Here is a 286,128-nt window from a genome sequence, read left to right as displayed (position 1 = left end):
TGCATGCAGAAGGTCCCAGGTTCAATCCCTGCCATCTCCACTAATCTTGATGGTTGCATGTATAGAGGAAAGACTCAGTGGCAGAGCATCTGCTTGGCATGCCAAAGGTCCCAGGTTCAATCCCCAGCATCTTCAGTTAAAGGGGCTAGGCAAGTAGGTGATGTGAAATACCCCTGCCTGAGACCCTGGGGAGCTGTGAAGAGGGGCTGTGGCTCAGTGGCAGACATCTGCTTGACATGCAGAAGGTCCCAGGTTCAATCCCTGGCATCTCCAGTTAAAGGGACTAGGCAAGTAGGTGATGTGAAAGACCTCTGCCTGAGACCCTGGAGAGCCATAGAGAGAGGTTGTGGCTTAGTGGCTTAGTGGGAGAGCATCTGCTTGGCATGCAGAAGGTCCCAGGTTCAATCCCAGGCATCTCCAGTTAAAGGGGCTAGGCAAGTAGGTGATGTGAAAGACCTCTACCTGAGACCCTGGAGAGCCGCTGCTGGCCTGAGTAGACAATACTGAGTTTTATGGACCAAGGGTCTGATTCAGTATAAGGCAGCTTCATGTGTTCATGACCTTGGGCCAGTCACAGCTCTCTCAGCCCCACCTACCGCACAGGGTGTCTGTTGTGGGGAGGGGAAAGGGATTGTAAGTCGGTTTGATTCTACCTTAAATGGGAGAGAAAGTCCCCTGGAGAAAAGGGCTGCTTTGGAGGGAGGACTCTACGGCACTGCACTCCACTGATGTCCTGTCTTCCCAACCTGGGTCTGACATCCCTACCCCCCATCCCTTGCCAGTGGATAGGAGGGACATGGCAACCCTAGTTGGAAGACGTGTGTCTAGAGAAAGGGATCAAGGAAAGCGCATCAGTGAGAATCAGAAAGGGCAGGTGGGAAACATAAAGAGTGACTGCAGGGTGCAGGGATGCCGATACACCTTCAAAAGAGGAGTCTGCTCTTAGCTAATTGGGAAAAAGTCGAGAGGGGGCTATGGATGCTTCAGATTCTATAATGTCACAAACACCAGTATGCTGCCAGCAATGCCCTTTTTGCGTAAGATACTTGCCAATTAGGACGCTGACCCTTTACATGCAAGAACCTACAGTTGTAAAGCAGATTTTGAAAAACTGATCTGAAGGTCTCCACCTGAGACCTGATGCCAGTCTGCGTAGAGGATCCTGACCTTGATGAGCCAGTTAGCCTAATTTAGAATAACACAGTTTTATGTGTCCATCCCAATCAGCAGAAAGTGCTGGGGCGAACTTTTGCGAGATACGTGAAAAACGGGTGGAGTTAATCTGGGATTAAAAAACAAAACACATAGCTATATCTGTATATGTTTTTTCCCCTTTCTGGGTTTGGCTCACCAAAATTAACAGTGGTATAGTACCTGACTCAAGGATTATACATTCTCAAGTGTTTGGAGAAATTCAGGATTTGATATTTTCAAGATGAAGAAGGAGGGTTGGTTTTTATATGCCAACTTTCTCCACTTCTTAAGGAAGAATCAAACTGGTTTACAATCACCCCCCTCCCCACAACAGACACCCTGTGAGGTAGGTGGGGCGGAGTGAGTGTGACTAGCCCAAGGTCACCCAGCTGGAACTGGGTTGGTTTCCCCACTCCTACACACGAAGCCAGCTGGGTGGCCTTGGGCCAGTCACACTCTCTCAGCCCCACCCACCTCACAGGGTGTCTGTTGTGGGGAGGGGAAGGTGATTGTAAGCCGGTTTGAGTCTCCCTTAAGTGGTAGAGAAAGTCGGCATATAAAAAACAACTCTTCTTCTTCTTCCTACACATGAAGCCAGCTGGGTGACCTTGGGCTAGTCACAGCTCTCTTAGAGCTCTCTCCGCCCCACCTACCTCACAGGGTGTCTGTTGTGGGGAGGGGAAGGGGATGATCGTAAGCCGGTTTGATTCTTCCTTAAGTAGTAAGAGAAAGTCGACATATAAAAACCAACTGTTCTTCTTCTTATGACTGTAGACAGCCCAGAATAGTGACTCATGCTGAGATGCAGCAGGCAGCCTCCTTTGTAGGTGGGTAATTTTGCTACATCTTATATGCGGGTGGATGATACATCCACAAATGCAGAGATGTGGGAGAACTACCCACTCTCAGCAGAGGCTGACGGGAAGGAGGAAGCCCAGAGTCATAAATCACACAGATATACAATGAGCACCCTCTTCTTTATGTGGGGGTTTAAATTAATTATTGACTTGTACCACCCTTGCGGCTTTCTCTAGCATCCAGGCTGTGGGTTGCTGTACACACAGTACCCCACAATAGGGTGTGGGAGAAAGTGTTATGCAAGAGGAGATTAAAAAGGGGAAATATTATGAACAGAAATGACACCTCGACTTAGTCGAGTAAAGTCAACATGATTCCACCCTTTGCAAGCTGGAGGCTAATTTGCATCACGTCACTGGGTGAATAATTATGGTTGATATTCTTTCATTGAACATTCAGTTTCAGTTTCTTAAAATTCTCCCCTCATCGAGTTGGTTTATCTTCCAGAATAGCTCATCCCAGCAGTTTGGATGCTTCCCACTTTTCCTAGTTCACCAATCTGATATAGTTCCTGACCATGGCAGTTCAGACTACTCTCTGTCCAGTGGAAAATAATTTTCCACTGGCCACAATATTTTTAAAGCGATAGTCAGAATGACAGATTTACTCAGCCCACTGAGGACTGTTGTAGGTATAAGAGGGCCAGAGTGTTGTAGTGGTTAAGAGCGGTGGTTTGGAGCGGTGGACTCTGACCTGGAGAATTTGATTCTCCAGTCCTCCACATGAGCGGTGGAGGCTAATCTGGTGAACTGGGTTGGTTTTCCCCGCTCCTGCACATGAAGCCAGCTGGGTGACCTTGGGCTAGTCACTCTCTCTCAGCCCCACCTACCTCACAGGGTGTCTGTTGTGGGGAGAGGAAGGTGATTGGAAGCCGGTTTGAGTCTCCCTTAAGTGGTAGAAAAAGTCGGCATATAAAAACCAACTCTTCTTCTTCTACATGCAAACTCTTGGTTAAAGCAGGAGCTCTTTATGGACAAGTGTGGTGTAGTGGTTAGAGCAGACGTCCTCAACCTTTTTTGAGCCTGCGGGCACATTTGGAATTCTGACACAGCAGGGCGGGCTCACCAACGAAACGGCTGCCACAAGAAGTGAAACCAGGCACAAAATGGTTGCAACAGTTTAACTTCAGTAATACAGTGCCTTGCTAGGCAAAAGCCCTAAGTGGCCCTGCCCACTTCCCCTGGGGAAAGCCAGTGTGGTGTAGTGGTTAAGAGCGGTGCTTTGGAGCATTGGACTCTGATCTGGAGAACTGGGTTTGATTCCCCACTCCTCCACGTGAGCGGCGGAGGCTAATCTGGTGAACTGGATTTCATTTCATTTCATTTCATTAACCTTTATTGGCATACCAAAAGACAGAGATATAAAAACAACAACAATATACCTCCAAAGGGCAATACATATAAGTTACAGTCGGGTTAATAAAACTTTTCTTGTTCTTTAAGAACTCCTGTCAGAAATCCAGCCATGGTAGCCGTAATTTTAGGATCATGGTCACTCAAAAGAAATTTGCATTTCACTTCATTACTCCTGTATGTCTTGTACTTGAGCAAAGTAGATAACAGTTTATCCCGCAGAGTCACATAGAAGGGGCAATCTAAAAGGACGTGGTCAATTGTATCTAACAAGTTTAAACCGCATGGCATAGGCGTTCATGTCTAGGGATCTGGAGGTATCGGCCTAAGAGCATCCTAGATGGGAATGCATTAACCCTAGCTAATAGAAAAGTGAACTGGATTTGTTTCCCCGCTCCTCCACATGAAGCCAGCTGGGTGACCTTGGGCTAGTCACAGCTCTCTTAAGAGCTCTCTCAGCCCCACCTACCTCACAGGGTGTCTGTTGTGGGGAGGGAAAGGGAAGGTAATTGTAAGCCGGTTTGAGTCTTCCTTAAGGGGCCGAGAAAGTCGGCATATAAAAACCAACTCTTCTTCTTGCTGATTTTAAATACGTTTTAAATAAAATAAACCCTACATCCAAATACAATAAATAAAATAAATTTTAAATAAACATTTAAAATAACATTTTCAATGAATGGATTACTGGGGCTGGATGAAGGAAGCACTCTAGGGCATACTTAATGCGCTAATAAAGGATCATTATTAATTGCCTGTTATTAACGGAAGGATAACTTGGAGACGTACATTCCCACTCATAAGAACATAAGAAAGGCCCTGCTGGATCAGACCCAGGCCCATCAAGTCCAGCAGTCTGTTCACACAGGGGCCAGCCAGGTGCCTCTAGGAATCCCCCAAACAAGACAACTGTAGCAGCATTATCCAACCCGTGTTCCACAGCACCTCATAGAATAGGCATGCTCCTCTGATCCTGGAGAGAATAGGTATGCATCATGAATAGTGTCCATTTTGACTAGTTGCCATGGATAGCCCTCTCCTCCATGAAAATGTCCACTCCCCTCTTCAAGCCTTCCAGGTTGGCAGCCATCACCACATCCTGGGGCAGTTCCACAATTTAACTATGCGTTCTTATAAAGAAATACTTCCTTTTATCAGTTTTGAATCTCTCACCCTCCAGCTTCGGCGGATGACCCTGTGTTCTAGTATTATGAGAGCAGGAGAAAAGCTTCTCCCTGTCCACTCTCTCCATACCATGCATCATTTTATAGACCTCTATGAAGGGCTGTCATATAGAGGAGGGTGCCGAGTTGTTTTCTGTTGCCCCAGAAGGTCGGACCAGAACCAATAGGTTGAAATTAAATCAAAAAAGTTTCCGTCTAGACATTAGGAAGAATTTTCTAACAGAGCGGTTCCTCAGTGGAACAGGCTTCCTCAGGAGGTGGTGAGCTTCTCTGGAGGTTTTTAAGCAGAGGTTAGATGGCCATCTGTCAGCAATGCCGATTCTATGACCTTAAGCAGATGATGAGAGGGAGGACATTTTGGCCATCTTCTGGGTGTGGAGTAGGGGTCTCTGGACGCGTGGAGGGGGAGGTAGTTGTGAATTTCCTGCATTGGGCAGGGGGTTGGACTAGATGACCCTGGTGGTCCCTTCCAACTCTATGATTCTAAGATCATGTCTCCCCTTAACCGACTTCTTCCCAAGCTAAACAACCCTAAGAGTTTTAAGCGCTCGCCACGCCTAAGAAAGGAGATTGCAGAGCTCGAGGAGGTGCAGAAAAGTGCAACCAAAATGATCAGGGGGGCAGAGATTGCAGAGCTTGAAAATGATCAGGGGGGCAGAGATTGCAGAGCTTGAGGGGGTGCAAAAAAGAGCAACCAAAATGATCAGGGGGGCAGAGATTGCAGAGCTTGAAAATGATCAGGGGGGCAGAGATTGCAGAGCTTGGGGAGGGGCAGAAAAGAGCAACCAACATGCTCAGGGGGGCAGAGATTGCAGAGCTTGAAAATGATCAGGGGGGCAGAGATTGCAGAGCTTGAGGAGGTGCAAAAAAGAGCAACCAAAATGATCAGGGGGGCAGAGATTGCAGAGCTTGAAAATGATCAGGGGGGCAGAGATTGCAGAGCTTGAAAATTATCAGGGGGGCAACCAAAATGATGAGGGGGGCAGAGATTGCACAGCTTGAAAATGATCAGGGGGGCAGAGATTGCAGAGCTTGAAAATTATCAGGGGGGCAGAGATTGCAGAGCTTGAGGAGGTGCAAAAAAGAGCAACCAAAACGATCAGGGGGGCAGAGATTGCAGAGCTTGAAAATGATCAGGGGGGCAGAGATTGCAGAGCTTGAAAATTATCAGGGGGGCAACCAAAATGATGAGGGGGGCAGAGATTGCACAGCTTGAAAATGATCAGGGGGGCAGAGATTGCACAGCTTGAAAATGATCAGGGGGGCAGAGATTGCAGAGCTTGAGGAGGTGCAAAAAAGAGCAACCAAAATGATCAGGGGGGCAGAGAATGCAGAGCTTGAAAATGATCAGGGGGGCAGAGATTGCAGAGCTTGAAAATTATCAGGGGGGCAACCAAAATGATGAGGGGGGCAGAGATTGCACAGCTTGAAAATGATCAGGGGGGCAGAGATTGCACAGCTTGAAAATGATCAGGGGGGCAGAGATTGCAGAGCTTGAGGAGGTGCAGAAAAGAGCAACCAAATTGATGAGGGGGGCAGAGATTGCAGAGCTTGAAAAGGATCAGGGGGGCAGAGATTGCAGAGCTTGAAAATTATCAGGGGGGCAACCAAAATGATGAGGGGGGCAGAGATTGCACAGCTTGAAAATGATCAGGGGGGCAGAGATTGCAGAGCTTGAAAATGATCAGGGGGGCAGAGATTGCAGAGCTTGAGGAGGTGCAGAAAAGAGCAACCAAATTGATGAGGGGGGCAGAGATTGCAGAGCTTGAAAAGGATCAGGGGGGCAGAGATTGCAGAGCTTGAAAATTATCAGGGGGGCAACCAAAATGATGAGGGGGGCAGAGATTGCACAGCTTGAAAATGATCAGGGGGGCAGAGATTGCAGAGCTTGAAAATGATCAGGGGGGCAGAGATTGCAGAGCTTGAGGAGGTGCAGAAAAGAGCAACCAAATTGATGAGGGGGGCAGAGATTGCAGAGCTTGAAAAGGATCAGGGGGGCAGAGATTGCAGAGTTTGAGGAGGTGCAGAAAAGAGCAACCCAAATGATGAGGGGGGCAGAGATTGCAGAGCCTGAAAACGATCAGGGGGGCAGAGACGGCAGAGCTTGAGGAGGGGCAGAAAAGAAGCCCCCCCTGGCCCTTTGGGTTGCTCTTTTCTGCCCCTCCTCAAGCTCTGCCCTCCCCTTTCTGAGGCGCGGCGACCTCCCCAGGCGCGCAGGGATGCGCCACCCTCCTTTCCCGCAGCCCGGGCATCCTCCTCCTCCTCCTCCTCCTGCATCCTTTGCTCACCTTCCCCCGTCCCCCAAAAAGGGGGCGGTCCCCCAAGGCGCCGCGCAGCCAATGGGAGGGGAGGGGCCGAGGCGAGGGGGGCCAATGGGAGAGGCGGAGGGGGGCGGCGCGGGGCCGCGCTCCGGCGGGCTGCTAACAATAGGGGAGGAGGAGGAGGAGCGCGCGGGCTGCCTGGCTGCGGAGAGGCGTGCGGGGCGAGAGGGAGCCGGAGGAGGAGGAGGAGAGCCGGTGAGTCGTCGGGACGCGCCCGGAGACGCGCGTCGGGGGCCCGGCTGGGGCTGGCCGGCGGCACCTGGGTGCGCCTTCGCCGGTCGGACGAGCCCCAGCTGCCTTCCACCTTCTCCGCCCCCCAGCTGCCTTCCACCTTCTCCGCCCCCCACCCCCCTTCCACCTTCTCCGCCCCCCTTCCACCTTCTCCGCCCCCCACCCCCTTCTTCTCCCGTCTTGCGGAGTTGGATCCCGGAAGGCTTCTGGGTTAGAATCATAGGGTTGGAAGGGACCACCGAGGTCATCTAGTCCAACCCCCCCTGCACAAGGCAGGCAATCCACAACCACCTCCCCCCCCCGCACCCCCAGCGACCCCTACTCCATGCCCAGAAGAGGGCCCAGATGCCCTCCCTCTCATCATCTGCCTAAGGTCATAGAATCGGCATGGCTGACAGATGGCCATCTAGGCTCTGCTTCAATGCCTCCAGGGAAGGCGGGCTCACCACCTCCCGAGGAAGCCTGTCCCACTGGGGAGCCGCTGTCTTTGGGAATTAGAAAAGGGCAAGAGTCCAGTAGCACCTTAAAGACTAACAAACATATTTTCTGGTAGGGTGTGAGCTTTCGTGAGCCACAGCTCGCTTCTTCAGATACAGCTAGAATGTGAATCCATCTGTCTTTAAGTAGAGGACGGTGAATTCAGACAAGCATTAGTATGTAAATGTGAACAGTATGTACATGTGAATAGCAGGCCTGATGGGATTAGGTGTGGTATGCAGAAGAGTCTGTGATGTCCAGGGGAGAGATGGGTGTGGAGAAATCAGCATTGGTAATGAGCCATGGATGCAAGGTCTTTATTCAGCCCAGGTAAATGCATTGACTTTAGTTTGAATATCAACTGTAATTCAGCAGTTAGTCTTTAAGGTGCTACTGGACTCTTGCCCTTTTCTACTTCAGACAAACACTGCTACCCACTGTGAATTATCTTTGGAAATTGTAACTGATGGAAAATTGCTTTCCCCCCCTCTCCAGGGTTGGTGTTGTTGTGCTGGGTTGGGGGGGGGAGGCGTGGGAACGTGACTCTCATCTCGGTTGGGGCGGGGGCTTCCCGAAGGATAAGGTGTCCCGTCGATTGCATTGCATGGGTCTGGCTAGTGATACAGATATTTAGGGATGCTGGCCTCCAGGTGGGACCTGGGGATCCCCTGGAATTACAGCTCATCTCCAGACTACGGCGATTAGTTCCTCCAGAGAAAATGGATGCTTTGGTGGACTCTATGATATTTCACCCCGCTGAGGTCCCTGTCCTTCCCAGGTTCCACCCCCAAATCTCCAGGAGGCTCCCAACTTGGATCTGGCAACAACCGTACAGATATTGCATTGGGATGCAGGGGGTCCTTCCCTTCCTTCAATCCCATAGTTCTGAATGACCACAAAACAAGGAGCGTCTTAAGTCTGGCCCTTCCTAGCAGGCAGTCTTAAACGCCTTTTCTTTTTCTTCCCCCAAAAGTATTTGATGCCAGCCCCCTAAGCAGGTGATGGACAGGTGTGATTTCCCTGCTCAGCTGGCTGTCTTCTCCACAGGGCCTTTGAACAAAGGGATCTCTCCTGCCCTCCTCTCCCGGCGTATGGCACGGACCGGGTTAAGGACTTGGGCAGACCCCGGTTTCGGAATGAGGAGCCTTGACTGTAAAAACCTCTTGCCTCTTCCTTCCACTCACTACCAGATTAGGAGGTTAACATCTGGTATCCTGCAACTGTTGAGGCCGGGGTAGTTGCAGCGCACCTGAGGGGGGCTTCAATAGGTGCATCTCTGAGTACTGATTGTTTGGTTTAACTGGGCTGTGGATCATTTGAGAGCTAGCATGGTGTAGTGGTTGAGCGGTGGACTCTGATCTGGAGAACCGGGTTTGATTCCCCACTCCTCCACGTGAGCGGCGGATGCTAATCTGGTGAACTGAGGGTAGTTCCCCCACTCCTATACATGAAGCCAGCTGGGTGACCTTGGGATAGTCACAGCTTTCTTAGTCCCACCTACCTCGCAGGGTGTCTGTTGTGGGGTTGATTCTTCCTTAAGTGGTAGAGAAATAGGGCATATAAAAACCAACTCTTCTTGTTGTTGTTCAGGAATGAAAGGACTGGGGGGGGTGTTGAGATGTGATCAGAGAGGTGTTAAGGAGGCAGTTCTCCCCACCCACCACCAGAATCTCTGCCAACTTCCTTAATTTGTTATATCTTTTTTTATGTTGCAGAGCAGGTCAGAGTACAATTTTATGCGTTGTAGGGAGTGGAAGGAAAAGATTACTTTGAGTGCAAAGCAAAACCAAATGGGATGAATAGCTCAGTGTGTGTGTGTGTTTGTGCCGTTGAGTCACAGCTGACTTATGGCGACCCCATAGTGTTTTCAAAGAAAGATTTCAGGTAGGGGCTGTGGCTCAGTGGTAGAGCCTCTGCTTGGCATGCAGAAGGTCCCAGGTTCAGTCCCCAGCATCTCCAGTTCAAAGGACCAGGCAGTGTAAGGCTGCTTCATGTGTTCAGGTGTTCAAGACAGGTTCAGAGGTGGTTTGCCATTGCTTGCCTCTGTGTGGGCTGAGAGCCTTTGGAGAGAACTGTGACTGGCCCAAGGTCACCCCGCAGGCTTCACGTGGAGGAGTGGGGAGTTGAACCCGGTTGTCCAGGTTAGAGTCCGCTGCTCTTAACCACAATACCATACTGGCCTTATGCATAGGGAAAGAAGTATGTTTCCCTGGTGGAGCCCTCTTTTTTGAGCATGTAATGTGAGAGCACATTTCTTCCCCTTCCCACCTGCCTTTTCATTAGCCGAGAGTATTTAGAAGGAAGTAGAAGAGTTGGTTTTTATATGCCGACTTTCTCTACCACTTAAGGGAGACTCAAACCAGCTTACAATTGCCTTCCCCCTCCCACAACAGACACTCTGTAGGTAGGGCTGAGAGAGTTCTGAGAGAACTGTGACTAGCCCAAGGTCACCCAGCTGGCTTCATGTGTAGGAGTAGGAGGGCTGTCCCTTAGAGGAGGGCAGGGAGCTGTTCCTGTCGGCCACAGAGGATAGGACTCAAAATAATGGGTTTAAATTAAGGGTCGGAAAGGTACCAGCTGGATATTAGGAAAAAGTTTTCACAGTGAGAGTTGTTCAACAGTGGAATCAGCGACTTTGGGAGGTGGTGAGCTCCCCCTCACCGGCAATCTTTAAGCAGAGGCTGGACAAACACTTGTCAGGGATGCTCTAGGCTGATCCTGCATGAAGCCAGGGGTTGGACTAGATGGCCTCTATGGCCCTTTCCAACTTTACGATTCTATGATATCTGGGCAGCCGGGGCTTGGCTGAGAGCGCATGATATTATGTAGGCTGATGGGTTTCACTAGTGCAGTGGTTCAGGAACGGCATGTGGCTTTTTGCATGCAGAGGGTCCAGTATCTTAAGTGAGAAGGATCATGGCTAGGAGGTTTGGGAAAGGCATGAGATCTGTGGCGAGCCACGCTATCTAGAGGGAGTAGCGGCCCAAACCCGTAGAAACCAGGCTCTCCAGGGGCTCTTGTGGGCTGTACAGGAAGAAAGCCTCCTTTTCTCATCGTGCACGGACAGTTTATCCCTGGCGGTGGCTTCTGTGAAAAGCGGAGAATCCCGAGGCCAGCTTCTTTGTCTGGTTAATTGAGAAGCGCTGGGGCGGGCGGCGGCTTGGAGAAGCCATGGGTGGCTTGTGATCTGTCAGGGGCTGGAATGTCTTTGGGGAGGGTTGTGGGGCGGGGTGAATTCCAGAAGGGGTGCTTGGTTCGAATCACAGGGTTGGAAGGGGCCATACAGGCCGTCTAGTCCATTAGTGCCGCTATAAGGGGTGTGCTAGTTTTTAAGATGTTCCAAAACTGCTTTGTTTTTGCCTTGGGCCCAGGATCATCTTTGCCCAGAAGTCTGTGGAAGCTGACATCCCCTTCCCCAATTCATAGAAAGACTAGAAATTAGGAATCAATCATAGATCCTGCTTTTTTCTCTGGGAAGGCAGCTCTCAGCGGCGATATTAGCTTTCAGAATGAAAGCTTTGCAGGAGACTTCTCTGTTGAGAGCATGATTTATAATTGGTCGGTGCAAAGCGTGAGGATGTGATCTTTCCTCTCTTTAATGGACTTCCATCTAATAATATCGTCTTCCTCAGTCCCGGTTCTGTTCATCTCAGCAAGATTTGACCCTGGGGGAGGGCAGGGTTATGTTTACATTTTTAAAAGCTGATGTGAAGGTCTATTGCATTATTATCCTGCCTTCCTCCAAGGAGGCCTCCCCTGCAAGGGGAGAGATTCCAAGGAGGGTGAGAGATTCAAAATAGATAAGAGGAAGTATTTCTTCACAAACGCAGAGTTAAATTGTGGAACTCCCTGCCCCAGGATGTGGTGATGACTGCCAACTTGGAAGGCTTGAAGAGGGGAGTGGACATGTTCATGGAGGTGAGGGCTATCCATGGCTACTAGTCAAAATGGACACTAGTCATGATGCATACCTGTTCTCTCCAGGATCAGAGGAGCAGGCCTATTACATTTGGTGCCGTGGAACACAGGCAAGGTAATGCTGCTCCAGTTGTCTTGCTTGTGGGCTTCCTAGAGGACCCTGGTTGGCCGCTGTGTGAACAGACTGCTGGACTTGATGGGCCTGGGTCTGATCCGGCAGGGCTTTTCTTAAGTTCTTATGTTCTTATGCCTATTATATTAGGTGCTGTGGAACGCAGGCAGGACAATGCTGCTGCTGTCGTCTTGCTTGTGAGCTTCCTAGAGGCCCCCGGTTGGCCACTGTGTGAACAGACTGCTGGACTTGATGGGCCTGGGTCTGATCCAGCAGGGCCTTTCTTATGTTCTTAAATTGTTTCTGCTCCCCCACCCCCCATCCCTAACAAATCCCTGCCTGCGCATCTTTGGAAACTTTTCTGAGCCCAGGTTCTAATCTCTACTCTGCCACGGAAGCTTGCTCACTCTCAGCCTGACCTGCCTTACAGGGCTGTTGTGAGAATAAAAGGAGGGAGACTGTTGTGAACAACTTTGGTTCCCCATTGGGGAGGAAAGTGGAGTATAAACAAGAGAAATAACCAAAAATGAAGCAAATCAATCTTTCCGGAAAATTGGACTGGGATATAATGCCAGTGACAGACAGAGACCTGTCCCTGGTGAACGAAACCGCCGGAGCGTACGACATGTTTGCAGCGGCTTTTGACAGGTGGGCGGAATCCTGCTTGCCATGCCGCCTGTCAGTTGCGATTCCCTTGCTAAAGATGACGGCCAAAGTCACGCCGTCTAGAGAGTCACTCCAGGGCAAACTGGCTCCCAAATGCGCCTGGGATGCTCCGCAGCTGAATTGGTGATGAAGCCTTTGTCTGTCCAGCTTTGCGTAATGGCTGATGCCCCGTTCCCATCGTCAGTTTCTTTTTAAATTGTTTTTGTTGAAAGAAATGTGAAGAAAAACTTACATAAACTGTACCTTGGGCGTGTTCGGCATGGTGGAAAGGGCTGTCAAGTCGCAGCTGACTTACGGCGACCCTGTAGGGCAGGGGTGTGAAACATAAGGGCCGCGGGCTGGATCTGAAGAAGAAGAGTTTGTTTTTATATACCGACTTTCTCTACCACTTAAGGGAGACTCAGACTGGCTTTCAATCACCTTCCCCTCCCCTCAACAGACTGCCTGGGAGGTGGGTGGGGCTGAGAGAACTGTGTCTAGCCCAAGGTCACCCAGCTGGCTTCGTGTGTAGGAGCGGGGAAACAAATCCAGTTCACCAGATTAGCCTCCGCCGCTCATGTGGAGGAGTGGGGAATCGAACCCGGCTCTCCAGGTTAGAGTCCACCGCTCCAAACCACCGCTCTTAACCACTACACCACGCTGGCCTGTTGAGAGCTAGTATTCGGCCCACGAGCCAGCCGAGGCAGTCATCCCCCCCACCCGCTCTGGGCTGGGGAGGCATGGCCCGGCCCGACCAAGCGACATTTATATCATATCTGGCCCTTGTAACAATTGAGTTTGACACCCCTGCTGTAGGGTTTTCAAGTCAAGAGATGCTAAGAGGTGCTTTGCCATTGCCTGCCTCTGCAAAGTGACGCTGGACTTCCTCGGTGGTCTCCCATCCAAGATTAACCAGGGCTGACCCTGCTTAGCTTCCAAGATCTGAGGAGATGGGCTGGCCTGTATTCAGCATCCCGTTTGAAATTCCAGTGTTTGTTTGGGTGGTAAAATATCGCTCCCCTCCAAATCTGTGGTGACGTCTATCAAACATTTATAATTATTCATCTCTAATGTTTTCGGTATTTGTGAGCTTATTTCTCTACCCCCTAAAAAATACTCGGCTGCAGTGAGGGAAATATTCTCCATTGAGGGGCCACTGTTAGCGCCAACCTACCGTCAGCAATAATATCACTTCAGCGCTTCTGTGGATTTCCCCCCAAAATATGTTACTTTGGCTTGGATTAAAATAAAAACGCCTTAGTCCCATTGTCAGGGTCTTCTCCCCTAGATTTATATTCTACCCTTCTGTTCAAAAAAAACCCACCCAGGGCAGAATACGATAAATTTTTAAAATTTACTAATATTGACATCAAACGAATTAAATGGTGGATTCACTACAAGCAGCCAGAAATGCCAAAGAATCCCTAGGGTTCATCCCAGTGTAACTGGAAACCCTAAAAAACAGCAACAGTGCCACCACAGAGAAGGCCCTGTCCCACGTGCGCCACCCCCAGACACCTTCTGCAGAGTTGACACAGAAGAGGAAGCCAGTCCCAGAAGACCTTAATCTATGGGCAAGTTAATAAAAGTGAAGGAAGTCCTTCAGGTATCATGGTCCTACCTGTCTGTCTACCACTTTCTTATTAGAATCTTTTGCATGATCAGAGAAGTTTGATAGTTGGGGCAGTATTTCCAATCCTGTGTACTGTGAAAAAGCTGCCTGTGCCTGGATGGATTTTGGGCTTCTGTTAGCAAAGCATGGAGGAAGCTGCCTGTTGTACATCTGCGTGATTCAATGCTCAGATCTCCTCTCGTACAGTCAAAAAAAGTCAGCCTTGTGTAAGTCAACCTCTGGTTTTAATTCAGAAAACATGCCCCAGCGGTCAGAAGCCGTGTTCGGTTAGGCGGAATTGAAAGGTGAGCGGCAGCCGGGATTTCTTAAAAGCATATTTAAACAGACATTCCTAATTTATTTTAAGTTACGAAGTTAATTCCCCTCCTTTGTGAACAGAAATAAATTTATATTGCTGGAAAGCGATATAAAGAGACGGCTTGTTGGTGGAAATTCTCGTTTCCTTCACTGACTGCAGAACTGACTAACTCCTGGTGGCAGTCTGAATTTCTTGCTCTTGGTGAATGAACTCCTGACGCCGGGTGGGTTTAGGTTGGCAGCTAAGTGGGTTTAGGTTGGCAGCGCCTGCAGCCCGCAAGGCCGAGACACTACTGGGTCTGGTTATTCTCCGGGTCTTCAAAACTAGCTCTGTAGATAAAAGTCTAATCCAACGAAGAAAAAAACGGTATCTCTTTTTTTCTTTCTTTAGTTTTTGTTCTAAAGTAATTGGCGTAAGCACTGCTATACTAGCAATTAGTTTGATAAGAGAACGCTCGTTGAGGGTATATATATTCCCACTCATCTGTTAATTAACATTGTATGTATTCTGCTCTTTCCGTCTCTCTTTGTCCTCACCATTTCGGCATAACACTCGAATTAGCAATTCCCTTTTGAAGATATGTGTGTGTGTGTGTAAAGTGCCTCCAAGTCGCAGCCGACTTATGGCAACCCCTTTTTGGGGTTTTCATGGCAAGAGCCTAACAGAGGTGGTTTGCCAGGGCCTTCCTCTGCACAGCAACCCTGGACTTCCTTGGTGGTCTCCCATCCCAATACTCACCAGGGCTGACCCTTCTTAGCTTCTGAGATCTGACGAGATCAGGCTCGCCTGGGCCATCCAGGTCTTTGCACTTTGAAGATATATGGAACCAGAATTCCAAGGAACTGTCCCCTAAAGCCAGGGCTGGTTTCATCTTTGTGTGCAGTTTTCTTAAAAAGAAAGGAAGAAATAGAATTCCCCCGGTCCGCCAACCGATGTTAAATTTACGAGAGCTCATCTACGCAACGTTTCTTTTCTTTTTTAAATAAATTTTTATTGATTTTTTTAACAAAAAATAAACAAAAACAGATACAATGAAATTAACATAAAAGAAAATACAAACAAACAAAAGGAAATAAAATACAAAATACAGAAGGGTATCTATATACCTTAGTTAATACAATCTTGATTACTAAATTCCAAAATTCAAAAAGATACCCCTTCCCCCTCCACCCACCAAAAAAGTGACCCTTCACCCGACTTCCGAAGAAGTGTCTAAACAGTTTTTATTATTTTAATAACACAAAGATATAAAATTACTTTAATTTCTATAACTCGTTAATTAAAGCTATAAAGTCCATTTTTGCCAATTTATCCCAACATGAGGCGGCCTTAAACCATATTTGTTTAAACTCTTCCATATCTTTTCTATCTACGCAACATTTCTTAGCAGATGAGACCAATTCGTTTGTGTTTCGAGGATGCTACGCATGCGTTTCTGCTTCAGGATAAGCCTCGCAGGATCAGACGGGTGGTCACCCAGCCACATTGTTAGACGTTGTGTGGGTGTTTATAATTTTCTGGAACGGAGAAAATGGGGGGGGGGTGAGTGGTTGCAGTAGCCAACGACATGTGGCGTAGTGGTTAAGAGCGGTGGTTTGGAGCGGTGGACTCTGATCTGGAGAACCAGGTTTGATTCCCCCACTTCTCCACATGAGCGGCGGAGGCTAATCTGGTGGTCTGGATTTGTTTCCCCGCTCCTCCACATGAAGCCAGCTGGGTGACCTTGGGCTAGTCACAGCTCTCTCAGCCCCACCCACCTCACAGGGTGTCTGTTGTGGGGAGGGGAGGGGAAGGTGACTGTAAGCCGGTTTTATTCTTCCTTAAGTGGTAGAGAAAGTCAGCATATCAAAACCAACTCTTCTTCTTCTTCTGTCCAAGCCTCTAACCATTGTGCCACACTAGTTCTCACTACTCTCAAGGATGTTAGCGATCCCATGGCTGCCATGGTGTAGTGGTTAGAGTGTCTTACCAGGATTGGGGAGACCCAGGTTCGAATCCCCACTTGTGCCAGGGACGCTCGATCTTGCCAGTCACTCTCTCTCTCAGCCTAACCTACCTCATAGGTTTGTTGTGAAGATAAAACGGAGGAGAACCGCGTAAGCCGCTTTGAGCCCCCGTTGGGGAGCAAAGTGGGGGCTTTATGAAGTAAATAAATAAAAATCTTGCCCTGTTCAGGATGTCACAAGGAGAGCGTGAGGTCATTGCTGTTCCTGTTTGCCTTGATGTAGTGTAGACAGCATGGTGGTGTGGTTAAGAGCGGTGATTTGGAGCGGTGGACTCTGGTCTGGAGGAACTGGGTTCGATTCCCCCACTCCTCCACACGAGCGGCGGAGGCTGATCTGGTGGACTGGATTTGTTTCCCCACTCCTCCATGTGAAGCCAGCTGCGTGACCCGGGGCTAGTCACAGCTCTCTCAGCCCCACCTACCTCACAGGGTGTCTGTTGTGGGGAGGGGAAGGGAAGGGGACAGTAAGCCGGTTTGATTCTCCCTTAAGAGGTCGAGAAAGTCAGCCTATAAAAACGTCCTCCTCCTCTTCCTCTTCTAGGAAGTAGGGTAGGTTCATTTAAGAGAGGGGGGAACTTTATTGGCAACCAGCAGCTCTTCTTGACTAATCAGGCCAGACAGGTTGTGTTATTGTGTGTTGGGTGAGGAATTTTTTTGCTGCTGTGGGAAGGCCTGTTTTTGACCCCCTGCCGATGTTCTCCTGAACAAAAGCTTTAGAAGGATGGGGAAAGCATAAACTGAAATGGGGCTCTTTTGTTGTCTTTGACGCGGCTTCTTTGCCGAATGAAAGCGACGGGTCGCTTTGAGTAGCTTTTTTGATAAATGCCTTCTGCTTGGAAGGGAAAATCCAATATAACTCTTTACACCATTGCCTGTCCCCCCCCCCCCCGTTCTAGGGTTGCCAACCTCCAGGTGGGTGTGAAAGTGCAGAGGGTGCTAAAAAGGAAACTTATCTAAAAATCTAACAACGATGATCTTAAAAGTTAATAAATATAATGCATGCACTTTCACTGAGCAACCCTGTTGGGAGCAAGGAGAGTCTGCTTGAGAAGCATGCTTGTAAGAAATTTCTGAATATACATTGAAGGAGAATTGTTTCTATTTCGAACGGAGAGCTGAAGAAGCCGCCCGTGGGGGCGGCGAAAACGCAAGGCATCCGGACCGCGTTCCGTCTCCTCCCGACTTCTGTTCCTCCTAAACAAGCAAAGAACATATTTATTATGGACTTTTGTAGAGTCTAAATGACCTTTCAATGAATTATATTTATTAACTTTTAAGATCATCGTTGTTAGATTTTTAGATAAGTTTCCTTTTTAGCACCCTCTGCACTTTCACTATTGTAATTGTCTAATATATGTTTTTGCAAATGATTGATTGAGCCTCGTACTATTGTTTCCTCAGCTAGACTTATTAGTACTAGTGCATATTTCTCTCAGCTCAACCTCCAGGTGGGGCCAGAAGATCTCCCGAAATTACAACTGATCTCCTGACTACAGAGATCAGTCCCCCTGAAGGAAATGGCTGCTTTGGAGGGGGGACACGGTGGCATTATACCCCACTGAGGTCCCACCCTGCCCACCCCAGGCTCCAAAATCCCCAGGAATTTCCCAACCCATAGTTGGCAACCCTATTCTCCCCACACATTTTTCTTCACAACAACCCTGAGAGGTAGGTTAGTGAGCTCTATGGCTGAACAGGGACTTGAACCCAAGCTGTCGCCCAAGTATCTACCTACCCACTACACCGCACTCCCCCAGTTATGACTAAGATTCAGGAATATGCTCCCTGTTTCATTTATTTATTGAAATGTTGATATCCCGCCTTTCCCCCTGGTTCAAGAGGAGCTTTAACCTTCTCAGCTACCAACTCGCTGGATGGCTTTTAGGACAGGGATTAAAAACGTAAATTGAAATAGGATAGTTTTTCTTTCCTCGACATCCGGGCCTCATTTTCCTCATTTGGAACTCGGAGATATCACTATGGTTACTGACGCCCAGGCTACACAGAAGAGGGAGGACGAGGGATTTTGTCTTTCATAAGCTTCCCGGTGGCCATTTATGCAGGGTCAATTTTGATGCTCACTCAAAACTTTTGAAAATGCCCATTCACTGTCCCGATGCAAAAGGAGAAATTCCACCCCTGCACTCGCCTGCTCCTTCGTTCCTGTTTGCATAGCCTTTAGCAACCTCTGTGTGCATAGCGAACCCACGGCTGTTATTTTGCATGCTTCCTTGAGGGGATTCTTCTCTCCGGGGGCGGAGCAAAGACAAAAGGTCGTGTTAAAGGGGCTCTTAAGAAATGCGAAGCAGGTATGCGCCGGCTTCGCAGTCACTTCCTGAACGACTGTTCAGCATGAAAAACTCAAATTTCAGCCTGGAATGTGCTGCTAATTACCAAGCATAAATGGCCGGTGAGTTCGTAGCAGAGGTTCCGCCTTGCAGGAGTGTTGTAGGGTGGATTTCCATAATAAGAGATGCAAAGCACGCTATTAATACAAAGTGTTGCTTTTTGTAAAAAACATACCAAATCACCCTGTTTTCTTGTGAACCTGCTATTTCCAGAAACTTGAATCTCATACTGCTCTTGTTGTGAATGAATATCTTCCTCAAGTCCTTTGGAGAGTTGACCTCCTCCGCCACCCACACACCAACTTTCTGCTATTCGAAACGCCCCTCTGGCTATGGGTCTGTGTGTGTGTAAGGGAGGGAATGTCGCTACTGTGGTGTCTCTACTTGATTTTTAAATTGCAATCAGAAAATTTATCTCCCTCCCCATAAGAGGATTTATTTACTTCATTTATCCTCCGCCTTTCTCCCTGTTGGCTCCCCAAAGGAGCGTACATAATTCTCATCTCTTCCATTTTATCCTCACAACAACCCTGTGGAGTAGGTTTAGGCTGAGAGTGTGTGACCGGCTCAAGGTTGCCCCATGAGCTTCCATGGTAGAGTGTGAATTCGAACCCAGATCTCTCAGATTCTAGTGTGATACTAACCACTGCAGCACACTGGCTTTCAGTACGTGGCTGGAAATACCCTTGATTGGATTGAGTCTTGTTCCCGAGGTTGCTAATGCTTCTGGCAGATGTATTACATTTTTTGTATTACTTTTAAATTTATTTTTAATTTATTTATTTATATCTCACTTTTCTCCCCAATCGGCACCCAAAGTGGCTTATATCATTCTCCTCTCCTCCGTTTTATCCTCACAACAACCCTGTGAGGTAGGCTAGGCTGAGAGAGTGTGAAGAAGAAGAGTTGGTTTTTATATGCTGACTTTCTCTACCTCTTGAGGAAGAATCAAACCGGCTTGCAATCACTTCCCCTTCCCCTCCCCACAACAGACACCCTGTGACGTAGGTGGGGCTGAGAGAGCTCTAAGAGCTGTGACTAGCCCAAGGTCACCCAGTTGGCTTCGTGTGTAGGAGTGGGGAAACAAATCCAGTTCACCAGAGTAGCTTCCGCTGCTCATGTGGAGGAGTGGGGAATCAAACCCTGTTCTCCAGATCAGAGTCCACCGCTCCAAACCACTGCTCTTAACCACTGTACCACGCTGGCTCAAGGTCATCCAGCAAGCTTCCATGGCAGAGTGGGTAGTCAAACGTGGGTTTCCCAGATTCTAGTTCAACACTTTAACCACTACCCCATGCTGTTCCCCAATCTGGCTTCACAACAGCCTTGTGAGGAAGTTAGGCTGAGAGAGTGACTGGCTCCAACTCGCCCAGCATGCTTTATGGCAGAGTAGGGATTGGAATCCAGGCCTCTGAGTTCCTAATCCACAGTAACAGGATTCCTATGAGGGAAAGACCTCAAAGCCTCTGTTTGTTGGTTATATTTGAGAGAAAAGGGCTGTTCCTATTTGGGTTCCCAACCTCCAGGTACTGTAGAACAAAACCAGTGGTTTTTTAGCCCAAGCAATAAACTGCGGCTATCATATTTTGGTCACGTCATGAGACGACAAGAGTCACTGGAAAAGACAGTCATGCTAGGAAAAGTTGAGGGCAGCAGGAAAAGAGGAAGACCCAACAAGAGACGGATGGACTCAATAAAGGAAGCCACAGCCCTCAGTTTGCAAGATCTGAGCAAGGCTGTCAAAGATAGGACATTTTGGAGGACTTTCATTCATAGGGTCGCCATGAGTCGGAAGCGACTTGACGGCACTTAACACACACAATTAACAACAATTGTTGTGTTAGAAATCAGTGCTTATAATTTATGAAAGCTAAGAGGATGTCATGATATTAACAATCATATAATAATGAGACGACAATTTCCAACAAAAGCTACGAATTCAGTTGAAACATAGTATCCAACGGCAATTGTATCCTAGACGCTTGAGTGAAGTTCCTATTATTAAGTGCGTTGGAACGTCCCGCGTAATTGCAGTACTCTCAGCGTCTGTAGCTTTGCGCTTCCGATGTTGCCCCTTGTAGGTTGGAGGTGTAGTTTTGTAGTTACAGGGGTCCTGTTATTGCCCTGTTTCGACCCTTTAGGTCTTCCTCAGCAGGAACCACTACAATATATTTTGCAATATTGAGATATTACAGTGTTACAATGTATTATAACATAAACATTTCAAAATTTGTAGGCATATCGGCATAACTTAAAGGAGAAGCACTCTGCTGGTTAACCCATATAATTGTCTTTTTTAAAACCGTAAACCATATATAATTCTGTCAAAGTTAACACAAATCCTTAAGTAGTAGAAAAGGGCAAGAGTCCAGTAGCACCTTAAAGACTAACAAAAATATTTTCTGGCAGGGTATGAGCTTTCGTGAGCCACAGCTCACTTCTTCAGATACCTGAAGAAGTGAGCTATGGCTCATGAAAGCTCATACCCTACCAGAAAATATTTTTGTTAGCCTTTAAGGTGCTACTGGACTCTTGCCCTTTTCTACTACTGCAGACAGACTAACACGGCTACCCACTGTGACAAATCCTTAATATATACATAATTATGATCTACTTTCACGCTGGCTGTTAATAACCTGCTCTCGCGTTGGCCGGGGGACAAAGTCCTCCCTGAATCGTTAACCACTTCCCGTAGATGAAGCTAGCTTCATGATTTCATGCATCTGTGGGAGTTTCCTTTAAAGCAGTAGGTATGTAAGCTGCATTTACCAAGTCATTTATGGCTGTTGAAGTTATCTAAAGATAACAAGTCATATCTATTGCTGTATTATGCCCATGAGGATACAACGTGTTAAAAAAGTGGATGTATTTGGTCTTGGCATCTCAATAACAGATCAACATCTATCTTATCATTATTCTGTTTGATATATCGCCAAATTACAAAGAATAAGTCCTCATCTGTATGATTTTTCTCAAGGAAATTCTGTGTGAGAGGTGCTTCCATTACACGATTCCTAATCCGTGACCGATGTTTGCCAACGCGGTATTTTATTTGCCTATTCATCTTCCCAATATACCAAAGTTGGCAAGCAACATTTAATTGCATAAATTAAATTTTTTGATTCACAGTTGTTAAAACTATTGATTTTAAATTTATGCCCTGTTACAGGATTGGTGATTTCTCGTACAGGTAACATATATTTACAGTGGCATGTCCCACATCTGAAATTCCCACATGGGAGAGTAATTCTGCTATCCGTTTTAATATTCTTGTTGACCAGAACATCTCTAATAGACCTGGTGCGTCTGTACGCAATCCGTGGTTGTTGGGCGCAACCCGGTAATTGTTGCACTAAAAGTGCCAGTGTCTGAATAGAATGTGCCTGATAATGGGAGATACCAATGTGTATTGCAATACACAGGTAAGTTTTGGGACTGACTTCTTGGGATTATGTTGTTATAATTCTGATCTTGGTTTTATCTGGGTTCGTTGTATGGCAGATTGTATTACTGTATTCGGGTAGCTTCTCTGAATCATTTTTTTATATTTTTTTATTTATTATTTTATTTTTATTTTTTGAGCCGCCTTTTTGAAATTAGGCTCAAAAGAGGGACCTGGCAACCCTAGTTCCTGTACACGGCAGTTTGTTGTCTTGGCGAACCTTCAAGCTGCAGAAATCTCGACAGGTGACGTTGAGGTGTTATTTCTTGTGGCAATTGTGTTGGGACCACTGCTGTGTGTTCACACTTATTTTTCTTACCCTTATAAAAATAACCCTTCTGCTGTGAAAACTGTACAATTCCATTCCCCCTTTTCCAGTTGATGCCAACTTTGAGGGAATTCTCCAGTGCTGTAGATTTATAGCCCGGACGAGGATGACCTTTTCTCTCCAGATCTTTAATTAGATGCTGCGTTTTAGAATCTTGTTTAATTTCCAGCAACTTCAAAGTGGTCTTTTCTTCTTCTTTTTTTAAGTTGGCAATTACTCTCAGTTATACCGGATGAAATGAACCGAGGGCTGCTCGGGATGGGAACTTAACCAGAGCATCTACCTTCCCGAATGTCACATGATCAATGAATCTAACTCACCATGGTCAAAAGAAAGAAAGAAAGAAAGAAAGTGGTAGAGCATCTGCTTGACATGCAGAAGGTCCCAGGTTCAATCCCTGGCATCTCCAGTTAAAGGGACCAGGCAAGTAGGTGATGTGAAAGACCCCTGCCTGAGACCCTGGAGAGCCGCTGCCGGTCTGAGTAGGCAATACTGACATTGATGGACCAAGGGTCTGATTCAGTATCAGGCAGCTTCATGTGTTCAAACCAAAGAGTAGCAAATGCTGAAATTCCCTGTCCCGTGTCTGTCAAGAGGCGGCCATTGGGATTGCATAGGATGCTGCCTTGCGTCAAGTCAAGGGCGGTGTTAGTCACAGGTCTTTTGGGACACCTGCTCAAGGCCCCATGCTGGAAGAGGCCCTCAGGTGGTGCCCCCAGAACCACTCAGGTCGTAGGGGAGTCGGTGATCAGGTGTAGGGCGGCGTAAGCCCGCCCACACGCAACTGGCTACAATCCCTAGAGCTACCTGATGCCACTTCCGGGTTTACCTGGAAGGGACATCATGACACATGTACCACTGCAGCCCCTCATGCCCAACGTGGAAGTGGCTATTTTGACTTCTCAGTGTTGGTTTCTTAGTAGCATGGAGGAGAGGGAAGAAAGGAGGGCGTGAGCAGAGGAAGACGTGGGTGGGTGCTGGTTCTCCTTGTGACTCTAGTGACTGTCTGAATTTGGGTGGTGGTTTGAGTTGAGGGATGGTGGTTTGGATTAAAAATACCCCCCTCTGGACAGGCTGAATATTGTTGAGGCAGTGTGCATTATTTCAGTAGTTTATTTTTGCAAAAATAAAAAAAAACTAGAGCGAGACAACATTCATGAAAACCGCGAGTTCTTGCACAGCTGCCATCTGGTTGGTTTTTTTAACACCGGCCCCTCCAGTGTTTAAAAAATTCTGAGTCATTGCTAAGCCATATGTACATTAATTTATCTATAGCGTTTTTGTCTCACTCACCCCTCCCCTCTTCCAAGGTGCATGGTATGGAACGCATGCTTCTGTCCACTCCCGTTTTGTTCGCACAGCGCTCCTATGAGGTAGGCTAGGCTGAGAGACAGAAGACTGGCCAAAGTCACTGAAGTAGCTTCATAGCTGAGGGGGGGAATTTGAACTCAAGTCTCCCCAATCGTAGTCTAATACTGTTGTGTAGTCCTGTGAGATGTCCCCTGCTTAAAAAATGACATGAGGCACATAGTGAGAGAGACTTGCTTAAGAATGTATAGCAATTCAGTTCTCGGCTATGATTTCTTCACTGTGTGTTTTAAACAACTTTTCTTGCAAATGTGGCTTCCGGGACTGCTTTATTAAGAATGGAACGGGAAGAGTTAATGTTTAATCCTTTCCTCTCCTGCTGTTTTCTTCCTGGATAAACTCACCTATAAGTTGCCCTTACTTCCACTAGGGAAAATGTACAGGTAACCAGATATTTGTCTCCTGGATTGGGCTGCCAACCTCCAGGCAGGGCTCTGGAGATCTCCCAGAATTACTACCGATCTAGAGACTAAGCAGATCAGTTCCCTTGGAGAAAACGGCTGCTTTGGAGGGCAGTCTTAACTCTGCTGAGATCCCCCCCTTCCCCAAATCTCGCAGTCCCCAGGCTCCACACCTAATCTCCAGGAATTTCCGAAGCCAAAATTGGCAACTCTGTTTCTCCAGTCGTGGTAAAAGCAGTCAAGTGGTTTTTCCTCAATGAGAAAACAGCAGGTGATGACAAGTCGGGTTGCCAACCTCCAGGTAGTAGCTGGAGCTCTCCCACTATTACAACGGATCTCCAGCCGATAGAGATCAATTCACCTGGAGAAAATGGCCGCTTTGGCAATTGGACTCTATGGCATTGAAGTCCCTCCCCTTCTCCAAACCCCGCCCTCCTCAGGCTCTGCCCCCAAAATCTCCAAGTATTTCCATACCCGGAGCTGGCAACCGCAATGACAAGGTTAAAGCTGCTCCGTCTGTCTACGCCTGCACACCTTTTTATTAAAGCAATCATGGCTGTTAAATTTGCTAAATAAATAAATAAAAAATGATGTGTAGTTGAGCCCTCTGGCAGGATCTGAACCCAGGTCTCTCCGGTCCAAGACCAGCATTCTTCTGTCTATGCTACACTGTCTTTTGGTTGCTTGCGATCCCATATTTCTATGATACATGTAGTCGGCAGCAGAGAAGAATGATGTCGCAAAAGCAGAGAGGGTTTTTCATTCTCTTCTGCCTTTCAGACAACAATACTGCAATCTTATCAACTTTTACCTGGAAGCAAGTCCCATTGCGCTCAGTGGGGCTAACGTCTGAGTAAATGTGCACGAGGTTGTGCTAAAAATCTACTGTTTTGCCTTCGTTTGTCCTTGGGCTTATTCAGCAGCAACCCAGAATTATTCTCATGCAAATATGATGTATTCATATAGGAAGCCTTGGCGCTTCAGTCTTGATAATTCCTGCCATTCTTTAACGATTTCTGTTCTCCTATTCTTTTTTTGATTCATAATGAATTAAACCATGAAGAGTCACAAAGAGAAATTTGATTGCTGACCTTGAGGGTATCAGGTTAGCTTTTCATCTGTTTATTCTTCTGTTTATTTCATCTGTTTGTCTCTGGATGATTCATGGTTCTGATGGGAGCCAGAAAAATCCACCTGGCTTGCCTCTGCTTTTCCCCTGGCTCACCTGGCTCAAAGAAAGAACTTGGGTGTTTATTTTTAAACAGCTAATAATAATAATAATAATAATAATAATAATAGTTGGTTTTTATACCCTCTTTTCTCTACCTTTAAGTAGTCTCAAAGCAGTTTACAATCGCCTTCCCTTCCCCTCACCAGACACCTTTTGAGATAGGTGGGGCTGAGAGAGTTCTGAGGGAACTGTGACTAGCCCAAGGCCACCCAGCAGGCTTCATGTGGAGGAGTGGGGAATCGAACCCGGTTCTCCAGATTAGAGTCCACCAATCTTAACCACTACACCACTAGATTGGAAGTAAGGATGGGGTGTGCATTGGAATATGGTACTGTTTGAAATTACATTAATTTTATTTATTTACGTCACTTATACCTCAACTCGTTCCCCGAAGCAGCTTATATAGAAGCATAGAGCTGGAAGGGACCTCAAGAGTCATCTATTCCAACCCCCTGCACAATGCAGGAAATTCCCAACTCCCTCCCACCCCCCCACTCCCTCAGCTACCCCATCTCTACGCCCAGAGGAAAGCAAAAAGGATCCCTGACCAATCTGGCCTGGAGGAAAATTCCCTCCTGACTCCAAAGTGGCAATCGGCATTACCCTGAGAATATTGTTCTATGTAGTTACACTGTCTACAGATGGTGTGTGTAAAGTGCCATCAAGTCGCAGCCAACCCCTTTTGGGGGTTTTCAGACCTCAGAAGCTAAGCAGGGTCAGCCCTGGTTAGTATTTGGATGGGAGACCACCAAGGAACAGCAGGGTTGCTGTGCAGAGGAAGGCACTGGCAAACCACCTCTGTTAGTCTCTTGCCATGAAAACCCCAAAAAGGTGTCGCCATAAGTTGGCTGCGACTTGATGGCACTGTTCTCCTCCCCTCCATTTTATCCACACAACAGCCCTGTGAGGCAGGCTAGGCTGAGAGTAGCCCAAGGTGAGCCAACAAGCTTCCATGGCAGAGCAGGGGTTCAAACCTGGATCCTAATCCGACACTCTTAACCGCTACCTCACACTGGCTCACATAGCCTGTGGTAGGTGGGGTTGCAAACCTCCGTGTGGGGCCTGGAGATCGGCCAGAATTACAACTGATCTCCAGACTAGAGAGATCAGTTCCCCTGGAGAAAAAGGCTGCTTTGGAGGGTGGATTCTATGGCATTATACCCTGCCCTCCCCAGACTCTAACCCCAAATCTCCAGGAATCCCCTAACCCTAAAGCCCCCAGGTGGTTCCCCAGAGCTAGAACTGCTCACCAGGCAAGAGAGATCAGTTCCCCTGGAGAATATAATGGCTTTGGATGGTAGGCTTTATGGTGTTATACCCATTATGGTGTTATACCCATTTATGGTGTTATACTCCACCCCCCAAATCTCCAGGTATTTTCTAACCCAGAGATGGCAGTCCTACTAGTGGTAGGTTAGACCCAAGGTCATCCAGCATTCTTCTGTGGCAGATTCAAACCCGGCTCCCCCAGCAAGTAGTCGAACGCTAACCACGACACCACGCTGGCTCGTCGTCTGAGGAAAGAATTATACAAAAGGTGAAAGAAAGAGGAAGAGGTGATATATGGGGTTGCCAACCTCCAGGTACTGGCAAATTCAAATAAAAGAAGCAAAAACATTCAAAACAGTTGGGAGTATACTTTCCACTACGTATAGGATTCCGCTGAGTTCCAGATGCATTTCCAAAGGAAGCATGATGCACTTTTTAGATGAATGTCGTGCCAAGTTCAAATGAACATAAGAAGATCACAAGGACGTGTTGCTCGAGTATTTATCACGTCTCATGTATTTCTTCAGCTTGTGAATCTTTCATTTAATGCATTAATTCATTATTCCGCAGCATCCTTACCGCTTCCATATAGAAATGCCTTTATTATCTCATAGAGTGTAGAGAGTCTGTTCAGCAAGATGAATTTTTTTTGCTTATTTGAAATTTTTTTTTTTTTTTTGCTTCTCTTATTTGAATTTGCCTCTCCCATTGGAACTTTAGGGCATTAGCATTTAGAAGCCCAATTTGTAACTTATTATTTGTACTTATTATTATTTTTTTGGTTGACTCTCCTTTTCTATTCCTTATCATCTACCGGGTGCGGTAGTGATACCTTTGAATGTGTGAATTTAACACTGTTATTCTATTTTTGCAATATAGTTTTTTGGTGATATATATTAGTTGGTTTTATTAGTTATATTCAGTATATTGAGATTAGACATGTTTATATACATATTGCGTCTTAATGCTAAATTGACTTTACCGTTGGTATCAGCATTAAGGGTGTTTTTTTGTAATAACATCCAGGCACTAGCTGGAGATCTCCTTCTATTACAACTGGTCTTCAGCTGAGAGAGACCAGTTCACCTAGAGAAAATGGCCGCGGTGGCAATTGGACTCTACGGCATTGAAATCCCTCCCCCAAACCCCGCCCTCTTCAGACTCCATCCCCAAAATCTCCAGGTATTTCCCAATCCGGAGTTGGCAACCCTAGTGATAGAAGAGATAAAAGAGGAAAGAGACACAATAATTGGAAAAACGTTTAGAGGTAAGAGATGAGGATTAAGGTGTTAAAAGTCACCTCACTGTTAAATAAGATAAGGTCATTTGAGGAGAACCTGGAAATACTAGAAGATTTGGAACAGGAAGAAGTGAGGGATGCAGAATAGAACGGAAGAGTAAGGCACTATGCACAAAAAAGAATTTACTGATAGAATCAGAAAATATATAGCATTTATTACAAGATCAAGGAATGGTTGGAGGAAATAGATATTTTTGGACTCTCCCCACAATATTAATAAATATTGAAAAATTCTAGGTTAGATATCCTGAGGAACATCTTGGAAAATTCATGGTATTATGAGAAAGTAGTAAGAAGATATACATAGAGCATACAGAATCAGTGCGGAAGCAGCTGAAAGATTAGGTACATCTAGAGATAGCATAATGTGAATTTATGAACTGGAAAATTAAAGAAGCCATTTTAGGACTTAGCTGTAATGCTAGAAATTAATTATTGATGGTAAGGAAATAACAACCGTTAACGGATCTCTGCTTGTATTATTACGTAAAGGAAGGGAACTTAAAATTTCTGATAAAGAGACATGATAGTGTAATGAATATTATGGGCAACATCATTTAAACTTCTGGTTTTCTTAGTAACAGTGGTATGTTATACCAGCGTGGTGTAGTGGTTAAGAGCGGTGGTTTGGAGTGGTGGACTCTAATCTGGAGAACCGGGTTTGATTCCCCACTCCTCCACATGAGCGGCGGAGGTTAATCTGGTGAACTGGGTTGGTTTCCCCACTCCTACACACGAAGCCAGCTGGGTGACCTTGGGCAAGACACATTCTCTCAGCCCCACCCACCTAACAGGGTGTCTGTTGTGGGGAAGGGAAGGTGATTTTAAGCCGGTTTGATTCTCCCTTAAGTGGCAGAGAAAGTTGGCATATAAAAACCAACTCCTTCTTCTTCTACGTAATTAAACTTTGGCTCAGTTGTCTCAGTTGAATGATATTTTCAGAGGGCAGCCCCATTTGTATTCAGTGGAACAACTGGATCTGACAAAGGACTCTCGAAAGCGAATACCCAAAAAATCTTGTTGGTCTCTTAAGATCCATTGAATGAAGGATTTTCTCTCAAGAAGAAGAGTTGGTTTTTATACCCCGATTTTCTCTAAGGAGTCTCAGACCGGCTTACTATCACCTTCCATTCCTCTCCCCCCAACAGACACCTTGTGAGGAAGGTGGGGCTGAGAAAGTTTGCAGAGAACTGTAACTAGCCCAAGGTCACCCAGCAGGCTTCATGTGTAGGAATCAGACCCGGTTCTCCAGATTAGAATCTGCCGCTCAAGCGAAGGAGCGGGGAATCAAACCCGGTTCTCCAGATTAGAGACCACCACTCTTAACCACTACACCGCGCTGGCTGACGAATTGAATGATTTGTCATTTAAATCCTAAAGAATTGCATTCAGGCAACAAGTATAGTAGTATTAAAGAGACACTTGGTATTTTTCAATCAATCAATGCTTATTAAAGGAGAAGAGTATTAATTAAATTTATGCATTATGTGTGCATAATATACCATAACTTTTAAAAAGAGTAGGTGGCAGTTTTTCTTAGCAATGTGTATTTGGAATCTCAATCAGACCTTGAAGGTCTGTGAAGGTGCTATTTTTAATTTGAAGACAGTTGCCTGTACGCCCCCAAAGACAGAAGTAATTTTGTATAATTTTAATGGAAATATTAGTTGAGTATGGAGACGGAGGGGTTTTAATTGGGGGTATTTTAAGAGGGTTATTGACCTGAAATTGGACGGATCTTTGAAATTAAGTCTAAGTATGGTATTCTTTCCCAATAAATTTATTGCTGTTGTTAAATGTTAGCAATTTTTGGATCTGGGGACTGAAGATCATACGTTATTCTATCCCTCGTGATTTTCATTCCAGAATCAATGTTTTTTTGTAACTCCACGTTTAGCTGTGATGAACAAGGATTTTGGTGGGGGGCGAGTACAGGATGTTTTAAAAATATATGGAGTGTGCAGTAATATCAAATTTGGTTAGGTTTTTTTTTTGTCAAACATGGTGTCTGATAAAGAGAACCTATGAAGTGAATGAATTGTTGGTCTTTTGTAAAGGAGCATTTCTTAAAAAAAGGAAAAGCAAAGCTGATTGCTTATTAGCCAGCATCTTGAAGGAGCAAACAAAAAGATTAATTGCTCCCATTCAGTGGCTTAATGATTATGCAGTTTTACCTAAGGATTGAGAAGGTTAAAGTAAAAGTGTTTCCTCTAAAGCTAGATTCAAATCCAGTAGCACCTAGAGGCCAAAGCTGCTTTGGGTCCAGCGTGGTGTAGTGGTTAAGAGCGGCGGGCTCTAATCCGGAGAACCGGGGATTGATTCCCCACTCCTCCACATGAGCAGCAGACTCTAATCTGGTGAACCGGGTTCGATTCCCCACTCCTACATGTGAAGCCTTCTGGGTGACCTTGGGCTAGTCACAGCTCTCTCCAAGCTCTTTCAGCCCCACCTACCTCACAAGGTGTCTGTTGTGGGGGGAGGGAGGGAGGGAGATTGTAAGCCGGTTTGATTCTCCTTAAGTGGTCGAGAAAGTCGGCATATAAAAGCCCAACTTCTTCACTTGGAAGAAAGACGGGGTACAAATGAAGAAAGTGAATAACAAGGGTAAGTATGTGCTTTTGTTCGTTACATATGTTTAAGGTTAAGATTGGTAGACAAGAAGAACTGAGTAGCTGTACCTTAGACTTCACGGGGCGGGGGGAAATGAATTTTGAGAAGGTATATAGCCCTTGTGAATGGATCTTTCATTCAGGTGCCATGCCAAATATCCCCTGAGGGACAGATCCTTGGAGAAATTCTAATATTTTTTTAAAAGAATAATCTGAACAAGTGCAGTAATGACTTTATGCAAAACTCAAGTTTGTAATACTTAACAGGTTAATAACAGCTGGAAATTCAAGGCGTCCAAAGCCAATCCCCGAACAGTCCTTGGGATTAATTAAATTCTTGCTCTGATCACTTTGCACACAGAAGACGGCCTCCCTTTCGCTCAATTGTCTTTCGGAGCATCCCGGCTGTGTGTTTTTACTGCTCATAAAAAGGAGGATTAATTGAGCCAGGAATAATGCAGGCAGGTGCTGTGAAAAGAAACCCCGCTCCACAGAGATCAGCCCCGGCCGATGACAACGCTCGTTTCATTGCGCACGCACCCCTGCTGAGCGAGCTGCTTAGAAAAAACCCCATGGCATTAAAAACCCAGATTAAATACAATAATTACGCGCATAACTTACGGGCCTCTCAGAATTCAAAATGAAGGAGGCACTGATGCCAGAATGGATAGAGGGAAGGGAGCCGAACTTGGGGAAACGAAACAGGCGACATTTTCAAACAGCAGGGCAGGTTTTAATGTGTTGTGTGTGTTAAGTGCCATCAAGTCGCTTCTGACTCATGGCGACCCTATGAATCAGTGTCCTCCAAAAAGTCCTATCATCAACAGCCTTGCTCAGATCTTGCAAACTGAGGGCTGTGGCTTCCTTTATAGCAGTGATGGCAAACCTTTTAGAGACCGAGTGCCCAAATTGCAACCCCAAACCCACTTATTTATTGCAAAGTGCCAACACGGCAATTTAACCTGAATACTGAGGTTTCCTCCCAGCTGGGCGACGGGGAGTCCAGGGAAGGGGGGGGCTTTGAACGGCTCCGAGCCCTTCAAAGCCCGGCGGAAGAGTCCAGGGAAGGGAGGGGGCTTTCAAGGGCTCCGCGCTGAGCCCTTCAAAGCCCCCGCGCGTGCCCACAGAGAGGGCTCGGCGTGCCAAGTCCGGCACGCGTGCCATAGGTTCGCCAACACGGCTTTATAGTGTCAATCCATCTCTTGTTGGGTCTTCCTCTTTTCCTGCTGCCTTCCACTTTTCCTAGCATGACTGCCTTTTCTAGTGACTCTTCTCATAATGTGACCAAAGTACGATAGCCTCAGTTTAGTCATTTTAGCTTCTAGGGTCAGTTCAGGCTAGAAGAAGGAGTTGGTTTTTATATGCCGACTTTCTCTACCACTTAAGGAAGAATCAAACCGGCTTACCATCACCTTCCCTTCCCCTCCCCACAACAGACACCCTGTGAGGTAGGTGCGGCTGAGAGTGTGTGACTAGCCCAAGGTCACCCAGTCGGCTTCGTGTGTAGGAGTGGGGAAAAAAATCCAGTTCACCGGATTAGCCTCCGCCGCTCATGTGGAGGAGTGGGGAATCAAACCCGGTTCTCCAGATCAGAGTCCACCGTTCCAAACCACCGCTCTTAACCACTACACCATGCTGGCTCCCACTGATTTGTTTTTTTGGCAGTCCAGGGTATCCGTAAAACTCTGCGTAACTCTGCGTAAAATGCAGGTTTTCATCTTGGTAGATTAATCAACTTGCATGTTAGTTGGTTAAGCTCGGCTGATAAAAGGGCAAAGATCTATTCAGTGGGGCTGTGAAGTCCAGGTTGCAGAAAGAATAACACCACAAACACTCGGGAGAACAGGCCCTTTTCCGATGTGCAATTTTGGCGCGGTAACATATAGAAAGAGAATAGACCTGAAATTTCTTATTTCAAAAATAAGATAAACATAGCCCTTTTCTGAAATAAATTATCCTGAGTTATTTCTCTTTCTCTCTCTCTCTCTCTCGAATGTGTAGTAAGTTAATGATAGCGATACCCAGCATTTAATGAAAACCATTCATTGTATCAGTGGGGAAAATGCTTCTATTCCCCCACCCCTCCCAGTAATGAGGAATCGTTATTTCGGCTGTAATCAATCAATTCGATACTGTCTTCCAATCACAACATCCCCCTCAAAAAAAAATTCAGCAGAGCAAATAATGGCTGGCTGTGCTGGAATTTTATATCCTGTTAATCGTTCCATCTATATAAAACAAACCCACTCCCCAAAACCCTTGACGTTTTAATACATGTCCGAAATGTGCAGAAAATCTATCCAAGATCTAGCTTACCATTAAGTATTGTTGATATATATATATATATATAACGCGTTACTTCAACTTATATGACACTAGATACCACTGATGAATTTTATAGACTTTCCCCCCCCTTAGGTTAGAGGCAATGGAACATTTGAAAGGAATTCTCCCAGATCCATCTCCAAAGCTGTGAGGAAATTATAGTTCTTAAGAGTTTTTCTTCCCATTCTTGCGGAGGGCTATAGTTGCTTTATCCTTCACAAGTAAACCAGTAAATCTATCTATCTTATTGATCCTTTGAACCTCATTGCATCTGAGATGTTTGAACATAGCATTTGCTCTCACGGAACCACATTCCCAGAGCAAACCTTAAACTGCATGCCCAATCTGAAAACACTGAGGCAAACATGGCGCTTTGCAATCCAGTTGCTTTTCCTGTACTGTATGAAGGTTTTTTTTTTAAAATCACATATTTGATTTGCCGCTCAAATATCAGATACAGGCAATGAATGGAAAGTGTGACTTAGCTCGGATACAGATTTCCAGATGAGGGATCTTGGCTTGCTGTGGGGAAAATAAACTTTCCAGGGCTGGATTTGAAGTCTTTTGACAGACCAGTCTTCATGGTCCACTGATCTGATTGAATATAACAAGGTAGCTCTGTTTTAAAAAACAACAACTTTTCAAACTCATTATAAAGAAAAGGTGTGAAAGCAGTTTAGATGCGGTCCTGGCTATTTCGGGTCAGTCTTGGCAGGTCGCTTAGAATTTCAGATCAGCTGCTCTATATAGCTCCAGTTTGAACATGCAATTAAAACGAAGTGCAGCAGTATTTTGCACGAGGCATTTTGTTTTTAAAGAAAGAGTTTTAAAAGTCAAGGTAGTCCTCATTGGGTGACCTGACTAGGATACCTTGGAGAAAGATTTCAGTGGAGGAATTGAACACATGAAGGTGCCTTATACTGATCAGACCCCCTGGTCCATCAAGGTCAGTATTGTCTGCTCAGATTGGCAGTGGCTCTCCAGGGTCTCAGGCAGAGATCTTTTCCCTCACCTACTACTGCCTGACTGGAGATGCCACGGATTGAACCTGGGACTTTCTGCGTGCAAAGCAGAGACTCTACCCGCTGAACCATAGCCCTTCATTGTGGTCAAAACTGATTGTGGTCAAAATTAATAATCCTTGCCAATACCATGCTTGAAAATTTCACTGACTTGCCTGGCTCACAAGTTCCACTTTCTCTGGAGTTGTTCACTCTGTATTCTCATACTAGTGATCTTTGCAAATTGAAATGAACAGTATTCTAAGTGTATGATTGTCTGTGCTTTTGGCAACATAAACCATCACATAGGCAGACAGCCAGGAGCTTCGACTGGCACACATTCAGAATTATGCATTCAAGTTATGAGAACTACAGTTCCCATAAACCTTGGCAAAAAGCCATGCTGGCCAAGATTGGGATGAGTAAATTACAGGAAGGATAGGCTCCATTTGGGAAAGGTATGGTGTGGGGCTTGGAGCAGGGGAAGTGGAGAGGGATAGATTGGCAGCTCTATGTGTGTGCTCGCACATTTCCCGAACATCCTAATGAATGCTCGGAAATCCCTTTTGAACGTTCTTGTGTGTTTAGGGGTACCTTTGAAACTATTGGTGATTTTGCACCGGGCATGGGAACAGTGTTTGCCCATCGATAAAAAGAGCTGGAAAAATCGTCCTCCGTACATGTCAACATAAGGTGACCCAGTTACCTCGGTGTCTATGGGAAATGATTGGCTGTCTTCATCTGTGTAATGAAAACCTAGGAACAAGTTTACCCACCCCGCAAACACACACACAATGGTCGTTGGGGGGCAATCCTAGTTGCATGTACAGCAAATAACATTTGGAGTAGATCTACCAAAACTGAGATCCAGCTCTCTCTCCCAAACTCCGCAGGAGCTGTGCTAGCTGATCCCGATTCCTATTTAACAACTTCCAAGTTGTAATCTTAAACCACTGGTAACTTGCCCAGAGAGAGGGGGTCTTTCTTTATTTCCAACCATGTAATTTAATTTAGGGAAAGCCTGGAAGCAGTTCATACAGTTCCTACACTGGAAAGGATTTCTGGATAATGAGAGCTTATAACTGAAATTGGATCAATTCGTTCTCCCATGCGTGACCGTTAATGGGAGATCTTACCATTCTTTCTCTCCCCCCCCCTTGAATAAAACATAATCTTTCTTAGTCTCCAAAAATAACTCGGGGCCTCAACCTCCAGCGTATTTTAAGAATGCACACCTGATCCTAGCTCTTGGTTCAAATCTGCTGCAATTGTCACATTTAGTAATATTGCTTCATTCAGTTTATTCTCCTCCAGCAATTAGTCTGTAGTCTAGGGCAGGGGTGTTGAACTCAGGTGTTACAAGGACCAGATATTACATAAATGTCACTTGTTTGGGCCGGGCCATGCCTCGCCAGCCCAGGTCAAAAGGTGGGGGCTGTCTCGGCTGGCTCGTTGGCTGGATAAGAGCTCTCAAGGGGCCGAATCCGGCCCACGGGCCTTTTGTTTGACACCACTGGTCTTGGGTTTTATGTTTTTTATATATATACATTAGGGTTGCCAGGTCCCCTCACTCCACCGGTGGGAGCTTTTCAGGAGCTGGGCTTTAGGTGCGCAACGCACATGCGCATCCCACACAACACACCTATGTCACTTCTGGGTTTGCCCAGAAGCGATGCGGTCGCTCTAGCAATCTCCACCGAAACGCTGTGTTTCGGCGGAGATTGCTAGAGCGTCCGCATCGCCTCTTGGTAAACCCGGAAGTGACGTAGGCACGGCATGCGGGGCACGGGTGTATGTGGCATGCGCCTCTCCTTGTTGAGGGATCTTTTTTGCCCTCACCTGATCGGCAGGCAGCCCGGTGAATTGGCGGGATTTTGCCCACCACCACCGGGCAGTTGGCAACTCTAGTATATATCTATACACCCCCACACACACACACACCCATATAGCAGAGGCTCTGTTCATTTGCCTTCTTCAAAGCTGTCATCTGTAATATTTGTTTGACACCCCTGGTCTAGAGTTTCATGTTATTTATGTTAGCGGGACCGGCTAAAGTCCCACCCCCCTTAATTTTTCTTAATTTTTTCCAACATATAAAACATACAACAACATACAACAAAAAACATACAAACCACACAACATAACAATTCTGCCTGTCAATACATCTCTAGGACAAGTTACTGTTTGTGAATCGCTGGAATGGGTTTATAATCAATCTAACCTGGACTAATATAAAACTATTAAAAGCATGCACAACATAATATTGATTAGTTGAAACTACATTGACCTGCTATATATTTATCTATATATTTTACTTTACTAAAAGATTACACTTTCATATCAATGAATAGTTAACAGAATTAAACTCAGTTTGCTGATATCAAAGGTTGGCTTATATGGAATTTAAAAAGGGGACCGGCTAAAGGTTGTGTATTTATTTGTATAGTGACTTGATTCAGGGCTCTTAAAATAGCCCCAGATAATGTGTTGTCGTCCTCTCTTGGCGTCCGATACTCCGATTAAAGTTTCCTATGAAATACAGGCTTAATAATAAAAAGAAATCTGAATGGCAGTGGAGTCGGATGCAGTAATTAGCATTGGCTGTGGTTGCTCAGGAAGGCATAAAATACTTGAGCTGGTGCCTGTTATTTTAATACATCGTGGAGGGATTTCCCTTAGGTCAGCTCTTGACATTAGGATGGTTAGGTACATCAGTATGGTTCCCCAAGGCGGGCTGATGCAGAATCGATGGGTATTTCAAAGTGTGGCTGATTCGTATCGGAAGCCTGAGACTTAAAATCGATGAACTATGGGAAGCGTTCTCTAATTGCCGCGGTCGGTGATGGATCGGGTGCTGATCAGTTTAATGTTCCGGGCGACCTGGATGCGAGGAGAGACGACACAAAATAGGAGTTGCAAACGGCTCTAAAGGACAGGCTGAAAAATTGGTCTCAGAGAGGGGTTTGGCTGATGATAACAGATTGATCAATTGTTGCTCTTTATGTCTTTGTAAGTATTTTACAAAGCTGGACAATGAAGAAAGCTGGTAGGAAGAAAGTAGATTCCTTTGAAACGTGGTGTTGGAGGAGAGTGTTACGGATACCGTGGACTGCCCCCCCCCAAAAACAAATCAGTGGGTTATAGATCAAATCAAGCCTGAACTGACCCTAAAAGCTAAAATGACTAAACTGAGGCTGTCGTACTTTGGTCACATCATGAGAAAACGAGTCACTGGAAAAGACAATCATGCTAGGAAAAGTTGAAGGCAGCAGGAAAAGACCCATCAAGAGATGGATTGACTCTATAAAGGAAGCCACGGCCCTCAGTTTGCAAGACCTGAGCAAGGCTGTCAAAGATAGGACATTTCGGAGGACATTGATTCATAGGGTCGCCATGAGTCGGAAGTGACTTGACGGCACTTAACACACACATAAGTATTTTAGTTCTATTTTTAATTGTTTTAATAATGTGTGCGTTTTGTGGAGGTGGGGTTTTTACATGCTTTTTTAAAAAAATGTGATCATGTATGTTTTAATTCATTAGACTTGATGGCCCTTGTCAGGGCAGAAAGGCGAGATATACATTTTGTTGATAATAATAATAATAATAATAATAAATTGAACAAGAACCAATAGAAACATTTCAGGAATGAAGATAGTTTCAGAGGATAGCCGTGTTTGTCGGGAGTAGAACAGTTAGATTTGAATGTAGTAGCACCTTAGAGACCACCAAAAATTTCAGGGATAAGCTCTCAAGAGTCAGAGCTCCCCTTGAAAGCCATGGCTCAGTGGTAGAGCGTCTGCTTGGCATGCAGAAGGTCCCAGGTTCAATCCCTGCCATCTCCACTTAAAGGGACTCGGCAAGTAGGTGATGTGAAAGAACTCTGCCTGAAACCCCGGAGAGCTGCTGCCGGTCTGAGTAGACAATACTGACTTTGATGGACCAAGGGTCTGATTACGTATAAGGCAGCTTCATGCGTTCATGTATTCCCTGAAACTCTAACGTTTCAGGAATGAACAAGTAGAGGCATGGGAACTTGCACAGGGAAGATTGTTTTGACTATAATGCTTCTGGAATCTCCTGGCAGTGGCTCTTGGAGGTCTTTGGCAGGGATCCTTCCCCTCACTTTCATTACATGAGTTCCTTTTAACTGGAGGATTTGAACCTGGGACCTTAGACAGGTGAAAGGCCCGCGCTCTCTCCCCTGAGTCAGTAGCCCAACTTGGCACTGTTCTCATCAGCGTGGTATGAAGACATCTGAATCACTACATTGCTAGATATGGGTTAAGCTATTTAATTCTCCCAAGTGGCTGTCCCATACAGTTGGAGGGATGCCCCACCTAGGGTTGCCAGGTCCCTCTTTGCCACCGGTGGGAAGTTTTTGGGGTGGAGCCTGAAGAGGGCGGGGTTTGAGAAGGGGAGGGACTTCAATGCTATAGAGTCCAATTTCCAAAGCTGCCATTTTCTCCAGGTAAACTGATCTCTGTCGTCTGGAGATTGGTTGTATTAGCAGGAGATCTCCAGCTAGTACCTGGAGGTTGGTAGTACCCTAGCCCCACCCCTGCGGTCCCTTGAATTTGCACAGAAAATGCTGGAGTACATCTCCCAGGTAATGTGTAGTGGCTAAGAGAAAGGAGCTGTGATCTGGAAGGTCCCCGGTTCGAATCTTGCTCCTGCTGTAAATTCAGATGGTAGCCTTGGGCAAACCTTTCTGTCAGCCCTTCCATCTGCCGTGTTAATGTATTTTCTGTATTCATATCCCTGGGCGGTTTACATAACCCAATCACTGAAAACACAGACTTAAAAATGGAAACGAGTGACATAATTGCAAAACATTTAGCAGCAACCGAAAACGGCCCAAACCAACAGCCTGTGTTATAATCCAATGAGACAGCAATGAAACAAAGCAGTTGTAAAGCATTGCAGACCAGCAACAAAACCATAAAGTAACACATACACCCAATTCAGGCTATAAAGCCAAGTATGTACTTTCAGAATGACCAGGGTCAGAGATTGTATATAGACTGTTGTGCTTTCCAGGTCCCTCTTTGCCACCAGTGGGAGGCTTTGGGGGCAGAGCCTGAGGAGGGTGGGGCTTAGGGAGGGGAGGGACTTCAATGCCATAGAGTCCAATTGCCAAAGCGGCCCTTTTCTCCCGGTGAACTGATCTTGATTGGCTGGAGAGCTGTTGTAATAGCGGGAGATCTCCAGCTAGTACCTGGAGGCTAGCAACCCTATAGACTGTTGATGGGGTTGCCAGCTCTGGGCTGGGAAATTCCTGGAGATTTGGGGTGGAGCCTTGGGAGGGTGGGGTTTGGGGAGGGGAGGGATCTCAGTGGGGTATAACAGCATACACTCCCCCTTCCAAAGCAGCCATTTCCTCCAGGGGAACTGATCTCTGTAATCTGGAGATCAATTGTAATTCCAGGAGATCTCCAGCCACCACCTGGACACTGGCAATCCTACAAATAGTTTCTGGGGACATGTACTAAAAAGGTACCATGATGTAAAGGGGGGTGGGGGCTAGATTTAGGCAAGAAAGGCCTGGCTTCAGCTCCCCAACCGGCCACAAAGCTTACTGGGCATTTGCGTGCCTAACCCACAAGGTTGTTGTGACTGTAGAGAGAACGAGGTACGCTCTCCTGAGTTCTTTGGGAAAATGCCACCTAAAAAGGTAACCAACATAGAAATGACGTCCTGTTCCAGATGATCGTAAACGGTGCGATCTCATTCCATTAGAATAGGAAACGAGAATTTTAAAAATGACGTTAGAAAACCGGGAAGTATTTCGGGCATCTTTGCTTATCAGCCCCATGCCCCCCCCCCAAAAAAAACAAAGTTTTAAAAACCGAGCTTTCCCCCCTTTTGTGTTGTGATTATTACGGCCTCTTTGCCCTACCACGTTTATCCCCGAATGGTTAAAATTTCTGGCAGAACCTTCCAGTTTCAGAGGGACATCGGAGCTTGCAAACTAATCTGAGCTAAAGCCTCTCTCTCCCTTTTGGCATTTCGAGAAGCGTGAAATTTACCAACAGAGGTGTTTTTCGATGGCGTGTTTGTGCATCGCCTGGCCCGCCGCGTCCCAAATGAGTCATGCTCCAGTCCTTCAAAGAAGGCTAAGCTGTCACATTTCTCCCTGGGGCGAATTTTGAAGGTTGGGTTCTCTTTCCATCTGGCTCTCTTATCCTTGTGCTCTTGACAGTTGGCAATATTCAGTCTGTGCTTTTCATTTAGGCCCCCCCCCATTTGTGATTAGAGGCAGTGCAGTGTAGTGGTTAGTGTCGGACTGCAGTCCGGGAGACCCAGGTTCGAATCCCCACTTTGCCATGGACGCTCACTGGGCGACCTTGGGCCAGTCACCCAGCCTCAGCCTAGCCTACCTCACGGGATTGTTGGGTCAATAAAATGGAGAGAAGAATTTTGTGTCCCCACAGGGGGAAAGGCGGGGTATAAATGACTTAAATAAAGAGAGTTACTCCAGGCGAAGCCCACCAAAATGAATGGGCTTAGACTGGAGTAGCTCCCTTTAGGATTGCATTGTGGGTAGAATGAGAAGCTTTTGTAAGCACTGCAGTTTCTTCTTAGACCCTTGAGAATCCTGCTTAGTCTTCCTTGGGCTTTGGAGTATCTGGCACTGAGGATCCGTAACTACCTTTTTAAAAAATATGCTTTGTGCCACCATGAGAGCTGGAAACATATTCCGTTTCTTAAGCAGCAGCAGCATAAGTTTCCAGATTCTGCACTCACTACAGCTGGCTCCTGCTACCTCTGCCTGCAGGGATGAAATGAGGACCCACTGGCTAAGAACTCGGGGTCCCCCGCACATTGTGCCCCCTTTAACCCCTCCGTTGTTGCCACTTCCACCCCCAGCCCTCTTGTAGTACAGAGGGGATACGTTTCTCCATGGCCCAGGTAGGAAAGGGTTAACACTGTTTCTTGGGCAGTCCTAGCAGCTCCATAGCTAACGACGCTTCTGCAAGGAGGGGAAAAGGTTCCTTTTCTCGGCAAAACAAACTCCCATCCGCCTTGAATAGAGGCTATTCCTGTCCGTGGGAGGGGGCGGATCTCCAGTCTAAGATCCTTCTGAGCTAGAGATCTGCCAGGACCCACGAAGGGCCAGACCAAATGATTTCGCCGGCCTTAAATAGCCCCCGGGCCTGACGTCCCCCACCCCGCTTTACAGAATAACCTTTACGAAAGAAAAGGCATGTGGTATAATGAAAGAGCCAATGTGGCACAATGATTGCTTTTTATTTAGGAAATTTATATGCTGCCTCTCCAGATAGGGTTGCCAGGTCGCCCCTCTCCACTGGCGGAAGGTTTTTGGGGCTGGGCTGGGGTGGCGATTCCGCGAGCAATGCGATTACGTCACTTCCGGATTTACCCCAGAAGCGACACATCACTATGGGACGCTTTAGCATTCAATGCTAAAGTGTCCCGTAGCGATGTGGCGCTTCTAGGGGTAAACCCATAAGTAACATAATCGTGTTGCACAGAGTCATCACTCCAAGGAGCCCGGTGGATTGGTGGCCAATTGCCTGCCAATCCCATCGGGCTTCTGAACTTAAGGGCTCCCTTCAGCGCTCAGCTTGACTGACAGCTGTATAGCGAAATATTGGTGACTGAAGAAACCTAACCATGAAATGGGCTTATACCGGGTGCCCTTCTCGACACTCGCTTCAGCTTGATCCAAGCGCTTGATGTTCAGCTATTGTTTGGACGTTGCATTTGTAATACCGGCCACTGGCTGGCATTTCTGTTTTGCACACTTTGGATATGTGATTGTAGCCTTGATCATTAAAGAACCCTCAGCTAGGGATTCTCTTATGTGTTCTCATACAGACTGTTCAGAAATTGTTATGTAGGTGTGTATGAAATTATTATATAATTGAGATATCAATATAGTTTGATTCAAAAGTTATAAACTGATTGCGAGTAGTTCTTTAAATTCATTCTTTGGCCTCAGCGCTTCTTTTTGTTTTGCCAAATCCCAGCAACCTGGCATCCCTATCTACAGAGTTTTGCTTGACCCTGTCATGTTAGGATTATTTAAATCCCTGCATTGCTGTGAAGTTTACTTGGTGACTTTGGGGGCAGTCCCTCGCTGTAAGCCTAGCCTACCTCGCAGGGTCGTTCTGTTGATGAAATGGAAGAGATGAGAGCTATGCATTCCACCTTGAGCTGTTTGGAGTGAAGGGGTTGTTGTGTTGGGTCCCTGCTCTGGGGAGCCCGAGGTCTAAATTGTGAGCAGGGGAGGGGGCAGAACAAGGAAAGATGACAGGGCATCATAATTGTGCATGACATGCATGCTCTGGATAATTTCAGACAAAAACAAGAATAGCATGTCGTTGACAAACATTTGCACAGACGGCCGGGGAGGAGATCTTGGCCTCTGTGTCCCTCGTCCTGTTGATACAGCAGTTGACAGTTGGGAAGGGACAGGAGGGACTCCAGGCCTTTAAAGTGACGCTTGAGAATTGACAGATTGTTATTGATGACGCGACCGGATTGACAGGTTGTTCCTCTTGACATGACGGAGTACTCCCGGCGTCAGGTGCGGCGAGCCAGCTGCTTCCAGGGGCTGACCAGCACAGCATACCAATTGATTCGCCCCTCGGATTTAGGACCAGCATACGGGAACTGTCTGTAAAATGTCCCGCACCCAGAGCCTTCAGTTTCGTAGCTGAGCTCAGTAGTTTTAGTTTGGACCACGGTGCGTTTGGAGGCTGCTTGATGCGGCCTGCCTTTCCTTTCCTTTGTAAACCCCCTCCCAACATCTTTAGCGTTGGCATCGAAGAATCTGTTCAGCCCTGAGGGCTGCGCTGGGAAACCTGCCTCACTGGAATTGCAGATCTTCTTCCTGCATAATTCATACTGCTCCGTTTCACATTTGCATGGATCTGGTGGATGCCAAGACCCAGCCGGTAGATACTTTAGAAGAAGAAGAAGAAGAAGTAGAGGAGGAGGAGGAAGAAGAAGAGGAAGAGGAGGAAGAAGAAGAAGAAGCAGAGGAGGAAGAGGAAGAAGAAGAGGAGGAGGAATGTTTTGCTAAATGCTTTGCAATTATATCACTCGTTTCCATTTTTAAGTCTGTGTTTTCAGTGATTGGATTATGTAAACCGCCCAGGGATATGAATACAGAAAATACATTATCACTGCAAATGCGGGACTGACAGAATCAAAGGTTTGCCCAAGGCTACTGCCTGAATTTACGGCAGGAGCAAGATTCAAACCGGGGACCTTCCAGATCACAGCTCCTTTTTCTTAGCCACTACACTACATGTTACCTGAGAGCTGTACTCCAGCATTTTCTGTGCAAATTCAAGAGACCTCAGGGGTGGGGCTAGGGTTGCCAACCTCCATGTAATAGCTGGAGATCTCCTGCTGTTACAGCTGATGTCCAGCTGATAGATATCAGTTCCCCTGGAGAAAATGGCCGCTTTGGCAATTGGACTCTACGGCATTGAAGTCCCTCCCCAACCCCACCCACCTCAGGCTCTGCCCCCAAAACCTCCCGCCAGTAGCAAAGAGGGACCTGGCAACCCTAGTGATCATGCTAATATTTGGAATCATAAACCCTTTTGAAATGGTCTTGGATTCTAACTTTCTTGTGTGGATTCCACTGGGTTTGCCTGTTCAGGTGTTTTGTTAGCAACCTTGAGCTGTTTCTCAGCAAAGCCGGGGCATAAATATTTTAATAAGTAAGCAGGGGGAAAGAATAGTAGAGCTGTTTTGGCACTGAAAACAAGTTCTGGAGTTTGTCACAGGGGGTTTACCTAAGTTCAGCAACGATCTGTGTCTCTTGGGGATCTCTTGACCCGCTCTACCGCCAGTAATTAAATTTTTATCTTCGATGAAATGACCTTTCTGAATTTCCTTCTGTATAGATTATGCCAGTTCACGAGCTCAGTGGGTTAATGTTTAATGAATCAGCATTCCTTTTTATTTCTTCCTTACATGGGTTCATTTTCAGATTTCATTTTCACCAGCTTTCAACCTGTGTCTGCCTATCCAAAGCAATAAAATGGCCTCCTAAAGCCTTAATTCCTGAGGAACTAGGTGACCCTGGGCTAGTCACAGTTTTCTCTGAACTCTCTCAGCCCCACCTACCCCACGAGGTGTGGGGAGAGGAAGGGAAGGAGATTGTAAGCTGGTTTGATTCTCCTTAAAAGAAGAAGAGTTGGTTTTTATATGCTGACCTTCTCTACCACTTAAGGAAGACTCAAACTGGCTTATGATCACTTTCCCTTCCCCTCCCCACAACAGACACCCTGTGAGGTAAGTGGGGCTGAGAGTGTGCGACTAGCCCAAGGTCACCCAGCTGGCTTCATGTGGAGGAGTGAGGAATCAAACCCAGTTCTCCAGATCAGAGTCCACTGCTCCAATCCATTGCTCTTAACCACTACACCATGCTGGCTCGGCATATAAAAACCAACTCTTCCTCTTCCTCCTCTTCTTCTTGCAAATAATAATAAATATTGTATTTCTTTTTTTTTTCTTTTTTAAACAAAACCCATCCCTGGAGGACTTTTACTCCAACCTGACAGGCTATCTCGAGCGACTGGGCAAGACGTTCTCCTTCCCTCCTTGTGCATCTGTCAAGCGTTCACTTTTCGAAGCCGGTTTGGGTCCCGGCTTCAATTCCCAGCGTTGCGGGAGAGCAGGGAAGCTCAACGGGCCTCTCTGGGGACCCAAACATCTATGCTTGAAAAGCTCTTCCTGACTCTCCCACCCCAGACTTTCACTTTTCTCCTTTGAAAAATGTCATCTACCTTTCCCTCAGCTATGCTACCAGAGAGAGTTTCTCCCTCTGCTCCCACAAATAGTTTTTCACCCACTTAGTTGGAAGAGCTGTAGTGTAGCTGTGGGGTGGGGCCCTGGCTCAGTGGCAGAGCATCTGCTTGGCATGGAGAAGGTCCCAGGTTCAATCCCAGCATCTCCAGTTAAAGGAACCAGGCAGGTAGTTGATGTGAAAGACCCCTGCCTGAGACCCTGGAGAGCTGCTGCCGGTCTGAGTAGACAATACTGACTTTGATGGACCAAGGGTCTGATTCTGTAGAAAGCAGCTGCATGTGCTCATGTGTAGTTCAGAGATCCCAGCACCAGAGTTCATGGAGACGGATTTTTTTTTACAGAGTTTTTGGGAGGAGTGGGAGACCCCAGTTGCTCCTCCAGGCTGATTATGTCTCCCCCTCCCCATTTCTTTCAAGCCATGTTCATGCATTCCAAGTGAACCCGCATACCTGCTGCATGTCAGAACGTACATCTGTTTGTAAGAAAGAACCCACACATATTTAGGGGTTGAGTATCCCTTATCTGGACATCCGATATCTGGACTGATCCGAAACCTGGTCATTTTGAGCCAACATGCCGGCATTACTCAGCACCATTGATAGTTCAGTGTACACAAAATTATTAAAAACATTGTCTAAAATTACATTCCGGCTAAGTGAATAAAGTATAGATCAAACATAAATGAATTTCGTGTTTAGACTTGGGTCCCATCTCCAAGATAGCTCATTAAGCAGGGGATTGGTTTAGATGGCCTGTATGGTCCCTTCCAGCTCTATGATTCTACGATTATGTATACACAAAAATTGATAAAGGGAACTTTTTCTCCCTCTGCCAAAATACTAGAACTCGAGGGCATCCAGTGAAGTTGATGGACAGTAGAATCAGGCAGGGGAAAATGAAATAACTTCTCTACACAACGAGTGATTAGCGTGGCAAAAATTCCCCAGATATTCCAAAATACGGAAAGATCCAAAATACGGACCACTTCTGGTCCCAAGCCGTCTGGATAAGGGATACTCAACCTGTACTTGGCATACAAAACTGGGGTCAAGTACATAAGACCATCAGAAGAGCACTGCTGGATCAGACCAGTGGTCCCTCTGGTCTAGCATCCTGTCTCACACAGTGGCCAACCTCTGGAGGTCCAGTGGCCGGGCATAGAGGCCGAGGCCTTCCTGTGATGTTACCTCCTGGCTCTGGGATTCAGAGGTTACAAGCCAGGATTATTAATAATGGGCGCAAAGTTCCACATTGAAAATGGTTCTCTTTCCCTTAGAAAAAACCCTGCGAAACAAAAAGAAAACCTGGCGTGTAAATTCTGCAAGAACTGTTTTGTGCACACTGAATACTGTAGTGTTTTGTCCTGCAGTGTTTGGTTTCAGCCTCTGGCTCTCTTCTACCTTGGAATCTCCCGAAACCGCAAGTTAACAGCTTTGTCCTTCAGGGATAAGTTTTCCCCGCAAAGCCGGTAAACATGCGTCTAGGCTAAATACCTTTTGAGACTGGGGCTGCCGATAGGAGTTCATGCTCTGTGCATAGAAATAAAATTCCCTGTGTGTAGGAATCCAGAATTTTAAGGCGAAGGGTTCTAGCCTCATCTTCTCCATGGTGTGCTGGCTTTTTGTGTGTGTGTGGGGATGATGATGATGATGATGATTTTGATAGTGAAGAAAACGCCCTATGCAGTTTGAACCCAGAGAACCTGGCTTTAAGAGGGGAGTGGACATGTTCATGGAGGACACGGCTATCCATGGCTACTAGTCAAAATAGATACCAGTCATGATGCATACCTATCCTCTCCAGGATCAGAGGAGCAGGCCTATTATATTAGGTGCTGGGGAGCACAGGCAGGATGGTGCTGCTGCAGTCGTCTTGTTTGTGGGCTTCCTAGAGGCACCTGTTTGGCCACTGTGTGAACAGACTGCTGGACTCGATGGGCTTGGGTCTGATCCAGCAGGGCTTTTCTTATGCTCTTAACCTGAAGGACCCATTCTGTCCAACCAATAGGATTACTGATTCTGGGTTGGGAAATACCTGCAGATTTTGGGGGTGGAACCTGTGGCATATGGGGTTTGGGAAGGGTAGGAACCTCAGCAGGGTACAATGCCATATAATCCACCTTTCAAAGGTTGGTTTAAATGTAAAAATCTTAACTTGCAAATTATTACATAGAATCATAGAGTTGGAAGGGACCACGAACTCTTAGCCTGGCCTACCTCACAAGGTGGTGGTTGTGAGAACGTGGAGAAGGGGGTGAACGATGTCCTAAGCCACATTGAGTCCCGGCAGTGGAGAAAAGCAGGATGTAAATAAATAAATAAATGTATATTCTAAAGAGCTGGATGGCTTTTGCGTCGAGAGATGAGTAATACCCACTCCACTTTCCCCCTCGAGTTCTGTTAGCCGGCAAAAGGCACCTAGTAACCTCTGAGCATAGATAAAGTATGGATTTATGATAACTTGGATGGAAATCCAGGGGCGCGGGGCATGTCTTCACAAGGGGCGTGGAACAATAGTGTGCCATTGCTCGCTCGCTCTCTCTCTCTCTCTCTCTCTCTTTTTATTATCCTTTAATTTTTAATTATAGATGATGGTGCGATTCCAGTAACTGTTATCAGCGCGTTTGGTAAAGGGACTGTAATGGATCTTGTCGTCACGAGAGAGCTAGCTGCCGGGACCCCCTTTATTGTATCTTTTACTGCAGGGCAGATAATGAATTTCACACGGCCTTCAAATCATATCGTGTATGATAGTAAATGCATAATAGTTACTGCTGTCACAGCAACCAGAAGGGAGATTTTTTGGGGGGATTTGCTTTTGTTATTCTCTCACCTTCTGTGAAATGCTATTAAACAAAGCCACCCGTTTTATTTAATAGCAATAAATCATGCCATCTTAGGAGCAGAAGAAGGAGAGTTGGTTTTTATATACTGCCTTTCTCTTAAGGAATTTTATATGCCGACTTTCTCTTAAGGAAGAATCAAACTGGCTTACAGTCCCCTCCCCACAACAGACACCCTGTGAGGTAGGTGGGGCTGAGAGAGTGTGACTAGCCCAAGGTCACCCAGCTGGCTTCCATGTGGAGGAGTGGGGAATCAAACCCAGTTCACCAGATTAGCCTCCGCCGCTCATGTGGAAGAGTGGGGATTCACACCCGGTTCTCCAGATCAGAGTCCATAGCTCCAAACCACTGCTCTTAACCACTATACCACGCTGACAGATTAAAGTTTGCCCCGAAATGAATCAGTTGGGTCTGTTGTGGGGGAAAGGGATGTGTGGGTGTCCTCGTTCCCTTCTCCCTAGGCCAGATTTGATGAAAAAGAAACGGAGGGGTGAATTCCTAACCTCTTGTTGTGTTCTTTAAGATTGGAAAAGAATTTGCCTTTTCCAGGTTGAAACTGCTGTGTCTTTCTATCTAGCAATAATGGGGTGGGGGGAGATATGCTGCTGATGTTGACAGGAGTTGGTTAAAATCAATATTACTTCTTTTAAAATGTGGATCTACAGCATTCCTGGGGCTCGCATTGATTGGGTTTGGTTTTTAATTATTTCCGGTAGCCGTTCTTGATCTACGACAGCAATCCCAAGTGGGTCTACTCAGAATCCTACTCAGGCTTACTCTGTGGGCTTTACTCCCAGGAAAGTGTTCTTAGGATTGCCCCGCTAGCGTAGTAGAAAAGATTCCATGTGCTTCAACCGGGCAGGAAAAAAAGGTAATCCGAACGACTTTGCCTTCTACCAAAGGACGGGAGTTTCCGTGTATCGTGTTGCAGAAGTTAATTATTTTCAGAAAGTGATGGGTTATCCGCTGATGTGATAAGAGGGGACCGTGGTCAGAAGGGTCGTTGGCCATAGGGTAGGGCATGTGTTTTTCTTGCAGGGCCCAGGTTCAATCCCCCACGACGCCTGTCAAATGCGCTCAGATGGTCGCTGTAGGGAAAAGCCCCTGACTCTGGGAAGCTGCAGCCAGTCGGTGGAGACAAGACTGAGCCAGTGTGGTGTGGTGGTTTGGAGTGGTGGGGTCTGATCTGGAGAACCGGGTTTGATTCCCCACTCCTCCACATGAGCGGTGGAGGCTAATCTGGTGAACTGGATTTGTTTCCCCGCTTCTACGCTTGAAGCCTGTGGGGTGACATTGGGCTAGTCACACTCTCTCAGCCCCACCTACCTCACAGGGTTTCTGTTATGGGGAGGGGAAGGGAAGGTGATTGTAAGCCGGTTTGAGTCCCCCTTAAATGGTAGAGAAAGTCGGCATATAAAAACCAACTCTTCTTCTTCGATGGAATTGTGTTATCTGACTCTTCACCATGTTTGAGGTCCTTTAGCTCTCCGTAAGTATCTTGTACATGAAACATCTCTCTTGTAGAGCCAGCGTGGTGTAGTGGTTGACAGCCGTGGTTAGGAGCGATGGACTCTAATCTGGAGAACCAGGTTTGATTCCCCACTCCTCCACCTGAACGGTGGATGCTACTCTGGTGAACTGGGTTGGTTTCCCTGCTCCTACACCTGAAGCCATCTGGGTGACCTTGGGCTAGTCACACTCTCTCAGCTCCACCTACCTCACAGGGTATCTGTTGTGGGGAGGGGAAGGGAAGGTGATTGTAAGCCGGTTTGATTGTCCCAAAAGTGGTAGAGAAAATCGGCGTATAAAAACCAGCTCGCCTCCTCCTCCTCCTCCTCCTCTGCCTCCTCCTCTCCTTGAGGTCCTCCTCCCTATCTTTTAGATCCAGCCCCCCCCCCCCCAAAAAAACAGGATTTTATTTTTCCGGCTCTGCTTCTGGGTTTTTTGCAGCTGAAAGCTGACACCTTGATCTGCAGTCTTGAAAGCTGCCACGGGTACGCTGCGAGAATGCCAGCCGGAACAAGATGGGGAAGAGCTCCCGGGACCCTGCCCTGGTAATAGCCTCTTGGTGAATGGCAGGAAAAGAGCTGACGGAGGTTCTTTATAATTAGAATCGCTCGGCTCCATCCGAACAGCCCGCTTGGGGGCACGTCAACCGAGAGAATTATTCCTCACCCCCTCGCTGCTCGAGCAGGGCCAAGGTAAAACTCCTGCAGAAATCCGATGGATATCAGGGACCTATTAAACAAGAGGTGGTAGAAATCGGCCTGACGGTGATTTGCTTCACAAAGAATTTCAGCGCTTGGGGCAGCATTGTGAGAGTCTCAGCCTGCCATTTTACAAAATAAATAAATCACATTTTATACCTGGGTTTTCTCTGAACTCCTTTACTTCCTGGAAACTTGGTCAATCGTGGACAACTTTCACATGAACACATGAAGCTGCCTTATACTGAATCAGACCCTCGGTCCATCAAAGTCAGGATTGTCTACTCAGACCGGCAGCGGCTCTCCAGGGTCTCAGGCAGGGGTCTACCACATCACCTACTTGCCTAGTCCCTTTAACTGGAGATGCCATGGATTGAACCTGGGACCTTCTGCATGCCAAGCAGATGCTCTACCACTGAGCCACAGCCCCTCCCCATTTCCTTCACTGTGTGGAGGAATGAGTGTGCTCTGCACATGCTCGGGCCCTAGAAGCTTAGTCAGCACTTGAACCAAGAGTGCACTACTAAAATCCATCATGGAGTCTGTGGCAATATAATTGGATAAGGGGTGAAAGCTGTCAATACTGTTGTGGTTGCCTAGCAACCCTCAGAATGCCAACAGAGTTTCTTAAAGCTACAGGCGCTGCTGCTGTTATTTTGGGAAGATTTTAAACCCCCATTGCATTTTTAATTTTTTTAGATTTCAGATTTTTCTACACATCTGGGGCGTTTCTCAGGCGTGAGAAAAGTGCTGTCTTGTCTGTTCATGGCTCCAGTCTCTGGATTTAAATATCCACAGATTTGGCCATGTCGAGAATAGATATGTTGAATTTGTGACATGCTCTTAAGGGGAGACATGATAGAGATCTATAAAATCATGCAGGGTGTGGAGAGAGTGGACAGGGCGAAGCTTTTCTTCCTCCCTCTCTCATAATACCAGAACGTGGGATCATCTGCTGAAGCTGGAGGGTGAGAGATTCAAAACAGATGAAAGGAAATCTTTCTTCACACAACGCAGAGTTAAATGGTGGAACTCCCTGCCCCAGGATGTGGTGATGGCTGCCAGCTTGGAAGGCTTTAAGAGGAGAGTGGACCTGTTCATGGTCGATAGGGCTATCCATGGCTAGTGGTTGCAGGAATAAAATGGGAGAGGGGAGAACCTTGGAAGAAGTGTGGGAGGAAGAATTATAGGAGAACCACTGAACAGATGTTATAATTTGGCTCTTCGTTCTCCTGAGCGCTGGTTCTCATGACCCGCGTTGCTTCAGATACCCCGATTTCTGCAGGAAGAAACCGCTCTGTTCGTTCCCCATCGCTCACGTCCTGTTAAGAAACCTAGAAGAGCAGGAATTTCAGACACCAGCGTCTGCACGAGTTGTCTGGGATGGATGCCTTGCATGTTGGGAGACTCGCTAGAGAATCACGCCAGGCAATCCGGGGAAGGGAACGGAGAGGGCCGAGAGAAGCTGTCGAGACGCTTGGCAGGGTAAGACAGGAGAGAAGAATTGTCGAGCTAATAAGTTTCTTTCATGCTTCCCCCCTCTGTTTTGAAGCGTGCCCGCTTTCTCTTTCTCTCCCAACGCCGTCTGCTCCCAGGTTCGCATGAATTATAAATGCGGGGCTTTTTATGCGTTCTTATGGATGGTGAGACTCCGGCAATTGGTATGCACTGGATGGCATTATCTATCTATGGCATCTGCTGCTGGTTTGTTGATTTGATGTACTTGGCAGGAAGCTTTTCCCTGGCAGGGCGCCCCAGACCTGGCTGTTTCGTGCTTCTCGTGTCCGCTGCTTTGGTTGGTGCTCTTATTGTTTTTATTCCACCCTTTTGGGGATTGTGTGCATGCTGTGAATTCTGCAGCCGCAAACAAAAAAATGGCATAACGGGTGACAAGTTTCTGAGAATCTCTGCTTTTTTGTCTTTTTGAAATTTTTTATTAAAGCAAGCTTCTAGTCCTGAAGGCTGCCAAGACAGGCTTGGGAGTTTGAGAGAAGAAATCAGAGCTGAGTTAGAGGAGCTGAATTACCACTTTTTTGTACTTTCCGTGACCAGAAAGGATGCAAATTCACTTAGAAGAAGAAGACTTGGTTTTTATACGCTGATTTTCTCTACCTTTTAAGGAGTCTCAAACTGGTTTACAATCTCCTTCTCTTCCTATCCCCACAACAGACACCTTGTGAGGTAGGTGGGGATGAGAGACTTCTGAAAGAACTGTGATTAGCCCAAGGTCACCCAGCTGGCTTCATGGGAAGGAGTGGGGAAACCGACCCGGTGCTCCAGATTAGAGTCTGCCGCTCATGTGGAGGAGTGGGAAAGCCAACCCAGTTCACCAGATTAGAATCCACCGCTCCTAACCACTACACCACGCTGTCTCTCAAGCAGGGTGTATTTATTGGTGAACTGGTTGGTAGCTGCAGAGGTGAAGGAAGCATCCCAGCAGGGTACGGTTGCCAACCTCCAGCTCCGTATGCCTTAGGTTTTGGAGTAATTAGACTATCCTGTTTAGTTTTCTAGGCTTTGCTATTTCTGTAAGATACGTGATAATCCTTGAAGTTCAAGGAGAGGAGTAGGCATTTACCAACATAGGGAGATATGTATTTAAAAAACGTTCTGTTAAAAATGAACAATACTTAGTAGTTTTATTTTCGAAGTCTTCAAAATGTATCCCCTGTGTTCCCGATATTGGAGTCGCAAAGGTATTTCAGTTGGCTCATTATCTGTGGCATTTTGAGTCTCTGATGAGCTAAATGTCTGAACGTTAATTTCCGTGCCTGCTTTTGAGAAGCTGCAAAGGGAGAAAAGCTATTAAAAGCGAGAAAAGAAACGGCCACAGTGGTGTGTGTGAGAGATGGTGACCGGGGTGCTGATATTTGAATGAGATGTAATTATGCCTGAATGGGAAATGATCTTCCTCATCCGGCTTGACATGAAAAGTGGGATGCCTAATTGGGCTTCCGTCTTTAAATAGCAAAGAAATGAAATGTAAAATGAGTTGTTTTTTTTAAATTCTCCATTGCAAATCATATTGTGAAAAAGGAAGGTATGTTGTGCTGCTTCAGGGAAGCCCCGGCTGGTTTTTGGTCAGCTGACTTCAGACAGCGGCTGCTGATCGAAGGGTTGCCAACTCCGAGTTGGGAAATTCCTGGAGATTTGGGGGTAGAGCCTGAGGAGGGCGGGTTGAGGAGGGGAGGGTTCTATGTTGGCAGCAGAGGGTAGGACATGCAATAATGGGTTTAAATTGCTGGAGGAAAGGTACCGGCTGGATATTAGGAAAAGTTTTTTTTTACAATAATTACCATTTATGCTTGGTAATTAGCAGCGCGTTCCAGGCTGAAGTGCCCTAAGAGTTGTTCGACAGTGGAATCAGCTACCTAGGGAGATGGTGAGCTCCCTCTCACTGGCAGTCTTTAAGCAGAGGCTGGACAAACACTTGTCAGAAATGCTAGGCTGATCCTTCGTTGAGCAGGGGGGTGGACTAGATGGCCTGTATGGCCCCTTTCAGCTCTGTGATTCTATGAGATGTTCTTACTGTGAAAAGTTGATTATTACTATATTCTATTCTAAACCCAAGAAAACTAATAGCTCTGAACTGGCGCGTTTCAGATATGTCCATGGTTGCTGCTATTTTGACCGAGTGAATATTGACTAAGCCCTTCTTTCTGTAATTTCGGTGTCCTTTCCTATTTGTACTTCTCAACAGTAATTCCCACATCTTCATCCAGGCCTCTAAATAGGGACAACTAGTGGATCCTGAGAGAAGGGACACTGGATGAAGACGGGCACAAGAGCCTGGCAAGGGTATGATCTGCAGTGTTGGGTGTGCATCACGGGGTGGTGGTGGTAGAAGAATGGCATACATGTCCAAAAATAAGACTGCCAACCTCCAGGTGGCACCTGGAGATCTCTTGCTATTGCTGTTGATCTCCAGGCAGAAGAAGAAGAGTTGGTGTTTATATGCCGACTTTCTCTACCACTTAAGGAAGAATCAAACCGGCTTACCATCACCTTCTCTTCCCCTCCCCACAACAGACACCCTGTGAGGTGGGTGGGGCTGAGAGAGCTGTGACTAGCCCAAGGTCACCCAGCTGGCTTCATGTGTAGGAGCAGTGAGACCAACCCGGTTCACCAGATTAGCGTCCACCGCTCACGTGGAAGAGTGGGGAATCAAACCCGGTTCTCCAGATCAGAATCCACCGCTCCAAACCACCGCTCTTAACCACTGCACCAGGCTTGATCCCAAGCAACCCAAGACCAGTTTCGCTGGAGAATATGGTGGCTTTGGATGAGGAAGAAGAAGAGCTGGTTTTTATACCCTGCCCTTTCTCTACCGAAAGGAGTTTCAAAGCAACTTACAATCACTTCCCATGCCCTCCTCACAACAAACACCTTGTGAGGTAGGTGAGGCTGAGAGAGTTCAGAGAGAACTGTGACTGGCTCAAGGTCACCCAGCAGGAAGAGTGGGGAAACAAACCCGGTTCTCCAGATAAGAGTCTGCCACTCTTAACCACTATACCAAGCTGGCTCTATGGCAGTATACCCTATGGGGGTCCCTCCCCAAACCCCACCCTCCCCAGGCTCCACCCCCAAAATCTCCAGGTATTTCCCAACCCAGAGCTGGCAACCCTAGTCCCTAAAGGAGGTGCTAATCCAAAGGATTGTGTGCATTGATGTCTATAATTCCTTCGTAGCTTCATGTCCAGTTCTGGTCATCACACCTAAAAAAGGATATTGCAGAGCTTGAGAAGGTGCAGAAAAGAGCAACCAAAATGATTGGGGGGCTAGAGTAACTGCCCTATGAGGAGTGGTTAAAGCGCTTAGGGCTGTTTAGCTTGGAAAGAAGGCGGTTAAGGGGAGACATGATAGAGGTCTATAAAATTATGCAGGGTGTGGAGAGTGGACAGGGATAAGCTTTTCTCCCTCTCTCATAATACTAGAACGCGGGGTCATCTACTGAAGCTGGAGGGTGAGAGATTCAAAACGGATAAAAGGAAGTACCGGTATTCCTTCACACAACGGATGGTTAAATGGTGGAACTCCCTGCCCCAGGATGTGGTGATGGCTGCCAACTTGGAAGGCTTTCAGAGGGGAGTGGACATGTTCATGGAGGAGAGGGCTATCCATGGCTACTAGTCAAAATGAATACTAGTCACGATGCATACCTATTCTCTCCAGGAGCAGAGGAGCATGCCTATTGTATTAGGTGCTGTGTAACATAGGCGGGATGCTGCTGCTGCAGTCGTCTTGCTTGTGGGCTTCCTAGAGGCACCTGGTTGGCCACTATGTGAACAGACTGCTGGACTTGATGGACCTTGGTCTGATCCAGTAGGCCCCTTCTTACGTTCTTATTCTTGTCCTTATTTCCGCTGCATTTTCTTGTGATTCGATGCGTGATTGCCCAGGATGACAGGGAATCATCATGGCTTAAGACATTGGTTTTTTTTTATTTCATGTCAAGCCATGTATTTACCGACAAACAGCTGCTGCAAACAGAGGCATGTTTTAGAACTCGGCCAAAGAGTACTCCCCGGAAACCTTAAAAACAAACGAAAAAAGCATCGCTCCTGCTTTGTGTTTGTGCTCGTCCACCTGTTGGTTTAGCTTTTTCTCTGGTGTGAGATTGTGCCGAGGAATGCAATTGCGTGGGAGCAGCCAGGAGCGCGGATAGGGGGGAAAGCAAGAGAAGTCTATGCCAAGATCTCCCCAGCTGGCTAGGGGAAAGCTGAAATAGCCCATCTGGCAGGTAGAAACTTGCCCCACCCCTTCAAATCAATCCCTCACAGATGGATTCCTACTACGCCGGGGTAGGGGGATGTCCTGCGCTGGCAATCCCACTCATGACCCACCCGGGGGGACTCCGTAACCCCTCGTTTCCTTCCCACCTAGAGCATACCTTTGTTGAGAGGGTCACCATAGAAATATGCTGAAGTCCTGAGTTGAAAGTGAAAGGAGGGGACCAAACACAACAGTGGCGAAGCCAACACGTGAGATGCAGAAGGTCCCAAGTTCAATCCCCAGCATCTCCAGTTAAAAGTCCACAAGTCCCAGGAAAGGCCTGAGATCCTGAAAGAAAACGAAAGGATCTCAGGAAAGTATTTGAAGGGCTGTCATATAGAGGATGGTGCCGAGTTGTTTTCTGTTGCCCCAGAAGGGCGGACCAGAGCCAACGGGTTGAAATTAAATCAGAAGAGTTTCCGTCTAGACATTAGGAAGAACTTCCTGACAGTTAGAGCGGTTCCTCTGTGGAACAGGCTTCCTCGGGAGGTGGTGAGCTCTCCTTCCCTGGAGGTTTTTAAGAAGAGGTTAGATGGCCATCTGTCAGCAATGCTGATTCTGTGACCTTAGGCAGTTCATGAGAGGGAGGGCATCTTGGGCATCTTCTGGGCATGGAATAGGGGTCACTGTGTGTGTGTGTGTGGGGGGAGGTAGTTGTGAATTTCCTGCATTGTTCAGGGGGTTGGACTAGATGACCCTGGTGGTCCCTTCAAACTCTATGATTCTATGAAAGACGAGATCTACCTGAGATCTTGGAGAGCCACTGTCATTCTGAGCTAGACAGAGAAGTGGCATGACTTGGCGGTGGTATTCCACCTTAGCTTGGAGGAGCTTTCCTTCAACGTCAGCAGTTAAGCAGCTGTTCCATTGGTAGAAGAGCAACTTAAATTGGAGAAAGTCTCCTTAGGCAGGAAGAAGGGGTCACATTTTGCTGAGGGCAGCAGACAGACACAGCTGGTAAGGAGGCAGCTTTGTATATTCCTGTATACATAATGCATTTTCAAAAGTCCACCTATAGGCTTAGAAGACTGGTTAGACAAACTGGTGGAATATGCAGTGATGGCCAAGCTTACAAATTTCGTGAACCAAAGACCTATGGAAGAGTTCCAAAAGAACTGGAAATTGCGTTATGATTATGTGTCATGAGTTCTGCAAAATTTAAGAGTTTTAAACTGAGTAGTTAACTGTTGCCAAGTAGATTAGAAGCTGTTATGGAATAATACGAGTTAACTGGTATAAATGTAATAACATGAAAAGGATTTTTTTTTTGCTTCTTTCGAATAAATTAGACAAAATTGTGTAAAAGATATATTTTATTTACATTATATAATTCACATTGTGAAAGACATGTTGAAGTATATTATATTTGCATCTTATATTATAAATCAGATATTACAATTAATTTGTAAACTCTTCAAATCGAGCAGTTACAGTTGCTAAGAGATTAAAGACTGTTAAGAACAATGTAAGTTAGTTAGCATATATGTAACAACATGAGGGGTCTTCTTTCTTGTTCTATTTGGGAAAACTAGACAATATTGCTTAATCACATATAGCGATAGAAATAATAGTCATGTAGGGTATGAGTAAAATATATATATATTTGAGAAAACTAGACAATATTGCTTAATCACATATAGAAATAATAGTCATGTAGGTATGAGTACATATGAGTGTATATATATATGTGTGTGTGTATATTGCTTAATCACATATATAGAAATAATAGTCCTGTAGGGTATGCGTGTGTGTATGTATGTATGTATGTGTGTGTGTATATATATATATGTATATATATGTGTGTGTATATGTATATATTTGTGTGTGTGTGTATGTGCGTGTGTATATATATATGTGCGTGTGTGTGTGTATTGCTTAATCACATATATAGAAATAATAGTTCTGTAGGGTATGAGTATATGTGTGTGTGTGTGTTGCTTAATCACATATTTGGAAATAATAGTCCTGTAGGGTATGAGTATATATACATGTGTGTGTGTGTGTGTGTGTGTGTGTGTGTGTGTGTATATATATATATATATATATATATATATATATATATATATATGTATGTATGTATGTATGTATATATATATATATATGTATGTATGTATATATATATATTGAAGACTAAATTAGGAATTTATTGTTTAATTTAGTCAGTGTACAGTTGTATGTAGCGTGTACTGATAGTTATGTGTTTTGTGTCTGATGTTTTTTGTGTTGATTTGAAACAGCTCGCGTATAGACCCAAGCAACTCTCCACGATATCTGCTTTTTCCACAGTATCATCGTCCACAGAAGGGCACTATCTGTCCCATTCTGCTGGGTCCTCGGCTGGGAGGTCCGCTCGGTGGCCGGCCACGCCCAAACCACAATGTTCTCTTTCTTCCCTCTCGATTCTAGCTAGACCGGCTGCTGTCGAAGATGTCCAACAATGGGACGGATGCCGAAGACAAGCCGCCGGCTCCCCCGATGAGGAACACCAGCACCATGATCGGCGCCGGCAGCAAAGACGGGGGGACGCTGAACCACAGCTCCAAGCCTCTGCCTCCCAATCCCGAAGAGAAGAAGAAGAGGGACCGTTTTTACCGTTCCATCTTGCCAGGAGACAAAAGTATATATATATTTTCACCACCACCCTTCTTCCCCTTCTTACTTCTTTTTGCAGATTTGTGCCTGGTTTATTTATTTATTTATTTAAATTCATGTGGTCTAGAATCTTGAAACATAGGATAGTAATGTACAGGTTTATAAAACCATGCGTGGGTTAGGGGGAGTGGATCGAGAGGAACCCTTTCCCCCCCGTGCCCGTAATATTGGAATTTGGAAACGCTTTTCAGACCGTTTGGTAAATGGGCTGTGGATCCAAGATAGGCAAACGGAGGAATTTAGTCACTCGAAGAGTAACTGGTGCGTGGAATTCATTGCCACATAATGGTAGCGATGACCACTCGAGCCAGTGTGGTGTAGTGGTTGAGAGCGGTGGTTTGGAGTGGTGGACTCTTGATCTGGAGAACCGGGTTGGTTTCCCCACTCCTACACACGAAGCTGGCTGGGCAACCTTGGGTTGGTCACAGCTCTCTTCAAGCTCTCTCAGCCCCACCTACCTCACAGGGTGTCTGTTGTGGGGAGGGGAAGGGAAGGTGATTGTAAGCTGGTTTGATTCTTCCTTAAGCAGTAAAGAAAGTTGGCATATAAAAATCAACTCTTCTTCCTCTTCCTCCTCTTCTTCTTCCTCCTCTTCCTCCTTCTCTCCTCCTCCTCCTCCTTCTCCTTCGTGTGGGATTAGGCACATTCATGAAAGGACCGTGTTTAAGCAGAACCTCCATGTTTGGAAGCATAAGTCTCGAAATGCCAGTCCTGGCGGTCACCCAGAAGCCTCTCTGCCCTAGGTCCAGGCCTCCTGGGGGCATTTGGTTGGTGCTGGTTTAGAAGGGCCCCAAGCCTGATCCAGCATGATTGCTCCTGCTCTTCTTCAGCTTGTAAAACAGTAGGGTAAGATGAGTCAAAAAAATTTCTCGACTGCTTTGTTTCAGCCTGCAGGTGGGGGGCAGGTCCGTGATAAAATGCTCCTCCGTACAACGAGAGATTCTCTGCATGTAGAAAGCTAGCTGGTGGGGAGAAGAGGATCTAGCCTAGCCTTCCCCCTGTCATGCTGGTTTTCTGTGTACAGGGAGTCTCTTTGTATAGAGGAATGCTGCATCATGGGAGCCCCCACCTACAGTCTGAGTTGCCGAGTTGAGATATTGGGTGGCCAACTCATCAGTCGTGGTTTGTGAGAACTAGGCCTTCGTAGGAAACCAAGCGAGTTGAAGCCAAAGCTCTCTGGTGGCCCAGGGATTCAGTTTCTACCCCCCGCCCCATCACTTCCATCTTCTCCCCACAAAAAAGGATGAGTATCTTTTATACAAACTTATCCAAAAGCAGTAAAGGTTTTCTGAGATCTGGCCTGATTATTTCCTCAGGTCCTGTATTGTTTCGCTGAACTGTTTCCCAATGAATCTCTGATGCGATTTAACCCCTTGGATTGTCTCCTTTTGGGGGGGCAAGGCTCACCTGTGACAGGCCAAAATTCCACAGATGGAGCATGTCATTGTCTCTCCCTGCTGTTCAGGGATTTTCCTGGGCTACAGGAAAAGGCAAAAACCTTTGCCCCTGCAAAAGACCGATTTTCTCCTGATCTTGAAAGAACCCAATTACTATTCTTTGGTCAGGCAAATAATTTTGCCTTTTTTGATTCTTTTAAGCAGCAAGTAGAGATTATAACTAAATCCAATAGTCAACAGAATCTTAAATTGGAATTGTAAATTAAGGCTGGAATCCTAAGCAGACATGCTTGGGTGCAAATCTTATTAAAAGCAGAGGAACTCTCTTTTGGGTAAGTAGGTTGGATTCAAAACACATCTACTGAAATGTAAATACCCACTGTGAAGGCCTTTAGATTCAAAAGTGGGGTAAACAGATGTACGTTTTTAACCCCAGTAATACATGTTTGAGAGCCAGCGTGGTGTAGTGGTTAAGAGCGGCGGACTCTAATTCGGAGAAGCGGGTTCGATTCCCCACTCCTCCACATGCAGCCTGCTGAATGACCTTGGGCCAGTCACAGTTCTCTCAGAACTCTCTTAGCCCGGGTGGAGACAGACAATGGCATCTTTTGCCTTGAAAATCCTACAAGGTTGCCATAAGTCAGGTGTGACTTGATCGCAGTTTCCACCACCACCAATAATCCATGTTCAGGATTTAATGTCAAACAAAGCAGCTTTTATTAGGGAAGCTTTCCCTGATGAAGGCAGAGCTTGCCTTCTTCAGGATTTATTTCTCTGTGGCCCATCCTCAAGGATTCTTTGTGTGTGTGTGTGTGTGATACCACCCATGCAGAAATCTTCCCTTCCTTATTTCAACTGCAAATTTGCTCCATAAACTAATTATGTGACAGGAAGTGCCGTCAAGTCACAGCTGGCTTATGGGGACCCCGTAGGGTTTTAAGGCAAGGGACATTCAGAGGTGGTTTGCCATTGCTTGCATCCACGGGGGCTGAGAGAGTTCAGAGAGAACTGTAATTGGCCCAAGGTCACCCAGCACGGTGTAGTGGTTAAGACCAGTGGCTTGGAGTGGTGGACTGTTCACACAGTGGCCAACCAGGTGCCTCCAGGAAGCCCAGAAAAAAAATACACGACTGCAGAAGCATTGTCCTGCCTGTGTTCCACAGTACCTAATATAATATTCATGCTCCTCTGATCCTGGAGAGAATAGATATACATCATGACTAGTATCCATTCTGACTAGTAGCCATGGATAGCCCTCTCCTCCATGAACATGTCCACTCCCCTCTTCAAGCCTTCCAAGTTGGCAGCCATCACCCCATCCTGGGGCAGGGAGTTCCACAAGCTAACTATGCTTTGTGTGAAGAAATTCTTCCTTTTATCCATTTTGAATCTCTCACCCTCCAGCTTCAGGAGATGACCCCACGTTCTAGTATTACGAGAGAGGGAGAAAAGCTTCTCCCTGTCCACTCTCTCCACACTCTGCATAATTTTATAGACCTCTATCGTGTCTCCCCTCAGCTGCCTTCTTTCCAAGCTAAACAGCCCTAAGCGTTTTAACCGCTCCTCATAAGGCAGTTGCTGTCTAGCTTGATCATTTTGGTTGCTCTTTTCTGCACCTTTCAAGCTGCAATATCCCTTTTTAGGTGTGGTGACCAGAACCCCTCCCCTTTCCTCTGGTCAATTCTGATGCTTCAGGTAAAAGCGGCCGCACCTCCCTCCAACGGGCAATGACTGAAGCATTAGATTAAAACCACCTTTGACTGTTCATTTATCCAGCTGGGCAAGATCACTCAGCAGGCTCTTCGACCCCCACGGATGCCGACGTCCTCGTTTGTTTCTCAGCCAAGGGGTGGAAGAAAAGGTAGTTCCCACTCAAATCCTTTGCCAAAACCACGCTTTGCACAGAGCTGTGAAATCTTTGAGCTGTGACAGGCAGACATGTCTGTGCGAGATGGTAAAGATACTAGAACGCGGGGGTCATCTGTTGAAGCTGGAGGGTGACAGATTCAAAACAGATAAAAGGAAGTATTTTTTCAGACAACGCATAGTTAAATAGTGGAACTCCCTGCCCCAGGATGTGGTGATGGCTGCCAACTTGGAAGGCTTTAAGAGGGGAGTGGACATGTTCATGGAGGAAAGGGCTATTCATGGCTATTAGTTAAAATGAATACTAGTCATGATGCATACCTATTCTCTCCAGGATCAGAGGAGCATGTCTATTATATTAGGAGCTGTGGGACACAGGCAGGATGGTGCTGCTGCAGTCGTCTTGTTTGTGGCTTCCTAGAGGCACCTGGTTGGCAACTGTGTGAACAGACTGCTGGACTTGATGGGCCTTGGTCTGATCCAGCAGGGCTTTCCTTATGTTCTTATGTAGTCCCTTGCACAAGCATCGGGTCATTCCTGATCCATGGGGTGACGTCACATCCCGACGTTTCCTAGGCAGAGGGTGTTTACGGGGTGGTTTGCCATTGCCTTCCCCGGTTGTCTATGCTTTACCCCCAGCAAGCTGGGTACTCATTTTACCAACCTCGGAAGGCTGAGTCAACCTTGAGCCGGCTACCTGAAACCAGCTTCCGTCGGGATCGAACTCAGGTTGTGAGCAGAGCTTTTGACTGCAGTACTGCAACTTCCTGCTTTGCACCACGAGATGACCCAAACGTTATTCAGCTATGAACACCAGATTTTGGGGTGTTTGGTTCCCCCCCCACAGTGCCAGGTGGTCAAGAAGGAAATAGAGTGACCTTTAACATTTATTATGCGGGTGGAAGAAACTAGGGGGGGAAATGACGAACATGAGACGCTTAATTTTTACGCAGAGCTGCTCATCCTGCTGAGTCTCTTCTAATGTCCTTGATGAGAGGTTAGATCTGGCTTAACATCATCTGTTAAGCATGAAAGGCAGTGTGGTATAGCAATTAAAGCATCAGTCCAAGGGTTGCCAGCTCCAGGTTGGGAAATAGCTGGAGATTTTTGGTGAGGGAGGGTTTTGGGGAGGGGAGGGACTTCAGTGGGGTATAATGCCATAGAGTCCAATTGCCAGAGTGGCCATTTTCTTCAGGGGAACTGATCTCTATTGGCTGGAGATCCGTTGAAATAGCAGGAGATCTCCAGCTGGTCCTTGAGGTTGGCAACCCTAATCAGTCCAGGACCGGAGGAGACCTGAGCTCAAATCCCCTCTCAGCCACAAATCTCCCTGGATGGCTCTAGACCACACACTCTCAGCATAGCCTACCTCACAGGATTGTAGGGAGGATAAATGGGGTAGGGAAGACGTTTGTGGTCTGCTGTGCGGCCTCCGGAGGATGGGTGGGAAAGAAATGCTTAATACATAAAAAAAAAAAAAAGATTTTTTTCTTGACCTCGTCCATATACATTAAAAACCAAGATTTCTACTGAAACTGGAAGGGCCCGTCTCACAGTTTAAGAATCCCGAGTGTAATTTCTGGCCTGTTTCGATAGCATTTGTGGGTTTGCTTTATCCACAAAATGATATCAGAAGAGATTAAATGGTAAAGCACGGCTCAGCGGGCCTTTAAACTGCTAATCCCTGTAAGCCCGTACCTCACGCTTTGCAATGTTAATATTTTAGTAACGCGCCCAGGCTCGGGCCTCAAAGTCATGCGGATTTGGTCGGAGGCTAACCATCTGCCGCTCATCTGCTGTTATAATCCTTCCTGCCTAAGAGTTTAAGTGCCTATTTATTTAGCAGGAGTTTTAAGGTAATGTATTTAGTTCCCCTCATATCCGCAAGTCGTGTTTCCGAACAGCTTGCGTGACTCGGAGAGGGGCCCGGTGACGCTGGGGCTTCCGACGAGAGACTCACTTCCAGAAGTTTCTCTCTCAAGAGGTTAAGTCTGCCTGCGAGTCAAGAACCCCTCATTAAACTGGCTTGCTTTTGTTCTGAAGCATTGCCAGAGCCATTTTTGTAGTATCTGAAGTGCTGTTCTCATAATATTGGCAGCTACACATGAACACATGAAGCTGCCTTATACTGAATCAGACCCTGGGTCCATCAAAGTCAGTATTGTCTGCTCAGACTAGCAGTGGCTCTCCGGGGTCTCAGGCAGAGGTCTTTCCCATCACCTACTTGCCTGGTCCCTTTAACTGGAGATGCCAGGGATTGAACCTGGGACCTTCTGCATGCCAAACAGATGCTCTGCCACTGAGCCACGGCTCTCCAGGGTCTCAGGCAGAGGTCTTTCCCATCACCTACTTGCCTGGCCCTTTTAACTGGAGATGCCGGGGATTGAACCTGGGACCTTCTGCATGCCAAACAGAGGCTCTGCCACTGAGCCACGGCTCTCCAGGGTCTCAGGCAGAGGTCTTTCCCATCACCTACTTGCCTGGTCCCTCTAACTGGAGATGCCGGGGATTGAACCTGGGACCTTCTGCATGCCAAACAGAGGCTCTGCCACTGAGCCACAGCTCCTTCCCTACCAGCTCAGAAAGGGGGCCTGTCAAAGTGGCTCGTAGCAGGCGGAAATTCCAATGGCGCAGTGTCCCTCGTCAATGCATTTCCATGATTGGAGGGGGGGAGGAACTTGTACCTGTTGGACCTCTGCCTGCTCGTGAAACCTTTCTGGGGTGGAGATGGAAATGCTAGCCAAGAGCAACTCTTCCAGTGCTGACAATGCTCTGTGAATTAAATTCGGAGACTTGTGTGCTCTTAATTCAACAGACACCCGTGTTTACTGGCCCGCTTACCTCCAACCTGCAGATTGCATATCAGCAGAATGACATCTCACCAGCCAGGAATGGGGCCAAAGCCTGTAGGCAGGAAACCCAAGTGGCCCCCATGCCAATCAAAGTTAATTAAACTGACAGCATGCCACCCTTTCAGGATGCCCAAAACCTGCTGCCAGAGGAAGTCATTTCACTCTGCTTCTGCCAAGGACAACAAGTCCTACTCTTCGCTTTCCCGAGCTCACAGATCCAGCTTCATAAAGTCAGCAGTTATCATTCATTGAATCCGGAACATGACCCCTTCTGGTGCGGACCAAGCAATCCTCAGGGGAGGGCCACCTGGGGATAAGGGGGATTTTTCTGCAAACCTGGGTTAATCCAGGAGTGGAAAGGAAAAGTGAAGAGGGAGGGTTTTAAAAAAAAGTTAATATGTACAACTTCAGGAAAAAGGAGATCCTACAATGTAGTGATGGGGTTGCCTAGCACAAGGGTCGGCAAACTCATTAGTCAAAAGAGCCAAATATCAACAGTACAACGATTGAGATTTCTTTTGAGAGCCAAATTTCTTAAACTTAAACTATATAGGTAGGTACACTGTTTATTAACTTAATAAACTTTAATTAAAGTTTTAAGTCTTAATTAAAGTATAGGTACACTGAATAAAACTTGATATCATACTTAATAGTGATCTTATTTATTGATAAAAATTAAATTGTAAGTCCCTGCCATTTCCCCCTCCCCGTCTGGAGTCCTCATCTGGAGGCCTGGCCTACCGCCATAAAAGCCTATTGGTAGACCTGGCCTCCGGCTGAGTCCCATTGGGAGGCCAGGTCTACCCATTGGCTTTCTTGGCAGTAGACCTGGCCTCCGGAGGCCTATAGAAGCCAATTGGTAGACCTGGCCTCTGAAGGGGGACTTTTTCCCCTCCTCGGAGTCCAGGTCTACTGCCAAGAAAGCCAGTGGGTAGACATGGCCTCCCAATGGGACTCAGCCGGAGGCCAGGTCTACCAAAGGAAGCCCACCCCGCCCAACAGCTGATAGGCGGGGGGGGGGGCCAGGAACCGCCGAGCTGCCCGCCCAGCAATTGCACGGCTAGAGGGGAGGGGAGGCTTTAGCCTCCCAACCATTGAGGGCAAGGGAAAGGGGGACCCGGCCATTCTCCATGGTGTGGGGGGGAAGACGGCGCGCCCGCTCTCTCTCAGGCGCGCCGGCTCCGCAACCCGGCTGCCGGCGCGAGCGGGCGCAAGAGCAGGGGCTCCGAACCAAGTTCGGAGAGCCGCACTCAACGGGCCAAAGAGCCGCATGCGGCTCTAGAGCCGCAGTTTTGAGACCCCTGGCCTAGCAGTCCCTATAAACATGGGGAAGTAGAAGAAGAGGCAGTAGCAATTGGGTTGCCTGTTTCAGCTTGGGAAATACATGGAGGTTTGGGGCGTGGCCTGGGGAGGGCAGAGTTTAGGGCTGTCAGTCCCCTAGCTGATGGTGTGATGAAAAACCTGGACATGGCTGCACACCTCTCTGGGAACTGAAAGACATTCGGTGGTAGAATTGTTTTTTTCCCTGGAAGTGATGTTATACTGCCACTGCCAGCTGTCCCCCCCCATGTCCTGCCCCCCCGGTGGGCCACTTGGCCTGGTGACCCTAGTGGAGGTTGGGGATGGAAGTAGGGTTGCCTGCTCCGGGTTGGGAAATACTGGGAGATTTTGGGGATGGAGCTTGAGGAGGGTGGGGGCTGGGGATAGGAGGGACTTCAACGGGGTATAATGCTACAGAATCCTGGCGATCTCCTGCTACTACAACTGCTTTCCAGACAACAGAGAGCAGTTCACCTGGAGAAAATGGCCCCTTTGGCAATTGGACTCTACTATGGCATTGAAGTCCCTCCCCTCCCCAAACCCCGCCGTCCTCAGGCTTCGCCCCAAAAACCTCCCGCCGGTGGTTAAGAGGGACCTAGCAACACTAGGAGTGGAACCTGGGGTGGGCAGGGTTTGGGGAGGGGATAGACTTTCAACTGGGCATAATGCCATGGCGTCCACCTTCCAAAGTGGCCGTTCTCTCCAGGCGAACCGATCTCTCCTGCTGGAGATTAGTTGTAATAGCGGGAGATCTTCAGCTGCCACCTGGAGGATGGCAACGCTAGCAGTGATGGAAGTGGGTGGGAAGGGGGAAGTTCTGGTGGTGGGGGGAGAAAAAGAAGGGGGGGAGGGAGGAAGCAATCTCCCCCTCCCTCTCTCGCTCATTCCCTGCTTTTAACATGCCTTTTCCTACGAGGAATTCTGGGATGTGTGTTGTTTGCAAACGCCCTTTCTGGTTAGCCCGCATGCCCGCGACTGGGCTAAGGCCACCTCCATAAACTTTGTGGCCAAACGGTAGGGTTGCCAACCTCCAGGTACTAGCTGGAGATCTCCTGCTATTACAACTGATCTCCAGCCTGTGGAGACCAATTCACCTGGAGAAAAATGGCCACTTTGGCCATTGGAATCTATGGCACGAAAGTCCCTCCCTTTTCCAAGCCCCGCCCTCTTCAGGCTCCACCCCAAAAACCTCCCGCCGGTGGCGAAGAGGGACCTGGCAACCCTCCCGAGCGGGGATTTGAACTCGGGGCTCCCTACTGCTTAAATCCAATATTAGCTGTCGACACCACAGTGTCTGTGATTAATCTGCCAACTTTTGGAACTAATAGCAAGCAGATTGGGGGGGGGGGGACCCAGGAGAGCAAAGCAGATCCAGCAGAAGTAGACAGGATTAATGTGGTTAGTTCAGCAGCCTCATTGCTTTTCTCCCCCCCACCTTCCTCCGCATCTCATTTTATAATCACAGCTCTTACTGGTTTATAGGGGAATAGTTTGCTCCGGTGATGCATTTTCTTCTTACATTGTTCTGGTGAAGGACAGGATTATTATTATTATTTTTAATTCATTTGTGTGTTTTTGTGATGCTGCTGTTTGCAGACTTGCAAAAAGGTTAGGATTCTTTTCTTCACGTTTGTTGATGTTATACACATCCTGAAATGCTGGACATAGGGCTCCAGGTTAGGAAATACCTGGAGATTTGGGGGGTGGAGCTTGAGGAGGGTGGGGGTTGGGGTGGGAGGGTCTTCAATGGGGTACAATGCTACAGAGTTCACCTTGAGCAGTGGACTCTGATCTGGAGGGTTGGGTTTGATTCCCCTCCACGTGAGTGGCACACAATAATCTGGTGAACCGGTTTGGTTTCCCCACTCTTCCACATGAGGCCAGCTGGGTGTCCTTGGGCTAGTCACAGTTCTCTTAGAGCTCTCTACCTGGTTTGAATCTTCCTTAAGTGGGGCCATTTTCTCCAGGGGAACGGATCTCTGTCACCTGGGGAGCAGTTGTAATCCCAGATCTCCAGCCACCACCTGGAAGTTGGCAGCCCATACTCTTTAAATTGTCGGGGTTTCTGCCCTTGTATTCCATGTTGTTTGCTACTGGCTTGCATTGTTTTGCTGACCTGGATTTTTGGAATTCTCTTTCCACCGGATATGCTATTTATTAGTTAATAAATTAGTAATTGGGCCAGACTTTGGGGAAGTTGAGTGGCAATTAGGGAAAGCTGACAGAGCCTACTGGGGTTGCCAACTTCGGATTGGGAAATTTCTGGAGATTTGGGGATGGAGCCTGTGGAGGAGGGAGGGGCCTCAGCAGAGTATAATGCTATAGACTTCACCCTCCAAAGCTGCCCTTTTCTCCAGGGGGAACCCATCTTTGTAGTCGAGACCATTTGTAATTCTGGGAGATCTCCAGGCCCCACCTGGAGGATGGCAACCCAATCTGGGTTAGTCCTTCTGAGTTGGTGTATAATACGCAATAAAGAGAGAGCAACAAGAAAAATAAGTTCTAATGAATTAAGACCCAACTAAACTAACAAGCCCGCTTCATGTAAGAAAAAATACCCCTTTCCCATGCTCACTCCAAAATCCCCAGGTTCATGTATCACTGTGGTCTACTTTGTGGGTTCTTAATAGCAATGTGTGTGGTAGGGAAACTCTGAGAAAATTGCTGCTTTATATTTAACTTGAGTAAGCAGTATTTTGTCTAGTTTTATTTAGGATTTCTTGTTTTATCATCCTTTTGTGTTACCCTTTTATTCTGATAATTTGTTATTCAGTTATTTCACTTATTCGGTTATTTGCCTGCGTCCATACTGATAAGGATTTCAATCACTTTCCAGGCAGACTTTAACTCACCCACTAAGGATTAACATTGAAGACTGTAAACCCTTAGTATTGTAGTATTAGGGATAGAGTTGGAAGAGAGAGTTTTCTCTTGTATATATTTAGCTTTTCCTTCCCCCTTTTATTTTCTTTCTTTATTTAAAAGGATACTGCATTTACATATTTAATTAGACAATTTCATTTCATTTTAATAGACTTGAAGTTATAGATTTGAAGTTATAAGAAAGGCTAGAATTTTACTATGACTCATAAGCGCAATTGTGCTTTTGATGATCTTACACCCCCCTTTCCTAAACAAAGCAGGGCAGAAGGACCCCCTTGGATCCAACTACCGGTATGTTCAACTAATAGCAATACCTACAGGAGGAGATTAACCTCTTGGGAAGCACCTGAATTTCTTCCCACTGCAAAACCTGCATTGGGGGAAGGCTGTCTGACCCCAGAGGCTCAGGTGATTGGGATGATTTCATCACTCCCACGCTATAGATGCAGAAGAAGAGGCCGGGGGAGAAGGGAAAGAGAGACGCTTTGGAGAGATCAGATGACCTGCAGGAGTCTTAAAACTCACACTGAGCGCTGGGGTTGTGAAGACACTTCAGTCTATGAATGCAAATTTGCTGCCTGCGTTGGCCCCTAAGATCCCCAGGTGTTGTATATAGCCGTGCGTTTTAAAAAAACTGGACTTTTAAAGTGGATTGCTTTCATTTATTAATCACTGGAGGGGCAATTTGGACAAGTGGGTCAGAATTAAGAGCGCGTATTTGAGTTTTTGAGGCTATTTTGGCTTGGGTAGGGAAATGAAGGGTGGAGGTGAAAAAACACATTTTGCTTTCTAACAAGTTTTGCAAAATTGTAAGTTAACTGCTACTGTTGCTGCAGTGCTGGTTATTTTATTTCTCCTTTAATTTCCCCCTCCTTTTTCTGGTATGTTGCTACAAATGTTTGTTTATGGCTTAGTGATATGCTAAAATAATAATAATACACGAATTGGAAGAAGAATAAAAATGAGCCTATAGTTACCTTCCGTCTCTTTCAGTATTTCCAACAAGCCGGTTTTGAGTCTTTGATAACATGCAGACTTAGATTTAAATCTAACTCAGTGATCCTACTTTATTTACAAAATTTATGTTCTGCCTTACTGCCTAGTTGGGGCCACAATGAAAAGCGGGACATTATAAAGCACCTTACAATAAATTAAAAACTGATAAAAGGAAGTGTTTCATCACACAACGTATAGTTAAATTCTGGAACTCCCTGCCCCAGGATGTGGTGATGGCTGCCAACTTGGAAGGCATTAAGAGGGGAGGGGACATGTCTGCATGTCATGTCTTTCAGTAAGTCCTCCCCAAAGTTACAAACCCACTGGGTTTTATTAGCTCATATGTGTGTGTGTGTGTATATATATATATATATATAATATACACACATAGATACATATACATACACACACACTAGGGTTACCAGCTCTGGGTTGGGAATTACCTGAAGATTTTGGGGGTGGAGCATGAGGAGGGTGGGGTTTGGGAGAGGAGGGCCTTTAATGGGGTATAAATGCCATAGACTCTTGCTTCCAAAGCGGCCATTTTCTCCAGGTGAACTGATCTCTGTCACCTGGAAATCTGTTGTAATAATGGGAGATCTCTAGCCATCACCTGGAGCTGGCAACCCTAATATATGCATACACACACACACACACACACACACACACACACATGGGTATATTAGATAACTTGCGATATCTAGAAGGCTCAGTCCTAAGCAGGTCTAGTCACCAATAAGACCCATTTTGTTCAATGGGGCTTCCTTGCAGGAATGTGTGTTTAGGATTGCATTAAGCGCCAAGTTTCTTCCTTTCTCGATAGCCTATGGGCAGGGCTGACTCCCTTCCGAAGATGCCGTTGATTCAGATGCTTTGCTTAGCAGCTTTTTCCCTCTGGGTCTTTGCTTGTTGGGCGGCCGACCAGGCAGGAAGCCCCTGAACATTTTGGCCGGCGCGCTCTGTGGCTGTAGCCCACTTTAGTCTTCTGACGGTTTTGCTCTTCCTTCCCCCCCCCTTCTTTTCCCAACAGCCAACAAAAAGAAGGAGAAAGAACGGCCAGAGATCTCCCTGCCTTCGGACTTTGAACACACGATTCACGTTGGATTTGATGCTGTCACAGGCGAATTCACAGTAAGGAGGATGGGAACGGGGTGAAATACGGGGGTGCCAGCCCCCAAGTGGGGGTGGGGAATCCTCTGCTCCCAGCGCCAGTGCAGTGGCAGGAGAAAAAATTATGGCTTGATGTCACTTCCAGGGTTTCCAGCAATTCCCGGAGAGGACTGTCATCACTTCCAGCCCCTCTTTTCCCATCAGAAGTGATGTCACACTGTTGCCAACAGCCTACGTCCCCAGTCTTCTAGATTGTGCCCGGCAACCAGAGTAGAAAAGGAATTGGAAGGGGTCTGCTACGCTAAAGAGAGACTGCACTCCATTGAGTGGACAGTGAAGCTCCTTGTGCTGTGGTGGCAGCTGCACAGCCATTGAACTCTCCAGGGGCCGATCAGAAGCATCGCTGGGCCAGAGCCCCAACTGGCCCCACCCACTTTCGAAAAAACACTTGGGTGGGATGGCCCCCACAGGCACCACATTGGGGACCCCCGTATTGGCATGTTACTTTTTCATACTTGGGTTACCCATGCCATACTTGAGCTGGTGTTTCCGCTGGCCAGAGGCTCGTGGGTTGCTTTCATAGAAGCTCCTGGGCCTTTCGTAGAATCATAGAGTTGGAAGGGACCACCAGGGTCATCTATTCCAACCCCCTGCACAATGCAGGAAATTCACAACTACCCCCCACGCCCCCAGTGGCCTCTACTCCATGCCCACAAAATGGCCAAGATGCCCTCCCTCTCATAGAATCATAGAGTTGGTTACAGCCCTCTTAAACGGTCCTCGCTTAAATATTCCGCTTCTGTGCCTCAGTTCCAATAGCTTTTTGCTTTCTTGAGCCTTTCATTGAGGAAATGCCTGCTTAAAATGTTCTAAATAAATATTTTTGGAGGGACGAGTGGGGCAGGGGATACCCTTGGCATTTCCGATAATGCTGAGCGCCACTTTCCTCCGCTCCTTGAATGGACTCGTTTCACCCCAACCCCAGCTCACTTCGAATTGAAATGAAGGTTGGAGGGTTACCATGTTTAAGGATTCGTTCTCCTCCTCAAATCCGTCGCTCTTTGCTGAGAGGCGTTTTCAGTTGCTGAATGCCGCCGAATGAAAATGGCCTGGTTGTAAGCAGGAGGCGCTGTCTATTCTTGTCGGAAATAGGGTTGCCAGCTCCGGGTTGGGAAATACCTGGAGATTTGGGGGGGCGGAGCCTGCGGAGGGCAGGGTTTGGGAAGGGGAGGGACTTCGATGCCATAGAGTCCAATTGCCCTAGCGGCCATTTTCTCCAGGGGAACTGATCTCTATCGGCTGGAGATCAGTTGTAACAGCGGGCGATCTCCAGCCACCAACCCTAGTTGGAAAGCTTGTTGGTTCAAGAGCGGAAGGTACCGACCGCTCTCGTCTTTATCCCCCAGGGCATGCCTGAGCAATGGGCCCGCCTGCTTCAGACCTCCAACATCACCAAGTCGGAGCAGAAGAAGAACCCTCAAGCTGTACTTGACGTGCTCGAGTTCTACAATTCAAAAAAGACCTCCAACAGTCAGAAGTACATGAGCTTTACAGGTAGGTCATTGTGATCAGGCTTGGATCGTTTTTGCAAGAGCTAGCATGGTGTAGAAGAAGAAGAAGAAGAAGAGTTGGTTTTAATATGCCAACTTTCTCTACCACTTAAGGCAGAATCAGACCGGCTTACAATCGCCTTCCCTTCCCCACAACAGACACCTTGTGAGGTAGGTGGGGCTGAGAAATCTCTTAATAGAACTGTGACTAGCCCAAGGTCAGCCAGCTGGCTTTGTATGTAGGAGAGGGGAAACAAATCCAGTTCACCAGATTAATCTCCCCCGCTCATGTGAAGGAGTGGGGAATCAAACCTGGTTCTCCAGATCAGAATGGGCCGCTCCAAACCACCGCTGTTAACCACTGCATCACGCTGGCTATAGTGGTTATAGTGTTAGACTAGTATCTGCCAGACTCAGATTTGAAGCTCCGCTGTGCAGTGGAAGCATGCTGTGGGACCTTGGTCCAGTTACTCTCTCTCTCTGCCTAGCCTACTTCACAGGGCAGTTGTCGTGAGGGGAAGACAGCACTAATAACCCTTCAGGGTAGTCCCAACTGCTGCTGGCATTGGTAGGACCACCCTGAGGTAATTTTGATGTCCTGAGTAAGGAAGAAGGGCTTTGTATGTCTCCATCTCCAATAGAAAGACAGCAGTACTGATCAGTTTTCAAATTTTTAAGATCTTTGTAGTGCTTTGAGCTGCTGGTCTTACATAAAAAAAATAATGTGAATAATTTCAAATCTTCTTCTTCCAGATAAATCTGCAGAGGATTACAACTCTTCAAATACACTGGTAAGTGCCAAAGGCTTCTGCTCAGACCGTTGGTCCTTCTAGCTCAACATGGTCTTCTCTGATAGGCAGAACCTCTCCGGGGTCTTAGGTAGAGGTGGGGTCTTTCTTAACACCCGCTCCCTGAGATTTTTTGATCTGGGGATGCCGAGGATTGAACTGGGTACCTTCTGCTTGCAAAGCAGGTGCTGTGCTTCCGAGTCAGGCATCTGCGGTCATAGGCACGTGTACCTGAGATTAAACTGTGGAACTCCCTGCCCCAAAATGTGGTGATGGCTGCCAACTTGGAAGGCTTGAAGAGGGGAGTGGACATGTTCATGGAGGAGAGGGCTATTCACGGCTACTAGTCAAAATGGACACTAGTCACGATGCATATTTATTCTCTCCAGTATCAGAGAAGCACACCTATTATGTTAGGTGCTTTGGAACACAAGCAGGATGGTGCTGCTGCAGCCGTCTTGCTTGTGGGCTTCCTAGAGGCCCCTGGTTGGCCACTGTGAACAGACTGCTGGACTTGATGGGCCTGGGTCTGATCCAATATGGCCTTTCTTATGTTCTTGTGTGATGATGGCTTCCAACTTGGAAGGCTTTAAGAGGGGAGTAGACATGTTCATGGAAGAGAGGGCTATCCATGGCTACTAGTCAAAATGAATGCTAGTCATGATGCATGCCCATTCCCTCCAGGATCAGAGGAGCAGGCCCATTATCTTAGGTGCAGTGGAACGCAGGCAGGACAATGCTGCTGCAGTAGTCTTGTTTTTGGGCTTCCTGGAGGCACCTGGTTGGCCACTGTGTGAACAGACTGCTGGACTTGATGGACCTCAGTCTGATCCAGCATGGCTGTTCTCGTGACATCTTACTAAACATATGCCGGCGTGGGCTGTGACTTATTGAAACCAACTAGAGTGCAGTGGTCCTGCCAATGTCAGCAGCAGTTGGGACTACCCTGAAGGGTTATTAGTGCTGTGTAGCGGTCCTGTGGGGATGTGGAATTGGTATAGTACTGCTGTCAAAGTTCTGCTCCTGACTTGAGTTCGATCCCAATGGAAGTTAGTTTCAGGTAGCCGGCTCAAGGTTGTCTCACCTTCCATCCTTCTGAGGTCGGTAAAACGAGTACCCAGCTTGCTGGGGGTGAAGTGTAGACAACCGGGGAAGGCAATGGCAAACTACCCCATAAACACAGTCTGCCTAGTAAATGTCGTGATGTGATGTTGCCCTATGGGTTGGTAATGACCCGGTGCTTGCACAGGGGACTACCTTTACCTTTTAGCCTGATCTTGTCAGATCTCGGAAGCTAGGGGGAGTTGGTACTTGGATGGGGGATCACCAAGGAAGACTCTGCAGTGGAAGGCGACGGCAAACCACCTCTGCTTATCAACTGCCTTGAGAGCCCCTTGTGAGAGGGGTGTCACATCTCCCTTGTCCTGCCACCCCCCCTTTCCCCTCCCACCATGGCAAAGGTGCCAGCGAATGGGTCGTCCTGCGGAGATGACTTCCTGGCTTTGTTCCAAGGTCCAGTTCACCTTGAAACCAGGTAGTCTTAGAGCTGCTGATTTGCCTCGAGCTATCTTATGAACTTATAAGAACGTAACAAAAGCCCTACTGGATCAGACCAAGGACCATAAAGTCCAGCAGTCTGTTCACACAGTGGCCAACCAGGGGCCTCTAGGAAGCCCACAAGCAAGACAGCTGCAGCAGCATTCTCCTGCCTTTGTTCCTAATATAATAGGCACGCTCCTCTGATCCTGGAGAGAATAGGTATGCATCATGACTAGTAGCAATTTTGACTAGTAGCCATGGATAGCCCCGTCCTCCATAAAAACATAAGGAAAGCCCTGCTGGATCAGACCAAGGCCCATCAAGTCCAGGGCTTGTTCTGTTTCGTTTTTTGTTGTCAAGTGTATTTTTTTAATGTATATGTTAATGTGCTGAAATAAAAATTCAAATTAAAAAGAAAAGTAGTGTAGAAGAAGAAGAGCTGGTTTTTATATGCCGACTTTCTCTGCCACTTAAGGAAGAATCAAACTGGCTTGCAATCCCTTCCCCTCCCCACAACAGACACCCTGTGAGGTAGGTGAGGCCGAGAGAGTGTGACTAGCCCCACTCCTCCACATGGCTAAGTGGATTTGAACCCAGATCTCGCCAGTCCTAGGCTCTATTTTATTTGCTACGCCATGCTGGCTCTCTCAAGCTTAAACTTAGGTTCCCCTGAGCTTAAAGTATATGTACAGCTGAATGTGTGATGTGTGAACACACATTGGGGTGTTCCCACAAGCAGATGTAGCACATCCATGCGAGATGTACGTGTCTTCATTGTAACGCACGAATGGGGCTAGAGAGGGACCCTTCTCTCCGGTGTCACCAGTCAGAGTGACGGGCATTTTGCTAGTCGGCCATAAAAGGAACGTGACATTTTTCTTACGCAGCAGGTGAGGCGGCGGGAAGTCTCGAACAAAGGAAGTTTGAAAGAAAGCCCTCGACAAGAACAGTTGGCGTGGGCTCTCCGCCAACACCTTCTTCATTAGCACGGCAGAAGTGTGCCGCTGTGCCAACAAACTGTCCTTGACGGCATCCAGTGGCTTCCTTTTCTCCTAAAGAGGACAGGCCTACAGAATTGGGTCGTAATTTGTGACTGTCGCCCGCCCCTTGGAAGCATCTTTTGTAGAAGAAGCCGCACGCCCAGTTCAGTGCGGTTGGCCAAGAGGGGAAGATATAACAATGCTCCCCAGATTGGCAGGCTGGCCTTTCTGGGCCCAACTGGACCGTAGTTTCTTTAGTTTTGTTGTATGACTTCTCCCAAAGCACTTTTCCGCCATTCCATCGCCATGCCAGGGAAACGGCAGCAGGGCGATTTTCTGGTTGCCTGGCCACCGCAGCATACTTGACCCGTTGTCAGGCCTACCACATGCCCCAAATATAGGTAGTTCTCAAACTGAGGGAAGGGGGGGGCGTTATGCAAGAGAATGGGCTGTTTTGAGGGTGGGCACTTTTGGCCCTCTCCGTGTGTAGTAAGGTTGCCAACTCCAGGTTGGGAAAGCCTTCGACAATAATACAATTATTTTTAATATTATTTTGTATCAGTAACAGCTTTTCCGTCTGCATATTCTCTACACTTGTATTATTTGTTACATAATCAAAATACACCTTCCAATTCTTCTGAAATTCCTCCTTGATTATGGCTGAGCTGTGTAGGCATGGTTCGGGGATGAAGCCAAACTAAGACCTGGAGGAAGGGGGCCTCCTTCCTCTTGCATGCTCAAACTCAAGTGACTTCTGATTCTGCGCAAACCATAGCTTGCTGTTAGAGCCAGACTTATCCTGAAGACAGGCGATATGAGCTATGCCACAGGTAGCATCCAGGATGCAGGGCAGGTGAGAAGAGAAACTCCTAGGTCCCCAATATGGTGCCCGTGGATGCCACAACACCTTTTCTGCCGCCCGTCAAGTGTTTTTAGGAAGTGGGCAGGACCAAGTAGGGCTTTTGCCCAGCAGAGCTTCTGATTGAGTACTGGAGATTTGATTGGCTGTGTGTGGTCAATTTATGGAGCAAACTACTATTCCAAAATAATCTTGAATTTTGCATACCGGTATATCACGCAGCAGGCAAATCATCTGCATTTGTGCAAAGTACTTGGATTATTTCTTTATGTAGAAAATGTCTATGCCCTGCTCTCCAGCTCCAAAGGTTGCAAGATTCAGGTCTCTGAAATTCATATTCATGTGTGTATGTGTGCATGTTTTCTTATTGATGTGTATGCCGTCTTTCCATGCAGAATGTGAAGACCGTATCAGAAACACCCGCAGTTCCCCCTGTTTCAGAAGATGAAGATGATGAGGATGAAGCCGCTCCTCCCCCAGTCATCGCCCCTCGGCCCGAGCACACAAAATCTGTGAGTTGCCTCACAGCTGTTGGCCAGTGCTTGCTTACCCTTACCCATTGAAGCACTGATGAGGCTGATCAGTTCCCCACAAGTACTGGGTAATCTGGAAAGGGAGAAAAGGCAGTTGTGAGAACTGGCCGCACACCCATGATTTATGACTGAGGCAAAATTCGGGGCACCTTTCTTGAGCTCTGCCAGTCTTCCAACCCAGTTCTTGTGGCTGGACGGGCAGGTGGGAGCTCACAGGACAGCATGTTTTCCTGTGTGAAAAAATCCCCTCCCTATAGAAACCTGGCATGTCAGGGACGAGGATACTAGCCGTGCTGTCTTCCTCACCTGCAACATTCTGTGTGCAGGGATTTTGTGAGGTTGTTGATTTGGAGAAGCACCCAATCCTGTCAGACATTCCCCCATGCTTTCGGCATGATGTATCCAGATACTAATCCGACTATTGATCCATCAAGACTGCATCAAGAATTTGTTGGATTCGTTTTAAAATCCATTCTGATCTAGGGACCGTTGCCACATCTGAGGGCAGCAAAGCCCATATTAATATTGTGTTGTTTGTGTGCTTCAAGTCTCGTTCTGCCAGTCCTTTAGTAGTGAAGTGTTTTGGAGCATCCATTTTTATATATGCATATTTTTGTCATTTTCCCGTAAACTAGATATACACCCGCTCCGTGATTGAGCCCCTTCCCCCGACCAAAGACGTGGCCACTTCCCCGCCTCCTTCCCCTTCGGAAAACAACACGACGCCCCCCGACACGCTGACCAGGAATGCCGACAAGCAGAAGAAGAAGCCCAAAATGACGGACGAGGAAATCTTGGAAAAACTCAGTAGGTCTCTCGCTAAAAGGCAGCTTCGGGGGGGGGGGGGGGTTAGGTGCTCTCGCTTGCTTGGCTTGCAAAATTCGCAGAGTTCAGATGGCAAAGGTTTCTCACCATTTCCAACTTCTGGCTGAGTAGTGGGTGTACTTTGGTGACCAGCCCCAAGGTGCCAAATTTTGCACTTGCCCCCACCTGAAAGATATGTGCCTCTCCCCCGCACACACACTCCTTTTCTGCCACTTCTCACGGTGATTTGGATTGTGAACACAGGAACACATGAAGCTGCCTTATACTGAACCAGACCCTGGGTCCATCAAAGTCAGTATTGTCTACTCAGACCGGCAGCAGCTCTCCAGGGTCTCAGGCAGAGGTCTTTCACATCACCTCCTTGCCTAGTCCCTTTAACTGGAGATGCCGGGGATTGAACCTGGGACCTTCTGCATGTCAAGCAAGTGCTCTACCACTGAGCCACAGCCCCTCTCCCTTGACGATAGTATTATCTGCTTCTGGGTGCTAATGCCAAAGCCACCCTGAAAGCTCTTTTTTCCTCTCAACTTCGGGTTGTGTGCGACTGAATCTTAATGGTGGGGCAGAACAACAGAGAGATGCTCATGGTAGCTCAGCTTGTGTTTCGAGGAAGGTAGCCACAAATCCCCTGGCCTCCTGGTGCATATCTACATTGGTTGCTTGCAGCAGACAGCAAAAATTAATCTTCAGGCATCAGATAGGGAGTAGGAACCAAGCTGACCAAAATGTCCTGCAGTTGCCATTTTGGACTGGAATGGTAAGGCCCGAACCATTTACGGGCCAATTGGCTTTGCCTTGAGGCTAAGCCGATTGGCCCATAAAGGGTTTGGGCCTTACCATCCTAGCCCCTCTGGCTCAGAAGACTTGCTTGCAGCAGAGACTATTCCCTACAGACTCGAGTCCAGTAGTACCTTAAAGACCAACAAGATTTCCATGGTATAATTTCAGGAGTCCAAGCGCCCTTCGTCAGATACAAGTGGTTTATGGAGATTCTTTAGTCTTTATATTTCCAGTGTGAAGGTGGGAGGGAGCCAGTGTAGTGCGGGGAGCCAACGTGGTGTAGTGGTTAAGAACGGTGGTTTAGGGTGGTGGAGTCTGATCTGGAGAACCGGGTTTGATTCCCCTCTCCTCCACATGAGCGGCGGAAGCTAATCTGGTGAACTGGGTTGGTCTCCCCACTCCTACCCACGAAATCAGCTGGGTGACCTAGGGCAAGTTACAGCTCTGTTAGAGCTCTCTCAGACTCACCTACCTCACAGGGTGCCTGTTGTGGGGAGGGGAAAGGAAGGGGATTGTAAACCGGTTTGAGTCTCCCTTAAGTGGTAGAGAAAGTCAGCATATAAAAACCAAGTCTTCTTCTTGTTGTTGCAAAGAAGTGAGTCAGGATGCAATGGTACAATGCAAAAGGCTTATACCCTGGAAATTTGGTTTGTCTACTGTGCTACTTAGAGGAGCCCCGTGGCGGAGAATGTTAAGCTGCAGCATTGCAGCCCAAGCTTTGCTCATGACCTGTGTTCGATCCCAGCGGAAGTCGGTTTCAGGTGGCCGGCTCAAGGTTGACTCAGCCTTCCATCTTTCCAAGGTCGGTAAAATGAGCTTGCTGGGAGTAAAGTGTAGGTGACTGGGGAAGGCAATGGGAAACCACCCCGTAAACACAGTCTGCCTAGTAAACGTCGGGATGTAACGTCACCCCATGGGTCAGGAATGACCCGGTGCTTGCACCTTTCCCTTTTTTACTGTGCTACTGGACTCGAGTCAGTAAGGAATAGATCAGTTCCTCTGGAGAAAATGGCCCCTTTGGCAGGTGGGCTCTGAGGTCCTCCCTCCCCAGGCTCCATCTTCCACATTTCCAGGAATTTCCCAACCTAGAGTTGGCAGCCCTCTTCAAGAGAGAGAGAGAGACACTCTGCCAAGGAAGGGGAAAATGTAGAAAGCAGACGATTGGAGGAGGAGGTTATGTGGTTGCTCTTAAAAATAGTGCTGCAGTTTCGAAGCGTAGGCAGATCAAATGTTCCATGCGGAAGAAGCTTCGGTGGCCCTAGACCATTCGCCGCCTTTGGCACCTCCATCTGTCATGTGGGAATGTCAGTTGACTTGCCTTGTAGAGCTGACGCAAGATTCCTGTAAGGGGAAGCCCGCTGAATCCACAGTGGTTTCTCCTTTCTAAATAATATTATTAATTCACGAATAAAACGATGCCAAGGCAGCTTGCAAGCACTCAGGGATGCGAGCTTATATTAATTAGCTGAAATATTAATCGAGGGTATGCTAAGAGCAAGAGCTTCGTTGCTTTGGATCATCGACGTTGAGAGGCTGGAAATTGAGTTGGAGTCTTTGGGGTCTGCTTCGTACATCTCTGATCTGGCTACTTTCTGGCAGACCGGCTAAGGCTGCTTGTTAAAGCTCTGCTAGCACACTGATCTTTCGTCATTTGGGCCTGCATGCCAACCAGTTTTTTTTGTCTGGCGCCTGCGTGCTTAATGAGTCCGGGAGATAAACTACAAAGGAGTGGACAGGGAGAAGCTTTTCTCCCTCTCTCAAAATACTAGAACGCGGGGTCATCTGCTGAAGCTGGGGTGGGTGGGTGAGAGATTCAAAACTGATAAAAGGAAATATTTCTTTACACAACACATAAATTGTGGAACTCCCTGCCCCATGTGGTGATGGCTGCCAACTTGGCTTTAAGAGGGGAGTGGACGTGTTCATGGAGGAGAGGGGTATCCATGGCTACTAGTCAAAATGGCTACTAGTCATGATGCATCCCTATTCTCTCCAGGATCAGAGGAGCATGCCTGTTATATTAGGTGCTGTGCAACACAGGCAGGAGAATGCTGCTGCAGTCGTCTTGTTTGTGGGCTTCCTAGAGGCACCTGGTTGGCCGCTGTGTGAACAGACTGCTGGACTTGATGGGCCTGGGTCTGATCCAGCAGGGCTTTTCTTATGTTCTTATGGTCTTAGGGGGTTCGACAGATTCATGGGTGAGAGGTCTATCAGCGGCTACTAGCCAAGGTGACAAAAAACCTCTGCTTTCAGAGGGAGCAAACCTCTGAATCCCAGCGCCAGGAGGCAACATTAAGGGAAGGCCTCAGTCTCTATGCCCTGTTGTTGACCCTCTGTGGGTACCTGGTTGGTGTTAGACAGGGTGCTGGACTGGATGGACCACTGATCTCATCCAGCAGGGCTCTTCTTTTGTTCTTATGAAGGTCTTGGCCTCTATGCCCTGTTATTGGACCTCCAGAGGAACTGGTTGGCTGCTGCGTGAGAGGGATGCTGGACTAGATGGACCCTCACTGGTCTGATTCAGCAGGGCTCTTCTTGTGTTCTTATTAAGGTCTTGGCCTCTATGCCCTTTTGTTGGCCCTCCAGAGAAACTGGTTAGCAACGGTGTGAGACCAGATGCTGGACTAGATGGACCCTCACTGGTCTGATCCAGCAGGGCTCTTGTTATGTTCTTACCTTGAAAGGAATAAGCAGGATGGTTCCCTATCAGCCAATCGCCTAGCAAAGCCCTTTCTTTGTGCATGGCCAATCTCTCCCCCGTGGCTGCCCAAAGAGCAAAGCCTCTGCTTTCTTTAGTAACTGAAACTAAGTACCATCTCTTTCCTAAAGCAAGGAGCCTTACAATGCAATCCTGAGGAGAGTTACTCCAGTCTAAGCCCATTCCTTTCAACAGGCTTAGACTGAATTACCTCTGCATAGGATTGCACTGTTGGAGTTAGCCTTACCAACCTCCATAGAGGGCCTGGAGATCTCCCGGAGTTACATCCATCTCCAAAGATCAGTTTCCCTGGAGAAAATGGCTGCTTTGAAGGGTGGACTCTATGGCATGGTACCCAGGCTGCTCCTTAAGCCTCATCCTCCCCAGGCCTCACCCGCAAATCTCCAGGAATTTTCCAACCTGGAGCTGGTAACTCTCGTTAGATCCTTCCCCCACCAGCCAATTTGTGATTGGTCCTCCCCACTGTGACAGCCGTCTGGTGGTGGTGCTCACTCCCCTTTCTAAAAATCCCCACAGGCTCAACAAAGTCGGGGACCCTTGGTCTAGCAGCGCATGTTTAGCAAAGCGAATTACGTTCCTCAGGAGTTAAGGTCTTGCAAGAAGCTCTTGGCTGAGCCGCTCAGGTTCTGCAAAGTTTATTTTGAAAGTCACAGTTTGCCTTTTCGCCTCAGCAAAATGGAATGTTGATTCCCCTTCTTGCTTTCTTCTCCCCCTCCAATTTTGTTTTAAGGAGGTATAGTGAGCGTTGGTGACCCCAAGAAGAAATACACAAGTTTTGAGAAGATAGGACAAGGGTAAGTATAACTGCTCCCAAACTCATCCTCTTTTAACAAAGTAGCATAGAACATGTAAACATACAACTGGAGGGGATCTCAGGAGCCATCTAGTCCAACCCCCTGCACAACGCAGGAAATTCCAGAACTACCCCCCTACTCTCCCAGTGACCCCTGCTCTATGCCCAGAGGAAGGCAAAAAACCTCTGGGATCTCTGGCCTCAGCTAATTAATATAGGCTCGCATCCCTGAGTGCTTGCAAGCTGCCTTGGCATCGTTTTATTCGTGAATTAATCTATCCCCAACATGGCGATTGGCGTTCCCCTGGGCATGTAAGAAAGGACCATGAGAGCCGAGCACCAGCTCATCCCTTCCTGCCCTCCCTCTCATGACCTGCCCAAGTTCACAGAATCCAGTAGGAAATGAAGCTGCTTTACTAGCACGCAAACTCTTTATGAGAGACTAATACAGGCAAGAGAGGTGGTTTGCCATTGCCGGACTCCACGTGGGCTGAGAGAGTTCTGAGAATGAGGAGGAGGAGTTGGTTTTTATATGCCGAGTTTCTCGACCACTTAAGGCAGAATCAAACCGGCTTACAATCACCTTCCCTTCCCCTCCCACAACAGACATCCTGTGAGGTGGGTGGGGCTGAGAGAGCTCTAAGAGAGCTGTGACTAGCCCAAGGTCACCCAGCTGGCTTCGTGTGTAGGAGTGGGGAAACCAACCCGGTTCACCAGATTAGCGTCTGCCGCTCATGTGGAGGAGTGGGGAGTCGAACCCTGTTCTCCAGATGACAGTCCACTGCTCCAAACCACCACTCTTATCCGCTACACCATGCTGGTGTAGTGGTTAAGAGAAAACTGTGACTGTGGCCCAATTTTCCATTGACACGTAGCCTTTAAACTAGTTCACTCTGCAATTTCTGTGGACTTAATTTGTTATGACCTTTTGGTATCTGTGGACCATAGAGTCAGTTGTAGTGTAGTCAGTGGTTGGTTTTTAGATCATTGGTAGTTTTGAACACATGAAGCTGCCTTATAGTGAATCAGACCCTTGGTCCATCAAAGTCAGTATTGTCTACTCAGACCGGCAGCGGCTCTCCAGGGTCTCAGGCGGAGGTCTTTCACATCACCTACTTGCCTGGTCCCTTTAACTGGAGATGCCGGGGATTGAACCTGGGACCTCCTGCATGCCAAGCAGATACTCTTCCACTGAGCCACAGCCCCCTCCCCCATTTTCTGCATTGGTTGCTTTTTTAACCATTTCCCTTCCCTTCTCTCTCTCTCTTATTTAGAGCTTCAGGCACAGTTTATACGGCAATGGATGTGGCTACAGGGCAAGAGGTGAGTCCTTTGAGGAGCCCGCTCCTAAGGTGGGCTCAGGGTTGACCCCTAAATGCCAAAACAAACAATTATACTAATGTTATTCTTTCGAGCATATCTGGGGCATCCCTCATGGCTACAAGCCCTGATGCTGATGCATTTTGGGGGGGGGGGATGAATGAGTCAGCACAAATCTGCTCAGTCATGGCTTCCCTTAGAAACTGGGCGCTGTTCCAAAGTAATGTGACTCAGTTGGATTTCCTCAAAAAAACAACAACCAACCCTGACCTTTCGGGTAAATCGATCCAGCATTCTGCTTGGGAGCTGTTCGGCTTTGCAGACGAGAGCTCTGTTCCTTAATGGAGAAAGCATCCCCCATTATTCCTCTTGTACACAAGTGTACGTACACGGGCATGTACCTCTTGTTATGAAAACGGTTGTTTTCCTGCCTGTTTTATACGCCTTTCTTTTAACCCGCTTGGAAAGGTGGATGGACGTTGATTTATTTAGAGCATTTCTTTTATTTAAATACATTTTTATTTTAAACTTACAAATGACAAAAAAAAGAATAAGAATTAACATAACACAGAACATATACAACATAACATTTAACATATTTCCAAATGTGCCTTGCTTTAATCTAAATTGACCGTCTGTTAAAATTTCTATTTCTACCATCTATTCCACACTGCGCCATGTTCAGCCTGCTCCTCACCTTTCGACGACAAGGGACAGCGTGGCAGAGGTGCTGCCGCGACACCTCCAAACCCGAAAGGCTTTTCCCCGGCTTTGTAAATTTTGCCCTTTGAGAACAGCGAGGCTGTGCCTGCAAAAACGTGCCGGGCCGAAAGGGTACAGGAAGCTGCCTACTGGAAGCTGCACCCCTGGCATGCCCCGGGAACGCTCCCCGGGACGCCGGCACAGGGAGAGGCAGCATGGTGTACTGGTTAAGAGTGGTGGTTTGGAGTGGTGGACGCTCATCTGGTGAACTGGATTTGTTTCCCCACTCCTACACATGAAGCCAGCTGGGTGACTTTGGGCTAGTCACAGCTCTCTTAGAGTTCTCTCAGCCCCACCTTCCTCACAGGGTGTCTGTGGTGGGGAGGGGAAGGGAAGGTGATTGTAAGCCGGTTTCATTCTCCCTTAAATTGTAGAGAAAGTGGGCATATAAAAACCAACTCTTCTTCCAGCATGGTGTAGTGGTTAAGAGCGGTGGTTTGGAGTGGTGGACTCTAATCTGGAGAACCGGGTTTGATTCCCCACTCCTACACATAAGGCTGGCTGGGTGACCTTGGTCTAGCCACAGCTCTCTCAGCCCCACCTACCTCACAGGGTGTCTGTTGTGGGGAGGGGAAGGGAAAAGTAAGCCGGTTTGATTCTCCCTTAAGTGGTAGAGAAAGTCGGCATATAAAAACCAACTCTTCTTATTATTATTCTTTGTGCTGGTGGGAAAGACAAATACTACTGTCATTCAGTTTACTATATAGGTGCTAGGTGAAAATTAGTGCTCCGTGATGAATGTCTCTCCTGAAAAGTGCTCCATAACTCAAAAAGGTTTAGGAACCGCTGACCTAGGCTTTCCTTTCCACCCCGGGGATTATGTCCGCCCTCTCAAGCCCACTTTCCAAACTGAAGGATATTCCAGCTCTGTCTTGGCCCCGGTCACCACCTTTGCGTCTTTCTCCTACAAGGAATGCGGAGGTGGAAAGTGGAACAGGGCAGGTGACGGGGCAACTCAATTAAGAACGGTGACAATTTCTCTCTTCTCCCCCCACCCCCAATTTTTACTTTTCAGGTTGCGATCAAACAGATGAACTTGCAGCAGCAGCCGAAGAAAGAGTTGATCATCAACGAAATCCTCGTTATGAGGGAAAACAAGAACCCCAACATTGTCAACTATCTGGACAGGTACGTGCAGCTAAGGGAGGCCGTTAAATGAAGCCCTTTCACTTTGGACATTGTCTGTGGGTGAGTTGAGTGCCGTCAGGTCGCTTCCGACTCATGGCGACCCTCTGAATCAACGTCCTCCAAAATGTCCTATCATTGACAGCCTTGCTCAGGTCTCGCAAACGGAGATCATGCTCAGATCATGCAAATGCAGGGTGTGGAGAGAGTGGACAGGGAATTGAACACGGTTCTCCAGGTTAGAGTCCACCGCTCACATGGAGGAGTAGGGAATCGAACCTGGTTCTCCAGATCAGAGTCTGCCACTCTTAACCACTACACCACTAGGCCATAAAACTAAATACCTGGCCTTGGGCCAGTCATACTCTCTCAGCTTAATCTACCTCACAGGGTTGTTGTAAGACAGACAAAGTTCCTTATACTGAATCAGACCATCAGTCCATCAAAGTTAGCATTGTCTACACAGATTGGCAGTGGCTTTCCAGGGTCTCAGGCAGAGATCTTTCCTATCACCTACTGCTTGGTCGTTTTAACTGGAGAAGCCTGAACTCTCCCAGAAGCTAAATGACTAAATTGAGGCTATCATATTTTGGTCACATTAGGAGAAGACAAGAGTTACTGAAAAAGACAATAATGCTAGGAAAAGTTGAAGGCAGCAGGAAAAGAGGAAGTCCCAACAAGAGATGGGTTGACTCAATCAAGTAAGCCAGGGCCCTCAGTTTGCAAGAATCTGAGCAAAGCTGTTAACTATAGGATGTTTGGGGTGGGGGGTCATTAAGATCTTGTAAGCTAAGCAGGGTCAGTCCTGGTTAGTACTTGGATGGGAGACCACCAAGGAAGTCCAGGGTTGCTACACAGAGGTAGACAATGGCAAACCACCACTGTTCATCTGCCCTGACTTGGATGGCCCAGGCTAGCCCGATCGCGTCAGATCTCGGATGTGAAGCAGGATCGAAGCTGTTCTAGGTCCTTAATGCAAAGAAGAACGGTGCGCTCACCTGTGTGGCAAATTAAATTTTTCTGGGTGATGATGGCCTCTCTGGTGGCCCCTTTGTGCTCAGATTTATGAGACGTTTGCTATTGTATGGCCTGGAAATAAGCCCAGTGGATCTCACGGGGAACAGACATGCAGCATCAGACAATCAAATCCACGAGCAACCGAATGGCTGAACCACCAGGTACCTCCAGTTTGGAAGAAACTAGCCAAAATGTCCTGATCCAAAGCAACTTTGATATATAAAATCTATGCTCCAAGAAGTGAAGCAGGATCGACCCTGATTAGCACTTGGATGGGAGACCATCAAGAAAGGGTCGCTACACAGAGGCAGGCAATGGCAAACCACCTCTGTATGTCTTTTGGCCTGACCTGGATGGCTCAGGCTAGCCCGATCTCATTAGATGTCAGAAGTTAAACAGGGTCGGCCCCAGTTATTACTTGCATGGGAGCCCACCAAGGAAGTCCAGGGTTGCTACGCAGAGGCAGGCAATGGCAAACCACCACTGTTCGTCTCTTGCCTTGAAAAGCCTGTAGGATCACCATCAGTCGACTGCAATTTGAAGGCGCTTTCCAACACCATCAGTCCACAGGGTGGACAGAGGTCGGAATCGACTTAATGGCACATAGCATAGAGGTATCGATTGCTTCGTCTCCTTGTGAGGCTGTCCTTGGATGACCAGGAAGTTGAATTCCAGGTTCTTCAGTTCCTGCCCGTACACACGCATGCTGGCTGTTGATGCTCCAGCCTCGCTCCGTTTTTAAAAATAGCTCCATTCTCAGATTTGGCAGCGAGGCGCGTTTGGCTGAAGAAACCTCACCCTGCGCCTTCTGTTGTTTCTCCGGCTTCCCGCAGTTACCTCGTGGGCGATGAATTGTGGGTCGTCATGGAGTATCTGGCGGGCGGCTCTCTGACGGACGTGGTGACGGAAACCTGCATGGACGAAGGGCAGATAGCAGCTGTCTGCCGAGAGGTAAGGGCAGCCCGTTTGGGTCTGACTTTTTTGGGGGATGAGTATTTTATTGATGGAGGGGGTAGGAGGGGGAAAATCTATGTACAAATCTATGGTGAGACCACACTTGGAATTCTGTGTACAGTTCTGGTCACCACACCTAAAAAAAGATATTGCAGAGCTTGAGAAGGTGCAGAAAAGAGCAACCAAAATGTTCAGGGGACTAGAGCAACTGCCCTATGAGGGCTGTTTAGCTTGGAAAGAAGAAGGTTAAGGGGAGACATGATAGAGGTCTATAAAATTATGCATGGTATGGAGATAGTGGACAGGGAGAAGCTTTTCTCCCTCTCTCATAATACTAGAACGCTGGGTCATCTGGTGGGTGAGAGATTCAAAACTGATAAAAGAAGTATTTCTTCATGCAACACATAGTTAACTTGTGGAACTCCCTGCCCCAGGATGTGGTGATGGCTGCCAACTTGGATTTAAGAGGGGAGTGGACATGTTCATGGAGGAGAGGACTATCCATGGCTACTAGTCAAAATGGATACTAGCCATGATGCATACCTATTCTCTCCAGGTCAGAGGAGCATGCCTGTAATATCAGGTGTTGTGGAACACAGGCAGGATGGTGCTGCTGCAGTTGTCTTGTTTGGGGGCTTCCTAGAAGCACCTGGTTGGCCACTGTGTGAACAGACTGCTGGACTTGATGGGCCTGGGTTTGACCCAGCAGGGCCTTTCTTATGTTCTTCAAATGCTGAGTGAACAGTAGCATAAATGGGAGCAGGATTTGGCTCAGTGGGACTTCCTGGAACACATGAATACATGAAGCTGCCTTATACTGAATCAGACCCTTGGTCCATCAAAGTCAGTAATGTTTACTCAGACCGGCAGCGGCTTTCCAAGGTCTCAGGCAGAGGTCTTTCACATCACCTCCTTGCCTAGTCCCTTTAACTAGAGATACCAGGGATTGAACCTGGGATTTTCTGAATGCCAGGCAGATGGTCTTTTTCTGAGCCATAGCCCCTGCCAAAAGAAACACGGCGGTTGAGAATATCGCCCACGATGAGAAGGCTTTTGAGTCCTGGAAACATGAACATTTCTGAACTCTTTGCATGGGAAAAGCACACTCCACCCCAGATGGGACTCGAACCCACAATCCCTGGCTTAGGAAGCCAGTGCCTTATCCATTAGGCTTTTCGGGATCCCCTTACCCACAATACCTCTATGCTATTTCCCCCCTCTCCAACATAAACCACAAGAATCTCACGTCAGTCACCAAAGAACCACTTGACATTTTTCATGTTAATACCTATACACACGCTTACACAGCATTCGAATCATAGAGTTGGAAGGGACCACCAGGCTTATCTAGTCCAACCTACTGCACCATGCAAGAAATTCATAACTCCTTCCCCCCACAAACACCCCAATGACCCCTACTCCGTGCTCAGAAGATGGCCCAAAGAGAATTATCCAGGATTCCTGGCCAATCAGACCTGGAGGGAAATTGCTTCCTGGCCCCAAAGTGGCGATCGGCATTTCCCTGGGTGTGCAAGAAAGGGCCACGAGAGCCAAGCAATGACACAGCCCTTCCTGCCCTCCCTCTCATGATCTGCCTAAGTTAGCAGAATCAGCATTGCTCGGCAACAGGCTGTTTTCATAGCATCTCATACAATATGCTGAGGAAATTTGCCATCGTGCCTCCTCTGAGTTCACCCATTTCGCCTCCTCCCTCTTGGGCTTGCGACGCCCCTGCAATGGAGTCCCAGCCCACAGTCAGAGGAGACCCGCAGCAATAAACAGTTGTAACCATCATTCCACTTCTTCCATGTTCAGGCGGCCTTTAAACTTTGGCAAGCGTAAAGGGAAAAGAGGAAAGGTGTTTTTTGTAAAGGCCTGTTCATTTCCCAGTGACAATGAGCAAATCTGCTCTGGTTAGGCCTCACCTAGAGTATTGTGTTCAGTTTTGGGCACCGCAATTTAAGAAGGATGTCGGCAAGCTGGAACGTGTCCAGAGGAGGGCAACAAAGATGGTGAGGGGTCTGGAGACCAAGTCCTATGAGGAAAGGTTGAAGGAGCTGGGTATGTTTAGCCTGGAGAGGAGAAGACTGAGAGGGGATATGATAACCATCTTCAAGTACTTGAAGGGCTGTCATATAGAGGAGGGTGCTGAGTTGTTTTCTGTTGCTCCAAAAGGTTGGACCAGAATCAGTGGTTTGAAATTAAATCAAAAGAGTTTCCGTCTAGGCATTCAAAAGAATTTTCTAACTGTTAGAGCGGTTCCTCAGTGGAACAGGCTTCCTTGGAAGGTGGTAAGCTCTCCTTCCCTGGAGGTTTTTAAGAAGAGGCTAGATGGCCATCTGTCAGCAAGGCTGATTCTGTGACCTTAGGCAGATGATGAGAGGGAGGGCACCTTGGCCATCTTCTGGGCATGGAGGAGGGGTCACTGGGGTGTGTGTGTGTGTGGGAAATCGTTTGGAATTTCCTGCATTGTGCAGGGGGTTGGACTAGATGACCCTGGTGGTACCTTCCAGCTCTATGCTTATATGAAATCTATTTTTATACTATTATCTCCATGGGTAGGCACGTATGGGGCGAATGATACAGGCCACATTAGCGAGGGCAGAGCAGAGATAGCCAGATGTCAGCAAAGGATAAGACGACATTTCAGCTACCTGCAAACCATTAATTTTTTAAAAGCCTACAACAATTGGAGATTGCTCTTAAGATGAGCCTTCTATTACCGGTAAAGCATACGTGCTTTTAAAATTTGAATTATGCATGAATATTGCAGGTACAGCTTTTGAGGGGTGGGGTGAAGAGGAAGAAATTTAGGAACAACGTTTATTCATCGACACACCATTCCACTGCTGTGGCAGTAGAGATTTCTGGAACAAATTTTCACGAGCGCTGCATTCCATACTGCATGCAGAATTCAGTGCAACGTTTCAGTGCATTTCTGAGCCTCCAGGGCAAAAGCCCTTAGGAGGACAGGAAGGTGCCACACCGGCATCCAAGCCCCCCGCACCGGCGTCTGGGCATCTAAGCGGCCCGTACTCCGGCGGGAAGGCGCGGATGCCGGTCTCGGGCCACTACCATGACAGCACCGGCCCTGGACGCCAGCAAAGGCCACGCCGGCATCCCTGGAGGCGTTCCCAGGGCGTTACGGCCCTTGGCTGGGGGCGGGGCCGCCTTTAGGCAGCCTCCAAAGTGGTTTCAGCCCGGGAACTCCCCTTTTTATTTTATTACCCTATGAGTGTTGCACAGATTTTTCGGCCCCGCCGAAACCTCCTTTGGAGGCAGCCCCGCCGCGTTGCCTCCTAAGCCTGGTGCAGGCATTCTGCTCAGGAATGCACTGTCAGAATTTCATCTTTATCACCATGTGAAAAAGGAACACGTTTCTAGCCCCTCACGGGTGCAGAGACCAGCTGGAATGTGTGAGAGCTGACGCTTAGGAAGTTAATGAGATGGAAGAACAATGCTGGCAGGGTAGCCAGGGAATGAAGGTGGTGAGCTCCTCCAAGTCTCTAATCAGTAGCAAAACCAGAAGGAAAATATGCATGCAGGCAAAGCTGCCTGAATTCTAACAGGGAGAAGAATCTAGCTTTCCTTGGAGTTGAATCTCCTTCCACATAATTTCTTCCGGAGCCTTTCCTTTTCCTCCGAAAATTCAAGCTTTATAAACACTCCAATGATCGTGGTATGGCACAGCTCAAGTGTAACGGCCAGGGGGGCTTAGCAGCCGGGCACTTGCAGATGACATAATGATGCCACCAGTGACACACTGATGTCATTTCCCATGCGCTCGGAAGTGATATCCGTGCCTCGCCGGGCATATGGGAAGGGATGTCAGCACGGTGGGACGCTGCTGATGGTCCTTCTGTTTCCCACCATTTTCTTCCCCACTGGCATGAAGTCAAATCGGAATCAGTAGATCAGTATGTGTATATGTGTCCTCAAGAGACTAAACAGACGTTCCCTTGCCCACATACTCTATTCTTTGTTTTATTTTTAAAAGATTCTTGATCCCTGTGCTTTGACCCCTAATTTAACCCAAATGTTATCCAGTCGATAGGTGCGTTTGTCTGACACTAGCCCTACAAAGACACATTCGTTTAATGATATTAATAAGCGTGTGTTGGGTTTTCTCCACAGTGTCTTCAAGCTTTGGAGTTCCTCCATTCCAACCAAGTCATCCACCGGGACATCAAGAGCGACAACATCTTGCTAGGAATGGACGGCTCTGTCAAACTAAGTACGGGGATGGGGTTGCAGGGGAGAATTGGAAGTGGATTTGAAAGGACCAGGCATCTACTAGAAGTGTATCAGTGCCCCAGCCCACCAAACCAGGTCATGGTAGGCTGCAAGCAAAAATCAAGTGCAGGCACAATGTTCCTGAGGTATATTGCTGAAGCAAATGAGCCAAGCTGTATTCTTAAAGGAAGGTGTTCTCTTCTTTTCCCTACACCTCATTTCCCCTACACATAAAAAAAAGTTTGGGAAAGATGACCCAATTTTATGGGGTCCCGAGGGGTTGCCCCCTTCTTCATAGAAAAACATGGTAAAGTTGACCTTGCTTTTCTATGGAGGAGGGGGGGCAACCCCTTCAGGGGCCCATAAGTTGGATTCTCTGTTCCATACTTTAAATAACTTTGGGGTTCTTGCAAGGAGAATCCCTTGCGGCTAACCTGAAAATTTGGTGACTCTACCTTGAAAAATACCTCCCCAGAGCTCTCCCCCCCCCCCAAAAAAATTCCATATATACAATAATGGACCTGAAATTTTTTGGGTAACCCGGAAATAAAGCCGCAATACGCATTTACTGGTATGGGTGTTTGGCTTATTTCTGATTCCCCCTCCCCCCAAAAAAAATTGGGTTCAATAAACTCAAACCCAGAATTTGCCGGAATTTTTTTTGGGCACAGCCCTACTGCAGGCCCTTGAACAAAGTGCCCCCAGCCTTCCTAACTGTCTCCATTGTTTCCTATGGGGGGTGGTGGAAATTTCATGATTTTCCCAGGGCAAAGCCTCCGTTTATGTCAGAATCCTTTGCTTGCATCTTGATGGGAGTGGGAGTGAGGTCGTGAGTAAAGCCAACGTTGTGGCCCCTAGTTAGGGTGCCAGCACGGTGTAGTGGTTAAGAACGATGGTTTGGAGTGGTGGACTCTGATCTGTAGAACTGGGTTCGATTCCCCGCTCCTCCACATGAGTGGCAGACGCTAATCTGGAGAACTGGGTTTGATTCCCCACTCCTCCACATGAGCAGCGGAGGCTAATCTGGTGAACTGGATTTGTTTCCCCACTACTCCACATGAAGCCAGCTAGGTGCCCTTGGGCCAGTCACAGCTCTCTTAGAGCTCTCTCACTCCCACCTACCTCACAAGGTGTCTGTTGTGGGGAGGGGAAGGGAAGGCGATTGTAAGCCGGTTTGATCTCCCACACCCCACACCCCAATTTGAGTCTAAGGGACTTGGGCTGAGAGGGGGAAAACACCGACTTCTTTTCTGTCTTCCCAGCTGATTTCGGCTTCTGCGCTCAGATCACACCCGAGCAGAGCAAACGCAGCACGATGGTGGGGACGCCGTACTGGATGGCTCCGGAGGTGGTCACAAGGAAAGCGTACGGGCCCAAGGTGGACATCTGGTCTCTGGGGATAATGGCCATCGAAATGATCGAAGGGGAGCCCCCGTACCTCAACGAGAACCCCCTGAGGGTAACCTCTTTTTTCCATTCCACCCTTCCTCCTAGGGGTGTATGGGAAGCAAAGAAGAAAACAAGCTTCAGAGTGGACCCCCGGCATGGTTCTGGTCAAGTTTACGGGCAGAGCCCAGTAGGTCAAAGGGCAACTAGGCTTGCTGACCTCGAGGTGGGTCTTTGGAGATCTCCCGGAGTTACAACTGATCTCCAGATGACAGAGAAAATTTCCCCTGGAGAAAACGACTGCTTTGGAGAGTAGGGAGTGGACATGTTCATGGAGGAGAGGGCTACCCATGGCTACTAGTCAAAATTAATACTAGTCATGATGCACACCTATCCTCTCCAGTATCAGAGGAGCAGGCCTATTATATTAGGTGCTGTGAAACCCCCCACCCCCCGTGATATCTGCATGGAGCATCTGTGACTTGGGCTAATTCTGTATCTGTCTTCTCCCTTTTTAGGCTTTATATCTCATTGCTACCAACGGTACGCCGGAGCTGCAGAATCCAGAAAAGCTTTCGCCCATATTTAGAGACTTCCTTAATCGCTGCCTGGAGATGGATGTGGAAAAGCGGGGTTCTGCTAAAGAGCTCCTCCAGGTGACACTTCGACTTGGGGAGGGGAAAACCCATGTGTGTGACAGAGGATGAGGCTGCTTGATGTTTTCTCTAAAAATACTGAAACACATCTGCCTTGTTGTTTCTCGGGGTTTTTTTTTAAATAACACTTAACAGCTGGGTATGTTTAGCCTGGAGAGGAGAAGACTGAGAGGGGACATGATAACCATCTTCAAGTACTTGAAGGGCTGCCATATAGAGGAGGGTGCCGAGTTGTTTTCTGTTGCCCCATAGGTCGGACCTGAACCAACGGGTTGCAATTAAATCAAAAGAGTTTCCGTCTGGACGTTAGGAAGAATTTTCTAACAGAGCGGTTCCTCAGTGGAACAGGCTTCCTCGGGAGGTGGTGAGCTCTCCTTCCCTGGAGGTTTTTAAGCAGAGGCTAGATGGCCATCTGTCAGCAATGCTGATTCTATGACCTTAAGCAGATGGTGAGAGGGAGGGCATCTTGGCCGTCTTCTGGGCATGGAGTAGGGGTCACTGGGTGTGTGTGTGGGGGGAGGTAGTTGTGAATTGCCTGCATTGTGCAGGGGGTTGGACTAGATGACTCTGATGGTCCCTTCCAACTCTGATTTTATGATTTCTACGCATTTGAGGGCAAAAAGGGTTATAATTAGGGTAGCCAGCCTCTAGGTGGGGCCAGGAGATCTCCCGGAATTATAGCTGATCTCCAGACGAGGAGAAAATGGCTGATTTGGAAGGTGGGCTCTATGGCATTATACCTTGCTGAAGTCCTTCCCCTCCTCAAACCCCACAGTCCCTAGGCTCCACCACCCCCAAATCTCCAGGAATTTCTCATCCTGGAGTTGGCACTTTGGTTAAACAAATATTTCTTTATAAAATGTATGCCTCGCCTTTCTACCCTCACCGGGGCCACCCAGGTGGCTAACAGATGAAAACCACACATAATAAAAACACACCTTAAAAACTATTAAAACCAAACCAAAAACACATCATTAAAACCAAACATGCACGCACAGAAACGATGATTAAAACACAGGGCAGGAAGGAGGGGTCACTGAGGGATAGGATGCCAACCTCCAGGTCCTAGCTGGAGATCTCCTGCTATTGCAACTGATCTCCAGCTGATAGAGATCAGTTCCCCTGGAGAAAATGGTTGCTTTGGCAATTGGACTCTACGGTGTTGAAGTCCCTCCCCAAACCCGCCCTCCTCAGGCTCCGCCCCAAAAATCTCCCACCGGTGGTGAAGAGGGCCCTGGCAACCCTACTGAGGGAACACCAGGCAAAACCAAACAAAAAATCCTTTGCCCACTGGTGGAAGATCAGAAAAAGAAGGCTCTGTGCTGTATAGTATGAAGAAAACAAAAACAGCACAAATTTCCAATGCAATTAAATATAATTAAATTAAACCTCTTTGCACTTAATATATTTAATTGCATTGGAAATTTGTGCTGTTTTTGTTTTCTTCACTGGTGGAAGATGGCAACAGAAGGGGACGAGGGGCTCTTCCTTGGGATATTTCCAGAGTTTTTGTGTGTCCCCCCACCCAATCAGTCTGTTCCATACTCCATGGAATCTCCCACAGTAAAGGGGTTGAGTCCCCTGTGGTGTTTCAGTTCTTCCCCCCCTTGTGTTTGCTTTAATTTAAGGGGTTTGTGTCAGGGTTGTTCTTAGGGCGTGAGCCTCAACCAGGGCTGCCAGGAGGGAGGTATGCATTGCCCCGTGGCCTTTCCCCCACCGCTGGTCAGCTGGCCAGCAGTAGGACTTAACCAGCATCAAAGAGAGGCCTAGACCGGTGTTGTCAGCAACACGGTGACGTCACTTCTGAAAAGCACCAGAAGTGACATCATTGCATCACAGGCTAGGCCAGGCCGAGGAAGAATGCCTGGCCCAAGACCACCCGGCAGCCTTTGTAGAAGAGTGGAGATTTGAACCTACGTGTCTTGGATCCTAGCCCCACACTCTAAAGGAGAAGAGGAGTTGGTTTTTGCGTGCCGATTTTCTCCACTTTTTAAGGAGAATCAAACCATCTTACAATCGCCTTCCCTTCCCCTCCCCACAACAGACACCTTGTGAGGTAGGTGGGGCTGAGAGAGTTCAGAGAGAGCTGTGACTAGCCCAAGGTCACCCAGCAGGCTTCATGTGGAGGAGTGGGGAAACCAACCCTGGTTCACTAGATTAGAGTCCACCTCTCATGTGGAGGAGTGGGGAATCAAACCCGGTTCTCCAGATTAGAGTCCACCGCTGTTAACCACTATACCACACTGGCTCTCCACAGTGCCATAGAGATTCCTCTTCTTACTGGGGCTCGAGTTGAATTTATACCCTCCTGACTTAGAGGAACGAGCCTGTCTTGACAATTGATTTGTCAATTCTGGGTCTGGGCATGGTTGCTTCTGGCTTGGGTGTGGCTGTTTCCAGCATTTTCCGCACTCGTGTGGAATTGCTGCCGTGTGCCCACCTCCCAGTACATGCATTAGAAGGGTGATGGACCAGCCAAAAGAAGTATCGAGTGTGGGAACCCCACTTTTAAAACCATCAAGTCACAGCTGACTTATGGCGAACTCTGGTGGGGTTTTCAAGGCAAGAGACTTTCAGAGTGGGTTTGCCGTTGCCTGCCTCCATGCCACGACCCTACTATTCCTTGAAGGTCTCCCATCCCAAATGCTTGCCACGGTCAGAGCTGAGATTGTGTGACTGTCCAACACGCTGGCTCCCGGAGGGGAAAAGGTGCCTCCCATCCTCTAAATTCCTCTCCTTCTCTTCCAGCACCAGTTCCTGAAAATCGCCAAGCCCCTGTCCAGCCTCACACCCCTGATCATTGCTGCTAAGGAGGCCACAAAGAACAACCACTGAAATGGCTGCCTAGCTGCAGGGATTGTGCCAAGACCTTTGAATACCCTTTTTTAAAAAAGAGATCAGCTTCAAAGAGCTCGACTCGTGGACTTTTACCATGCTCAAAGATTTCTAATCCTGCCCGGATGGTGCAAACGATTTGGGTTGAGTCAGAGAGCAGACAGGCGATTGAACGTTAAACCCCTGCCGTTTGGACGGGAAAGAGACAATTGGTATGTTTCAAACGGGTCACTGCGAGAGCACCTAATCCTGAACGATGCGACAACGAGCCATAATTTTTCTTCCTGTTAATGTGGGGGTTTAAGAAACAGGGCAGAAAATTTACGTAGAGCCTTTTAGACTGTTCGCTCCCCCCCCGAATTAAATTAAATTTTGTTCTGCCTGCGCTCCTCGTAGCTCCGTCGCACCCCAGTTCTTTGACTACTGAGAGACCCCGGCACAATTTTGGGTTACTTGAAAGTGAGGATTGGCAAGGACACACCAGGACAGCTTTTAAAGTCCCATGCAGCCGCCGAGTTTTCCTCTGCGCACGCCCCCTCCCGGATATTTGGGTGCGCATGCATGCGCTGGAGAAGACACCGAAATAATTTGAACGAACCATCCTCCCGCCCGCAAACTGGCAGAGGATCATCACCGCTCTGTGTTTCAGGGAACGTTTTTACGAAGCAAATTGCCCACTCGATTAAATTCACACCGCCGTTTCGTCTGCTCTGCGGTCATCTGTTCTTTTGGCAGAAGAATCTCTAGCAATAATTCACAAGGATGCTGATCCAGGGTAGATGCTTTCTGGGCACCAAAGGAAGACCGTAGTCTAAGGTTTAACCCTCTGTCGGCTACGTTTAGTATCTAAGGGTGTTGTTGTTTTCTTCTGGAGTATTAACATCTTACCCATTCGCCTCTGTCTCCTGTAGGTCGGGAATGGCTAGCTGGTGACCAGGAGTTGAATGTGGACCTGCCAAATTTTAATAAAAATGTGGTTTAAAAAAATCTGCTTTGTTTGCAAACTTTTTTTCCAAAAAACAAACAAACAAAAAGAGGAGATACTGTAAGGCTGCACCTCTGTGTTAGGTAAAATGTCCCGGCTAGCAGCTACTTCTAGAAGCAAATGTGATGTTCTTTGTATTTCTTTGCTGTCTTCTCTCTTTCCCCGCCCACCCAACAATGAAATATGAAGCCCTGGCTGCCTTCGCCATCTTGTGGAGCAAGCCTGCACAACTTGAGACCCTCTAAGGCAGTGGCTCTCGACTCTTTCACCATTGTTCACAACATAATTCCCCCCTTCCCAAAATAGTCTAGCTCAAAGGTGCATTCCAAATAATATGCATATTTGCTGAATAGTGGTCCTAATTCCCCCCCTGGAACTCTAAAATTTCTCCTGGGGGGGAATTCCCCCTTGTTGAGAACCCATGCTCTAAGGGGTCCCAATGATGCCTTTTCTAGTGTCCACCAAGTAGGGTTGCCAACCTCCAGGTACTAGCTGGCGATCTCCTGCTATTACAACTGATCTCCAGCCGATAGAGGTCAGTTCACCTGGAGAAAAGTGGCCGCTCCCCTCCCCAAACCCCGCCAACCTCAGGCTCCGCCCCAAAAACCTCCCACCGGTGGCGAAGAGGGACCTGGCAACCCTATTGCCAAGTGTTTTTAGGAAGTGGGTGAGACCAGGTGGGGCTTTTGTCCATCAAGGCTTCTCATTGACTATTAGAGATCTGAGGGTTTTTTTAATGTGACTTTGGCAGCAGCTGCCACCACAGCACAAGGATCTGCTCTGTGTTACTGAAGTTAAGCTGCGTCAGCCATGTTGTGGCTGGCTCCGCCTGCTGCAGTGGCCATTTTCTGGCAGCCATTTTTGCTGCTGCACCCACATTGCTGTGTCAGAATTGCAAATGTGCCCGCAGTCTCAAAAATGTTGGGGATCCCTTCTCTAAGCCCATTGTGGCCCATGAGCTTTCAGTGTAATGCAGTGGCAAAGAAGGCTAATACGATCTTGGAATGTTTCAACAGAGGCAGAGTATCCAAACTGCAAGGTGTCATAGTCCCGCTGTACACTGCATTGTTCAGGCTGCGCCTGGAGTCTTGTGTGCAGTTCTGGAGGCCTCACTTCCAAAAGGATGTGGACAGAATGGAGCTGGTGCAGAGGAGAGGGAAGAGGATGATCAGGGGCCTGGAGACCAAGCCCTACCAGGAAAGGCTGAGGGAGTTGGGAATGTTTCGTCCGGAGAAGAGGAGGTTGAGGGGGGACACTATCACTCTCTTTAAGTATTTGAAGGGCTGTCGCTTAGAGGAGGGCAGGGAGCTGTTCCTGTTGAATAATGGGTTGAAATTAGAAGAAGAGTTGGTCGTTATACCCCGCTTTTCTCTACCACTTAAGGAATAACCAAACTAGCTTACAATTACCTTCCCCTCCCCGCAACAGACACCCTGTGAGGTAGGTGGGGCTGAGAGAGCTCTAAGAGCAGTGACTAGCCCAAGGTCACCCAGCTGGCTTCATGTGGAGGAGTGGGGAAACAAATCCGGTTCACCAGATTCGCATCCGCCGCTCATATGGAGGAATGGGGAATCAAACCCGGTTCTCCAGATCGGAGTCCACCGCTCCAAACCACCGCTCTTAACCACTACACCATGCTGGTTCTCTTCTACGGACAGAAAGGTACAGACTGGACATTAGGAATTTTTTTTTTTTTACAGTGAGAGTAGTTCAGTAGAATTGGCTGCCTAGGGAGGTGGTGAGCTCCCCCTCACTGGCAGTCTTCAAGCAGCAGCTGGACAAACACTTGTCAGGATACTCCAGGCTGATCCTGCATTGAGTAGGGGGTTGGACTAGATGGCCTCTATGGCCCCTTCCAACTCTATAGATCTCTATAAGAGTTGGCAAATGTGATCTTTATGATTAATTTTTTAAGTACTATAATCTTGTTTGCTGTCTTCAGCCAACAAAACCCGAGAGGTGTTTGTAGCACCGAGCAGATAACATATATTTCTAGACAATTACTATAGAAATGTACAACATACTGTCTCTCCTACATCTATGTGTTTCGATATGAGTTATCTGCAGTAAAACCATATATAACCGTTTGCAAACTAAGTGCCAGATGGAGTCGGTACCAAATGCATTTAAAACGCCATATTTAAAACAGCCCATCTAGCCAAAGATGTCGGAATGAATCTGGTACATAGAGCTATAAAACCAGCAGTTTGTCAGCCAAATGAGATTCAAACCTGTGATTCAGCAGAGGGGGGCTTATGGGGGACGCCCTCCTGAACCAAAATGTTGTAAATCTCATGCTGAAAAACAGTCACACAAATCACCCTTCAAGCCTGAAAGGATGAACCTGACGAATTGTCAGAATACCGTAAGCTACATATGTACCAGTCCCGGTTCCTGTCGTTCATTAAATCAAAGATATAGTCTGGGGAAAAAAGAAAACCTGTCTCTGAAAAGAAAAATCCTCACTGTATTGCCTTTCGGGTTCTGTCCTGTCATTTCAGAATAAAAATAGCTACTTGTGTATACTGTGTATCGCCTGAGAGTGAGAAAGAAGATTTCCCATCTGTTAGGTTTTGAGCAAGCAAAACGATCATTGCAGTAAATGCTTCTGTTCAAAAGAAGGCCTGGGTGTTTTGTGTCCCCCCCCCTCCCCAAAATCCCATCCTACGTGGACTTTGATGGTTCCCCCTCTTTTGAATTAGTAGGACAGGCCCAAGACCGCTCAAGTGTGGGGAGGGGCTGTGGTAGAGCATCTGCTTGGCATGCAGAAGGTCCCAGGATCAATCCCCAGCATCTCCAGTTAAAGGGACTAGGCAAGTAGGTGATGTGAAAGACCTCTGCTTGAGACCCTACAGAACCGTGGAGAGGGGCTGTGGCTCAGGGGCAGAGTATCTGCTTGGCACGCAGAAGGTCCCAGGTTCAATCCCCGGCATCTCCAGCTAAAGGGACCAGGCAAGGAGGTGTTGTGAAAGAATTCTCCCTGACCCCCTGGAGAGCCAAGGACTCATCTGCTTGGCATGCAGAAGGTCCCAGGTTCAATCCTTGGCATCTCCAGCTAAAGGGACCAGGCAAGGAGGTGTTGTGAAAGAATTCTCCCTGACCCCCTGGAGAGCCAAGGACTCATCTGCTTGGCATGCAGAAGCTCCCAGGTTCAATCCTTGGCATCTCCAGCTAAAGGGACCAGGCAAGGAGGTGTTGTGAAAGAATTCTCCCTGACACCCTGGAGAGCCATGGACTCATCTGCTTGGCATGCAGAAGGTCCCAGGTTGAATCCCCGGCATCTCCAGTTAAAGGGACTAGGCAAGGAGGTGTTGTGAAAGACCCCTGCCTGACACCCTGCAGAGCCGCTGCCGGTCTGAGTATAAGGCAGCTTCGTGTGTTCATGTGCTTCAGAATGGAGGTTTTGTTTAGCGCTTGTGATGAACAAATAGCCATCGGCAAAGCTCTTCTATGAAAGCATGTCTTTGAAAAGCCATTTCAGCTCACCACCATTTTCTTTGTAGCTCAGAGCTGGTGATATATCACATTGAAATGCTGCAGTTTTTAGCCAGGCCTTTGCGAACATGGAAGCCATTCCTCTTTGTAGCTGGGCTGTCCCCGACATGGAAAAAAAAAGCAGAACGACGTGAACAGTGTACTCAGTGGGCAGGGATGGTTTTGGTTTTTCCTGTCCTGAGAGTTACAGTTCAAGCGTTCTGTAGCTTTTGAAATGTCCATTGTCCCCTCTTTGGTGGCTTATTTCTCTGCACAACAAATCTCCAAAGCTTTGGAGCCAGCGTGGTGTAGTGGTTAAGAGTGGTGGTTTGGAGCGGTGGACTCTGATCCGAAGAACCAGGTTTGATTCCCCACTCCTCCACATGAGCGGTGGCTAATCTGGTGGATTCCCCCCCCACTCCTATACACAGCTGGGGGACCTTGGGCTAGTCACAGCTCTCTCAGCCCTACCCACCTCACAGGGTGTCTGTTGTGGGGAGGGGAGGAAAGGTGATTGTAAGCCGGTTTGAGTCTCACTTAAGTGGTAGAGAAAGTCGGCATATAAAAACCAGCTCCTCCTCCTCCTCCTCCTCTTCTTCCTTTTTAAAATTATTTTTTCAAACATATTATGAAACATACACCGACATACAACAAAAAGCATGCAAACCACGCCACATAACAATTCTGCCTGTCAATACATCTCTAGGACAAGTTATTGTTTGTGAATAACTGGAATGGGTTTATAATCCTTCTAACCTGAACTGATATAAAACTATTAATTGCTTACAACACCTAATATTGTTTGGTTAAAACTACATTGACCTGCTATATATTTATCTATATATTTTACTTTACTAAAACATTGTACTTTCATGTCAGTGAATAGTTAATAGAATTCAACTCAATTTGGTGATATCAAAAGTTACCTTATATGGAATTTAAAAAGCAGTTTTTTTTAAAAAAAAAGATGATGAAATGCTTTCATATATCTGAAGCGGCTTGGTTTACTGCATCTGTAACGAAATCTATAAGACTTATATCTCACTAAGAGATATGGTTCTTTAGTAGACTACGTTACCAAAGTAGGCGAGACAACTTCTTGAATCAAAAAGATTCTTTTTATTGCTAAACTTCAGTAATAATAAAAACGAGTTCCAGTAGATAAGCAGAGTATAACAGAAATATAAAAGCAATGCAGTACAATGCTATATATCAAAGTTTAAAGCAGTGATAGGCATTATATGTAATATGACAGAATACAATCAATGAAATGCAGAGTATAACATAAAATATCAGGCAATGTAAGGCAATGCAAGACGATAATGCAATACAAGCAATACAATCAAAGCAAAGCAAATCACTATGCAAGCAATTTCAAACAGTTCAAATGATATTCAAATGATATTCAAACAGGCTAGCACTTAGAAATTCACAAAATACACAGATCAAATTTCCACAGAACAGAGTATATACACACAAAACCTACCGCCCGGGAGATCTCTTACCAAGACCCTCCAACGAGACTCAATTTACAGCCCCTTTAAATATCCTTTTCATGAGAAACCTAATCTGTGAATAATCTTGTCCCTGACATCATATCTAAGATCAAGACCCTTCTCATCCTTCAGAAGTTATCTTAAGGGTTTGAATATATCTCAAGGATGTCTAGTGTAGATATATGATTAAATCTTCAATGTCAGATATTGTATAATGAGAAGACGACATAAAAATGATGGGAAGCAAGGCTATTTTATTCATATAATGAAAGCCTATTACCCCCACTGTAGGCAACTTTCCAGGATGTAAAAGACGCTATTTATATTTCATTGGAGGCCATGGTGCGCTTCCCAGTTCTTAAGCTAGCTGAATGAGATGCTTCTCATTTAGTGTAATGTAGCCTGTTTCTAAGCAAAAAAATCTTAGCATTCATAACCACTGTTTGCATAACATATCAGCATTCACAGCAACTTATATATATATATATATATATATATATATATATATATATATATATATATATATATATATATATATATATATATATATTCAAGCCATATGTACCTATATTATTCTGTAACCACAACATATCATAACCTTATTGAGTTGTCTCATTAGTATGTAATTATTCTGTATAACACTAAACTAGCATTGATTACTGATTGGGGGAAAAAGAAAAGAAAATCATCTCAGATTATGGCTTTCTACTTAGTTAATTTGCTTAGCAATGTATTCATAATAAACTGGGAATCTCCAAAGCTTTGACGGTGGGATTGTGACATCAGGCCTAGCCTGGATTCTAGCAGCTTGCCTCCGTTGTCATGGAGTGGTTGCTGTCAAGAGTTATAGAAAGCATGTAGTGGACTGTGGCAATTGGAGGTCTCCGGGTGAGTAAGCTCAATGCCACTTTCCTCTGCTATTTTCTTTCTCCCTGGTAGCGATCCACCTGGTGGCCCAAGAATCAAGGTGTGCCCCACTGGGCATTTGTTCCTTAACCTGTTTTATGGGTTTTGAGCACACTGTCTTCTGAAAATGGGTTTCAAAATGGGCATAGGGCAATGGTCAAGCAATGTGCTTTGGGTGCATATAGGGTTGCCATCCTCCAGGTGGTTACAACCAAATCAAACTCAAGCTGCTATCAATCCTAGTACACAAACTCGCAGCCCTAATGGCCAAATTAATTATCAACAACAATAAAAAATATGCTATAGACTCCACGTTATAAATTGAGCCAACTATAATGCAATTAATGGACTTATATTGTATGAATTGGAGTCTTGAAATGGAATTATGAAATTGACCATATATATGTTAATGTAATATATTTGGCCGGATTTATAATGTCGAGTCTATAGCATATTTTTTATTGTTGTTTATAATTAATTTGGCCACTAGGGTTGCCAGCCTCCAGGTGGTGGCTGGAGATCTCCCACCATTACAACTGATCTCCAGCTGACAGAGATCAGTTCCCCTGGAGAAAATGGCCACTTTGGCAATTGGACTCTATGGCATAGAGGTCCCTCCCCTCTCCAAACCCCGCCCTCCTCAGGCTCCACCCCCCAAATCTCCAGGTATTTCCCAACCCTGAGCTGGCCACCTTCGGTGCATGACATCTTAGCTACCTCCAGTTAAAAGGACCTCCACTGGCCAGACTGAGAAAAATATTGCTCTCAGGGGGAGGGGCTGTGGCTCAGCGGTAGAGCCTTTGCTTGGCATGCAGAAGGTCCCAGGTTCAATCCCCGGCATCTCCAGTTAAAAGAACCAGGGAGTAGGTGATGTGAAAGACCGCTGCTGGAAACCCTGGAGAGCTGCTGCCAGTCTTAGTAGACAGTGCTGACCTTGATTTGCCAAGGGTCTGACTCAGTATAAAGGCAGCTTTGTGTGTTCATCAGTTCACTGCCAGGCAAAAAAAAAAAAAAAAAAAGGACCGGGTTAAACTAACCAGTGTTAAACTAACCAGTGTTAAACTAACCAGTGTTCATAGCTCCTGCTTGTTTCTTACACCAGGTGCTGACCCTTAATTGCAATACCCATGACAACTGTCTTTGACCTCTTATATCAAACCACTGGTCCATCGTCCATCAAGGTCAGTATTTTTAAAAAACATTTTAAAAATAATTTTATTAACAGATATAGATACAATCACAGTTCACAAACACAGGAACACATAAGTACATACAGCAAACAATACAACCCCCCCCCCCCCGCAAAACTATAATTACAGCATTGTTGGTTGAGGGCTTAATACACACACACACACACATATACACATACATACATAAACTTTTTATTTTCCTTTTGATGACAGGAATAAAAGGAGTACAAAAGGCGGTTAATACGTTTAGAAATGAAAAGAAGAGGAAGGGGTCACTATAACTTTAATTTATTTTCCATAATCTTTCAAATGGTTTAGATGCATGTTGAATTTCTTTCTGGTTTGTATATGAGATGAAATCATGCCATATTTCATAAAAATCCAATATATTAGCCTTGGCTTTAGTAACTCTTAAGTTGATGTGTCAACTTTTCTGCCATAGCTGTTTGCCACAATTCCGAATACCAAGAACGTAACGTTAAGAATTCTGCCGTTTTCCAGTATCTTGCTATAACTCTCTGGGCAGCCATTCACATAAACACTATTAATCTTTTAGATGTTACTTTTTTGGTTATGCTCCCCCCCCCCATATTGATAGCAGGGCCAATGTAGGTGTGACATGAATGTTTTGATGCGTAACATTTGAAATTTCTGCATAATATTTGAAATTTCTGCAAAGATTTCCCCCCAAAACTGACCATCAAGGTCAGTATTGCCTACTCAGACTGGCGGCGTCTCTAGGGTCTCAGGCAGGGGTCTTTCCCATCATCTACTTGCCTAGTCCCTTTAACTGGAGATGCTGGAGATTTAACCTGGGACCTTTTCCATGCAAAGCAGTTGCTCTCCCTTAAATTATCACATAAATAGTCCCATCATATTGACAGGGTTTTTAAATTATTCACTGAAACCTTTACAATAGATTTTCTGGCGATTGCTACAGCTACCCTTGTCAATTCTGGGTAGCTCTAGGAATCATCAGAAATGGTATGGTTAGAACTTCCCATAAGTAGCCGAGGCCTTATTTTTCTTCTAATTTTTTTTTCTCCCTAGGACACTGGTTCCCAACCAGGGGTCCATGGACCCCCAGGGGTCCGCGAGAACTAAATTAAGGTCCGCGAAACAAAGTTATAAACCCATAATAAATTAATATTTTCAATTAAAAGTTCTCTATTATAAAATATATATATTCAAATATAATTCTAAGTTTAATGTTTAACTAACAGTTATGATTAAAGTTTATTTTCAAATTCCCAGAATTTTTGTTTTGAACCTTGGGGTCCCTGCACCGAACAAAAAAGTCCTAGTGGTCCCTGGTCAAAAAAAGGTTGGGAACCACTGCCCTAGGACAATTGAGCCTACCCCTTTGGCCCCAGTTTCTGCCTGCTGAAAAGCTGAGCATCGGTAGGCAAGGGCGGCAATTGGATGGAGGTCTCCCGCCCTAAGCAGGCAAATGAAAACCTTATCCCAGTTGAGCACCCTCACCAAACCTTGCTCTCCCCCAGGCTCCACCCCCAAAATCTCTAGGAATTTACCAGAGTTGGCATTTTTCTCTTTTTTGTGGCAAGGTTTGTAATGCCCATGGGCACCTTGATGGGGACTCCTGGGCTACTGTTATCGTTATGTTCACTTTGATATTTTTTAAAATTTGAATAGAGTCCTGCTGCCGGATAATTTGTTTCTCCCCAAGTCTGACACCTCAGCGCCATGGACGTGTGCCGCCTGATGGACGCCAACGAAAACTTAAAAACCGAGATCTGGGACCTCCGAGAAATGGCCACCAACCTGGACCTGGAGAAACAAGAAATCATTTTGGAGAACCAGTCCATCAAGGAGCAAAACAGGACCTTGGAAGCCAAGATCGACTGTTTCAAGGCCATGGCAGAAGATTTCTGCAGGGAGGAGGAAGAGCTGCGAGCCACGCTTTTGCAGCTGGAAGAGACAAATGGGGGCCTGGCTTCCCAAAACCAGGCCTTGCAAGAGACCAACCAGAGGCTGAGGACAAAAATCGAAACGGTCTCCAGGGAAGTGGACTTCTTTCAGGATTACAAAGCGACGCAGGAGCAGGATCTCTCCGGCTTGAAGCAGACGATGGAGAACATCTTGGGGTACTTCCGCAGCCTGGAGTCGAAGATCGAGATCACCGAGCGGCACTACAAGGAGGAGAAAATGCAGGTCTCTGAACTGACCCACACCCTGGGCGAGCTGGAGCAGATCCGGGAGGTGCAGGAGAACGAGATGGTCTCTCTCCGGGGCCAGCTGGAAGAGGCCTCGCTGCTGACGTTTCAGACGGAGAACGCCAAGGCCCCTTCGCTGCTCGATGAGATGGTCCAGGCCAAGCTGATGCAAGATTCCCTGACTGTGCAGAACACTATTTTTCTCGTCTTGTCCAAACTCCTGTGGTTTTTGCTGGTGTTCATCTTCTGCATGGGGGTCATGAGATTTTCTGTCCAATTCTATGCCTTTGTGTTTGGAAAAGACTTGAAAAGGGGGAGCCAGTTGTTGCAGGGTTTGGACTTCGGTCTCCAGTCGCTGCTGGATGCCCTCTGCCCAGGTGGGGCGAGGAAACCCAGCGGGTTGCGGCCCTTCTGAGATTAGTGCCCTGGCTGGGACACAAAATACCCTGTAGCAAAAGTGTGGTTTGGATTCCCAATTAAAAGAAGCCTTGGCTGACTCCTTTTATTCTCGCCGCTGTTATTTGGGGCTTAGTTTTAAAACAATTTAACAAATGAGACATTTGTTTGCTTTGAAACATTGGCTAGATTTGAGAGGTGATTTGGATAAATCCTGTGATACAGATTTTTTTTTTAAAAAAATACTATGGGTAAGGAAGTCGTATTCTTCGGGAGGACGGGGTTTTGGGAGGGGAGAGGCTTCAATGCCATAGAGTCCCATTGCCAAAGCGGCCCTTTTCTCCAGGGGAACTGATCTCTACTGGCGGTAGATCAGTTGTAATAGAAGGAGATCTCCACCTAGTACCTGGAGGTTGGCAACCCTATTTTGGGAGGTGACATCATTTCCTCTGTGCCCCTCTAGGAATTTTCCCAATCTCTATATCACTCCTGGGCTGAGGGGTTGCTGGTCATGATGCCACTTCTGAGCATCACTAGAAATTCTCCTACTCTCTATGGTATTTATCATAGAGATTGGGGGAGATTCCTAGTGCATCAGCATCAACACCATTCCCCCCTATTTTCTCCCAAAACTAAAAATTAGCAAGAGTGGAGTACCAAGGGCACAGGGAAGAAGATTGCCCACGGCTGCAAGGCAAATGACAACAAGAAGAAGAGTTGGTTTTTATATGCCGACTTTCTCTGCCACTTAAGGGAGAATCAAACCAGCTTACAATCACCTTCTCCTTCCCACAACAGACACCCTGTGAGGTAGGTGGGGCTGAGAGAGCTCTAAGAGAGCTGTGACTAGCCCAAGGTCACCGAGCTGGCTTCATGTATAGGAGTGGGGAAACAAATCCAGTTCACCAGATTAGCCTCCGCCGCTCATGTGGAGGAGCGGGACCCGGTTCTCTAGATCAGAGTCCACCGCTCCAAACCACCGTTCTTAACCACTACGCCACACTGGCAACCCTGGTCAGCAACCAATATTATGCTTCTGTGTTTGAAATGGTGAAAATGATGAAAACCCTGCTTGCCCTGAAATTTACAGGGTAATCTTGGACCAAGCATTTTCTCTTAGCCTTACCGACCTCACAAGGCTGCTCAGAAGATAAATGAGAGAAGGGAGAAAGCTGTGTTTGCTGCTCCAAGAGAGCCAGCGTGGTGTAGTGGTTAAGAGCGGTGGTTTGGAGCGGTGGAGTCTGATCTGGACAACCAGGTTCGATTCCCCACAGCTCCACATGAGCGGTGGAGGCTAATCTGGTGAACGGGATTTGTTTCCCCACTCCTACACACGAAGCCAGCTGGGTGACCTTGGGCTAGTCACAGCTGTCTCAGCCCCACCTACCTCACAGGGTGTCTGTTGTGGCGAGGGGAAGGTGATTGTAAGCTGGTTTGATTCTGCCTTAAGTGGCAGCGAAAGTCAGCATATAAAAACCAACTCTTCTTCTTCTTCTCAGCTCTTTAGAAGGAATGGTGGTAGAAAGTCACAGCGGACCTACGGCCAACTCCCGTAGAATATTCAAGGCAAGGAGGTGGTTTGCCATTGCCTGCCTCCGCATAGTGACCCTGGACTTCTTTGGTGGTCTCCCATCCAAGTACTAACCAGGGTTGACCCTGCTTAGCTTCCGAGATCTGATGAGATCGGGCTAGCCTGGGCCATCCAGGTCAGGGCAAGAAGCAAACAGAGGTGGTTTGCTATTGCCTGCCTCTGCGTGGCAACCCTGGACTTCCTTGGCAGTCTCCCATCCAAGTACTAACCAGGGACAACCCTGTTTGCTTCCGAGAGCTGATGAGATCAGGCTAGCCTGGGCCACCAGGTCAGGGCTTTGGAAAGAGAGTTTGGGGTGAAAACGTAATCTAGAAAAGGTGTGCTAGTTGAGGAGTTCAAAACGCATTCCAGGAGGTAGGACCAGAACCAACGGGTTGAAATTAAATCAAAAGAGTTTCATCTAGACATTAGAAAGAATTTTCTAACAGTCAGAGCAGTTCCTCAGTGGAACAGGCTTCCTTGGGAGGTGGTGGGCTCTCCTTCCCTGGAGGTTTTGAATCAGAGGCTAGATGGCCATCTGTCAGCAATGCTGATTCTGTGACCTTAGGCAGATGATGAGAGGGAGGGCATCTTGGCCATTTTCTGGTCACTAGGGGTGTGGAGGGGGGAGGTAGTTGTGAATTTCCTGCATTGTGCAGGGGGTTGGACTAGATGCCCCTGGTGGCCCCTTCCAACTCTATAATTCTATGATTCTATATAACTTTGCAGGCTTAATTATGCTTGGAAGAAAACATTAGAGGAGTTCTGTGTGTTCCGTGGAAAGAGACAGAAGTGCAAAATGACCCTCTTAGGCAATTCTGCCCTCTAGAGGCTTCAGTGGTAGCTTCATCAGCAATGCTCAGTCTGTCAGCAAATGCTGATTCTGTTATATGGAGGATGGTGTTGAGTTGTTTTCTGTTGCCCCAGAAGGTCGGACCAGAACCAACGGGTTGCAATTAAATCAAAAGGGTTTCCGTCTAAACATTAGGAAGAATTTTCTAACCATTAGAGCGGTTCCTCAGTGGAACGGGCTTCCTCGGGAGGTAGTGGGCTCTCCTTCTTTGGAGGTTTTTAAGCAGAGGCTAGATGGCCGTCTGACAGCATGGCTTATTCTATTAATTTAGGCAGATCGTGAGAGGGAGGGTAGGAAGGGATAAGTCAGTGCTCAGCTCTCGTGGCCCTTTCTTATATGACTGTGGCTCAGTGGTAGAGCCTCTGCTTGGCATGCAGAAGGGTCCCAGGTTCCATCCCTGGCATCTCCAGTTAAAGGGACTAGGCAAGGAGGGGATGCGAAAGACCTCTGCCTGAGACCCTGGAGAGCTGCTGCTGGTCTGAGTAGACAAGACTTACTTCGATGGACCAAGGGTCTGATTCAGTATAAGGCACCTTCATGTGTTCATGTGACCAGGGTAATACCAATTGCCACTGTGGGGTCAGGAAGGAATTTTCTTCCAGACCAGTTTGGCCAGGGATCCTGGAGGGTTTTTGTTGCCATCTTCTGGGTATGGAGTAAGGGTCTCTGGGGGTGTGGGGGGCGGTCTTAGCTAATGGGCAGCAGAGGTAGGTGCCCTGTGCCTCCATGCTGTAGGTGCCCCAACTAGGGTCGCCCGCTCTGGGTCTGGAAATTCGTAGAGATTTCGGGATGGAGCCTGGGGAAGGCAGGGTTTGGGGAGGGGAGGGATGGCTTTTCCTGCACTCTGTGGAATCATTCTGACATCCACACGGCCCTGATTGTCTGTAGCTGATGAAGAACCTTGTTCCGTATGCTGCAAGAAGATTTTGGAAAAACGATCCCACGGCTAGCTCCGTGTCTCCCATTGCAACATGTGGGTCGGGAAACAATTAAAACAGATGTTGTTGGTTTTTTTCCTGGCTTGGAACACAATGGCCTATCAGTGGTATTGCCACTCAGTCAATTTGGAACTGAGAAGAGACTTTCCAAATGCTAAAAATAGAATCATAGATTTGGAAGGGACCTCCAGGGTCATCTAGTCCAACTCCCTGCACAATGCAGGAAATGCAGGAGCCTTCCCTCAAACCCCCAGTGGCCCATACTCCATGCCGAGAAGATTCCCCCCCCCCCGAAAAGAAATCCTTAAAGATCCCTGGCCAATCTGGCCTGGAGGAAAATTGCTTCCTGACCCCAAAGTGGCGATTGGCATTACCCTGGGCATGCAAGAAAGGGCCACGAGAGCCAAACACTGATGCAAACATTCCTGCCCATCCAGTCAGATAGCCATGTTAAGTCTGAACAAACAAAATCAAGTTTTGTGGCACTTTAACAAAGTTATTGAAGCAGAAGCATATGGGGGCTAGAACCCTCTTCACCAGATGCATGACGTGAAATCTCAGTCAGTTGAATATATGCACAGTTGAGAGGGAATGTGTGAAGAGCAGGTTAAAAAGTCGTGAAATAGAAGTCTGTGACCTTTCTAGGCCAAACTCAAAAGTTTGCAAGGTAAGCAGTGCCTGTTAATTAGTGATAACACAAATTACTTAGCAATTTAACACCTATAGAGATTAAGAAATGTCTTGGATGTGTTTACATCCCAGTTAATACACTTGAGCCTGTGGATGAATTCTGATCTGCCATTTTCTCATTGGAGTCTGCTTTTGAAGTTCCTTGGTTGAAGAATGGTGACTTCCAGGTTAGGAACAGAGCAGGACAGTAGGCTGAGGTGGTTTCCCCCAGGCTGGTGAATGTTGTCATTTGGGGTGTTAAATTTGCATCCTTAATTTTGTTGCATGGACAGTGACTTCTTCCTTTCATGCTAGGGTTGTCTTTAAAACTCATGCTGTGACATACAGCTATATTGCCATGAAGAACAATGTCCGCTTATTTATTTTATTTTATTGATTTGAAACATTGATCAGCCACCTTTCTACCTTATGGAACGCAAGGCGGCTTAGAATATAAATAAAAACAATGGTTATAATAAACACATAAAAGACCACAATTTAAAAATGCCAATTAGGATGTCCAGTAAATAAAAACTAAAGTAGTCCAATGCAGTCCTAAATAAAATGGCAGCAAAGAAGTGATTCTGCAAAAATTGCTACCAGAGTGTAACCGTTCTGTTTCCTGGCTTCCCCCGTCTTCGATGCACCTTTACAAAACCCGCTTTATTCCAAACTTTTTGGAAAGAATGCCATCCAAGTGGATTGGCACGCCATCTGGAAGGAATAGTGTGCATTTTCTTCCCGTGCAAGATCCCACCCATATCAGTATTGGGATATCTGGTTAATATAGCAGAAATTGCCCAGTTGTTGAAGCGTGATATTGAGAGCAGAACAGACCAGGAGTGAAAAGCGTCCAGCGATGGCAAACAGACTGCAAGTAGCACAGACCTTCAGGACCACGGAAAGCACCTGAAGAGCCAGGCAAAGCAGACGTTGCTCCAGTAACAGCCATAACCCAATAGCTCAAGAACGTAAGAAAAGCCCTGCTGGATCAGACCAAGGCCCATCAAGTCCAGAAGTCTGTTCACACAGTGGCCAACCAGGTGCCTCTAGGTAGCCCACAAGCTAGATGACTGCAGCAGCATTATCCTGCCCGTGTTCCACAGCACCTGATATAACAGGCCTGCTCCTCTGATCCTGGAGAGAATAGGTATGCATCATGACTAGTATTCATTTTGACTAGAAGCCATGGATAGCCCTCTCCTCCATGAACATGCCCCCTCCCCTCTTAAAGCCTTCCATCACCCCATCCTGGGGCAGGGAGTTCCACAATTTAACTCTGCGTAGTGTGAAGAAAGACTTCCTTTAGTCTGTTTTGAATCTCTCACCCCCCAGCTTCAGCAGATAATCCAGCATTCTGGTACTATGAGAGGGGGAGAAAAGCTTCTCCCTGTCCACTCTCTCCACACCCTACATAATTTTATAGACCTCTTATCATGTCTCCCCTTCACTGCCTTCTTCTAAATAATGATGCAGGCCTGCTGAAGGTCTAAGCCCCGCCCCTCAGTTTAAAACGGGAAAGAATGTAAAGGAGCAGAACCCCAGAATAATGCTATGTGCTTGGTTGTCGCCGGGTTGCCTCCAGCCTCTGGGGACTTTTTGTAGGAAGTTTTTTTACTGGAGTGAAGCTTACCGCTGTGAGATGAGATCATATTCCCCCCCATCAGCCTCACACTGAATTGACCAGCACCAACAAGAACATGGCACTTCCCAAATGAACAGCAAATGTTTTCAGAGCATATAGCCCCAGTGGTTTATGCAAGCAAGCCAAGCCGCGCGTGTGATGTCACAGGGGGGTAAGTAAAACAAAACTTGAAAACAAACCTTCCAAATTCACTTATTAATTATGACCGGGGTGGGCTGGGGATTCTTTTCTCAAACACACACACACAAAACCATACAATGCAGAATTTGAGCTGTAGTTCCTTTGAGAAGGCTGTTACGTTCAGCTCGTGCATGACTCCTGACCTTACTAGTTACGCACTAGTTGCATGCGCTGTGTGGATATAAATTAAAGTACTCTGCAGCGTTCAAGGTGCAAACTGCACAGTGTGTTGTAAAATAAAAATGCAACTCCTCTGGTTTACTACATGCAGAATCAAACTTACAGATTCAATTGGGGTCAGCCCTCAGAGCAGAGCAATTGCATTTGAAATCTGATTCTAACCTATACACATGGTGAAGGCACATTAACCAGTACGTGAGCTATCTTTTCCCCTACCCAATGAATAGTGCTTTGTGGTGTAGTGGTTAAGAGTGGTGGTTAAAAGCGGTGGTTAAGAGTGGCTCTCTCAGCCCCATCTACCTCACAGGGTGTCTATTGTGGGGAAGGGAAGGGAATGTGATTGTAAACCGGTTTAATTCTCACTTAAGTGGTAGAGAAAGTCAGCATATAAAAACCAACTCTTCTTATGCAGAGAGTTTATTGTCCATTATATTTGGTTTTCTGAAGAAGAAGAGTTGGTTTTTATATGCCCACTTTCTCTACCTTTTAAGGAGAGTCAAACTGCTTACAATCTCCTTCCCGTCCTCTCCCCACAACAGACACCTTGTGAGGTAGGTGGGACTGAGAGTGTTCGGAGAGAACTGTGACTAGCCCAAGGTCACCCAGCTGGCTCCATGTGGGGGAGTGGGAAACTGAACCTGGTTCACCAGATTAGAGTCCAGTGCTTATGTGGAGGACTGGGGAAACAAAACTGGTTCTCCAGATTGGAGTCCGCCGCTCTTAACCACTACACCACGCTGGCTCTGCTCATTCGAAAGGCTAAGGGCAGGTGATAAAATGTTCACCCTGCATTGTGGTGTCACTTCTCGTTTTTGCCGGAAGTGATGTTGCATGCCAGTATGCCTGTCCCTGCCCCCCCAAAGCCTTCTGGCACCCCCAGGAGGGCAGGCAGCAGCTTATCATCCCTACCTCACATGCTTTCACAATGCATGCCATGTGGATGCAAACTATACTACAGCTGCAGCTGTCAGCCCCATTTGACCCCTTAGTTGTGCATGCTTGTGAAATGGCACTGACAATCTGAATGGCTTATCCGGCAGGGGCTTTTTTCTCCGGCTTTGCAATTCTGCAAGAGGGGAAACCTTCTGCCCAGGCCTGGAAAACCCTGGGCTGCTAGTAACCCCGGTTGCCCTGAAGGGACTATTCAGAAGAGTATTTAGGGCCTGATCCTCACCCGTTTCCTAGCCGTAGAGATGATGGTGTGGTTGTTAAACGATTAAAAAAAGAGCATGCCAAAGCTACGAGGATCGTGTTTCCTGTAATTCTCGTGCTGGTAAGGGGGGAGCCACATAGCTTTCTAAAATGAGTGCTTCACTAAAGGAAGCCTGTCTTAAAAGCTGTGGCAAAACTCACATTTCAAGAACACTGCCACGACCAACAAACTTCCTTTTGTGTTCCTGACCTCCCTTTTTCCTATTCAGCTTCTCCGTCCTACCAAAGTTTTTGTCCTAATCTGATTTACTTTTTTTTAAAAATGACAAAGGCCTTGGTCACTCACTCCCAAATACTCCTTTTTTAAGGGCTTCAGAACCAGAGAGAGAACACGGAGGTCCCAGTCGGAGCAGGAAAAGGCAATGCAGGAACGAATCCCAGTTTTTTAAATAATCACTTTTCCCTGCGTTCCCCGTTCCGAGAGCAGATGCTGGAGAAGGCGGCTGGCAGATTTTTGAATGTCAGATTCTTTCTGGTTCATAGGGGCGTACGCAATGTTGAGCACTTGATCAAATTCTCCTTTCCCCGCCTCCCCATGTCTTTCCCACAGACATATGGTGAGCAGCTTCCTATGTCTGGATTACACTTCAATCTTTCCCAGCCTTTCCTGGATTTAATTTAGTGTATTTTTCCAAAAAGGAAAAAAAAAAATCACAGATGGCAGATGCCCCTCCCAGTGCGGGAGGAGTTAACACTCCAGCCCTTGGATACTTTGAAGATTGCAGCCACCGCTTCCGTTTGGTTTACGGGAGAGTAACAAGGAAAAGCCGTCAGAACTGAAGGACGCATCAGACAGAAATAAGCTTTGGAGGGCTGAGGTGAGTGTGCTTGGATCCTGGTCGCCAACATACTCATCAGAGTGAGTGTGCTTGGATCCTGGCCACGAACATACTTATCAGAGTTCCCCTACAGTTTTGGGGCCGGTGGGAGAATTTCCTCTGGACTTTCTAAAAAGAGGGGATGTGGACAGATTGCTAATGAGGCTCCCTTTCACCTTTTGCACACTGCAAGGAGCGAAGCCTTTAGGATCGAAGCAAAGCCAATCTCTCTGCCCTGGCGGGATGCATGGGGTGAAGTGGGGGGTTATCCTTGGCACAGACAGAGGCGTTTTATTAAGAAGTTTCCAATTAAGAGCCGCGAATCTCTGGACTTGGAAAGAGATTCTGGACTTGGACTGGGTCGAGAAAGTTGCTGGAGGCATTAATGAAAATCTAAAGCGGTGGATTGTCTGGTTGACTTGTGGGTTTTTTTTTTTGCTGGTGGAAGTGGGCAGGATGGAACCAGTGGAGGAGCGTAGAGAAAACACCGGGGCAAAGACCTTTCCACTGGGTTGTTTTTTTTTTTAAAGGAAGTAATTGAAGCCAGGCGAAATAATCTGTGAAATATTAACGTCTGGGACAAGCTGTTCGGCGTTGCCACCTGCTTCTCAAGGCCGTCGAATCGAAGCCGATAATTAAACAGCGCCGTTACACCTTCGGTCAGCCTTACCTGTGGTTAGAGACTTACGCATAAGCATCGACCTTGCCGAATAGTACACAGATTAAAAAATTGGTCTCTGCTGCCGATTTGTGGCAAACCCAGAAGAAGAAAAACCAAGCAGCTGGTTCCAGGTATTCACTTGCTGTGGCCAAGAACTTTTAACACCCAGATTTTTTTTTTTTAATTGCCTTAATATTGGACATAATCTTAGGAGATGTGGTTTCAAATAATATGGTGAGTTCAGCAGTGGAGTTGGCTGCCTAGGGAGGTGGGTGAGCCAGCGTGGTGTAGTGGTTAAGAGCGGTGGTTTGGAGCGGTGGACTCTAATCTGGAGAACCGGGTTTGGTTCCCCACTCCTCCACATGAGCAGCGGAGGCTAGTCTGGTGAACCGGGTCGGATTCCCCACTCCTACACATGAAGCCAGCTGGGTGACCTTGGGCTAGTCATGGTTCTCTCTGAACTCTCTCAGCCCCACCTACCTCACAAGGTGTCTGTTGTGGGGAGGGGGAAGGGAAGGCGATTGTAAGCCAGATTGATTCTTCCTTCAGTGGTAGAGAAAGTCGGCATATAAAAACCAACTCTCCTCCTCCTCCCTGGCAGTCTCCAAGCAAAGGCTGGACAAGCGCTTGTCAGGGATGCTCTAGGCTGATTTTGTGCTGAGTAGGGGGTTGGACTAGATGGCCTCTAGAGCCCCTTACAACTCTATGATTCCAAGTAAGTGATCCTATTTTTGACTGTCGTCAATAAACGGTTGATAACAAATCTGTTCCGAGCAAACTCCCCCCCAAGACTTAGTCTGGAAGGCTTAGGTAGTTGAGTCCTAAAAAGAAGGTGGGGGAGAGTAACTTGGCTTTCCGGCTGTCTGAAATCGCCTTGATGCTGGCCTTGGCACTTGGTGATGAAATCCTCACAGGGTTGCCAGGCAACCAGAAGAGGGTTTTTTTTTAAACCAGAGAGTTTCTGGCAATTCCTAGAGTGAATGTAGTCACTTCCATGCATTCCCCATGTCATCATGTGGGTGACTCTGATGAGTTTTAAAATTAATTTTAATTGTTGTTGTTGATTTTAATTTTTAATCCCCTGCCACCACTCCAAGCATTGGTGGGGAACGGGAATTGGTGGCAGTGGGGTCTTGGGCAGCCCTACAGATAGCCAGAGCCTTGAACAGCCTCAATTAAGGTTGCCAGCTCCCGTTTGGGCAATTCCTGGCGATTTGGGGCTAGATGGCCATCTGTCAGCAATGCTGATTCTGTGAACTTAGGCAGATCGTGAGAGGGAGGGCAGGAAGGGTTGTGTCCGTGCTTGGCTCTCGTAGCCCTTTCTTACATGCCCAGGGAAATGCTGATCACCACTTTGGGGTCAGGAAGCAATTTCCCTCCCAATCAGATTGGCCAAGGATCCGGGAGGGTTTTTGTTGCCATTTCCTGGGCATGGAGTAGGGGTTGCTAGGAGTGTTGGGGGGAAGAAGAAGAAGAGTTGGTTTTTATATGCCGACTTCCTCTACCACATAAGGGAGACTCAAACCAGCTTACAATCACCCACCCTTCCCCTCCCCACAACAGACACCCTGTGAGGTAGGTGGGGATGAGAGAGCTGTAAGAGAACTGTGACTAGCCCAAGGTCACCCAGCTGGCTTCATGTGGAGGAGTGGGGAAACAAATCCAGTTCACCAGATTAGCGTCCGCCGCTCACGTGGAGGAGCGGGGAATCGAAACGGGTTCTCCAGATCAGAGTCTACCGCTCCAAACCCCCGCTCTTAACCACTGTGTAGAGACCCTGGACTTATCTGGTGGTCTCCCATCCAAGGACTAACCAGGGACGACCCTGCTTAGCTTCCGAGATCCAACATGATCAGGCTAGCCTGGGCCATCCAGGTGAGGGAGGGAAGGAAGGAAGGAAGGAAGGAAGGAAGGAAGGAAGGAAGGAAGGAAGGAAGGAAGGAAGGAAGGAAGGAAGGAAGGAAGGAAGGAAGGAAGAAAGAAAGAAAGAAAGAAAGAAAGAAAGAAAGGAAGGAAGGAAGGAAGGAAGGAAGGAAGGAAGGAAGGAAGGAAGGAAGGAAGGAAGGAAGGAAGGAAGGAAGGAAGGAAGGAAGGAAGGAAGGAAGAAAGAAAGAAAGAAAGAAAGAAAGAAAGAAAGAAAGAAAGAAAGAAAGAAAGAAAGAAAGAAAGAAAGAAAGAAAGAAAGAAAGAAAGAAAGAAAGAAAGAAAGAAAGGTGGTTTGCCATTGCCTGCCTCTGCATATTAGCAATCTTTGGATTTCTTAGGACATTTACGCACGGGAGGTTTTGCCTTGGATTTGCCGCTCTCTAGAAGCATTTTCCCTGTCCGTATTCTCAAAACTCAAAAATAAGCCCCCCTGCAGAGTTTTGAGAATTTGGATCAGAAAAATGTGCATCTAGAGAGCAGCAAATCCAAGGCAAAACCTCCCATGCATAAATAGCCTTAGGGGTCTCCAATCCAAGTACTACCCAGGGCTGACCGGGCTCAGCTTCCGAAATCTGGTGAGATCGGGCTAGCCTAGACCATCCAGATCAGGGCAATGCCCTGTTATATCAGACCAAAAGATTCTCACATGTCAGAAAAGCATAGGTGAGGGAACAAGCCCTTATCTTTCCAAACCATGACAAAAATAGCTTGACGTTCCATGAATAGACCTGTTGAACAGGTGTGACTTCTTCGGACTGTCTGATAAGTTCTTTTAACCAGGCCGTTTCCCAAATGCCGGAAAACCAATCATACCCAGAAGGCAAGGCAGGCTCCCTTATGACATTCCCACAGCTAGGGTTGCCAGCTCCAGGTTGGGAAATACCTGGTGATTTTTGGGGCGGAGCCTGAGAAGAGCAAGGTTTGGGGAGGGCAAGGGACTTCAGTGCCATGGAGTCCAGTTGCCAAAAGCAGCCATTTTCTCCAGGGGAACTGATCTCTATCGGCTGGAGATCATTTGTAATACTGGGAGATCTCCAGCTACTACCTGGAGGTTGGCAACCCTAGCTGCAGCTATGAAAAACTTTATAACTATTTCCAAACTAGATGAATCAACAACTTCTTTCGGATCATGCCACAACAAAATCCCCAAAGAAAACTTCTTGAGATATGTGAAGCAGCTTGAAGAACGGCAAGTAAAGTCTGTGACTCTCATTGCCGGGGAGGGAGAAGACGAGGGTTGCCAACCTCCAGATAGTAGCTGGAGATCTCCTGCTATTACAACTGATCTCCAGCTGATAGTGATCAGTTCACCTGGAAAAAATGGCCTATACTTGATAACATCATAAAAAATAACAACGCCAGTTGACACTGAACTTTGTCCTCCTACTCCAGTTTGGGCTCGTCTCTGAGTACAGCAGATATCAGATGGGTGAATTCTTCCTTAAGTGGCAGAGAAAGTTGGCATATAAAAACTCTTCTTGTTGTTGTCTTGGCCCATGGTGCTGCGGGTCTAAGATATAATGACAGATACAAGCAGCATCACAAATCATTTAACACTGAGAAAATCAAATGCATAATTATAGGATGGGGGAGACTTGTCTGAGTAGTAGTGTGTGTGAAAAGGATCTTGGGGTCTTAGTAGACCAAACACTGAACATGAGTCAGCAGTGTGATGTGGTAGCTAAAAAGGCAAATGCAGTTTTGGGCTGCATCAACAGAAGTATAGTGTCCAGATCACGCGAAGTGATGGTATCCCTTTACTCCGCTCTGGTTAGACCTCGACTAGAGTACTGTGTTCAGTTTTGGGCACCACAATTTAAAAAAGATGTAGACAAGCTGGAATGTGTCCAGAGGAGGGAAACAAAGATGGTGAGGGGTCTGGAGACCAAGTCCTAGGAGGAAAGGTTGAAGGAGCTGGGTATGTTTAGCCTGAAGAGGAGAAGACTGAGGGGATATGATAACCATGTTCAAGTACTTGAGGGGCTGTCATATTGAGGATGGTGCCGAGTTGTTTTCTGTTGTCCAAGAAGGTTGGACCAGAACCAACCGGTGGAAATTAAATCAAAAGAGTTTCCGTCTAGACATTAGGAAGAATTTTCTAACAGTTAGAGCGGTTCCTCAGTGGAACAGGCTTCCTTGGGAGGTGGTAAGCGCTCCTTCCCTGGAAGTTTTTAAGCAGAGACTAGATGGCCACCTGTCAGCAATGCTGATTCTATGACCTTAGGCAGATGAGAGGGAGGGCATCTTGGCCATCTTCTGGTCACTAGGTGTGTGGGGGGGAGGTAGTTGTGAATTTCCTGCATTGTGCAGGGGGTTGGACTAGATGACCCTGGTGGTCCCTTCCAACTCTGATTCTATGAGACCCAAAGCAATAGGGAAATTATCACATCAAAAGAGCAGAGCGTAAACTCCAACTCATGGCTAAAAAGTATAGCCTGCAACTAATTTTTTTAAAAAGGTGGCTCTACTGTAAGGTTGGCAGTCTCCAAGTGTTGGCTGGAGATCTCCCAGAATTACAACTGGTCTTACGGTTAAATTGTGGAACTCCCTGCCTCAGGATGTGGTGATGGCTGCCAACTTGGAAGGCTTTAAGAGGGGAGTGGATACATGTTCATGGAGGAGAGGGCTAACCGTGGCTACTCGTAAACATGGATACTAGTCATGATTGTCAGCCCTTGGCCCACAGAACCAGAAATCACCACAAAGTCATATAGAGTCCAAACAGATGGCTTTTACTGGTCAAATAGGCATACAGTGCAAACGAATAAAATGACAGCTATGAGAGGCTCACTAGCTGGGAGATATTATAAGGCAGGAAAGGCGGGAGATTACACGCATAGGCTGAATACAGTTTCCCAGGAGCTGAGTTCCCAGGCCTAGGTATGCGACCTTGGGGGGCAGACAATACAGCGCAGAGACAGAGGCAATAACGAAACCGAGATAGCAGCCTGACATTCTGCTCCCCTCAAGGCCCCCTCCCAGTTCGCAAGGGGGCTGGCCTATCTGGGTAAGCAATGTGAAAGGCGTCGACGAGGTCGGGGGCGGAGACATCCCGTGCGCGTACCCATTCGTCATAGGCAGGGGGGAAATGTTTCCAACGGACCAAATATTGCAGGTTGCCATGGTGAACACGGGAGTCAAGGATCTTGGAGACTTCGAAGTGTTCCTCCCCCCCCACCATGATGGGTTGCGCAGGAGGTGGGTCCGGATGCCACTGTGGAGAAGCAACATGGGGTTTGAGGAGGCTAATGTGGAAAACAGGATGCACACGCCTCAAGGATTTGGGGAGAGCCAGTTCCACCGTGACAGGGTTTATGACCCGGGTGATGGGGAAAGGGCCAATGTATTTAGCACTGAGCTTATGGCACGGTTGGGTGGAACGGAGATTTTTGGTGGAAAGGTAAACCAAAGTACCCACTTGCAGATCACCCCCGGGGGAGCGATGTTTGTCAGCTTGCGCTTTGTATTTACGTTTGGCCCGGTCGAGGTTGCTAACGAGCCAGGGCCAAGTGGTACGGAGGGCGTGTGCCCAGGAGGCAATGTCGGAGTTCCCCTCCCCCTCTATATCATCTGCAGGAGCGATGGGACTGAAATCTTGTCCATACACAGCAAAAAATGGGCTAAAACCTGTGGATTGATGCATGGCATTATTGTAGGCATATTCTGCTAAAGGTAACAGTTCCACCCAGTTATCCTGGTGGTAGTTAACATAACAGCGTAAATAACATTCAAGTACAGCATTGACACGTTCAGTTTGACCATCAGTTTGAGGATGGTATGCACTAGACAACCCTTGTTCCACTCCCACCAACTTGAGGAAAGCTTTCCAAAACTTAGAAACGAAACCACTTCCGCGGTCACAAATTATCTTACGCGGAAACGAATGTAAACGAAAGATATGCGTCACGAAGAGGCGGGCCAGTTTCTGAGCAGAGGGGATCCCTGCGCATGGAATCAAATGTATTTGCTTAGAAAACAAATCAGTAACAACCCACAACACAGTTTTACCCCCACTGAGAGGGAGATCAGTCATGAAGTCCATAGCAATCACTTCCCAAGGTTTGCTGGGCGTTTCAAGAGGTTGTAGCAGTCCCGGGGGTTTGCCCTGCGATCGTTTCGCAGCGGCACAAACGGGACAGCTGCGGATGAAGGAGTCAATGTCGGAACGCATTCCCCCCCACCAGAACTGTCTGCGCAATAAGTGAAGGGTTTTCAGAAACCCAAAGTGCCCAGCTGTTTTGGCTCCATGGGCTAAATGTAAAACGTCCTTCCGGAGAGCCTTGGGGACATACAATTTCGAGTCCTTGTACCAGGATCCTCCTTGTTCCAAAACACCAGGAGGTAGGGTATGAGCGGAACGTTCTAAAAGGCACTGGTCCCGAAGGACAGTTAAAAAGGACTCGGAGATGCGGATTTTGGAGGGGGCCCCCCCGTCGGCCATGGAGATCTTAGAAACAGTTATGGGGCTAGTGCTTACGTGCGGCGGCGCGCAGACTGCAGGCGGCTGGGCGGTCGGAGGGGTAGGAAGGGCGGGAACTCCGGTTTGTTGCGGTGGCAGCTGGGCAGCCGGTTGGGCTGGCGGAGCTTGTACGTTGGGTAAGGTGTGCTGATGCTGGGATCGAGTTTGCACAGCCAGCATAGGTAGAGCCCCACGTTGCATAGGGGTGAACAGAGAGTTGGTGGGTCTTTCGAGTTTTACCGGATATTGTGGTAAACGGGAGAGGGCATCCGCAAGAACGTTCTGCTTCCCAGGGACGTGCTTCAGGGTGAAACGGAACTGCGCAAAGAACTCCGCCCACCGTTGTTGTTTCGCCGATAGCTTATGGGACCCCGTGAGGGCAGCTAGATTTTTGTGATCGGTCCAAACCTCAAAGGGGACTTTAGACCCTTCCAAGAATTGTCGCCATAGAGTCAGTGCATGATGAACTGCTGAGGCCTCTTTCTCCCAGATGGGCCAGTTTAATTGAGCGTGCGCAATTTTTTTTGAAAAGTAAGCGCAAGGGTGAAGAAGACCATCCGGTCCTTGCTGGAGGAGAGCCCCTCCCATGGCTACATCGGAAGCATCGACTTGCACAATGAACATTTGATTTGGGTCTGGGTGCTGTAGCACCGGCTCCGAAGTGAAGAGGCGTTTGAGGGCCAGAAAGGCGGCTTGGCATTGCTCAGTCCATAGGATTTTCGCGGAGGGCAAGGCAGCCGAGCTTACTTTTCCCTTAGTTTTCAGTAGGTCCGTAATGGGTAGAGCCACCTGGGTGAAGTTAGGGATGAATCCTCGATAGAAGTTTGCAAATCCCAGAAATTGCTGTACTTGCTTCCGGTTGGTGGGGGGAGTCCAATCGAGGACGGCTTGGACTTTGGCGGGGTCCATGCGAAGACCTTGGTGGGAGATGATGTATCCCAAAAACGTGAGTTTGCTTTGGTGAAATTCGCACTTAGCTAGTTTTGCGAAAAGTTGATGGTTACGCAGGCGTTGCAGAACTTCCCTGACCAGAGCCACATGCTCGTCCATAGTTTTCGAATAAATGAGAATGTCATCTAAGTAGACCACCACCCCACGATATAGAAGGTCATGTAGGATTTCATTGATGAGTTGCATGAAGACCCCCGGGGCCCCTTTTAATCCGAACGGCATCACAAGGAATTCATACATTCCGAAACAGCTAGAGAAGGCAGTGAGGTGCTCATCCCCTTCGCGGATACGGACTCGGTAGTAAGCTTCCACCAAGTCTAATTTAGAGAACACACGGCCTTCCTGTAATTGTCCCAAAATATCGGATATTAATGGGATAGGATAGGCGTTGGTCTGGGTAACCGCATTGAGCTTTCTGAAGTCAATGCACAGGCGAAGGTCGCCCTCTTTTTTCCGGACGAAAAACACGGGGGCCGAGTTTGGGGCATTCGAAGGGCGAATGAACCCTCTGGCGAGGTTTTTGTCCAAAAAGTCCCGGAGGACAGTGCGCTCGGAAGCGCTCATAGGGTAAATCTTACTCTTGGTTAATGTGCAGTCCTTTACCACTTCAATCGCACAGTCTGAGGCCCGGTGGGGGGGTAAGGCATCACATTCCCTAAGGTCGAAGGCATCTTCAAAGTCCCGGTATACAGCGGGTAGAGCCGGTGGTGCTGGGGCAGTAGAGGTTAATGCTGGAACGGGCGGATATAGCAGAGCAAAGTTTTGCCGATGCTGGTCGCAGGTGGGACTAGCGAAGGAGATAGTGTTTGTTTCCCAATCAATACTGGGACTATGTCCTTTAATCCAGTTAATTCCCAAGACCACTTCAAATCGGATAGGGGCTATAGTGAAGTCTATTTGTTCCCAGTGGGAACCAATTCCCATTGCCACCCCTATGGTGCGGTGATCAACTGGACCCCCCTGGAAATGGCTTCCGTCCATTTGGGCAAATTGGACGGGGGCGGGTAAAGCCTCAGAGTCGGCTCTGAGTGCAGCAAAAGTGGTTTCGCTTATGAGAGTGCGACAGCAACCGGAGTCAATTAGTGCTTTGACGGGGATTTGTGGGCCACCGTTAAGTTGCTGTAAAACTGCATCCACGTAGACGGTGGAGTCCACTTCTTTGATTTTGGTAGGAGCATTCGGTTTGATAGGAAGATCCTGAGAGGTCTGTGGAGACGCTCCATTCACCACAGACCGGAGCCGTTTTTTGACAAGTCGAGGGGAGATTCCAGGTTTAAGGCTGGAGAAATCCAAGGATTTTCCTCATCCGAAGAGGGAAAATCGTCCCCCAATGGGGCACTTGTAATCCGAGACCCGGCGGGGTCGTTGGTAGTAGGCAGGGAGGCTGGGTCCCCGGCATGGAGTGCAGAGGGTGTGGGTCTTCCCGGAGCTGCGCTGCGGGTGGCCGCGGTGCCTCTGCGTGGTGGACGACCTCGGGCGCGGGTTGTCGTGCTGGGACGAAATATTTCCTGGCGGCGTGGGCAAACGGCTGCAAAGTGGCCCATTTCTCCGCAAGTAAGACAGGCACCCCTCTGAAATCGGGCTTCACGTTCCTGGGGCGGACGTGGGGGATTTCGTGGGACGAGCAGTGGTGCCTTGGGTTGAGGCTTTTGGGTGCCTTTTTCCTTGTGCTTTTGACGGACGAGAGAAATGAAGCGTCGGCGGCTTTCCACTTCCTCGGCTAATAGGATCCAGTCTTCGAGGGTATCGGGATCGCCTCGCATGTAAGACCAGTTCAGAATGTCAGGATGCAAGGCTTCCCTGAAATGATGGATCAGGGTGGTCTCGGGCCAACCTACAATTTTACTTGCCAGTCGTTGAAATTCATCGGCAAATTCTCGAACTGTAGCAGAGCCTTGTTTTAATTGTAAGAGTTCCGTTTTGGCTCTTTCCCCCAGGAAGGGGTCCTCAAACCTCCTTCTCAGGGCAGTCATGAAGTTGTTGAGGGAACGAATAGCACGAGAGCGGGTGTCAAACTGGAGGACCATCCAGTCAGCCGCTTTACCTGTCAGAAGGGAAGCTACGTAACGCACCCGGCTGTCTTCCGTGGGGAAAAGTTGTCCTTGTTCTCGCATATAACTGTCCACTTGATGCAAGAAACAAGGCAAAGTCTCGAGAGATCCGTCATACGTAGTCCTCAATTTGAGTTGCTTCCAAGGGCCGGGCGCAGGTTGACCCGGTTGCACGGGTGGTCCGGGCGGAGGAGCAACAGGAGCTCCAGGAGGCAAGGGTGGAGCAGGCACATTAGCGGGTGGTTGCACGGGTGGTCCGGGCGGAGGAGCAACGGGAGCTCCAGGAGGCAAGGGTGGGGCAGGCACATTGGCGGGTGGCTGTACGGGTACCCCCTGACCCGGTATCGGAATGGGCTGTCTCTGAGCTATCAGGGTTTGGTGTAATTGCCTGTTCTCTTGAAGCATAAGTTCCATTACTTCCTGGAGTTGATCAACACGGTCGGAGAGCTCCCGATTCTGGGCTCGTAAGAGATGAACCTCCTCACTTGGGCCACCAGTAAGATGAGGCTTACTGGTCCGGAAGCTTGTGGCCCATTGAGAGCTATCCCCATATAAATCCTCGTCTTCAGACTCTCCTGAGTCTCGACGTCGGTCAGCCAAACGGCGTGCGCGTTGGGTCGCGCACGACGGGACAAACGCCGGGGAATAAGACAGACCCGATAGCCCTAGTACATTGTCCTTGGGGCGCGTGTCCACGTTCGCCAGATTCCTAATCCTTGCTGCAGCCGCCCTGGCTGCTTCTGCAGCCTCTCTCTCTCTTGCGACCTTAGCCGCTTCGGCGGCTTGCTGATCCGCAAGAACTTTGGCGTTCTCAAGTCTTAGGGCAGTCTCTGCCGTAATGCGCGGCAAAAGTTCTGTTTCCAGGAGTGCGAGTAGGGGGTCGGGTTCCCCGCCCAGCAGAGGTTGTACTCGAACCGCCAGTGCGGGTGCCTCGGCTCCAAAAGTCGAGGTCAAAACTTGAGCCAAGGTGGCTACCGGGGTGTCCTTTGTACATTCCACAAGGAGAAGAGCGGTGCTAATAGCGACTCGCTTGGCCTCAGCCTGACAGCTGGCTGCATCCGGGATCAGGGAAAAACCCTCCGGCGGGGCTCCCGCCATGGTAGAAAGAGTTTCTCGAGAAATAAGATTATCCAAAAGTCCAGTTAATATTTGTAAATCCTCAGTCGCCAATCGGGCATCGTCCAGTAATTGATCCAAGTCCTGAAGATCTAGACGAGCATCAATATCCTCCGACGTTAACATCCAGAGACGTCCTTTAAGAGATTGCCACTGTTCCTGTACCAGTCCCCTCAAGCGGCAAACCTCTCGGGTCGTCCGGAAAAGTTCAGCGATTAAGTCTTGTAACAGAGTAGGATCCTCAGAGAAGGGCTCCAGGGTGTAGATCACCTGGAGAGCTGCACAGCTCCCATCCAAGTGGCAGGCGAACCCCCCTGGGCTCCAGCCTGGCTAGTAGAATGGTGAAGAGAAGAGATAGCTGTCATAATGTCAGCCCTTGGCCCACAGAACCAGAAATCACCACAAAGTCATATAGAGTCCAAACAGATGGCTTTTACTGGTCAAATAGGCATACAGTGCAAACGAATAAAATGACAGCTATGAGAGGCTCACTAGCTGGGAGATATTATAAGGCAGGAAAGGCGGGAGATTACACGCACAGGCTGAATACAGTTTCCCAGGAGCTGAGTTCCCAGGCCTAGGTATGCGACCTTGGGGGGCAGACAATACAGCGCAGAGACAGAGGCAATAACGAAACCGAGATAGCAGCCTGACAATGATGCATATCTATTCTCTCCAGGATCACAGGAGCAGGCCTGTGGAACACAGGCAGGACAATGTCGTCTTGCTTGTGGGCTTCGTAGAATCACCTGGTTGGCCACTGTGTGAACAGACTGCTGGACTTGATGGGCCTGGGTCTGATCCAGCAGGGCCTTCATAAGAAATCTTCATAAGAACATCTTATGGTTGGTAATCTTCAGGTGGTGGCTGGAGATCTCCTGGAATTACAGCTGTTCTCCAGGCGACAGAGATCAGTTAACCTGGGGGAAATGGCCACTTTGGAAGGTTATGGCATTAGACCCCATGGAAATCCCTCCCCTCCCCAAACCCCACCCTTCCCAGGCCCCACCCCCAAAATCTCCAGGTATTTCCCAATCCAGAGCTCTAACTGGTCTCCAGGTAAAAGAGACCAGTTCTGCCGGAGAAAATGGCTGCATTGGAAGATGGAGTCTATGGCATTTTACCCCACTGAGGTCTTTCCCCTCCCCAAACCCCGCCCTCCCTAGGATCTACCCCCAAAACCTTTAGGAATTTCACCGTCCAGAGCTAGCAACCCAATCCCAGTCAGCAAAGGGTGGTAAATCACAGCTTATTCTCGTGGGGGAAAGAACCACAGCTAGCCTTTTATTATTATTATTATTAATATTTTTTATTGGTTTTCATATTTAATGGGGATACAGAAAAAAAAAGGAAAAGGGGAAAAGGGGGCTAGCCTTTTTGAGAAGAGCAGTGTTTGTTCCGCTGAAAGAAGGATGGAAATAGAAAATTCCATGACAGTTGACGTACTTTTCCCGATAGCTTGTAGATACTGGCATGTTGTATTGTTGAAAGGAAGAAAGGAAGACATGCTGAGATTTTGAGCTAAATAGTTGGAAAGGTATTTTGGTGTTGGGCTAGAAGCCACCTTGCTTCTTTGAGAGGTATTATGTCCATTGGTTCAAACTATTTAATTTCATGTTCAGTACGGGGTGGGTGGGAATCCACTCTGTACTTCACTCTACAGCAGGGGTGTCGAACTCATTTGTTACGAGGGCCAGGTATGACATACATGTCACTTGGTCCAGCTGGGCCATGGGTACCATAAAATTTAATGCCAGGTAGGTACTGAAGATACAAACTTTATAGAAGTCACCGGAAAAGCCAATTAATGATATTCTTTTTTACTTTATTTTTTAACTTAAAATACAAACCTGCTTAAAACAATAATACTGTTAGAAGAAGAGGAGGAAGAGTTGGTTTTTATATGCCAACTTTTTCTAACACTTAAGGAAGAATCAAACAATCACCTTCCCTTCCTCTCCCCACAACAGACACCTGTGAGGTAGGTGAGGCTGAGAGAGTGTGACTAGCCCAAGGTCACCCAACTAGCTTCATGTGTACGAGTGGGGAAACAGTTCAACAGATTAGCATCTGCTGCTCATATAAAGGAGTGGGGAATCAAACCCGGTTCTCCAGATCAGAGTCCACCTCTCCAAACCACCGCTCTTAAACCACTACATAGGGTTGCCAGGTCCCTCTATTCGCCACTGGCGGAGGAGCCTGAGGAGAACGGGGTTTGGGGAGGGGAAGGATTCAATGGCATAGAATCCAATTGCCCAAGCGGCCATTTTCTCCAGGGGAACTGCTCTCTATAGGATGGAGATTAGTTGTAATAGCATGAGATCTCCAGACAGTACCTGGAAGTTGGCAACCCGACCACTACACCACGCTTTTATTTAACAGTCTTTGATAATTGGGACCGCGGGACTGGGGGTGTGTGGCTATCTCAGCAGGCTCGTGGGCTGGATAAGTGCTCCAAAGGGGCTGGATCCAGTCCCCAGGCTATATGTGTGACACCCCTGCTCTACAGAATGAAGGGAAATGGCATTAGTTACTCCTATATGAGTGTTTTTTTTTTTAATATATAGCTCACTTATCTCTAGGGTTGCCAGGTCCCTCTTTGCTATCGGTGGGAGATTTTTGGGGTGGAGCCTGAAGAGGGCGGGGTTTGGGGAGAGGAGGGACTTCAATGCCACAGAGTCCAATGGCCAGAGCGGCCATTTTCTCCAGGTGATCTCTATCGGCTGGAGATCAGTTGTAATAGCAGGAGATCTCCTGCTATTACCTGGAGGTTGAGGAGACAGCAGACGTTAGCCTGCTGTAGAGTACGCTTAAACAAAGTACCAGCAGCACAATGCAAAAAGGTTTATGAAACGCGGTTGAATTGTCCCTGCTTTTCAACAAGTTCTACATAGCATATACCCAATAACAAATAATTTCAACACATATTCTACGTTGCCATTTGGTGCCAAAGTCCTTATATTTTTAGCCCGACTTCCAAGCCCAAAGGATTACTCCGAAGAAACTGCTGCGAAGTTATTCTGGCTTGGCTATAACTGTGTTGCGACAGTGTCGTTTCTGCGATCCTTAAAGGGATCCTCAAAGGCATATGTAACATACACGGACCCTGAAACATGCCTGAGAGCAGGCATCAGGCTACACGGGTCCGGATACCTCCCTGTTTCGACCAGGGTCTTCCTCAGGGACCAACGTAGCACACTTCTGTGTTGGTGGGGATGCAAAGTGGAGGTTGGCAACCCTACTTATTTCAAATCCCTTCTTGGTATGATACTTAATGGGCGACTCGGGGCCAGTCATTCTGTCTCAGCCTAATCTACCTCACAGGGTTATTGTGATGATAAAATGAGCAGGGTGATTAGTATATACCATCCTGAGCGTCAGTCTAGGACAGTGATGGCGAACCTTTTAGAGACTGAGTGCCCAAACTGCAACCGAAAACCCACTTATTTATCACCGAGTGCCAATGCGACAATTTAACCTGAATACCACCCCCAGAGGGGGCCCAGAGGGAGAGGCTAGGGTTTCCAAGTTCCTCTTCGCCATGAGTGGGAGGTTTTTGGGGTGGCGCCTGAGGAGGGTGGGGTTTGGGGAAGGACTTCAGTGCCATAGAGTCCAATTGCAAAAGTGGCAATTTTTTCCAGGGGAACTGATCTCTATTGGTTGGAGATCACTTGTAATAGCAGGAGATCTCCAGCTAGTACTTGGAGATTGGCAACTAGTTCCTTAGTGTTTTCTCTCTACATATCAAGACAAATGGAAAGGTGTTTGGAGGATGGCTTGTGGGCACTTCAAAGGTGGAATAGGACTGCACGCCCCTCTGCCCTCACAGACCCAGAGGGTGCCGGAGAAGCTACTGGAGGGAAAGAAAGAAGGAAGGAAGGAAGGAAAGAAGGGAGGGAGGGAGGAAGGGGAGAAAGAAAGAAAAAGAGAGAGAAAGGGAGAAAGAAATGGAGCGTGGGAGAGAAAGAAAAGTAGGGAAAGAAAAGGACAGAGGGAGACAGAAAGAAAGAGGCCATTTATGCATGGGAGGTTTTGCCTTGGATTTGCCACTCTCCTGATGCACATTTTCCCCATCCGGATTCTCAAAACTCTGCATGGGGACTTACAGATGAGTTTTGAGAATTTGGATGGGGAAAATGTGCATCTACAGAGTGGCAAATCCAAGGCAAAACCTCCCATGCTTGAATGGCCAGAGACAGAAAAGCCTTCCTTTTCTCTCTCTCTCTCTCTCTCTTGCTCACACACACACACACACACACACACACAGCCCCCGCCTCCTCCCCCAGCAGAGAAGTGGGGGGCGCGCACACAGAACAGCCCGCAGCGCACGGGGCGCTGGGAGACCCTTCCCTTCTCGCGGAGGCTCGGGGTCCTGCCCCGCTCCTACACACCCATGGAGGGCTGGGGCAGGTCCTGAGTGAGGGAGAAGGAGCTGGGAGAGGAAGGGTGAGGGGGCAGGAGAGGCAGAGCAGCCCAAGGAAGGCCAACAATGCGGCGGTGTGGCTCAGGCCCACCAGCCAGCTGGGCGGCGCGCAGGAAGGCATGCAAGGAGAGAAGGGGGGAATGGACAAGGGCCCAGAAGCCTTCCACAATCAGGCACCAGCTGCGAAGGGGGAAGAAGGGAAGGGGGACAAGAAGGGAAAAAGAAAAAATCCTGCCCCGCTGCCAGCGAGGGGGGGAGGGAGGCGCCCCAGAGACTCCGCCTGACTTCCCGCCCTGCGGCTCACCAGCCACCAGCCCTGCCGCTGCGCCCTTTGCCTATGGACGGGGCTGGGTCCCGCCGCCTCCCACATGTCAGGGGCGAGCAGCAGCAGGAGGAGGATCCCCCGCCCAGCTGGGCCTCGCTGCCACCACCTCCACCCACCCCTTTCAGAGTGGAGCTCCAGCGGAAAGGAGGCCCGTCTGGGTGGAGGGAAGGAAGGAGGGAGGGAGCCCAGCCTAGCTCAGCGCCCCTCTCTGCCTGCCTGGCTTGCCCAGGCCCCTAAGCCCCCCGCCCAGAGGGGATCTCCCACCCACCTGGCCTGCCTGCCCCGAGGGGGGGATGCGGCTGTGGGGCGCGGCTGCGGCAGGCTTGTGAGAGGCGAGCAGGGTGGGGCAGAGGGCACCTCCTTTGCTCCCACTGGCCAGCCACACCACTCCGTCCGCACAGGCCCAGTGGGCGCCGGAGAAGCCGCAGGCCATGTTCCCCGCTCTCCCACCCGCCTGGCCGGCTGCGCACGCTCCAGTGGCGGCAATGGCGGCGGCTTCTGTGGGAGAGTTCGGGGGCCACCGCCAATGATGTCGGAGGTTCCCCCCCCTGGCTACAGCCTCCCCCATCCGGGGCAGAGCCAGAAAGGCCAGCAGCTTGGAGGAACCGCGCGTGCCGGCAGAGAGGGCTACGCGTGCCGGAAGTGGCACGCGTGCCATAGGTTCGCCAACACGGGTCTAGGATCTAGAAGACCCAAGTTCAAATCCCAATTCTGAAGTGGAAGCTACTGAGTGACCTTGGCCCGGTCATGCTTTTACCCAGCCTAGCTTACCGAAAGGAATAAATAAATACAGCATGGCTGCCATCCACAGTTTCCTGACTGTTGTTAATGCCCACCAAGTCCCGCTTGCATGTATGGGCAGGGCCGTGAGAAAAACAAGAAAACCTAGCAACCACCTGGTGGTTTTGGAGGTGTACTCATTTGGAGGTGTACTCTTCCGAAGAAGAGGAACTTTCCTGGGAACAGTGTTTCTGTTTCAAAGATTGCCATTTCCAGCTAGAAGAAGGGGAAAGCCCCGCAGGCTAGGGTTGCCAGCTTTGGATTGGGAAATTCCTGGAGATTAGAGGGTAGAGCCTGAGGAGGGTGGAGTTTGGGAAGGGACTTCAGTGGGGGGTATAATGCCATAGAGTCCGCCTTCCAAAGCACCCATTTCCTGCAGGGGGACTGATCTCTGTCGCCTGGCGATCAGTTGTAATTCTGGGAGATCTCCAGGCCCCACCTGGAGGTTGGCGAAACTAGATGAAATGGTGTGTCAGGGGAAGCTAGAAGTCCCTCCTCTGCCCTCACGGAGCTCCAGAGCCAAAGGGGGCAACGGAGTCCTTCCCAGGTAAGTCCCCCAGTTCTTCCGTGTGACAGCGAGTCAGGTTGATTGTAAGGGAAGGTGATTGTAAGCCGGTTTGAGACTCCTTAAAGGTAGAGAAAATGGGGGCATAAAAACCAATTCTCCTCCTCCTCCTCCTCCTCCTTCATCTCCTTCTCCCCCTTCTCCTTCGTCTCCTTCTCCTTCCTCTCTTTCTCTCTCAGCCCCACCTCCCTCACAATTTGTCTGTTGTGAGCAGGGGAAGGGAAGGTGATTGTAAGCTGGTTTGATTCTTCCTTAAGTGGTAGACAAAGTCGGCATATAAAAACCTACTTTTCCTCCTCTTCTTCTTCTCCTTCTCCTCCTCCATCTCCTCCTCTCCCTCCATCTCCTTCTTCTCCTTCTTTGTCTCCTCCTCCTCCTTCATCTCCTTCTCCTCCTCCTTCGTCTTGTTCTCCTTCTCCGTCTCCTCCTCCTCCTCTTTCTTCTTAATCTCCTCCTCCTTCTCCTTCGTCTTGTTCTCCTTCTCCTCATCCTTCATCTCCTTCTCCTCCTTCTCCCCCTTCTCCTTCATCTTCGTCTCCTTCTCCTTCTTCTCCTCCTTCTTCTCCTTCTCTCTCAGCCCCACCTACCTCACATTTGTCTGTTGTGAGCAGGGGAAGGAAAGGTGATTGTAAGTCGGTTTGATTCTTCCTTAAGTGGTAGACAAAGTCAGAATATAAAAACCAACTCCTACTCCTCCTCCATCTCCTCCTCCTCCTTCATCTCCTTCTTCTCCTTCTCCTTCTTTGTTTTCTCCTTCTCTTCTTCCTTCATCTCCTCCTCCTTCTTAGTCTTCTCCTCCTCCTTCGTCTTGTTCTCCTTCTCCTTCTTTTCCTTCGTCTTCTCCTCCTCTTTCTTCTTAATCTCCTCCTCCTCCTTCTCCTCCTCCTCCTTTTTCGCCTTCTCCTTCGTCTCCTTCTCTTTCTTCTTCATCTCCTTTGTCTCCTTCTCTTTCTTCTTCGTCTCCTTCTCCTCCACCTCCTTCTCCTCCTCTTTCTTTATTAATTTCCTCCTCCTTCTTCTCCTTCTCCTTTGTCTCCTTCTTCTTCGTCACCTCCTCCTTCTGGATCTGATTCTCAGTTTTGCATTCTGTGTCTTCTGCAGAATCACCAGCACCCGCAACCCCCTGGAGCAAACACCTGTGTTGCTTTGAAGTCCTCGTTTCAGAAGGGGAAATGAGATAGAAGGGCGGCCGATGGACAGCAGCGCCGTCACCGTCAAGAAGGAGGAACTCGGAAGACTGAAGGCCATTCGCCAGTTCTTGCTCCGACGCCATGAGCACAAGCTCCTCATTTTCTGCTTGGTTGGGCTGTACAGCTGTCGCTGGAGGAGGCGAAAGGTGAAAGGTGCAGCTGGGAGGGGCAGCCAGATACGAAAGGTGCAGCCAGGAGAATGGTGCTGCTCGAAGGTAAATGCACGCTGCTCAGCATTTAACAAAATATTATTCTGAAATTAGCAATCCAGGCCTCCCCAGTTTTGCAACGGGAATCAATAGTGTGAAGGGGAATATGTTTCTGCCCTGGAATTAAGATTGCAAGGAGAGGCCCGCTTGACTGTTCCACCAATCAGAGGAGCTCTTCTGGTGGGCAAACGAGAGAGGGCCTTTTCGGTGGCAGCCCCAGTTATGAAACAGCCTCCCAGAGAAGTGTGCGTGTTCCCCTCATCGTCAATCTTTATTTATTTAGTTATTTGATTCATTTGTACTCCGCCTTTCTCCCCATTGGGTTATCAAAGCATAGGGTTGCCAACTCACAGGTACTAGCAGGAAGTGTCCTGCTATTGCAACTGATCTCCCACCAATAGAGATCAGTTCCCTGGAGAAAATGGCAGCTTTGGCAATTGGACTCGCTGGCATTGAACTCCCTCCCCTCCCCAAACCCTGCCCTCCTCAGGCTCTGACCCAAAAACCTCCCGCTGGTGGCAAAGAGGGACCTGGCAACTAGGGTTGCCAACTCCGGGTACCAGCTGGAGATCTCCTGTTATTACAACTGATTTCCAGCCGATAGAGATCAGTTCCCCTGGAGGAAATGGCTGCTTTGGCAATTGGACTCTATGGCATTGAAGTCCCTCCCCTCTCCAAACCCTCCCCTTCCTCAGGCTCCACCCCAAAAACCTCCCACCAGTGGCGAAGAGGGACCTGGCAACCCTACCAAAACGACTTACGTTGTTCTCCTCTATTTTATTCTCACAAGAAGCCTATGAGGCACGTTAGGCTGAGAGAATGTGACTGGCCCAAGGTCACCCAGTGAGCTTCCGTGCCGTGGCACGAGTGGGGATTCGAACCTGGGTCTCCCACCTATTAGTCCGACACTCTTAACCACTGCACCACACTGGCTGTCTTCAGGAAGCAACTGAAGACAGTTTAATTTAGGACTGCACTTGAAGAAGGAGAAGAAGAGTTGGTTTTTATATGCCAGTTTTCTCTACCTTTAAGGAGTCTTATAGTGGCTTACAGTCGCCTTCCCTTCCCCTCCCCACAACAGATACTTTGTGAGGTAGGTGGGGCTGAGAGAGTTTGGTGAGAACTGTGACTGGCCCAAGGTCACCCAGCAGGCTTTGTGTGGAGGAGTGGGGAATCGAACCTGGTTCTCCAGATTAGAATCCACCTAGGCCGGGGGTTGGACTAGATGACCCTGATGGCCCCTTCCAATTCTATGTTTCTATGACTTAAACTGGGGCAATAGGGAAGGAATTATAGTGGGGTGGAACATGAACAGGTGGCAGGGCAAAACGACCAGAACTGGGACAGGAAATGGAGAGGGCATAAGGTTGCCAGGTCCCTCTTTGCCACAGGCAAATAGGGGAAAAAAATCAACTGCCAGCATCCTCTGCACTGGCACATCCTGGAAGTGACATTAGGTAGCTCTAGGAATCAGTGAAAACTCTATGGTTTCTGGCAATTGCTAGAGCTCCCCGCTCTCCACGTTTGTCCCGACAACCCTACTGTATCATGAGTCCTTCAGCTGGGTACCCAAGGTTGGGTGGGGAAGGTAAAATTATATAGCAGAAAAATATTTTTATTTTAAGGCGCTTATATCAGGGTTAAAAACATTAAAAATGATAAAACAAGGCAGAATGGCAACTAGGGTTGCCAGGTCCCTCTTTGCCTCCGGCGGGAGGTTTCTGGGGCGGAGCCTGGGGAGGGCAGGGTTTGGGGAGGGACTTCAATGCCATAGAGTCCAATGGCCAAAGCGGCCATTTTCTTCAGGTGAACTGATCTCTTATCGGCTGGAGATCAGTTGTAATAGCAGGAGATCTCCAGCTAGTACCTGGAGGTTGGCAACCGTAAGAGGGATGGGTTTGGCAACCCGGGTGGTGGAAAGTGCCACAGCTGACTTGTGACGGCCCCGTAGGGTTTTCGAGGCAAGAGACGTTTGGAGGTGGTTTTGCCATCGCCTGCCTCCGCGTGGGCTGTGAGAGGTCGGAGAGAACTGTGACTGGCCTGAGGTCACCCAGCAGGCTTCCTGTGGAGGAGCGGGGAATCGAACTGGCAACCCTACTGAGACCTATAAAGGTGAGAAGCTTCCTGACCTCTCCCTGTTTCGTTTTCTTGCAGAGGGAGTGTGCATTTTTCCCGGTGTTGGTTGCAGCGTTGTGTTCCTCTCTTGTCTTTCTGTACTTGTGGGGAGAAGGAAAGAATGACTACAATAACTTTGACTGGTAAGTGGCCGCAGTTCTTTGCCCTCTCAGCGTTGCTCTCTCAAAGAAGGCTGGTTGCTACAAGTGGGAGTTCTAATAATAATCGGGGATGGGGTTGGGAAATTGCTGAGGATTTGAGATTGAGCCTAGGGAGAACATGGACATACGAAGTTGTCTTATACTGAATCAGACCCGTGGTCCGTCAAGGTCATTATTGTCCACTCAGGTCATTTATGCATGGGTACTTGGACTAACGTTCGCCCCGTCCGACTCGGTTGTTCCTTGGAGTTCTGCATGAGCCTTCCCTCCATGAGAGATGACCTCGCTGCCAGCCCTCGCAATGTCCGGGTCTTCCCATTCCTCTGTTAACCCGACTCTTCCCTCTCTCCCTGAGCTCAGCCCGCCTGAAATCTCCGTGCAGAAGGCAAAGCACTGGACACAGAAGCTGGCTTTCTCTCACAGCCAGTCACAAAGCAGCGTGTAAAGAGGCAGGGATTCAAATGCTTCCTGCTTCCTCTGGGCTGTTTCTGAGCAAAAGAAAGGCTTCTTAAAACCGAGGCTTGGGTTTCTCCTCCCACTTCCTTTCAGATTGCTCCGGTTTTTGTTTTTTTGTTCTTAAAATGCTTTTTATGCAGCAATTGGTTTTTTGGGGGGGGGGATTTTCTCTCACAGTGAGCCCTGCAAAGTAAGCCAATTACAAAGCAGCATTTAAAAGGGCGGGGACTTGATTTGATTTTGGAGACTGCTGGTGCAGAGATTCCCAACAGGAAAGTGTGGTTCCAGCCAGCAACGAACCTCAGGTAAAACTCCCAGGCATAAATGACCTCAGACTGGCAGCAGCTGTCCAGGATCTCAGGCTGAGGTCTTTCACATCATGTCCTGCCAGAACTTTTTGGACTGGAGGTGCCAGTGATAGATAGTAAGGTTGCCAGCTCTGGGTTGGGAAATACCTGGAGATTTTGGGGGTGGAGCCTGGGAAGGGGGGTTTGAGAGGGTTGGGTTTGCGTAGGGGGGGATTTCAATGCCATAGAGTCCCCCCTCCAAAGCAGCCATTTTCTCCAGGGGAACTGATCTTGCTCATGCGGAGATCATTTGTAACAGCGGGGAGATCTCCAGGTGTCTCCCGGTGTGTCCCGTCTACTCCGAATGGCCGCAGCACTCCAGGGTCTCAGGCTGAGGTCTTTCACATCCCCTCCCACCTGATTTTTTTTTTCAACTGGAGATACCGGGGATTGAACCTGCGACCTTCTGCGTGCAAAGCAGATGCTCTGCTCCTGAGCTATGGACCCACCCTTTCCCTTTGTTGTGGATCAAAACCAAAGACGTTGACTCAGGCTCACCCTACTTGGTAGGGCTACCAGGCCTCCTGGCGTTTGCTGCCATTTCCCTACCACCACTCTGAGTGGCGGCGGGAGAAAAATAGGGGGGAAAAACAACTGCCAGCATCCTCTGCCCTGGCACATCCTGGAAGTGACATTAGGTAGTTCTAGGAATCAGTGAAAACTCTATGGCTTCTGGCAATTGCTAGAGTTCCCCACTCTCCACATTCGTCCCGACAACCCTACTGCTTAGTTGTATCATGAGTTCTTCAGCTGGGTACCCAAGGTTGGGTGGAGAAGGTAAAATTATAGAATATATAATGTATTTTCAACAATATTATATATTTTTTTCTTTTTTATTGACGATATATACTAATTGTTGAATTGTTTAAATGTGATATTATGGAAAATAATAAAAATTGTTTTAATAAAAAAAAAGAGAAGGTAAAATTATATAGCAGAAAAATATTTTTATTTTAAGGCGCTTATATCAGGGTTAAAAACATTAAAAATGATAAAACAAGGCAGAATGGCAACTAGGGTTGCCAGGTCCCTCTTTGCCTCCGGCGGGAGGTTTCTGGGGCGGAACCTGAGGAGGGCGGGGTTTGGGGAGGGGAGGGACTTCAATGCCATAGAGTCCAATGGCCAAAGCGGCCATTTTCTCCAGGGGAGCTGATCTCTATCGGCTGGAGATCAGTTGTAATAGCAGGAACTCTCCAGCTAGTACCTGGAGGTTGGCAACCCTAATGGCAACTCATAAGGTTGATAGACTTAAACCACACAGACCATATGCCTCTTAGCCTACAGGTCTTCATCAGTGGTCAAATAGAAAACCCCATATAATGCACACACAGGTAATATACAAATGTATGCCCATAAATAGATACCAGGTTGATACTAGCAAGCACACTCTGTATGAGAGAGCCCAGTGTAGAACAACTTACAGGTATTGTACCTAGAGGGATTTCTAATTTGAAATGTATTATACATCCTATACACATGTCTGGGCTTGTATAAAGTTATCTGTCTATATATGGTGTGGATCCAGCAAGCAACAAACCTCATTAAAACTCCCATGCATAAACGATTGGAGTCTGAGCCATGTTCGTAGGTTTGGCAGCCCTGACTTTAGGGTTGCCAGGTGCCCGGTGGTGGCCGTTAAAACCCCGCCAATTTACCGGTCTGCCCGCCGACCAGCTGAGGGCTGGCAGGCAATGCGGGCATGCACGCGTGTCACTTCCGGAAACCATAGAGTTTTGGCCAAGATTGCTAGAGCGTCCACGTCGCGTGGGGTGAGCGCGTGCACTGTGCCAGGCGCGTGTGCGGCACACTGTGGCCCCACAAAGCTCCCGCCGGTTGAGGTAAGGGGCCTAGCAAACCTACCTGACTTAAAAGGTAAAGGTAAAGGTCCCCTGTGCAAGCACCGGGTCATTCCTGACCCATGGGTTGATGTCACATCCTGACGTTTTCTAGGCAGACTTTGTTTTACGGGGTGGTTTGCCAGTGCCTTCCCCAGTCATCTTCCCTTTACCCCCAGTAAGCTGGGTACTCATTTTACCGACCTCGGAAGGATGGAAGGCTGAGTCAACCTTGAGCCGGCTACCCTCGGGATTGAACTCAGGTAGCGAACAGAGCTTGGACTGCCGCTTACCACTCTGCGCTATGGGGCTCCTAACCCTGACTTAGAATAGTACAAAACCCATAATGAATGTGGAGGTTGGTGATATATGGGCACACTCCTTCATTCTGAGTAGAAAGAAATTCAAGAGAACGGTTGCTCTTTACAGCTCATGCATCCACTTCCTTTTCATATAAGCAGCTGGTTTGTGATGTTTCTCGTAGGTTCAGCTACACCAACCTGGGCTTCTGGTTTCTTTGGTCCGTGCTGCTCCTAGCCCTGGCGGCGATCTCCTTCTCCTACGTCTTGCTCTTGGTGGTAAGTGTAGCCCAGTGTGACAAAGGGCCTCATGAGATAGTAGTGAAGACCGCAACCCGGTCTTGGGGGAAGGGGCCTTGGCTCAGTGGCAGAACATCCGCTTGGCATGCAGAAGGTCCCAGGTTCAATCCCCAGCATCTCCACTTAAAGGGACTAGGCAAGCAGGTGATGTGGAAGACATCTGCCTGAGACCCTGGAGAGCCACTGCCGGTCTGAGTAGACAATACTGACTTTGATGGACCCAGGGTCTGATTCAGGAGAAGGCAGCTTCATGTTGAACCTGAGGAACACAGGCTGGATAATGTTGTTGCAGTTGTCTTATTTGTGGGCTTCCTAGAGGCACCTGGTTGGCCACAGTGTGAACAGACTGCTTGACTTGATGGGCCTTGGTCTGATCCAGTAGGGCTTTTCTTATGTTCTTATGGAGGACAGGGCTATCCATGGCTACTAGTCAAAATGGCTACTAGTCATGATGCATAACTGTTCTCTCCAGGATCAGAGGAGCATTCCTATTCTATTAGGTGCTGTGGAACACAGGCAGGACAATGCTGCTTCAGTTGTCTTGCTTGTGGGCTTCCTAGAGGCACCTGGTTGGCACCTGTGTGAACAGACTGCTGGACTTGATGGGCCTTGGTCTGATCCAGCATGGCCTTTCTTATGTTCTTATGTTATGTTCTTATGTTGTGTGCACGTGCTGTGGACTAGAACCAGGTTCTTTCAAAAAGCAGTGGGTTTTTTTTAAAAAGAAAGCAGATCTGCAGGGGGTTTCACACAAGAACTCTGATGGTTCCCATGGGATACATTCCTTTTTGAAGTTCACCAGATTTAACAGTCTGAGCTATTTAGATGAGTTACTGGTGTCCAGGTTGCATAGAACATTGGGGATCTTTGATGAGAACCCCCCCCATATGTAGGGGAGGGGCTGTGGCTCAATGGAAGAGCTTCTGTTTTGCATGCAGAAAGTCCCCAGGTTCAATCCCAGTTAAAAATAGTATTGGCAGTAGGTGATGTGAAAGACCCTGAGCCTCTGGAGAGCTGCTGCCAGGCTGAGTGGACAATACTGACCACAATGAACCGACGGTCTGATTCAGTACATGGCAGATTCTTGAGTGTAATTAATAGCTTCAAAAACCAGGTGGGACGGGACCCATATGGATCAGGCCCCATATAGACAAGGCTCCAGGAAAGTTGCTGACCACTTCCCGTCCAAGCTGATTTCCTTTTGGAAGTCTGGTATTTGAGAGTCTGGTATTTCGGGAGACTGTCTCAGGTCACCTCACTATGGAGCCGGCTGTGCATGTACAAGGAGGATATGTTGCTGCCACTATGGCAGTGGGATGAACGTCAGAAGGAATCCGAAAGCGAGCCAGGAAAGACTTCATTCTCCTGCTGTCCGAAAGAACAAACCAACACATAGGTGCCCCCAAAGAAGCTCGGTTTCACAGGTGCCCATCGGGGAGGGGCCATGGCTCAGTGGTAGAGCATCTGCTTGGCATGCAGAAGGCTCCAGGTTCAATCCCCGGCATCTCCAGTTAAAGGGACTAGGCAGGTAGGTGATGTGAAAGACCTTTACCTGAGACCCTGGAGAGCCATGGGGAAGGGCCGTGGCTCAGTGGTGGAACAACTGCTTGGCATGTAGAAGGTCCCAGGTTCAATCTCCGACATCTCTTGGCATGCAGAAGGTCCTCTCCAGTTGGGACTGGGCAAGTAGATGATGTGAAAGACCTCTCTGCCTGAGACCATGGAGAGCCGCTGCCGGTCTGAGTAGCAATACTGACTTCGATGGACCAAGGGTCCATTCAGTATAAGGCAGCTTCGTGTTTTCATTTCCCCAAACACAGCTTCTCCTGATAAGCCTAGGATCTCCCGGGGTTAATATAAGCCTTTGCAAATGCTTCTTTTATGTGACACATAAATTTCCTAAATGAATTTTTAAAAGTCCTGTCTATATTTTTCTTAGGTCCTGGCCATGTTCCTGGTGTCGGAAAGACAGCATCTATACTTGCATTACTTCCACAAGGTAAATCAGGCCGCCGTCCTTTGCAAGAGAGTCAGGCTTCAGTCCCATTTTAATTCCACAAGCAAAACAAACACCTTCTCGCTGCATCCTCTGCTTAAACGTTGGAATAGTGTAGCAGAGATGGCCCCTTTCTCGCCCCATCAGGGTTTCTGGGATCAGTCTCTAGTTTTGAGGCCAGGCACAGGTAAATTACTTTCTCCGCTGGGACTATAACAGGATGTCCTGGATAACCGGCGTGCAGCTGGATTCCTGCTGGTTATGTGCAGCCTCAAAGATTGCAGACATCTTTGTCATGGGCAGTTGATCCGAGAAAGAGTATCGCGTGACCTGGTTTGTATTTCCACTGAAAATCTAGGTCAGGAATGCTTCCAAAGAGGGCTGTGTGGGTATTCTGTAGAAGAAGAAGAGTTGGTTTTTATATGCCGACTTTCTCTACCACTTAAGGGAGAATCAAACCGGCTTACAGTCACCTTCCCTTCCCCTCCCCACAACAGACACCCTGTGAGGTAGGTGGGGCTGAGAGAGCTTGAAGAGAGCTGTGACTAGCCCAAGGTTGCCCAGCCAGCTTCGTGTGTTGGAGTGGGGAAACCAACCCGGTTCTCCAGATCAGAGTCCACCACTCCAAACCACCGCTCTTAACCACTACACCATGCCGGCTCTCTGTGTACTAGCAATACAAAGAGCATCCAAACGCTGCTCTCAGAAATCCTGCCTTTTTGAGGGTGTATAAATAGTGCGAGGAGGGAAGGCAGCATGGTACAGCCCGATCTCGGAAGCTAAGTAGGGTCAGCCCTGGTTAGTATTTGGATGGGAGACCACCAAGGAATACCAGGGTTGCTGTGCAGAGGAAGGCACTGGCAAAACACCTCTGTTAGTCTCTTGCCATGAAAACCCCATAAGGGGTCGCCATAAATCGGCTGCGACTTGACGGCACTTTACACACACACATAAATTGTGAAGGGCCGTGCGTTTGCATTTCCTTGCCTCTTTTGCATAATCTGCATAATTTATTCCAATTTGGGGGAAAGCTCTGAGAGGCACAGCCCATCTGCTCCATGGCGATGGAAAGTGCCATCAAGTTGCTGCTGACATGGCAAACCTGTAGGGTTTTCAAGGCAGGTGACAAACAGAGGTAGTTTGCTGTTGCGTACCTCTGTGTATCAACCCTGGACTTCTGTAGTGGTCTCCCATCCAAGTACTGACTGGGGCCAACCCTGCTTAGCTTCCAAGATGTGATGAAACCAGGCTAGCCTGGGCCATCTACAGTAGGTCAGGACAATAGATGTTCAGAGGTGGTTTGCCCTTACCTACCTCTACGAGGTGTAGTGGTAGTTTGGAGCGGTGGTTTGGAGTGGTGGACTCTGATCTGAAGTACCGAGTTTGATTCCCCACTCCTCCACATGAGCGGTGAAGGCTAATCTGGTGAACTGGATTTGTTTCCTCACTCCTACACATGAAGCCAGCTGGGTGACCTTGGGCTAGTCACACTCTCTCATCCCCACCTACCTCACAGGGTGTCTGTTGTGTGGCAGAGAAAGTTGGCATATAAAAACCAACTCTTCTTCATAGCAACCCTGAACTTCCTTAGTGGTAGAAGAATCAGTTGGTTTTTATACCCTGCTTCTCTCTACCTTTAAGGAGTCCCAAAGCAGCTTACTATTGCCTTCCCTTCCTCTCCCCACAAAAGAAACCTTGTGAGGTAGGTGGGGCTGAGAGAGTTTGGAGAGAACTGCGACTGGCCCAGGGTTACCCAGCAGGCTGCATGTGGAGGAGTGGGAAATCAAACCCATTTCTCCAGATTAGAGAACACCGCTCTTAGCCACTACACCACGCTGGTCTCCCATCCCAGTACTAACCAGCGCTGACTCTGCTTAGCTTCCAAAATCTGACAAGATTGGGTTAGCCTAGGCCATACAGATTAGCGCAATCTGCTTCTTACCTACGGGGAATCTTCCTCTGGCTTTTGAGGTATCACCAGGTGTTTCGTGTCTTTCACACTTTCGATCTTTGACTTTCGATCTGTGACTCCTCAGGACTAGAAACTAGCTCCCTTAAAAAAATAAACTGAAGTCAAGATATGGGGGTACTGAATTCCACATATCTTTGGGACTGGGATGGCAGCTTTCTTTATGATCCACTGCATAGAATTTATCTTTGTGATCCACAGCATAGAATTAGCCATGGCCTGAAAATGTGACCCACACTTCCCGCCCTCCCCAGCCTGAAGGCACAGGGCAGCTCACACACTAAAAACAACACAACATTAAAATACAATTTAAAATACACTTTAAAATAGCCCGGACCATTTCAATAATAGGGCAATAATGCCCCCCATAGCTCTAGACTCAAAAATAACCGTCTGCAGTTGGGGGGTTTGACTAGATGACCCTGGAGGTCCCTTCCAACTCTATGACTCCATGATTCTGACGCTGTCAGGAGGCACCTTTGGCGCAGAAGGAAAAATGTGTGGCTCACCACTAACTCCTCGATATTACAACCCTCTTCCGCAATGTGCCGTTACACCATTCGGCTGGACCCTGTTCACAGTCGCCGCACCCACGTGGCCTGCAGTCTCTCGCCGGCTCCCCATGACCCTCTGCATCTTCCTGTCTCCTTTCTGCTGCTGTTTCCCCATGCCTCCTCCTTTAGGAAAGGGTGCCATTCTGCGTGGTATGTACAATGCTTTAGTGGGGGTCACTATGTTTGGTACTGTAAGGCATCTTTAAAACATGGGGCCTTTTGAAAACAAGATGAGTTCTTTAGAATACCAGGAACATAAGTGGGATAGAGGAGAAATAAAGGTAACAACTACTGGGGGCTTTTAAATCCCCCATATTATTTGGTGTGCAGATTTGGAGGCTCTGCTAGCAGGTCTAAGCAGGGTCTGTTTGTAGCTCAGCTAGAATCTTACATACAGAGTTAATAACTTACACCTTCTGATTGTCTAGATTGGAACCGTATTCGTTTTGCTCCTCTCCGCTTCCATATTAGCTGTAGTCACAGTAATGTGGAACGTACAATGGCAGACGGTCATATTGTCAATGCAGGTAAGATAACCCAGAGGTGTTCCATTAAAGCAAAGCAGAGGCTCTACCACTGAACTGCAGCTCCTCTCCAGGGTCTCAGGCAGAGGTCTTTCACATCACCTCCTGCTTGGTTGGTTTTGAGACTTTCTGCATGCAAAGCAGAGGCTCTACCACTGAACCACAGCACCTCCCCATGGCTCTCCAGGGTCTCAGGCACAGGTCTTTCACTTCCCCTACTGCCTGGTCCTTTTGAACTGGAGATGCCCGGGACTGAACCTGGGACCTTCTGTATACAAAGCAGAGGCTCTTCCATTGAACCGCGACATCTCCTCATGGCTCTCCAGGGTCTCAGGCAGAGGTCTCACTTCCCCTGCTGCCTGGTCCTTTTGAACTGGAGATGCTGGGGATTGAACCAGGGACCTTCTGCTTGCCAAGCAGAGGCTCTTTCACTGAGCCACAGCCCCTCCCCAAACCATCACCATTTGATTGAGTAACTGAAACATTTATAGCTCATCTTTCTTCGATTGAAAGACTCCAGGTGGGTCTGGGTGTTTTGCCATCTTACATTCACCCTCACCTTCTTTTCTTCTTTGTGCATTATTATGTTTTTGGATATATGCCTAAAATGTTTTTCAGAGTCCGCTTGCAAATGGAAAAACCCGTAGCCAGTCCTGGCACTATTTTGTCTCCCCCAATAGTTTACCGCTCCCTTTCTGCATGTGATCGCCCTCATCTGCATGGTTCTGCTGTCTTGGCCAGTGGCTCTGTCTACCTTCCGGTTGAACAAAAAAGGTACAGTGGCTCCCGTAAGTAAGCAATACCCATCACTTGTTATTAGATATTCACCTGCGGCAGCATATACAGAGCAGAGCAATAAAAATCCAGAGGCCGACACCCGCAAGCAGAAGCACGATAAAGGACCCTATAGTCTGGGACTCAATTCAAGTGGCTAGTCCCTCTGAAGCCTTTCTTATTCTAGGACCTTGGTATTTGAATACTAAACCCAACAGGCCGTTGTGTGTGTGTGGGCTTGTTCCAGTGTGATGTAGTGGTTAAGAGCAGTGGTTTGGAGCGGTGGACTCTGATCTGGAGAACCGGGTTTGATTCCCCACTCCTCCACATGAGCGGTGGAAGCTAACCTGGTGAACTGGATTTGTTTCCCCACTCCTCCACATGAAGCCAGCTGGGTGACCTTGGGCTGGTCACAGCTGTCTCAGCCCCACCTACCTCACAGGGTGTCTGTTGTGGGGAGGGGAAGGTGATTGTAAGCTGGTTTGATTCTGCCTTAAGTGGCAGAGGAAGTCGGCATATAAAAACCAACTCTTCTTCTTCTTCCTCCAAACAGGGGGTCCTTCAGGGGTCAAAAGGAAGGCGACAAAGGGCAGGGTCTTTTCGGTGGTGGCTCCCTGTTGCATTTAGAAGGCTGGTAAAGAGTGTGCTTTGCAGGAAGGCCTCTGGGAAGTGATCCTGGCTTATTGCGTTCATATGGTATTGGGCTGATGTTGTTTTTGCAACCTGGTTTTAGCGGCTATTATCCCAGGCATGGTTTTTTTGTACTCTTTTTATTATCACAAGCCACAGTGAACAATATCAGCTGAACAGCAATATTAGCTAAAAAGGCAAATGTGATCTTGGGCTGTGTCAACAGAAGTATAGTGTCCAGATTACGTGAAGTGATGGTATCATTCTACTCTGCTCTGGTTAGACCTCACCTAGAGTATTGTGTTCAATTTTGGGCACCGCAATTTAAGAAAGATGTAGACAAGCTGGAACGTGTCCAGAGGAGGGCAGCAAAGATGGTGAGGGGTCTGGAGACCAGGTCCTATGAGGAAAGGTTGAAGGAGCTGGGTATGTTTAGCCTGGAGAGGAGAAGACTGAGAGGTGATATGACAACCACCTTCAAGTACTTGAAGGGCTGTCATATAGAGGAGGGGGCCGAGTTGTTTTCTGTTGCTCCAGAAGGTCGGACTAGAACCAGCGGGCTGAAATTAGATCAAAAGAGTTTTCGTCTAGACATTAGGAAGAATTTTCTAACAGAGCGGTTCCTCAGTGGAACAGGCTTCCTCGGGAGGTGGTGGGCTCTCCTTCCCTGGAGGTTTTTAAGCAGAGGCTAGATGGCCATCTGTCAGCAATGCTGATTCTGTGACCTTAGGCAGATGATGAGAGGGAGGGCATCTTGGCCATCTTCTGGGCATGGAGTAGGGGTCATTGTGTGTGTGGGTTGGGAGGTAGTTGTGAATTTCCTGCATTGTGCAGGGGGCTGGACTAGATGACCCTGGTGGTCCCTTCCAACTCTATGATTCTAACAAATAGCATGGAGGGGGAAATTGGAGTGGCCTACTTTTCGATTCTCATACCTTCAAGTCTGTAACAGCGTCAGCCTCTCGCTTTCGGTAGAAGCAAGAATAATTGGTGCTTTGAGCGGCACCCAAGCTGGGACCCTGGAAAGGGGTTCTGATTCATGGGATAAGCGTCATTAGGCTTACAGTGGGGTCTTTTGTATCGCAAATCCCTTCCACTTGAAATCACTCTTTCTCTCGATTGGCAGCTGAGGCGGCAGCTCGACCTCATGTGCACCCAGCTGTCCCCCCTGTTCCCAGTTTAGCTCTTGTAGAGAGGCCAAGTGATGGGTTGACGCAGGGATTTTATGAAGGGGGAGGGGGATCTTGTTTCAGGGAGCGGAGGCTGTATCCCAAATGTCAGCCATCGAACTAGATCCCTTCAAAATCGACGGCGGTCCAGAGACCCGACTTCAATCTTTGCAGTTCGATGGTTTTTTCTGCACAGAGATACCCACCTTGGTTTGGTCCTTTGGCCGCACACAGGCGTAATGGGACCTCGGGGCCGACTTATCAAAAACTGTAGCTACTTTCAACTGCAGTTTCCAGACTCTCATGTGTTGACCGCCTGTCGTTTACCTAGAAATGTGTCTTTCCCCCTTCTCCCCACCCCCGTTGTTCAAAGGGGTTTGCAAAATATAAAACAGATCGCAAGGGTTTAATTGTTCAGTAATTAAAAGTGCGACAGTTGATTCTGCGATGGGATAAGCAGGGCATGTTTATTTCAATTAATAAAACGGCTTTTAAAAAGTGAAACCGGTTAAGGAATGTATCTCGTTCAGTTTTGCAGGTGTCGGCTTTGGCGCCCTACCTGGCTCTGCTCCTCTTTCTGTTCTTCATACCACTAGGAATGTATTCTCCTTGCATCCGGGAGAATGGGACTTTGGGCCCCAAGCCAGCCCTGATTGGCCACAGAGGAGCGTCGATGGTAGGTTGAATTGGAAAGGGGCGGGGCCACAGTAGTGTTGTCATGATGCGATTGAGCTGGATAGTGGTTAGAGCGTTGGACCAAAACCTGGGAGGTTCAGAGCCAAATCTCCCCTCAACCGTCAAGCTCACTGATTGATCTTAGACAGTCACTCTCAGCCTGGCCTTCCTCTCAGGGTTGTTGTGATGGGAAGATCCATCTGCATTTATTTATTTATTTATTTATTTATTTAATCAGATGCACGTTCTGAACATTATGTCAGCTTGGTCCAGAAATAATTATTTTAACTACACTCCTTGGATATGGGCTTATACAATTCTAAATATAATTTAGCAACACTCACTTCTGGTTGTTTCTACAACCCTAAATTCCTACTGCATTGCTCACTGAATATCCCATCCTGTCGCTTGTACTGTGTCATCCGCCTTGAGTCCAAGTGAGAAAGGCGGACTGTAAATGACGTAAATGATAGATAAAATAACAATAAAGCGTGAACTCCCGTAGGAATGCAAGAAGGAAGGCAGATGGCTGCTATCGAAATGTCAGTAGGAACGCAACGAGTGTTACTCTCGGTTCTACACATGGGGCGCTTCAGCCCTCAAACCTTTAAGCCTTCTTTAGCCCGATCCTTTCTGGCTGTCCTTCAGTCCTGGGATTTGATGTGGAGTCCTTCACCTTTTCAGCTCTTTTTGGGAGCTGCTAGAAAGCCTGTTTTATTGGTCACATTTCCTGGTTGCTAAGCAATAGAAAAACAGACTCCTGGGAGGTGTCGCGATTTCTGTCGGTCACCAGTGCCTATTGTCTTCGTAACAGGTGGCTCCCGAAAACACGCTCATGTCATTTGAGAAAACCATTGAACATTATGGTGACGGTCTCGAGACCGATGTCAGAATTAGGTAAGCGCGCATCGCTGGCCGTTGGCGAGAACATTTTGAGAATGAAAATTGTGAGACCTGAGCCGTTGTCACCACACAGACTTGTGCTTCTAGTTAACTGGGGCTTGGTGTGTGTCTTCTAGAATGTTCACCTGTATTCTGTTGTAGGATGAAAGGAGCACTTTCTGGGTGGCCGAAATAGTCGCCCCCCTCATGTGCCCATTCCTAAGAGCGTTCACCCTTTCCACACCTTTGAGTTGCCGCCTTTCTTTTGACCTGCTGCAGCTCTGTGGCCTTGTTCCTCGGTTTCCTCCTCCTTCATTGAGTAAAGGCAGTCTATCAGGGATCACATAGCGAGCATGAGAATGTCACAGCCAGATTTCCTCCTCCTTCACTGAGTGAAAGCAGCCTATCAGGGATCACATAGAGAGCGTGATAATGTTACATAGCCAGATTACCTCCTCCTTCATTGAGTAAAGGCAGCCAATCAGGGATCACATAGCGAGCATGAGAATGTCACATAGCCAGTTTTCCTCTTTCTTTATTGAATAAAGGCAGCCTATCAGGGATCACGTAGCGAGCATGAGAATGTCACATAGCCAGATTTCCTCCTCCTTCACTGAGTGAAAGCAGCCTATCAGGGATCACATAGAGAGCGTGATAATGTTACATAGCCAGATTACCTCCTCCTTCATTGAGTAAAGGCAGCCAATCAGGGATCACGTAGCAAGCATGAGAATGTCACATAGCCTGATTTCCTTCTCCTTCATTGAGTAAAGGCAGTCTATCAGGGATCACATAGTGAGTATGAGAATGTCATATAGCCAGATTTTCTCCTCCTTCATAGAGTAAAGGCATCCTATCAGGGATCACATAGCAAGTATGAGAATATCACATAGCAAGATTTCCTCCTCCTTCATTGAATAAAGGCAGCCTATCAGGGACCACATAACGAGCATGATAATGTCATATAGCCAGATTTGGGGGGATGACATCGCATGACCACACTGGGTATTGCTGAGGGAAAAGGAAACTGGTTTAGAACGATGGCCATGCTTTCTTGATTGGTTACACAAGTGCTCCTAGCCAATCAGGAACATGAAGTGAAACTAAAAATAAAGCCATCTATCAAAAATTCCAAAAAGGAAGAAATATTCTGATGCAATTATTATTATTATTATTTTAAAAAGAATTGTTTCATTTCTCCAAATTTGATTCAGACTTGGCTTTTCGGTTAACTTTCCTTATCCGTCTCGGCCTCAGATGGTGCGTAAGAAAAAAAATATTACATGAATGTGGGAAGTATCTCTCTGTGTTAAATGGACAGGCATGGGTTTCCCCCGATACGTTCCTGGAAATAATAGTTTTTGTGACAGTCTCACTCTGTTCCCCATTTCTGTACATTTGTATCAGCTCCTAGACCCAACAGTAATTGAACTGAGCTAATTACTATTTCACATGTTATTGCACACGAGGATAGGGTTGCCAACCTCCAGCCTGGAGATCTCCTGCTATTACAACTGATCTCCCCTGGAGAAAATTTTGTGGGCTGCTCTGCCTCCTGCGGCAGCCATTTTGTGGCCGTGCCCACCACGTTTCGTCCAAATTCCATAGGTACCCGCAGGATCAATAAAGGTTGGGGACCCCTAAATTATGCTATCTGGCAGATGCCCAAATGCTCAGTTCTGAGGTCAATGTCAGCCGTTTCTTTTTCCTCCCCACAGTACTGATGGCGTCCCTTTCCTCATGCACGATGATACTTTGACAAGAACAACCGACATTCAGGAGGCCTTTCCAGAACTTGCGAACGAGAGCGCTGTCATGTTTGCCTGGAGCACACTGAGTATGCTGAACGCTGGGAAATGGTTCTTCAAGGTACGGCATGCCCTATTCCACCGGTCGCCAATCTTCTTGAGCCTGTGGGCACCTTTGGAATTCTGACACAGGATGGTGGGCACAATTACAAAATGGAAACACACACACACACACACACACAAACACAGAGGAAGATGGTGAGGGGTCTGGAGACCAAGCCCTGTGAGGAAAGGTTGAAGGAGCTGGGTATGTTTAGCCTGAAGAGAAGACTGAGAGGTGATATGACAACCACCTTCAAGTACTTGAAGGGCTGTCATATAGAGGAGGGGGCCGAATTGTTTTCTGTTGCTCCAGAAGGTCGGACCAGAACCAACGGGGTTGAAATAAAATCAAAAGAGTTTCCGTCTAGACATTAGGAAGAATTTTCTAACAGGGCGGTTCCTCAGTGGAACAGGCTTTCTTGGGAGGTGGTGAGCTCTCCTTCCCTGGAGGTTTTTAAGCAGAGGCTAGATGGCCATCTGTCAGCAATGCTGATTCTGTGACCTTAGGCAGATGATGAGAGGGAGGGCATCTTGGCCATCTTCTGGGCATGGAGTAGGGGTCACTGGGGGTGTGGGGGGTGGGAGGTAGTTATGAATGTCCTGCATTGTGCAAGGGATTGGACTAGATGACCCTGATGGTCCCTTCCAACTCTATGATTCTACAATTCTATGATTCTAAAAGCTTAAACCCTGGGAATCTTGATGGCCTTTAAGGCACTACTGAACTTGATTCTTGCTCTTCTGCTGCTGACCTACGTGACTATCCAGTGCAGCGGGCAGAGAGCCAGCGAGTGTAGCTGTTAAAGCAGGGGTGTTGAACTCATTTGTTACAAGGGCCAGATGTGACATAAATGTTACGGTTGGGCTGGGCCAGGCCATGCCTTGCCAGTCCAGATTGAGTGGGGTGTGTGTGGCTGCCTCGGCTGGCTCGCAGGCCAGATAAAAGCTCTCAAGGGGAAGGATTCAACCCGCAGGCCGTATATTTGACACACTAACGCGGAGTGTCAAATATACGGCCTGTGGGCTGAATCCTTCCCCTAGTGTCAGACTAGGATCGGGGAAACCCAGGTTCGAATCCCTGCTCTACCATGGAAGCTTAGCCTAACCAGCATGGTGTAGTGGTTAAGAGCGGTGGACTCTAATCTGCAGAACAGAGTTTGATTCCCCGCTCCTCCACACGAAGCCAGCTGGGTGACCTTGGGCTAGCCACAGCTCTCTTAGAGCTCTCTCAACCCCGACCTATCTCACAGGGCATCTGTTGTGGGGGAGCGGAAGGGAAGGTGATTGTAAGCCGGTTTGATTCTCCCTTAAGCGGCAGAGAAAGTCGGCATATAAAAACCACCACCACCACCTCCTCCTCCTCCTCCTCCTCCTCCCAGGGTGTCTGTTGTGGGGAGGGGAAGGGAAGGTGATGGTAAGCTGGTTTGATTCTTCCTTAACTGGTAGAGAAAGTCGGCTTTGAGTCCCCATTGGGGAGAAAGGCAGGATATAAATAAAGCAAATATATAAATGCCCACCGGAGACATGTACCCTGTTAGTCATTGGGGGGTGGGGACACCTTAAACACTGGCTGCCTCATATTGAGTCAGATGGTTGCTCTATCCAAGTCAGTCTTGTCTGCGCTCAATGTCAGTGGCTCTCTAGAATCTTTCACATCACCTGTTTTCTGATGCTTTTAGCTGGAGATTGAACCTGGGACCTTCCGCATGCTAAGCAGAGGCTCACTGACTTCCCTTAAAAGAGAACTCCCATATACCCCATCTTGGTCAAACCTGTCCCCCCCCCAATAACAGCCCCCAAAGAGGAACCACAAGCACATCCTCCCTGTCTGTAATATGCACCTGCTGCCCTTTTCCTAATTTCCTGAGCAGTTGGTGTATTCTTAACCATCCCGTAGCACCCCAGCAGCTGAGCCAATGGCATGTTTACAGTAGGGCTTATTGCAGGGGTGGGGAACCTTTTTCCTGCCAAGGGCCATTTGCACATTTATGACATCATTCAGGGGCCATACCAGGTGTAGATCTCCCGGTGTGTGTGTGTGTGTGTGGGGGGGAGAGGCTAGAGTTGCCAGGTCTCCAGCCACCACTTGGAGGTTGGCAACCCCAGGGGAGGCCACACAGAGAAGGCCTGCAGGGCGCCCCCGCTCCCCCATCCCAGGCGAGAGGGCACCCAGCGGTGGGCCCGAGCAAACGAGGTGCCAACGGGGCGCAGCCCACAGTCAATCGGCAAGTGAGGAAGGGAGGAAGGAAAACAGAGAAAGAGGAAAAGGGAGGGAGGGAGAAAGAGAGAGAAAGAAATGGAGAGAGAGGGAGAAAGAAAGAAAAGGATGTAGGGAAAGAAAGAAAAGGATTGAGGGAGACAAAGAAAGAGACAGAAAAAGAGGAAGAGAAAGGAGAAAGAGTGATAGAAAAAAAGAGGTTCCCCATCCCTGGCTTATTGAGTTGTGTTTATCTGAATGAGTAGGGTTGCCAGCTATAGCTTGGGAAATTCTTGGAGATTCTGGGGTGGGATTTGGAGAGGGGAAGGACATCGACAGGGGAGGGGCTGTGGCTCAGTGGCAGAGCACCTGCTTGGCATGCAGAAGGTCCCAGGTTCAATCCCCAGCATCTCCAGTTAAAAGGACCAGTCAGGTAGGCAATGTGAAAGACCACACTGCCTGAGACCCTGGAGAGCTATGGAGAGGAGTTTTGGCTCAATGACAGAGCATCTGCTTGGCATACAGAAGGTCCCAGGTTCAATCTCCAGCATACCCAGTTAAAAGGACCAGGCAGTAGGCGATGGGAAAAATCTTTGCCTGAGATCCTGGAGAGCCATGGAGAGGGGCTATGGCTCAGTAGTAGAGCATGTGCTTGGCAGGCAGAAGGTCCCAGGTTCAATCCCCAGCATCCCCAGTTAAAAGGACTAGGCAAGTAGGTGATGTGAAAGACCTCTGCCTGAGACCCTGGAGAACCATGGGAAGGGTGTATGACTCTATGGTAGAGCACCTGCTTGGCATGCAGACAGTCCCAGGTTCAATCCCCGGCATCTCCAGTTAAAAGGACCAGGCAGTAGGCGACTGCCAGTCTGAGCAGTCAATACTGACCTTGATGGACCAAGGGTCTGATTCAGTATAACGGAATGGGAAGGGGTCATGGCTCAGTGGTAGAGCATCTGCTTGGCATGCAGAAGTTCTGGGTTCAATCCCCAGCATCTCCAGTTAAAGGTACTAGGCAAGTAGTTGATGTGAAAGAGCTCAGCCTGAGACCCTGGAGAGCCGCTGCTGGTCTGAGTAGACAGTACTGACTTTGATGGACCAACGGTCTGATTTAGTATTAGGAAGCCTCAATGCATAGAGTCTACCCTACAAAGCAGCCCTTTCCTCCAGGGGAACTGATCTCTGCCATCTGGAGATCAACTGTAATTCTGGGAGATCTCCAGCCTGCAGCTGGAGGCTGGCAGTCCAATGGACGGGGAGGTAAATTCTCCACATCCCCCAAATCTATGTGGCCTATGCTTCTGGCTAATGCCTTATTCATGTCTCTACAAGTGCGGTTGGTGCCCTCTGAAGCTGGTTTGCACGTAGGAAATCAGCGGCCTTCTCCTCAATGCCACCTTCCCTCACTTCATCCTTTGTAGAATAGGCCATTCTACAACACGCCGCCGATGTCACGCAGTGACAAAAAATGGGCGAAGGCACAAACCATTTGCAAACTCAGTGACTTCTTGAACCTCGCCAACCAAGAAAACAAGATGGTCATCTTTGATCTTCACCGCCCTCCCGAGGGGCATCCGCATAGGGACACCTGGATCCAAAAAACTTTGGACGTGCTCCTCACCGAAACGAAGATCAAGCCCCATTTGGTATGAGGTACTCTCCCCCGCCGCCACCTCGGTCTTGGTCGTTTGGTCTGGGTTGGCTTTGAGGAAGGGGGAGATGAGGCAGAGCTTGTTTGGATGCCACCAGGGTTTTCTTTGGGAGTTTCTGGTGGGCTACCCTCTTGGAACAGACCTCTTCCGCCTTCCTCTTCCGGCAAGAGCAGGAGTCTCCAGCAGGTGGACTGGAAGCTACCAGTTGCTTGTTGGTTGCTGAAGAGAGAGCCAGCATGGTGTAGCGGTTAACAGTGGTGGTTTAGAGTGGTGGACTCGGATCTGGAGAATCGGGTTCAATTCCCCCCTCCTCCACATCAGCGGAGGAGGCTAATTCAGTGAACCGGGTTGGTTTCCCCACTCCTCCACTTGAAGCCAGCTGGGTGACCTTGGGCTAGTCACAGCTCTCTCAGCCCCACCTACCTCACAGGGTGTCTGTTGTGGAGAGGGGAAGGGAAGGTGATGGTAAGCCAGTTTGATTCTGCCTTAAGTGGTAGAGAAAGTCGCCATGTAAAAACCCCCACCAAAAACCAAGAAGGAGCTGGAAGGCCCAGGAAATCCCAGGGAAAGACCATGAGATAAAGGTCTAAAATGCATGGTCGCTGAACCTCCTTTATTCCCCGTTTCAGCCAGGATCAAAGTAACCCAGGCTAGAGGGGAAACTGGATGCATTACCTTGAATGAGCAGGGACGAAACTGTGTGCAAATTGATCCATAAAAACAGAAAATGCTGGAGACATGAAGTTCATGTTTAGTTTGCCAACCCTCCCCCACCCCCGGTGATTGGTCGTTTCAAATTGTCCAAGGATGAGCCAGGAAGAACAGTTTGACCCGGGCCAGAAGAGGAATGGGAAAAGCCGGGTTTATTTTGCATCAAAACAGGGCTGAGCCGACAATAAGGTAACGTCCATTCACAAAAATTTGATCCTGGCTGAAACAGGGAATAAAGGAGGCTATAGCGACCATGCATTTTTGACCAGAATGCTTTTGCTATCTGTGTGTGTCAAGTGCCGTCAAGTCGCACCCGACTTATGGCAACCCAGTAGGGTTTTCAAGGCGAGAGGTGTTCAGAGGTGGTTTGCCATTGCCTAGCAACCCTGGATTTCCTTGGCGGTCTCCCATCCAAGTGCTAAACCAGGGCCGAACAGCTTCTGAGATCTGACGAGGCTAGCCTGGGGCTATCCAAGTCAGTGCGCTTTTGTGAGGTAGAGAGCCAGTGTGCTGCAGTGGTTAAGGGTGGCGAATTCTAATTTGGAGAGCCAAGTTTGATTCCCCACTCCTCCACATGAGCGGCAGACTCTTATCTGGAGAACCAGGTTCATTTCCCTGCTCCTCCACATGCAGCCTGCTGGGTGACCTTGGGCTAGTCACATTTCTCTCAGAACTCTCTCAGCCCCACCTGCTTCACAAGGTGTCTGTTGGGGGGGGGGAGGGAAGGCAATTGTAAGCTGCTTTGAGATCCTTTTTGTAGAGAAAAGCTGGGTATAAAAACCAACTCTTCATCTTCTTCTTCAAATTGTGCACAGGGTAGAGAGAGTTGTCAGGCAGAATTTTTAATCCCCTCTTCCCAAATACTAGGACTCCAGTGAAGTTCTAGAACTCCAGAGCCAGCATGGTGTAGTGGTTAGTGTAGCGGTTAGGATTGCCAGGTACCTCTATGCCACCGGTAGGAGGTTTTTGGGGTGGAGCCTGAGGAGAGTGGGGTTTGGGGAGGGGAGGGACTTCAATTGCCAAAGTGGCTGTTTTCTCCAGGGGAACGGATCTCTATCAGCTGGATATCAGTTGTAATAGCAGGAGATCTCCAGCTAGTGCCTGGAGGTTTTGGCAATCAAAATAGCAACGAGTGCCCAAAATGTAGCTACTGGAAAATCTCAGGCACTTATGGCAAAAAGCAAACGCAATCGTGCGTATATACAAACTGTATTCTATGCACAAGCATAAGCACAAACAGTAAAGTAAACAAGCATTTAAGTCAATTATACAATCACATATATCAAAATGAACCTCATACGGTCCTATGTTAGTAACGATAGTCCATATGACTCAAGGTCCTTGAAGCAAGATGAAAAAAAGCCAAAAGACTCAGCAGGTCCTTGCAGCTGGATGGTGAAAGCCAAAATAGGTCTCCGGTAAGCCCCTATTTCGCATTCGCTTTGTCATCATTGGCATTCCACTTTATAATCATTCAGAACATATGTTCCAAAACGTAGGCACATAGCCTTCCTTAGCAGACGGATCTCTGTCTGCTAAGGAAGGCTATGTGCCTACGTTTTGGAACATATGTTCTAAAGGATTATAAAGTGGAATGCCAATGATGACAAAGCGAATGCGAAATAGGGGCTTACCGGAGACCTATTTTGGCTTTCACCATCCAGCTGCAAGGACCTGCTGAGTCTTTTGGCTTTTTTTCATCTTGCTTCAAGGACCTTGAGTCATATGGACTATCGTTACTAACATAGGATCGTATGAGGTTCATTTTGATATTTGTGATTGTATAATTGACTTAAATGCTTGTTTACTTTACTGTTTGTGCTTATGCTTCTGCATAGAATACAGTTTGTATATACGCACGATTGCGTTTGCCTTTTGCCATAAGTGCCTGAGATTTTCCAGTGCCTGGAGGTTGGCAACCCTACTGCTTTGGGTTGTAGCAATAAATGTTGCAGGGTGTTTTTCTGTACATCCAACAGGTCTTGTGGCTGGAAAATACTGACCGGTCTTATGTTCAATCAGTTGCCCCCGGATTCCAGCAAACTGTTCGCAGAAAAGCTCCCATTGAAGTACTCCAAAGAGAGAAAATTGTGAAGCTCAATCTGAATTACAGAAAGATGTCCTCCGATGACATTCGGTAGGGTCACCCACGTCATGGGTCCCCCGCCTCGTCCCTTGTTCACCCAGTCTTCCTTCCCCACCTCACCCCATTGCCTTGGGGTCCTGGGGCCCGTTCAGGCCGCCAGGGGCAAGATCCGGTTTACGGCTTAACTTCTTTCAACGTTTAACTTGAGGATGAATGCTGGTCTCTCCCACCACCAGAAGAACCATTGTTGGGTTTGGGTTGGATCGATATTAGAGCAAAAGAACACACACAAAAGAAAAAAATAAAATTCATCGAGAAAAAGAAATTTTTGTTCCGTTAGATTGCCCCTGCATGTTTCACTTACGCTTCTTCAGGGAGTTCTATAATAATGCAAATAAACACGTGAATAAATATGCTGACATTAAAAATGATAAAAAATGTGGTAAAAGACAATGTACACTGAGCATGTGAAAAGTGCATTAAAGTATACAGAACCACAATCCCATGAGAATGTTACTTATACAGGTCAGTTTTTAAAAAATATGTATTAGAAGAAGAAGAAAAAGAAGAGTTGGTTTTCATACCCCAATTTCTGTACCTTTTAAGGAGAATCAAACTGGCTTATAATCCCCTTCCCCTCCCCATGACAGACACCTTGTGAGGTAGGTGGGGCTGAGAGAGTTTGGAGAAAGCTGTGACTGGCCCAAGATTACCCAGGAGGCTTCATGTGGAGGAGTGTAGAATCAAACCCGATTCTCCAGATTAGATTCCGCTGCCCTTAACCAATGTACCACCAGGAGTGTTGTGTACAACTTATTTTTAAGAACGATGTTCCCAGCTGAGTATTGCATCTGTATAATATCTGTAACATTCTCATGGAATTGTGGTTCTCTATCCATTCATGCCCTGACCTGGATAGGCCAGACTAGCCTGATGTTGTCAGCTGTCAGAAGCTAAGCCGGGTCAGCCCTGGTTAGTGTTGGGTTGGGAGACCACCAAGGAATATCAGGGCATGACACAGAGGCAGGCAATGGCAAACCACCTCTGAATGTCTCTTGCCTTGAAAACCCCACCATGGGTTGCCATAAGTCAGCCGTGACTTGACGGCACCATCTTTTACTATGTCTTTTAATCGTGGTTTTTTTTTTAATGACAATATATTTTTCTCTCATTTTTATTTGATTTATTATGGATCCTCTGGTAGAAGTGTAAGTGAAATGCGTAGGGTTTATAATGTTATAGAACTATTATGTTTCCAGTCGCACCATTTTTGGTGTGGTGGTGGTGGTTCTCTTGCTCTGTCTTTGGTGAGTCCCTCTTCTCTCGCACTGATCAATATTAGACCAGTAACAATATTGATCCCGGCGGCCTCTGGCCAGTCTCTGGGTTCCCATATTAGAACATGAACACAAGTGATTCTGTGCGTGTGTGCATGTGTGGCAGCTTTGGGGGGTGTGGGGGAAGGCTTTGAGATGACTGCTTTCTGGACTGAAAAATATCCAGTCCCCCTACTAGGAAGGGGGTGTGGCTCAGTGGAAGGACATCTGCTTGGCATGCAGAAGGCCCCGGGTTCAATCCCCGGCATCTCCAGCTAAAAAGAACCAGGCAGTAGATGATGTGAAAGACCTCTGCCTGAGACCCTGGAGAGACATGGAGAGGGGTTTTGGCTCTGTGGCAGTACCTCTGCTTGGCATGCAGAAGGTCCCAGGTTCAATCCCCGGCATCTCCAGTCAAAGAGACTAGGCAAGTAGGTGATGGGAAAAGCCATATACCTGAGACCCTGGAGAGCCGCTGCCAGTCTTAGACAATACTGACCTTGATGGACCGATAGTCTGATTGAGTACAGGGTAAAGGGAAGGGGGCTAGGGCTCAGTGCTAGAGCGTGTGTTTGGCATGCAGAAGGTCCCAGGTTCAATCCCCGGCATCTCCATTTAAAAGGACCAGGCGGTAGGTAACGTGAAAGATCTCTGCCTGAGACCCTGGAGAGCTGCTGCCAGTCAGAGTAGACAACACTGAACTGGATGGAACTGATGGAAGCAACTTCATGTGTGTGATGAACTTGGGGTTTTTTATTGCGCACCTCAAACAGTTAAACCTGTGGTAGCCCAAAAAATCCTTCCTCAACAGCTCTGGTGACGTGAGAAAAAACAGAGGCAGATCTTGATTTCTGAGGTGAATGGGTGGGTCCCAAAAGCTGATCTCTGCTTGACTTTTTGAGTTGCCTGAAGAGGAATCCTGTGCTTGCTTGCTTAGGAAATACGCAGAAGCTAACATCACCACCAACCTCTACGTGGTCAACGAGCCCTGGCTCTTTTCTCTGGCCTGGTGCGCCGGAGCTTATTCTGTCACTACCGACGCGGTGCACATGTTGTCAAAATTTGAGAAGCCTTTCTTCCTGATGGTAAGTAGGATCGCCAGGTCCCTCTTCACCACCGGCGGGAGGTTTTGGGGGCGGAGCCTGAGGAGGGCGTGGTTTGGGGAGGGGAGGGACTTCAATGCCTTAAGAGTCCAGTTGCCAAAGTGGCCAGTTTCACCAGGAGGACTGATTTCTGTTGGCTGGAGATCAGTTGTAATACCAGGAGATCTCCAGCTACTACCTGGAGGTTGGCAACCCTAAGGTGAACTGAGCTCTGTTGCCTGGAGATCAGTTGTAATAGTGGGAGATCTCCAGTAGGGTTGCCAGGTCCCTCTTCACCACTGGCAGGAGATTTTTGGGGCAGAGCCGGAGGAGGGCGTGCTTTAGGGAGGGGAGGCACTTCAGTGCCATAGAGTCCAATGACCAGGAAATTACAGGCTAGTTAGCTTAACGTCTGTACCGGGTAAATTGGTGGAAAGCATTATTAAAGATAGAATTGTCAAGCATATAGAAGGGCAAGGTCTGCTGGGCAAAACCCAACATGGCTTCTGTAAGGATAGGTCCTGTCTCACTAACCTGTTAGAGATTTTTGAAAGCGTCAATAAGCATGTGGACAGGAATGAGCCTGTGGATATTGTGTATTTGGATTTCCAAAAAGCTTTTGACAAAGTCCCCCACCAAAGACTGCTAAGCAAACTTCGTAGTCATGGGTTAAGAGGACAAGTCCTCTAATGGATTGAGAGCTGGCTGAAAAATAGGAAGCAGAGAGTAGGAATCAATGGTCAGTTCTCACAATGGTGGGATGTGAGCAGTGGGGTGCCTCAGGGATCTGTGTTGGGACCGGTGCTTTTCAACCTGTTCATCAATGACCTGGAGTTGGGGTTAAACAGTGAAGTAGCCAAGTTTGCAGATGACACCAAATTATTTAGGGTGGTTAAAACAAAATCGGACTGTGAAGAGCTCCAGAAGGATCTTTACATACTGGAAGAATGGGCATTAAAATGGCAAATGAGATTCAATGTGAGTAAGTGTAAAGTGATGCATATTGGGGCAAAAAATCCCAGCTTCACATATACACTGATGGGATCTGTGCTGGCAGCGACAGACCAAGAAAGGGATCTTGGGGTGGTAGTGGATATCTCAATGAAGATGTCAACCCAGTGTGCGGCTGCTGTAAAAAAGGCAAATTCCATGCTGGCCATAATTAGACGAGGAATAGAGAATAAAACTGCTGATATCATACTGCCCTTGTACAAATCTATGGTGAGACCACACTTGGAATACTGTGTACAGTTCTGGTCACCACACCTAAAAAAGGATATTACAGAGCTTGAGAAGGTACAGAAAAGAGCAACCAAAATGATTAGGGGACTAGAGCAACTGTCCTATGGGACAGTTAAGACGCTTAGGGCTGTTTAGCTTGGAAAGAAGGCGGCTAAGGGGAGACATAATAGAGGTCTATAAAATTATGCATGGTTTGGAGAGAGTGGACAGGGAGTTTTTCTCCCTCTCCCATAATACTAGAACACGGGGTCATCTGCTGAAGCTGGAGGGTGAGAGATTCAAAACAGATAAAAGGAAGTATTTTTTCACACAATGCATAGTTAAAGTGTGGAACTCCCTGCCCCAGGATGTGGTGATGGCTGCCAGCTTGGAGGGCTTTAAGAGGGGAGTGGACATATTCATGAAAGAAAGAGGTAATCATGGCTATTAGTTAGAATGGATACTAGTCGTGCTGCATACCTGTTCTCTCTAGTATCAGAAGAGCATGCCTATTATCTTGGGTGCGGTGGAACACAGGCAGGATGGTGCTGCTACAGTCGTCTTGTTTGTGGGCTTCCTAGAGGCACCTGGTTGGCCCCTGTGTGAACAGACTGCTGGACTTGATGGGCCTGGGTCTGATCCAGCAGGGCCTTTCTTGTGTTCTTATGTTCTTGACCAAAGCGGCCATTTTCTCCAGGTGAACTGATTGCTATCGGCTGGAGATCAGATGTAATTGACAATTGTAATTGTATAAATAGCTACTAGTTCAACACCACCCCAGCTCTATCCCCCTTACATAAATAGAGCCCATGTGCTGCTGATTATCTTAGTCTTTACTTGATTCAGCACAGGTACTTATTTACCTCAGTACCTGGAGGTTGGCAACTAGGGTTGCCAGGTCCCTCTTCATAGAGTCCAACTGCCAAAACGGCCATTTTCTCTAGGTGAACTGATCTCTATCGGCTGGAGATCAGTAGTAATAGCAGGATATCTTCTGCTATTACCTGGAGGTTGGCAATTCTATTGGCAACCCTAATGGTAAGTGGTAGAAAAATATCCTGTATGGGGGGCGAGAGCTAGAAATCATCCTGGCTGATTGCAACTAAGAGTGCATCTCGAGGCCGGTTCCATGTTTTGAGGGGCCCTGGGGCAGAGGGTACTCAGGGCCCCCCCTCTTCAGTCCACCTCCAAGATTTCTGCTCCACACTTTAACTGATCTTGATCATCTGGAGATCAATTGTAATAGTGGGAGATCTCCAGGTGCCACCTGGAAGTTGGCAACACGAAGAATGAGTGACCCCTTTTCTCTGCTTTTGCATTACAGACTCCGCAGGATTACATGATCATGTGGATCCTTGCAGATGTGTTCACAGGCATTTTCATCTCTCTGGTGTTTCTTCTCCATTGGTAAATTCCACTGTGGTGAAAGAGCGGTGGCGCAAAAATGGTGTTTGTGTTCGATCTCAGTCACTTTCACTAATCATTTCCAGGGCTGGATTAGTTTTGGGGAATAAATTAAGCCGGGGCTCGGGTGCTATGGTTCGAGTGTCAGATTCAGATTGGGGAGACCTGCGTTCGAATTCCCACTTGGCCTTGATGTCCGCGAGGAAGAGGAGAACACTTGTGGGCAGGATAAGAGATGCAATAGAGAGGTCAATAGACGAAGAGCAGTGAAGCACTGGTCAGCCGCTTGCTGTTGGTCTAATCTATAGGGTTTGCCAAACCTCCAGGTACTAGCTGGAGATCTCTGGCTATTACAACAGCCGACAGAGATCAGTTCTCCTGGAGAAAATGGCCACGTTGGCCATTGGACTCTATGGCATTGAAGTCCCTCCCCTCCACAAACCCCACCCTCCTCAGGCTCCACCCCAAAAACCTTCTGCCGGTGGAGAAGAGGGACCTGGCAACCCTACTAGTCTACCTCATAGAGCAGGGGTCCCCAATGTAATAGCCTGAGGGTGCCATGGTACCCTCTGGCACCTTTCCTGGCATCTGCCAGTTTTTAGAAACTGGGCATGGCCAGCTAAGGCGTCTTCCCAGCAGGGCTTCTGATTGGCTGCCGGAGATAGGCTGTGCAGGTAAAAACCATGTTGTTTCAATTCTGCACTAGCAGCCACCACAGTGCTGGTGTTATAGTCTCTCCCTCCTCTTTCTGAGTTCGTTTTTAAAAATTGCTCCTCTTGTCCCCTGCAATTGAGCTTCCGCTGTGTGAGTGTGTGCCTGCCATTTTGCGGTTGTCTCCGCCTCTCATGACAGCCGTTTTGTGGTTGCGCCTGCCACCCTGTGTCAGAATAACAAAGGTGCCCACAGGCTCAAAAAGGTTGGGGACCCCATCATAGGGTTATTCTGAGGAACGCTAAATGCTGCTCCTGAGCTCTTGCAAAGAAAACTGGGGGTAAAAACAATGTAATAACGTTCATACCCGCCAGGTTCTTAAAACTATTGGCTTCCACTGCTGCGGGTGAAAGAGGAAATCACGCTTCAGCAAAACCTCATGAGCACCAGGGGAGCGAAGGCAGCATGGTATAGCTTGACCTAAACAGCTTAGGGCTGTTTAGCTTGGAAAGAAGGCAGTGAAAGGGAAACCTGATGGAGGTCTATAAAATTATGCACGGTATGTAGAGCGGACAGGGAGAAGCTTTTCTCCCTCTCATAATACCAGAACGCTGGGTCATCTGCTGAAGCTGGAGGGTGAGAGATTCAAAACAGATAAGAGGAAGAATTTCTTCACACAATGCATAGTTAAATATGGAACTCCCTTCCCCAGGATGTGGTGATGGCTGTCAACTTGGAAGGCTTTAAGAGGGGAGTGGACATGTTCATGGAGGAGAGGGCTATCCATGGCTTCTAGTCAAAATGGACACTAGTCATGATGCATATTTATTCCCTCCAGGAGCAGAGGAGCAGGCCTATGATATGAGGTGCTGTGGAACGCAGGCAGGAGAATGCTGCTGCGGTCGTCTTGTTTGTGGGCTTCCTGGAAGCACCTGTTGTAATAGTGGGAGATCTAGGGTTGCCAACCTCCAGGTACTAGCTGGAGATCTCCTGCTATTACAGCTTATCTCCAGTCAATGGAAATCAGTTCCCCTGGAGAAAATGGCCGCTTTGGCCATTGGTCTCTATGGCATTGAAGCCTCTCCCCAAATTCTGCCCTCCTCTGGCTCTGCCCCCAAAATTTCCAGGTATTTCCCAACCCAGAGCTGGCAACCCTAGAGGCAGAGAGATTGTGAATTATGGCATATTTGTTTCTTCCTAGGTCAAGAGAGAAGGTGGCTTCCTGCTGCTCCGGTAACTGCGCCGATACCCTTGCCAGTGGCCCATACAGTACGTTCAGTACAGGTGAGACCTTCCTGTACTTCAGAGGTAGGTGACTTCATGAGGACTACGGTGGACCGGAGGCATTAAAACAGGGGTCCCGGTCTCTCATGCTCCTGCCTTAGAGGACCACTGCCTTCTTGATAGGCCTGCTTGCCTTCTGCAAGTCCACCATGTCGCCTGCTCTGCCGTTCGTCTCTCTGGAATGAAGTAAGGGTTGGATGAGAAGTGATGCTGGATTTAGGGGCGTCGCTGAAGACGGCAGCCACGCCTCCTGTGGCTATTTCGCCCCAAGCTCACTGTGCCACTGTAATTTCCCTGCCCTCACTTCACATCTGGCTGCCTCTGGAAGGAAAATAAATATCTGGCAAATTCCATGGGGAGGGGGGGAAGTACATGTTATGCAATTTGAAAAGGGCAGCGCCAGAAACGGGCCTTTTTGTGGTATAGATAGGGTGTCCAGCTCCAGGTTGGGAAATACCTGGAGATCTTGGGGCGCAGCCTGAGGAGTTTCATCCCGCATTCCTGATACCATTCCAGAACATCACGGTAGTTGACCTGAAACAGCGATTTCCGTGTATATCTTCAGCTCGCGTATTTCGTTACGCACACCCCTAGCGTAGGGGTCAGAGTGCCGGGCTAGGACCAGGGATAAAAGAAAACGCGTGGCACCACCCTTAGTGTTCACTCCCACTTCTAGACTGATCGGTCCTCTTTTTCGTATCGCACGGTCTCGGTTTTCACCCACTCAACTGTGGTGATGTTGTGTCTTTCCAGATCTTAATGCCATGTCGGGGTTGCCAACCGTGGCCTGAAAGCCTACCAGAGAAGCCCCTTCGCCCGAAGGCAGAAGATTCCTATCTGCAGAAGAACCTAGCGGTTCTCCTTTAAACAACAGGATGAGAATATGCGTGGTTCGATGACCGGAATACATAGGAACCGCCTGGCTGTGTTTGGATTTGGGTGACCGATGAATGTGATCAATGGATCCGGCTCCTTTCTTCCCCAATCAAGAGGCACGAAACTTCCAATTTTTAGTAAGAACAGTATTGGCGGAACTATCTGAAACTATGGGTTTTATTTGAGCTTTTGCCTGTCCTCCCCCTGACCTCCCCTATTTTCCGGGGATGTTGGCCTGATTGTCGGAACACAGCCTTTCTGAACCCGACTCATAAAACTTCCGGGTAAAGAGCGTTTTCTTCCGCCAGCGACCTCGAGGAATATTAGGACTCTCTTAGCCTGTGACGGCTGCCAGAGAAGCGAATAAACAAGGGTTACCTGCAATAGCAAGGTGGAAAGGGCAGCAGAAGATCTTTTTCCATGTCTTCTGTGAACTTAGCCATTTTACAGTTTTTTTAAAAAAAGAGATTTAAAATAAATCAAAAGCTCTATTTTTGAAAGTTTTGGAGGAATAAAATCCATCCGCGAAAAGAAAATGGCTACTTGTTTTTCTGTAAGGTTGTGTTAGAAGAAGAGTTGGTTTTTATATGTCGACTTTCTCTATCACTTAAGGAGAATAAAAGCGGTTTACAGTCTCCTTCCCTTCCCCGCCCCTCAACAACAGACACCCTGTGAGGTAGGTGGGGCTGAGAGAGCTCTAAGGGAACTGTGACTAGCCCAGGGTCACCCAGCTGGCTTCGTGTTGAGGAGTGGGGAAACAAATCCAGTTCACCAGATTAGCATCTGCTGCTCATGTGGAGGAGTGGGGAATCAAACCTGGTTCTCCAGATCAGAGTCCACCACTCCAAACCACCGCTATTAACCACTACACCATGCTGGCTCTCCTGACATGTGGCGGCCTGACATCCCTGGGAGTTTCAGGGGTTGGGCAAGGGGTGGAAATGGTGTCGGGCTATTTTCCTATGTCACATCTGGGCAAAAACCCAGATGAGACATCAGCGTGTCAACCAACGCTCTAGAAACTCTATGGTTACCATAGAGTTTCTAGAGCGTCATCTGATGTCACATTCAGTACAGGCTCAATAAATCACACGGGTTTGGGCCACCCTTCCATTCATGAGCATGTCGCCAGCACTTTCCACAGTCACAGTGCCACACTTTTCAACTGCCGTCAACGGGAAATACTGTGGGCCTCAGCTATGGCTGCCAACCAGTTCTAGCGTATCAGCCAGCGTGGTCTGATTCCCCACTCCTCCACATGAGCGGCGGACGCTTATCTGGTGAACCAGGCTGGTTTCCCCATTCCTCCACACTAAGCCAGCTGGGTGACCTTGGGCCAGTCACAGTTCTCTTAGAGCTCTCTCAGCCCCCACCTACCTCACAGGGTGTCTGTTGTGGGGAGGGAAAGGGAAGGCGATTGTAAGCTGGTTTGATTCTTCCTCAAGAGGTAGAGGAAGTCGGCATATAAACACCAACTCTTCTTCTTGTTCAAACTATCTCAAGTTGGGTCTTCTCTTTTGTTAATGCCTTCAGCTTTTCTTAGTATTATCGTCTTTTCCAGGGAATCTTGCATGCTCATAAGAGCAAAGTACGACAGCCTCAGTTTAGTCATTTTTAGCTTCCAGGGAGAATTCAGGCTTGATTTGATCTAGAACCCACATATTTGTCTTTTAATTTATTCTTTACATACTACTTCATTTATACCCTGCCTTTTTCCCCAACGGGCCCCCAAAGTGGCCTACATTGTTTTCCTCTCCTCCGTTGTATCCTCACAACAACCCTGTGAGGTAGGGTAGTCTGAAAGAGTGTGACTGGCCCAGGGTCACCCAGCGAGCTTCCATGGCAGAGTTGGGACTCAAACCTGGGACTCCCAGAGCCTAGCCTGACACTCTAACCAACACACCACACTGGCTCCATGTTATCCGCAAACCTCTCCTTCAACGCCACATTCCTAATGAATCAATTTTCTCCGTGTCGTATACATAGCCTTAATGAAGCATGAAATGATGTTCACCTCCTCTCATTCTTCCTCTTTTTCCCCATAAAATCATTTCCTTTAATTGGAACGTTTCACAATAGCAACCTTTCTGTATCACATCACATGTGTGAACACAACAGATTACAAACAGATGCAGACACACCAAAAAAAATGTAACACGTACACAAATGCCATTATTTTTTTAAAAAGATATCTAAAACAGGAAACACACCCACAAAGGTCGATTTATGCTGTAGCACATGTTGGTGTGACAGCCAACCCTGTGCACTATATGACATGAGCCAGGGTGTACAGGTGGCACGAACATCGGGGACACCAAAAACCACAAAGGATGAATGCTGTAACGGCCAACGTGGGGCCCTGCAAGTGGCTAGTGGGTACTGCCGAGGCACCTGGGAATTAGACATTTGGGGGAGGCAATAGGGGGGTCACAGTCAGTACCTGTGGTTACCAACAGCTTTGGGCCCACAATTCGTTTTTTTCGAGAAGAGCTCTCTTGGGAGTGCAACCTTACCCGATCTGCTCTTGCGCAACTTCCAGTCATTTCGACAGTGGTGCACGTTTGTTCGCTTTAGAAGGACTACCTTAGACCATACTGCTCTGCCACCAGACTCAGAAGCGTTGCGAAGGCAGAGAAAAGTTGTTTTTCGTATGAAGGAAGCAACAGAGCCAAAAATTCGGCCAACTTCCCAGTACTCAAATTTAACATTTTGAACAGCCAAAAAACAAAACGTTTTCGAATTATTCCTTTAAAACTGGCCAGGAAGGCATAACAGCAAATAAATCCTCGGGTTTTTTGTGGATGAGTTTTAAGGCAGAAGTGTTAACATGTGTGTTAAGTACCATCAAGTTGCTTCCAACTTATAGAATCACAGAATCATAGAGTTGGCAGGGACCACCAGGGTAATCTAGTCCAACCCCCTGCACAATGTAGGAAATTCACAACTACCTCCCCACCACACCCCCAGCGACCCATACTCCATGCCCAGAAGATGGTCAGGATGCCCTCCCTCTCATCATCTGCCTAAGGTCATAGAATCAGCATTGCTGACAGATGGCCATCTAGCCTCTGCTTAAAAACCTCCAGTGAAGGAGAGCTCACTACCTCCCGAGGAAGCCTGTTCCACTGAGGAACCGCTCTAATGGTTAGAAAATTCTTCCTAATATCTAGACAGAAACTCTTTTGATTTAATTTCAACCCGTTGGTTCTGGTCTGACTTTCTGGGGCAACAGAAAACAACTTGGCACCATCCTCCATATGACAGCCCTTCAAGTACTTAAAGATGGTTATGGTGACCTAATGAACTCAGGCCCTCCAAAACATCCTTTCCTTAACAGCTTTGCTCAGGTCTTGCAAACTGAGAGCCATGGCTTCCTTTATGGAGTCAATCCATCTCCTGTTGGGCCTTCCTCTTCTCCTAATGCCTTCAACCTTTCCTAATTTTATTCTCTTTTCCAGTGCATAAGCATCACATTACTATATATTTTTTTAACCTTTCCTCTCCCCACCAACAGTATCCATCACTGGAAATCAAAAGTTGAAAAATTTACTTGAAAATTTCCCATTCCCCTCAACTTTATTTCATGGGGCAGATTCCCTCACAAAGAAATAAACCACCGGTTTTGATAGGCCCATCGATTTCATTCTATTGTCCACGAAGGCTCGTTGGGTAGACCTGTACAGATTATACCTGGATCCGCCAGAATGAAAAGCATTATTTTGCCCCACGTATAGTTCCTCTTTCCACACATAGTTCCTCTTTCCACACAGCCCAAGACAGCAAAACCCCAGACAAATAAACATGGCAGCTCAGAAATGAGTCCCCATGCCCAGATCTTACTGCTTTGCATTGACTCAGGAAGAGGGGAGAAGCTGCCAAAAATCATCTGTTCTCGTCAATCTCATCAATTCAGAAAACCACGGTCCTCACATTCGATAAATAAAATGAGTGAAAAGAAACCACTACAAAACCAAATCTCTTCAAATACATTTCACTTATTGCACAAACAGTGTGTTACCCATATAATGTTATGTCTTGTTCAGTCTGAGCTTTATCTCTCTCCTGAAAAACATGCTTCTTTTTCCTCACCTTTACATTAATTTTTCAGCAAACAAACAAACAAACAAACAAAACCCTTTAATTTTTCCTTCTCTCAAGAAAGTTCAGCCCTCAAACCTGGGTGATTTGTTTTTTTGGGTGGGGGGGCGGGAATGTCTATTTCTAGCAGAAAGCTGGATCCACAATCTCCTCTGCTGTCCTTTCGAAAAAGAGGCATGCAGTCTTTCCCCACAGGTCTTTGCAGCTCCCGCCATTTTGGTTAAATGTCAACACTGGAATTTTGTGGCTCCTCAGGCCGAGAGGAGCAAAAAAAGGGAAGCATTGAGGTTTAAAAATCCAGAACGAGAGAGGAAACGGAGGCAGCGAGGGATACGAATGGAAGGCTGTCCTCAGAGATAGTCGTCCTCGCTCGAAGGGGAGGTTAGCCCCGACTCTTCAGGATCTGAGTCTGATAGGCTTTCCGAAGGAGTCCGGCTCATCTTCCACACATGGGTGGAGAACGTCTTCCCCCAGCTGCAGGGGTGACCCACAGCCCCCAGCTGACAGAGCAGTGCCAGGGTTGCCGGCCAGTGACTTCTCTCAGTTCACTTGCTGCCTTTTGCGCTCCTGTGTTTGCTCATCGCTGTCAGCATCTGGCTGATGTAGGAGGTCAGAAGGTCGTCCATCTTGTAGCCCTGACAGAAAAGTTGAGAAGGGGGAGTGATTGGTGTGTTTAGGATGAGCAGTGAAGAATATAAGAACATAAGAAAGGCCCTGCTGAATCAGACCGAGGTCCATCAAGTCCAGCAGTCTGTTCACATAGTGGCCAACTAGGTGCCTCTAAGAAGCCCACAAACATGACGACTGCGGCAGCAATATCCTGCCTGTGTTCCACAGCACCCCATCTAATAGGCATGCTCCTCTGTTTCTGTAGAGAATAGGTATTCATCATGACTACTATCCATTTTAGCTAGTGGCCATTGATAGCCCCATCCTCCATAAGAACATAAAGAAAGCCCTCCTGGATCAGACCAAGGTCCATCAAGTCCAGCAGTCTGTTCACACAGTGGCCAACCAGTTGCCTCTAGGAAGCCCACAAGCAAGATGACTGCGGAAGCATTGTCCTGCCTGTGTTCCACAGCACCTAATATAATGGGCATGCTCCTCTGTTCCTGGAGAGAATAGATATGCATCATGACTTGTATCCATTTTGACTAGTAGCCATGAATACCCCTCTCCTCCATGAACATGTCCGCTCCCCTCTTAAAACCTTCCAAGTTGGCAGACATCACCACATAAGAACCTAAGAAAGGCCCTGCTGGATCAGGCTAAGGCCCATTAAGTCCAGCAGTCTGTTCACACAGTGGCCAACCAGGTACCTCTAGGGAGCCCACAAGCAAGGCGACTGCAGCAGCATTGTCCTGCATGTGTTCCATAGTACCTAATATAATAGGCATGCTCCTCTGATTCTGGAGAGAATAGGTATGCATCATGACTACTGTTCGTTTTGACTAGTAGCTATGGATAGCCCTCTCCTCCATGAACATGTCTACTCCCCTCTTCAAGCCTTCCAAGTTGGCAGCCATTACCACATCCTGGGGCAGGGAGTTCCACAATTTCAAGGCACCCAACAGTTCACAACCATAAATAATTTCAGGAGGGTACCCATGCTGGTCTGCAGTACAAGAGCTAAATTTGAGTCCAGGAGCACCTTAGAGACCACTGAAATTTTCAGGATATGATCTTTTGAGAGTCCAAGCTCCCTTTGTCAGAGAGGGACTTCCATTCCTACTTATATCTAATGAGGGGAGCTTTTGACTCTTGAAAGCTCATACCCTGGAAATCTTGTTGGTCTCTAAGGTGCTGCTGGACTCGAATCTAACAAAAAATAAGAAATCACTGAAAATGTCATAAAGCAAACATTCATTTAATACTTTGGATGGATGGACTTCAGGCTTATTTGAGTTACATTTTTTTGTTTGTTTGTTTGAAGAAGAAGTTGGTTTTTATACGCTGACTTTCTCTACCACTTAAGGGAGACTCAAGCCAGCTTAAAATAAACTTCCCCTCTCCACAACAGACACCTTGTGAGGTAGGTGGGTCTGAGAGAGTTCAGAGAGAACTGTGACTAGCCCAAGGTCATCCAGCTGGATTCATGTGGAGGAGTGGAGAATCAAACCCGGTTCACCAGATTAGCCTCCGCCGCTCATGTGGAGGAGTGGGGGAATTGAACGTGGTTCTCCTGATCAGAGTCCACCGCTCCAAACCACCACTCTTAACCAGTATACATCTATTAGCTGGAAATGGTCGCAAAATGGTAGCCCAGGGGGAGAAGACCCTTTCCATAACCCGGAAGCCATCAAACAAATTTGTGGAAGCGTACAAGCCCTTCCCATCCTCTGTGAATCGGGCTACTCTGAAAGTCCTGCCCTTCTGCCACGGTATTTCCCCACTGTTTTCTTTTAGACGCCCGCACTTTGGGAGCACTTCCACTTCCTTACCAGTGACGTCTCACAGAGCAGCTTGCTTCCCCGCACCAGGTTGCCGATGGTGATGTGGAAATAGGTGTTTCCGCTGCTCCAGTTGGAGATCTTTGTGAAGGGGTGAGTGATGAGGATATCCTAGGGGCATTCGAGAAAGTGATCAGATTTCTTTCTTTTTTTTAAAAAAAGATTTTTAATTTATTTTTAATATAAAAGGGAAAGGGAAAACGAAAGTACAGGGAAAAGGAAAACAGTTGGGGAGAAAGGAAGTACAGAAAAAAATTGATGTGTTTATGTTTCGCAGTACATGATTTACATATATCCAAACAGCTTTCCCAGCTTAAAAAGATAGTCAATAAAGATATCAAATTTTACTATCAATTCTATTTTTCTAACATCTTCCATGATTAATCCTTTACATATTGATAATAGAGTTTCCAGCTTTCATAAAACAACTTAAAGAGATAGTCAATAAAGTTATCAAAATTTAGTATCAGTTCTATCCTTCTGACATTTTCTATGATTAATCCTTTACATATTGATAATAGGGTTTCCAGTTTTCATAAAACAATTCATAATGTTGATCGCTGTTTGCTAAGTTGGTCATTTTGGCCATGATTGCATATTCAGACAGCTTTTCCTTCCATTCTTCAACACCTGGAAGTGATATCAACTTCCATTTCCTAGCTAGACCAATTCTAGACCAGACACATTTCAACCTGAAGAGTCCTTTCTCCGTGGTCATAAATACAGCAAGTTATATAAAAAAAAACATCTGGAAATAAACCAGATGAGATATTTCAATCTAATAGCTTGTGTAGCTTGATGTAAACTTCGTGGGTCTTGCTGCATGGACATTTGCTCGTACAGTCTGGTACAGAATGAACAGTGTTTTCAGATGTGTGGACATCCTAAGCCTCACTTCGGTTGAGAGAGGGGGATAAAAAAAATCAAATAAATAAATAAACCACTGGGCGAGGGTTTATCCTGCTGAGACCCACAAAGCATTTATCCGTCAGCTTCCTATGGAGAACCGGCCCAAAGGGCCTCACTTACCTTGCTCTTTCGATCAATGAGGCTGACGCCGTGCTTATTGATGGCAATCAGGAGGAGCTCTGGGTAATTCGGATCGGTCGTTTGCTGTGGGGAATGGAAGGCAGGAGATGCACAGAAGGCATTACAAAGATGGCACACGACTTGTGTGTGTTACATGCTGTCAAGTTGCTTCCGATGTTCGGCAACCCTATGAATTTATTTTTTTGCCATGGAGTCACAGCTGATTTACAGCAACCCCGTAGGATTTTCAGGGCAAGAGACATTCAGAGGTGGTTGGCCATTGCATGTTTCCACGTCACAACCTTGGCATTCCTCAGAGGTCTCCCATGCAAATACTTGCCAGGGTCGAGGCTGAGAGCATGTGACTGGCCCAAGGTCATCCAGCAAGTTTCCATGGCAGAGTGGGGATTCGAACCTGGGTTTCCCAGGCTCTAGTCCGACACCTTAACCACTACACCACGCTGGCTCTCTTATGAACTAATGACCTCCAAAACGTCCTACCCTTAACAGCCTTGATCAAGTCTTGCAATGCAACAGCCCATTGCTTCAGGCAGATTCACAAAACCACTGCTAAGTACCACAATGTGGTTTTCTGGGCTCAGAGGGAATGTCGTACTCTTTGTTGTTGGAACATACTTGTCAAGACAGAAGCCATCTTAGAGGAAGTTTCCAGTTAGTTCCAGCTAAGTTCAGAGGGGGTTTGGCCATTGCCTGCCTCTGCGTAGGGACCCTGGACTTATCTGGTGGTCTCGCATCCAAATACTAACCAGGGCTGACCCAGCTTAGCTTCCAAGATCTGACGAGATCAGGATAGCCTGGGCCATTGAGGTCAGGGCAGATTAACAGAGGTAGTTTACCATTGCCTACCTCTGCATAGCAACCCTGGACTGCCTGGGTGGTCTCCCATCCAAGTACTGACCAGGGCCGATGACCCTGCTTAGCTTCCGAGATCTGATGAGATCGGGCTAGCATTGGCCATCCAGGTCAAGGCATCCCAGCTGGAGAAATTGCAAATCTTATGTATAATCTGAACCTTCGAACTTTATATGTCTCTACCATTTTTAATTTCCCATTTCCTATCACAAGGAGATCACTTTTGCTGCGACTTGTGCCACGTTCCTGATACTAGCTCCAGCCCCAATTCCCCGGAACGCACAGGTAAGTCACAAAATAAAGACCCCGCATCTTCACCTTCACTTCGAAGAAAGCTGATCCAAAGGTAGGCCACTTGTACACAATCTTTAGGAAGGCAAGCTTGGCTTCTTCTCTCGTTTTGCCGGTGTGCTTGTTGAAATAGGCCACTATGGACTGCAAAGAAGAATAAAAATGGAATCCGTGGCTGCGTTCAGACATCGCAAACAAACCTGTCTTGTACTCTCGCGCGTGCTCTTGTGTCCACAGAGCGCGATCACAGGCGTTCTGATTTTGGAAGCCGTCAATCACACCCCAGTTTGCCGTAATGCTTGAATGGGAAGACCTGGGCACACAGGAGCTTTTCCCTTCCCGCAGAAACCGGGGTTCTTTATTAGGACTGAACCGCAAGCCCACAAACATGGCCAGTCCTGTCCCACAGTGGCTCAGTTCAGACTGTGCATGAAACCAACATTCAATTTAAGGAATTGCCTGCTGTTCAAGCCAAGATCTGACATTGGCTCATTAAACACAGTTAGTTGTAACTCCTCCTTCATGTAATGAACAGGCATATCCTGGCTAAATCCACATTTGGCAGTGGAAAGTAGCAGCTGACTTATGGTGCCCCTGTTGCAGGAGTGATGACATCAATTCCGAGGAAAACCCAGAAGTGATGGTGGGTAGCTCTAGGAACGGCTGGAAACTCTATGGCTTTACCACAGAGTTTTTCCTGGAAATGATATCATCATGCCCGTGATGCCGCACCCCCACCAAGTCCTGCCCCAATCCTGTCAGGGGCCGTTCTCCCATCATAATTCTGTGTGAAAACAAACAATACCCCCAAGACACACAGAAAGCTCTACTACCAGATCCACTCTGGACTTAGAGGACTTAGGCCCTGCTGAGGTTAATAGCACTGCCTCGGCAAATGATGAGATATTTTGAGGGCAGAGCTCGGGGAAGGTGGAGTTTAGGGGGGATGTGGCATCACCGCCAGGTAAAGACCATAGAGACATGGAGAAATTCCTAGAGAGGCACAAAGGAAGCCATTTTCTGGCCATTTTTTCTCCTGCTCCTCAGCTTCTTGAGAGTAGTGAATTGGGGCTATGGGCGGGGGTTTGCCTGCCATGGGACCTGCCCAGGTATCAGAACTTTTTGATGGCACCTGTAGAGAAAGCAGCCACGCAGGATTGGGTGAAGGGGAACCGGCAGTGGGTGGGGGAACCAGGGGTCAGGGTGCTCTAGCAGACCTACCCTCTTCCAGTCGTCTGGAGACAGCTGTCGAATGAGAGGTTCAGGCACCATCTCCTTCAGGAGTTTGGGGATGCTGGGGAAATAGGACTTGTCGTCCTCAAATTTCACTCGATAGATCAGGGCCCCTAGCTGCAGGATCTCCTCCCGGGTGCATTTATGGTAGCCACGGAGATACTTTGGTAATTCCTGTGCCAGAAACAGAGAGAGAAAGAGGGAGCATTTTGCAATATAATAAAGATACAAGGGAAGAGGGAGAGGAATCGGGGATGGGGTGGCCATTTTACATTTGAATGATGCTTGACCCTGGAGTTGCCAGGCATGGCCTACAACCAGCTTGAGACATGGGGCGTGCCGTCAACAATGGCGTGATTTCACTTCTGGGAAAAACGTGGGACACTAATCCTCTCTAGGAACCGCCGGAAACTCTATGATAACAATCATAGAGTTTCTGGTGATTCCTAGAGAGGGTTAATGTCATGTCTGATTGATGCCACACCATCACCCAATTCTGGTAGTTTTATTGTGTTGGTTGTGTTTTTATTTTTTTATTTATACCATAAGCTGCCTTGAGTTCCACAAGTGAGAAAGGCAGCCAATAAATGTTAAAATAAATAAAAAATGTAGAAGACAGACTTCTACCCATTAATGCTGAGCAACCGGGGAGTACCTGATAGTAGTGGAAGATGGAGTCGGCCATCGAATCCTTTCCAGGCACGGTGTTGGTCCACAGCTTTTTCATGAAGAACACTTGGTAGGTGAGAGAAGGCACTATCCCTGCCCAAAGAAAGAATCACAGCGGCGGGGGGGTCAGCATTGGCTGTGCATTCTACTGCCACCACGGCCTAGCTCGCACTCGGGAGGCAAGCATGCGTCTGGGCTGTACCACATCATGCTGCTTGCAGAAGGCCGATGTGACAGCGAGATCCTTGGAACGAACGCAGACCCCCAGCTGCCAGATCAGGGAGAAGGCAAAGCTAGAATCTTCCTCCTTGACATGTCTTTCTACATGGAAGGGATTTTTTGGGGGGAGGTATGGAGGAACGTTCCAATCAGGAACGGGTTTTCTAACCCTGAGAGGAAGAGGCCAGTGGGGTTGTTTGCTTGGTGTCCACCTGCCAGACCTAGACGGGGTTAAAGCTCTCTTTAGTAGATCAAGTCAAGAGCTTTGGGGTACACTCCTGGGCCTAGCTTTGCGAACAGACAGACAGGTGGGCACTGTCGCTAGGAGGGTCTCCTTTCAGTTACGTCTGGCCCTTAAACTGGCTCCTTATTGAGACAATCTCGCCACATTGATCCATGCCACCATAATCACCAGGTTGGGCTACTGTAACGTGCTTTACGTGGGGCTGCCCTTGAAGACCCCGCGGACACTTCAACGGGTACCACATGCGGCAACGAGACTCTCGACAAGGGCCAGCTACTAAGAACTCAGTACTCAGCGCCTCGTCGACGGCACCGGCTACCTGTTGGCTTGTGGGGCCAATCCAAAAGCGTTTTCCCTAGGGGGAGTTCCGTTCCTCTGGGGTGGGGCGGGGTGGGTGCCGAGGGCAGGTTGTGACATAAAAACCAAGCGGGGTTTTTATGTGTGTGCGTAGCACACTTCGATACCTCCGTCACATGGACCTGAAGGTCTCATGTCGATCCTCTGGGAGGAAAAAAAACAACACAGGCGAGAGATGAGAAGCTTCGGAGGATTACCGTCTTTTGCGGGCCGGGCTTTCTTTATCCAGTCTGTCAGGTGTCTGACAAAGTCAAAGAAGAAATCTCCTTCAGGTACACTGATGACCTGGAAGAATTGCGTGCTGTTAAATTGGATATAGTTCACCTCTATACCTAGGTCTAAACTTGCTGCAATCCCTCCCAATGTACCGTATTTTTCCATGTATAAGACGACCCCTATTGTCGGGCGGTGTCAGCTGGTCCAAAATTGGGGCTTGTCTTATACACGGAAGCCCGGGCCCGAAGACGTTACCGCTGGACCCACCCGTCAGCTATCAGGCGGGGTGGGCGGCGACCAGTTTGAATGCCGGACGCCGGCTGGCTGACAAATGGGGAAGACAGCGAGCAAGAGGCCGGTTGCTCTGGCTGGCCAGCGTCCAGCGTTCAAACCGGTCATCGCCCACCCTGCCTGACAGCTGGCAGGCGGGACCAGCAGCAACGTCTTCAGGCCCGGGCTTCCGTGTATAAGACAACTCCCAATTTGGGACCAAATTTTTAAAGAAAAAAATATCGTTTTATACATGGAAAAATATGGTATTTTGATTTTCTGATAATCTCGCAATACGGACGATTATTTATGTTGGCTAGACTGAATGCCACCCCATTGGGGAGTTGATGGGTCATTTAAATAGGGTATCGTACTGTGAGAGAGTGTGTGAATGTGGTTCTGGCCAAACAGACCCTCTTCAGCATTCCTTGTTTAGCTGCGACTTGCTCAATGAGGCCAGAGACAGATGGATAAAACCTTTTATTTGGGAATCTCTAAACTGGATAATCTGAGGAAAATAAACTGGATAAACGGGAAAATCCACCCCTTTTAGCAGGGGTGGATTTTAATATTACATTGGCAGTTGCCAAATTTCTTTCTCAGTCAATTAAGATTAAAAAATATACTAATTTACTTATGGGCTATTTAGATAGTTTCTTTCTTTCTGTCTTTTTATTCTGATCTCAGTGTGACATTTTTCAGGGCCGAATTGGCCATATGAACAATATCATTCAAGTACAGTAAATCAGATGTAGATCCACGTAAGCCGAAATCCTGCTTCTCAGGCAATCCTCCCCACCCACATACTGCAAAGAGCATCTAGCACTGGCTTTTTCCCTACCTGGACTGAAAGAAGTGGGGGGGGGCAGTTCTGATTGGGGAGAAACTGCATGGGGGAAGAGTTAATCCATTCCTTCCCAGAACGATGACTCCGATCCCTTGTAAGACCCCTATGGTTGCTTTTGGGGGCCAAATTAAACATGGGTTGCCAGGTCCCTCTTTGCCACCGGTGGGAGGTTGTGGAGGTGGAGCCTGTGGAGGGTGGGGTTTGGGAAGGGGAGGGACTTCAGCGCCATAGAGTCCAATGGACAAAGCGGCCATTTTCTCCCGGTACCACATGTAATAGCAGGATATCCCCAGCTGCTGCCTGGAGGTTGGCAACCCTAAACATGGGTTGTTTGTAGCTCTCCGGAATGGTATGTGGGCTAGGCCTAAATCAGTGTTGACTTATCTGAGTGTTGATTTATCCTAGCTGAGGTGGTGGCCATCGTTGGCAATCAGGGTTGCCAATTCTGGGTTGGAAAATTCCTGGAGATTTGGGGGTGGAGGCCGAGGAGGGCGAGGTTGGAGGAGGGGAAGGACCTCAGGCCATAAAGCCCACCCTCCAAAGCAGCCATTTCCTCCAAGGGAACTGAGTTCTGTCATCTGGAAAGCAGTTGTATTTCTGGGAGATCTCCAGCCCCCCCCAGAGGTTGGCAACCCCACCTTCAATAGAACACCCTCTAAAGTCCAGGCTGCTTCCGGCCAGTCACATGAACACATGAAACTGCTTTATACTGAATCGGACCCTTGTTCCATCAAAGTCAGTATTGTCTACTCAGACTGGCAGCGGCTCTCCAGGGTCTCAGGCAGAGAGAGGTCTTTCACATCACCTACTTGACCTAGCCCCTTTAACTGGAGATGTTGGGGATTGAGCCTGGGACCTTCTGCATACCAAGCAGATGCTCTACCACTGAGCCACAGCCCCTCCCCAGTCACTTACCTTGTCAGAGATTTTGACAAACAGGCTGAACCCTTCCGATGCCTTCAACAACAACCGGGTGGAGATGTTCTGGCAGAAGTCCTTGGCTTTGGTGCTGGATTCTACTTCAAACGCCTGCCAAGAAATACTCGTGGTTACACTTTAGACTGCCAGGGCCTGAGATCCAGGGCCAGATATGGTCTGAGAGCAGAAGGGGGAGGAATAGGGTTGCCAGCTCCAGGTTTGGAAATACCTGGAGATTTTGGGGGGCAGAGCCTGATAAGGGTGTGGTTTGGGGAGGGGAGGGACTTCAACGCCATAAAGTCCAATTTCCAAAGCGACCATTTTTTTCCAGGTGAACTCATCTCTACTGGCTGGAGTAATAGCAGGAGATCTCCAGCTACTACCTGGAGGTTAGCAACCTTAGGGAGGAACCGGGGGGGAGTGTCCTAAGGGACCTGAGATTCACACCATCCTTATCCCGAGGCCATCCAAAGAACCACTCAGGAGAGAAAGTCCTTCCAGAGATTCCTCCACATAAAAGGTGACATAGCGGGCCCGAAACAAAGGCTGCTATTATGGCTTTGTGGTTCCTGAATCTTGCTCCCTGCCTGCAAGTACCCAAACCCGCCTACTTCCTGGGTGAAAAGGAGTCTGTGCAGCTACCCTCTGCTCCAACCTGCCAGCCCACCAGGGCTAGGGTTGCCAGGTCCTTCTTTGCTACCGGTAGGAGGTTTTGGGGGTGGAGCCTGAGGAGGGCAGGGTTTGGGGAAGGGGAGGGACTTCAATGCCATAGAGTCCAATTGCCAAAGCGGCCATTTCCTCCAGGTGAACTGATTTCTATTGGCTAGAGATCAGTTGTAATAGCAGGAAATCTCCAGCTAGTACCTGGAGGTTGGCAACCCTATAGCCCAGCTTTTACCCGTTTCAGCTCTCTTGAAAACCACTGCCTGTTTCCCGCCCAGATGTATTATACAGAGGTGGTCTCAGATCTTCACTGGGAAAAAAACCGTCTGCCCCAAGAAGAAGTCTGCCTTTACCTCGTCGGTGTCATCTGGGAAGTACACTTTATGGAAAATCTGCGTTGTTTTGTGCTGGATCGCCTCCACTTCCACCAGGTGGGGAGGGTACTTGCGAGAGCCATTCCTATGAAGCAAAGAAACTTGCTGTGAGCGCGGCACGGGGCACCCCCTGGCCCTGCGTCCTTTCTTTGCTAAGGCCTGGTTTAAGCATAATGCTAAAGCACTCACCTCTGGGAAGTCTCTGCATTCACATGCTACCTTGCTTAAACTTAGCTACTAGTAGTGTTGTCAGGCAGTGCCAGGCTAGGGGCACGTGACACATGCACGCGCCCTGTGAGATGCGTGCCCCGCATGATGCGCCAATGTCCCGGAACTGACATGGGCGCTCTAGCAATCTCTGCCAAATCGCTATGGTTTTCAGTGGAGGTTGCTAGAGTGTCTGCATCACTTCTGGGTAGAAGCGGAAGCAATGTCACCGCGTTGCGTGGGTTGCGCATGGGCACATCACGCGCCTCCCCCCCCCCCCGGCTGTCTTTTGCCTGCAGACCCTCAGCTGGGCAATTGGCAAGCCTAGCAAACAGGAACCGTAGCAACTGTGTGTGCTTCGACAGTAGCCAGCGCAACTCCTTCCTGGGCTACAGGCCTCTGCCGCGCGAAGCAAACACAGCTGCGTCCTGCGGGTACCAACCCGGCAGATTACCTCAGGGCCTTCTGAAGCCTCTGCATGCAGTCGGTGGCCAGTGGGTGATGTTTCCGAGACTGGATGAAGCGCTGGACGTGGGGCAGGAGGACGTTGCTAGGAGGGAAGAGGCCCGTGCACAGCCAGAGCAGCTCCCACCCTCTCTCTTCGCTGTACCTTTCAAAAGAAATGGAGCAGCAAACTCTAAGTGATGCAAAGAAAATCAGTTAAGCGCTCATTTGCAAAGTGGTGTGTGTAAAGGCCACCAAGTCGCAGCTGTGATCTGACAAGATCGGGCTAGCCTGGGTCATCCAGGTCTGGGCAGATGAACAGAGGTGGTTGGCCATTGCCTCTCTCTGCATAGTGACCCTGGACTGCCTTGGTGGTCTCCTGTCCAAGTATTAACCATACTGACACAAATATTCACCTATGCTGTACGAAGTGCGTTCGGTATAAACAACAGCACTCATGCTCAGTACTATTTAACCATTTATACAATGTAGAAAGGACTATCAGAACCTCTAAAACATAGAATGGTAATAATGTGCAATAAACACAATGTGCAATATGAACATACAAAGAAACAAAACCAAGACAGTGCAACAATATATATAGAAGTCCATCAAACAATGTTCTTTACATTCTCAATGTAGTCCATTGGACTCATATTTCGAATAGATCCTGGGTAAGAGTCATGAAACAAAACATCTTCTTCCAAGAACAATCCAGGATCACAGCCAGGGAGATGCTTGACAAAACAGGAAACATCCTCCGGATTAATTAAACATTTTCACCACTAGGTGGCTTCATCAGTCTGGCTGTGATCAAGTCCAGCAGTCTGTCCACACAGGGGCCAACCAGGTGCCTTTAGGAAGCTCACAAGCAAGATGACAGCAGCAGCGTTATCCTGTCTGCGTGCCACAGCATTTAATATCATAGGTGTGCTCCTCTGATCCTGGAGAGAATAGGTATGCATCATGACTTGTATTCATTTTGACTAGTAGCCATGGATAGCCCTCTCCTCCATGAACATGTCCACTCCGCTCTTAAAGCCTTCCAAGTTGGCAGCCATCACCACATCCTGGGGCAGGGAGTTCCCCAATTGAACTATGAGTTGTGTGAAGACATATTTCCTTTTGTCCGTTTTGAATCTCTCACTCTCCAGCTTCAGCAGATGACCCCGCATTCTGGTATCATGAGAGAGGGAGAAAAGCTTCTCCCTGTCTGCTCTCTCCATACCATGCATAATTGTATAGACCTCTATCATGTCTCTCCTTAACCACCTTATTTCCAAGCTAAACAGCCCTAAGCATTTTAACCGTTTCTCATATGGCAGTTGCTCTAGTCCCGATAATTTTGGAAATCCCTTATCTATCACATTTTTATCCTGTCCTTTGTTCAAGGTATACCAGCTTCCCTCTTCTCCATTAACCTTCACAACAGCCCTGCGAGGCAGATCAGGCAAACAGAGAGAGCAACTGGCCTGCAAGCTCCCCGGCTAAGGGGAGAGGGGATTGGAGCCCACAACATCCCCCACCCCTAGTCTGATGCATTCTAGCCGCTGGGCCACACTGCCCCTTACTTGATGTGGTTGTCAGTCAGCTGCTTCAGGATCTGGGAATAGATCTCGTCTTTGAGCGGCTCGGCTTTCAGAGCCCCTTCGAAGATCTGGTCGGTGAGCTCGTTCACAGAGCGGGTTCTTTTGGAAGGGTAGTCGCCCATGTACTTCAGGATGGGTAGAAAGACCAAGTTAAGGCACAAACACCAAGGGTACCAAAGGAAGAATTAATTGCCAAAGAGAAGATCCTTTCCTAAAGCCGGAACAGGGGTGGGCTTTGTTAAAACTTATTTAATGAACATGCATGAAGCTGCCTTATACTGAATAAGACCCTTGGTTCACCAAGCTCAGTATTGTCTACTTAGGCAGGCAGTGGCTCCCCAGGGTTTCAGGGTCTTTCACATTGCCTACTACCTGACCCTCCTCTAGCGTTGCCAACCACCAAGTGGTGGCTGGAGATCTCCCAGATCTAGGCTACAGAGATCAGTTCCCCTGGAGAAAATGGCTGCTTTGGAGGGTGGACTCTATGGCATTAGACCCTCCTTGATTAGAGTTCCCCAGATTAGAGTCCGCCGCTCATGTGAAAGAGTGGGAAATCAAACCCAGTTCTCCAGATTAGAATCCGCAGCTCCTGTGAAGGAGTGGGGACTCAAACCCAGTCCTCCAGATTAGAATCCGCAGCTCATGTGGAAGAGAGGGGAATCAAACCCAGTTCTCCAGATTAGAGTCTGCCGCTCATGTGGAGGAGTGGGGAATCAGACCCAGTTCTCCAGATTAGAGTCCGCCGCTCATGTGAAAGAGTGGGAAATCAAACCCGGTTCTCCAGATTAGAATCCGCAGTTCATGTGGAGGAGTGGGGAATCAAACCCAGTCCTCCAGATTAGAATCTGCAGCTCATGTGGAGGAGAGGGGAATCAAACCCAGTTCTCCAGATTAGAGTACGCCGCTCATGTGGAGGAGTGGGGAATCAAACCCGGTCCTCCAGATTAGACACTGCTGCTCATCTGGAGGAGTGGGGAATCAAACCCGGTTCACCAGGTTAGAGTCCACCGCTTATGTGGAGGAGAGGGGAATCAAACCCAGTTCACAAGATTAGAGTCCGCCGCTCTTAACCACCACACCATGCTGGAGGGGGACCCGGCACTAGGCCAGTGCATCGCCCGGCCATTCTGCTGCCTCTCTGTGGCTTCCACTATGAGCCACTGGCTCTTCCCGGTCTGCCAGCTCCACTTTGGCTCTGCTGCGCCCAGAAGGGTATCGATGAAGGCCATGCAGGCTTCTTGCGAGAGCTCTTCGCTGCCCAGGATCTTCTTGAGCAGGGGCTGCTTGAGGGGCTCGCGGGTGTAGGACCACATCTTGTCTTTCCCTCGGTTTTTGGTGATCATGACCCTGCTGAGGGTGTGCTTCGGGGGAGGCCTGGCGGTAAAAGGGGAAGGGGGAAAGAAACGGGGGTGAGGTATCAGGGCTTCGTTATGGGGAAGTGGTTCTTTTGCAGAGGAAGTCAGCTACATGCTTCTGCATGGGAGCCCAGAGTTAGGGTGCTTCTGCATGGAGCGCCTGCCCCAATAACAACAGATTTCGTTTTGGCTTCCGCACAACATGGCCATGTTTTGGCCAACCTTCTGGATAATCCCCAGCTTTGGTGAGGGACCGGATTTCCTTAAACTTGCTTTGGTGTGATCCTTCCTAAAAGATTGCACCCAAAGTGGGTTTGGGGAAAGTGTGGATGGAGAAAGACGCTTTCTACACCTTACCGCTCACATCCAGAGCTAATTCTCCTCTTGCCTGCCACTCCCTCCCCTTGTTACCAGTGAGCTTTTTGCTGGTGTTCTTACTATTGGTAGGCGATACATGCTGGGGGTGGGCATGGGGAGATTACTAGAGTTGCCAGGTTTCCTGCTATATAATGAGAGGGGATTTTGCCTGTGCAGTAGCAGCCTTAGTCAATGTGAACTTTCCTTACCAGCTAATTTTATTAGCAACCTTTCTCTGGCGCCCCAATCTACAAATTGATCAGTCTCGGAAAAGTTTTTCAGATCTCTGAATTTCTAACTGGGGAGAATTTGCTGTGCCCTGCAGTGAAGTCACAAGCACTATCCAATAGGTGCCTACACCATGAGTATAAGCGCCAGATTCACAACAAAAGAGATGCAGCAGCCATGTTTGCTGGGTGGGGTAGTTGATGACGACCTGTTATTTCACGCACGATCACGCCGCAGGAAGCAGCAAGGTGGTAGCTGTTATCACGGTGCTGATCAGGCTCGCTGGCTTATTTCTGTGTCCTTATCCTCTCCCCCTACCCCCCAAAGGCTTGATGGGCCGGTAGGAGCAGCAGAGATTGCTTAAGTGCCCTGCCCTTAGTGGAGAGAGAACAGGGAAAGGGCTCCTGTGGCAGCTTTACCGAAAATAATCATAGGAGAATTCTTCCAGGGTGTACGGCTTCATTCTCTCTTCGCTATCGGATGACGCCAACGAGGCCGTTCTGATCACATCCTGTCTCTGGTCCGGGGTCATAGTAACCAACGCCTGGTGAAGCAGAAGAACAGTTTGTGTTTTGTTTTTTATGACACACTACGGATACTGTGGACCGCCAAAAAAACAAATCAGTGGGTTGTAGATCAAATTCAGCCTTAACTGAGCCTAGAAGCTAAAATGACTAAACTGAGGCTGTCGTACTTTGGTCACATTATGAAAAGACAAGAGTCATTGTAAAGGACAGTCATGCTAGGAAAAGTTGAGGGCAGCAGGAAAAGAGGAAGACCCAACAAGAGATGGGTTGACTCTATAAAGAAGATTTGGGGGACGTTGATTCATAGGGTCGCCATGAGTCGGAAGCAACTTGACGGCACAACACACAACACAGTAACAATAATGCAACAAAAACTTTTAACATGCAGGGTTATTCATTGGATTTTAGGTGCTTATTCCCGGGATCGATTTTAGTTTGGACCCCCCCCCCCCCGAATTTGTCTGGCCCTCTACAAAAACGGATTGCCCTGTATGGAACCCGCTGTGGAATACGAGGCACCCTGGCCAAAGCACCCTTCGTCTGACAAAGGGAGTTTTGACTCTTTGAATGCTTATACCTCTAAGGTGCTACAGGGCTTGAGTCTTAGATGCCATGCTGTATCATCACTCAAGGAAAGAGGGTTAGAGAAATCAGAGGCCTTCCCTGCCAGTCGTTGACAGCCCGCTCTCCGCCCTGCTTACCACGATCTCCGGAGGAGGTGTGGTGACAGTGGGAAGGACGTAAACAGAGTCTGTCGGGAAATCTCCTTTCTGCTTGGTCCTCTCGTTGACTCCGTTGGCCCAGCCGGAGTTCATCACGTTCTCTCCCGTGTCCTGGTCCAGAACGATCAAGTCCCCTTTGAGGAAGCCGAGGAAGCCAGAATCTTCACTCACTGTGACGAGAGAGAAGAGCCAGCACGGTGTAGTGGTTAAGAGTGGTGGTTTGGAGCGGTGGACTCTGATCTGGAAAACCGGGTTTGATTCCCCACTTCTCCACATGAGCGGCGGACGCTAATCTGGTGAACCAGGTTGGTTTCCCCACTCCTACACACGAAGCCAGCTGGATGACCTTGGGCAAGTTACAGTTCTATTAAGAGCTCTCTCAGCCCCACCTACCTCACAGGGTGTGTTGTTGTTGTGGGGAAGGGAAGGTGATTGTAAGCCGGTTTGATTCTGCCTTAAGTGGTAGAGAAAGTTGGCCTATAAAAACCAATTCTTCTTCATGTGGGTGGAGGGATCCCTGCTATTTTCCTCACGTGAAACCAAGGGGAGGCTGAGAGGGGGTGGCTGACTCAAGGCTAACTTCACAGCCTAGGTGGCAACTTGGAGCCCAGATATCCCCCGGGAAAGTCCAAAGCACTACTCACTACTCCACTCTGGCTTTCCCACATTGATTGTTTCCCATGTTGACTTATCTTCTGAGAACTAAATATCTTCCATGGAACATTTGTTTATGGCCTTCCTAGAGGCACCTGGTTGGCCACTGTGTGAACAGACTGCTGGACTTGATGGGCCTCAGTCTGATCCAGCAGGGCTTTCCTTAGGTTCTTGTGTTCATTGGACAGGATCCTGAGGGGTGTTCTATCCAACGTTGCCAACGATCATGGGGGGCGCTCTGGTATTTGGGCAAAAACTGCTTCTACCATAAAGTTTTTGCCCAAATACCAGAGTGTCCCCATGATGTGATGACATCACGGTGATGTGATGACATCACTTCTGGAAGTGACGTTGTGACTTCTAGAAGTGACATTGAGGCATTGAGGGCGGTCTCCCTTTGCAGCTCGTAAGTTCCCCTTACCCCACCCCCTGCCTGTTGCCTGGGGGTTACTGACAACTCCAGGATGACTAGACCAAACCTCCATGTTCAGAGGCAGTGTACCTTTGAATTGCTGAGGGGCAACAACAAGGGGTGCTTTTGGCATCTGTGCCATGTTTAGGCCTTCCAGGGATGTATGGTTGGCCACTAACAATTAAAAAAAATAGTCAGACCAGTTTTCTTACCAGGAATTGGATTGTCTTGGAGAGTGACCACGTATTTTGACCTTTTCCTCAGGCCTTCCAGGAAAGTCACTACAAGGTCTCGGATGTCCTCAGCGTTGTTGGAGGTGAAAGTGTATTCATCTCCTTTGATGGTGGCCATGGTGAAGCTCTGACCCTGCAGTTTCCCTCCTCTACAAGAACAATAAAAGACGTCTTGTGTAATCATGGCATCCTGAGATCACAATTATTGACTGGGCTCAGACATCACAAGCAAACCTTGGTTGAGAAAAACCTGTCATAAGAACATAAGGAAGGCCCTGCTGGGTCAGACCAAGGCCCATCAAGTCCAGCAGTCTGTTCACACAGTGGCCAACCAGGTGCCTATAGGAAGCCCACAAATAAGACAACTGCAGCAGCACCATCCTGCCTGTGTTCCTCAGCACCTAATATAACAGGCATGCTCCTCTGATACTGGAGAGGATAGGAATGCAGCATGACTAGTGTCCATTTTGATTAGTAGTCGTGGATAGCCCTCTCCTCCATGGACATGTGTCCACCCCCCTCTTAATGCCTTCCAAGTTGGCGGCCATCACCACATAAGAACCTAAGAAAAGCCCTGCTATTACAACTGATCTCCAGCCGATAAGAGAGCAGTTCCCCTGGAGAAAATGGCCGTTTTTGGCAATTGGACTCTATGGCACTGAAGTCCCTCCCCTCTCCAAACCCCACCCTCCTCAGGCTCCACCCCAAAAACCTCCCGCCGGTGGTGAAGAGGGACCTGGCAACACTACTCAGGCACCATGTTGGGGACCCCTGCTCTAGAGGCTAGACTGAGCCTCCAGTTTTTGCCAGTTGCCTGTCCCTGCTGCAAACACTTGTAATCTGAGGTTATCACTGATGCATGCTTCAAAATGGACTTCCCAATCAAACGACGCATTACTTCCTTACCTGCTGCTGGAGACGGCTGTAATCTCTGGGAAGGAAAGTTCCAGAAGGACCTGCTCTTGTTCATCTACAAAGTAGACTCCCGTCCAGTTCACAGCTACAATCACATCGTTTTTGGGAAGGCTGGGCCCTGGTGTAGAAAGGAAATGTAATTTAAAAAACCACTAGTTTTATTTAAAACATGTCTAGCCCACCTTCTCAGACTCAAGGCAGTGAACAACATAATACCAAGTTGCAAGGACACAAAAAGGTAACAACCCAATTAATAAGATTCGAAAATGTCCAGATTAAAACACACACATTTTTTTTTAAATCGCAGTTTGTGGGTTTAGAAGAGCAAAGGGTTACAAAACACACTTAATTAAAAAAATCATACCATTTAAACACACAGAATTAAAAACGCTCACAATTAAAAACGAAAACCACAGAACGCAGCCAAATCTGCCAAAACGGTTTTACCCTCCTCCAAAATGCCCTCTGGAATAAAACCATCTTACACGCCTTCTTAAACGCAGCAAGCAAAGGCGCCTTCCGCAACCATTCCGGTTTGCCATTCCAAAGGACTATGGAAGAGAATCACACAATGGGACCGGAGCTTTACTGCTGTTTCTGATGTAGCCCTTCCTATGGCAGAAGAGACAAGCCACTCTTTGCAAAAAACAACGGCTTGCCTCTTTGGCGGTGGGAAGCGCTATGCCAAAAACAACGAAGGAATCTGGCTGTGTTTATAGGTTTGGCTTCCTTGAATCCTTGCCACAATGACTTTGTGATAATTTATTTACCAATGTCAGAATGAGGAAGCACCTATACTTTTACTAAAAACAAAACAAACTCTTATAAGGTGGAATAGCTAGATTCGGGTCCAGTAGTACCTCAGAGACCAACAAGATTTTGGGGGCATGAGCTTTCGAGAGTCAAATGCTCCCTTCGTCAGATTGTGTTTGGTATCTGACTTTCAAAAGCTTATAACCCCCACCCCCAAATCTTGTTGGCTCTCTTAGTGCTGCAAGACTTGAATGTAGCTGTTCTACTGCAGGGAAGAAAAAGACGGGGGCGCACCAAAACAAAACAAAAGGGAAGAAAGAATTGTTGCAAGGGAAATAACGTTTTAATAAGTTCTGTAGCCCCAATGCATTTCGCATAAGCTTCTTCAGGGGGGATCTTTTTCTATGCTAGTAGAAAAAGATTCCCCCTGAAGAAGAAGAAGTAATAGAATAAGAAGTAGAAGTAGAAGAAGAGTTGGTTTTTATATGCCGACTTTCTACACCACTTAAAGAAGAATCAAACTGGCTTACAATCACCTTCCCTTCCCCTCCCCACAACAGACACCCTGTGAGGTAGGTGGGGCTGAGAGAACTCTAAGAGAGCTGTGACTAGCCCAAGGTCACCCAGCTGGCTTCATGTGGAGGAGTGGGGAAACCAACCTGGTTCACCAGATTAGCCTCCGCCGCTCATGTGGAGGAGCAGGGAATCAAACCCGATTCTCCAGGTTAGAGTCCACCGCTCCAAACCACCACTCTTAACCACTACACCACGCAGGCTTACATGAAATGCGTTGGGGCTACAGAACTTATTTACATATTATTTCCCTTGCACCAATTCTTTTTTCACTTCTGTTTTGTTCTACTCCAGACCAACATGGCTCCCCTCTGAAACCCTCTTAAGGTGAAGGCAGAACTAAGATTTTAAGAGCAGTCACAGTAGGGGTATGTTGGCTTCACAACTTGCATTACAGACATGTTTTCCAGCAAGACTAATGCAGTATCGGTCATCACGGCCATCAGATTAGCCCCTCCCCTAGTATATCAAGTGAGCTGTCTGTCCTCATGAAGCCCTGCAATCCCACAGAATTTGCTCAGGAGACCTGGCAGGGCATCTCTCAACAGACTGTCTTCACATATTATTGGCTCCAGCCTCTAGCCAGGCATTTGTCTTGAATTACCTGAGAATTTGAAAGCTTCATAGAACCTGGAGAAGAGCAATGGCCACTTGAAGCGGGCGAAATCCACCACCTCTTCCTTGACTTTTTTGGGGTCTGCTCTCTTCTGAGTATAGATTCCCTTTAGGAAACAGCAAAGTATCAAACCTTAATCAATCAATCAATCAATTAATTATCTAACTAACTTTATTCATAAGCTGGCTTTCTCCCCAATGGGGATCCAAAGCATCTTACATTGTCCTCCTCTCCTCCGTTTTATCCTCACAGCAACCCTGTGAGGTAGGTTACGCTGAAAGTACGTGACTGGCCCGAGGTCACCCAGCAAGCTTCCGTGGCAGAGAGGGATTCGAACCTGGGCCTCCCAACATTTTAATCACTATACCACCCTTGTATGAACTGGGGTGGATCCAACAGCAGTTTATAAAACCATTCTGCGAGGGATGTAGTTATTTCTTCAGCAGAAAGAAGGAGTAATTTCTTTGTAAACTTTACAATGCTTCGCTATGGAGGAGGGGGCAACCCCTTCGGGACACCATAAAATTGGACCTCCTGACCTAATCTTCACCAGACTTTGGGGTTTGTGCAAGGAGAGTCCCTTGAAGCTACCCTGAAAATTTGAGAACTCTACCTCCAAAAATGTCTCCCCCAGAGCTCATTAAAAAAAATTCCCACAGAGAAAATTTTTGGGAAAGCAAAAGACGAAAAAAGCCAAATACTTATTCGGCTGATTCAGCGATTGGTTATCCGGCTTCGGCTTTATTCCAGGTTTTAATATTTGGCTTTAATTAAACTTGAAAGAAGCCAAAAAGGCCTTTTTCGGGTTTGTTTTCGGTTCGGGTTTATCGATATGCACAACCCTAGTTTAAATCTGCAGGGAGATGCTGGATATAAACTATTTTGATGTTGAATTGACCATTAGAGGGAGCAAAACACTTGTGGAACTGACCCCCCCCCAAAGAAACAGGAATTTACAAGCAAGGAAACGGAGAACACGGAAATGCCCTTCCCGTTATTTCCTATACCCTACCACCACATTTTTCATAAGAGTTATGCATTTGCTTTAACATTATGCACATCAATAAGTCAGCATTCTGGAAAGCAAATTTTGAACGAGGAGAATGGCAGGGAATGAAATCTGTCCCGCCAGGGGTCACTTCTTGCTGACCCCGGACCCCTGGCAAACCTCATTCCAAGAGAAAGCGGAGGTTCTCACCTTTTTGTGGGCAGCGATGATAAACTGAGCCCACTTCTCCAAGGTTTTCGAAGGGGTGATCTCTCGGTCTGGGATGTAGGAGGGAATCAGATTCAGGAGCCGCTCCAAGACCATCTCAGAGCCGTAGTCCACGTAGTATTGCTGAGAAGCCAACTCGGCCAAGTCTTCTTCCTGAGAGGGGAAAAAGGTCAAAGAAAGGCAGCTCAGAAACGTTACTAACCTGTCGTTACCTTCCCATTGGGCCATGAGAAGTCATGTTTATCTCTTTGCTAAAGCAACATTTAGACCCCAACATAAGAACATAAGAAAAGCCATGCTGGAGAGGACAAGGCCCATCAAGTCCCTTCCCCTCCCTACCTGTGAGGTAGGTGGGGCTGAGAGAGTGTGACTAGCCCAAGGTCACCCAGCTGGATTCATGTGGAGGAGTGGGGAAACCAACCCGGTTCACCAGATTAGCCTCCGCCACTCATGTGAAGGAGTGGGGAATAAAACCCGGTTCTCCAGATCAGAGTCCACCGCTCCAAACCACCTCTCTTAACCACTACACCACACTGGCTCTCTCAGTGGCCAACCAGGTGCCTCTAGGAAGCCACAAACAAGACGACTGCAGCAGCACCATCCTGCCTGTGTTTCAAGGCATCTCATATATTAGGCATGCTCCTCTGATCCTGGAGAGAATAGGGATGCATCACGACTAGTATCCATTTTGACTAGTAGCCACGGATAGCCCTCTCCTCCATGAACAGGTCCACTCCCCTCTTAAAGCCTTCCAAGTTGGCAGCCATCACCCCATCCCGGGGCAGAGAGTTCCACAATTAAACTATGCAATTTAACTATTGTGTGACGAAATATTTCCTTTTATCAGTTTTGAATCTCTCACCCTACAGCTTCAGCAGATGACCCCGCGTTTTAGTATTATGAGAGAGGGAATATGGTACCAGTGGATGCCACAGAACCCGGCGACACCTTTCCTGGGGTCCGCCAAGTGTTTTTAGAAAGTGGGCAGGGCTTTTGAGCAGCAGAACTTCCAACTGGCCATGCAGAGTTTTATAAAGCTGCTTTGGCAGAAGCTACCAGCACAGCATAAGGATCTTCACAGAATAATTGAAAGTAAACTGTGTGTGTGCAAAAAACTATTTTTAGAAATATGTTCATTTTAAAAGACATCCCGTTAAACAAAGCTTCTGCCTGAAATGTTGAAGAATTAGAGTTAGATTTATGCATAACCTCACTTCCTGAAATTCTGTGGTTGGGTCCACCACCTTGTGGTCTGGAGACCAAGTCCTATGAGGAAAGGTTGAAGGAGCTGGGTATGTTTAGCCTGGAGAGGAGAAGGCTGAGAGGGGATATGATAACCATCCAAGTATTTGAAGGGTTGCCATACAGAAAATGGTTGTTTTCTGTTGTCCCAGACTTTTCGGCTAATCCAGTTCACCAGATTAGAGTCCGCTACTCATGTGGAGGAGTGGAGACTCAAACCCGGTTCTCCAGATTAGAGTCTGTCACTCTTAACTGCTACACTATGCTGGCTTTCAGAGAACTGTGACTAGCCCAAGGTCACCCAGCTGGCTTCATGTGGAGGAGTGGGGAAACCAACCCGGTTCACCAGATTAGAGTTCGCCGCTCATGTGGAGGAGTGGGGAATCGAACCCGGTTCTCCAGACTAGAGTCCACCACACCAAACCACTACATCACGCTGGCTCTCAGATAACTGTGACTGGCCCAAGGTCGCTCAGCAGACTTCATGTGGAGGAGTGTAGAATTGAACTTGGTTCTCTAGTTTAGAGTCCGCCGTTCTTAACCGCTACTCCAGCACTTTAGTCTTCATTTTAAAGGACTAATACAGCCACAATTTACCTTATCACACCGGTATTCGCCAAACTTCACCCCCCGCACAATCTGCTGATAAATCAGGTTCCTGGCCACGGTGTCCTCACTGGGGTTGTGCCAGGGAGTGAAGATCTCCTTCCTGAAGAAAAGTCGCCAGGGGGCATTGCGTTCCTGGGCCCCCTGCTCCTTGGCATACTGCTCGCACTGAGAGACGGCGTCCATCACGTGATCACTGCCACTTCCTAGGGAAGATACCTAGAAGAAGAAGAAGTAGAAGAAGAGTTGGTTTTTATATGCCAACTTTTTCTACCACTTAAGGGAGAATCAAACTGGCTTACAATCACCTTCCCTTCCCCTCCGACACAACAGACACCCTGTGAGGTTGGTGGGGCTGAGAGAGTTCGGAGAGAGCTGTGACTAGCCCAAGGTCACCCAGCTGGCTTCATGTGGAGGAGTGGGGAAACCAACCCGGTTCACCAGATTAGAGTCCACCGCTCATGTGGAGGAGTGGGGAATCAAACCTGGTTCTCCAGATTAGAGTCCACCGCTCATGTGGAGGAGTGGGGAATCAAACCCGGTTCTCCAGATTAGAGTCCACCGCTTATGTGGAAAAGTGGGGAAATTAACCCCGGTTCTCCATATTAGAGTCCACCACTCATGTGGAGGAGAGGGGAATCAAACCCGGTTCTCCAGATTAGAGTCCACCGTTTATGTGGAGGAGTGGGGAATCAAACCTGGTTTTTCAGATTAGAATCTGCCGCTCTTTAACCACTGCATTACGCTGCCTCTCTAAACAATACCATAAACCACCACCAGTTTCCCCAGCCTTCTGTGCCCTACCTTGTCGAAAAGAGCAATGTACAGCGAGAATCCAAAGTGGTCCTTCAGGCTTATCTTGTCAGCCAAAGAGCTACACAGCTCTTTGGCTGTTGTTGCCGAGTCGGTCAACAGAGTCTTCGTGGTCCCGTCCATGAACGTGACCGGCAACATGATGGGTTTCTTAGATTTGGTTGCCTGGCAGAGGGAAGCAAAACCATTAGGATAACCCCCCCAAAACAGAGGACAAGTTACGGACGGTCGGAGGTTTTATTCTGACCACATGTCAGGAGCATGGGTGGGAGGATGCCGTTGCCGTCATCCTGTTTGTGAGCTTCTTAGGAGCAGCCGGTTGGCTGCTGTGTGAACAAAATGCTGGACATGAGGGACCTCTGGTCTGATCCGTAGGGTTGCCAACCTCCAGGTGACCTAATTTACGTGGTCAGATATGCATGTCCTCTCTGGTACATTGGACAAACCCAGAGACCCCTGAAATACCGGATCAGTGAGCATAGATCCAGGGTAAGAAATCACGTTCTGGAGGCCCCCCTTACTTCACATTTCCTGGAGAAAAACCATACTGACGAGGAACTTTCCTTTTTTGTATTATGGCGTTATACTAACACTAAGAAATATGAGAAAACTGACATTGAATTGATACTTAGACGTCAAGAGTCTAAATACATACACATGTATGACTCTTTACATCCTAAGGGACTTAATACATCGCTAGACTTAGCATGTTACTTGTGAGCAAGTACATCTTTTGCACTAAATGGTTCTGTGACTTTAAATCAGTTCGATCACGTGGTTTCATTGTATCATGCGACCTAGTCCTCTAAATACCTTCCGTACTCAGGGCTACTTTGCCAACGCGAAAGCCAGTTAGTAACAGCTCGCGTGTAAGTATCAACTTGTTGATTATGCTTACTTTTATATTATTTTTGTTATGCTTAATTTGATTCCTGTTATTCATAGACCGTTTTGCATTGTACATATTGCTGTATTTTTGTAGTGGTCGCTGAGGAAGGCTCTTGTTAAGCCGAAACAGAAAGACAACCGGACTTCTGTATAAATGAAGAACTAACTTTCTTACCTCTTGAACGACAAGACGTTTCATACAGCTATAAGGACTGCAAAAGGACTATAAGAAATGGGCATTGTACCTATAATTTTGTACCTTTAGTTTTGTATTCTTTGACAATGATATATAGTGTATATGACAACTGAAATAACACTATTATAAGTATATACTTTTGATTTATTTACTATCTTTGCAACCGTTGCGGTTTTGGGTTTGCTTAACCTCCAGGTGACGGCTGGAGACCTCCCACTATTACAACTGATCTCCAGCCGATAGAGATCAGTTCCCCTGGAGAAAATGGCCACTTTGGCGATTGGATTCTATGGCATTGAAGTCCCTCTCCAAACCCTGCCCTCCTCAGGCCCCAAAATCTCCAAGTATTTCCCAACCCAGTGCTGGCAATTCTACTGATCCAGCATGGTTCTTCTTATCTATGACCTCTAGATCAGTGTATAGACTTATTGGCAACAACAGCAGCATTCTAGAAATATGAACTTCCTGATCAGACATGTATCTTTTCATGGGGCTGCATGCCCACATTCACTTCCTACTTGCATCGGCTCACTTCCTAAGAGAGGAACGGGAAACCATTTTGGTAGGATGGTGAAGTCACCAATAGAACAATGATAAGACGTGACAATGAATGGATTCTTTGATAGTGACTGGCATTAGAACTGAAGGGTGCTCTGTTATCAGGGTTGCTAGCTCTGGGTTGGGAGATACCTGGATATTTTTGGGGTGGAGCCTGAGGAGGGCGGGGTTTGGGGAGGGACTTCATTGCTACAAAGTCCAATTGCCAAAGCGGCCATTTTCTTCAGGTGAACTGATCTCTATCGGCTGGAGATCAGTTGTAATAGCGGGAGATCTCCAGCCACCCCCTTTCTAACTGTCAGAAAGTTCTTCCTAATGTCTAGATGGGAACTCTTTTGATTTAATTTCAATCCGTTGGTTCTGGTCCGACCTTCTGGGGCAACAGAAAACAACTCAGCATCATCCTCTATAGGACAGTCCTTCAAGTACTTGAAGATGGTTACCATATCACCCCTCAGTCTTCTCCTGTCCAGGCTAAACATACCCAGCTCCTTCAACCTTTTGTCATAGGAAAGGTTGTGCTAGGACGGTATTCCAAAAGACCATCTGCTCCCTTTTTACCTGAAGTTCTAGCCAGCTCGGGGGCTGAGTCCTGGTCCCGTTTGCAAATGTCCTCCTAAGCCGCTCTTCGCAATATGGGGCATAACCCGGAGGGCCTCCATTGATATAGTTTCTCAAGTACTGTTGTCAAGACAGAACGTTGCAATGAGGACTTCTGCTACAGACATGAATATTTTTTAAAAACACAGTCAGCAACCAGGCTTGTGCATATTGATAAATCCGAACCGAAATTTTGGGTTCGAGTTTACCGAATGCCAAAACCTGAGGAGAAAGCCAAAGCCGAATTGGCAATTCCCGAAAAAAATGGGTAATTATTTGGGTTTTTCGGGTTCAACTTTCCCCAGGCTTTGCGAAGCTCATGGCCCATTGCTTTCAATAGCCCATTGCTTTCAATGGTGGGAAAGTTGGCCGGGCTCCTCCATAGAGAAACATAGCGAAGTTCGCAATAGAGAATTTGACTTCACTATTTTTGTCTATGGAGAAGGATGGGGGATGATGCCTCCCAGACCCCATAAAACCGGACCCCGGACCCAATCTTCACCAAACTTCGGGGTTCATGCAAGGAATGTCCCTTGCAGCCATGCTGCAAATTTGGGGGCTCTACCTCAAATAATGCCCTCCAGGAGCTTTGAAAAAAATCCCCATAGGGCGAATGCCTGAATTTTTTGGGGAAACTCAAAAATAGGCCAAATTCCCATATTTACCAGTATAGGAATTCGGCTTATTTTGGGTTTTCTGAAATAAATTGGGCCCAATAAACACAAACCCGAAATTTACCAGATTTTTTTTTTGCACAACCCTATTGGCAACACTGCTTTAGTGGCAAAAGACAAAAGGGGTGGCTCATTCTGTCGCCCCCCCCTCACACTTTTTGTTTACCTTGACAAATTTTTCCGAAGGGGCAAAGCACCCTACACAGAGAGACATGAGGATCCACCCTCTGGCGTGGCTGCTTTTGGAAGGGTTTTGGGTCAGCTGTTTGCAGATCTGACAATAAATTTCATCTCTGCCGGAAGAGCAATAGAAACACAGAATCATAGAGCTGGAAGGAACCTCCAGGGTCATCTAGTCCAACCCCTTTGCACAATGCAGGCAATTCACAACTACCTTCCCTTTCTCACTCCTACACTGACCCCCTGCTCTATGCCCAGAGGAAGGCAAAAAATCTTTAGGATCTCAGGGTAATCTGGCTGGGAGGAAAATTCCTTCCTCACCCCAAAGTGGTGATTGACACTATCCTGGACATGAAAGTAGGGTTGCCAGGTCCCTTTGCTCCACTGGTGGGAGCTTTGTGGGGGCGTGGCTGGGGGGTCATGACACGTGTGTGCACCCTGCACAACACGCACATGCGCCCCTCACAACGTGCTGAGGTCACTTCCAGGTTTACCAGAAAGCAACGCAGATGCTCTAGCAATCTCCACCAAAACTCGATGGTTTTCATAGAGTCTCGCCAGAGGCTGCTAGAGCATCTGTGTTGCTTCCGGGTAAACCCAGAAGCCATGTCGGCGCAGCACACGGGGCATGTGTGTGCACATCGCGCACCTCCCCCTGTCTTTTGCCCACCGACCCTCAGCTGGTTGGTGGGCAGCCCGGTGGCTTGGCGGGATTTTGCCCGCTCCCACCAGGCAACTGGTAAGCCTACATGCAAGACTGTTGTGATGTGTATATTGCCAAAAAGATAACGCGTATGACGCAGGAACATAACCTGCAGGCACTGAGCTGGCGTGTGGGAGGATCTGGTGAGGCTCAACTAAGTGTACGGAGTGGGAAGCCCCTGGTTCAAATCTTACCAAAGTCACAAGGGTGACCTTACATCATTCAGCAGGATTGGGCTTCTAGGGCTCACACCAGGGCTGAGAGAGTTCAGAGAGAACTGTGACTGGCCCATGGTCACCAACTGGTTTCATGTGGAGGAGTGGGGAATCAAACCGGATTCTCCAGATTAGAGTCTGCCGCTCACGTTCACTACACCATGCTAGAGGACAGCTTTTATCAGCAAAACCATGTAGAGGAGGAAGGATTTGACCCCTTCTCACCTCACCATGCAGCTTGCGTCTGAATCAGGGCTGTGTGAAGCTGCAAAGGGACTTTAAAAAGAAATATTGGGAATCTCCCATCACGGCGCTAGTACAGTTTAACCCTAGCTCCCCTTGATTTCGGTCGGGCTTTTGCACGTAATACGGTGAGGACTCGGGATCTTAAAAGGCAGAATAAAAGTATTAATAACTGTACAAGGGGAAAGACCTGCAATGCCAAATTTGCCAAAACAAGGACTTTCGAGAGGACAGTACGGTCATTCAAACCTTTTTAAAAACCGAAACAAAATAATGCCCATACGGCATAGGCCATTTATGCAGGGTCAATTTTGATGCTCCCTCAAAGCTGTTTTTTTTTTTAATGCGACCTCTAAAATGCCTATTCCCGGTCCCAATGCAAAAGGAGAAATTCCACCAACCCCCCACTCGCCTGTTCCTTGGTTCATTGGTTTGCATAGCCATTAGCAATGCCGGTTGCATAGCTAACGTGCAGCTGCAATTTTGCATGCTTCCTTAAGGGAATTCTTCAAGGTGGGGGTGGAGCAAACGCAAAAGGTCGCGTTAAAGGGGCTCTTAAGAAATGCGGCGCCGGTATGCGCCGGCTTCCCAGTCACTTCCTGAATGACAGTTCAGCGTGAAAAACTCAGAAAAATATGTGGGGAACTTCAGCCTGGAACGCGCTGGTAATTACCGAGCATAAATGGCCATATCATTTGCATACTGGTTCCTAACCTTAATCCCGGCCTGAGGATGCCGTTGCCAATAATGAAATGGAGTTTCTCCAGGTTCGAAGTCGGACGGTCTTCCAGCATGCTGTTGCCCTGGACTGTGGACTCGCCATCGTGAAGTCGCTTGGTCACCTGAGCAAACCAAAAGGGGAGGGAGTTTCTCTCCATGAAATGGGCGGGCCGGATGTTAATCTCTCTCCCACCTCCCACCTCATGCCCGCCCTCCCCAACACTGAAGCCAGGCTGTTGAAAAATGGATGCTTTGCTCCCCCAAGCGTGGGTTCAATGTATCGGAACTCTTGTGAACAGTAAACAGGGTTGCCGGGTGTCTGGTTTTGAATCAGACAGTCTGGTATTTTCCTTTTCTGTCCCATAAATAAACTGAGAATACACTGGACTTATAAATGTGCAGTATTTTCTGATGAAGTAAGCCTGCAACTACCACGGCTCCATGCACACACTCTTCCTTTCCCTTGCGGCTTGATAAAGCGGTGATATCCCTGTCCGCCTGTTCGCCATCACAGCTAATTAAAGTGTGAAAAGAACCAAACCCTGGACGCTCCAGGAGAAATCACATGAACACATGAAGCTGCCTTATAATGAATCAGACCCTGATCATTTGCAATTTTGCAATATATGCTATGGCTCATTTTAGAGTAATTATTTGCAAATTTGCAATATGTGCTATTGCTCATTTTCCCTCCACCTGCTAGGCTCATCATCCCCAAACCACCGGCTGTTGTCCTCCCCCTCCCTCAACCCCATGTTGGTCCAGGCTACTGTTGGTCTGCCCATTCTTCCACTCCGAGCTGCCAGTCTATGCCAATGACATGGGCTTTGCCAAAACAAAATTGAAAGGCTGGTTGCTTGCATGAGTCAGGAAATGGGATGGAAACCATTCTCAGGCGCAAACAACCGAAAGCGTGGTGGTGCGGGGCTAAAGAGAGAGATGCTGGGGGCCCCAACCTGTCTCCTTTTAACCTTTTCAGAAACCTGAGAGATACGGGCAGTCCCCAGCCCAGAGGAGGTCTGGTGGTACTTAGCGTCTAGGGAGGGAAAAGCAGAAGACAGTCAGAAGCCCCGCGGACCAGCGAGCAGCAAACTCGAGCAGTCGAGAACAACGAACGTCGGAGCTCACCTCCTCGGTTAGCTTGGATTTCTTCTTGAGGGTCAGAGACACCAGTTTGTGCCGCACGCTGTTCTTCTTGTGGCCGTCTATGTGAGCGCTCTGCAAAGGGAAAAGACGATATTTCAAGGTAATGGGTGCACAGCGCCGATACAGTTTCGTGCCTGGATCCGGGAGGTCCGGCTTCAAATGATGCTAACCTGTAGGATGTCTTAAGCACCTTTGGGATTATTAGGAGTTTATGGTTAGACTCTATGATAATGTTGCTTAGGCTGGAGGAGACTTGTCTTGACAGTGGTATATGCGAAAAGGATCTAGGGGTAGATCATACACTAAACATGAGTCAGCAGTGTGATGCGGTAGCTAAAAAGCCAAATGCGATTTTGGGCTGTATCAACAGAAGCACAGTGTCCAGATTGCACAAAATGATGGTATTGCTTTACTCTGCTTTAGTTAGACCTCACCTAGAGTATTGTGTTCAGTTTTGGGCACCACAATTTAAGAAGGATGTACACAAGCTGGAACGTGTCCAGAGGAGGGCAATTAAGATGGTGAGGGGTCTGGAGTCCAAGCCCTGTGAGGAAAGGTTGAAGGAGCTCGGTATATTTAGTATGGAGAGGAGACGACTGAGAGGGGATATGAGAACCATCTTCAAGTACTTGAAGGGCTGTCATATGGAGGAGGGTGCCGAGTTGTTTTTGGTTGCCCCAGAAGGTCAGACCAGAACCAATGGGCTGAAAGTAAATCAAAAGAGTTTCTGGCTAAACATTAGGAAGAATTTTCTGACAGAGCGGTTCCTCAGTGGAAGAGGCTTCCTCGGGAGGTGGTGGGCTCTCCTTCTTTGGAGTTTTTGAAGAAGAGGCTAGATGGCCATCTGTCAGCAATGCTGATTCTGTGAACTTAGGCAGATCATGAGAGGGAGGGCAGGAAGGGCTGTGTCAGTGTTTGAGTCTCGCAGCCCTTCCTTACATGCCCAAGGTAATGCTGATCACCACTTTGGGGTCAGGAAGAAGTTTTCCTCAAGGCCAGGGATTCTGGAGGTTTTTTTTTTTTTTTTGCCTTACTCTGGGCATACAGCAGGGGTCACTGGGTGTGTGTTTGGGGGGGAGGTAATTGTGAATTTCCTGTATTGCATAGGGATTTGAACTAGATGACCCTAAAGGTCCCTTCCACCCCTATGATTCTATGATTCTAAGCAAAGTGGATAGTACTATGGTTGGTAGAAGGGAAGACACCTAGTTGGAGAGAGGGCTAGTAAGGTTGCCAGGCCCCTCTTTGCCACCGGCGGGAGGTTTTTGGGGCGGAGCCTGAGGAAGGCAGGTTTGGGGAGGGGAGGGACTTCAATGCCATAGAGTCCAATGGGCAAAGCGGCCATTTTCTCCAGGTGAACTGATCTTTATCGGCTGGAGATCGGTTGTAATAGCGGGAGATCTCCAGCTAGTACCTGGAGGTTATAACCTATGCTGAAATAGTTAGATTATGTGAGAGGGCAGCACGAGGCTCAAAAAGAACTTAAATATATATAGAAAGACGATGCTAGCTTAGAAGGCCAATAAATTTATATTAGTATGTTTATCCCAAAATAAGCAAAAAAAATACACTCACAGGTGTATTGTGTTAATGCACACCTCCATTGCCTCGCAGGGCTTAAACTGAAAAATACCACACTGGGTTAAATACAAACTCAACAATTCAAGTTACAGCTCAGAAGGGCTTGTAATATTAACAATTGTGCAAAAATGCACTAATATTCTGAATAACTGACTCTGAAGAATTTTTGGAAACACAGTCTATGCTTCTCTCAATTGTATAAGAGCTGAAATACTTCTGGACTCCAGGAAGTCTAGCAATCCATGCTCATATAGCTGAAGCAGTGGAAACTTTTACAAACCACAAGTGCTTTATACGGCGGTCTCCTAATCATCCATTGGGTCGGCAAGCTGATGAAGGTCCTCCGAAACGCGTCCTTGCCATGGACCTTTGCCACGGATCCGTTTCCTCGTTTCTTCATGATTGCTTCATGATTGCTTATCATTTCGATTCAGAATATTAGTGCATTTTTGCACAATAGTTAATATTACAAGCCCTTTTAAGCTGTAACTTGAATTGTTGAGTTTGTATTTAACCCAGTGTGGTATTTTTCAGTTTAAGCCCTGTGAGGCAATGGAGGTGTGCATTAACACGATACACCTGTGAGTGTATTTTTTTTGCTTATTTTGGGATAAACATACTAATATAAATTTATTGGCCTTCTAAGCTAGCATTGACTTTCTATATATATTTAAGTTCTTTTTGAGCCTCATGCTGCCCTCTCACATAGTACCTGGAGGTTGGCAACCCTAAGGCCTAGCAATAAAACTGATGAGGAAACTTGGTTTCTTGACAATGATCATTGAACAAGTGCCAAAACACGTTTTTTGCCCCCAAGATCCTTACCTCTCCTTCGCCTTGTAAGGCCTGGAGCTCCTTCTTGTACGTCTTCTTCCCGAGCGTCTCGTAAATTTTGGTCATCACCGGAATCTTCTCGCTGCCGTCGCTCATCGCTGTGTGGTATTTCGGTTCAGGAAGGTCGCCCATGAAGCGAAGGATCGTAATCCACACGGCGAGGGCGGCCTACGAGGTGACAAAGAAACTCTTAACAAGTAGGGTTGCCGGTTCTAGCTTGGGAAATTCCTGGAGATTTGGGGGTGGAGCCTGGGGAGGGTTGGGGGTTTGGGGAGAGCGAGGGTCTCAGAAAGACATGATGCCATAGAGTCCACCCTCCAAAGGCGTCCCTCTGATGACTTCGGGTCTTTGTTTTGATCAGGCATGCCATTTCCGATAGTCAGAGGTCGCTCACTCTCCCCGGTTGTTTCTGCACGTTTTGCCCGCATTTTCAAATTCATGATAAAACAGGTCCCTGAAAACGTGGGCAAAACGTGGGGAAACGCAGGGGGAGAGCGAGGCGACCTCTGAAGGTCAGAAACAGCATGTATAATCAAAACAAAAACCTGAAGTCGTCGGAGGGGTGACGGCAAGGGAAACAGCTGTGGGTAAAAGGCCTACATTTCCCCTGAGTTGTCTATATAGGCTCTGAATAAACTCCCCCATTCTCCTCACCAGCTGGTCTCCCTCATCCTCGTGGTACAAGAGTGGCTGTTTGAGAGGGCGGCGGATGTACGTGTGTGTGGTTGTGCCCTGGAAGTACGTGGCAGCAAATTTGGCAAATTTGTACTCGGAGAGATCCTCCTCCTCTTCCTCCGGCAAGGGTAAGGCTGTGTCCAGGTCATCTTCCTCCAACTCCTTTGGAACCCTCTCGAGATCCTGGATGAGAAGATGAGAAACCATCAGAATAAGAGCTAATTTGAGTCAATTTGGAGCTCTAATTTGGGTCTGGATGTCTGAAGTTGCAACTGAATTTAAGAAGAAATGAGGATCAGGTCAGATCCTCAGGACAGAAATATGACTTTTTCCATAGGGATTATTTGTTCTGAGTTTGATCCTTTGGGGAAGCATCTTTTCCCCCCTGCCTACCCACAGCATCGTGGTATAGTCACACACCTCCTGAGGTTTCCCCAGCTTTTCTATGATCTTTCCCAAAACTGCTTTGCTGTGAAGTCCCACCCACACAGCAGCCTTTTTCTCTGCCTCAGTTTCTTCCTCCTGCTGCTGGGGAGGGGGGCTTTGTAACAATTGGCAATTGAATATTGTTATGACATTGTCTTTCAGGTTCCCAGCTTTCACTGAAAAAGTAAGTCTTTAGCTGTTGCAGAGATATGCCTTCCCCTTTATATATCTACAATGAAAAGGGCTGACTTTTAAAAATGAATTCATAGAGCCTGCTATACATATTGTTATAATGATACTGAATTGCTGATCAAAAGAAAAACTGAAAAATCCCCTTGGGGAAGGAGGCTGCTGCCAGGGGACTGAGGCAGGGGAAGTGTGGAGAAACCTGCCATGCAACAACCACAACAGCAATGGGGAAACCACACAAGCCTTCTTGGCATGTGGAAAACATCTGTGTTCAAACTGTCTGTTTCAACCCTTACATTATGCCTAGGGTTGCTATCCTCCAAGGGGGGCTGAAGTTAGGGAAAAACTCAAAGTTATGTTTGCCACAAGTCAGGTCATGCCTTCTTGACGCATTTTACAGATAGATGTGACACTGGGGAACATATATTCAAAAGTGCTCCTGTCTCTGCTGCCTGATCTCCCTTACATGTGTTGATGAGGCTTAGGAGACATTCTGCCCGAGCAGCATTTGATATCATGTTTCTATGCTGCTCAGGAGAAGAGGAGGTTGAGGGGGGACATGACTGCTTTATTTACATATTTGGAGGGCTGTCAGAGGAGTTGGCAGCAGAGAAGAAGACTCGCAATAATGGGTTTAAACTGCGGGAGGAAAGGTACTGGCTGGAGATTAGGAAAAACTTTTTTATAGTGAGGGTTGTTCGACAATGGAATCTGCTGCCTAGGGAGGTGGTGAGCTCCCCCTCACTGGCAGTCTTTAAGCAGAGGCTGGACAAGCACTTGTCAGGGATGATCTAGGCTGATCCTGCATTAAGCAGGGGGTTGGACTAGATGGCCTCTATGGCCCCTTCCAACTCTATGATTCAGTCTGCTAGGGGAGCTGTCATGTTCAGTTATGGCGTTCCTTCTGCTTTCTGTTACCTCAAATCCATTAGGGGCTTGTCCTTCTTGGCCAGGCATAGAGGTTGTTGTTCCCAGGAATCCAAACATCTTGTCCACCATGTCAGAGTCGTTCACCGGCTCATTCCGGGCCTTCTCCATCTTCTGCAGGAACTCCTTCTTCCGTCGAGTTTCCTCCTTTTCCTTCACTTCCCTTTCAGCGTCTTCCCGAGCTAGCTGGGCCAGGCGTATCTAGGAGAGAATAATCGTGCCAAAGAGTAAGCGGAATTCAAGATGGACCCACGAATCAAGGAAAGAGCCCCTTGGAGAGTTGTGAGGTTCTGTTCTCACAAGGCAAGAAGAAGAAGAAGAAGAGGATGAAGAAGAAAAAGAGGAAGAAGAAGAGTTGGGTTTTTTTATGCCGACTTTCTCTACCACTTAAGGGAGACTCATACCAGCTTTCACCTTACCTTCCCCTCCAAACTACAGACACACTGTGAGGTAGGTGGGGCTGAGAGAGCGTGACTAGCCCAAGGTCACCCAGGTGACTTCGTGTGTAGCAGTGGGGAAACCAGCCTGGTTCACCAGATTAGCCTCCGCCGCTCATGTGGAGGAGTGGGGAATCAAACCTGGTTCTCCAGATCAGAGTCCACCACTCCAAACCACCGCTCTTAACCACCACGCCACGCTGGCTCTCAGAAGAGCTGGTTTTTATACCCCGAATTTCTCCGCCTTTTTAAGGAGAATCAAACCAGCTTACAGTTGCTTTCCCTTCCCCTCCCCACAACAGACACCTTGTGAGGTAGGCGGGGCTGAGAGAGCTCAGAGAGAACTGTTACTAGCTCAAGGGAGCTGCCCTCTGACCCCTCCTCTCCCTGTGTGTCCATCGGTTTTCCCACTCTCCACATGGCTTTTCACAGGCCATTTATACATGGCTGTTTCCTTGCGGTTGCCCCTCCAACTACTTCGGGGCTTTGCTTTGATTCTGCTTGCATTTTCTGACTGTCAAGTCGCCTTGCTTTCCCCACGTGTTTCCGTATGTTTTCCCTGCATTTTCTGGAGGCTGGCTAAACACAAATGCAGAAAACGCGGGCAAAATGCACAGAAGTATATGGAGAGAGCGAGGCAACCTCTGACGGTGGGAAAATGCAAGCATAATCAAAGAGAAGCCCCGAAGTAGTTGGCGGGGTGACCGCGAGGAAACAGCCATGCATAAATGGCCATAGAGTCACATGTCTTTCCATGTCTCTCTGGATCGGCTGGCCACTTGTGATAGGGAAAGTACTCTTTAGATTAGGCTTCTCTCTCTGTGCTTTCAACTGCGACCTGAATGTGAACAGAATCTACTCGAATAAATGTAAGTTTTACTTTTTGCAATATACTTCTTGGGAGATTTATTTACTGCACTCAATATCCCGCTTCTATGACTGGACCCAAACTCTGGTATAGTAGCTAATTATCCCAGTACCCCATTCCTGTGGTATGGTTCCACACCGTTCCAGTCATGTACAAGTCACAGATACATGGGTCTACTGAAGGATCTGCTTTCTTTCCATGCTTGTGATTCCCAATTGAAGGTACCCAATCACACAAACCTTGGGAAAGGATCCAAGCAATTTGTACAATCCACATTTTCTTTTTGCAAATTTTACCAGAGCAGAGTAGGACCAGAACAGAGAGTAGCAGTCCCGTGCCTCCCTGCTATTGTATGAACTGAGTCTGAAATGACCACGTCTACAGAAAACAAGTTTGGCAAAGGCATAAGGGGAAAGGTATTGACCCACTTGGTGTTTCTTCTCAGCTTCCTCCTTGGCTTTCTTTGCGCTCATTTCCTTCCTGAGCCGTTCCTCTTCCATCAGCCGCAGCTTCTCTGCTTCCAGACGGCGGCGATACTGAGAAAACGAATTCAAAAGCACAGCTTGAATGGACAGTTTATGCCAGGGGTATCAAACTCAATTGTTTTGAGGGCTGGATATGACATAAATGTCTATTGGTTGGGCTGGGCTATGCCTCGCCAGCCCAGATTGAGAGGGGGGTGTGCCTCGGCTGACTCACGGGCCAGATAAGAGCTCTTAAGGGGGCGGATCTGGCCCTCGGGCCTTATGTTCAACACCCCTGATTTATGTCGTCTTTAATGGACCAGTTATGCAATTGAGTGTCAACGCAGAGCAGAATGGATAGGCTACGCAGTTCTGAATGGACTGACGGTGCAGTCGATAGACCATGCGGTCTCGAATAAGTGGACTATACACTGGACTGATCACGCAGTGTTGAATGGACCACAACTCTGCAATCCTGAATGCACCAGCTATACGGTCACATGATCTTGAATGGACCGGTTATAAAGTAGAGTTGACTATGTGGTCTTGAATGGACTAATGATGTGCTCTCAAATAATGCAGTCAACCATGGCCTGGACCAGCTATGCAGTTGACTAACTATGTAGTCCATTTAATTCAACCAGTGCTGGTTGGGTGGAAGAGGAATGGAATTCAGAGTCAAACTAAATATGATGCAGGAAACATGTGACTATTATTTTTCTCTAACGTATTCAAGGTGAAGATCCAAGTTTCAGTAATAGCAGGATGGGGGGCGGAGGAAAGTTATTCAGCCCTTTCCCTACACATTGTGCAGATATCAATGCTGTCTCCAACCTGGTTTTGTCCCTGGAGGGGAAGAGATAAACTCAGGGAGCAGTCCTAAGCAGGTCTACTCAGACATAAGTCCCATGCTATTGAATGGTGCTTACTACTAAGAAAGTGTCTTTAGAATTGCAGCCCCAGTATCTTTTCCCCCTCACCTGGGAAAGAAACTGGGGAAAGGGAAAGTTTGGATTCAGAAAGCAGCTTGGAAACGGTTAAGCACCCACTCTTCCTGACTGCTGAAACAATAATATTCAGAGTTACCACAGCCATGTACAAGTAAAAAAAAAAGTCAAGAGAGGCTTTAAATTTGGGTGTTTGGTCAACTCCTGGGACACCTACCTCGCCCTTCAAGCGCTTAAACAGGCGACGAGCGATCATACCCCTGGCATACGCCTGGATGGTAAAGACGGCCCAGAGGCGGTGGCGGAAAGCCTGACGCACCAAGAAACCCCGACATCTTGCCTGGAACTCAATGATGCGCTTGCGAGCCATGTAGTATTGCTTGTGGAGCTTCCGGGAACGGTAGAGGGCCTGCAGCCTCAGGAAACCGATCCTCATCTGTACAAGGAAAAAAGATTATGGATGTGGATCGTTTACGTCAGGGACATCAAATGTCACAGCCTTTCACAAGTTCTAGCTGAATATCCGCATTTTGATTTTGCACTTCCCTTGTGCAAATTAAACCTAAGAGCGTTTATTTTTGTGCCCTTCTTGGTTTCCTCCTGCTGAGTTTTCTCAGTAAAAGGTATGCTTTTTTCAACATTATCTGTGCATCTATAAACCAGCATCATTATATAGAATTCTAAACTTGGCTGGCGCTTGAGTGAGGATCAAAAAATCTGCACAATGGGGCCATGCATAGACAGGGGAGATGTTTCTAGGATCCTTGGAGGTTGCAGGAAAGGAAGGAAGTAGGGAAAAGGGAGAACAGCAAGTAGAGATAGCAGGGAAAGGAAGACCAGCAGTGTGGGGGAGGGGAGATGAGATTCCTCATGAATTTTAATCAGGGTTTCCAACCACCAGGTCAGGCCTGGAGTTTTCCTGGAATTGCAACTCATCTCCGGACTACAGAGAGCCACACCCCTGATGGAAATGTCAGCTTTAGAAGGCAGACTGTATGGAATTACATCTCTGCTGAGTTCCCTCCCCAAATTCTGCCTCCTTATCTCCAGAAATTTGCCAAACCTGAGTTGGCAACCCTAATTTGAAAGATAAAGCCAAATTCTGGCTTTATAAGCTAACCATAGTTAAAATGAACCATGATTTCACATTACGTCTGAACTGATTCGAGAGCTGTCAGGTGATTTTGTGGCTCCCAGTTTTGCACGCAGGGTTCAGTCCCTGGCACCTCCGTCGAGAAAGATTTCATTGAGCAGGGCCTATGACTCTGCACAGCTGCTGCCATTCAAAACGACTGTTTCGGACCAAGAGAGAGATCGGTGGTTTGACTCCACACATATACTTACCGCACCATAATTTCGCCGGCAATTATGCCCCCTCCAGTTTCGCTGAATCATCAGAGCGGCATTCCTCACTTTCAGGAAATTGGACCTGGAAAGAGACTGTTGTAAGCCCCTTTGCATGCATGTCTTTTCTTTCTTTCTTATAAACACTAACCTGGAAAAAAACCTTAATTTTTTTTTATCGGTTTTAGCACACAGACAGAGTGACCTTCAGTCACATTCACAGCGCTTCACACTTTCCTCTCTTTCCATCCGGTCCTAGAAGGACTGAAAGCCTGTGAGGGTGTCCTGGAAATATTTTTTTAATTTAATTTTTTAAAACCACCTGGAATGTACAAGCTGTATTGCATTGATCACCTGTGTGGCAGGTGGACTCTAATATGGAGAACTACCTTCCCAATAACGGATCTTCCACCATCCCACCTCGTTAGGCGTAACTCCATTGCTCCGACAACCCATCTTCCTCAGCCCTACCTCATAACTCCACGTGACCCTCAACAACCTAACCGTGTCAAGAAACACGAGCGAGAGTCAGTCACCTCGAGCCAATTTGTCGCGTTCCAGTCTTCCTTCCTACCTGTCCTTAAATCCGCGGACCACTTTCTGGATGAGGATCACTTTGTCTGTGATGGCCTTGTCCCTCTCAATCTCCAGGAGCATATCGTGGTGATCCTGAGGAAAAAAGAACACTTTGACGTGGGGGTTTCCTCTAGATAGATAGAGGAGGAGGAGAAGAAGAAGAGGAGGAGGAGGAGGAGCTGGTTTTATACCCTGATCTTCTCTACCGAAAGAAGTCTAAGTGGCTTACAATCACCTTCCCTTCTTCTCCCCACAACAGACACCTTGTGAGGTAGGTGGGGCTGAGAGAGTTCGGAGAGAACTGTGACTGGCCCAAGGTCACCCAGATGGGTAGAGGAGTGGGGAAAGTGAACTCCCTGGCATTATACCCCACTGAAGTCCCTCCTCTCCCCAACCCCCCCCCACCTCAGGCCCCACCCACCCCAAATCTCCAGATATTTCCCAACCCAGAGCTGGCAACCCTAGATCTGACCCAAATCCTTACACTTCTGCAATGTAAAAATAAACTTTTCCAGAAGGTTTGCATCACTCCGTTTTAAGGGGTTTTCCCTCTGCCCTCTGCTTTGCTTTCTTTCCCAGCTCCGTGATGATTCACCACACCCTGGCGTGCCCTTTAGAACAGCTCATTTCCCGATTTCCTGTTTGGTTAGCTGCACAGCTCTGATAATGCTCACCGGCAAGAAATCCTGAACTGTAGATGAGGGTGCATTTAAACATAAGCACTTGGATTATACGAGAACAACAATAAATAGTAAACCTGATCTACAGAAGAAGATGATTTCTCAAGAAGCTGGGGCCGCTACGTGAGAGGTGTCACCTCTTTAAGGAACCACAAAGAGTTTCTCTGGGAGGCACTTGGAAAGGGGGGGCAAGATGAATAAAGTATGCAAAAAAGTAGAAGACAGAAGAATATATAAAAAACAGGGCGCAAAGCTTCACCACGTTCTGCTCAGCCATACATTATACAGTTCCCAGGGATAGACAAATGTTTCCAAAAGTTATCAGAAGTTGCAAAAAGTTTAATTGATGCACTGCTCAATTAAAGATTTAATTAATTAATGGCAGGTAATTTTAATTGGCAAGGCTCCAGGCTGAGATCAATGGGCAAATCTGTATATTCGTTTGAAGTCAGTCTTGGAAGTAACAAGGAATCAAGTGAAAAGGAACTTTCCTTTTAACCGGGGCTGTTGTCAGCTTTTGTTTCATGAATGGATGTAGTGGTTAAGAGCAGCGGACTCTAATCTGGAGGAGCGGGTTTGATTCCCCACTCCTCCACATGAGTGGCGGACTCTAATCTGGAGAACCGGGTTCAGTTCCCCACTCCTCCACATGCAGCCTGCTGGGTGACCTTGGGCCAGTCACAGTTCTCTCCAAATTCTCTCAGCCCCACCTGCCTCACAAGGTGTTTTAACCGCTCTTAACCACTACGCCACACTGGCTTCCACTTGAGATGCTGGAGAGCCACTGCCAATCTGAGTAGACAATACTGATCCTGGTGGACCAATGGCCTGATTCAGCACAAGGCAGATTCATGCCTGTGTTCAAGTGTGCTGTGGAAAGGGCGGGGTCAGGAGGGGCATATTCCTACCCTTGCCCTTCCTTCCAACATAAGGCAGCTTGTTATATCCATATGGAGTTCTTCAGAAGGCAGTCAAAGAACTGGTTGGCCGCCGTGTGAGGCAGGATGCTGGACTGGATGGACTCTCACTGGTGTAATCCAGCAAGGCTCTTCTTAGGTTCTTATCAGGGGAAGGCCTTGGGGATATGATACCCATGTTCAAGTACTTGAGGGGCTGTCATATTGAGGGGGGTGCCAAGTTGTTTTCTGTTGCCCCAGAAGGTCGGACCAGAACCAACGGGTTGAAATTAGATCAAAAGAGTTTCCGTCTAGACATTAGGAAGAATTTTCTAATAGTTAGAGCGGTTCCTCAGTGGAACAGGCTTCCTCGGGAGATGGTAAGATCTCCTTTCCTGTATGTTTTTAAGAAGAGGTTAGATGGCCATCTGTCAGCAATGCTAATTCTGTGACCTTAGGCAGATGATGAGAGGGAGGGCATCTTGGCCATCTTCTGGTCACTAGGTGTGGGGGGCAGGTAGTTGTGAATTTCCTGCATTGTGCAGGGGGTTGGACTTGATGACCCTGGTGATCCCTTCCAACTCTATGATTCTATGATTCTATTCTATGATTCTATGTCCTGTTGTTCGACCTCCAGAGGAACTGGTTGACCGCTGTATGATGGATGGATGACTAGATGGATCTTCACTGGTCTGATCCAGCATGGCTCTTCTTAGGTTCATATCAAGGGAAGGCCTCGGCCTCTATGCCCTGTTGTTGGCCTTCCAGAGGAATTGGTTGGCCACTGAATAAGACAGGATGCTGGACTTGAAGGACCACTGGCCTGGTCCAGCAGGGCTCTTCTTATGTTCTTACATTTGGGGAAGGGGCCATAGTTTTGATGACATATTGCCCTCTTACCTTCAGGAAAATCTTCGTCTTGCCAATCTGCCAGTCATCATCTTTCCCCAAAACAGCTTCTGCAATGCGCTGGCATGTTCCACGCAGATCTCCCTGGAAGAAAGAGATTTGTGGGATTTTTTAAACAGTTAGCATTACAGCTTCCTTACACCTTGATTAGATTTTATGGTCAAGTGTGGTCCACAGCCCCTGGAACACAGACTTTCGGTCTTCAAATCTATCCTCTCCAAGGTGACTGTAAGCAGATAATTTGATACCTGAAGGTAAAATGAATGTGCAAAAATAAATAATAATAATTCAGAGGTAATCCCCACACATAAAAGAATGAACAGAAATGTAAACAAATACACTGAGTTTGAGAGTTTTGCTTTACTGAGGTTTGGGAGAATAATTGAATCATAGCGTTGGAAGGGGCCATACAGGGCATCTGGTCCAACCCCCCCTGCTCAATGCAGGATCAGTCTAGAGCATCCCCAACAAGTGCTTGTCCAGCTTCTGATTAAAGACTGCCAGTGAGGGGGAGCTCACCACCTCCCTGGGTAGCTGATTCCACAGCCGAACAACTCTGACTGTAAAAAAAAAATGTTTCCTAACATCCAGGAGTTGACCTTTAAGGTGGCAAAATTTGGCTGGCTGGTCTTAAAGGTCAGGAAATCATTGGCTACACTAATACAGGAAGGTTCATAAGCTGTTATTATATATCTTCCTTTACCCATTTAATTTTTTTAAAATTATTATTTTATCTTATATTTTAGTGGTGACGAATGATTATCAATCATATGGAGTCTGATGATATGATATTTATATTTAAACATGTTATACTTTTAATTCTATGTATATAGCAGCATTCTGGTTTAGGACTGTAATACATATTACTTACTTTGATACCTGCAATCTACTAAGGTTGCCTACTAAGGGTTGGGAAATTCCTGGATATTTTGGGAGTGGAGCCTGGGGAGGGTGGGGTTTGGGGAGGGGAGGGACCTCAGCAGGGCATAATGCCATAGAGTCCACCCTCCAAAGCAGCCATTTTCTCCGGGGAACTGATCCCTCTAGCATGGAGACCAGTTGTAATGCCAGGAGATTTCCAGGCCACCACCTGGAAGTTGGCAACCCTAATTCTAGGCCCACAAAGTTAACATTTCACTTGATTTGAGGCCTTCCTCCACAGATGACAACCACAAATGCATGAAATCTGCCAGGTTCTGACTTTAAGTAATTTTTTAGGGGAGGGGCTGTGGCTCAGTGGTTGAGCATCTGCTTGGCATGCAGAAGGTCCCAGGTTCAATCCCCAGCATCTCCAGTTAAAGGAACTAGGCAGGTAGGTGATGTGAAAGACCTCTGCCTGAGACTCTGCCTGAAAGCCTCTGCCAGTCTGAGTAGACAATACTGACTTTGATGGACCGAGGGTCTGATTCAGTATAAGCCAGCTTCATGTGTTCATGTGTTCATTTCAGTGCTAACAGATAATCCCTATCCTCGAAGCTACAGTTAAATGATGTTCTGATTTTTACCTCTCAGGTCTACCCTGCATATAAAAGCTCCCGCTGTCATCTCCACCAGGGATGTCGAACTCAATTGTTACGTCACTTTTTGGTTTACCCTGGAAGCACTGCATTGCATGAGATGCTCTAGCATTCTCACCCCCAAATCTCTATGGAAACCATAGAGGTTTTTTTTTGGGGGGGTGCTAGAGCATCCCTGTCATGACGCGGCACTTCCGGGGTAAACCCAAAAGTTACATAATTGAGTCGCTGTGACTGCGTACGCACTGGATCGCTAGGAAGAAGACTTCCCAGTTTGGCATGGTTAATTAAGAACCGGGCATTTGGTCAGCCTACTCTAGGGTCATCTAGTCCAACCCCCTGCACAATGCAGGAAATTCACAACTGCCTCCCCACCCCCACACCCCCAGTGACCCCTACTCCATACCCAGAAGATATAAATTGAGATTTTCCTATTTATATCTGACTTTATGAGTTCAATATAGAGGGGTTAGATTAGGCCTGGGGAGATCCAGGTTCAAATCCTCACAATGCCATGGGCACTTGCTCGGTGACCTTGGCCCAGTCAGACCCTTTCATCCTAATCTACTTCACAGGGTTGTTGTATGGAAAATAAGGGAGAACCACATACTCCATTCTGAGCTCCTTGGAGCAAGGACAGAACAAAAATGGAGCAGAGAGACAGACATTATGCTTGAGGCAGCAAGCACATGAAAACTGTAGAAATTCCATGACAGTAACACAATACCAAATTGAAAAGTAGATCTTTTTCATGCTGATGGAAGTGGATACCTTGAACTAGGGCTGTTGATTCGGTTAAAAAATTTTTGGTAGAGGTCCCAAATTTTCAAGGTAGCTAGAAGGGACTCTCCTTGCAAGGACCCCCAAGTTTGGTAAATATTGGGTCAGGGGGTCCAGAGTTATGGGATTTGGAAGGGGTCGCCCCCATCCTACTCCATGGAAATGCATTGATAAAGTGGCTGTGTTCAGACTCTTTAATCTGATCTTTGTAATGTATCTCAATGGGGAAGCCGGGATTTGAACAGTGGGTGGGAAAGTTCGCCCGGTGCCTCCATAGAGATACAATGTGATACACTTTGTCTCTATGGAGGTGTGGGGTGAACTTTCCCACCGTTTAAAGCCCGGCTTCCCCATTGAGATACATTGCAAAGGTCACATTAAAGAGTCTGAACACAGCCACTTTGCCAATGCATTGCAATAAAGGAAGAATGGGGTGACCCCTTCCAGACCCCATAACTCTGGACTCCATGACCCAATCTTTACCAAACTTGGGGGTTCTTGCAAGGAGCGTCCCTTCTAGCTACCCTGAAAATTTGGGACCTCTACCTGAAAAAATGTTCCCCAGGAGCTGCAAAAAGCCGCAAATGGGTTTAAATGGCCGAATTATTTGGGAAACCCGAATTTAAACCCGAATTCCTACCTTTACCGGTATAGGAAATTCGGCATTCAGGTTTTCCCAAATTAAAAAATGGCCAATAAACCCGAACCCGAATTTTAACTAATTTTCTTTTCTAACAGCCCTACCTTGAACTGCCAAATGTCAAAAAAAGATTTCTTTTTTTTAGGCACCGAATGACTTTATTAGGCACCGAATGACTAAACCGTCACATGGAGGTTTTTTTTTTAATTAAAACATTAAGATTAAGGAAAAAAACTGTTTTGATATTACTCTGGAGGCTACCAAATACAGAATATTTATGATCTGTACTGTTTACAGTACACCTTGCCATAGACAGTTTGTTGTTCATGTATTTGTGTTAAGTGCCATCAAGTCGCTTCCGACTCATGGCGACCCTATGAATGAAAGTCCTCCAAAATGTCCTATCTTTGTCAGCCTTGCTTAGATCTTGCAAATTGAGGGCTGTGGCTTCCTTTATTGAGTCCATCCATCTCTTGTTGGGTCTTCCTCTTGTTCATATTGTTCTCTAATTCTGTAATCCTAGTTGTATTGCATTGGGCTGTCTTACGCTGTCTAACAGTGCTGTAATCTCTTGCGACCCACTCAGACAGACAGGCAGACTATAAATACAGTGAAGAAATAAATATATAAGAAGTTTACCTGTTTATACGCTGGCTTCACCCCCGGCATGAGAACGCGGTACCGGTCCACAAACTCCACAAACGTATAGCGGATTGGGTACCCAGCCCGGCGGATCCGAATGGTCTCCATCATCCCGGAGTATCTTAGCTGACGGACACAGAGCTCCCGATCAAACAGCTGCGGAGAGAAAAAGGAGGCTTTGAGATCGCTGTGTCCGCCTCCGCCTCCTGCGGGAGCCATTTTGTGGCAGCCATCCTGTTGCTGCGACCACCACGCCGTGTCAGTATTGCAAATGCACCCACAGGCTCAAAAAAGGTTGGAGACCCCTGCACTAGGTCACACTGCCACCAACGGCAGCTTGTCATTTTAAAACATGTCACAGATCAGCTGATCCAGAAACCATGTGTCCCAGGAAGATTCACTCAGGGCGAAAATGCATGGTCGCTTTAGCCTCCTTTATTCCGTTTCAGCCAGGATTCAGCCAGGATCGAACGCATGTTTGGCGAAACAGGGAATAAAGGAGGCTAAAGCGACCATGCATAATCAACCTCAGTGATAAAACATGAGAACAAGAGCAGTCTAAAACAACACACACAATATTTTATCAATTCTTTCTTTCTGTTTATTTTTTTTTTTTGTAAAGCAGCTTCACAGCAAATGTAACATAACAACAGGCAAAGATCTTTCCACTGCCCTCTGCAATCCTGTTTCCTGCAATCCTGTTTCCTGTTACTATCATCAGCACTCTCTCTTTTCTGACCGCAGGCAGAAAAATCCCAGGGGAAAAAATGTTTGTGTTCTACTATCGACTTACACGCTGGATTTCCTAGTTTAGTACTCTAACCCGCCTTTAATAATTCACAGTGGGTAGCCGTGTTAGTCTGCTTGCAGTAGTCAAAAAGGGCAAGAGTCCAGACAAAGATTAAATGGACATAAGTCTGACATCAGAAACCACAATATTCAAAAACCAGTGGGTGAACATTTCAACCTTCCAGGACATTCTGTTGCAGATTTAAGAGTAGTAGTTCTCTTACAAAGGAATTTTAAAGGGAGATTGGAAAGAGAAACTGCTGAATTACAGTTGATATTCAAACTAAAGTCAATGCATTTACCTGGGCTGAATAAAGACCTTGCATTCATGGCCCATTACCAATGCTGATTTCTCCACACCCATCTCTCCCCTGGACATCACAGACTCTTCTGCATATCACACCTAACCCCATCAAGCCTGCTATTCACATTTACATACTGTTCCTCTACTTAAAGACCGATGGATTCACATTCTAGCTGTATCTGAAGAAGTGAGCTGTGGCTCACGAAAGCTCATACCCTACCAGAAAATATTTTTGTCCGCCTTTAATAGTTCTGCATGTTTAAGGTTTCGGACAACTGGTCATAGTTTGCAGCCTTGGGGAATGCACAATATTGCATGGTAAAGAAACCACAAAATATCATACTCAAGAGCAGAGTCCAAGCATCATCTCTATAGGCCCCATACAAACTCCTCCTCACGTCCCCAACATACAGAGACTCTCACACGTCTTTGGGGGCAGAGCCTGAGGAGGGCAGGGTTTGGGGAGGGGAGGGACTTCAATGCCATAGAGGCCAATTGCCAAGGCGGCCATTTTCTCCAGGTGAACCGATCTCTATCGGCTGGAGATCTCCAGCTAGTACCTGGAGTTTGGCAAGCCTATGAGCCATAAAAATACATTTTTAAAATTTCTGAAATGATATAAATATACTAAATCTCTCAGGGCTGACAAAAAAACGTTCTTCACTCAAGGGGTAATTAACTGGTGGAATTCATTGTTGCAGAGGGTTGCCAATCTCCAGGTGAGGGCTGGCGATCTCCCAGAATTACAACTGATCTCCAGGCAACAGAGATCAGTTCCCTTGGAGAAAATGGCTGCTTTGGAGGGTGGACTTTAAGGCATTGTACCCCGCTGGGGTCCCTCCACTCCCCAAACCCTGCCCTCTCCAGCAGGGTTGCCAACCTCCAGGTACTAGCTGGAGATCTCCTGCTATTATAACTGCTCTCCAGCTGATAGAGATCAGTTCACCTGAAGAAAATGGCCGCTTTGGCAATTGGACTCTATGGCATTGAAGTCCCACCCCTCCACAACCCTGCTCACCTCAGGCTCCACCCCAGAAACCTCCCGCCGGTGGCAAAGAGGGACCTGGCAAATCTACTCTCCAGGTTCCACCCCTCAAATCTCCAGGAATTTCCCAAATGGGAGTTGACAATCCTATTGTCGCAAGGTGTTGTGATGGTATTGGTTGAGCTGGCTCGAAAAATGGATGCGACAAACTGCTGGAGGATACAGCTAACCAGGGCTATTAGTCACTGTTACTAAATGGAACCTCCATGTTCTGAAGCAGTGTATCTTTGAACACCAGTGCTGGAGGACAGTGGCAGGAAAAACCTTTGTCCTCCGTGCCCAGCTTGTAGGCCTTCTGGGGGCAACTATTTGACCATGTGTGGAACAGGATTAGGGTTGCCAGCTCTAGGTTGGGAAATACCTGGAGATTTGGGGGTGGAGCCTGATGAGGGTGGGGTTTGGGGAGGGAAGGGAAGGGACTTCAATGGAGTATAATGCCATACAGTCCACCTTCCAAAGCAGAAATTCTCCAGGTGAACTGATTTCTGTATCCTGGTGGTCAGTTGTAACAGTGGGAAATCTCCAACCACCATTAGACATTGTCGATGAATGTGCTCCTTTAAAGCATTTACTTATTTTTTAAATTCATTCATTTATACCCCACCTTTCTCCAGAAGATGACCCCAAAATGGCCTATGTCATTCTCCTCACCTCCATTTTATCCTCACAACAACCCTTTGAGGTAGGTTGCCCAAGGTCACCCAGCAAGCTTCCATGGCACGTGCAGGGATTCGAACCTGGGTCTCCCAGATCCTGATCTGACACTCTAACCACTACTTTGCATTCAACGCATCTTGTTGCAGTGAGTTCCACAAGACAGCCAGTGTAGAATAGTTTTAGAGGGTAGCCATGTTGGTTTGCAGTAAAAATTCAAGATTAGTGTCCGGTAGCACCTTAGAGATTAACAAGATTTTCGGGGTATAAGCTTCCAACAGTCAAAGTTCCCTACATCAGCTCCTTTCGTGTGGTACAGCAGTTAGAGTGTCGGACTAGGATCTGGGAGACCCGGGTTCGAATCCCCACTCTGCCATGGAAGCTTGCTGCGTGCCCTTGGGCCACTCGCACACTCTCAGCCTAGCCTACCTCACAAGATTGCTGGGAAGATAAAATGGAGGAGACGAGAAGGATGTTAGCCATTTTGGGTGCCCATCGGGGAGAAAGGCGGGGTATAAAAGAAGTCAATAAATAATTAATCAAGTTACTAGTCCCATGAGAGAAGTACTTCCCTTTATCTATCCTGAATCCAGTGCCCATCAACATTGGGGACGATGAACACACATGAGCACCCATGAATCTGCCTTATACAGAATCAGACCATTAGTCTATCAAAGCCAGCATTGTCTACTCAGACTGGCAGCAGCTCTCCACGGTGTCAGGCACAGGTCTTACACATCACCTCCTGCCCGTTCCTTTTAACTGGAGATGCCGGGGATCGAACCCTGGACCTTCCTCATGACAAGCAGGTGCTCTACCACTGAGCCCCCTCTCCATGGCTTTCAAAGGTCTCAAGCGGAGGTCTTTCACATCACCTCCTGCCTGTTCCTTTTAACTGGAGATGCCTGGGCTTGAACCTGGGACCTTCCTCACGTCGAGCAGATGCTCTAACCACTGAGCCACAGCCCATCTCCATGGCTCTCCAGGATCTCAGGCAGAGGTCTTTCACATAACCTACTTCCTGATTGTTTTAACTACAGATGCTGGGGATTGAACCTGAGACCTTCTGCCTGCAAAGCAGAGGTTCTTCCACTGAGCCACCCCCCACCCATCTACAGACCCTTAGTTCTAGCATTTTGGGGGACAAAGAAAAAGTTACATCTGCTTTGTCAGTTCCATGCATAATATGAAAAACCTCGATCGTGTGCCCACCGTTAATCACCTTTCTTCCAAACCAAACCCAGAGGTGACAGAGTTTTCAGAAAGGAACAGGATACTCGCAAGACAAGGGCTGATTTCTTGGTGCCGCTGTCAGATCTAGGGGCTGCCTCCCTTTGGAAAAAAACAAACACCTGGGCCAAGGAGAAAGCAAGATGTGACTCACCATCGGTTTCTTGTACTCGTTGGGTTTGATGCAGCGGACGAAGAAGGGCTGGCAAACACTGAGGGTCCTCATCAGCAGCTCCAGAGACCGCTTGAACTGGCTGCTGAGAGTGGGGGAACGCTTCCTGGTCTCTGCCCCCTGGAAAAGGACCAACGGCCGGGAAGGATCAGTGTCAGGAAATGAAAAAGATAACACGGACGGGCGGCGGAGCGTTTCCCCCTCCGGCAGGGCAGACTCACAGAAGGGACTCCCTCTATGAGCAGAGCTGGCGAGGGGCACCGTGGTAGAGGGTGGGTGAAGGATGGGGTCTCCGGGGCCACATACAGGTTGGTTTTATATATATAAGTACAAAAGAACCACCTCTATGCTAACTAATACAGGCAAAAACTCAGTATAGGTGGCCACACAATAGACTGATAATATTACTATATGCTTTATAAATAATAACCCAGTGATACCAAGAAAAGTGCCCAACAAAACCCAAACACAAGAGTCCTTTCCTTTCCTTTATCCCTTAGAAGCTCCTTGATACATTGATCTTGAGCAGCGTAAATCTAATGTTTGAGGGATATGCCACTAACAATGTAGCCTTGGGATCCCTGTCAATAAAAAAAGGCATTATGTCAGACACAGAGGCATTAGATTTATATGTTAAAAGGGGAGAGAGATAACGTGATCGGAGTTCCTCATACAAGCGGCATTCCAAGAGGGCATGAGATAATGAATCGATAGAGCTAGAAGAGCAAGGACAGGTCCTGTCTGGGGGTGGAGGCTCTGATTCCAGCGGTGGGGAGCCACCCTGCTTCTGTGCTATCTTTCCAACTTAGACATTTGTCAAAGTGTGATCCTGAGCTTTTTCCCGGATTGTAAACTGCATCGTTTTTCACAGTGATCCAGAGATCTATTCTGGACACGCAGCCTCACAGAATCATAGAGTTGGAAGGGGCCATAGAGGCCATCTAGTCCAACACTCTGCTCAATGCAGGATCAGCCTGAAGCATCCCTGACAAGTGCTTGTCTAGCCTCTGCTTAAAGACCTCTAGTGAGGGGGAGCTCACCACCTCCCTAGGCAGCTGGTTCCATCATCAGACAACTCTTACTGTAAAAAAATTTCCCCTAATATCCAGTTGATCCCTCTCCGCTTGCAATTTAAACCCATTATTGCGAGTCCTCTCTGCTGCTGCCTGCTCTCCTCTCAGTGAAAGCCCTTCAAATCCTTCAAGAGAGCCATCCTGTCCCCCCTCAACCTCCTCTTCTCCAGACTGCACATTCCCAAGTCCCTCAGCCTTTCCTCGCAGGGCTTGGTCTCCAGGCCCCTGATCATCCTCGTCGCTCTCCTCTGCACCTGCTCCGATGGAATCTTCTCTCCTGTCTTTTTTTAATGGACAAAGCAGATCCCCCAAGCAGATTCCAGGGCTTTCTTCCTTTGAAATGAATGAGCAGCAGATAGAACATCTGCTGCTGGAGGAGAACAGAATGTGGGGCATGTGAGAAGAGAAGTCAACCGGAGGCGGACATCAGTTGACCACGGAGAGGGGCAGGAAGGGGGTCAAGAAAAACCAAGGACTGAAAAGGGTGGCAGAAGAGAGAAGGAAGCCGAGAGACAGACAGACATGCCGACCAACCGACGGGGTGAAGAACAGACCCAGAGCAGTAATAACAAAACAAAACAAAAAACACCAGAAAGTGGGGCAGAATCCAATTAGGCCTCAGTCATGATAGTGGTTTCCCTGTCTCCTAATCAGGGTATAATTGTAGGGTTGCCAACTTCCAGGTAGTAGCTGGAGATCTCCTGCTATTACAACTGATCTCCAGGCGATAGAGATCAGATCACCTGGAGAAAATGGCAGCTTTGGCCATTGGACTCTATGGCATGGAAGTCCCTCCCCTCCCCAAACCCCTCCAACCCCAAAAAGCTCCAAGCAAATACCACCAGACCACTCAAGCAAGAGAGCAAGTTTGGGGCTATTGAATTCCTCTCTGAGTCTCAATTTCCCCCCAAAAAAACCAGACCCTGCACACTTTAGCAAAAGTCATCTATTTCACATTTCCAAGGGAAATTTGATCGGGCATTAAGGGCATCCTATTCAAGAATAAGAATAAGAATGGGTTTTTATATGCTGATTTTCTCTACCTTTTTTTTAAAGGGAGAATCAACCCGGCTCACAATCGCCTTCCCTTCCTCTCCCCACAACAGACACCTTGTGAGGTAGGTGGGGCTGAGAGAGTTCGGAGAGAACTGTGACTGGCCCAAGGTCACCCAGCTGGGTAGAGGAGTGGGGAAACCAACCCAGTTCTCCAGATTAGAGTCCGCCTCTCTTAACCACTACAGCACGCTGGCTTTCTTGGCTTCAACGCTCTGTCCCTCTCCGTGGCCTTCTCTGTCGCTCCAAATAAACTAAACTATATAATAAAGCAGCCTATCACGGCAAGATGAAGATACAAAATACAGAGTAGAGATATACAGGCAGATAATAACAAATTAAAAACCAAACAGAATCGTGGCCGTATTTTCATACAACTAATCCAACTGCAATATATTCTGACATTCAGTTCCTAGACAGTAGGAGAGGCATTGAGGGGTCAGGGTGGTTTAGCAGATAAGCGCCGGATAGGGACATTATCCAACCAGAAAAGTCTGCCAATGTTCTCTTGCAACAGGACAGGCCCAATTGGTATCATATTATCTCAATGGCTTAGGGAAACTTTCTAAGGCTTATATTGCTATCTGGGACTACATCTACTAGGCAGGGGCAAAGTTTTGCTTGTTCCTGCTGGTAGGCAGGCATGAGGTACTGTGCAGACTGCGGGGGCATAAAGCAGAAACCTCTGCAAATTATAATTTTTTCTTCTTCCATTTATATAAAATGGTTGGCAGATTACATTTCCACAGGTATACTGAAGGTACCATTTAGTCATTGGGGATGATAGACCAATGATAGACCCCCATGACTGTGTCTTTTAAAACCTCTGATCCTGGAGAGAATCATGGCCAGTATCTGTTTTGACTAGTAGCCATGAATACCCGTCTCCTCCATGAACATGTCCCCTTTCCTCTTAAAGCCTTCCAAGTTGGCAGCCGCCACCACATCCTGGGGCAGGGAGTTCCACAATTCAACTCCGCATTGTGTGAAGAAATATTTCCTTTTATCTGTTTTGAATCTCTCACCCTCCAGCTTCAGCAGATGACCCCGAGCACCGGTATTATGAGAGAGGGAGAAAAGCTTCTCCCTGTCCACTCTCTCCATACCATGCATAATTTTATAGACCTCTATCAGAGAAGCCCTCTCTGTATCCATAAGACAGGCCATCCTCTTAGGAAGAACTTACTGTGAATTACATAAGGAAAGGACAAACTGCCAGAAAGCATAACACTAAACAGACCTGGGGGAAGGGGGACGGGACATACAACAGAAGGGAACTCTTGGCTTTATTTTACCTTCAGAGTAGAACCAGCTGACTGGCCAAAAGCACTGGACGCATAGCCACAGAGATACTACAGGGGAGCAAAAGGCAAAAAAACAAACAAACAAAGAGACAGAGAACAGATACAGTTGAAAAGGTAGAACAACTGAGACGGGAATCCTGAGCGACCTGCTCAGGGTCAAATTGACACAAAACAAAATGAGCTTTGCTTTGCGGCCGCTGTCAATCCAAATTGCATGAAGGCCGTTGTGCCGTTTGGCCACACAAAGGAATGCGCTAGAAAACTGCGATGCAGGACCTTTACTCTATTGGCACCTTTACTCTATTGGCACTTCCTTCCCACAAGCATTCGCTAGGCGCCTGGCCTGTAGAATTTCAGGTGCCAGGTTTGAAGGCATTTCTGATCATTCCAATGTTTGGTAGAGCTGTATGTGCGAACGGTTGATCCGCTGCAGATTTTGCTGTTTAGTTGGGAATATCCCCTTACTTGCTTGCTCTTGAACAAATGTGATCCCGCAGCTGACTGTTAAGCAATAAATATTTTAAACCAATGTTTTACTTGCTATTTCGTTTGATGGAGATTTTCACCGAGCTTGTTTCACGGTTCACCGTTTTGGAAGCTCTGGTCAAGGGACAGGATAAAAAACTTTTGAATAAATAAGCAAATAAACCATTGAGGAGGAAGTTTATAGAGTTCGGTTGGCAGCTCCGGGTTGGGAAATACCTGGAGATTTTTGGGGCGGAGCCTGAGGAGGGTGAGGTTTGTGGAGGGGAGGGGCTTCAATGCCATAGAGTCCAATTGCCAAAGCGGCCATTTTCTCCAGGTGAACTGATCTCAATGTACTCCTACCTGGAGTACGTGGCACCTACTTAGGTTTGCCAACCTCCAGACACCACTTTGCCGTTGCCACGAGCTTGACATAACACTCCAAGATGAAATTAAGCATGTGTGTTATTGAGACTGGATATGAGTTATAAGTAGCGCACTGAATAAATGGAATTGAAATGGTTCTTGTACCAATTGAAATGGTCTAATATCAAGAAAGACCGTCTGTGCATGTGTGCCCACACTTGGAAAGTGACTGCTTTGAAGTGGATCAATGTACTGAAACTGACGTGAACTTTTGCTTTACTGGGATCTCAACAGTTCACCGGCACCTACATGTGGAGGTATAATTTATTGCTGGGGACTTTATTGCAAGTAAATACTCTGATCCTGTGGATTTGCAGGTGTAGTTACATGTGTTTGACTGGATCCTTTCAACATGTACTTGTTGTATATATTTTTTGTATTTTGAATATTTTGACAAACTGTATGTGATATTTTGGTTATAATCTGATCAAGAGTGTTGTGTGGCCTATACTGATTTTGGCTTGCAGCCTCCAGGTGGTAGCTGGAGATCTTCTGGAATTACAGCTGATCTCCAGGTGACGAAGATCTGTTCCTCTGGAGAAAATGGCTGCTTTGGAGGGTAGCTCTATGGGGTCACATCCCTGCTCCTTCTCCGTCCCAAATTCTGCCTTCCCTAGGCTCCACCCCCAAATTGCCAGGAATTTCCCAAGCCAGAGCTGGCTACCCTACTCGGCTGCCTTTTAAGAAGAGCACACCCCACACTTCTGATTGTGTGCGCACTGTTTAACCAGGAGTACTGAGAAGCTCTCCTGGGAGCATTTCTACGGTTTCAGGATTCAGTTTCCCCACACTGCCTGGCCTTTGATTTTAACACAATGGATGCCTGCACATCTCCTGCTTCTGGCTTTGTTAGCAGATAACGTTCCAGACGGTCCCCCCCACCCTTTCTGTTATCCCCTCTCTTATTTCAGTAGTGCCTGGCTACGCACGGGCATTTGGTTCACGCAGAATCGCTTCTAGCAACACCTGTCTCATGCAACTTGGTGTGGATTGCAATATCAATTTGCAGGTGAAAGTGCAAAGAAAGGAAAAGGCGGGGGAGGATGAAGAAGATTCAAATGAACTTTCTCCAGAAGTTTCCCTTCCTTGGAGAGAGGTCATTGGGGGGGGGGGCTGAGTGGGAAGGGGGGGGGAGAGGCCAAGAGCGCATGCATCAAAACTTCAAAGGAAACTGAATTTGCAAAGGCAAAGGAGCTTTGTCAATCGAGTACCAAGCCGTGAAAAATAATTCTGCCCATCAAGCGTGGAATATGCAGCTATGGCTAAACTAACATCTTTTATATGCAACAGATCAATTTCAGGAAAAAATGAATGTCTTTTTTAAATTAGATGGCTAAACTTTAAGAATAGAAATGGACTACAAAAATCTAGGTGGTGATACTTGTTAAAAATAAATATATTATCAGATACGAAAATATACTGAGAACATAGAGAAGTGTAATTCAAAGAAGTCACTAATTGAAATGTAATTTCCAAGTAAGCTCCATACATAATGTAATAACTTGATTGTTTATGTTTATATGTTCAAGTTTGTATGTTTGTTTGCTTTGTGTTTTAAAATAAACCTCTATCAGGAAAAAAAACACCCAAAACTTCAAAGGAAACTGAGGCCTTTTATGCATGGCCGTTTCTTTTGCAGTCACCCATCCGACAACCTTGGGTCTTTGTGTTGATTATGCACGCTGTTTTCAACCATCAGAGGTCGCCTTGCTCTCCCCCTGCCTTTCCCCGCATTTTGTCCATGTTTTCAGATTTGAAATAAAACAGGTTTCTGAAAATGCAGACAAAATGCAGGAAAAGGCAGGGGGAGAGCGAGGCGACCTATGACGGTCAGAAACGGCATGCGTAATCAACACAAAGTCCTGAAGTCCTCAGAGGGGTGGCGGTGAGGGAAACAGCCATTCATAAAAGACCCGAATTTGCAAAAGTAAAGGAGCTCTGTCAATTGTGTGCCAAGCTGTAAAAAAACAGGCTTGCCCATCAAGAAGAAGGAGAAGAGGAGTTGGGTTTTATATGCCGACTTTCTCTACCACTTAAGGGAGACTCAAACCGGCTTACAATCCCCTTCTCTTCCCCTCCCTACAACAGACACCCTGTGAGGTAGGTGGGGCTGAGAGAGTGTGACTTGCCCAAGGTCACTCAGCTGGCTTTGTGGAGAAACAAATCCAGTTCGCCAGATTAGCCTCCGCCACGCCGCTCATGTGGAGGAGGAGTGGGGAATCAAACCCGGTTCTCCAGATCAGAGTCCACTGCTCCAAACCACCGCTCTTAACCACTACACCTCGCTGGCTCTCGAGGGCTCTCAAGGGCTTGCTGCTCAGATTTAACTCTTTCTTTTTCCTAGAAGGCCCTAAGAGCATGTTTTTTAAAAAAAGGATCTATCATTGGATAGTTAAATTGTGCACGGATACTTCTGGGTTCTCGCTACCAGACACCATCTTTTTACAGCTCCTTCCGCAGTGTCCATTCCCCGGCCTGGCACCCCGCTTGATCTCTGTGCCTTATTACTAGAGATCTATTACCATGGCTACATCGGCCTGGAAAATCTGCTTGATGAATTTGTTTCTTGAAGAGTGGACTAACTGGATGATGTCCCCGTGCAGCGTGTCCCTGTTTTTCTCCAGAAACCCTGCAGGAGGAGAAGACAATCCCTTGAACCAGGTAATGTTTTATATTATAAAATATATTATATTACAGAAGATCATAGAATCATAGAATCAGAGTTGGAAGGGACCACCAGGGTCATCTAGTCCAACCCCTTGCACAATGCAGGAAACTCACAACTACCTCCCACACACACACACACAGTGCCCAGAAGATGTCCAAGATGCCCCCCTTCCATGAAATTTATTGTTTATTCATTTAAAATATTTACTAGCCACCTTTCTTCCTTAGGGATCTCAAGGCGGCTTACAATGTAAAAAAAATTGCATGACATGGATCATATAAAAATAGAAGAAGAGTTGGTTTTTATACCCCGATTTTCTCTACATTTTAAGGAGATGCAAACCAGCTTACAATTTCCTTCCCTTTCTCTCCCCACAACAGACACCTTGTGAAGTAGGTGGGGCTGAGAGAGTTCGGAGAGAACTGTGACTGGCCCAAGGTCACCCAGCAGGCTGCATGAGTAGGAGTTGGGAAACCAACCCAGTTCACCAGATTAGAGTCTGCCGCTCATGTGGAGGAGTAGGGAATCAAACCCCACTCTCCAGTTTAGAGTCCACCACTCTTAACCACTACTCCATGCTAGCTGTCATACCTATATACCTAAAACAATATTTTAAAATCGCAATGTGGGGCTGCTGGAATCAAATGCAGTCCTAAATAAAACCATTTTCATCTGCCTCCTAAAGATTGAAAGTGAGGGGCCTAGGTGCACCTCCCTGAGGAGGTTGTTCCATAGTCGTGGGGCTGCCACTGAAAAGGCCCTCTCTCGTGTGCCCACCAGATGAGCTTCTTTGACTGATGGGGCAGTCAGGAGGGTCTTAATTCCTGGGCAGGGACATTCTATTGTATTGTAACACATATTATATTACATTTAAACCCATCTTGTCTTGAGCTTCTGTCCTGCATATGTGTGTGTTTTTCTGTTCCAGGAGTAATCATAGACCGCCTGACATTTTATTGTGGATGTTGTATTATTTTAGAGTGTTCTTGCCAGCCACCTTGAGACCCCTTGGGGGAGAGAAAAAAGCAGCATATACATAGGCTCAGAGCGGCTCCATAGGGTTTTCAAGGCGAGAGACATTCAGAGATAGCTTGCCCTTGCCTGCCTCTGCATAGTGACCCTGGACTTCTTTGGTGGAATCGCCGCTGCACCAATGGCGTGATGTCACTTCTGGGGAAAACCCGGAAGAGACGTCATGCCTCTCTAGGAATTGCTGGAAAACTCTACGACACAATTGCTTGATGAATTTGTTTCTCAAGGAGTGGACTGACTGGATGGTGTCTCTACACGCTGTGTCACAGTTCTCCTCCAGAAACCTTGGAAACCCTACGGTTTTACCACAGTAAACCATAGTAAAACCATAGAGTTTCTGGAAATTCCTAGCGAAGCATGACATCATTTCCAGGTCCCGCTCCAAAGTGACATCACGCTGTTGCCAAAGGCTAACCTAATGTCCTTGCCACACACAACCCCTCCATCCCAGACTCCCGCTTGTTGGTTCCTAACTGATGCCGACCCTGAAGCCTAATGCCAAGAGATCCTATTTTCAAAAGGGAAGTGGGGGACTGGGCAGAGCCATACAATGTAGGGTTGCCAGCTCCGGGTTGGGAAATACCTGGAGATTTGGGGGGCAGGGTTTGGAGAGGGGAGGGACTTCAATGCCATACAGTCCAATGGCCAAAGCGGCCATTTTCTCCAGGGGAACTGATCTCTGTTGGCTGGAGATCAGTTGTAATAGCGGGCGATCTCCAGCCACCATCTGGAGGTTAGCAACCCCAATACAATGAGATACCTCCCTGCCAAGATGAGCCGTTAGCTGAGATCACGGACTGTATGGACTAGCCCCCCCCCCCAAGTTGGCTCTCGCATGCAGACTTCCACTTACCATTCGTTTCGTAGTACACAATGCCGGCGAAGTGGTTGATGCCGAACTGGGTGTCATAGTTGTTTTTAGGTGGGATGTAGTTGCTGTTCAGCTTGTGCTGGGAGTTCAGCTTGTTCAGCATGGTGGTGTCTGTTCCCTGCATCCGTGCACACGAGAAAGTCCGCAGTGAGAAATGTAGATGAAGAAGGAGGAGAACATAACATAAGAACATAAGAAAGGAGAAGAAGAAGGAAGAGAAGGAGAAGAAGGAGAAGAAAGAGGAGGAGATGAAGGAGATAAAGGAGGATGAGGAGGAGAGTTGGTTTTATACCCCGATTCTCTCTACCTTTTTAAGGAGACTCAAAGCAGATTACAATCCTCCTCTCCCCATTTCAGCCTCCCAACAGCCTTGCAAGGTAAGTGAGGCTGAGAGAGAAACACTGGACGGAGATCAGCTAGTAAGTTTCAAGGTAAGGAGGGATTTGAAGTCTGGGGTCTCTAGCCCTAGTCTAACTCTAACCACTGCACCTCACCACACTTTGCATGTACTAAATAATGTGTATGTGTGTGCAGGTTGAGTATCCCTTATCCAGATTGCATGGGACTAAAAGTGGTCTGTATTTCAGATCTTTCCATATACTGGAATATTTTGGAATTTTTGCATATACATGATATCTTGGAGTGGGACCCAAATCCATTTATGTTTTATATACACTTTGTACACATAGCCTGAATGTAATTTTAAATAACATACTTTAAATAATTTTGTGTACATTGAACCATCAGAAAGCAAAGGTGAAACTATCTCACCAGAATACTTGCATCAACTGTTAAACAAGAGCAACAACGAACAAATTAACAACGGCCGGCTTTCAGTCTCTACCTATGATGCAGCGTACACTGTGTTTTACTTTTTTTAGGTGAGAGGAAACATCGAAAGCAGGTAGCACATATCTGCCTGCATGCCGGCTCGAAGGGTCCGGTTTTTGGATCAGTCCGGTATAGGAGGTCCAGATAAGGGATACTCTACCTGTATATATATACACACACACACACAGTTTTGTTGTATTGTTCTTCATTTCTGTAATGTATTATACTGTTTTCTAGGCCATTCTCTAATTTTCTCTTCTGGTTTTTATTGCATCATCGGCTTTTAGTATGTGGTTCCTATTTCACTGTTTTTATTTTATTGTAATTATTTTATTGTAATCCACCTTGAGTCTCAGTGAGCACCGCAACGGAGGTGTCAGTGCTTAAGATGCTGCAGGAATCTTTGGCGGGCCTGCTGCCATTAGGGTTGCCAACACCGGGTTGGAAAATTCCTGGAGATTTGGGGGCGGGGCCTGGGGATGGTGGGGTTTGTGGATGGGACCTCAGCGCCATACAGCTCACCCTCCAAAGCAAGGGAGTGGACGTGGAGCAGGGGTAGAGTATCTGCTTGGTATGCAGAAGATCCCAGGATCAATCCCCACCATCTCCAGTTAAAGGGACTAGGCAAGGAGGTAATGTGAAGGACTCCTGCCTGAGACCCTGGAGAGCCACTGTCAGTCTGAGTAGACAATACTGACTTTGATGGACCAAGGGTCTGATTCAGTATAAGGCAGCTTCATGTGTTCTTATTCCTCAGGGGAACTGATCTCTGAACCCTGGAGATCAGTTGCGATTCGGGGAGATCTCCAGGCCCCACCTGAAGGCTGGCAATCCGAGCAACAACAGACTATTGCCTGGCCTGGCGCGTTGCCTCGGGAGGACCACCCTTGTGGGAGGAGCGCGGCTGACCTTGGGGAATTTGCTCTCCTCATCGATGAGCGAGATGATGTTCATGGGCTTGATGGCGATCATGTCCAGGGCGTCTTGGTTGTCGGTGAATTCGATGTGCTGCCAGTTGATGTTCTCCAGGTTGTACTCCTCCTGCTCCAGCTTGAAGACGTGGCGGACGAAGAACTGTTGCAGGTTCTCGTTGGCGAAGTTGATGCAGAGTTGTTCGAAACTGGGGAGGAAGAGGAGGGGATGACGATTTTTACTGCGGGGGGGGGGGAAGGGAGGTACGAAGTCTTGCGTGCACGAAAGAAGGGAATAGCAATAAGGTTGTGGCAACAGAACTATGGAACTCCCTCTGCAGGGAATCATAGAGTTGGAAGAGACCACCATCTAGTCCAGCCCCCTGCACAATGCAGGAAATTCACAACTACCTCCCCCCACACACCTCCAGTGACCCCTACTCCAGGCCCAGAAGATGGCCAAGGTGCCCTCCCTCTCATGATCTGCCAAAGGTCATAGAATCATCACTGCTGACAGATGGCCATCTAGCCTCTGCTTAAAAACTTCCAGGGAAGGAGAGCTCACCACCTCCCGAGGAAGCCTGTTCCACTGAGAAACCACTCTAACTGTTAGAAAATTCTTCCTAATGTCTAGGCGGAAAATCTTTTGATTTAAGTTCAACCCATTGGTTCTGGTCCGGGAGATTCATCTGTTCCCTGCCCCCCATCATTAAGACAAGCCTACTCTCGTATGAACTTACTCAATAAATCTGGACATCATCAGAGGCACAGCTTTGGGTGCCCCCACCATCCAAGGCTAGAGGGGTAGCTACATGAGAAAGGGCCTTCTTGGTTGTGGCACCAAAATTATGAACTTCTCTTCTCAGGCTGTGGCTCAGTGGTAAAGCCTCTGCTCGGCACGCAGAAGGTCCCAGGTTCAATCCCCGGCATCTCCAGTTAAAGGGACTAGGCAAGTAGGGGATGTGAAAGACCTCAGCCTGAGACCCTGCAGAGCTGCTGCCGGTCAGAGTAGACAATACTGACTTTGATGGACCAAGGGTCTGATTCAGTATAAGGCAGCTTCATGTGTTCATGTGTTCAACTGTCCTGCATATCACTGTCCTGCCAGTGGGTGAAGACTTTTCTGTTTTGTTTGAGAACCAAACTACAAGTGACATCATGGACAGCTCCATCCCATCGCTGCTGATGCCCTTTTGGAATCATTTGAAATTCTTTAAAATTCTGCATTGGGCATGCAGTGGCCCCAGGAGTTCTTGTCATCCCCAGCACCCTTTCAGCCATGGACAGGGTGATGGTGTGACATCACTTCCGGCAAAAATCCAAAAGTGGTATCAGTCCGCTCTAGGAATCTCCAGAAACTCGATGGTTTAAGCCCACATCTGCATCCTCAGGTCCCTCCCCCAACATGCATTGCCCTGTTCACACAACTTGGCTACCGCATATTACCAAGAGGATCACACATAGCACTGTCTCCCCTTGTGTGCAATTTGACTGGTAAAATCGTAATAACTAAACTTCATTTCTATTAACACAGTCGTAACCATTTCCCCTCTCCCACCAAGGTAGTGGTGGATCGACACCCAGCCCCGTTAACCACCCACTAGTTCCTGTAGACCTGTATAAACATTCTGCAACGACATCTCTACCTGTTGACGGCGAAGTTCTCAAAGCCAAAGATATCAAGCAGCCCAATGGATCGCCTGACGCTTTTGTGCTCGTGGGAAGGAGGTCTGTAAATGGCCGCGTTGATCTTTTCCACAATCCACACAAAAAGCCTTCCATAGATTCCCTGAAAATATTAACGGTGGAAATGAATTTTACATTATTGTAGTCTGCCTCTCCCAAAAGTACCAAGAAGGATCTTCAACATAACCCTGGTGAGATCCAGATGTCGAACTTTCCCCAGAAAATTATATTCCTGAGTGTAGCCTTTTTGGTAAGTTTAGTGATTAGGGTTGCCAGGTCCCTCTTCGCCACCAACGGGGAGGCTTTTGGGGCGGAGCCTGGGGAGGGCGGGATTCGGGGAGGGGCTTCAATGCCATAGAGTACAACTGCCAAAGCAGCCATTTTCTCCAGGGGAACTGATCTCTATCGGCTGGAGATCAGTTGTAATAGTGGCAGATCTCCAGCCACCACCTGGAAGTTGGCAACTTTATTAGTGACAGCTAACTGAACCAAGCCCTGACCTGGATGGCCCAGGCTGGCCAGATCCCATCAGATCTCAGAAGCTAAGCAGGGTAGGCCCTGATAAGTATTTGGATGGGAGACCACCAACGAATTCCAGGGCTGTTATGCAGAGGAAGGCAATGGCCAACCACCTTTGTAAGTCTCTTGCCTTGAAAACCCTACGGGGGCAACCATAAGTCAACTATGACTTGAAGGCACTTTACACACACACACACAACTGAACCGAACCAAACTGATTCTTCTTTACATAGATCCTTTGAATATATATAACACATAAAATTTTAATATTTGTGATATTTTAATAACAATAAATTCAAAGATATTGTGTGTTTTCTTGCAGATGCTCCATTTATGCTTGCTGGGATCAGGAAATCCTCATATCATACATCACCATCCTTCACCATGCCCATGGATTGTCAGGAAGTTCCCTTCCTCTCGTTTGTTTCCAGGAAGAATTCTGAAGTGCTGCTTCTGACCATAAAGGCCTTGATGGCTTGGGAGACTAAAGCATATGAAGGACTCCTCCTCCTATCTGAACCCACCCAGCTGATGAGATTTGGATTGAAGGCCTGCCTCTTGGGAGACATGGTGGAGACATGGGAAGGCGTGTGACCGGCAACGCCACTACGTCTCTTCTGGGTACAACCCGAAAGTGACAATGGGTGGCTCTAAGAATCACTGTAAACTCTATGGTAAAACCACAGAGTTTCCGGTGAGTCCTAGAGCTACACTTTGTCACTTCCCAGTTTTCCCCAGAAGTGATGCACCAGCATAGAGTCTGCTGGCTTTTAAAAAAAAATTCTCCGGGCCATGCTTTTCTAGTCCAGATAGAGAGTGGGGGGGGGGGGCTGCCTCACGTGGCTCATGGGCCTGATAAGAGCTCTCCAGGGGCCGGATCCGGACCCCGGGCCTTATGTTTGACACCCCTGCTCAAAACACTACACCATGCTGGCTCTCTGGACAGGGGCAACAGACTGGGGAGAGGAGAGAACCCCTCCAGCGATTCCATAACTGAGGGAAAAGGGGGAAAGAGAAACAGAGAGAGCCAAGAGCATGATCCACCCCTGACCTTTACAAAAGCATCCCTCACGTCCAGAGCCTGCTCCATGCTGAGGGGGGTGGAGACGGTCTCCCCCCGTGTGATAATAGTCCGGCTGGTGAGACAGTTCATCACGTCCTGAGGATCTACCTGGATGCAGAATAAAGAAAAATAACACAGCCTAATAACTCTTCTGTTTCACAATTACAGTTATTTACCATTATTAGCTGTGTTGGCTAAGTAGAACCTTATAGGCAGTATAGCTGAGTAAAAGATGTTGGGAATCCCAAAAAAAGGGGGGGAGGTGGCTATCTCCATTTTGCTCTGATTGCAAATTACCCCAAAGGATCTGTAGTTAGAACTTTAGGCTCGGTTCAGACATCACGTTAAACTCAAGTTTAATTAAAACTAACTACGGTGATTGGGAAGGCAGCAGGAAAAGAGGAAGACCCAAGACAAGATGGACTGACTCAACAAAGGAAGCCATGGCCTTCAGTTTGCAAGACCTAAGCAAGGATGTTAAGGACAGGACATTTAGGAGGTTATGAACTCGAAGAAGAGGAGGAGGAGGAGTTGGTTTGTATACCCCGCTTTTCTCTACCGTAAGGAGTCTCAAAGCAGCTTACAATCACCTTCCCTCTCTCCCCCCACCCCACAACAGACACCTTGTGAGGTAGGTGAGGCTGAGAGAGTTTGGAAAGAACTGTGACTAGCCCAAGGTCACCCAACAGGCTTCACATGGAGGAGTGGGGATCAAGCCCGGTTCTCCAGATCAGAGTCCACCATTCTTAACCACTACACCATGCTGGGTTGCCATAAGTCAGAAGCAATTTGACAGCATGGTGAGTGTGATAATCTGAATGGGGGCCTTAACACTAACTACAGTTTGATAAGGTACATCAAACCTGGGTTTGAAACCATATTTGAAGCTGGCTTATTAACCACGGGTAGACTTATACCCACTGCAGGAATCACATGATGTACCAACGAAGACCTCATAACTGGCTTGTTCCATGGCACCTCCCCTTTGCTACATTGCATGCTGGGATACCAGCCATGTCTTTGCAGGGAAAGGTTGGGGGACTACTGCAGACCAAAATGTCTATCCTCTGAAACATATCCAACAATCATGTGTAAACGCTTGATGAATGTTAGCTAATTTATGAGCAGTTAGATGCCACTGATCTTAATTTCAGGGTGGTCCTCTCTCTCGGGTCACAGCCAGATCTGTGAGAATTCCACATGACCAGTATAAGAAGAAGAGTTGGTTTTTATACCCCACTTTTCTCCACTTTTAAGGAGTCTCAAAGCGGCTTACAATAGCCTTCCTTTCCCCTCCCCACAACAGATACCTTGTGAGGTAGGTGGGGCTGAGAGAGTTCAGAGAACTGCTACAAGCCCAAGGTCACCCAGCAGGCTTTGTGTGGAGGAGTGGTGAAACCAACCTGGTTTACCAGATTAGGGACCGTTGCTCATGTAGAGGAGTGGGGAATCAAAACCGGTTCTCCAGATTAGAGTCTGCTGCTCTTAACCACTACACCACGCTGGCTCTCAACTCCAAAGGATAAACAACAAGACGAGGAATGCAGAAATTCAGCTCACCTCCAATAACGCAGCCGCAGTGATCAGAGACGCCGAGTGAAGAACTTCACAAGCATCCAGGTTGTCATAGGTTCGAGCTGTAGGGGGTAGAATCAGAGACAAGACAGACACAGAAACAGTCACCAGCTCCCAACATGTTTAATACCTATCAGTTTGGTCCCAGCTCTCTAGTACATTTCTATCCCACCTCTTATCCAAGGAACTGACGGTAGAAAACATGCTTATTTCCCTTCCCATAAGAACATAAGAAAGGCCAAGTTGGATCAGACCAAGGTCCATCAAGTCCAGCAGTCTGTTCACATAGCGGCCAACCAGGTGCCTCCAGGAAGCCCACAAGCAAGACAACTGCAGCAGCATTGTCTTGCCTGTGTTCCACAGCACCTAATATAATAGGCACGCTCCTGTGATCCTGGAGAGAATAGGCATGCATCATGACTAGTATCCATTTTTACTAGTAGCCTGAACACCGCTTTCCTCCATGAACATGTCCACTCCCCTCTTCAAGGCTTTCAAGTTGGCAGCCACCACCACATCCTGAGGCAGGGAGTTCCACAATTTATCTTTACATTAAATGTTATCCTCGCAACAATCCTGTGAGGTAGATTAGGCTGGTATGCAACTGACCTAATGTCACCTAGCAGGCTTCAGGATGGACAAAAGGAAGCACTTCTTTTTTGAACTAGTGATTAAAATGTAGAATTCACTGTCAGAGAATGTAAGGATGGCCCCAGGCACAGACAGCTTTAAAAGGTGATTAGACTGATTCATGGAGGACAGATTTATCAATTGCTACTAGGCATGGTGACTAAAGGGAACCTCTAGGCAGTCAATCTCTGAAGCCCAGTGCGTGGAGGTAACATCAGGGGAAGGCCTTGGCCTCTATGCCCAGTTGTTGGCCCTCCAAAGGAACTGTGTGAGACAGGATGCTGGACTAGTCTGATCCAGCAGGGCTCTTCTTATGTTCTTAAAAAGGTCTTGGCCTCTATGCCCTGTTGTTGGCCTTCCAGAGGAACTGGTTGGCCGCTGTGTGAGGCAGGATGCTGGACTAGATGGACCCTCAGTGGTCTGATCCAGCAGGGCTCTTATGTTCTTATATCTGAGCGGGGATTTGTTCCCCATTTGACCACTCTAAACAACACTGGCTTTCACAGTGTGTGTGACTGGTACTTAGTATTCACTATGGCAAAACTGTGCCTGGGCTGTACCACTTGAAACTGCCAAAAACCCCTCCAGGCACAACGAAAACTTGCCGAATCACAGAAGGGTTCTTTTCCTTGTGGAGAGATGCTCAGTTTAATCATTTTAGCTTCTAGTATTCCTTACCACTAGAAAATGAGATTCTCTGTATTTGATTTTTTAAACTTTCTGATATGATTCCTAAAATCTGGTGATTTGCGAACGGGCATTTTGCAAGCGCTCCTTGCCTATTTGAAGATTGCAGGAATGGCTTTCTTAGGCAAGCCTCACATTCTTTATCTGCTAATAAAAATATTTTCTGGCAGGGTATGAGCTTTCGTGAGCCACAGCTCACTTCTTCAGAAAGCTCATACCCTGCCAGAAAATATTTTTGTTAGTCTTTAAGGTGCTACTGGACTCTTGCTCTTTTCTACTACTGCAGACTAACACGGCTACCCACTGTGATTTATCTGCTAATTGTCTCTGGAATAAAACCTGATTCATCCACTGAGAAATGGGCCCCTATTTACTGTGCATACTACCTTCATACCGCAAGTTCCCCATGTGCAAGATGGCGGCCAAGAGCTTGGAGATCTCCCAGTTCTCGGTGTCAGTGAACATGAGGACTTTCATGGCCGCCCGGATGTTGGAGTATTCTTTGCTGTCATCTCTGCCGTCGCACGTAATGCAGTTACCCTAGGAATGGGGACAGAAGATAAAAGCACATTAATAAATGAGACTTAATGCATGGCTGTTTCACTCGCCGTCACCCCTCTGATGACTTCGGGTCTTTGTGTTGATTATGCATGCTGTTTCCGACCGTCAGAGGTCACCTCGCTCTCCCCCGCCTTTAAGAACATAAGAAAGGCCCTGCTGGATCAGACCAAGGCCCATCAAGTCCAGCAGTCTGTTCACACAGTGGCCAACCAGGGGCCTCTAGGAAGCTCACAAACAAGACGAGTGCAGCAGCACCATCCTGCCTGTGTTTCACCGCACCCAAAATAATAGGCATGCTCCTCTGATACTTTTCCCGTATTTTTTCCGCGTTTTCAAATTCGAGATAAAACAGGTCTTTGAAAATGCGTGGAAAGGCGGAGGAGAGTGACGGACCTCTGACAATTGGAAATGGCATGCATAATCAACACAAAGGCCCGAAGTCTTGGGGGAGGGGCTGTGGCTCAATGGTAGAGCATCTGCTTGGTTTGCAGAAGGTCCCAGGTTCAATCCCTGGCATCTCTTGCTAAAGGGTCTAGGCAAGTAGGTGATGTGAAAGACCCCTGCCTGAGACCCTGGGGGGCTGCTGCTGGTCTGAGTAGATAATACTAACTTTGATGGACCAAGGGTCTGATTCAGTATAAGGCAGCTTCATGTGTTCATGTGTCGTTGGAGGGGTGACGGCAAGGAAAACACCCATGTGTAAAAGGCCAAAGCTGGCGTCTACCAAGTGAGACCATAGAGCCACCAAGTACCTTTTAGAGCCTCTGGGCACCTTTGGAATCCTGACTCAGGGTGGTGGATGCAACCACGAAATGGCCAAAAGGGGAGGTGGAGCCAATTCCTCGGGAGCCCTGCTGGGCAGGAGCCCCACCTGGCCACGCCCACTTCCTAAAAACACTTGGCAGGCATCAGGAAACAGAGAACTAGATATCAGGGAGATGGGTTCCAGTTTAGCCTTCTCCTTGACATGCTAGATTTCTATGTTCAGGGGTGGTTTTTTGGGGGGAGGGAGGAGGTAAGGAGAGCCTCCACCTGCAGACTACACACATGGGCTTCTTGACTTTGTGACTGCTTGGCTAAAGTGCTGACGAAAACACCCATCTTTTCACCTTCACCAACAATGCGCCTTTCCTGAAAGCCATGCGCCACGATGCTCACCATAGAGAGGTAGTTATAGTCGGCTGCTTTCCCGAGGCCTAGCAGCTTCTTCTGCTCATGTGTCATTCCTTTCAGCATGCAGTAAAACACGTGGTAGTTTCTCTCATCGTGGGCCTGAGAAGGAGGAGGACGAGAGGGGGGTAAAGTTCTCTTACGCCACCAGGACACTCCTTGGCAAAGTCAATTTATCTTCTCAGCAGCCCTGGAAGGTAGGTCAGGAACAATCCACAGGGTTAAAACGGCATGCTGAGAATGTGGGGAGAGCGGATCTGTGCAGTTTGGTGCGGCACCCGTAACTGGAATGAGCAGAAACCCTTCCCCTGTTTATCCCCACTCCACCGCTCTCCTTCCCTTACAGCAACTCAGATTGCAAGCAATTGGATATTGAAGGTACTATCTAAATTATACTATTATTATCGATTATTATTATCGTATACTACTGCCGACAGGATGATGCAGCCATGTGACAGGTTGCCCTGTTTGCAAACTCACGTTTGAGATTACTCCGCATGCAACCCCTCTATAAATCCCGTGCCAATCTAATGCAAATTTTGTACCAAGGAAAGCGCAACCGCAAAACAATCTGCGTGTCTTTTCTTCTTTTGCATAACTGAGGCTGCTTTGGTTAATCAGCTAGAGAGGGGCAGGAAGCCACGCAAGAGACACAATTGGTCCACCACAGATCTGGTACAGCCCTACTCTGGCTCCAGAGGTTTCACTGCCCAATGCTTGAGTTATGAGTGGGGGAAGATTTGGGCTTTTTGAATGATTCACAGCTGAATTACTCGGCTGCCTTGTAAAAATGGGAAGGGGTTTGCTGCCCTGAATGGGATGGCCCAGGCTAGCCCAATCTCATCAGCTCTTAGAAGTTAAGCAGGGCTGGTCCCGGTTAGTACTTGGATGGGAGACTACCAAGGAAGTCCAGGGTTGCTATGCAGAGGCAGAGGCAGGCAATGGCAAACCACCTCTGAATGTCTTTTGCCTTAACCTGGATTGACCAGGCTAGCTGAATCTCATCAGATTTGGGAAGCTAAGCAGGGTTGGCCCTGGGTAGCACTTGGAAAAGCAGGAAAAGAGCAAGACCCAACAAGAGATGGATTGACTCAATAAAGGAAGCCACAGCCTTCAATTTGCAAGATCTGAGCAAGGCTGTCAAAGATAGGGCATTTTGGAGGACTTTCATTCATAGGGTCGCCATGAGTCGGAAGCGACTTGATGGCACTTAACACACACACACACAGCACTTGGATGGGAGACCTTTAAAGAAGTCCAGGGTCGCTGCACAGAGGCAGGAAATGGCCAGCCACCTCTGTTTGTCTCTACCCTGACAGTGCTATTCTCTTCCTATTGCAGGCTAGCCCAATCTTGTCAGCCAAGCAGGGTTGGCCCTAGTTAGTGCTTGGATGGGAGACCACCAAGGACGTCCAGGGTCATTATGCAGAGGCAGGCAATGGCAAAATACCTCTGTTTGACTTTTGCCTAGAAAGCCCTGCAGGGCTGCCTTAAGTCAGCTGCGACTTGACAGGACTTTCCACTTCCACGCGAAGGGGTTGGCACAAAAGGAGGGGTCCGATGTGAAGAACAAACCTCCCTCTGGTTCGCTGACACGTGAATACCCTCACCTGGCGACAAACACGAGATTTCTCCAGCAAGTACTGCTCGATCTTGGCTCCCTCGATAGCGCCCCGCTTGTTGAAGTGGATGTCGATGTATTTACCGAATCGGCTGGAGTTGTCATTGCGAATGGTCTTTGCGTTCCCGAAAGCTGGTAGTGACGAACAGAGCTCAGGGTCATTCACACTTTCATAGAAGCGATTTATTAGCAGGGCTGTGACCAAGCAATAGGGTTCCATCTTCAGGTGGGGAAATTCCTGGAGATTTTTTTGGGGGGTGGAGCCTGGCGAGGGTGGGGTTTGAAGAGGGGAGGGGCCTCAGCACTGTAGAAAACCAGGGGACCGCAGGGTTTGGGAAGGGGAGGGCACTCATTAGGGATGTGATACCATAGAGCAGGGGTGTCAAACATAAGACCCGCGGGCTGAATCCGGCCCCTTGAGAGCTCTTATCTGGCCTGTGAGTACGGTTGCCAACCTCCAGGTACTAGCTGGAGATCTCCTGCTATTACAACGGATCTCCAGCCGATAGAGATCAGTTCCCCTGGAGAAATGGGCCGCTTTGGCAATTGGATCCTATGGCACTGAAGTCCCTCCCCTCCCCAAACCTCCCCAAACCTCCTCCTCAGGCTCCACCCCAAAAACCTCCTGCCAGGGGCAAAGAGGGAACTGGAACCCTACGAGGCAGCCCCCTCCCCCAGACCCGAGGTGTCAATGATCAAAGATTGTTAAATAAAAGAAAATACCCTAAGAGTGTTATTGTTTTAAGCGGATAGATTACTATGGGTAGCTGTGTTAGTCTGTAACTACTAGTAGAAAAGAGTAGAAGTGAGCTGTGGCTCACAAAAGCTAATACTCTGCCAGAAATTTTGTTAGTCTTTAAGGTGCTACTGGACTCCTACTCTTTTCTACTGTTTTAAGCAGGTTTGTATTTTAAGTTAAAAAAATTAAGTAAAAAATAATACCATTAATAGGCTTTTCATGTGTCTTCTATAAAGTTTGTATCTCCGGTACCTGGCATTAAATGTTATGGTACACATGGCCCGGCCCAACCAAGAGACATTTATGTCATATCCGGCCCTTGTAACAAATGAGTTGGACACCCTTGCCATAGAGTCTATCCTCCAAAGCAGCCATTTTCTCCCAGGGAAGTGATGTCTGGGGATTAGCAGTAATGCCAGATCTCAAGGCCCCACAAGGAGGATGGCAACCCTATGAGTGTTTGATTTTGGGCTGTTTAGCTGCTTTGGAAGGGGAAAGACACTTCACATTTGCAGGGCATGAAGTGCTTCTCTGTCCCTAAACAGAGGTCATGTAGGGGTGTGTCCCCAAACTCCTTTTGTGCTGGGGAGAAAGGGACCCTTGTTCCCACCACCCAAATCGTGTGGGTCAGAATGCAATTATTAGAGAACAGCTGTACCTGTGACTTCAGAGAATATCTGAAGGTAACTGCCAGTGGACAAATACCAATCTGTCAACTGAGTGGTGTCCCCAGCCTTCAGTTTATTCTGCTTTATAGGGACCAAAAATATTAATCCTGCCCAATTCCTCCACCAACAAAGATTGCCAGCTCTGGATTGACTTCCCTGTATGCTCTGGCTGAAAAAAAAAATAAGGTCCAATATGGTTGCTAAGAGAGCTGAACCTTCGGGTTGGTTTTAATGGTTGCTAGTCCCACTGGCCGATTGGGACACCACCATAATTTTTACTTATTATTTCTCTGAATGCATTGAGTTTAGCATAGTTTTATTGTGTATACTTTAGCATAGTTTTATTATATTTATTATCAATCCAGAATTTTATTAACCTTATATTTCCTTTATTATGTATCTGTGGTATCCTTGACATGTTTATAATGGTCTATGGCTAAACGCGAATAAAACCATTCATAAACTCTGGATTGGGAAATTCCTGGAGATTTGGATGTAGAGGAGGGGGAGGGGGTTCAGGAGAAAAGGGACCTCAGAAGCATCCATTTTCTCCAGGGGAACTGACCTTGGCAGTCTGGAGATCAATTGTAATTTTGGGAGATCTCCAGGCCGCACCTGGAGGCTGGTAACCCTACTGCCAACCTTTATTTCCCCCCCCCCATCTTAAGGACTGCTACAATCTTTCCCCCAAAACCTTCCCCCACCTGTCAGTTTAAATACTCACCTTCTAGGATGGGGTTGGCTTCCAGAACCTGCTGCTCGATCCACGAGTGCTGCCCACTGATCGCCGCCAGGAACTGCAGAATCAGTTTGGTGCTTTCCGTTTTCCCTGCGCCCGATTCTCCACTGCAGCCAGGAAGAGAAGAGGGAGTCAAGGAATGTGCCGAGGAGTGACTCAGTGCCCCCCAAACACAGTGAGCCTTGTGTCCCTCTTCCAGGGTGGCCACTGTATTTATTGAAAAACCTTTTATCTCTCCTTTCTCCCTATAGGAACCCAGGGTGGCTTACGCAGAGGGTAAATTCAGCATATATCAAAAGATGTACAACAGCAAGAAAACAATTTCCAAGCGAAATATTGTCGAAAGCTTTCACGGTCAGAGTTCATTGGTTCTTGTAGGTTATCCGGGCTGTGTAACCGTGGTCTTGGAAAATTCCAAGACCACGGTTACACAGCCCGGATAACCTACAAGAACCAATTTCCAAGCGAGTTTCAGAGGGTAGCCGTGATGGTCTGCAGTAGAAGAGCTAGATTTGAGTCTAGTAGCACCTTAGTGACCAGCAAGATTTTCAGGGCATAAGCTTCTGAGAGCCTGCGAAGGAAGCTTTGACTCTCAAAACCTTATACCGCAAAGCTCTTGTTGGTCTCTAAGTTGCTACTGAACTCAAATCTAGAACTTCCAAGCAGCCGGTTCTCTGCAAGCAGTTTGAAGTACCGTGTTTGTAACACACACAATAGAGATCAATTATATAATTGACTGGCCAGGTGAAAATAGCTGATGGGTACTCCCCCTCGATGATAGCAGCCTAATAGCCCAATCTTCTCAGATCTCGGAAGCTAAGCAGGGTTGTCCCTGGTTAGTCCTTGGATGGGAGACCAGCAAGGAAGTCCAGGGTTGCTAGGCAGACAGGCAATGGTAGATTACTTCTGAAATTCTCTTGCCTTGGAAACCCCATGGAATCACCCTGAGTCACCCTGAGTCAGTTGTGACTTGACCACACACAGTTATTACTGTACTACACCTTAAGTGCTTTCAAAAGCTCTCTTAAAAAATTCCCCTTTGCCGAGTTTTCTAAACACTGGAAAGGTAGCAGCTTGTCTAGAATAAGTCTCTGTGATTGGAAGGAGATTTGGGTCCATAGCAGTGAGCCAGGCTATTTCTCCACCCCAGTACTGATTAATTCAACCAGCAGTCGCTAGATTCCCCTATTTTTGGCATAACGAGGGAATAATCATTATGGCACTGCTTTAGCAAATTTGAAATTTTAAGGCTTTTTAATATTTATATATGTTTTTGTACTTATTATTTGGTTCTTCATTTGTTGACTATAGTGATGGGAAAGGGCTGGGTAGAAAATTAGATAGATTATCTATCTATCTATCTATCGATCGATCGATCGATCGATCGATAGATAGATAGATAAGTCACTTTCCTAGATCTGCTAGATTTGAGTCAGGTAGCAGCTTAGAGACTAACAAGATTTTCAGGGTATCAGCTTCGTCAGATAGGGATCTCCATTCCTACTTGTACCTGACAAAGGTAACTTTGACTCTTGAAAGCTCATATCCCAAAAATCTTGTTGGTTTTTAAGGTGCTAATGGACTCGAATCTAGTCGCAGACCAACATGTCTACTACCCTCCTGAAACTTTCCTAGATCTGCTTTGTGAGATCTTTGAACTAGAAATGTCAGGAAGTGAACCCTGTGCCTGCTGCATACAAAACTTGTCTTTATCCTGAACTCTGGCCCCTTCTTTGTTGACCTGGTCTGGACCTGGTCTGTTCACCTTATAATGCAACACTGGTCTTTATTGTTCCGCTGCATGTTGAAGTAGCAGTTGTCTGCGATGGCAAAGATGTGGGGCGGCATTTCACCAATCTTTTTGTTCGTGTAGAGGCGAATCTGTTCCGGTGAGTAGATTGGAAGCAGCTGGTAAGGATTCACGGCCACCAGGATCGAGCCTGTGTATGTCTAGAACCAGCGAAAATGAGAGAGAGAGAGAATACCAAGGAGAAAACATAAGATGTGTCTCGACAACTACATCCTTACATGTGTCATGAGAAAAGCAGCCACGCGTCCGCCTGGCCCATCATTCTGTCTCTGGCACTTCCGGTAGTTCCTAGAGCTACCCAACGTCACTTCCAGTTTTCCTCTGGAAGTGACATGGCCGCACACATAACAGCAACATTTTTTTTTTGCAAAAGTTTCTTCCTTTTCTGCTTGGGGCAGCTGCAGAAAATGAGGGCTACTGGCGGGAAGCGAGAGGACTGGCAGCCCTAGGCTGTGGTTGGGTTCTCACGGCTGTTTCCTCGCAGTCACCCTGCTGACTACTTAGGGGCTTTGCTTTGATTATGTTGCATTTTCCGACTGTCAGAGGTCGCCTCGCTCTCCCCGTGCGTTTCCGCACGTTTCACCCGCATTTTCTGGACTTGTGTTTAGCCAGCATTTAGAAAACATGGAAGGAACATGCGGAAATGTGCGGGGAGAGTGAGGTGACTGCCGACGGTCAGAAAATGCAAGCATAATCGAAGCAAAGCCCCAAAGTAGTCAGTGGGTGACCGTGAGGAAACAGACAGGCATAAATGGCTGTTGAGATGGCCAATCCCTAATCCCTTCAGTAAATGAGACAATTTCGTTCTGGAACTGGGCAAAAGACACCACAGGCTGCAATGACCAAAGGGCTACTGTGCAGGTACAAAGCTCTTTGTAGCGGTGCTGTGTTCCAGATGGACTTTACAGGTGAACATGCAGGTGATCTTATCAGGATTTCACCTTGTAATTGAGGGGGTTCCAACAAAATAAGTTTGCCCAGGAATCACGTTCGTGTCAAAGTCTGCAGCAGAACTGGGATTTTGTTACAAGCCCCGTGGCACAGAGTGGTAAACTGCACTACTGCAGTCCAAGCTCTGCTCACGACCTGAGTTCGATCCCGATGGAAGTCAGGTTCAGGTAGCTTGCTCAAGGTTGACTCAGCCTTCCACCCTTCCGAGGTTGGTAAAATAAGTACACAGCTTGCTGGGGGTAAAGTATAGACGGGAAGGCAATGGGAAACCACCTTATAAACACAGCTCTGCCTAGTAAACATTGATTGTGATGTTACCCCATGGGTCAGTAATGACCAGGTGTTTGCACCTTTACTTTTAGAAGGTTCCAAGAGTTTTTTTTGGGGGGGGGATATTTTGCTTCAAAGGGTATCACCCTCTGTCTGGATGTCTGCCTGCTCTCCTGTGCTCGGCTTGTAAAACCAGACATTACACAATTCCATAAACTGTTCAACTCACAAGAAAGATGACTCTGCAAAAGCCTGCCCCCCCCCCCAAAAAAATGCCCCTCTGATTGTTTAAGAAAGCAGGAAGCCACAAACGTTACAATAATCTTTGGTGTCATTGCTTTCTATGCATGCAAGACTGGGTCATGCACAACTGGCTCAGGGGGAAAAAAGCTTTTAAATTAACACCAGCAATGCTTTTCTCATAAACAAAACCATAAGATTTAAAATTCCCAAGATGAGTTTTACATCATGGCTTAGACCACACTTCTCGTTCTAGCAAAGCCATGCAGGCGCTCAGCAACCAAACCGACGATGGAGCATTCGTAACGCACAGGCAGACAAATGGAAGATGCTCACAACTCTTAGCATAAATGAAATGAAGATGGTAACAGCATGATGGTGCATATCTGGTGAAGACGGGGATGACTCAGGAGCTCGAGAGATACTTACCCTCCCTCCGCAGTTTGTCTGAAGTGTCAAACACAGGTAGAAGGGGGTAAAATTAAAAAAAATTGTTCTCTGTTATAAGTAATCACAAATATCTTTGTCCCAGAGAAAGATGCCCTTCCCAGTTTCTTCCCCACCAGAATCCAGATCACCAAGGAGAGAGAGGGAAGTGTTGGGACACTGGGACCCATAGATGGGTATTGAGGACGTGGGAAGCCAGGGTGTTGATAGGATTACCGGCTCCAGGTTGGGAAATCCCTGGAGATTTGAGGAGGGGACGGACCTCAGTGGAGCATAAGGCCATAGAGTCCCCTTGCAAAGCTGCCACTTTCTCCAGAAACAGAAAAAAGCCAGAGTCCAGTAGCACCTTAAAGACTAACAAAATTTCTAGCAGGGTATGAGCTTTCGTGAGCCACAGCTCACTTCTTCAGATACTTCTTCTGTGGCTCACAAAATCTCATACCCTGCTAGAAATCTTGTTAGTCTTTAAGATGCGACTAGACTTTTGCTCCTTTCTGTTGCTAATGGCAGACTAACATGGCTACCCATGGTGAACTTTCTCCAGGGGAACTGATCTCTGTCACCTGGGGATCAGTTGTAATAGCGGGAGATCTCCAGCCACCACCTGGAGGTTGGCAACCTGAATTCTATACACTTTCTTAAAGGGTGGTGGTGGTTGTTTTTCAATAAAGGAAACTGTCCAGCTAGTTTATTAACACCCTCTGCTTCAGAAATTCTGCCAATGGGATTTCCCATGCCCGGTAGAAAATTTGTATTTGACTCCCTGCACTTGCTCTCTGCAGGTCTGGAAGATCTCTAGAAAGGACCTGGAGATTGGCAACCCTCCCAAGGCTCTGCCCCAAAACCTCCAGGCATATCTCAGCTCAGAGTTGGCAACCTTAAAAGCACAGCCAGAGGCCTTTGATGCATAGGGTTGCCAGGTCCTTCTTTGCCACCGGTGGGAGGTTTTTGGGGTGGAGCCTGAGCAGGGTGGGGTTTGGGGAGGGAATTAGAGCAATTGCCAAAGCGGCCGTTTTCTCCAGGTGAACTGATCTCTGTCGGCTGGAGGTCAGTTGTAAGAGCAGGAGATCTCCAGCTAGCACCTGGAGGTTGGTAACCCTATTGTGCTTCAAGTAATATTGCTTTCACATTGTGAATAGCTGCGTGTATATATTGTATATTTGTGATAGTAATTGTGATAGTTGTTTTATTAGGACGTTGTTGTATTAGCACTGATTGTTCTATGTAATACACTTTTATATATATGTTTTTGCTACAATTGCCTGCACTGTTTTCTTCTTGCCAACCTCCAGGCACTAGCTGGAGATCTCCAGCTATTACAACTGATCTCCCCCTGACAGAGGTCAGTACTGAAGTAGATCAATTACTGTGATAAGTGGCGACGTTTCTAGATCTTGCATTTCACTAAAAAAAGTACGTTATCTTGCTAAACCAGCCACTTCAAGCAATGATACAACTTTGAATTGTGTTAGAATTCCTTTTTATTGTTAATGCTTCAAGATTATTAAATGTAAAATAATGTAAAATGTAGAAAAGGTTATTAAATATAAAAATTAAATGAAAAAATCTAACAAAGACAAGCCACAACCGATCTGAAACACAGTAAAAAAAATACAATAGAATTACATACCCATTAATGTGTCAAACCACCCTGCAAACAAAGTCTGCCTTGGAAACGTCGGGATATGATGTCACCCCATGGGTCAGGAATGACCCGGTGCTTGCAAAGGGGATGTTTACCTTTTTAATGTGTCATGCCAGGGAAAATTCTCAAACAGACAGCATGTAGGCATGCCTGGCAAAGAACTGGCAACCTCTTACAATTTTAAGTCCCTATATATACCCTTCCAGAGGTCAATTGTTTTGAGAACCAATGAAAAATTGTTATGAGAATCAGTGAAAAATTGTTATGAGAATATTGCAATATTCTCAGACATCAAAAGACGCAACACGTACTACTAAGACAAAATGTCTCTTAACAAACATCTTTCCCCAGCCTTCATCTCACGTCAGACAAATAAATGACATAGGAAATATCACACAAACATAGATACCCATATTCATTCTCAAAACAAGGCTGATTAACCACAAAAGACAAATAAGTCACTATTAAAATTGCATATAGTGCATTCACATTAGAAGTAAAAGCAGGGAAAATGTTTAAGAAACCACAAAGGCAGATAAATTTGTTTTTCTCTACTCTGTTTTTCTCTACTCTGAACTATCAACTATCCTGTTTTTCTCTGTTCCCAGACTTCAGCTGACCTTGCTTTGTGGTTTTTCAAATTCCTTTCAGGCTTCCTTTCACATAAACCATCCACTCTCTTGTGCAGGCCCAAATTTATAGCCTTAAATCTTCACTTGGGAGTTTAAATCAATGCTGTAGTTTGTCAATATCAATACTTTTAATCCTAAATATATTGAAAACCGTAACAGTTCCCCTGGAGGAAACGGCCGCTTTGGCAATTGGACTCTATGGCATTGAAGTCCCTCCCCTCCCCAAAGCCCACCCTCCTCAGGCTCCGCCCCAAAAATCTCCAGGTATTTCCCAACCCAGAGCGGGCAACCCTATGTAAACATCAATCTTTTTTTGGTCCCTTCCCTTATAACGAAACAGATTTTCCTGTGGGCTTTAGGTAGGGTTCCCATCTGTCCGCTTATGGTGGGAGACTTCCAGGTTATTGGGGTCCTTGCCCGCCAATGCTTACCTGATCGCCGGGCGGAAACTGGGGCCGGTGTGTGTGTGTGATTCTCCAGGGGGAGAAAAATTAAAAAGAAAAACGAGGACTTGTCTACTTATAGTCAGTTCTGACCCTGGCGTTCCTAGAGTTACCCAGAACCGACAAGGGTGGCTCTAGGATTCACCAGATACGCTATGGTAAGAACTTCCAGTAAGCAGGTGAGGACTTATTGCTCTTTTTAATTTTTCTCCTAGGGTGCTGCCCTCACAAACAACCCTCCTGCTGGTTGCCAGGCACTGCTTCGAAGTTGTGCAGAACTCTAAATTGTAGCCATGGGTGGGCTCACTACACATTAAAAAAAAATCCATACCAAGGGTGAGGGGCTGCCTTTGGCTATTAGACATCGGGATTTCAAGCTGCAGACAAGAGACAATGAGCCAGGTATAGATGGAGCAAGAGAAAGGCCTTCGCCCCACAGAAGTGACACTCACGTAGATGAGATGTTCCCGGTATCGAATCAGCAGGTTCCGGAGGATGCCAGCTTCGTTCAGGTCTCCCAGGCGGATCATGTCCTCCACGCCATGGATAGAGGTTGGGTGCATTGGCTTGATGTGACTGGCCTTCTGAGGGGATATCCAATGTTCCTAGAAAATCAGGATGAGACATCACGGTTGTCAGAAATTCTCCCAAAAAGCTAGATGCGAGTCCAGAAGCGCCTTAGAGACCAACACAGCTTTTCGGGCTATGAGCTTTCGTCGAAGGGAGCTTTCACTCTAGAAAACTCATTCCTCAAAAATCCTGTTGGTCTCTCCGGAGCTACTGGACTCAAATATTGCCCTTCTCTTTAGGGTTGCCAGGTCCCTCTTTGCCACCAGCAGGAGGGTTTGGGGGCGGAGCCTGAGGAGGGTGGGGTTTGGGGAGGGGAGGGACTTCACGGCCATAGAGTCCAATGGCCAAAGCGGGCCATTTTCTCCAGGGGAACTGAGCTCTATTGGCTGGAGATCATCTGTAATAGCAGATCTCCAGCTAGTACCCGCAAATAAGGCATGATATTGTTGCATGCACCCCTCTAAGCTCCTACCTGATACAGCCTAAAGGTTCCTTGTTACTCTTTCCTGAACTTTAAAAAATATTCTTCTAGATCACCCAACCGCATGAATAAGCATGTGTGTGTGGTGCACAAACCAGCAGGTATGCTTTTAATCTCTGGAAGATGGAAATGAATAACTGAGTATGAATTACTCTATGATCCAAGAATCTGGACTGTGTATTAAACATATGGATTTATTTACTTCCATTTATCACCTATTTTTGTTAGCTAGAATCAAGATGGATTACTCAATTTAAGAACAATGCATTAAAAAAAAACCCAGTGTAATGGATGCACTGAACAATGTAATCAATCTGGAACTTACAACTAAAGAACAATTACATGCAAATAGCATAATACATCCGGTGGGCTGGAATTCACAAGTCATAGGATCCAACAAACCAAGATATCACAATTAAGAGTAAAATGAAATAAAGACAGTCTAATCTGTGGTTCTTATTTAAGTCTGTTGCCAGGGAGTGCAAAGTGGTTCAATTGGGCCGTGTGTTTTAGGTTGCCAGGTTCCGCTATAGCTTCCTAGCAATCCTGTTCTTGCTCTCTGGTGCCTGAAAAGCCAGCGAGAGAAAAATGGCAGCGCCGACATCACTTCCAGCAACAACCAGAAGTGATGTCATGACATCGGGGGTGCTCTGGGATTTGCCAAAAATTCTATGATTGAACCATAGAGGGTTATTTGTGACTCCTAGAGCACCCTCCTCCAATGTCATGATGTCACTTCTGGTTTTCCCAGGAAATGATGTCGCACTGCAGCATCATTCCTGCCCCCATGCCCAAAATGCTCCTGGGGGTTCCAGCCTTCATCCTGGCAACCCTAGATACGACTAAGGTTGCCTTCTCTGGGTTGCAAAATACCTGGAGATTTGGGGGTGGAGACTGAGGAGGGAGGTTTAGGAGGGGGAACCCTGAGACCTTTCCTGTAGTGGCCACTATAGGTAGGGTTGCCAGGTCCCTCTTTGCCACTGGCGGGAGGTTTTTGGGGCGGAGCCTGAGGAGGGCAGGGTTTGTGGAGGGGAGGGACTTCAATGCCATAGAGTCCAATTGCCAAAGCAGCCATTTTCTCCAAGTGAACATATCTCTATCGGCTGGAGATCAGTTGTAATAGCAGGAGATCTCCAGAGAGTACCTGGAGGTTGGCAATCCTAGCTATATAGTGTGCATATGGATGCTCCTTCCCACAGTCACCTCACAGTTCCTCTTTTAAGCTGGAACAAAGGGGTTTTCCTTTTCATCTGATTTAAAGGGAAAAGGCTCCAGACTAGGGTTGCCAAGTGCCCGGTGGTGGTGAGTAAACTACCGCCAATCCACTGGGCTGCTCGCCAACCAGCTGAGGGCCAGTGGGCACCCCGTGCACGCGCACACACGTGACATGCCTACGTCAATTCAGGGTTTACTTTGAAGCGACGTGGAAGCTCTAGCAAATTCAGCCGAGATTGGGAGAGTGTCCCCATCACTTCGGAAGTGATGTAGATGCGTTGGCGTGCGAGCGCGTGGGTGCATCGAGCCAGGCGCGCGGGCGCACTTCGCGCCCCAGAAAACCTCCCGCCAATTGACCAACGGGACCTGGTAAGCCTACTCCAGATGCCCCACAAGCTGTGCGGATGCTCCCATTTAAACCGGGGCCTTCCTATGATCCCTGCTGGGAAAAATCCCCGTGTAGAAACAGCCAGAGTGAGACCATCAAGAAAACCCCCCCAGCACATTTCCTTCTCCGTGATACGTACATTTTCTTCATCATCTACCACCTGAATCTGCCCGGAATCACACAACTTGACCACCGCTCCAATGGGCACGTCAAATTCCCGGCCTGTCTTGAGGTCCATCCATACATAGTCCCCCTGAAAAGGAAACACAAGGGGGCAAAGTCTGAGTTTTGAGCAAAGACAAGAAAGCCTCTTGGGAAGGCACGGTTGTAGTTGTGGGAAGGTTGCCAGCTCCTGTCTTGGAAATTCCTGGAGATTTGGAAGTGGAGCCTGTGGAGGGCAGGATTTGGGGAGGGGAGGGACCATAATGCCATAAAGGCCACCTTGCAAAGCGGCCATTTTCTCCAGGGGAACTGATCTCTGTCATCTGGAACAGAAGGAGGACGGGGTTTGGGGAGGGGAGGGACTTCAATGGCGCATAATGCCATAGAGTCCACCTTCCAAAGCAGCCATTTTCTCCAGGTGAACAGATCTCTGTCACCTAGATATAAGTTGTAATAGTGGAGATCTCCAGCCACCACCTGGAGGCATCTGGTAGGGTTGCCAGCTCCGAGTTGGGAAATTCTTGGAGATTTATGGGTGGCTTAAGGATGGCAGGAGGGACCTCAGCAGGTATAATGCCATAGAGTTTGCCCTCTGTCCCTGCCATTTTTTCCAGGGGAACTGATCTCTGTAGTACAAATTCCAGGGGACCTTCAAGCCCCACCTGGAGGCTGGCAACCCTAGTCATACCCCTCCTTCTAACCAATCTTCCTCTTTGTCTCCCCCATCCCAGCGTTGGAAAACATGCTAAACACTGAGATAACATCTAATTAAATCTAGAAGTCTTCAAACATCCTCTGGTAAGTTCCCCCTTCATATGACAAGAAAGAATGGCATACAGGTGTCATTTCTGTCTTACCAAGAAACTAATAAGGGAATAGCAAGCAAACCTGAAAGGATTACCTCTATATTTACTTATGAAACCCCTAAATTTTTAATCTAAATTTAATATTCTGTTTCCATCTAGGCAAATCCGACATAATCAAATAGAAACTTGGTGCTGGAAAATTTAATATGTTCGCATAAATTAGGATGAATTTTAAAGTATCGTAATGGGTTGTCTATCTTTATGAATGTAGATAAATATGCAGTTTCACATACAAAAAAGAATGCAACTGGGTTAAGTCAATCAGTCAGCACTCTTCTGATGGCACGTCCATATAATATCCTAAATCATATTTCAAATCTAAAACATTTAATCAGTTTAAAATTCTTTATCTTCTTTCCAGCCATTTGAAATCCTCACATTCTGAACCAATGCTTTCTCATTTGATAATACTTAATCATCGTTTAATAAAACTTAATCATTTGCACACACTTTCACAACCCCCTGTAAGGTACGCCAGCATTATTATCCCCTTATTGCATATGGTGGGGAGCAAGAGGCAGAAAGAGACTTGCCTAAGGACTCCTGCTGGGTCTTGGCAGTGGTGAGATTTGAACTGACAACCTCCAATATTTGTTTACATTTATTTGTTTTAAAAACATATATTTAGCCTCTTAGCTTCGTTCGAGGTGGGTTACAATAAAAGATTTAAAAATCAGGGAAATACAACATGCACAGACAAATAAAAAACCAAAGTCGTCCCCAAACAGAGTGCAAGAATCCAGCTGAGATCAAATGCGTCTCAATTAAAACAGTGACGTCTTGCCATAAATCAGAAAAGAAGGAATTCAGGGGTTCTGCCGAAAGCAAGTTGGAAACATAGGGTTGCCAACCACCAGGTGGGGCCTGGACATCTGGAATTACAATTGATCTCCAGGTTACAGAGATCAGTTCTCCTGGAGAGAACGGCAGCTTTGGAGGGCGGGCTCTATCGCAAAATATCCTTCTGAAGTCTTTCCCCTCCCCACCCTTCACCCTCAAATCTACAGGCATCCCCCAATGTCAAGTTGGCAACCCTGAAGAAGAAGAAGAGTTGGTTTTTATATGCCAACTTTCTCTACCACTTAAGGAAGAATCAAACCAGCTAACAATCACCTTCCCTTCCCCTCCCCACAACAGGTGGCAACCCTATCTAAATAGGATGCGGAGGTCCTCCAAGCTGGGTTGCCAACTCTGGGTTGGGAAATACCTGGAAAGTTTGGGGGTGGAGCCTGGGGAGGGCAGGGTTTGTGGAAGGGAGGGACCTCAGCAGGGTACAATTTGCTTCCGTGAGATTTGGGGAGGGACCATGGCTCAGTGGTAGAGCATCTGCTTGGCATGCAGAAAGTCCCAAGTTCAATCCCGGCCTCTCCAGTTAAAGGGACTAGGCAAGTAGGTGAAGTGAAAGACCTTTGCCTGAGACCCTGGAATGCCGCTCCCGGTCTGAGTAGACAATACTGACTTTGATAGACCAAGGGTCTGATTCAGTATAAGGCAGCTTCATGTGTTCATGTGTGTACAATGCCATAGATTCCACCTTCCAAAGCAGCCACTTTCTCCAGGGGAAGTGATCTTGATCGTCTGGAGATCAATGGTCATAGAGGAAGATCTCCAGGTGCCACCGAGATGGTGGTCACCCAGGCTGCGAAAGGCTTTAATATCAATTGTTTAAATTGCACCCAGACATAGGTCCTACCTAGAGGATGGCAATCTTGTGTGTGTTTGTGTAAAGGGCTGTCAAGTCACAGACGATTTATAACGACCCCTGGTGGGGTTTTCAAGGCAAGGGATTAAGCAGAGGTGGGTTTGCCATTGCCTTCCTCTGCAGAGCTTTCCTTGGAGGTCTCCCTTTCAAGTACCGACCCGGGTTAGCTGTACTGTGCCATTCCACAACCCACGGCAATCTTGCCCACACCAAAACAACATGTACTTCAAAATATCTCACCAATTTAATGGAATGCAGGCACAGATTAACATGCAAAGAAATCCTTTAACTGAACAACAAAACAAAAGAGAGCCAAGCAGCAAACCCAAAATTAACCAAAAGTAAGAAGACATTTTTGCCCAGCTCCACAACACCCTACAGGAACAGAGTTGCCAACCTCCAGGTGGTAGCTGGAGATCTCCAGCTATTACAACGGATCTCCAGCTGATAGAGACCAGTTCACCTGGAGAAAATGGCCGCTTTGGCAATTGGACTCTATGGTAGGGTTGCCATGCCCCTCTTCGCAATCAGCGGGAGATTTTGGGGGTGGAGCCTGAGGAGGGTGGGGTTTGGAGAAGGGGAGGGACTTAAATGCCATAGAGTCCAATTACCAATGTGGCCATTTTCTCCAGGTGAACTGATCTCTATCGGCTGGAGATCAGTTGTAATAGCAGGAGATCTCCAGCTAGTAGCTGGAGGTTGGCAACCCTACTCTATGGCATTAAAGTAGGTTCCTCTTTGCTACCAGTGGGAGGTTTTTGGGGTGGACCCTGAGGAGGGTGGGGTTTGGGGAGGGGAGGGACTTCAGTGCCATAGAGTCCAATTGCCAAAGCAGCCATTTTCTCCAGGGGAACTGATCTCCATTGGCTGGAGATCAGTTGTAATAGCAGGAGATCTCCAGCTACTACCTGGAGAAATTCCTCCCTTCCCCAAATCCCGCCCTCCTCAGGCTCTTCCCCAAAAACCTCCCACGGGTGGCAAAGAGGAACCTTGCAACTCTACCAGGGGATCAGTTGTAATGCCAGGAGATTTCCAGGCCCCACATGGAAGCTGACAACTCGAGTTTCCAGACAGCAAGAAAACTGTTAGGCTCCACCTTGAGGCCCTGACTGTGTTTCAGATTTCAAGAGGTGCCAACCCCTTTTCTAAACACTAATTTCTAAGGCTAGGTAGCCCCGTGGTGCAGAGTGGTAAGCTGCAGTACTGCAGTCCAAGCTCTGCTCACAACCAGAGTTCGATCCCGACGGGAATCAGTTTCAGGTAGCTGGCTCAAGGTTGACTCAGCCGTCCATCCTTCCGAGGTCGGTAAAATGAGTACCCAGCTTGCTGGGGGTAAACAGGGGAAGGCACTGGCAAACTACCCCGTAAACACAGTCTGCCTAGTAAACGTTGGGATGAGACGTCACCCCATGGATCAGGAATGACCCGGTGCTTGCACAGGGGACCTTTACCTTTACTTTTTCAATTTCTAAGGCTACCAGTACACCACCTAGACAGACCAGTGGTTTAGTAACGCCTCATGCAATCGCAAATCTCCAAACAATGGATGGCATCTGAGTACAATTCCCTCACTACGGTGAGATTTCAGGAACGGGTCTCCATTACAGGACGGCGCGAGGCCTAACCAGCAGCCAGCAGAGATCTCTCTTACCGGTAAGAGCGTGGGGGGTTTCAAAACCTGGTTGATGTTCCGGAGCAAAGTCCACTTCCCTTGGTCTTTCTCTTGGCCGTCCATCATGTCCTGGCACTGGACCACAGCCGCCGGTTCCATCTCGTCGGCATTCCGCAACCGAGTCCTCCGTTGAGCCTTGGACATTTTCCATTAGTGGAGAAAGGAGGCGGGAGAGACAAGAGCTCAGTTTGTGTCTTGGATATGGGGCAGGACCCCCATCTTTCCCTCCTTCCCCAAGGTCCTTCCTTTCTCCATCCGCAAGACGGCTGTCAGCAGAAGTCTACCCAGAGGTTTCCGCAGGCTCGTGGAAAAGGCGACGTTTCCTTCGGCTCCCAACTCTAATAAGACCCCCGACACCGTGTTGCGCTTTCTCGGTGGAAGTCCGCACCAAAATTCCAGACTTCACCTGCAGAGATAGCTAAAATGTCGGACTGGAGGACAGCAGGTGTAAGACCAGGAAACACCGCTCTCCCTCTGGTTGTGGATCTCTTGTGTTTTCAATATCCTTTTCCCAGTCCGCAGCTACATGGAGTTTCATGTCTTGCAAATCCCCAACAGCTCTCTTGGGTACTTATTAATCCACCAATACAGCCGGTCCCCCCGGGTGACACATGGCTTTTAATTAACCTAATACCTCTGAGCGCCAAGTTAACCAAAGCACAAACGGGAACCCAAAACCGAAGGCCATCTGCATTCTCTTTAAACCGATCGCCTGGCCGCGGAGCCATAGCAACAGAATTTTAAATAATTGAGTGCGAGGCATCCTGAATGGTTAGTATGTATTAAATAAGTGCTGTCGGAGGGGATACCTGGGGAAGTTTGCGGAACGGAACCGGCTGCTGCGTTGGGACACAATTCATTAATCACTTCAGAAAACTTGGGGTTGGCTAAAAAAAATTGGTTATACTAGCACGAATGCTCTATGTAGAGCTATATTTTTCCTGAGTTGTGATGTAATGAATCCACATTATGTTCTACACTAGCTCAAATCCTGCACTAAGACAAGAAGAAGAAGAAGACGAAGAAGAAGAAGACGAAAAAGAAGAAGAAGAAGAAGAAGAAGAAGAAGAAGAAGAAGAATTGGTTTTTATATGCCGACTTTCTCTACCACTTAAGGCCCAATCAAACCAGCTAACAATCACCTTTCCCTTCCATTCTCCACAACAGACACCCTGTGAGGTAGGTGGGGCTGAGAGAGTTCAGAGAGAACTGTGACTACCCCAAGGTCACCCAGCTGGCTTCATGTGGAGGAGTGGGGAAACCAACCCAGTTCACCAGATTAGCCTCCACCGCTCATGTGGAGCAGTGGGGAATCAAACCCAGTTCTGCAGATCAGACCACTATGCCACACTGGCTCTCAGCTCACAAGACCAGCTCACAAGACTTGAAATTTTGCTGTGGGACGAGATGCAAATTACCAACAAGCACAGAAAGTCCAAGCAAGATTGGCCTGGGGAGATAAATTTTGTGTTACAAACATAACTACGCTTTCCAAGGGGGCTGTGGCTCAGTGGTAGAGCATCTGCTTGGCATGCAGAAGGTCCCAGGTTCAATCCCCGGTATCTCCAGTTAAAGGGACTAGGCAAGTAGGTGATGGGAAAGACCTCTGCCGCTGCTGGTCTGCGTAGACAATTCTGACTTTGATGGACCAAAGGTCTGATTCAGTATAAGGCAGCTTCATGTGTTCATGTGTGCAGAGTTCCCTTTTCTCTTCTTTGTGATCTCTCCTGTGAATGGCATCACATGGGAAAAGCCTCAATATGACCTGGAATGGGGTCAGACATTTCCACAATTGCCACAGAATCTACCCTCCAAAGCGGCTATTTTCTCCAGGAGGACTGATTCTCTTTAACCTGGAGAGCCAGCGTGGTGTAGTGGTTAAGAGCGGTGGACTCTAATCTGGAGAACCGGCTTTGATTCCCCACTCCTCCACATGAGCGGCGGACTCCAATTTGGTGAACCGGGTTGGTTTCCCCACTCCTACACATGAAGCCTGCTGGGTGACCTTGGGCCAGTCACAGTTCTCTCTGAACTCTCTCAGCCTCACTTACCTCACAGGGTGTCTGTTATGAGGAGGGGGGAGGCGATCGTATGCCGGTTTGATTCTCCTTAAAAGGTAGAGAAAATCGGTGTATAAAAAACAACCCTTCTTCCTGGGTTGTCCAGCTCTACCACGGTTCTAATGTCTATTTTAAAATAAACCCTCTTTAATGTTATTGTTTTGCATCGTCTGTGGACTGATGGAAATGTGGGAACCTTCCTGGCCTCTTCAGGCATACCGTTCCACATGGTGGAAGCCACCACTGAGAAGGCCCATGAATGGGCAGCCGTTGATCTTACCCATTTGCAGGGTGGCATCTGAAGAAGGCTTTGCTCAGATGAGCGAATCTGTCACAGTGGAGAGGCTGTCCTGCAGGCACGTGAGTCAAAGGCCATTCAGGGCTTTGCAGGTGATAACCAGACCCTTAAATTGACCTCGGTAACTGATGGAGTGTCAGTGTGACATGTGTGTTCTGCCTGATGCTTGATAGTAACTGGGCTGCAGAGTTTTGAGCCAACTGGAGTTTCCAAGTAGTCTTTAAGGGCAGGCCCAGGTGGAGCACATTACAGTAGTCTATCCTTGAGATAACCAGTGGAGTGTCAGCAGAATGGGTGTGACATGTGTGTTCTGCCTGATGCTCGATAGTAACTGGGCTGCAGAGCTCTGTGCCAACTGGAGTTTCCAAGTCGTCTTTAAGGGCAGGCCCACGGGGAGTGCCTTACAGTAGTCTATCCTTGAGATAACCGTAGCATAGATCCATGTGGTCAGATCAGTCAAGTCAAGGTACGGGGCCCTCTTCCGGGTTAACGAAGCTGGTAGAATGCCTTTTTGCAGCTGCGTTGACTTGTTTTCCAGCAATAGTTTTGGATCCAGAATAACTCCTAGGCTCTCAACTGAGTCAGCGAGCATCAGCTGGACCGCATCCATAGTGGGGAGTACAATGTCTGTCATGAGTCTGCCTGCTGAGTCTTTCTCAGACGAAATAGAAGGAGTCAGTTTGCGATCAGCTACAGGCAGGAATGAACTGAGGAACAGCTGCAGGCAACAGGCAGAAGTCAGAACTAAATAACAGCCGCATCCAGAAGATGGCTCACCGTGTCTGCAGCCTTCCAGCTCAAGGACTCCAGCTGGGCCTGGCACCTCGCAGCAAGCAGCGTCCCCAGAGGGCTCGCCAAAGCCACTGGATCAGAGGAGGAGACAGGTTTGACTGGAAATGCAACAGAAACAACAGAGTGCAAGGTTGCAAGCCCAATGTAGAGCCCTTCCTTTCAGCAGTGATGAGGCAGAGCAGGGCTGAAGCACACCACCTAGCTGAGAACGTCAGATCCGCCTAATTAGCAACAGCTGGCTCTACTACATCAGTGAGATAACAGCCTATTTAAGACGTCACACAACACACACACCCGCCCGTGTATCGGCCTTGTCTCTCTGTTATACTATGGATTCCTGGCATCCTGACTTCTTGGACTGACTTGGACTCCACTTGCCTGTGTTGATACTGTAGACTCTGACTGAATCGCGCTCGGCCTTGGACTGCCTTCCAGATAACGCTTCGTGCCTCCGGCTCTCGCAGTCCCTGAAAGCCAGTGTGGTGTAGTGGTTAAGAGCGGCAGGGTCTAATCTGGAGAACAGGGTTTGATTCCCCACTCCTCCACATGAGCAGCGGACTCCAGTCTGGAGAACCGGGTTGGTTTTCCCACTCCTCCACATGAGCGGCGGACTCCAATCTGGAGAAACGGGTTTGATTCCTCACTTTCCACGTGAGCAGTGGACTCTAATCTGGAGAACCGGGTTTGATTCCCCACTCCTCCACATGAGTGGCGGACTCTAATCTGGAGAAGGGTAGTTGATTGTAAACCGGTTTGATTCTCCCTTAAGTGGAAGAGAAAGTCAGCATATAAAAACCAACTTCTCTTCCTCCTCCTCCTCCTCCTCTTCTTCTTCTTCTTCTTGCCTTAATAAAACGTCTTACATGGCTTTCATTTATGGATTTTTATTTATCAACCAGGCGCACCTACCTACGTATTTAAAAAGACTCCAGTGTTAATGTTTCAGCACACTCTTCTGGTAATGTTTAAAATTTCAGGCAGGCTCTGCTCATGGTTTCAGCCAGAATGAGGAAAACCGTGGAACGCTTTTGCACCTGATTGAAAACCCAGAGAAGAGTCTCATCTCCAGTATCACTAATTACAGGATCTCACATATCAGGGATGGGAAAAGACCTTTCACTACCAAAGACCCCAGATAGACGCCGTCAGTCAAGTAGACAATACTAAACCGGTCAACGAGTTGAGTTGGCATAAGGCAACGTTAGATTGTTTGTTCTGACAACCAGATAATTGCACGACCCCATATAGGGTTGCCAGGTCCCTCTTTGCCACCGGCAGGAGGTTTTGGGGGCAGATCCTGGGGAGGGCGGGGTTTGGGGAGGGGCTTCAATGCCGTAGAGACCAATTGCCACAGCGGCCATTTTCTCCAGGGGAACTGATCTCTATCGGCTGGAGATCAGCTAGTACCTGGAGGTTGGTAACCCTAAACCCATAGTAACTTGCCACATGGTAAACATCCAGTGTGTATTTTCCTATGTTTCAATACACAGATTTAACAAGAGATTTGTGCTCTTAGTTACAAGATAAGGGACAAACCCTGGAGCAATCGTGGCAAGTGATTTTTGGAGCCCAACATACACTTCCCACTATTCCTTTTTCCCCACCGAGTTTCTCTGGTACATAATTATCCCTGTCGAAGGCTTTCACGGTCAGAGTTCATTGGTTCTTCTAGGTTATCCGGGCTGTGTGACCGTGGTCTTGGTATTTTCTTTCCTGAGATTTCGCCAGCAGCTATGGCAGGCATCTTCAGAGGAGTAACACTGAAGGACAGCGTCTCTCAGTGTCAAGTGTGTAGGAAGAGTAATAGATAGTCAGAAAGGGGTTGGGTTGAGCTGAATCATTGTCCTGCAAAAAGTATCAAAGGTAATGTGCTAACCATTGTCCTGTAAGTATCAAGATAATGTGCTAATGAGGGTGTGGTATGTTAATATGGAACCATTGTATCCTGAAGTTAATCTGTTAACATCTGTTAATGTGTGAAATCCAAAACTAATCTGCATGGTTATTGTGGACTGTAGTCTTTGTTAGTCTGGAGGTTTTCAGGACAGGTTTTCAGGTTTTAAGGCTTGGCTTCCTGTCCTGAATACGGGACCATATGCGTTTTGGCCCTAATAGGCCTTTCTCAGTGGTCATAAGTAAAGAAACTAATTAAAAACACACCCAGAAATGCATCTTATGAAGTATTTTTATCTGATATCTTGTGTGGCTTGATGCAAACTCTTAACCCAAATCGTGGGTCTTGCTCACACAACCTGGTACAGAATTAACAGTGCTTCCGGATATGGGTACATCAACCCGTGATAAATCGTATTGGAGATGGAGCCTGGGGAGGACAGGGACCTTAGAAGGGTAAAAATGCCAGAGTCCTCCCTCTAAAACACTCATTTTCTCCAGGGGAACTGATCTCCGTAGTCTGGAGATGAGCTGTAATTCTGGGGGATACTCTGGTCTCCCCTGGAGGCTGGCATCTCTAATCTGGTCCCTAGTGCAAATCCACAGCAAAGCATGTGCATGAACCATGTAACACGCACCCTGCCATTTCACACACATGAGGGCTATTCCGAACTGTTGATAAAGTACTATACATCAACTCTGCTCTTCATCATCATCATCATCATATTTATTTATGGTCATAGACCATCAACTAAAACAAGATTAAAAATTACTTCATAGATAGTAGGGCACATAGGCAAAGTACGCATAAAACTACAGCAATTAAATAATTAAAATTACAATAATTAAAATAACAAAAGATTAAAAATAATCCAAGCAGGTAAATTCATAAATTATGATAAAACCAATCTTAAAAGTTCCGATCAGTATACATTCCATGCTTCCTTAGCTATTACATAGACTTAATCCAGCTCTGCCTTATTTTAATTGCTAGCCAGGCAAATGTGGCAAATCTGTTAGTTAAGTTCTCTATTGCATCTGATAATAACGAGTTTAAGATGTTATTTCCTCAAAACTCTAGGACATTCTATAAGTAATGGGATCAGTGATCTGGTGCGTATATGACTGTACAGTTTGCATTCAAATAATACGTGTTCATCCGTTACATCTTGTTTGCAAATACATTTGCGTACTTCCAATGGGAGTTTGTTATATTTCCCAACCAAGAACGTAGAAGGCAAAACTCTGCTTTTCAAAATAGGCAGAGGCTGCAGGCAGCCATATGGCCCAAAGCAAAATCCAACATCGAAAGCCATGTAAAACCTTAAGACTAACCAAAAATAGCATAAAACAGTGCGCAGGCGCTTCTTCTTCCTAGAAAATCAAAGACGCAACCAGTTTCACTGATAATCACATTGTCTATTGTAGTGCCCTAATTAACTTAGTTTAAAGAGAAAACATATATGCTGTCACATATATGCATATTCACATAGCATAACACACACACACATATATAGATTCTTATGTACAGATCTAGAATCACTTTGCATTATGGGTAACATGTATTCTTTGGTCAAGCTACATTCATTGCTGAGAAGCCTGGGTCAGAGTGACCCAGCAAGCAGTTTGCAGGCAGCTGACTAGGTGAGGTCATTCCCTCTTGGTACAGGCAGGTTGCTTAATTAAGCTTGGAGCTTTGATTTAAGACAAGACATGTCATCTTGGAATGTAAAGCTGTGCCTCCTCATTAACCATCAGGCAACGCCTTGAAGAGCATTTTCTATTGGATATGCAAATAATTGCTTATACGTCCAAAAAGTTTATTGAACAGTTCAGTGTTACGTGTGTATTACGTTTCTGTAACCACCCATCATCAAAGTCTATATCCATGCTTGCAATCCTTTGATGGGTGTGGAAATTGCTCTGCGCTTTAGGCAATTTTCACCAGCATTTTGTTATATTGGCCAATAAAATAACCTGCTTTGATTCTTCAGCTTCCAACTGTTTTATTGTGATTGAATATTAATTCAATAAGACAGCAGAACATTACATTTTGGCCCCCAACGTGTGTTTTCTCAGGGGATCAGTCTCCTTAACTTTTTGAGAAGCCACAAAAAGTTGGGACGTGAGGGTGCTTTTATGCCCCGCGGGCCTTTGTGAGACTGGCATGGTTGAAACCACCTCCCGTGGGCGACACCCCTCTCAGCGCGCACCCTGCTCTTTCAGCGGGGAGAGACGGCGTCTGCTCGCCCCAGGTAGGAGGCAGATTCCATAGCACGCCCCTCAAACGCTGCCCTTGGAAGTTTACCTGCGCATGCGATCAAGAGAAGAGCTCCTTTGCCTCATGCAAGTGTGAGTATTTTGGTGAAATTTTAATATAGTGTGCTGATTGTATGTAAAGGCTGCATGTGTGGGTAGACAAACTGATTGCTGTCTGAGATTCCTTTGACTCTGGTATGCAGCCCCCACTTCTCATCACTCCCTTTTCCCTGTGTCTCATGTCTGTGTGATTGTCCGCTGTGTGATTGTCTGCTGCCTTAGCTCCTGGCCCCTGTTACGCACACAAGAGAAAAGTTAGGTACGAAGCTTTAACAGTGATGGAAAAGGCACGTTCTCCCTTCCAGAGAGTAGAGGGTCTTAATTCGTGTCCGCCTGACGAGGTGCAAAATTTCTGGAGTTAAAGCATGGGGCACAACCAGAGTGAGTTTTCTGGCCCCTTTTAAAATGTGTTTGTAAGACTTGGAATACTCTCAGAGCTAATCATGGGCTTTCTATAAAGTTGTTCGTGTTCTCCTATGAGGTGGCTTAGCCACGATATACACTAGCAGAGGGGAAATCCTCCCGGGCTACTGGATCTTTGGATCCTACTCGTTCCCCCCCCTTTTTAGATCTCTTTCTGTCCAAGCAAGGGAAGTACCACGAAAAAGGCTACCTTGCCCCTTTTTGGGCTCTCCGAGACAACCCCCAACTGGCAGCTCATTCTGGCCTCGGGTGCCTCCCTCAGGAGCATCCCTGGCTTTGTCGTGATTTGTAAACCTCTGAAGGTTGTGTCTCCAGAAGACGCGTAAGAAGAGGATTACCCCCCCCCGCTCCGCTGCCCTCCCCTGCTTCCTTGCACGACGAGCAACTCAAGGTGCCAAGGGACGACTCTCCTTCTCGGCCGGAGCGCCTGCAGCAGCCTGGCCGCGCCAGAGTGCACCATTCCCCCCCCCCCGCCTGTCTGCGGATCGGGCCCTCTCCCCTCAGCAGACGCCTTGCTCCAGCTCAGAGCTTCAGCTCCTGGAGGCTGGCTCGCCTGTGGATGCCCCTGTTCAGACCTCCACCCCGCCTCTTTCTCGGAAAGTCTTGACACTTGGCAGCCCCTCCACCTCATCCTCATCCCCGCTTTCTAGTGCAAAGGATCGGGCCACCCAGAAACCCACAGTTTCAGATCTCCATGCCCTTCTGGCAGCTTTGCCAGACAAGTTTTCAAAGCAGCTACTACGCTATGAGAAGAAGAAGTCGCTGCAAATTGAAATCCTACCAGGGCTTGGCCCCAATCCCCCCCCCCCCCGCAGCACTTGCCGTCTCCAAACTCCCATAGCTCAGCTTTTGATGCAGTCTGCTTATGAACTTTATAACCAAAGGGGGGGAGCGGGAAAAAGAAGGAAGATGCAGAAATGCAGCGGCAAGCGACCCTTTTGGCAGCCGCGATCCACAACAATTTCCCTTCCAACCCGTTCATCCAAGCCAGAGGGAGGGGAAGAAGAGGAAGGGAGGGATCCACCCCAAGCAAGAATCGGTGCTCCTTTTGCAGAGGCCACAGCCCCTGGAAAAATCAATGCCCGCAGTAAGCTTCACCAACGGATTGGGATCCTTCCCTGGGCCGCCCTCTCACTCTTTTCGGCCACCCCCTCTTGGCCTCACGGAGTGCCGGCTCGGCTCGGGCTGCGCTTCTCAGAGGGAAAATCCCTCTGCTTGCTCTGTTAACTCATTCATTTCCAATGCTGCTCCTTCCCAGCAGACACTTTCCTATCAGATGGCTGAGTTTGATGACTCTGCTCTGGAATTCCAACCCTTAACAGTCTCCAGGGTCTGGATTCCCTCCTTCTCAGTTTTAGCACAACCCCTCTACGAACTCCTTAGAGTAGATCAAGCTTGGGACTGGACACAGATTCACCATGATGCTTGAGATTCCCTGCGCTCAGCTCTTCTTAGAGCCGTGGCTCTTGCTCTTCCTGATCCTCTAAGACCCTTCCTCCTCTTTGTCACTGAGAACTCTGGGTGTGCAGTGGGTCTACTCGCTCGATGCCTTGCTTCCATCCCCCGGCCAATCGCCTATCCCTCCAAATGCCTTGATCGTGTTGCCCCGCACGGGCCGGCTTGCATAACAGCAGCGGCGGCAACTGCCCTCCTGGTGCAAGGTGCTCAGAATCACCCTAGGAAGATCCCTAGAAGTCCACTGCCCCCACTCCGTGCGATCCCTCCTCGAATGAAAGGCTCCCGTCTGGGCTGCATCTAATCGCCTCTCCTGGAACAGGCAGGAATTTCCCTCACCCGCTCCGAGCGCCTGTATCCAGCCACCCTTTTCCCAATGCAAGCTCAGCCAGGAGCCCCTGATGCTAAAGCATGCAATTCCCTCCCCGCTCAGGATTGCATGGAAGTTTTTTTTTTTTTTTTACTAGCCGCTGGGTGAAAGGGGGGGGGCTCCTCGATCTCCGGTGTGATCCTATCCCCTGACTGTGAAGTTGTCCTTTGGACAGATGGGACTTCTTACGTCCTCAATGGAACTCTCCACACCGGCTTGGCTGTTCTGGATTCCTCCTTTGAACTGTGTACTCCCCCCACCCTTGATCACCCCAGACAGTGGAATTGTTTGCCCTCATCCAAGCCTGCTACCTAGCCGAGGGAAACTCAGCCACACTCTACTTATACAGCTGGTATGCCTTTCTGGCAGCCCCCCTCTCAGGCTGCCCTATGGAAACTGTGTGCATTTCAAAGTGCAGATGGCAAGCCTCTAAAGATGAAGCCCCTGCTTGCAGAACTGATGGATGTTCTCTGGCTCCTCTCTTCCCTTACAGTTCTGCACTGCCCCAGCCATCCAGCGGACAGCTCAAACGTTTCCCAGGGCAACCGCGCTGCGGATCACTGGGCACACAAAGCCGCCCTCCTGCCCTCAGCTCCTAAACCGCTCTCCCCCTCGCCCTAGTCGACCCTTGCGAAGCAGACCCAATTCTTTACAGCAGTAAAGATGTTCTTGAAAAAGGGGGGAGGTGGGTCGAAGGCTGGTAGGCAGTGGGAGATCAAATTCAGCTCCCATCTGAAGGACTTTTTGCTTTAGTACAAAGGGTGCACAGAGCATCCCACATGGGAATCAAAGACAAACTGGCTCCAATCACGCTATTGTAATCAGGGACTCCGTGCCATGGTCCAGCGTGTTCTTGCCAACTCCCCCAAATGTCTGCAAACCAACCCAAAGCCTCCTATCCACAAGGGACCCCCGACTAGACTCAGGACAGCCAAGTACCCAGGAGAGGCTTGGCAGGTTGACTTTGCTGAAATGCCCAAGCATGAAAAAAAAAGGAAAAAAAAAAAGAAACACCTTTTAGTTTTTGTGGACCTTTTCTCTGAATAGCCGGAATTTATCCCGACGGGGACCCAAGAAGCAAGAGAAGTTGTTGACACCCTGCTGGATGTCATCTTTCCGAGATTCTTGATCCCCAAGGGGTTAAAATCCGACAATGATGCCAGTTCCCTATTAGAAGTCACTCAGGTGGTTAGTACTTTCTTGGACATTAAGTGGCATTTGCACTCAGCTTATTGCCCACAAGCCTCGGGCAAAGTTGAGCGCATGAATAGAACACTCAAAACGCACATCTCTACGTTGTGCCAAGAAACTTCCCTTCCCTGGAGTAAGGTTCTATCCATTGCCCTAGTGCGCATTCAAGTGCCCCAAGGTCAAAGCATGGTTTCTAACCCTTTGAAATACTGTATGGGAGACCTTTTGTTGCAAATGTATGTAAGGAACCATATGGTGGGAAAAGAATTTAAGTTTGTACATGCAAACGCTGGCGTAGGTTTTGTTTTCTATTTACACACAGGTACTGGATGCCCTTCTCCCCATAGCCCGACTAGCCTCCACGGTCAGAGATGAGATCTGTGAGTCCTGATCAAAGAACTTTCCCCAAGCCCGGAACAACCTAGATGATTTCTCCTGAAGCAAGTCCTCCTGTCTATTCAAAGAGCAGTGAAAGTGGAAGGAATCAAGCCTTGGATCCACTGTTCCAGAGTAAAGCCTGTCCCTGACCCAAACCTCAACTGGCAAGCTGAACAGCTCGCTCCTCTGCGTCTGAAGATTGCCAAGAGGCTTCAACACTTTTCCTGAAGATTTCAAAGCCGTTCCTGAATGGACTGGACTCTCGAGGTGTTGGGACTTTTGATTGGGGTGGGATTTGTTTTTATTTTTTGCTGGTTTCAAAGACAGGTACTCTGTGGTGTGCCTGTTTCTGAAGATCAGTGTGCAGAAAATGTTATTTACCATGAAAACCCTACATGCATGGAGGGGTCCCCTAGCCCCCCTCCTTATAGTAATTCTCTGTAGCCCCCTGGCACTGTCCATTGCTTGCATTCGATGTGTCCCCTCTACCTGTCGTCACTGCCATGAGTTCATAAAACGAGATGGCTATTCAGTCAAAGCCTTTCGCTTTTTCCCGAGTGTTAATTCTGCTTGTCTGCAGCTCCCTTCTAAGACCTGTACAGAGGCAGGAAAAACTTATCTCATGGCCCAAAACCTAGGACATGTCACTGGGAAGTGGGCTGGAATGTCTTGCCCTAGGGCCCCTTGGGCATGTACATCCCAAGTGAAGCAGAAAGACTCAAAGGCCACCTTCCTAACTTGCCTGCCCCTGATCCTGAGGCAAGTGCCAGAGTCTTACTGCCTACCCCTTCCCTGAGAAATATCCCAACTCCAAAAGGCCCTCTAGTGTATCCTTCCCTGTATAAAATTGCTGGGTTTGTGGTGGATCGGTCGCGAGCAGTGACTGGCCTTGGCAACCAATTGAGATTCCTCCAGCTTCCTTAGCCGAGTGGAATCGCCATCCTTCCTTTAACCCTTCAGCCAGGCCACAGCTCTGGCTGCTGAGAGCTCCAATTCTTGGGAGCCTCTGTGTATCCCGAAGACAATCTACCAAGTTCTATCACCCAGTAGGAAATACTTGATGCACCTCCACTTTTGTAGCCAATGACACCCACTCCTTCTGGTGGCCTCGAGCCCCCACTTTCTTTTTCTCAGCCACCAACAGGAGTGAAAAATGTGTCCCTGCTAATGACTCCCTATTGTTTAATTGCTCAGGCAGTAACCCATTCCAGGCATTCCCCTCTTTATGATGGCTCTGGAAAGACCCTTCTAATTTCTCCTTCCCCTGGGTTACTCTTGATGGTTTCTTTTGGCTGTGAGACAACACTGCTTATCCTCAACTGCCACTGAAGTAGGCTGGAACCTGTGTATTCGAGACCATCCAGCCAAAGTTTTTCTTGCTGCCTGCAGTCAAAGAAAATTCCCTAGGCATCCCCTTTGTATGATGATCTCAAGAGAGTAAAGAGATCCATTCAGATCAGTGGCAAAGAGTGGGGGGAGGAATGGCCCCCACAGCGTATCATTGAATATTATGACTCTGCTTCTTGGGCCAATGATGGCACTTTTGGGTATAAAACTCCTATATACATGTTAAATCACATCATCCTGCTTCAAGCTGTCCTAGAAATTATTACCAACCAAACTGCCAGTATCTTAGAGCTGCTGGCCCATCAGCAAACACAGATGCAAGCAGCAATTTACCAGAACCGACTTGCATTGAACTATCTCCTGACCAAGCAAGGTGAGGGTTGTGGAAAATTTAAGGTAGCCCATGTCCCTGTTCAATCCTGGAAGAATGCTTGAGATGCATCTTGGTGGGAAAATATTTTTGCAGGGGCTTGGTGGAAAAAGTTTATGTTCTTTTTAGCTTATGCTCTTGCTGGAATAATCTTTGTACCCTTTTGTATCCCCTGCTTCATGTATCTCATTCAAGCTGTTCTCCGAAGCTCACCCATGGTCACAATGCCCTTGATCAACCCTCACCCAAGGCACCAGGGAACATAATGGTTCTACGTTTCCTACCCAAAGCAGTTGCTGAGCTGCACCCACACCTCAAGTGTTTTTATTTCTTTTTTAAAAGAATTTAAAAGGTTCAAATCAAGGGGGGAGATGTAGTGCCCTAATTAACTTAGTTTAAAGAGAAAACATATATGCTGTCACATATATGCATATTCACATAGCATAACACACACACACATATATAGATTCTTATGTACAGATCTAGAATCACTTTGCATTATGGGTAACATGTATTCTTTGGTCAAGCTACATTCATTGCTGAGAAGCCTGGGTCAGAGTGACCCAGCAAGCAGTTTGCAGGCAGCTGACTAGGTGAGGTCATTCCCTCTTGGTACAGGCAGGTTGCTTAATTAAGCTTGGAGCTTTGATTTAAGACAAGACATGTCATCTTGGAATGTAAAGCTGTGCCTCCTCATTAACCATCAGGCAACGCCTTGAAGAGCATTTTCTATTGGATATGCAAATAATTGCTTATACGTCCAAAAAGTTTATTGAACAGTTCAGTGTTACGTGTGTATTACGTTTCTGTAACCACCCATCATCAAAGTCTATATCCATGCTTGCAATCCTTTGATGGGTGTGGAAATTGCTCTGCGCTTTAGGCAATTTTCACCAGCATTTTGTTATATTGGCCAATAAAATAACCTGCTTTGATTCTTCAGCTTCCAACTGTTTTATTGTGATTGAATATTAATTCAATAAGACAGCAGAACATTACACTATCCAACCCTGCTTGGCATTCTATGAAGGATACACACCAGATGTTTGATGAAGCCCTAGAATATCTTTTTTTCTCCCCCTTTTTTGGTTCTTTTTTAAACATTCATTTTGATGAATAATGTCGGGAAACTCAAAAAGCTTTTTTCCAAAAAGCTTTTGACAAAGTCCCCCACCAAAGACTGCTAAGCAAACTTCATAGTCACGGGATAAGAGGACAAGTCCTCTTATGGATTGAGAGCTGGCTGAAAAATAGGAAGCAGAGAGTAGGAATCAATGGTCAGTTCTCACAATGTGAGCAGTGGGGTGCCTCAGGGATCTGTGTTGGGACTGGTGCTTTTCAACCTGTTCGTCAATGACCTGGAGTTGGGGTTAAACAGTGAAGTAGCCAAGTTTGAAGATGACACCAAATTATTTAGGGTGGTTTAAACAAAATCGGACTGTGAGGAGCTCCGGAAGGATCTCTACATACTGGAAAAATGGGCATTAAAATGGCAAATGAGATTCAGTGTAAGTGAAAAGTGATGCATATTGGGGCAAAAAATCCCAGCTTCACATATACACTGATGGGATCTGTGATGGCAGCGACAGACCAAGAAAGGGATCTTGGGGTGGTAGTGGATAGCTCAGTGAAGATGTCAACCCAGTGTGTGGCTGCTGTAAAAAAGGCAAATTCCATGCTGGCCATAATTAGACAAGGAATGGAGACTAAAACTGCTGATATCATATTGCCCTTGTACAAATCTATGGTGAGACCACACTTGGAATACTGTGTACAGTTCTCGTCACCACACCTAAAAAAGGATATTACAGAGCTTGAGAAGGTGCAGAAAAGAGCAACCAAAACAATTAGGGGACTAGAGCAACTGTCCTATGGGGTGTGGTTAGGACGCTTAGGGCTGTTTAGATTGGAAAGAAGGCAGCTAAGGGGAGACATGATAGAGGTCTATAAAATTATGCATGGTTTGGAGAGAGTGGACAAGGAGAAGTTTTTCTCCCTCTCCCATAATACTAGAACACGAAGTCATCTGCTAAAGCTGGAGGGCAAGAGATTCAAAACAGATAAAAGGAAGTATTTTTTCACACAATGCATAGTTAAAGTGTGGAACTCCCTGCCCCAGGATGTGGTGATGGCTGCCAGCTTGGAGGGCTTTAAGAGGGGAGTGGACATATTAATGGAGGAAAGGGGTATTCATGGCGATTAGTTAGAATGGATGCTAGTCATGCTGCATACCTATTCTCTCTAGTATCAGAGGAGAATGCCTATTATATTGGTTGCAGTGGAACACAGGCAGGATGGTGCTGCTACAGTCGTCTTCCTTGTGGGCTTCCTAGAGGCACCTGGTTGGCCACTGTGTGAACAGACTGTTGGACTTGATGGGCCTTGGTCTGATCCAGCAGGGCCTTTATGTTCTTAAATGCTTGCAGTGTTTTGTGTTGTTTTGTTTGATCCTAATAAAAAGTATTATGGCATCTTGGCCATCTTCTGGGCGTGGAGTAGGGGTCACTGGGAGTGTGGGGGGAGGTAGTTGTGAATTTCCTGCATTGTGCAGGGGGTTAGACTAGATGACCCTGGTGGTCCCTTCCAACTCTATGATTCTATATCGAGGTTTTGGATTATGTTTTTCAAGCATACCCTTTGACCAAAAGCTCTTCGGCTTTTAAGATTGTTAAAGGAACAAAGCAACTGAAATAGACCCATCAGCAATTTCCTGGAGGCTGGCAACCTTAGCAGGAGCCCTAAGTCCACACCCTAAATCAGTATTCCATAATACTCATGATAATTAGGGTTGCCAGCTCCGGGCTGGGAAATGCCTGAAGATTTTGGGGGTGGAGCCTGAGGAGGGCAGGGTTTGGAGAGGGGAGGGACTTCAGTGCCATAGAGTCCAATTGCCAAAGCAGCCATTTTCTCCAGGTGAACTGATCTCTGTCGGCTGGAGATCAGTTGTAGAAGTGGGAGATCTCCAGCCACCACATGGAGGTTGGCAACCCTAATGATAATACTTAAGAACTTATGGTGAAATAATATTCGGTAAAGCAATGTACACCTTGCTTCTGTGTTTCTACAAAAACTGGGTGGGTGGGGGGACAACGACATGGTTACAACCCACTCTTCAGTTGGATTGTACCTGCAGGCGAGCAAGCTGTTTTATCCTTCAGTGAAACCTATCCAGAAACCACCTCCGAAGGAGAATGATTTATTGATCATGAAACTGCAGCGTGTGACCTGGACAACAGTATTGACCCGTGTGGGGAGTGGCAGAGATGATAAAACCGCTGTCCACTTTCGTGGCAAAACCCATAAATCGTTCACGTCCCATTTGGCCTGGGTGCAAAAAAAAAAAGGCCTCTGAGATTCATGCGGCACACGGGGTAGGGTTATCAGCTCCAGGCTGGGAAATTCCTGGAGATTTGGGGGTGGAGCTTGGGGAAGGCAGCATTTGGGGACAGGAAGGACCTTCGTGGGATATAACCTTAATATAATGCATGGTTAAATTGTGGAACTCCCTGCCCCAGGATGTGGTGATGGCTGCCAACTTGGAAGGCTTGAAGAGGGGAGTGGACATGTTCATGGAGGAGAGGGCTATCCATGGCTACTAGTCAAGATGGATACCAGTCATGATGCATACCTATTCTCTCTAGGATCAGAGGAGCAGGCCTATTATATCAGGTGCTGGGGAACACAGCCAGGATGGTGCTGCAGCAGTTGTCTTGTTTGTGGGCTTCCTAGAGGAACCGGTTGGCCGCTGTGTTAACAGACTGCTGGACTGGATGGGCCTGGGTCTGATCCATCAGGGCTTTTCTTAGGTTCTTATGTTCTTACGTAATGTTACAGAGTCCACCCTCCAAAGCAGCCATTTTCTCCAGAGGAATTCTTGTCTAGAGATCAGTTGCAAGTCCAGGAGATCTCCAGCCCCCACCTGGAGGTTTGGAAATCAGTACAGGAGCGAAACCAATTTAAACAAAGTGCAAAAATCTTTAGAAGCTACCACATGTAGTTCAAGACAACACAAGACAAAATGTACATCACAACCCACAAAGTTCCATATATACATATGTACAAAAGTTGTTTAACAAAGTTGTCTCAATAATGAGTACAAAATCTTCTTATTGAAGGCAAATATCAGGTAGTAAGTTAGAGATCATTAGTCCTTCTTCAGTCCTTCATTCAATCTCCTGCATTCAATCTCCTGTGGCAACACTTTGAATCCTTACCCTGAGTGGGACGAGGTTGGCTCTGTACCTTTTGTGGGACAATTGAAGTTACCTACATTATGTTAATGGAATATGTAGAAAGTTATGCAGGAGACTGAATGAAGGACTGAAGAAGAATTGCTTTATAAGCTAAGAATTTGAAACGTCCTCCACAAACTGATGATCTCTAACTTACTACCTGATATTTGCCTTCAATAAGAAGATTTTGTACTCATTACTGAGACAACTTTGTTAAACAACTTTTGTATATATGTATATATGGAACTTTGTGGGTTTTGATGTACATTTTGTCTTGTGTTGTCTTTTTTTTTAATAAATGTTTTTATTGGTTTTTAATAACAAATGGGATACAGAAGGAAAGAAGGGGAAGGGGGGAAAAGAGAGAAGAAGAAAAAAAGAAAGGGGGAAATATATAAATAAATATGTGTATTAATATTATACAATGTTAATATATCTGATACCGCCCCCTTATAGGTTGTCAAAATACATTAACTTATTGATAGGTTATGTTCGATCTCAATTATGAATCTGTTGTGTCTTATAAGGTTTTGTTGTCATTTTTTGGTTTTAATATATTCGTAGAAGGATTTCCATTTGTCTCTATTTTGTATTTGAGTTTCTTTCTGTAGTGTTTCAGCTAATTGTGCCACTGTAATATATTCGTATGCTTTATCAATCCAAGTCTCGATTTGTGGAATTCTATTTGTCTTCCATGGAAGACAAATAGACGACAAATGGAAGTCTTGTGTTGTCTTGAACTACATGTGGTAGCTTATACAGATTTTTGCACTTTGTTTAAATTGGTTTCGCTCCTGTACTGATTTCCAAATCCCTTGATACTTGTACAGTGGCGTCTATTTCGTTCTCCCACCTGGAGGTTGGCAACTCTAGTGGCATGGAGAAAGGCCCTCACCATTCCTCTCGGTGCCCATAGCCTGGTTTCGCCCCCTCTCGGCCCCCAGCTTGACCAAAGATGGATCTGAGGAGGAAGATGCTCCCCTTAGCATCTTCACAACCTGACAGGGCCAGCCTCATTGTGCGCTCTTCTAACCTGTGAGGTGATTTATGAGTTTCATGATGCCTTCAAAATGGCGCTAAGAACCTCTCTCCCCCCTCAACACACATGTCTCGTTCCACCAGCTGGACCATCATTTCCCAGTCGAGGCAACTGCGGCACCATTAATTACCTCATAAATTCATTGCATGGGACAGATTTGGACGCCGTGTGTCATTAAAACCCCAAATGCCTCAGCCGTGGCAACTTGGGAGTCGGTCCCAGTGATTCACGTTTCAATCTATATGCAAATGGGCCATCCGGCTGGAACTTAACTGGGCCTTTATTGCTGTGGGGGGTGGCGGAGACTCATATATTACCCCGCACAAGGAAGGAAGGGGAGACAGCCGGACCCATCTGAGATTTATGGGGAGACAACGATAACCAGCATGATTATGCTTGGAAGGCCCTACAGTAATTATCTTATTCACCCCCATCAAATCGCCCTCTGTGGTCAAACGTTTCAATATGGAGAACTAAACCGGCCTCTTGGATGCCGTCCAAGGGCTACCCATAACTAGGGCAGAGCTATCATAAGAACATAAGAAAGGCCATGCTGGATCAGATCAAGGTCTGTCAAGTCCAGCTGTCTCTTCACACAGTGGCCAACCAGGAGCCTCTAGGAAGCCCACAAGCTAGACGGCTGCAGCAGCATTGTCCTGCCTATGTTCCACAGCACCTAATATAATGGGCATGCTTCTCTTATCCTGGAGAGAACAGGTATGCCTCATGACTAGTGTTCATTTTGACTAATAGCCATCGATAACCCTTTCCTCCATGAACATGTCCCCTCCCCTCTCCAAACCCCGCCCTCCTCAAGCTCTGCCCCAAAAGTGTCAGGAGTGGCCTCTTTAATAGGGTCAGTTTTCTTGTAATCGGAGAACACTGGAGACAGCAAACAAGCAGATTCCTTTAAAAGGCAGCAGAATTTGCCCATCCAGCATCGGATTCCCCAAGAGCAACAAGGCAACAGCCTAGTGGCATCCCAGTTTTAACTACCTAAAACTGGTATTTAGCTACCTTTTATGCAGGGACGTTTCCCCCGCCGTCACCCCCGCCGACTGGTTTGGGGCTTCCTTTTGATTATGCATGCCTTTCCCGCCCGTCAGAGGTCACCTCGCTCTCCCCACGCATTTTGCCCGCATTTTCCAGATTTGGGCTAAAACAGCATTGGGAAATGCGGGCAAAATGCGTGGGGAGAGCGAGGTGACCTCTGACGGGCAGAAAAGGCACGCTTAATCAAAAGGAAGCCCCGAAGCAGTCGTCAGGGGTGACGGCAGGGAAACGACCCCGCATAAAAGGCCAGAGATTGCGGCCCCCACACCCCAAAAAAAACCACCACTTGAGGCCACTGCCTTACCATCTTTTTTTTTTTTTTAATAATTTTATTGGGTTTTATATTACAAATTTTCCATTGCAGTAAACAACATCTATAACAGTATAAAATTTCAATTCTAACTTAATGTTGTTATAATTTCATACAATATATAAAGAAAAAAAAAATTTTTTTTGGAAAATTTATGACTTCCCCTTCACCTCTATCTGCCTCTTAATAAAAAGTTCATCCCGTCGTAGTTGATCTAATCTTAATAATCTATTAATACCATTTAAAATTTTTTTAAGACATAGTCTGTTAGTATATATAATTATGCTTATTCATTATAAAAAAAACAAAAAAAACCTCTGGATCAGATTAGAAAATATTCTTCCATTCTTCCCAATTTTAACTCATATTCACAATAATTCATCCACGCCTCCCATTCCCCCAAAAACTGAACATCATTTTCTTCATTTAAAATAGCTGTGAGTTTTGCCATTTCTGCCACTTCAAACATTTTAACAATCCAGTCTTTTTTCTCGGGAATTTCAGTCCCTTTCCATTTCGCTGCATAAAGCAGTCTCGCAGCTGTTGTGGCATAAATCAAAAAAGTTCTTTGTATTGATAAGTCATCAGGAATCATACTCAATAACATCATTTCTGGTATTTTGGGTATATTTTTTTGTAGTATTAGTCTCAATTCATTGTAAATCATGTCCCAAAAGTCTTTAGCTTTATCACAGGTCCACCACATATGATAAAAGGAACCAATTTCCTTATTACATTTCCAGCAGGTAGGGGACATTGTTTTATAAATCTTTGCAATCTTCTTGGGTGTTAAATACGACCCCGCATAAAAGGCCAGAGATTGCGGCCCCCACACCCCAAAAAAAACCACCACTTGAGGCCACTGCCTTACCATCTTGTAGAACTGGCCATGCCAGACTACGTTCAAGACATATTACCCACTCAAGAGTTTCCCAGGCTAACACGAACAATTGAACTGTTTTTTGCATTGAAGCCCTGCCCTGTTTCTCCTTCCAGATAAAGATTGAATTAGAGACAAGAGACAACTTCTGAGCCACACCAAAAGACGAACAGTCGTTTTCCCCTTTGTCGGAACAGGTGCAGGCTCTGAATGGGTTTGCACACACCTCAACAGAACAAACAAAAAGGGAAGAAAAAGAACAAACTCAACCTAAACTAGACATATACGTTTTAGCATTGACTAATGATTAGGGTTGCCAACCTCCAGGTACTAGCTGGAGATCTCCTGCTATTACAACCGATCTTCCATCGATAGAGATCAGTTCACCTGGAGAAAATGGCCGCTTTGGCAATTGGACTCTATGGCGTTAGTCCCTCCCCTCCCTAAACCCCGCCCTCCTCAGGCTCTGCCCCCAAAACCTCCCGCCGGTGGAGAATGGGAAGGGACAATTGGAAAGAGTGACTGTGATACGTCGTCAAACTTGGTTGGCTATGTGGCACCATGACAACTTTCTGTTTACTACGTGTTTACTTCCTGGCTGAGATCCCTGCGCTGAAGAAGCCCCTTCCAGCAAACAAAAGCAGCCCATCGGGGACACAATAGCTTCAAACATAAAAGAACGGGATTTTGGCCACCAATCTCTCCCAAAATGGCAACTTCTTCATCAAAAATTGAACTCGATCAAGTTTGGCACAGGAGGCCTAGCCTGGAGATTCACTGAATGGTGGTAGGTGATGTGAAAGACCCTTACCTGAGACCCAGAAAAGCCACTGCCAGTCTGAGTAGACAATACTGAACTTGATGGACCAAGGGTCTGATTTAGTAGACGGCAGCTTCGTTTGTGCTCATGTGTAAATGGCCTCAGTGCACACTCAACTGTCATGAGATTCTTCAGTCTTTTCATGTTCCCTTGTGGATTTGCAAAGCAATCCTAAACCAGGGTGGTAGAGTGGCTAGGAGCAGTGGACTCTAATCTGGAGAACTGGGTTTGATTCCCCGCTCCTCCACCTGAGTGGCAGACTCTAATTTGGAGAACCAGGTTGGTTTCCCCACTCCTCCACTTGAAGCCTGCTGGGTGACCTTGGGCCAGTCACAGTTCTCTCCGAACTCTCTCAGCCCCACCGACCTCGCAAGTTGCCTGTTGTGGGGAGAGGAAGGGGAGGTGATTGTAAGCCAGTTTGATTCTGCCTTAAGTGGTAGAGAAAGTCGGCATATAAAAACCAACCTTCTTAGAATCATAGAATCATAGAGTTGGAAGGGACCACCAGGGCCATCAAGTCCAACCCCCTGCACAATGCAGGAAATTCACAACTACCTCCCCCCTCCACACCCCTAGTGACCAGAAGATGGCCAAGATGCCCTCCCTCTCATCATCTGCCTAAGGTCACAGAATCAGCATTGCTGACAGATGGCCATCTAGCCTCTGCTTAAAAACCTCCAGGGAAGGAGAGCTTACCACCTCCCGAGGAAGCCTGTTCCACTGAGGAACCGTTCTAACTGTTAGGAAATTCTTCCTAATGTCTAGACGGAAACTCTTTTGATTTAATTTCAACCCATTGAAACTTCTGATTTAATTTCAACCCGTTGGTTCTGGTCTTCTTCAACCACCAACAGGCACACAGTCCCTTCAGGCAAATCCTTTGCCCCTAGCTCTTCCATCTACGTCCTTTAGTTCCCATCTCCCACCCACCTCATTCTTACGACCCCTCAACAGACTCCTTGGCTTTGCCCCCGATTTACAATCAGCTGAAGAGGGGCACCGCTGACCACTCTATGCCACACCTGTAAGCCCTATGTGGAAAATGTTCTCCTTACCTGTTGGGAGGACGATACGGGACTCTTCATATGTTGGCACAGCAGCAGAGGAAGGAGTAGCTACCACTCCGGCAGCTAAAGGGGGATCCGGCGCCTTGCAGGCGAGGCCGAGTAGAGCCATCCAGCTTGGCAAACCTTGCTGGGTCTGTGCTTGGCTCACGAGAAACACGGGCACATTTGCCAGCGTAACCCCTTCTGGGCCCCATGGAGAAGATCCCCTCAGACCATTATATTTTCCTTTCCAGATTTAATCTTGTACTGAAACTGTCAATGTTTTAGAGAGGTACTGCGGATGTGGTCCCCGACGGCCACCAGTTGGCTTTTTCCAGGACGAGAATGTTCACAGGCTCTTCTTCTGCCTCGTTCTCCCTCCTCGGCTTTGTTTGTCATGAAAGAGGGTTGCCAGGATCAATTTGCCAGTTGCTAAAGCTGATGAGCCCGGCTCTCCAACCCGCCTCCCCCGTTTCCCAACAAGCTCTTTGAATTTACAAACTGGAAGGCGCTAGGAACAGGGATGAGCTCATCCATACGTCCTCCCAGATCTTCAGAGGGTCTTGGTTTTCTCAATCTAAAAGAGAGCTCGGCTCTCCCCTTTTAGGAGCGGGCAAGACTCAATGCTAAGCTGGCACCAGGACCTTCCTCTCTAACCAACTCCCGCTCACATTCTTGAGGGTTAGCACAATGACCTTGCGAGGTAGGATATGTGTCCAGCGCCTTGGACAAGACCAGGCAGAAGAGATCAAGGATGCAATCGTAAACACGCTTAGGAGGGAGTAAATCCCTGTGAACTCCCAATGGGATTAACTTCTGCATGTACGAGAAGGAGAAGATGGAGAAGGAGAAAAAGAAGGAGAAGAGTTGGTTTTTATACCCCAATTTTCTCTACCTTTAAGGAGTCTCAAACCGGCTTGCAATCTCCTTCTCTTCCTCTCCCCCCAACAGACAATTTATGACCTAGGTGGGGCTGAGAGAGTTTGGAGAGAACTGTGATTAGCCCAAGGTCACCCAGCAGGCTTCAAGTGGAGGAGTGGGGAAACCAACCTGGTTTACCAGATTAGAGTCTGCCACTCACATGGTGGAGCAGGGAATCAAACCCAGTTCTCCAGATTAGAGTCCACCACTCCTAACCACTACACCACGCTGGTTTAGGAGTGCATTGTAAATCTACAAGGGAACATGAAAAGACTGAAGAATCTCACGACATTTTATTGCGTATTGAGGCCATTTACACATGAACACAAATGAAGCTGCCTTCTACTGAATCAGACTGTTCGTCTATCAAGTTCAGTCTTGTCTACTCAGACTGGCAGCACCTCTTCTGGATCTCAGGTGAAGGTCTTTCACATCCCCTACCACCATTCAGTGAATCTCCAGGCTAGTATTGTGCAAAACTTTATCGAGGTTCGATTTTCAATGAAGAAGTTGCCATTTTGGGAGAGATGGGTGGCCAAAATCCCGTTCTTTTATGCCTTTCTGTTTGAAGCTATTGTGTCCCCGATGGGCTGCTTTTGTTTGCTGGAAGGGGCTTCTTCAGTGCGGGGATCTCAGCCAGGAAGTAAACACGGGCCATTTTTGCATGGTCAATTTTGATGCTTGCTCAAAGCTGTTTTGAAAAATGCGACTTTAAAAATGCCTTTTTACGGTCCAGACCCAAAAGGAGAAGTTCCACTCCCCCCATTCGCCTGCTCCTTTGTTCCTGTTTGCATATCCATTAGCATCTGCAAAGCTAATGTGCCTCTGTTGTTTTGCATTGTTCCTTGAGGGGGATTCTTCGAGGCAAACACCAAAGGTCGCATTAAATGGGCTCTTTAGTAATGCAAAGTCGCTTCCGGGATGATGGTTCAGCGTGCAAAATTCAAAACAATATGCGGGGCAATTCAGGCTGGAATGCGTTGCTAATTACCATGCAAAAATGGCCACGTAGTAAACAGAAAGTTGTCACGGTGCCACGTAGCCAATCAGCTTTGAAAGTATGTCACTGTTACTGATGGCAAAACAAAGAGTCCTCCTTCCCATTGTCCCCACTCTGAGTGCTGGGGAAAGGAAAAGAGTGTTGCGTTCCTGCTGCCGCCGCCGTTCCCACCACGACACACCACGGGTTTCATGGCCTCCCTAAGCAGAATGGCACAACTTCTGTTCTGCATTTAGGTAGGAAAAATCAAATGCATAATTATAGGATAGGGGAGACTCGTCTTGGCAGTAGTGTGTGCAAAAAGGATCTTGGGGTCTTAGTAGACCAAACACTCAACTTGAGTCAGCAGTGTGATGCGGTAGCTAAAAAGGCAAATGTGATCTTGGGCTGCATCAACAGAAGTATAGTGTCCAGATCACGCGAAATGATGGTATCGCTTTACTCTCCTCTGGTTAGACCTCACCTAGAGTACTGTGTTCAGTTTTGGGCACCACGATTTCAGAAAGGTGTAGACAAGCTGGAACGTGTCCAGAAGAGGGCAACAAAGATGGTGAGGAGTCTGGAGACCAAGTCCTATGAGGAAAGGCTGAAGGAGCTGGGCATGTTTAGCCTGAAAAGGAGAAGACTGAGAAGGGATATGATAACCATCTTCAAGAGGATGGTGCCAAGTTGTTTTCTGTTGCCCAGAAGGTCAGACAAGAACCAAAGGGTTGAAATTAGATCAAAAGAGTTTCTGTCTAAACATTAGGAAGAACTTTCTAACAGTTATAGAGCGGTTCCTCAGTGGAACAGGCTTCCTTGGGAGGTGGTAAGCTCTCCTTCCCTGGAGGTTTTTAAGCAGAGGCTAGATGGCCAAACTGTCAGCAATTCTGATTCTATGACCTTAGGCAGATCATGAAGGGAGGGCATCTTGGCCATCTTCTGGGCATGGAGTGGGGGTCACTGGGGGTGTGGGGCATGTAGGAATCACTGGGGGTATGGGGGGAGGTAGTTGTGAATTTCCTGCATTGTGCAGGGGGTTGGACTAGATGACCCTGGTGGTCCCTTCCCACTCTATGATTCTAACTTTCACTCTAGCAGTGGTGGAAAGTGCTGTCAAGTCATAAAAGACTTATGGGAACCCCATCGGGGTAGAAAAAATGTGCCCAGCACCAGAGGCTGCAAGACGTTTATATAACAAATTGTAGCTACTACGAGAACATACACAATAGTTGTCACTAAAGTTTGAAGAAATGGTGAGACATGTATTGCAGTAAACATATAATGAGCAAAAACAGAAGGGTTGATAATGTTACACAAAACCACAACAGTGACGGTATGCTGGCTAATGTCCCATTTCGATATCTCTTCTCCAGACTGTAACCTTGGGATTTGTAGCCATTATCCAAACTGATGAAATGATCGTTTGTGACATACAAGCAGTGTAGAACAATGAAGTCATAAATTCAAATAGGCATATGCAGTCTGGAAGGCGATGGGCGGGGATGTGCAAAAGTAGTTTGCCATCGCCTGCCTCTGTGTAGCAACCTTGGATCTCCTTCATGGTCTCCCACCCAAGTAATAACTAGGGCTGACCCTGCTTAGCTTCCTAGATATTATGTGATTAGGCTAGCCTGGGTCATCCAGGGCAGGGCAAATGAACAGAGGTAGCTTATCATTGCCTGACTCTGCGTAGCAACCCTGGACTTCCTTGGTGGTCTCCAATCCAAGTACTAACCCGGGCTGACCCTGCTTAGCTTCCAAGATCTGATGAGTTCAGGCTAGCCTGGGCCATTCAGATCATGGCGAAAGGCATACAGAGATGGTTTGCCATTGCCTGCCTCTGCATAGCAACCCTGGACTTCCTTGGGGGCCTCCCATTCAAGTACTAACCAGGGCTGACCCTGCTTAGCTTCTGAGATCTGACGAGATCAGGCTAACCTGGGCCATACAGGTCAGGGCAAACGAACAGAGGTAGCTTCCTACTGTCTGCCTTTGCGTAGCAACCCTGGGCTTCCTCGGTGGTCTCCCTTCCAAGTACTAACCAGGGCTGACCCTGCTTAGCTTCCAAGATCTGAAGAGATCAGGCTGGCCAAGCCTATCCAGGTCAGGGCACTCCCCCCACCGCCCATACACACAACATTTGGGCCAGGCCTGTTCCCAAAGACGAACTGGCATATTTTGTGTCAACATGCTTGTTAGAGATTTTTGAACGCCTGCCCAGGCACGACACGGACGTGCGGCGGACTGTCCAGAAAAAGCAGGTCGCCTTGTGCAAACCTCCTGGGAAAATGTCACTGCGTGTCTGCTTCGGGTCCAGCGGTGTTCAAAGGTGCCTTTCTCCAGTGACGAGGGCTGCTACGTCTCCCAAGGGCACCAGTGGGGAGTGGGAAAGTAGGGTTGCCAGATTCAGGTTGGGAAACTCCTGGAGATTCGGGGGTGGAGCCTGGGGAGGACAGGGACCTCAGTGGGGCACAATGCCACAGAGTCCACCCTCCAAATCATCCGTTTTCTCCAGGGGAACTGATCTCTGTAGTCTGAAGGTGAGCTGTAATTTCCAGGTCCCACCTGGAGGCTGACATCCCTATCAGTGATCACTGAAATTCAGGCTGCAGGGCCCAGCTGCCCGCGTAGGTTTGCCAAGTGCCAGGTGGTGGTGGGCAAACCCCACCAATCCACCTGGCTGCCCGCCGACCGGCTGAGGGTCGATGGGCACCATGTGCACGCACGCCTGTCCGCGGCACCATGTCGCTTCCAGTTTACACCCGGAAGTGCTGCATCGCAAGGGGCCATTTACCACTCAGACTCCCAGTAAAGGCCCTTTGCGATGCAGCACTTCCGAGTGCAAACCGGAAGTGACACAATCGCGTCTGGGTGGCCATGCGCGCAATGTTGCCTCGCCTCTGCCCCACAAACTTCCTGCTGGAGGAGAGGGGGGACCTGGCAAGCCTACTCAGTGGGGTGTAGTGTCATAGAGTCCATCCTCTACAGCAGATGTTTTCCCTAGGAGAACTGATATCTGTATTCTGGAGGAGAACTCCAGGCCCCACCTGGAGGTTGGCAACCCAACTACCATAACATGTTTGGACCGAGACGACCTTAAAAACCATGGCAGCAGAGATCACCAACAGACAACATAAGAACCTAAGAAAAGCCCTGCTGGATCAGACCCAGGCCCATCAAGTCCAGCAGTCTGTTCACACAGCGGCCAACCAGGGGACTCTAGGAAGCCCACAAGCAAGACGACTGCACAGCACCATCCTGCCTGTCTTCCACAGCACCCCATATCATAGGCATGCTCCTCTGATAATAGAGAGAGTAGGTATGCATCATGACTAGTATCCATTTTGACTAGTAGCCATGAATACCCTTTTCCTCCATGAACATGTCCACTCCCCTCTTCAAGCCTTCCAAGTTGGCAGCCATCACCACATCCTGGGGCAGGGAGTTCCACAATTTAACTATGCGTTTTATGAAAAAATACTTCCTTTAACCTGTTTTGAATCTCTCCCCCTCCAGCTTCAGCAGATGACCCCGCGTTCTGGTATTATGAGAGAGGGAGAAAAGCTTCTCCCTGTCCACTCTCTCCATACCGTGCATAATTTTATAGACCTCTAGCAGGTCTCCCCTTCACTGCCTTCTTTCTAAGCTAAACAACAATCTGCACTGTAAGACCAGCAGAGCAGCACATCGCAAGACTGTTCTGAACATACCACTGCTTAGAGAAGCAAGACTGGGGAACCAGTTTATACAAAATTTGGCGGATTTGCACTCACATTGCAGAATTAACAGGAAGATCGCTCTCTCTCTCCTTCATAAATTGTAGAGCACAAACCGCCCATTCCCTCTAATTCGATCCCAGCTGGGGAAGATACAATGAGCATGTTTGGCGTGTCGCCAAAATCATCCTGGCTGGTTAACTGGCACACCGCACACCAGCGATTCCCTTAAAGCCAATGAAGAACTAAAGCTAATGGGTTCACCATGCAAACTTGCCAGCCGCCCCTTTTCGAGAAACTGGAGCAGTGTACCAAATAGCCCGGCTTCATCCATCCCATTATCCGTGAAGTAACGTTACAGAACGAAGAGTCCAGCGTTATCAAATGAAAGTCAGTATCTTGCTATATTCCTCCACATGTTAACAATAGCAAGAGTGAATTTTGCTAGATGTTGGGAAAGTAAAAATTCACCAGATTTAAATAACTGGCTCGATAAAGTGAAAGAGACCCATGTCTTGATTAAATTGACTTATTACCAAAGCAATAAAAACACAGAAGATTTAGATCGTGGGTTCTCAACAAGGGGGGAATTCCCTAATTTTAGGGTTCCAGAGGGGGAACTGGGACCACTGTTCAGCAAAGTGTGATGTCCTGTAGATTATGTATAATCTGTAAAATTGTAGTTTGTTTGTAATTTAACCTGCGGCATTCGATAAAGTTTATGACTATCTTGGGAAGGGGGGAATTATATTCTGAACAATGGTGAAAGGGGAGAATGGAGCAAAAAGGATTGAGAACCCCTGATCTAGATGAAGTATGGAGTCCTGCAATTGCCAGAATGGGAAATATACTTAAAAGTTTTGAATCAGGCGGCTGCGATTCGTAACATGATTGCTTGTCGAGGAATATTATATGTTCTGTATTTTTATGTGTATTATACTTTTATAGATTAATTTATGTTGTTCGGATTGAATTACTCCCCTTTTTAATTTTGTAATAAATTTTTATTTTTTAAAAAAGTCAGCATAAAAGAGTGACTCGGCTTACCTGCCGTAGAATGACCATGGCTCCAAAGTAAAAACATCAGCAGCTGCTGCCAGCACACCTGGAGAGGGAAAGAGAGCGGAGAATCAGGAGAACTGGGTGGTTTCTCTCCGTTCGAAGGTATCGGTCAAGGAAATGGGAATCACTGTAGAAATAACATTAAAAGTATGCTCTTGACCCTGGAGCACGACACAACAGCTCTTTCTACACGGTGAGAGATAATCCTCTAACCTACCCGGCTTAAGAACCTACACTGGGTTGCGTTAGACGCATAAGACCCCCTGAGGAGTTAAGTATGTGCTCTTTCCAGGATCTCCCAGCAGAGAGGGTAAGCTGCTAAAAAGAATTACCAGGTAAAGGCAGGGCTATGTTTTAAGGCTAGCACGCTACAAAATGATTCACAAGGGTACTTGGATAAATTATTAGGGACTATGGTCTATACTATTGTGTTTAGCTTGCTGAAACTAGGATCCTACTTGGTAATTTTGCATCATTTAATGCAGGGGTGGGGAACGTCAGGCCCAGGGGCCGTTTAAGGCCCGCGAAACCATTTGGTCCGGCCCTTCGTGGGTCCTGGCAGATCTCTAGCTCAGAAGGATCTAAGACTGGTGATCCACCCCCTCCCGCGGACAGGAATAGCGTCTACTCAAGGCAGATGTGGGTTTGTTTTACCGAGAAAAGGAACCATTTTCCCCCCTTGCAGAAGAGTTGTTAGCTATGGAGCTGCTAGGACTGCCCAAGAAACTGTGTTAACCCTTTCCCACCCTGGCCATGGAGAAACGTATTCCCTCTGTACTACAAGAGGGTTGGGGGGTGGAAGTGGCAACAATGGAGGGGTTAAAGGGGGCAGGGCCAGATTGCTTGAGGGGGGGGCGAGTTCTTGGCCAGTGTGTCCTCATTTCATCCTTGCAGGCGGAGGTAGCAGGAGCCAGCTGTAGAATCTGGCCCTGACCATGCGGAGCAGGAGCAACTCCAGCGTGTGGCTAGACTGCTACGACGGCTGGTGCAACAGACCATCCTGTGCCACCGGTTGGACGCCTGCCTGATTGACCACGCCGGGGGCCATTGGACTCTACGGCATTGAATTCCCTCCGCTCTCCAAACGCCGACCTCCTCAGGCTCCACCCCCAAAATCCCCAGGTATTTCCCAACCCGGAGCTAACAATCATACCAGGAGAAAGTGGCAGTTTCGGAGGCATTATACCCTGCTGAGGTCCCGCCACAAACCCCACCCTCCCCAGCCTACACCCCCCCAAATCTCCAGGAATTTCCCAACCTGGAGCTGGCAGTCTTAGTTGCTTCAGTTCTCTTTTTAGATTTCTGATTGGTTAAATAAATTAATTAATAAACACTTGCAAAAGGCACATAAAAATTCTGGTTACGAAGTCTCACTTTCCAGTTTAAAAGTAGACAGGTTCTAAGTTCCTATGATGGCAAATATATGATTGAACACATGATAGGGTTGCCACCCTCCAGGCACTAGCTGGAGATCTCCTGCTATTATAACTGATCTCCAGCCGATAGAGATCAGTTCACCTGGAGAAAATGGCCACTGTGGCAATTGGACTCTATGGCATTGAAGTCCCTCCCCTCCCCAAACCCCACCCTCCTCGGGCTCCACCCCAAAAACCTCCCGCTGGTGGCGAAGAGGTACGTGGCAACCCTACAAATGGAGCTGACAACCCTAAAACCAGCATAAGATTTAAAACAGTTGAAACAGCAGCAAATTATCATTAAAACACACACACAACAAGAGAACATGGGCACAGCTGCCAACTTTTTCCTTCGCCCCTGCTCCTGTGCCGTTAGCAACAACTTGCTCTGCAACAGTTAGCAGCCAACAACACTGAACCTTAACCATTTTTTGTGTGTGGCAGTGATAACGCTGCCCGTAAGAAGCAACAGACTAGGCTGGGTTTTTTTCTGGTCATTTGGCAACCCTAAAAATTTGCATGCTTGTCTAAGGGGAAAAAGGAAAGAACCCAAGGCCTTATGCAGTCTGGAGCACGCCATCGACACAGGAGCAAGGCCTGGCACAGTTTTAATGGTAATCTCTCTCATCTTGGCTCTCTGGGGTCTCCGTCTGCTGATTTTAAATCCCATGACCGCCAGCTAATCCGCAAAGCGGCAGGGGATGCAAATGCATTCATTCCTTAACCACTGGGTGCAAGGAATTCAAAGCACCCCTTCTTAACTCAGTTTCACTTCTACCTGGAGGTTGGCAACCCTAGTCACAGCTCACTTCTTCAGATGAAGAATGCTCACACCCAGCCAGAAATCTGGTTAGTCTTTAAGGTGCTACTGGACTCTTGCTGTTTTCAACTGATTCAATTTGCTATGCATTTTGGGTTGTCAACCTCCAGGTACTAGCTGGAGATCTCCTGCTATTACAACTGATCTCCAGCCGATAGAGATCAGTTCACCTGGAGTAAATGGCCGCTTTGGCCATTGGACTCTATAGCATTGCAGTACCTCCTCTCCCCAAACCCCGCCCTCCTCAGACTCTGCTCCAAAAACCTCCCGCCAGTGACGAAGAGGGACCTGGCCACCCTATATGCATTATATCTCCTGTTTCTACCCAGGCATTCTTCCTGCATGGTATTTCTGTATTTTGGTGTTTCTTTTCATTGGTCCGTGCCGAATTCTGATCCGTTACTCTCTGGTTTATTAAGAGGGTTTTGAATTTTTCGCCTGTCCTCCAGAACATCTGCAACCGCTGCAAGCTTTGGGGTCGCTCACGATCCAATCCGAGTTTCATGATGAGCCCTACCAGGAAATGCACATCAATTTTTCAGCCCTCTTGCGGCAGGCACCATGGAGCCTTTCCCTGCCTTCTGTACCACCACACAATACCCAACAGACAACAGGGGTGGGAATGGCCTTTGTCTCTCGCTCTCGACTTTTGTATGGCTATTTGTGAGGCTGCAGGGGAATTCAATCCATGCTGGCTGCAAAGAGAAGGGGTAGGGCTTTCTAAAGGCCAGGTGACTTCCT

The 286,128-nt window shown here is 47.5% G+C and overlaps 3 protein-coding genes across 3 annotated transcripts; 2 read left to right on the top strand and 1 right to left on the bottom strand.

Moving 5' to 3' along the window:
- The first annotated feature begins 57,889 nt into the window (after positions 1 to 57,889).
- PAK1 (p21 (RAC1) activated kinase 1) lies at positions 57,890 to 96,218 on the top strand. Its single transcript, XM_056858123.1, has 14 exons — positions 57,890 to 58,079; positions 70,459 to 70,559; positions 71,945 to 72,092; positions 72,842 to 72,879; positions 76,650 to 76,766; positions 77,423 to 77,594; positions 81,842 to 81,905; positions 83,179 to 83,227; positions 85,002 to 85,114; positions 86,962 to 87,079; positions 91,217 to 91,316; positions 92,578 to 92,774; positions 93,220 to 93,357; positions 96,106 to 96,218. Exons 1-14 carry the CDS (start codon positions 57,890 to 57,892, stop codon positions 96,190 to 96,192), a joined length of 1,632 nt encoding a protein of 543 aa, XP_056714101.1. The 3' UTR covers positions 96,193 to 96,218.
- A 37,109-nt stretch (positions 96,219 to 133,327) lies between these two features.
- Positions 133,328 to 164,462, top strand: GDPD4 (glycerophosphodiester phosphodiesterase domain containing 4). The gene is made up of 16 exons (XM_056858833.1): positions 133,328 to 133,471; positions 133,502 to 133,540; positions 135,689 to 135,792; positions 138,933 to 139,026; positions 140,987 to 141,076; positions 143,995 to 144,093; positions 144,771 to 144,864; positions 147,194 to 147,339; positions 148,153 to 148,235; positions 149,939 to 150,089; positions 153,686 to 153,910; positions 156,607 to 156,764; positions 158,967 to 159,114; positions 161,657 to 161,739; positions 163,589 to 163,695; positions 164,425 to 164,462. Exons 1-16 carry the CDS (start codon positions 133,328 to 133,330, stop codon positions 164,460 to 164,462), a joined length of 1,803 nt encoding a protein of 600 aa, XP_056714811.1.
- A 4,473-nt stretch (positions 164,463 to 168,935) lies between these two features.
- MYO7A (myosin VIIA) lies at positions 168,936 to 250,058 on the bottom strand. The gene is made up of 47 exons (XM_056858347.1): positions 249,933 to 250,058; positions 247,592 to 247,744; positions 242,467 to 242,651; positions 240,687 to 240,808; positions 238,545 to 238,687; positions 236,923 to 237,036; positions 235,590 to 235,743; positions 233,872 to 233,948; positions 232,300 to 232,419; positions 230,690 to 230,832; positions 229,042 to 229,252; positions 227,284 to 227,419; positions 225,253 to 225,359; positions 218,392 to 218,529; positions 214,213 to 214,371; positions 210,628 to 210,720; positions 208,150 to 208,244; positions 207,576 to 207,660; positions 206,449 to 206,667; positions 205,249 to 205,356; positions 203,507 to 203,716; positions 201,953 to 202,156; positions 201,290 to 201,466; positions 198,866 to 198,955; positions 197,732 to 197,859; positions 195,843 to 195,969; positions 194,964 to 195,083; positions 192,752 to 192,925; positions 191,939 to 192,166; positions 190,082 to 190,252; positions 188,872 to 188,989; positions 186,933 to 187,059; positions 186,006 to 186,175; positions 184,707 to 184,897; positions 183,898 to 184,022; positions 182,755 to 182,912; positions 181,521 to 181,674; positions 179,960 to 180,115; positions 179,278 to 179,383; positions 178,259 to 178,372; positions 176,208 to 176,295; positions 175,177 to 175,283; positions 174,510 to 174,695; positions 173,316 to 173,432; positions 172,125 to 172,208; positions 171,087 to 171,206; positions 168,936 to 169,280 (listed from the first exon to the last, which is right to left on the bottom strand). Exons 1-47 carry the CDS (start codon positions 250,029 to 250,031, stop codon positions 169,191 to 169,193), a joined length of 6,501 nt encoding a protein of 2,166 aa, XP_056714325.1. The 5' UTR covers positions 250,032 to 250,058; the 3' UTR covers positions 168,936 to 169,190.
- Between the last annotated feature and the right edge of the window lie 36,070 nt (positions 250,059 to 286,128).

This window comes from Euleptes europaea, chromosome 12 (assembly GCF_029931775.1).
Source record: "Euleptes europaea isolate rEulEur1 chromosome 12, rEulEur1.hap1, whole genome shotgun sequence".
NCBI lineage: Eukaryota > Metazoa > Chordata > Lepidosauria > Squamata > Sphaerodactylidae > Euleptes > Euleptes europaea.
This window is presented reverse-complemented; position numbering and strand designations above follow the sequence as displayed.

Bases quoted from the DNA above. Each gene is read 5' to 3' on its own strand.
- GDPD4 (XM_056858833.1), top strand. From the start codon at position 133,328: ATGGACAGCAGCGCCGTCACCGTCAAGAAGGAGGAACTCGGAAGACTG. The intron at 147,340-148,152 runs GTAGGTTGAATT...TCTTCGTAACAG, and splicing joins GCCACAGAGGAGCGTCGATG to GTGGCTCCCGAAAACACGCT. The intron at 148,236-149,938 runs GTAAGCGCGCAT...TCCTCCCCACAG, and splicing joins GAGACCGATGTCAGAATTAG to TACTGATGGCGTCCCTTTCC.
- MYO7A (XM_056858347.1), bottom strand. From the start codon at position 250,031: ATGGACCTCAAGACAGGCCGGGAATTTGACGTGCCCATTGGAGCGGTG. The intron at 174,696-175,176 runs GTACTCCCCGGT...TTTCTGGCACAG, and splicing joins CCATCTTCCACTACTATCAG to GAATTACCAAAGTATCTCCG. The intron at 173,433-174,509 runs GTAGGTCTGCTA...TCTTCTTTGCAG, and splicing joins CTCCAGACGACTGGAAGAGG to TCCATAGTGGCCTATTTCAA.
- PAK1 (XM_056858123.1), top strand. From the start codon at position 57,890: ATGTCCAACAATGGGACGGATGCCGAAGACAAGCCGCCGGCTCCCCCG. The intron at 70,560-71,944 runs GTAAGGAGGATG...TTTATCCCCCAG, and splicing joins CTGTCACAGGCGAATTCACA to GGCATGCCTGAGCAATGGGC. The intron at 87,080-91,216 runs GTAAGGGCAGCC...TTTTCTCCACAG, and splicing joins TAGCAGCTGTCTGCCGAGAG to TGTCTTCAAGCTTTGGAGTT.